General features: G+C 40.0%; 5 protein-coding genes and 7 long non-coding RNA genes across 16 annotated transcripts in view; 7 read left to right on the forward strand and 5 right to left on the reverse strand.

Annotated features, from left to right (window-relative positions):
• The first annotated feature begins 62,310 nt into the window (after positions 1-62,310).
• LOC144024364 (uncharacterized) lies at positions 62,311-64,914 on the forward strand. Its single transcript, XR_013284748.1, has 3 exons — positions 62,311-62,483; positions 63,035-63,236; positions 64,169-64,914. It is a non-coding gene; the product is annotated as an uncharacterized LOC144024364 (long non-coding RNA).
• Positions 64,915-90,297: 25,383 nt separating this feature from the next.
• On the reverse strand, positions 90,298-102,245 carry LOC144024038 (uncharacterized). The gene is made up of 8 exons (XM_077530066.1): positions 102,164-102,245; positions 101,977-102,048; positions 101,590-101,661; positions 101,409-101,480; positions 101,022-101,090; positions 100,590-100,658; positions 100,284-100,347; positions 90,298-90,755 (listed from the first exon to the last, which is right to left on the reverse strand). The coding sequence occupies exons 2-8, from the start codon at positions 102,034-102,036 to the stop codon at positions 90,739-90,741; spliced, it is 423 nt and encodes a 140-aa protein (XP_077386192.1). The 5' UTR covers positions 102,037-102,048; positions 102,164-102,245; the 3' UTR covers positions 90,298-90,738.
• Positions 102,246-102,589: 344 nt separating this feature from the next.
• LOC144023915 (uncharacterized) lies at positions 102,590-104,687 on the reverse strand. Its single transcript, XR_013284642.1, has 2 exons — positions 104,442-104,687; positions 102,590-103,543 (listed from the first exon to the last, which is right to left on the reverse strand). It is a non-coding gene; the product is annotated as an uncharacterized LOC144023915 (long non-coding RNA).
• A 108-nt stretch (positions 104,688-104,795) lies between these two features.
• LOC144023574 (uncharacterized) lies at positions 104,796-202,753 on the reverse strand. The gene is made up of 14 exons (XM_077529204.1): positions 202,557-202,753; positions 108,088-108,209; positions 107,841-107,944; positions 107,482-107,757; positions 107,251-107,344; positions 106,963-107,030; positions 106,773-106,838; positions 106,020-106,172; positions 105,811-105,876; positions 105,596-105,724; positions 105,371-105,424; positions 105,087-105,158; positions 104,903-104,974; positions 104,796-104,807 (listed from the first exon to the last, which is right to left on the reverse strand). The coding sequence occupies exons 2-14, from the start codon at positions 108,191-108,193 to the stop codon at positions 104,796-104,798; spliced, it is 1,272 nt and encodes a 423-aa protein (XP_077385330.1). The 5' UTR covers positions 108,194-108,209; positions 202,557-202,753.
• On the forward strand, positions 109,684-112,384 carry LOC144023857 (uncharacterized). Its single transcript, XM_077529779.1, has 4 exons — positions 109,684-109,701; positions 109,850-109,933; positions 110,485-110,686; positions 111,619-112,384. The coding sequence occupies exons 2-4, from the start codon at positions 109,853-109,855 to the stop codon at positions 111,774-111,776; spliced, it is 441 nt and encodes a 146-aa protein (XP_077385905.1). The 5' UTR covers positions 109,684-109,701; positions 109,850-109,852; the 3' UTR covers positions 111,777-112,384.
• Positions 144,367-147,158, forward strand: LOC144024301 (uncharacterized). Its single transcript, XR_013284725.1, has 3 exons — positions 144,367-144,594; positions 145,146-145,347; positions 146,283-147,158. It is a non-coding gene; the product is annotated as an uncharacterized LOC144024301 (long non-coding RNA).
• Positions 202,492-205,803, forward strand: LOC144023575 (uncharacterized). Its single transcript, XM_077529205.1, is given in 6 exon segments — positions 202,492-202,509; positions 203,708-203,901; positions 204,057-204,213; positions 205,237-205,299; positions 205,302-205,733; positions 205,735-205,803. Coding segments are annotated over 6 exon segments (933 nt in total).
• Positions 205,804-218,792: 12,989 nt separating this feature from the next.
• Positions 218,793-220,189, forward strand: LOC144023895 (uncharacterized). The gene is made up of 3 exons (XR_013284638.1): positions 218,793-219,194; positions 219,565-219,674; positions 219,741-220,189. It is a non-coding gene; the product is annotated as an uncharacterized LOC144023895 (long non-coding RNA).
• On the reverse strand, positions 220,043-222,424 carry LOC144023894 (uncharacterized). Of its 3 annotated transcripts, XR_013284637.1 has the most exons (6): positions 222,190-222,424; positions 221,972-222,076; positions 221,277-221,527; positions 220,913-221,084; positions 220,331-220,479; positions 220,043-220,228 (listed from the first exon to the last, which is right to left on the reverse strand). It is a non-coding gene; the product is annotated as an uncharacterized LOC144023894 (long non-coding RNA). The 3 variants fall into 3 exon arrangements; XR_013284636.1 differs by lacking the exon at positions 222,190-222,424 and having other exon boundaries at positions 221,972-222,113; XR_013284635.1 differs by lacking the exons at positions 221,972-222,076; positions 222,190-222,424 and having other exon boundaries at positions 221,277-221,594.
• A 4,234-nt stretch (positions 222,425-226,658) lies between these two features.
• Positions 226,659-230,747, forward strand: LOC144024128 (uncharacterized). The gene is made up of 3 exons (XR_013284685.1): positions 226,659-228,324; positions 228,401-228,502; positions 228,587-230,747. It is a non-coding gene; the product is annotated as an uncharacterized LOC144024128 (long non-coding RNA).
• Positions 230,748-250,126: 19,379 nt separating this feature from the next.
• The window catches only part of LOC144023250 (prolyl 3-hydroxylase 1-like), a 137,067-nt gene continuing 98,835 nt past the window's right edge, over positions 250,127-288,358 (forward strand). For all 3 annotated transcript variants that reach the window (XR_013284511.1, XM_077528459.1, XM_077528460.1), the window contains exons 1-4: positions 250,127-250,698; positions 275,178-275,330; positions 275,448-275,637; positions 275,713-275,847. Coding sequence is in view for 2 of the 3 variants with exons in the window: in XM_077528459.1 (XP_077384585.1) it covers positions 250,171-250,698; positions 275,178-275,330; positions 275,448-275,637; positions 275,713-275,847 (1,006 nt within the window). In the remaining variant the exon portion in view is untranslated. The remainder of the gene's footprint in view (positions 250,699-275,177; positions 275,331-275,447; positions 275,638-275,712; positions 275,848-288,358) is intronic.
• LOC144023251 (uncharacterized) lies at positions 262,805-264,467 on the reverse strand. The gene is made up of 3 exons (XR_013284512.1): positions 263,967-264,467; positions 263,074-263,317; positions 262,805-262,973 (listed from the first exon to the last, which is right to left on the reverse strand). It is a non-coding gene; the product is annotated as an uncharacterized LOC144023251 (long non-coding RNA).

The following is a 288,358-nucleotide window of genomic DNA, read 5'->3' on the forward strand; positions in this document are numbered from 1 at the left end:
CTACTAATGCGCAAAAAGTGCATTACACTGCATCACATCATGAGAGCACAAAAACTTTTTTGCGATATTTGAGTTTTTTCGCAAATCCGGTGTTTCCATTACCAGCTTACTTTTGTGAAACATGCCTTTTGCGCAAAACTGAGGGTAATGGAAACGCACCTATAGTGTTATAGCAAGGAGCTCTTCTTTTTGAGTGGGCTAAGGATTTAGGATTGGAGTTTTCCATCACTTTAACAGTTCGTTCCGCTGAAGTCTCCCTGCACCGGAAGGTTGGGTGCGCTCATCCAATGAATGCAGAAGTCATTTGTGCATATAGACCATAGAATTGCATCAATGGTTGTGAGTTGGTATTCACCTCACAAGGCATTGTAATTGGACAAATTAACATTAATGTTTCGAAGAATAAATCAATCACAAAATTATTAAAATATTTACTTAGCAGTGACATTTGAATAATACACATTATGCACACACAATTTTTTTTATGATTAGAACTTTTTGACTTTTTTTGTTTTCTCCCACAAGAATACAGAAAGTTACAATCGTTCAAGTACAAGTGTGCATCATTTTACAAATAAGGCATTTTAAATACTTGCATAGAAAAGGGGAAGTAAAAGAAGAAAATAAAAATAAAAGGAAACTAAAAAACAAAAACAACACCCAAATCTGGCAGATATATACAACAGTATAGAAGTAAAACGAAAATAAGTCAGTCGCCCAGCGAAAGAGATACGTTGCATGTTTGGTCGTGGCTAGGGGTGCTCTTAAGTAAGAATTTCCACAATTGTCTCTGATTAGAGTTTACAAAAAAAAAGGTCTTATCAAAGCAGTCTTCCGAATTGAATCCTCGTTTCACTAACCATTCAAGCTCACCCAGCCATGACAGTTACAGATGAGCACCTAGACGAGCCAGGTAAGAGTCCCATTTCAATCGAAATCCCATGTGGTTGCCCACAAGTTTAAATGAGAGGCGCTCCATTGATGCTAATTTTCCAAGCATTTAGTGCCACATTGCCACAGGAGGTGCCAAAGTGGATTTCCATTTAAGTAATACCAGTTTGCGCCGCACCATTAGAGCCGTCTGAACTCACTCTGCCTGTGAGGAGGGCACACGAATCAGAAGAGAAGGATCACCAAGGACAAACAATCTCTTCATGGTTAACTATTTGTTTCACAAAACTATGGATTTCACCTTGTAAGTCCTAAATATTGGGACAACTCCAGAGCATGTGATTAAGTGTGCCTTGTACATATTTTTTTTTTTTTAAACAAAGGCAGCTGTCCCCAAACTTTTTAGTGCTAGCCATTTTTATGTGAAGACGTATTTTCAAGGACCAAAATAAAACCAATCACTCACCATTAGCTACACTCCACATTTCACGTTTTTTGAGTATTACTACAGTCATGACTGGGAAAGAATTGACATGGACGAATGAGAATATGCACAAGAATACAGTCACGACACAGCATGTTATTTTATGATAAATACATTTGTCCTTACCACGCAGTGGTTATGTGTGCGTTATTGGACATAATAGTCTGGCAATGAAGCTTCACTCTTGAGAACTTTTTTCGGGTGTTGTCAACTGACTGCTGTATTTTGCTCATTCTACTGGTAACGCACCTCTCAATCCTGTGACATAAACAGGCACGGCGAAAGAATAACTATGTGGTTCATTAATCAACTGGGGTATTATTCTATCCCATTTCAGCAACATACTATTTGCTATTGGTGGTGGAATGAAAATGTTCGATAGCTGTAAGTCAGCGCACCTTCTGCACACTCACACTCTCCTCATAACTTCTCTTGCTTTACTCGTGCACTAGGTTCCACTGCTGATGACTGAGAAGTGATTGATTATTTCACCAGAGCCACCTTCTTAAAACAAATAAAAATAAAATAATAATAATAATTTAAAAATCCGTAATATTCAATGTTACAGCCATAACGCAGCAGTGTTCATTGATGTCCGTAACAAAATGCAAACAATCCTTAACAGTTGGCAGCTCTGCTCTAGTAAGCTCACTTAATTAATAATTCAACAGTTAATTATTTATTGCACATTAATTATTACCACAGACAGACGTTTGTTTCTATTCCATTTATGCAATTTCTGTCATATTTTGCTTTGAACTCAGCAAAATAAAGCGCAAAAGGTGCACCATTGAGGTAGCTCTGAAGCGTCATTGGCCACACATGAACTCAGTGGCATGTGCCATGCTAAATAGAAAAAAGCGATAGGTGTGGGTAGAAACAGGCAAGCAGTCCATTCATTAATCATTGCAGTCAACAGGCCATCCATGACACCTGGTAGGGTTAATGCTTTAAACCTGTATGCAATTACCTCCCCCTCACTGTTCTGTTCAAGGCAGCCCCTCACACGAAACCTTGTGATTATAAAGGAAATGGGAATTAGCAGAAACATTTCAGAGGGGTGGTCTGCAGTTTGCTGGTACATTGAGAACTTACAAAAGAATAACTGGGGTGGGGGGTAACTTTGCTCGAGATGTGGATTGATTGGAGTTTTCCCTGTGGGGCAAGTGGGAGTAGGGAGGGGCAAGGGTCAGACCTACACCAAATTAGTAGTGTCTGTTATTTGAGACCAAAATAAGAGAGAGGCAGCAGCAAATGATTTCCCCAATGCTGGAACTCCATTCTTAGCTCTATGTTGAAATTAGGAGGCCATGCTGCAATTAGTGGTTTGTTTCTTTTAAACTGAAATATGGCAATAATTCTTAGCTTTCAACTAATTTTACTGGGAAGACTTATTGGCCGGCCAAACTAAGGATGTAATTGTAACACATGATATGTCAATTTATTAAAAAAGCAGGACTTTATTAGGGCCCGAGCAGCGATCGCTGCGAGGTCCCGATTGTTTTTGTAAAAATTATTATTATTATTAGGGCCCGAGCAGCGACAGCTGCGAGGTCCCTATTGTTTTTGTAAGAATTATTATTAGGGCCTGAGCAGCGACCGCTGCGAGGTCCCTATTGTTTTTGTAAAAATTATTATTATTATTATTAGGGCCCGAGCAGCGACCGCTGCGAGGTCCCTATTGTTTTTGAAAAATTATTATTAGGGCCCGAGCAGCGACCGCTGCGAGGTCCCTATTGTTTTTGTAAAAATTATTATTATTATTATTATTATTATTAGGGCCCGAGCAGCGACCGCTGCGAGGTCCCTATTGTTTTTCGTTCGAATTATTATTATTAGGGCCCGAGCAGCGACCGCTGCGAGGTCCCTATTGTTCCTGAAGGAATTCTTATTATTAGGGCCCGAGCAGCGGCGGCGGCGGTGCCGCTGCGAGGCCCTATTGTTTTTGTAGGAATTCTTATTATTATTATTCTTATTATTATTATTCTCCGCAAACGATCACATTTTTGAGACACTAAACGTGACCGAAAACTCACCAAACTTTACACGCACATCAGGCCTGGCGAAAAATTTGATATTTTAAAGTCGCCATACATGATAACAGAAAAATGGCTCCTTAGCGCCCCCTACATAGGTTAAACGGATCCCTGTCCCGCTACGATTGTCCGACGGCTATGAAAATTGTGTGGCACCTGTAGCACATCCCAATGAACAAAAACCTCTTTGAAGTGTGTACCCTAAAATAGACAGAAAGTGAGGTATGAGTATTTAAATGTCCAATTTTTGCCAATTTTTGCACATTTACAGGGGTCATACTTTTGCCCGCTTCTCCTACACGGTTAACGCGATTGACTTCAAACTTAGGATGGACCATCTCAACACCTGGGACAACATCATTGTGAAAAATGAAAAGTTTTTGATATAATATATGACGGCGGCGGCGCATCAAATTTAGAGTTTAAAAATTCTTACTTCACGAGGCATTGCCGGTTGTACGTTTAATCTAGAGCTACGAAAATTGGTACACATATGTAACAGACTATGACCTACAAAAAACTCTTTTTGAACCATATGCTAAACCTAACAGGAAGTCCACCATTTTGATTTATTTTGGAACGTGTTGCCATTTTTTTGGCCATTTCATTGGGGCCTTATTTTAACGAACTCCTCCTACAGTGTTTATCCGATCATCTTCAAACTTGGTGTGATTCATCTTAAGATGTTGAAGATGAAAAGTTATTGAAAGCTTTGTATTTCGTCGGACGCTGTTGTCATGGCATACACTGTTTGCAAAGGAAAAAAAATATCCTTAAAGAAGCATTGCCAGTTGTACGAAGCAGCTAGAGCTACGAAAATTTGTAGACATATGTAACAGCCCAAGATGTACAAAAAAGTCTCTTGGTGCCCTGTGCTAAACCCAACAGGAAGTCCCCCAGGGGCCGGGCATCACATTTTGAGCTAAAAAAACTCCTCTTTAACAAAGCATACCCGGCTGTACGTTTCACCTAGAGTTACCAAAATTTGTAGAGGTATATAACAGCCCTCGAGGTACAAAAAACTCTTTTTGAACCATATGCTAAACCTAACAGGACGTCCGCCATTTTGATTTACTTTGGAATGTGTTGCCATTTTTTTTGCCCATTTCATAGGGGTCATATTTTAACAAACTCCTCCTACAGAGTTTATCCGATCATCTTCAAACTTGGTGTGATTCATCTTAAGATGTTGAAAATGAAAAGTTATTGAAAGTTTTTTATTTCGTCACACGCTGTTGTCGTGGCATGCACTTTTTGCAAAGGAAAAAAATCCTTCTTAATGAAGCATTCCCAGTTGTACGAAGCAGCTAGAGCGACGAAAAATTGTACATATCTAACAGCCCAGGATGTACAAAAAAAGTCTCTTGGTGCCATGTGCTAAACCCAACAGGAAGTCCCGTAGGGGCCGGTCATCACATTTTGAGCTAAAAAACTCCTCTTTAACGAAGCATTCTCGGTTGTACGTTTCACCTAGCGCTATGATAATTTAGAGGCATACATAAGAGCCCACGATGTACAAAAAAGTCTCTTGGAACCATGTGCTAAACCAAACAGGAAGTCCGCCATTTTGATTTATGATGGGATTTGTTGCCATTTTTTGTGGCCTTTTTCAGGGGTCATATTTTAACGAACCCCTCCTACAAAATTTATCCGACTGTCTTCAAACTTGGTATGTTTCATCTTAAGATGTTTAAGATGCAAAGTAATCGAAAGTTTTTTATTTTGTCACACGCTGTTGACATAGCAATGCATCGAATTGCACACCATATTTTGCGTTTTGATTAAACAGACAAAGCATTCCCGGTTGTACGTTTCACCTAAAGCTATGATAATTTGCAGGCAAACATAAGAGCTCAGGATGTACAAAAAAAGTCTCTTGGAGCCATATGCTAAACCAATCAGGAAGTCCACCATTTTGATTTACGTTGGGATTTGTAGCCATTTTTTGTGGCCTTTTTTAGGGGTCATATTTTAACGAACTCCTCCTACAAAATTTATCCGACTGTCTTTAAACTTGGTGTGCTTCATCTTAAGATGTTTAAGATGCAAAGTTATCGAAAGTTATTTATTTTGTCGCACGCCGTTGTCATGGCGATGCATTGTTTGCCAAGTAAAATGCTGCTTTTTTGTTTTGGTCTAAACATGTGCAAAAACTCATGAAACTTTACACACACATCAGGCTTGTCATCAGCATGAATATTTTAGAGATTTCTTATTCAATTTGCAATAAATGGTTCAATAGCGCCCTCTAGACATTTTTATGAAGCTTTTGCAAATGTTTTGTGTTTTATGATTCAGCTAGATTTGTAAAAATTGGGATACCTATCAGCCTAAGACTTACAAAAAGGTTTCTAAAGCCATATGCTGAATCAAAAAGGAAGTCTGCCATTTTGATTTACTTTGGTATTTGTAGCCATTTTTTGGGGCCTTTTATAGGGGTCATATTTTCAACAGAACTTATCAGATCGTCTTCATTCTTTGGCGTGTTTCATCTTAAGATATTTAAGATGAAAAGTTATTGAATTTTTTTATTTTGTCACACTCCTTTGCTGTAGCCATGCATTGTTTGTGAAGAAAAATGCTTTTTTGAGAGTCTAAATATGGGTGAAAACTCAACAAAACTTTGCACACACACCAGACCTGTCTGGAACATGAATATTTTATTTAGAGATTTGTTGTGCAATTTGTAATAAATGGCTCAATAGCGCCCTCTAGACATTTTTATGAAGTATTTCCGATTATATGATTCAGCTAGATGTGTGAATATTGGCAGGCATGCCGAATATATTCAAAAAGTATTCTATATAGCCATGTGCCAATCCATTTTGATTTTATTTTGTTAATTGTGCATCGTTTTTGGCCTTTCCATGAAACTTTAAAAACACAAAGCATGGCAAAAACGTTTACAATTTAGATGGTTTCCTATTTGACAGTACCCCAACATGCCAGTACCCCGACGTGCAAATACCCCAACGTGGCCCGGGTTGCGAGGGCCCTTTATAGCTGCTCGCAGCTCTAGTTAGGGCCCGAGCAGCGACCGCTGCGAGGTCCCTATTGTTTTTCAAGGAATTCTTATTATTAGGGCCCGAGCAGCGACCGCTGCGAGGTCCCTATTGTTCCTGAAGGAATTCTTATTATTATTCTTCTTCTTCTTTTTCTTTGTTATTATTCTTTTCCGCAAACAACCACATTTTTGAGGCACTAAACATGAACGAAAACTCACCAAACTTTACACGGAGATCGGGCCTGGCGAAAAATTTGATATTTTAAAGTCGCCATACATGATACATGAAAAATGGCTCTGTAGCGCCACCTACATAGGTTTAACGGATCCCTGTCCCGCTACGATTGTCCTATGGCTACGAAAATTGTGTGGCACCTGTAGCACATCCAGATGAACAAAAACCTCTTTGATATGTGTACCCTAAAATAGACAGAAAGTGAGGTATGAGTATTTGAATGTCCAATTTTGGCCCATTTTTGCACATTTACAGGGGTCATACTTTTGCCCGCTTCTCCTACACGGTTAACCCGATTGACTTCAAACTTGGGCTGTACCATCTCAACACCTGGGACAACATCATGGTAAAAAAATCTAAAGTTTTTGACATACTATATGACGGTGGCGGGGCATCAAATTTACAGTTTCAAAATTCTTACTTAACAAAGCATTGCCGTGGTACGTTTAATTGAGAGCCACGAAAATTGGTACACATATGTAACAGACTATGATCTACAAAAAACTCTTTTTGAACCATATGCTAAACCTAACAGGAAGTCCGCCAGAGGCGAGGCATCAAATTTTGTGTTTCAAAATTCTTATTTAATGAAGCATTCCCGGCTGTACATTTCACCTAGAGTTACCAACATTTGAAGACATATGTAACAGCCCTCAAGGTACAAAAAACTCTTTTTGAACCATATGCTAAACCGAACAGGAAGTCCGCCATTTTGATTTACTTTGGAACGTGTTGCCATTTTTTGGGCCATTTCATAGGGGTCTTATTTTAACGAACTCCTCCTACAGAGTTTATCCGATCATCTCCAAACTTGGTGTGATTCATCTTAAAATGTTGAAGATGAAAAGTTATTGAAAGCTTTTTATTTCGTCGCACGCTATTGCCGTGGCATGCACAGTTTGCAAAGGAAAAAATTCCCTCTTAATGAAGCATTCACAGTTGTACGAAGCAGCTCGAGCTACGAAAATTTGGAGACAAATTTAACAGCCCACAATGTACAAAAAAGTCTCTTGGTGCCATGTGCTAAACCCAACAGGAAGTCCCGTAAGGGCCGGTCATCACATTTTGAGGTAAAAAACTCCTCTTTAACGAAGCATTCCCGGTTGTACGTTTCACCTAGCGCTATGATAATTTAGAGGCATACATAAGAGCCCACGATGTACAAAATAGTCTCTTGGAACCATCTTCCAAAACAAACAGGAAGTCCGCCATTTTGATTTACGTTGGGATTTGTAGCCATTTTTTGTGGCCTTTTTTAGGGGTCATATTTTAACGAATTCCTCCTACAAAATTTATCCGACTGTCTTCAAACTTGGTGTGCTTCATCTTAAGATGTTTAAGATACAAAGTTATCGAAAGTTATTTATTTTGTCCCACACCGTTTCATGGCGATGCATTGTTTGCCAAGTAAAATCCTGCTTTTTTTTTTGGTCTAAACATGTGCAAAAACTCATGAAACTTTACACACACATCAGGCTTGTCATAAGCATGAATATTTTAGAGATTTCTTATTAAATTTGCAATAAATGCTTCAATAGCGCCCTCTAGACATTTTTATGAAGTCTTTCCGATTATATGATTCAGCTAGATGTGTGAATATTGGCAGGCATGCCTAATATATTCAAAAAGTATTCTATATAGCCATGTGCCAATCCATTTTGATTTAATTTTGTTAATTGTGCATCATTTTTGGCCTTTCCATGAAACTTTACAAACACAAAGCATGGCAAAAACTTTTAAAATTTAGATGGTTTCCTATTTGACAGTACCCCAGCATGCCAGTACCCCGACGTGCAAATACCCCAACGTGGCCCGGGTTGCGAGGGCCCTTTATTAGGGCCCGAGCAGCGACCGCTGCGAGGTCCCTATTGTTTTTGTAAAAATTATTATTATTATTATTATTATTATTATTATTATTATTATTATTATTATTAGGGCCCGAGCAGCGACCGCTGCGAGGTCCCTATTGTTTTTGTAAAAATTATTATTATTATTATTATTATTATTATTATTATTATTATTAGGGCCCGAGCAGCGACCGCTGCGAGGTCCCTATTGTTTTTGTAAAAATTATTAGGGCCCGAGCAGCGACCGCTGCGAGGTCCCTATTGTTTTTGTAAAAATTATTATTATTATTATTAGGGCCCGAGCAGCGACCGCTGCGAGGTCCCTATTGTTTTTGTAAAAATTATTATTATTATTATTATTATTATTATTATTATTATTATTATTATTATTATTATTATTCTTTATTCTCCGCAAACGATCGCGATTTTGGGTACCTAAACATTCACGAAAACTCACCGAACTTTGCACACTCCTCAGGCCCGGCGAAAAATTTGATATTATTAAGTCGTCATAACAATGCGACTCGATAGCGCCGCCTAGCGTAGAAAAATAAAAACCAAGCCCGGCACGTTTGAGCTAGAGCAACAAAAATTGGCAGGCACGTGTAGCACCCCGAGACGCACAAAAAAGTCTATTGGGACCATGTAGCTAAAATGTACAGGAAGTGAGCTATGAATTTTTTTATGTCCAATTTTGGCCTATTTTGGCACATTCACTGTGGTCATGCTTTTTCTCCCTTTGCAAACATTTTTCATCCAATTGACTTCAAACTTGGCATTTATCATCTCAAGACCTGAGAGAACAACTGGGCAAAACATCTTGCCCTTTCGAAATACTATATGACGGGGGCGGGGCATCAAATATTGCCTTTAAAATTTCATTTGTCCAGAAAGAGCAAATGCTTAATAACTCCCATGTTCAAGCTCCAAAAAATCTCAAACTTCTCAGGCAACGTAATAGTCACAGCCTGAAAACATTTATATGATAAAATTCAGTTATACATATAGCGCCACCTAGTGGTAACAATAAATGTCATACTTTACGTTTTTAGCTACTGTGCCGAGCTCGTTGAAAGGATTCAGTTGAAAATTGGTCAGAAAAGCCTTAAGATGTTGATCATGCCCCACACCGAATAGTGTAACTTTTCGCCAAAGGGCGTGGCCGCTAAGGTAACGCAAAGTCTGAAGATTTTTCGTGACAACAAAAGCTGCATGAACTTGGCCCAGATGATCCAATCTTCTCAAAATTTCACACATTTGATGAGAGTCCAGCCCTAAAGACATCTACGAACTTATATTTCATCTTACTGATAGCGCCACCTAGTGGCAATTTTTTTTTTTTACGAATTTTCTTCTACGTTTTTCTCCAAACACGTTAACTGGACCTACCTCATATTTGCTCAGATGAGGGTTTCGGCCTTCATGGTGTCACAACACGAAGTTTGTGAGTTTTCGTGAATTGCTGTGGGTGTGGCTAAGTGCTGTTCGCCAAGAAAACAACGCCAGTTTTGAGGGTCTAAACATGCACAGAAACTCATGAAACTTGGCACACACATCTGGCCTGGTAAAATGAGCAATATTTTATTGTTGATTGTGCTATTTTTACAAAAATGACTCAATAGCGCCCCCTAGAAGTTTTTAACGAAGCAGCCCCGATTGTACGTTTAAGCAAGATCTACGAAAATTTTAGGTGTATGAGGGAGCCAAAGACCTACAAAAAAGTCTCTTGGACCCATATGCTAAAATGAACAGGAAGTGAGGTACGAATTTTTGAATGTCCCATTTTTGACGATTTTTGCACATTTTCAGGGGGCATACTTTTGCCCACTTCTCCTACATGTTTTATCCGACTGACTTATGACTTGACCTGGACCATGCCAAGACCTGAGCCAACAACAGACGGAAAAATCTTGACTTTTGGAAATACTATATGATGAGCGCGGGGCATCAAAATTTGTGTTTCGCACTGAAAAAGGATATGCTTAATAACTCCCCGATACATGCTCCAAAAAATCCCAAACTTGACATGTATGTTTATCGTCAAGGCCTGAAGGTATCTCTATGACAACATTCAGTTATATATGCAGCGCCACCTCGCCCTTGAGGCAAAACAAAAAAATACCCCACATACGGTATTTTGTACAAAAAATGTAAACTCATTCTAAGTGTGATAACTAAGTCATTTATGAATATTCTTTTACTTTCCACCACTCAAAATGTTCACTGGCATTAGACTTATCCAAACATGTACTTTTTTTTAAATTTTTGATAGCCTCTATGGACATTAAAAGCAATATCGTGAATGAAGGATATGCTTAATAACTCCACGGTACATGCTCCAAAAAAATCCCACACTTGACATGTATGTTTAGAGTCAAGGCTTGAAGGTATCCCTATGACAACATTCCATTATATATACAGCGCCACCTAGCCCTAGAGGCATAAAAAAAAATACACCAACTTAACGGTATTTTTACAAAAAAAAAAAAAATCCACATGTCAAGGTTTATCATGCCATTTTCAAAGAAATTCTGCTTCCAATGTGCCGTACCTAAACTTGCCAGTACCCCAACGTGCCAGTACCCCAACGTGCAAGTACCCCAACGTGCAAGTACCCCAACGTGGCCCGGGCTGCGAGGGCCCTTTATAGCTGCTCGCAGCTCTAGTTAGGGCCCGAGCAGCTACCGCTGCGAGGTCCCTATTGTTTTTCGATCGGATTATTATTATTATTATTATTATTCTTCTTCTTCTTCTTCTTCTTCTTCTTCTCCGTAAACGATCACGATTTTGGGTACCTAAAAATTTACGAAAACTCACCAAACTTTGCACACTCCTCAGGCCCGGCGAAAAATTTTATATTATGAAGTCGTCATAACAACGCGACTCTATAGCGCCCCCTAGCATAGAAAAATAAAAACCAAGCCCGGCATGTTTGAGCTAGAGCAACGAAAATTGGCAGGCACGTGTAGCACCCCGAGACGCACAAAAAAGTCTATTGGGACCATGTAGCTAAAATGTACAGGAAGTGAGCTATGAATTTTTTAATGTCCAATTTTGGCCTATTTTGGCACATTCACTGTGGTCATGCTTTTTCCCCCTTTGCAAACATTTTTCATCCAATTGACTTCAAACTTGGCATTTATCATCTCAAGACCTGAGAGAACAACTGGGGAAAAAATCTTGCCTTTTCGAAATACTATATGACGGGGGCGGGGCATCAAATATTGCCTTTAAAATTTCATTTGTCCAGAAAGAGCAAATGCTTAATAACTCCCATGTTGAAGCTCCAAAAAATCTCAAACTTCTCAGGCAACGTAATAGTCACAGCCTGAAAACATCTATATGACAAAATTCAGTTATACATATAGCGCCACCTAGTGGTTACAATAAATGTCATACTTTACGTTTTTAGCTACTGTGCTGAGCTTGTTGAAGGGATCCATTTGAAAATTGGTCAGAAAAGCCTTAAGATGTTGATCATGCCCCACACCGAATATTGTAACTTTTCATCAAAGGGCGTGGCCGCTACGGTGACGCAAAATCTGAAGATTTTTCGTGAAAATAAAAGCTGCATTAACTTGACCGAGATGATCCTATCTTCTCAAAATTTCACACATTTGATGAGAGTCCAGCTCTAAAGACATCTACTAACTTACATTTCATCTAACTGATAGCGCCACCTAGTGGCAATTTTTTTTCTTACGAATTTTCTTCTACGTTTTTCTCCAAACACGTTAACTGGACCTACCTCATATTTGCTCAGAGGAGGGTTTCGGCCTTCATGATGTCACAACACGAAGTTTGTGAGTTTTCGCGAATTGCTGTAGGCGTGGCTAAGCGCTGTCCGCCAAGAAAACAACGCCAGTTTTGAGGGTCTAAACATGCACAGAAACTCCTGAAACTTGGCACACACATCTGGCCTGGTAAAATGAGCAATATTTTATTGTTGATTGTGCTATTTTTACAAAAATGACTCAATAGCGCCCCCTCGAAATTTTTAACGAAGCAGCCCCGGTTGTACGTTTAAGCAAAAACGCCGAATATTTTTAGGTGTATGAGGGAGCCCAAGACCTACAAAAACGTCTCTTGTACCCATATGCTAAAATGAACAGGAAGTGAGCTACGAATTTTTGAATGTCCCATTTTTGACGATTTTTGCACATTCACAGGGGGCAGACTTTTGCCCACTTCTCCTACACGTTTCATCCGACTGAGTTAAGACTTGGCCTGGACCATGTCAAGACCTGAGCCAACGACAGGGGGAAAAATTTTGACTTTTCGAAATACTATATGATGAGGGCGGGGCATCAAAATTTGTGTTTCACAATGAAAAAGGATATGCTTGATAACTCCCCGGTACATGCTCCAAAAAATCCCAAACTTGACATGTATGTTTATCGTCAAGGCCTGAAGTTATCTCTATGACAACATTCAGTTATATATGCAGCGCCACCTAGCCCTTGAGGCATGAAAAAAAAATACCCCACATACGGTATTTTGTACAAAAAATGTACACTCATTCTAAGTGTGATAACTAAGTCATTTATGAATATTTTTTTAGTTTCCACCACTCAAAATGTTCACTGGCATCAGACTTATCCAAACATATATATATTTTTATTTATTTTTGATAGCCTCTATGGACATTAAAAGCAATATCGTGAATGAAGGATATGCTTAATAACTCCACGGTACATGCTCCAAAAAAAAAATCCCACACTTGACATGTATGCTTATAATCAAGGCCTGAAGGTATCTCTATGACAACATTCAGTTATAAATACAGCGCCACCTAGCCCTTGAGGCTTAAATAAAAAAATAAAAAAAATACCCCACATACGGTATTTTGTACAAAAAATGTACACTCATTCTAAGTGTGATAACTAAGTCATTTATGAATATTCTTTTAGTTTCCACCACTCAAATTGTTCACTGGCTTCACACCGATCCAAACGTATGTACGTTTCCATTTTGTTTTATTCATTTTTGATTGCCCCTTTGGACAATAAAAGTAACATTGTGCAATGAGTACAACGAGCGATGATGTGTATATACACTTTTACAAAAAAATACCAATCAGGGCTACTCATTGCCTAAAAATAAAAAAGGACGCTGATTTTTGCAGGTCTTAACAATCACCAAAACCCGTTGAGCTTGACACACACACTGGCAAAAAAATATTCTACATGTAAACGTTTATTATGCCATTTTCAAAGAAATTTTGCTTCCAATATGCCAGTACCCCAACGTGCCAGTACCCCAACGTGCAAGTACCCCAACGTGCAAGGACCCCAACGTGGCCCGGGCTGCGAGGGCCCTTTATAGCTGCTCGCAGCTCTAGTTAGGGCCCGAGCAGCTACCGCTGCGAGGTCCCTATTGTTTTTCGATCGGATTATTATTATTATTATTAGGGCCCGAGCAGCTACCGCTGCGAGGTCCCTATTGTTTTTCGATCGGATTATTATTATTATTATTATTATTATTCTTCTTCTTCTTCTTCTTCTTCTTCTCCGCAAACGATCACGATTTTGGGTACCTAAACATTTACGAAAACTCACCAAACTTTGCACACTCCTCAGGCCCGGTGAAAAATTTGATATTATGAAGTCGTCATAACAACGCGACTCGATAGCGCCCCCTAGCGTAGAAAAATAAAAACCAAGCCCGGCATGTTGGAGCTAGAGCAACAAAAATTGGCAGGCACGTGTAGCACCCCGAGACGCACAAAAAAGTCTATTGGGACCATGTAGCTAAAATGTACAGGAAGTGAGGTATGAATTTTTTTATGTCCAATTTTGGCCTATTTTGGCACATTCACTGTGGTCATGCTTTTTCCCCCTTTGCAAACATTTTTCATCCAATTGACTTCAAACTTGGCATTTATCATCTCAAGACCTGGGAGAACAACTGGGCAAAAAATCTTGCCTTTTCGAAATACTATATGATGGGGGCGGGGCATCAAATATTGTCTTTAAAATTTCATTTGTCCAGAAAGAGCAAATGCTTAATAACTCCCATGTACAAGCTCCAAAAAATCTCAAACTTCTCAGGCAACGTAATAGTCACGGCCTGAAAACACCTATATGAAAAAATTCAGTTATACATATAGCGCCACCTAGTGGTTACAATAAATGTCATACTTTACGTTTTTAGCTACTGTGCTGAGCTCGTTGAAGGGATCCAGTTGAAAATTGGTCAGAAAAGCCTTAAGATGTTGATGATGCCCCACACCGAATATTGTAACTTTTCGCCAAAGGGCGTGGCCGCTACGGTGACGCAAAGTCTGAAGATTTTTCGTGACAATAAAAGCTGCATGAACTTGACCGAGATGATCCTATCTTCTCAAAATTTCACACATTTGATGAGAGTCCAGCCCTAAAGACATCTACGAACTTATATTTCATCTAACTGATAGCGCCACCTAGTGGCAATTTTTTTTCTTACGAATTTTCTTGTACATTTTTCTCCAAACACGTTAACTGGACCAACCTCATATTTGCTCAGATGGGGGTTTCGGCCTTCATGATGTCACAACACGAAGTTTGTGAGTTTTCGCGAATCGCTGTGGGCGTGGCTAAGCACTGTTCGCCAAGAAAACAACGCTAGTTTTGATGGTCTAAACATGCGCAGAAACTCATGAAACTTGGCACACACATCTGGCCTGGTAAAATGAACAATATTTTATTGTTGATTGTACTATTTTTACAAAAATGACTCAATAGCGCCCCCTAGAAATTTTTAACGAAGCAGCCCAGATTGTACGTTTAAGCAAGATCTACGAAAATTTTTAGGTGTATGAGGGAGTCCAAGACCTACAAAAAAGTCTCTTGGACCTATGTGCTAAAATGAACAGGAAGTGAGCTATGAATTTTTGAATGTCCCATTTTTGACGATTTTTGCACATTTTCAGGGGGCATACTTTTGCCCACTTCTCCTACACATTTCATCCGACTGACTTTAGACTTGACCTGGACCATGTCAAGACCTGAGCCAACTACAGGCAGAAAAATCTTGACTTTTGGAAATACTATATGATGAGGGCGGGGCATCAAATTTTGTGTTTCGCACTGAAAAAGGATATGCTTAATAACTCCCCGGTACATGCTCCAAAAAATCCCAAACTTGACATGTATGTTTATAGTCAAAGCCTGAAGGTATCTCTATGACAAAATTCAGTTATATATGCAGCGCCACCTCGCCCTTCAGGCGTGAAAAAAAAATACCCCACATACGGTATTTTGTACAAAAAATGTCAACTCATTCTAAGTGTGATAACTCCCATGTTCAAGCTCCAAAAAATCTCAAACTTCTCAGGCAACGTAATAGTCACGGCCTGAAAACATCTATATGATAAAATTCAGTTATACATATAGCGCCACCTAGTGGTGACAATAAATGTCATACTTTACGTTTTTAGCTACTGCGCTGAGCTCGTTGAAGGGATCCAGTTGAAAGTTGGTCAGAAAAGCCTTAAGATGTTGTTCATGCCCAACACCGAATATTGTAACTTTTCGCCAAAGGGCGTGGCCGCTACGGTGCAGCAAAGTCTGAAGATTTTTCGTGACAATAAAAGCTGCATGAACTTGACCGAGATGATCCTATCTTCTCAAAATTTCACACATTTGATGAGAGTCCAGCCCTAAAGACATCTACGAACTTATATTTCATCTTACTGATAGCGCCACCTAGTGGCAATTTTTTTTCTTACGAATTTTCTTGTACATTTTTTCTCCAAACACGTTAACTGGACCAACCTCATATTTGCTCAGATGAGGGTTTCGGCCTTCATGATGTCACAACACGAAGTTTGTGAGTTTTCGCGAATCGCTGTGGGCGTGGCTAAGCACTGTTCGCCAAGAAAACAACGCCAGTTTTGAGGGTCTAAACATGCGCAGAAACTCATGAAACTTGGCACACACATCTGGCCTGGTAAAATGAACAATATTTTATTGTTGATTGTGCTATTTTTACAAAAATGACTCAATAGCGCCCCCTAGAAATTTTTAACGAAGCAGCCCCGATTGTACGTTTAAGCAAGATCTACGAAAATTTTTACGTGTATGAGGGAGCCAAAGACCTACAAAAAAGTCTCTTGGACCCATATGCTAAAATGAACAGGAAGTGAGCTACGAATTTTTGAATGTCCCATTTTTTACGATTTTTGCACATTTTCAGAGGGCATACTTTTGCCCACTTCTCCTACACGTTTTATCCGACTGACATATGACTTGACCTGGACCATGCCAAGACCTGAGCCAACAACAGACGGAAAAATCTTGACTTTTGGAAATACTATATGATGAGGACGGGGCATCAAAATTTGTGTTTCGCACTGAAAAAGGATATGCTTAATAACTCCCCGATACATGCTCCAAAAAATCCCAAACTTGACATGTATGTTTATCGTCAAGGCCTGAAGGTATCTCTATGACAACATTCAGTTATATATGCAGCGCCACCTAGCCCTTGAGGCATGAAAAAAAAATACCCCACTTACGGTATTTTGTACAAAAAATGTAAACTCATTCTAAGTGTGATAACTAAGTCATTTAGGAATATTCTTTTACCTTCCACCACTCAAAATATTCACTGGCATCAGACCTAACCAAACATACATATTTTTGTTATTTAGTTTTATGTATTTTTGATAGCCTCTATGGACATTAAAAGCAATATCGTGAATGAAGGCTATGCTTAATAACTCCCAGGTACATGCTCCAAAAAATCCCATATTTGAAATGTATATTTAGAGTCAAGGCCTGAAGGTATCTCTATGACAAAATTCAGTTATAAATACAGCGCCACCTAGTCCTTGAGGCATAAAAAAAAATGCCTCACTTACGGTATTTTTGCAAAAATTGTAAACTCATTGTAAGTGTGATAACTAAGTCATTTATGAATATTCTTTTACTTTCCACCACTCAATATGTTCACTGGTATCAGACCTATCCAAACATACGTATTTTTTATTTAGTTTTTTTTTTTTTTTTTATCGCCTCTATGGACAATAAAAGCAACATTGTGCAATGAGTACGAGCGATGATGTGTGTATATATACTTTTACGAAAAATACCAATCAGAGCAACTCATTGCCTAAAAATAAAAAAAAGACGCTGATTTTTGCAGATCTTAACAATCACCAAAACCCATTGAGCTTGACACACTCATCACACCTGGCAAAGAAAAAAAAAAAAGTCCACATGTTTATCATGCCATTTTCAAAGAAATTCTGCTTCCAATGTGCCAGTACCCCAATGTGCAAGTTCCCCAACGTGCAAGTACCCCAACGTGGCCCGGGCTGCGAGGGCCCTTTATAGCTGCTCGCAGCTCTAGTTATTATTCTTCTTCTTCTTCTTCTTCTTCTTCTTCTCCGTAAACGATCGCGATTTTGGGTACCTAAACATTCACGAAAACTCACCGAACTTTGCACACTCCTCAGGCCCGGCGAAAAATTTGATATTATGAAGTCGTCATAACAACGCGACTCTATAGCGCCCCCTAGCGTAGAAAAATAAAAACCAAGCCTGGCACGTTTGAGCTAGAGCAACGAAAATTGGCAGGCACGTGTAGCACCCCGAGACGCACAAAAAAGTCTATTGGGACCATGTAGCTAAAATGTACAGGAAATGAGCTATGAATTTTTTTATGTCCAATTTTGGCCTATTTTGGCACATTCACTGTGGTCATGCTTTTTCCCCCTCTGCAAACATTTTTCATCCAATTCACATCAAACTTGGCATTTATCATCTCAAGACCTGAGAGAACAACTGGGCAAAAAGTCTTGCCTTTTCGAAATACTATATGATGGGGGCGGGGCATCAAATATTGTCTTTAAAATTTCATTTGTCCAGAAAGAGCAAATGCTTAATAACTCCCATGTTCAAGCTCCAAAAAATCTCAAACTTCTCAGGCAACGTAATAGTCACGGCCTGAAAACATCTATATGATAAAATTCAGTTATACATATAGCGCCACCTAGTGGTGACAATAAATGTCATACTTTACGTTTTTAGCTACTGCGCTGAGCCCGTTGAAGGGATCCAGTTGAAAGTTGGTCAGAAAAGCCTTAAGATGTTGATCATGCCCCACACCGAATATTGTAACTTTTCGCCAAAGGGCGTGGCCGCTACGGTGCCGCAAAGTCTGAAGATTTTTCGTGACAATAAAAGCTGCATGAACTTGACCGAGATGATCCTATCTTCTCAAAATTTCACACATTTGATGAGAGTCCAGCCCTAAAGACATCTACGAACTTATATTTCATCTTACTGATAGCGCCACCTAGTGGCAATTTTTTTTCTTACGAATTTTCTTGTACATTTTTTCTCCAAACACGTTACCTGGACCAACCTCATATTTGCTCAGATGAGGGTTTCGGCCTTCATGATGTCACAACACGAAGTTTGTGAGTTTTCGCGAATCGCTGTGGGCGTGGCTAAGCACTGTTCGCCAAGAAAACAACGCCAGTTTTGAGGGTCTAAACATGCGCAGAAACTCATGAAACTTGGCACACACATCTGGCCTGGTAAAATGAACAATATTTTATTGTTGATTGTGCTATTTTTAAAAAAATGACTCAATAGCGCCCCCTCGAAATTTTTAACGAAGCAGCCCCGGTTGTACGTTTAAGCAAGAACGACGAATATTTTTAGGTGTATGAGGGAGCCCAAGACCTACAAAAAAGTCTCTTGTACCCATATGCTAAAATGAACAGGAAGTGAGCTACGAATTTTTGAATGTCCCATTTTTGACGATTTTTGCACATTTTCAGGGGGCATACTTTTGCCCACTTCTCCTACACGTTTTATCCGACTGACTTATGACTTGACCTGGACCATGCCAAGACCTGAGCCAACAACAGACGGAAAAATCTTGACTTTCGGAAATACTATATGGTGAGGGCGGGGCATCAAAATTTGTGTTTCGCACTGAAAAAGGATATGCTTAATAACTCCCCGGTACATGCTCCAAAAAATCCCAAACTTGACATGTATGTTTATCGTCAAGGCCTGAAGGTATCTCTATGACAACATTCAGTTATATATGCAGCGCCACCTAGCCCTTGAGGCATGAAAAAAAAATACCCCACATACGGTATTTTGTACAAAAAATGTACACTCATTCTAAGTGTGATAACTAAGTCATTTATGAATATTTTTTTAGTTTCCACCACTCAAAATGTTCACTGGCATCAGACTTATCCAAACATATATATATTTTTATTTATTTTTGATAGCCTCTATGGACATTAAAAGCAATATCGTGAATGAAGGATATGCTTAATAACTCCACGGTACATGCTCCAAAAAAAAATCCCACACTTGACATGTATGCTTATAATCAAGGCCTGAAGGTATCTCTATGACAACATTCAGTTATAAATACAGCGCCACCTAGCCCTTGAGGCTTATATAAAAATAAAAAAAAATACCCCACAAACGGTATTTTGTACAAAAAATGTACACTCATTCTAAGTGTGATAACTAAGTCATTTATGAATATTCTTTTAGTTTCCACCACTCAAATTGTTCACTGGCTTCACACCGATCCAAACGTATGTACGTTTCCATTTTGTTTTATTCATTTTTGATTGCCCCTTTGGACAATAAAAGTAACATTGTGCAATGAGTACAACGAGCGATGATGTGTATATACACTTTTACAAAAAAATACCAATCAGGGCAACTCATTGCCTAAAAATAAAAAAGGACGCTGATTTTTGCAGGTCTTAACAATCACCAAAACCCGTTGAGCTTGACACACACACTGGCAAAAAAATATTCTACATGTAAACGTTTATTATGCCATTTTCAAAGAAATTTTGCTTCCAATATGCCAGTACCCCAACGTGCCAGTACCCCAACGTGCAAGTACCCCAACGTGGCCCGGGCTGCGAGGGCCCTTTATAGCTGCTCGCAGCTCTAGTTATTATTAGGGCCCGAGCAGCTACCGCTGCGAGGTCCCTATTGTTTTTCGATCGGATTATTATTATTATTATTATTATTCTTCTTCTTCTTCTTCTTCTTCTTCTTCTCCGTAAACGATCGCGATTTTGGGTACCTAAACATTCACGAAAACTCACCGAACTTTGCACACTCCTCAGGCCCGGCGAAAAATTTGATATTATGAAGTCGTCATAACAACGCGACTCTATAGCGCCCCCTAGCGTAGAAAAATAAAAACCAAGCCTGGCACGTTTGAGCTAGAGCAACGAAAATTGGCAGGCACGTGTAGCACCCCGAGACGCACAAAAAAGTCTATTGGGACCATGTAGCTAAAATGTACAGGAAATGAGCTATGAATTTTTTTATGTCCAATTTTGGCCTATTTTGGCACATTCACTGTGGTCATGCTTTTTCCCCCTCTGCAAACATTTTTCATCCAATTCACATCAAACTTGGCATTTATCATCTCAAGACCTGAGAGAACAACTGGGCAAAAAGTCTTGCCTTTTCGAAATACTATATGATGGGGGCGGGGCATCAAATATTGTCTTTAAAATTTCATTTGTCCAGAAAGAGCAAATGCTTAATAACTCCCATGTTCAAGCTCCAAAAAATCTCAAACTTCTCAGGCAACGTAATAGTCACGGCCTGAAAACATCTATATGATATAATTCAGTTATACATATAGCGCCACCTAGTGGTGACAATAAATGTCATACTTTACGTTTTTAGCTACTGCGCTGAGCCCGTTGAAGGGATCCAGTTGAAAGTTGGTCAGAAAAGCCTTAAGATGTTGATCATGCCCCACACCGAATATTGTAACTTTTCGCCAAAGGGCGTGGCCGCTACGGTGCCGCAAAGTCTGAAGATTTTTCGTGACAATAAAAGCTGCATGAACTTGACCGAGATGATCCTATCTTCTCAAAATTTCACACATTTGATGAGAGTCCAGCCCTAAAGACATCTACGAACTTATATTTCATCTTACTGATAGCGCCACCTAGTGGCAATTTTTTTTCTTACGAATTTTCTTGTACATTTTTTCTCCAAACACGTTACCTGGACCAACCTCATATTTGCTCAGATGAGGGTTTCGGCCTTCATGATGTCACAACACGAAGTTTGTGAGTTTTCGCGAATCGCTGTGGGCGTGGCTAAGCACTGTTCGCCAAGAAAACAACGCCAGTTTTGAGGGTCTAAACATGCGCAGAAACTCATGAAACTTGGCACACACATCTGGCCTGGTAAAATGAACAATATTTTATTGTTGATTGTGCTATTTTTAAAAAAATGACTCAATAGCGCCCCCTCGAAATTTTTAACGAAGCAGCCCCGGTTGTACGTTTAAGCAAGAACGACGAATATTTTTAGGTGTATGAGGGAGCCCAAGACCTACAAAAAAGTCTCTTGTACCCATATGCTAAAATGAACAGGAAGTGAGCTACGAATTTTTGAATGTCCCATTTTTGACGATTTTTGCACATTTTCAGGGGGCATACTTTTGCCCACTTCTCCTACACGTTTTATCCGACTGACTTATGACTTGACCTGGACCATGCCAAGACCTGAGCCAACAACAGACGGAAAAATCTTGACTTTCGGAAATACTATATGGTGAGGGCGGGGCATCAAAATTTGTGTTTCGCACTGAAAAAGGATATGCTTAATAACTCCCCGGTACATGCTCCAAAAAATCCCAAACTTGACATGTATGTTTATCGTCAAGGCCTGAAGGTATCTCTATGACAACATTCAGTTATATATGCAGCGCCACCTAGCCCTTGAGGCATGAAAAAAAAATACCCCACATACGGTATTTTGTACAAAAAATGTACACTCATTCTAAGTGTGATAACTAAGTCATTTATGAATATTTTTTTAGTTTCCACCACTCAAAATGTTCACTGGCATCAGACTTATCCAAACATATATATATTTTTATTTATTTTTGATAGCCTCTATGGACATTAAAAGCAATATCGTGAATGAAGGATATGCTTAATAACTCCACGGTACATGCTCCAAAAAAAAATCCCACACTTGACATGTATGCTTATAATCAAGGCCTGAAGGTATCTCTATGACAACATTCAGTTATAAATACAGCGCCACCTAGCCCTTGAGGCTTATATAAAAATAAAAAAAAATACCCCACAAACGGTATTTTGTACAAAAAATGTACACTCATTCTAAGTGTGATAACTAAGTCATTTATGAATATTCTTTTAGTTTCCACCACTCAAATTGTTCACTGGCTTCACACCGATCCAAACGTATGTACGTTTCCATTTTGTTTTATTCATTTTTGATTGCCCCTTTGGACAATAAAAGTAACATTGTGCAATGAGTACAACGAGCGATGATGTGTATATACACTTTTACAAAAAAATACCAATCAGGGCAACTCATTGCCTAAAAATAAAAAAGGACGCTGATTTTTGCAGGTCTTAACAATCACCAAAACCCGTTGAGCTTGACACACACACTGGCAAAAAAATATTCTACATGTAAACGTTTATTATGCCATTTTCAAAGAAATTTTGCTTCCAATATGCCAGTACCCCAACGTGCCAGTACCCCAACGTGCAAGTACCCCAACGTGGCCCGGGCTGCGAGGGCCCTTTATAGCTGCTCGCAGCTCTAGTTATTCTTCTTCTTCTTTATTCTCCGCAAACAATCGCGATTTTGGGTACCTAAATATTCACGAAAACTCACCGAACTTTGCACACTCCTCAGGTCCGGCGAAAAATTTGATATTATGAAGTCGTTATAACAACGCGACTCTATAGCGCCCCCTAGCGTAGAAAAATAAAAACCAAGCCCGGCACGTTTGAGCTAGAGCAACGAAAATTGGCAGGCACGTGTAGCACCCCGAGACGCACAAAAAAGTCTATTGGGACCATGTAGCTAAAATGTACAGGAAGTGAGCTATGAATTTTTTAATGTCCAATTTTGGCCTATTTTGGCACATTCACTGTAGTCATGCTTTTTCCCCCTTTGCAAACATTTTTCATCCAATTGACTTCAAACTTGGCATTTATCATCTCAAGACCTGAGAGAACAGCTGGGCAAAACATCTTGCCTTTTCGAAATACTATATGACGGGGGCGGGGCATCAAATATTGACTTTAAAATTTCATTTGTCCAGAAAGAGCAAATGCTGAATAACTCCCATGTACAAGCTCCAAAAAATCTCAAACTTCTCAGGCAACGTAATAGTCACGGCCTGAAAACATCTATATGACAAAATTCAGTTATACATATAGCGCCACCTAGTGGTTACAATAAATGTCATACTTTACGTTTTTAGCTACTGTGCTGAGCTCGTTGAAGGGATCCATTTGAAAATTGGTCAGAAAAGCCTTAAGATGTTGATCATGCCCCACACCGAATATTGTAACTTTTCGCCAAAGGGCGTGGCCGCTACGGTGACGCTAAGTCTGAAGATTTTTCGTGAAAATAAAAGCTGCATTAACTTGACCGAGATGATCCTATCTTCTCAAAATTTCACACATTTGATGAGAGTCCAGCCCTAAAGACATCTACTGACTTATATTTCATCTAACTGATAGCGCCACCTAGTGGCAATTTTTTTTCTTACGAATTTTCTTCTACGTTTTTCTCCAAACACGTTAACTGGACCTACCTCATATTTGCTCAGATGAGGGTTTCGGCCTTCATGATGTCACAACACGAAGTTTGTGAGTTTTCGCGAATTGCTGTGGGCGTGGCTAAGCGCTGTTCGCCAAGAAAACAACGCCAGTTTTGAGGGTCTAAACATGCACAGAAACTCATGAAACTTGGCACACACATCTGGCCTGGTAAAATGAGCAATATTTTATTGTTGATTGTGCTATTTTTACAAAAATTACTCAATAGCGCCCCCTAGAAGTTTTTAACGAAGCAGCCCCGGTTGTACGTTTAAGCAAGAACGACGAATATTTTTAGGTGTATGAGGGAGCCCAAGACCTACAAAAAAGTCTCTTGGACCCATATGCTAAAATGAACAGGAAGTGAGCTACGAATTTTTGAATGTCCCATTTTTGACGATTTTTGCACATTCACAGGGGGCAGACTTTAGCCCACTTCTCCTACACGTTTCATCCGACTGAGTTAAGACTTGGCCTGGACCATGTCAAGACCTGAGCCAACGACAGGGGGAAAAATTTTGTCTTTTCGAAATACTATATTATGAGGGCGGGGCATCAAATTTTGTGTTTCGCAATGAAAAAGGATATGCTTGATAACTCCCCGGTACATGCTCCAAAAAATCCCAAACTTGACATGTATGTTTATCGTCAAGGCCTGAAGTTATCTCTGTGACAACATTCAGTTATATATGCAGCGCCACCTAGCCCTTGAGGAATAAAAAAAAAATACCCCACATACGGTATTTTGTACAAAAAATGTACACTCATTCTAAGTGTGATAACTCAGTCATTTATGAATATTCTTTTAGTTTCCACCACTCAAATTGTTCACTGGCTTCACACCGATCCAAACGTATGTACATTTCCATTTTGTTTTATTCATTTTTGATTGCCCCTTTGGACAATAAAAGTAACATTGTGCAATGAGTACAACGAGCGATGATGTGTATATACACTTTTACAAAAAATACCAATCAGGGCAACTCATTGCCTAAAAATAAAAAATAAGACGCTGATTTTTGCAGATCTTAACAATCACCAAAACCCATTGAGCTTGACACACTCATCACACCTGGCAAAAAAAAAAAAAAAAAAAATCCACGTTTATCATGCCATTTTCAAAGAAATTCTGCTTCCAATGTGCCAGTACCCCAATGTGCAAGTTCCCCAACGTGCAAGTACCCCAACGTGGCCCGGGCTGCGAGGGCCCTTTATAGCTGCTCGCAGCTCTAGTTATTCTTCTTCTTCTTCTTCTTTATTCTCCGCAAACGATCGCGATTTTGGGTACCTAAACATTCACGAAAACTCACCAAACTTTGCACACTCCTCAGGCCCGGCGAAAAATTTGATATTATGAAGTCGTCATAACAACGCGACTCTATAGCGCCCCCTAGCATAGTAAAATAAAAACCAAGCCCGGCACGTTTGAGCTAGAGCAACGAAAATTGGCAGGCACGTGTAGCACCCCGAGACGCACAAAAAAGTCTATTGGGACCATGTAGCTAAAATGTACAGGAAGTGAGCTATGAATTTTTTAATGTCCAATTTTGGCCTATTTTGGCACATTCACTGTGGTCATGCTTTTTCCCCCTTTGCAAACATTTTTCATCCAATTGACTTCAAACTTGGCATTTATTATCTCAAGACCTAAGAGAACAACTGGGCAAAAAATCTTGCCTTTTCGAAATACTATATGACGGGGGCGGGGCAGCAAATATTGCCTTTAAAATTTCATTTGTCCAGAAAGAGCAAATGCTGAATAACTCCCATGTACAAGCTCCAAAAAATCTCAAACTTCTCAGGCAACGTAATAGTCACGGCCTGAAAACATCTATATGACAAAATTCAGTTATACATATAGTGCCACCTAGTGGTTACAATAAATGTCATACTTTACGTTTTTAGCTACTGTGCTGAGCTCGTTGAAGGGATCCAGTTGAAAATTGGTCAGAAAAGCCTTAAGATGTTGATGATGCCCCACACCGAATATTGTAACTTTTCGCCAAAGGGTGTGGCCGCTACGGTGACGCAAAGTCTGAAGATTTTTCGTGACAAGAAAAGCTGCATTAACTTGACCGAGATGATCCTATCTTCTCAAAATTCCACACATTTGATGAGAGTCCAGCCCTAAAGACATCTACAAACTTATATTTCATCTAACTGATAGCGCCACCTAGTGGCATATTTTTTTCTTACGAATTTTCTTCTACGTTTTTCTCCAAACACGTTAACTGGACCTACCTCATATTGGCTCAGATGAGGGTTTCGGCCTTCATGATGTCACAACACGAAGTTTGTGAGTTTTCGCGAATTGCTGTGGGCGTGGCTAAGCGCTGTTCGCCAAGAAAACAACGCCAGTTTTGAGGGTCTAAACATGCGCAGAAACTCATGAAACTTGGCACACACATCTGGCCTGGTAAAATGAACAATATTTTATTGTTGATTGTGCTATTTTTACAAAAATAACTCAATAGCGCCCCCTAGGAATTTTTAATGAAGCAGCCCCGGTTGTACGTTTAAGCAAGATCTACGAAAATTCTTAGGTGTATGAGGGAGCCCAAGACCTACAAAAAAGTCTCCTGTACCCATATGCTAAAATGAACAGGAAGTGAGCTACGAATTTTTGAATGTCCCATTTTTTTCGATTTTTGCACATTCACAGGGGGCAGACTTTTGCCCACTTCTCCTACACGTTTCATCCGACTGAGTTAAGACTTGGCCTGGACCATGTCAAGACCTGAGCCAACGACAGGGGGAAAAATTTTGACTTTTCGAAATACTATATGATGAGGGCGGGGCATCAAAATTTGTGTTTCGCAATGAAAAAGGATATGCTTGATAACTCCCCGGTACATGCTCCAAAAAATCCCAAACTTGACATGTATGTTTATCGTCAAGGCCTGAAGTTATCTCTATGACAACATTCAGTTATATATGTAGCGCCACCTAGCCCTTGAGGCATGAAAAAAAAATACCCCACATACGGTATTTTGTACAAAAAATGTACACTCATTCTAAGTGTGATAACTAAGTCATTTATGAATATTCTTTTAGTTTCCACCACTCAAAATGTTCACTGGCATCAGACTTATCCAAACATATATATATTTTTATTTATTTTTGATAGCCTCTATGGACATTAAAAGCAATATCGTGAATGAAGGATATGCTTAATAACTCCACGGTACATGCTCCAAAAAAAATCCCACACTTGACATGTATGCTTATAATCAAGACCTGAAGGTATCTCTATGACAACATTCAGTTATAAATACAGCGCCACCTAGCCCTTGAGGCTTATATTAAAAAAAAGAAAAATACCCCACATACGGTATTTTGTACAAAAAATGTACACTCATTCTAAGTGTGATAACTAAGTCATTTATGAATATTCTTTTAGTTTCCACCACTCAAATTGTTCACTGGCTTCACACCGATCCAAACGTATGTACGTTTCCATTTTGTTTTATTCATTTTTGATTGCCCCTTTGGACAATAAAAGTAACATTGTGCAATGAGTACAATGAGCGATGATGTGCATATACACTTTTACAAAAAATACCAATCAGGGCAACTCATTGCCTAAAAATAAAAAAGGACGCTGATTTTTGCAGGTCTTAAGAATCACCAAAACCCGTTGAGCTTGACACACACACTGGCAAAAAAATATTCTACATGTAAACGTTTATTATGCCATTTTCAAAGAAATTTTGCTTCCAATATGCCAGTACCCCAACGTGCCAGTACCCCAACGTGCAAGGACCCCAACGTGGCCCGGGCTGCGAGGGCCCTTTATAGCTGCTCGCAGCTCTAGTTATTATTATTCTTCTTCTTCTTCTTCTTCTTCTTTATTCTCCGCAAACAATCGCGATTTTGGGTACCTAAACATTCACGAAAACTCACCGAACTTTGCACACTCCTCAGGCCCGGCGAAAAATTTGATATTATTAAGTCGTCATAACAATGCGACTCGATAGCGCCCCCTAGCGTAGAAAAATAAAAACCAAGCCCGGCACGTTTGAGCTAGAGCAACAAAAATTGGCAGGCACGTGTAGCACCCCGAGACGCACAAAAAAGTCTATTGGGACCATGTAGCTAAAATGTACAGGAAGTGAGCTATGAATTTTTTTATGTCCAATTTTGGCCTATTTTGGCACATTCACTGTGGTCATGCTTTTTCCCCCTTTGCAAACATTTTTCATCCAATTGACTTCAAACTTGGCATTTATCATCTCAAGACCTGAGAGAACACCTGGGCAAAACATCTTGCCTTTTTGAAATACTATATGACGGGGGCGGGGCATCAAATATTGCCTTTAAAATTTCATTTGTCCAGAAAGAGCAAATGCTTAATAACTCCCATGTTCAAGCTCCAAAAAATCTCAAACTTCTCAGGCAACGTAATAGTCACGGCCTGAAAACATCTATATGATAAAATTCAGTTATACATATAGCGCCACCTAGTGGTTACAATAAATGTCATACTTTACGTTTTTAGCTACTGTGCTGAGCTTGTTGAAGGGATCCATTTGAAAATTGGTCAGAAAAGCCTTAAGATGTTGATCATGCCCCACACCGAATATTGTAACTTTTCGCCAAAGGGCGTGGCCGCTACGGTGACGCAAAGTCTGAAGATTTTTCGTGAAAATAAAAGCTGCATTAACTTGACCGAGATGATCCTATCTTCTCAAAATTTCACACATTTGATGAGAGTCCAGCCCTAAAGACATCTACTGACTTATATTTCATCTAACTGATAGCGCCACCTCGTGGCAATTTTTTTTATTACGAATTTTCTTCTACGTTTTTCTCCAAACACGTTAACTGGACCTACCTCATATTTGCTCAGATGAGGGTTTCGGCCTTCATGATGTCACAATACGAAGTTTGTGAGTTTTCGCGAATTGCTGTGGGTGTGGCTAAGCGCTGTTCGCCAAGAAAATAACGCCAGTTTTGAGGGTCTAAACATGCACAGAAACTCATGAAACTTGGCACACACATCTGGCCTGGTAAAATGAGCAATATTTTATTGTTGATTGTGCTATTTTTACAAAAATGACTCAATAGCGCCCCCTAGAAGTTTTTAAAGAAGCAGCCCGGTTGTACGTTTAAGCAAGAACGACGAATATTTTTAGGTGTATGAGGGAGCCCAAGACCTACAAAAAAGTCTCTTGGACCCATATGCTAAAATGAACAGGAAGTGAGCTACGAATTTTTGAATGTCCCATTTTTGACAATTTTTGCACATTCACAGGGGGCAGACTTTTGCTCACTTCTCCTACACGTTTCATCTGACTGAGTTAAGACTTGACCTGGACCATGTCAAGTCCTGAGCCAACGACAGGGGGAAAAATTTTGACTTTTCGAAATACTATATGATGAGGGCGGGGCATCGAAATTTGTGTTTCGCAATGTAAAAGGATATGCTTGATAACTCCCCGGGACATGCTCCAAAAAATCCCAAACTTGACATGTATGTTTATCGTCAAGGCCTGAAGTTATCTCTATGACAACATTCAGTTATATATGCAGCGCCACCTAGCCCTTGAGGCATGAAAAAAAAATACCCCACATACGGTATTTTGTACAAAAAATGTACACTCATTCTAAGTGTGATAACTAAGTCATTTATGAATATTCTTTTAGTTTCCACCACTCAAATTGTTCACTGGCTTCACACCGATCCAAACGTATGTACGTTTCCATTTTGTTTTATTCATTTTTGATTGCCCCTTTAGACAATAAAAGTAACATTGTGCAATGAGTACAACGAGCGATGATGTGTATATACACTTTTACAAAAAAATACCAATCAGGGCAACTCATTGCCTAAAAATAAAAAAGGACGCTGATTTTTGCAGGTCTTAACAATCACCAAAACCCGTTGAGCTTGACACACACACTGGCAAAAAAATATTCCACATGTAAACGTTTATTATGCCATTTTCAAAGAAATTTTGCTTCCAATATGCCAGTACCCCAACGTGCAAGTACCCCAACATGCAAGGACCCCAACGTGGCCCGGGCTGCGAGGGCCCTTTATTAGGGCCCGAGCAGCGGCGGCGGCGGTGCCGCTGCGAGGCCCTATTGTTTTTGTAGGAATTCTTCTTATTATTATTATTCTTATTATTATTCTTCTCCGCAAACAATCGCATTTTTGAGACACTAAACGTGACCGAAAACTCACCAAACTTTACACGCACATCAGGCCTGGCGAAAAATTTGATATTTTAAAGTCGCCATACATGATAACAGAAAAATGGCTCCTTAGCGCCCCCTACATAGGTTAAACGGATCCCTGTCCTGCTACGATTGTCCGACGGCTATGAAAATTGTGTGGCACCTGTAGCACATCCCAATGAACAAAAACCTCTTTGAAGTGTGTACCCTAAAATAGACAGAAAGTGAGGTATGAGTATTTAAATGTCCAATTTTGGCCCAGTTTTGCATATTTACAGGGGTCATACTTTTGCCCGCTTCTCCTACACGGTTAACCCGATTGACTTCAAACTTGGGATGTACCATCTCAACACCTGGGACAACATCATTGTGAAAAATGAAAAGTTTTTGATATACTATATGACGGCGGTGGCGCATCAAATTTAGAGTTTAAAAATTCTTACTTCACGAAGCATTGCCGGTTGTACGTTTAATCTAGAGCTACGAAAATTGGTACACATATGTAACAGGCTATGACCTACAAAAAACTCTTTTTGAACCATATGCTAGACCTAACAGGAAGTCCACCATTTTGATTTATTTTGGAACGTGTTGCCATTTTTTTGGCCATTTCATTGGGGTCTTATTTTAACGAACTCCTCCTACAGTGTTTATCCGATCATCTTCAAACTTGGTGTGAATTCATCTTAAGATGTTGAAGATGGAAAGTTATTGAAAGCTTTGTAGTTCGTCACACGCTGTTGTCATGGCATGCACTGTTTGCAAAGGAAAAAAAATATCCTTAAAGAAGCATTCCCATTTATACGAAGCAGCGAGAGCTACGAAAATTTGTAGACATATGTAACAGCCCAAGATGTACAAAAAAGTCTCTTGGTGCCCTGTGCTAAACCCAACAGGAAGTCCCCCAGGGGCCGGGCATCACATTTTGAGCTAAAAAACTCCTCTTTAACAAAGCATACCCGGCTGTACGTTTCACCTAGAGTTACCAAAATTTGTAGAGGTATATAACAGCCCTCGAGGTACAAAAAACTCTTTTTGAACCATATGCTAAACCTAACAGGACGTCCGCCATTTTGATTTACTTTGGAATGTGTTGCCATTTTTTGGGCCATTTCATAGGGGTCATATTTTAACGAACTCCTCCTACAGAGTTTATCCGATCATCTTCAAACTTGGTGTGACTCATCTTAAGATGTTGAGGATGAAAATTTATTGAAAGCTCTTTATTTCGTCGCACGCTGTTGTCGTGGCATGCACTTTTTGCAAAGGAAAAAAATCCTTCTTAATGAAGCATTCCCAGTTGTACGAAGTAGCTAGAGCTACAAAAATTTGTAGACATATGTAACAGCCCACAATGTACAAAAAAGTCTCTTCGTGCCATGTGCTAAACCCAACAGGAAGTCCCCCAGGGGCCGGGCATCACATTTTGAGCTAGAAAACTCCTCTTTAACGAAGCATTCCCGGTTGTACGTTTCACCTAGCGCGATGATAATTTGCAGGCATACATAAGAGCCCACGATGTACAAAAAAGTCTCTTGGAACCATGTGCTAAACCAAACAGGAAGTCTGCCATTTTGATTTACGATGGGATTTGTTGCCATTTTTTGTGGCCTTTTTCAGGGGTCATATTTTAACGAACTCCTCGTACAAAGTTCATCCGACCGTCTTCAAACTTGGTGTGTTTCATCTTAAGATGTTTAAGATGCAAAGTTATCGAAAGTTTTTTATTTTGTCGCACGCTGCTGCTATAGCGATGCATTGTTTGCCAAGTAAAGTGCTGCTTTGTTTTTTTATCTATACATGTCTGAAAACTCATGAAACTTTGCAAACACATCAGACTTGTCATGAACATGAATTTTTAGAGATTTATTGTGCAATTTGCAATAAATAGCGCCCTCTAGACATTTTTATGAAGTATTTCCGATTGTATGATTCTGCTAGATTTGTGAAAATTAGGACAGACCCCTATCAGCCTAATACCTACAAAAAAGTATTATGTAGCCATTTGCCAAACCAAAGAGGAAGTCCGCTATTTTGATTTTATTTTGGGAATTATACATCATTTTTGGCCTCTTTCATAGAACTTTGCACAGACAAGGCATGGGAAAAACTAACATTTTAAATGGTCCTTGTTCCATGTAACAGTACCCCAACGTGCCAGTACCCTGACGTGCAAGTAACCCAACGTTGTGCTCAATAGCGCCCTCTATGCATTTTTATGGAGCATTTCCAATTGTATGATTCAAGCGATACACAACTAAAGATGACTTGACCTAGATTTTTGAAAACTGGGAGGCATACCTATTAGCTTAAGACCTACAAAAAGTATTCTGTAGCCGTATGCTAAACCTAAAAGGAAGTCCGCCATTTTGAATTTATTTTGGGAATTGCACACCATCTTTGGCCTTTTGCACTCACAAAGCTTGTCAAAAAAATTTTAGATGGTCCTTGTCCGATTTGACAGTACCCCAACGTGCCAGTACCCCGACGTGCAAGTACCCCAACGTGGCCCAGGTTGCGAGGGCCCTTTATAGCTGCTCGCAGCTCTAGTTCTTCTTCTTTTTTATTTGTTATTATTCTTTTCCGCAAACAATCACATTTTTGAGACACTAAACGTGAACGAAAACTCACCAAACTTTACACACACGTCAGGCCTGGCGAAAAATTTGATATTTTAAAGTCGCCATAGGTGATAACAGAAAAATGGCTCCATAGCGCCACCTACATAGGTTAAACAGATCCCTGGCCCGCTACGATTGTCCGACGGCTATGAAAATTGTGTGGCACCTGTAGCACATCCAGATGAACAAAAACCTCTTTGATGTGTGTACCCTAAAATAGACAGGAAGTGAGATATGAGTATTTAAATGTCCAATTTTGGCCAATTTTTGCACATTTACAGGGGTCATACTTTTGCCTGCTTCTCCTACACGGGTAATCCAATTGACTTCAAACTTGGGATGTACCATCTCAAGACCTGGGACAACACCATGGTAAAAAATCTAAAGTTTTCGACATACTATATGACGGCGGTGGGGCATCAAATTTAGAGTTTCAAAACTCTTACTAAACGTAGTATTGCCGGTTGTATGTTTAACCTAGAGCTACGAAAATTGGTACACATATGTAACAGACTATGACCTACAAAAAAGTCTGTTGGTGCCATATGCTAAACCCAACAGGAAGTCCGCCAGAGGCGGGGCATCAAATTTTGAGTTTCAAAATTCTTACTTAATGAAGCATTCCCGGCTGTACGTTTCACCTAGAGTTACCAAAATTTAAAGACATATGTAACAGCCCTCAAGGTACAAAAAACTCTTTTTGAACCATATGCTAAACCTAACAGAAAGTCCACCATTTTGATTTACTTTGGAACGTGTTCCCATTTTTTTGGCCATTTCATAGGGGTCCTATTTTAACGAACTCCTCTTACAGAGTTTATCCGATCATCTTCAAACTTGGTGTGATTCATCTTAAGATGTTGAAGATGAAAAGTTATTGAAAGCTTTTTATTTCGCTGCACGCTGTTGTCGTGGCATGCACTTGTTTGCAAAGGAAAAAAATTCTTCTTAATGAAGAATTCTCAGTTGTACGAAGCAGCTAGAGCTACGAAAATTTGGAGACATATGTAACAGCCCACGATGTACAAAAAAGTCTCTTGCTGCTTTGTGCTAAACCCAACAGGAAGTCCCGCAAGGGCCGGGCATCACTTTTTGAGCTAAAAAACTCCTCTTTAACGAAGCATTCCCGGTTGTACCTTTCACCTAGCGCAATGATAATTTGGAGGCATACATAAGAGCCCACGATGTACAAAAAAGTCTTTTAGAACAATATGCTAAGCCAAACAGGAAGTCCGGCATTTTGATTTACTTTGCTATTTGTAGCCATTTTTTGGGGGCCTTTTATAGGCCTCATATTTTCTACAAAACTTATCAGATTGTCTTCATTCTTTGGCATGTTTCATCTGAAGTATTGCCGGTTATACGTTTAATCTAGAGCTACGAAAATTGGTACACATATGTAACAGACTATGATCTACAAAAAAGCCTGTTGGTGCCATATGCTAAACCTAACAGGAAGTCCGCCAGAGGCAGGGCATCAAATTTTGCATTTCAAAATTTTTACTTAATGAAGCATTTCCGGCTGTACGTTTCACCTAGAGTGACCAAAATTTGAAGACATATGTAACAGCCCTCGAGGTACAAAAAACTCTTTTTGAACCATATGCTAAACCTAACAGGAAGTCTGCCATTTTGATTTACTTTGGAACATGTTGCCATTTTTTTGGCCATTTCATAGGGGTCTTATTTTAACGAACTCCTCCTACAGAGTTTATCCGATCATCTTCAAACTTGGTGTGATTCATCTTAAGATGTTGACGATGAAAAGTTATTGAAAGCTTTTTATTTCGTCGCACGCTGTTGTCGTGGCATGCACTTTTTGCAAAGGAAAAAAATCCTTCTTAATGAAGCATTCCCAGTTGTACGAAGCAGCTAGAGCGACGAAAAATTGTAGACATATGTAACAGCCCAGGATGTACAAAAAAGTCTCTTGGTGCCATGTGCTAAACCCAACAGGAAGTCCCCCAGGGGCCGGGCATCACATTTTGAGCTAAAAAACTCCTCTTTAACGAAGCATTCCCGGTTGTACGTTTCACCTAGCGCTATGATAATTTGCAGGCATACATAAGAGCCCATGATGTACAAAAAAGTCTCTTGGAACCATGTGCTAAACCAAACAGGAAGTCTGCCATTTTGATTTATGATGGGATTTGTTGCCATTTTTTGTGGCCTTTTTCAGGGGTCATATTTTAACGAACCCCTCCTACAAAATTTATCCGACTGTCTTCAAACTTGGTGTGTTTCATCTTAAGATGTTTAAGATGCAAATTAATCGAAAGTTTTTTATTTTGTAACACGCTGTTGCCATAGCAATGCATTGTTTGTCAAGTGCTGCTTTTTTTTTTATACACATGAAAACTCATGAAACTTTGCAAACACATCAGACTTGTCATGAACATGAATTTTCAGAGATTTATTGTGCAATTTGCAATAAATAGCGCCCTCTAGACATTTTTATGAAGCATTTCCGATTGTATGATTATGCTAGACCTACAAAAAAGTATTATGTAGCCATTTGCCAAACCAAAGAGGAAGTCCGCTATTTTGATTTTATTTTGGGAATTATACATCATTTTTGGCCTTTTTCATTAAACTTTGCACAGACAAGGCATGGAAAAAACTAACATTTTAAATGGTCCTTGTTCCATGTAACAGTACCCCAACGTACCAGTACCCTGATGTTCAAGTAACCCAACGTTGTGCTCAATAGCGCCCTCTATGCATTTTTATTGAGCATTTCCAATTGTATGATTCAAGCGATACACAACTAAAGATGACTTGACCTAGATTTGTGAAAACTGGGAGGCATACCTATTAGCTTAAGACCTACAAAAAGTATTCTGTAGCCGTATGCTAAACCTAAAAGGAAGTCCGCCATTTTGAATTTATTTTGGGAATTGCGCACCATATTTTGCGTTTTGATTAAACTTTGCACACACAAGGCTTGTCAAAAACATTTTAGATGGTCCTTGTCCTATTTGACAGTACCCCAACGTGCCAGTACCCCGACGTGCAAGTACCCCAACGTGGCCCGGGTTGCGAGGGCCCTTTATAGCTGCTCGCAGCTCTAGTTAGGGCCCGAGCAGCGGCGGCGGCGGTGCCGCTGCGAGGCCCTATTGTTTTTGTAGGAATTCTTCTTATTAGGGCCCGAGCAGCGGCGGCGGCGGTGCCGCTGCGAGGCCCTATTGTTTTTGTAGGAATTCTTCTTATTAGGGCCCGAGCAGCGACCGCTGCGAGGTCCCTATTGTTCCTGAAGGAATTCTTATTATTATTCTTCTTCTTCTTCTTCTTCTTCTTTTTCTTTGTTATTATTCTTTTCCGCAAACAACCACATTTTTGAGGCACTAAACATGAACGAAAACTCACCAAACTTTGCACGCAGATCGGGCCTGGCGAAAAATTTGATATTTTAAAGTCGCCATACATGATAACAGAAAAATGGCTCTGTAGCGCCACCTACATAGGTTTAACGGATCCCTGTCCCGCTACGATTGTCCTATGGCTATGAAAATTGTGTGGCACCTGTAGCACATCCAGATGAACAAAAACCTCTTTGATATGTGTCCCCTAAAATAGACAGGAAGTGAGGTATGAGTATTTGAATCTCCAATTTTGGCCCATTTTTGCACATTTACAGGGGTCATACTTTTGCCCGCTTCTCCTACACGGTTAACCCGATTGACTTCAAACTTGGGCTGTACCATCTCAACACCTGGGACAACATCATGGTAAAAAATCTAAAGTTTTTGACATACTATATGACGGTGGCGGGGCATCAAATTTACAGTTTCAAAATTCTTACTTAACTAAGCATTGCCGGTGGTACGTTTAATTGAGAGCCACGAAAATTGGTACACATATGTAACAGACTATGATCTACAAAAAAGCCTGTTGGTGCCATATGCTAAACCTAACAGGAAGTCCGCCAGAGGCGAGGCATCAAATGTTGTGTTTCAAAATTCTTATTTAATGAAGCATTCCCGGCTGTACATTTCACCTAGAGTTACCAACATTTGAAGACATATGTAACAGCCCTCAAGGTACAAAAAACTCTTTTTGAACCATATGCTAAACCGAACAGGAAGTCCGCCATTTTGATTTACTTTGGAACGTGTTGCCATTTTTTGGGCCATTTCATAGGGGTCTTATTTTAACGAACTCCTCCTACAGAGTTTATCCGATCATCTCCAAACTTGGTGTGATTCATCTTAAAATGTTGAAGATGAAAAGTTATTGAAAGCTTTTTATTTCGTCGCACGCTGTTGCCGTGGCATGCACAGATTGCGAAGGAAAAAATTCCCTCTTAATGAAGCATTCCCAGTTGTACGAAGCAGCTAGAGCTACGAAAATTTGGAGACAAATTTAACAGCCCACGATGTACAAAAAAGTCTCTTGGTGCCATGTGCTAAACCCAACAGGAAGTCCCGTAGGGGCCGGTCATCACATTTTGAGGTAAAAAACTCCTCTTTAACGAAGCATTCCCGGTTGTTCGTTTCACCTAGCGCTATGATAATTTAGAGGCATACATAAGAGCCCACGATGTACAAAAAAGTCTCTTGGAACCATCTGCTAAACCAAACAGGAAGTCCGCCATTTTGATTTACGTTGGGATTTGTAGCCATTTTTTGTGGCCTTTCTTAGGGGTCATATTTTAACGAACTCCTCCTACAAAATTTATCCGACTGTCTTCAAACTTGGTGTGCTTCATCTTAAGATGTTTAAGATACAAAGTTATCGGAAGTTATTTATTTTGTCGCACGCCGTTTCATGGCGATGGATTGTTTGCCAAGTAAAATGCTGCTTTTTTTTTTTTGGTCTAAACATGTGCAAAAACTCATGAAACTTTACACACACATCAGGCTTGTCATAAGCATGAATATTTTAGAGATTTCTTATTAAATTTGCAATAAATGCTTCAATAGCGCCCTCTAGACATTTTTATGAAGTCTTTCCGATTATATGATTCAGCTAGATGTGTGAATATTGGCAGGCATGCCTAATATATTCAAAAAGTATTCTATATAGCCATGTGCCAATCCATTTTGATTTTATTTTGTTAATTGTGCATCATTTTTGGCCTTTCCATGAAACTTTACAAACACAAAGCATGGCAAAAACGTTTAAAATTTAGATGGTTTCCTATTTGACAGTACCCCAACATGCCAGTACCCCGACGTGCAAATACCCCAACGTGGCCCGGGTTGCGAGGGCCCTTTATAGCTGCTCGCAGCTCTAGTTCTTATTATTATTATTATTATTAGGGCCCGAGCAGCGGCGGCGGCGGTGCCGCTGCGAGGCCCTATTGTTTTTGTAGGAATTCTTCTTATTATTATTATTCTTATTATTATTCTTCTCCGCAAACAATCGCATTTTTGAGACGCTAAACGTGAACGAAAACTCACCAAACTTTACACGCACATCAGGCCTGGCGAAAAATTTGATATTTTAAAGTCGCCATACATGATAACAGAAAAATGGCTCCATAGCGCCACCTACATAGGTTAAACGGATCCCTGTCCCGCTACGATTGTCCTATGGCGACGAAAATTGTGTGGCACCCGTAGCACATCCAGATGAACAAAAACCTCTTTGATGTGTGTACCCTAAAATAGACAGAAAGTGAGGTATGATCATCTGACTGTCCAATTTTGGCCCAGTTTTGCACATTTACAGGGGTCATACTTTTGCCCGCTTCTCCTACACGGTTAACCCGATTAACTTCAAACTTGGGATGGACCATCTCAACACCTGGGACAACATCATTGTAAAAAATCTAAAGTTTTTGATATACTATATGACGTCGGCGACGCATCAAATTTAGAGTTTAAAAATTCTTACTTCATGAAGCATTGCCGGTTGTACGTTTAATCTAGAGCTACGAAAATTTGTACACATATGTAACAGGCTATGACCTACAAAAAACTCTTTTTGAACCATATGCTAAACCTCACAGGAAGTCCGCCATTTTGATTTATTTTGGAACGTGTTGCCATTTTTTTGGCCATTTCATTGGGGTCTTATTTTAACGAACTCCTCCTACAGTGTTTATCCGATCATCTTCAAACTTGGTGTGATTCATCTTAAGATGTTGAAGATGAAAAGTTATTGAAAGCTTTGTATTTCGTCGCACGCTGTTGTCATGGCATGCACTGTTTGCAAAGGAAAAAAAATATCCTTAAAGAAGCATTGCCAGTTGTACGAAGCAGCTAGAGCTACGAAAATTTGTAGACATATGTAACAGCCCAAGATGTACAAAAAAGTCTCTTGGTGCCCTGTGCTAAACCCAACAGGAAGTCCCCCAGGGGCCGGGCATCACATTTTAAGCTAAAAAACTCCTCTTTAACAAAGCATACCCGGCTGTACGTTTCACCTAGAGTTACCAAAATTTGTAGAGGTATATAACAGCCCTCGAGGTACAAAAAACTCTTTTTGAACCATATGCTAAACCTAACAGGATGTCCGCCATTTTTATTTACTTTGGAATGTGTTGCCATTTTTTGGGCCATTTCATAGGGGTCATATTTTAACGAACTCCTCCTACAGAGTTTATCCGATCATCTTCAAACTTGGTGTGACTCATCTTAAGATGTTGAGGATGAAAAGTTATTGAAAGCTCTTTATTTCGTCGCACGCTGTTGTCGTGGCATGCACTTTTTGCAAAGGAAAAAAATCCCTCTTAATGAAGCATTCCCAGTTGTACGAAGTAGCTAGAGCTACAAAAAATTGTAGACATATGTAACAGCCCACAGTGTACAAAAAAGTCTCTTGGTGCCATGTGCTAAACCCAACAGGAAGTCCCCCAGGGGCCGGGCATCACATTTTGAGCTAGAAAACTCCTCTTTAACGAAGCATTCCCGGTTGTACGTTTCACCTAGCGCGATGATAATTTGCAGGCATACATAAGAGCCCACGATGTACAAAAAAGTCTCTTGGAACCATGTGATAAACCAAACAGGAAGTCTGCCATTTTGATTTACGATGGGATTTGTTGCCATTTTTTGTGGCCTTTTTCAGTTGTCATATTTTAACGAACTCCTCGTACAAAGTTCATCCGACCGTCTTCAAACTTGGTGTGTTTCATCTTAAGATGTTTAAGATGCAAAGTTATCAAAAGTTTTTTATTTTGTCGCACGCTGCTGCTATAGCGATGCAGTTTGCCAAGTGAAGTGCTGCTTTGTTTTTTTATCTATACATGTGTGAAAACTTATGAAACTTTGCAAACACATCAGACTTGTCATGAACATGAATTTTTAGAGATTTATTGTGCAATTTGCAATAAATAGCGCCCTCTAGACATTTTTATGAAGTATTTCCGATTGTATGATTCTGCTAGATTTGTGAAAATTAGGACAGACCCCTATCAGCCTAATACCTACAAAAAAGTATTATGTAGCCATTTGCCAAACCAAAGAGGAAGTCCGCTATTTTGATTTTATTTTGGGAATTATACATCATTTTTGGCCTCTTTCATTAAACTTTGCACAGACAAGGCATGGAAAAAACTAACATTTTAAATGGTCCTTGTTCCATGTAACAGTACCCCAACGTGCCAGTACCCTGACGTGCAAGTAACCCAACGTTGTGCTCAATAGCGCCCTCTATGCATTTTTATGGAGCATTTCCAATTGTATGATTCAAGCGATACACAACTAAAGATGACTTGACCTAGATTTGTGAAAACTGGGAGGCATACCTATTAGCTTAAGACCTACAAAAAGTATTCTGTAGCCGTATGCTAAACCTAAAAGGAAGTCCGCCATTTTGAATTTATTTTGGGAATTGCACACCATATTTTGCGTTTTGATTAAACTTTGCACATACAAGGCTTGTCAAAAACATTTTAGATGGTCCTTGTCCTATTTGACAGTACCCCAACGTGCCAGTACCCCGACGTGCAAGTACCCCAACGTGGTCCGGGTTGCGAGGGCCCTTTATAGCTGCTCGCAGCTCTAGTTATTCTTCTTTTTCTTCTCCGCAAACAATCGCATTTTTGAGACACTAAACGTGAACGAAAACTCACCAAACTTTACACGCACATCAGGCCTGGCGAAAAATTTGATATTTTAAAGTCGCCATACATGATAACAGAAAAATGGCTCTGTAGCGCCACCTACATAGGTTTAACGGATCCCTGTCCCGCTACGATTGTCCTATGGCTACGAAAATTGTGTGGCACCTGTAGCACATCCAGATGAACAAAAACCTCTTTGATATGTGTACCCTAAAATAGACAGGAAGTGAGGTATGAGTATTTGAATGTCCAATTTTGGCCCATTTTTGCACATTTACAGGGGTCATACTTTTGCCCGCTTCTCCTACACGGTTAACCCGATTGACTTCAAACTTGGGCTGTACCATCTCAACACCTGGGACAACATCATGGTAAAAAATCTAAAGTTTTTGACATACTATATGACGGTGGCGGGGCATCAAATTTACAGTTTCAAAATTCTTACTTAACTAAGCATTGCCGGTGGTACGTTTAATTGAGAGCCACGAAAATTGGTACACATATGTAACAGACTATGATCTACAAAAAAGCCTGTTGGTGCCATATGCTAAACCTAACAGGAAGTCCGCCAGAGGCGAGGCATCAAATTTTGTGTTTCAAAATTCTTATTTAATGAAGCATTCCCGGCTGTACATTTCACCTAGAGTTACCAACATTTGAAGACATATGTAACAGCCCTCAAGGTACAAAAAACTCTTTTTGAACCATATGCTAAACCGAACAGGAAGTCCGCCATTTTGATTTACTTTGGAACGTGTTGCCATTTTTTGGGCCATTTCATAGGGGTCTTATTTTAACGAACTCCTCCTACAGAGTTTATCCGATCATCTCCAAACTTGGTGTGATTCATCTTAAAATGTTGAAGATGAAAAGTTATTGAAAGCTTTTTATTTCGTCGCACGCTGTTGCCGTGGCATGCACAGATTGCGAAGGAAAAAATTCCCTCTTAATGAAGCATTCCCAGTTGTACGAAGCAGCTAGAGCTACGAAAATTTGGAGACAAATTTAACAGCCCACGATGTACAAAAAGGTCTCTTGGTGCCATGTGCTAAACCCAACAGGAAGTCCCGTAGGGGCCGGTCATCACATTTTGAGGTAAAAAACTCCTCTTTAACGAAGCATTCCCGGTTGTACGTTTCACCTAGCGCTATGATAATTTAGAGGCATACATAAGAGCCCACGATGTACAAAAAAGTCTCTTGGAACCATCTGCTAAACCAAACAGGAAGTCCGCCATTTTGATTTACGTTGGGATTTGTAGCCATTTTTTGTGGCCTTTTTTAGGGGTCATATTTTAACGAACTCCTCCTACAAAATTTATCCGACTGTCTTCAAACTTGGTGTGCTTCATCTTAAGATGTTTAAGTTACAAAGTTATCGGAAGTTATTTATTTTGTCGCACGCCGTTTCATGGCGATGGATTGTTTGCCAAGTAAAATGCTGCTTTTTTTTTTTTGGTCTAAACATGTGCAAAAACTCATGAAACTTTACACACACATCAGGCTTGTCATAAGCATGAATATTTTAGAGATTTCTTATTAAATTTGCAATAAATGCTTCAATAGCGCCCTCTAGACATTTTTATGAAGTCTTTCCGATTATATGATTCAGCTAGATGTGTGAATATTGGCAGGCATGCCTAATATATCCAAAAAGTATTCTATATAGCCATGTGCCAATCCATTTTGATTTTATTTTGTTAATTGTGCATCATTTTTGGCCTTTCCATGAAACTTTACAAACACAAAGCATGGCAAAAACGTTTAAAATTTAGATGGTTTCCTATTTGACAGTACCCCAACATGCCAGTACCCCGACGTGCAAATACCCCAACGTGGCCCGGGTTGCGAGGGCCCTTTATAGCTGCTCGCAGCTCTAGTTATTATTCTTATTATTATTCTTCTCCGCAAACAATCGCATTTTTGAGACACTAAACGTGACCGAAAACTCACCAAACTTTACACGCACATCAGGCCTGGCGAAAAATTTGATATTTTAAAGTCGCCATACATGATAACAGAAAAATGGCTCCTTAGCGCCCCCTACATAGGTTAAACGGATCCCTGTCCTGCTACGATTGTCCGACGGCTATGAAAATTGTGTGGCACCTGTAGCACATCCCAATGAACAAAAACCTCTTTGAAGTGTGTACCCTAAAATAGACAGAAAGTGAGGTATGAGTATTTAAATGTCCAATTTTGGCCCAGTTTTGCATATTTACAGGGGTCATACTTTTGCCCGCTTCTCCTACACGGTTAACCCGATTGACTTCAAACTTGGGATGTACCATCTCAACACCTGGGACAACATCATTGTGAAAAATGAAAAGTTTTTGATATACTATATGACGGCGGTGGCGCATCAAATTTAGAGTTTAAAAATTCTTACTTCACGAAGCATTGCCGGTTGTACGTTTAATCTAGAGCTACGAAAATTGGTACACATATGTAACAGGCTATGACCTACAAAAAACTCTTTTTGAACCATATGCTAAACCTAACAGGAAGTCCACCATTTTGATTTATTTTGGAACGTGTTGCCATTTTTTTGGCCATTTCATTGGGGTCTTATTTTAACGAACTCCTCCTACAGTGTTTATCCGATCATCTTCAAACTTGGTGTGAATTCATCTTAAGATGTTGAAGATGGAAAGTTATTGAAAGCTTTGTAGTTCGTCACACGCTGTTGTCATGGCATGCACTGTTTGCAAAGGAAAAAAAATATCCTTAAAGAAGCATTCCCATTTATACGAAGCAGCGAGAGCTACGAAAATTTGTAGACATATGTAACAGCCCAAGATGTACAAAAAAGTCTCTTGGTGCCCTGTGCTAAACCCAACAGGAAGTCCCCCAGGGGCCGGGCATCACATTTTGAGCTAAAAAACTCCTCTTTAACAAAGCATACCCGGCTGTACGTTTCACCTAGAGTTACCAAAATTTGTAGAGGTATATAACAGCCCTCGAGGTACAAAAAACTCTTTTTGAACCATATGCTAAACCTAACAGGACGTCCGCCATTTTGATTTACTTTGGAATGTGTTGCCATTTTTTGGGCCATTTCATAGGGGTCATATTTTAACGAACTCCTCCTACAGAGTTTATCCGATCATCTTCAAACTTGGTGTGACTCATCTTAAGATGTTGAGGATGAAAAGTTATTGAAAGCTCTTTATTTCGTCGCACGCTGTTGTCGTGGCATGCACTTTTTGCAAAGGAAAAAAATCCTTCTTAATGAAGCATTCCCAGTTGTACGAAGTAGCTAGAGCTACAAAAATTTGTAGACATATGTAACAGCCCACAATGTACAAAAAAGTCTCTTCGTGCCATGTGCTAAACCCAACAGGAAGTCCCCCAGGGGCCGGGCATCACATTTTGAGCTAGAAAACTCCTCTTTAACGAAGCATTCCCGGTTGTACGTTTCACCTAGCGCGATGATAATTTGCAGGCATACATAAGAGCCCACGATGTACAAAAAAGTCTCTTGGAACCATGTGCTAAACCAAACAGGAAGTCTGCCATTTTGATTTACGATGGGATTTGTTGCCATTTTTTGTGGCCTTTTTCAGGGGTCATATTTTAACGAACTCCTCGTACAAAGTTCATCCGACCGTCTTCAAACTTGGTGTGTTTCATCTTAAGATGTTTAAGATGCAAAGTTATCGAAAGTTTTTTATTTTGTCGCACGCTGCTGCTATAGCGATGCATTGTTTGCCAAGTAAAGTGCTGCTTTGTTTTTTTATCTATACATGTCTGAAAACTCATGAAACTTTGCAAACACATCAGACTTGTCATGAACATGAATTTTTAGAGATTTATTGTGCAATTTGCAATAAATAGCGCCCTCTAGACATTTTTATGAAGTATTTCCGATTGTATGATTCTGCTAGATTTGTGAAAATTAGGACAGACCCCTATCAGCCTAATACCTACAAAAAAGTATTATGTAGCCATTTGCCAAACCAAAGAGGAAGTCCGCTATTTTGATTTTATTTTGGGAATTATACATCCTTTTTGGCCTCTTTCATAGAACTTTGCACAGACAAGGCATGGGAAAAACTAACATTTTAAATGGTCCTTGTTCCATGTAACAGTACCCCAACGTGCCAGTACCCTGACGTGCAAGTAACCCAACGTTGTGCTCAATAGCGCCCTCTATGCATTTTTATGGAGCATTTCCAATTGTATGATTCAAGCGATACACAACTAAAGATGACTTGACCTAGATTTTTGAAAACTGGGAGGCATACCTATTAGCTTAAGACCTACAAAAAGTATTCTGTAGCCGTATGCTAAACCTAAAAGGAAGTCCGCCATTTTGAATTTATTTTGGGAATTGCACACCATCTTTGGCCTTTTGCACTCACAAAGCTTGTCAAAAACATTTTAGATGGTCCTTGTCCGATTTGACAGTACCCCAACGTGCCAGTACCCCGACGTGCAAGTACCCCAACGTGGCCCAGGTTGCGAGGGCCCTTTATAGCTGCTCGCAGCTCTAGTTCTTATTATTATTCTTCTCCGCAAACAATCGCATTTTTGAGACACTAAACGTGACCAAAAACTCACCAAACTTTACACGCACATCAGGCCTGGCGAAAAATTTGATATTTTAAAGTCGCCATACATGATAACAGAAAAATGGTTCCTTAGCGCCCCCTACATAGGTTAAACGGATCCCTGTCCCGCTACGATTGTCCGACGGCTATGAAAATTGTGTGGCACCTGTAGCACATCCCAATGAACAAAAACCTCTTTGAAGTGTGTACCCTAAAATAGACAGAAAGTGAGGTATGAGTATTTAAATGTCCAATTTTTGCCAATTTTTGCACATTTACAGGGGTCATACTTTTGCCCGCTTCTCCTACACGGTTAACCCGATTGACTTCAAACTTGGGATGTACCATCTCAACACCTGGGACAACATCATTGTGAAAAATGAAAAGTTTTTGATATACTATATGACGGCGGCGGCGCATCAAATTTAGAGTTTAAAAATTCTTACTTCACGAAGCATTGCCGGTTGTACGTTTAATCTAGAGCTACAAAAATTGGTACACATATGTAACAGGCTATGACCTACAAAAAACTCTTTTTGAACCATATGCTAAACCTAACAGGAAGTCCACCATTTTGATTTATTTTGGAACGTGTTGCCATTTTTTTGGCCATTTCATTGGGGTCTTATTTTAACGAACTCCTCCTACAGTGTTTATCCGATCATCTTCAAACTTGGTGTGATTCATCTTAAGATGTTGAAGATGAAAAGTTATTGAAAGCTTTGTATTTCGTCGCACGCTGTTGTCATGGCATGCACTGTTTTTAAAGGAAAAAAATATATCCTTCAAGAAGCATTCCCATTTGTACGAAGCAGCTAGAGCTATGAAAATTTGTAGACATATGTAACAGCCCAAGATGTACAAAAAAGTCTCTTGGTGCCCTGTGCTAAACCCAACAGGAAGTCCCCCAGGGGCCGGGCATCACATTTTGAGCTAAAAAACTCCTCTTTAACAAAGCATACCCGGCTGTACGTTTCACATAGAGTTACCAACATTTGTAGAGGTGTATAACAGCCCTCGAGGTACAAAAAACTCTTTTTGAACCATATGCTAAACCTAACATGACGTCCGCTATTTTGATTTACTTTGGAATGTGTTGCCATTTTTTTTGGCCATTTCATAGGGGTCATATTTTAACAAACTCCTCCTACAGAGTTTATCCGATCATCTTCAAACTTGGTGTGATTCATCTTAAGATGTTGAAAATGAAAAGTTATTGAAAGTTTTTTATTTCGTCACACGCTGTTGTCGTGGCATGCACTTTTTGCAAAGGAAAAAAAATCCTTCTTAATGAAGCATTCCCAGTTGTACGAAGCAGCTAGAGCGACGAAAAATTGTAGACATATGTAACAGCCCAGGATGTACAAAAAAGTCTCTTGGTGCCATGTGCTAAACCCAACAGGAAGTCCCCCAGGGGCCGGGCATCACATTTTGAGCTAAAAAACTCCTCTTTAACGAAGCATTCCCGGTTGTACGTTTCACCTAGCGCTATGATAATTTGCAGGCATACATAAGAGCCCGTGATGTATAAAAAAAGTCTCTTGGAACCATGTGCTAAACAAAACAGGAAGTCTGCCATTTTGATTTATGATGGGATTTGTTGCCATTTTTTGTGGCCTTTTTCAGGGGTCATATTTTAACGAACCCCTCCTACAAAATTTATCCGACTGTCTTCAAACTTGGTGTGTTTCATTTTAAGATGTTTAAGATGCAAAGTAATCGAAAGTTTTTTATTTTGTAACACGCTGTTGCCATAGCAATGCATTGTTTGTCAAGTGCTGCTTTTTTTTTTTTTATACACATGAAAACTCATGAAACTTTGCAAACACATCAGACTTGTCATGAACATGAATTTTCAGAGATTTATTGTGCAATTTGCAATAAATAGCGCCCTCTAGACATTTTTATGAAGCATTTCCGATTGTATGATTATGCTAGACCTACAAAAAAGTATTATGTAGCCATTTGCCAAACCAAAGAGGAAGTCCGCTATTTTGATTTTATTTTGGGAAATATACATCATTTTTGGCCTTTTTCATTAAACTTTGCACAGAAAAGGCATGGAAAAAACTAACATTTTAAATGGTCCTTGTTCCATGTAACAGTTGTCAAGTGCTGCTTTTTTTTTTTTTTTATACACATGAAAACTCATGAAACTTTGCAAACACATCAGACTTGTCATGAACATGAATTTTCAGAGATTTATTGTGCAATTTGCAATAAATAGCGCCCTCTAGGCATTTTTATGAAGCATTTCCGATTGTATGATTATGCTAGACCTACAAAAAAGTATTATGTAGCCATTTGCCAAACCAAAGAGGAAGTCCGCTATTTTGATTTTATTTTGGGAACTATACATCATTTTTGGCCTTTTTCATTAAACTTTGCACAGACAAGGCATGGAAAAAACTAACATTTTAAATGGTCCTTGTTCCATGTAACAGTACCCCAACGTGCCAGTACCCTGACGTGCAAGTAACCCAACGTTGTGCTCAATAGCGCCCTCTATGCATTTTTATGGAGCATTTCCAATTGTATGATTCAAGCGATACACAACTAAAGATGACTTGACCTAGATTTGTGAAAACTGGGAGGCATACCTATTAGCTTAAGACCTACAAAAAGTATTCTGTAGCCGTATGCTAAACCTAAAAGGAAGTCCGCCATTTTGAATTTATTTTGGGAATTGCGCACCATATTTTGCGTTTTGATTAAACTTTGCACACACAAGGCTTGTCAAAAACATTTTAGATGGTCCTTGTCCTATTTTACAGTACCCCAACGTGCCAGTACCCCGACGTGCAAGTACCCCAACGTGGCCCGGGTTGCGAGGGCCCTTTATAGCTGCTCGCAGCTCTAGTTATTATTATTCTTCTTCTTTGTTATTATTCTTTTCCGCAAACAACCACATTTTTGAGGCACTAAACATGAACGAAAACTCACCAAACTTTACACGCAGATCGGGTCTGGCGAAAAATTAGATATTTTAAAGTCGCCATACATGATAACAGAAAAATGGCTCTGTAGCGCCACCTACATAGGTTTAACGGATCCCTGTCCCGCTACGATTGTCCTATGGCTACGAAAATTGTGTGGCACCTGTAGCACATCCAGATGAACAAAAACCTCTTTGATATGTGTACCCTAAAATAGACAGGAAGTGAGGTATGAGTATTTGAATGTCCAATTTTGGCCCATTTTTGCACATTTACAGGGGTCATACTTTTGCCCGCTTCTCCTACACGGTTAACCCGATTGACTTCAAACTTGGGCTGTACCATCTCAACACCTGGGACAACATCATGGTAAAAAATCTAAAGTTTTTGACATACTATATGACGGTGGCGGGGCATCAAATTTACAGTTTCAAAATTCTTACTTAACGAAGCATTGCCGGTGGTACGTTTAATCTAGAGCCACGAAAATTGGTACACATATGTAACAGACTATGATCTACAAAAAAGCCTGTTGGTGCCATATGCTAAACCTAACAGGAAGTCCGCCAGAGGCGAGGCATCAAATTTTGTGTTTCAAAATTCTAACTTAATGAAGCATTCCCGGCTGTACATTTCACCTAGAGTTACCAATATTTGAAGACATATGTAACAGCCCTCAAGGTACAAAAAACTCTTTTTGAACCATATGCTAAACCGAACAGGAAGTCCGCCATTTTGATTTACTTTGGAACGTGTTGCCATTTTTTGGGCCATTTCATAGGGGTCTTATTTTAACGAACTCCTCCTACAGAGTTTATCCGATCATCTCCAAACTTGGTGTGATTCATCTTAAGATGTTGAAGATGAAAAGTTATTGAAAGCTTTTTATTTTGTCGCACGCTGTTGCCGTGGCATGCACAGTTTGCAAAGGAAAAAATTACTTCTTAATGAAGCATTCCCAGTTGTACGAAGCAGCTAGAGCTACGAAAATTTGGAGACAAATGTAACAGCCCACGATGTACAAAAAAGTCTCTTGGTGCCATGTGCTAAACCCAACAGGAAGTCCCGTAGGGGCCGGGCATCACATTTTGAGCTAAAAAACTCCTCTTTAACGAAGCATTCCCGGTTGTACGTTTCACCTAGCGCTATGATAATTTAGAGGCATACATAAGAGCCCACGATGTACAAAAAAGTCTCTTGGAACCATGTGCTAAACCAAACAGGAAGTCCGCCATTTTGATTTATGATGGGATTTGTAGACTTTTTTTGTGGCCTTTTTTAGGGGTCATATTTTAACTCCTCCTACAAAATTCATCCGACCGTGTTCAAACTTGGTGTGTTTCATCTTAAGATGTTTAAGATGCAAATTTATCGAAAGTTTTTTATTTTGTCGCACGCTGCTGCTATAGCGATGCATTGGTTGCCAAGTAAAGTGCTGCTTTGTTTTTTTTTATCTATACATGTGTGAAAACTCGTGAAACTTTGCACACACATCAGACTTGTCATTAACATGAATTTTTAGAGATTTCTTGTGCAATTTGCAATAAATCGCACCCTCTATACATTTTTTATGGAGCATTTCCGATTGGATGATTCAAGCGCAAAATAACTAAAGATGACTTGACTTGACCTAGATTTGTGAAAACTCAGAGGCATACCTATTATATTATTATTATTTTTTGTACCTTACAAGATTATCTCTTGTGCCACATTAAACCCCTTTGCAGGCCTGAGCCAAACCACGGTCCATACATTTGATACCACTGCTTTATTTCAATGGTCAAGTACTTCATAACCACACCTACTTATGCTTGTCCTTGCATATATAGTAGACAACAAAGAGCTCTTTCAACAAAAGACATTTCCATCTACAAAGTCATACAAGGTAAGCACTCTATAAATTCTGCAATCACTACACTTCTATTCCTAAATTATCACTTCAAATACCAACAATGGTTAATACAGCTACAAATTTCTTGTATGTTTATGAAGTATGATACTGTATTTATTTCTACTCCTTTGCTTTTCTACAGAACATGCACAAATCAACAAGCAAATTCTCTTTTGATAAAGACCCTCTAATCATCTCCATACGCAAAGATTGCCAACTTTTTTCCGTAAGTATACAATACATAAACTAAACAGGACAACTTTCTCAATCATATACAGTATGCCATACATATATGTATTAAGTTCTCATTTATTAACAGGTTTGTTAAAGGCACCTTTAGTGTGTTTTTCTGTTTGTAATGTTTCTCCACGAGCACGTCTAGCCATTGATATCATGTAGAACACATATGCTAACCTTTTAGAGACAATTGAAGCTTACTTGCACAGTAGCCACTATCTTAACCACTTAATTCACATGTCTACTTGACAACTTATTACATGTAGTGAAATGGTACTTTGTGCGTCTTATGCTTTTTTCTGAACACTGCTTTTCAACTCTTTCCTTAAAACCAATACATGCGGCACTGTTATACTGTATAAATATATATGTCTGTGTGTATATATAACCATTTATGTACCTGTCGTATCCTTACTTTTATTCATCATTTCATCACACAATCCTAAAACATTGCTTTTTGACCCAGAGGATTCAACTATACCATTTTTGCGTGTCTTATTACTTACTAGCTATATTATTTATTAACGGGCAAAAACTATGAATATAAGATCACCGTCAAATATTACGTCTGTAATATCCATATACAGTGCATTACATAATATGCATTTGTATTAAGACACTACCATGCTAAAAATATGCACACGACTGTTCTGTAAACTACACCTAAGACAACCAAACTTCACAGATCTAACATGATTCTTCATTCTTTTTTGTTCTACAGATGTATCAAATGCTGCCACACAGACAGAAGAAGCCACTGAGGACATGCACGAAGACGATGATCACAATATAACAGGACAGGTTAACCCCCCTGAAGTTTTAGCCCGCAGGTCAAAGCGTCCTAGGACTAATTCATCCATGGAGGTTACATTATCCTAAGACAGACTATGTGCTAACCCAAACTCTTTGACCCCAAGGGATTCATCTGTCCCAGAAAACTTTTACACTAAAGAGTTTATCTGTCCTAGGGCGCTGTTAACCCCAGGTTAAAGTGTTATTTAATCTGTCCTGTTACAACAGCTATACATAAACAGCTGCATTCCTCTCCTGTTCCATCTCTCGCACTTCTTTCATCTCTTTTTCTCCTCTACTTATACCTATGCTTGCTCATGTGCTTTTTTCCCCTTTAGATGATGTCATTGGTTAGCCTGCTTCAAAGCTACATTTTTTCTTGAATAACTGTCACACATTTACTGTTTGCTGGACCCTACAAAACTGTCACAATACTTCACTATGTCATGAATACATATGTGTTGCACAGCGACACCACATTAAGAGTCATCAAAAAGCTTTTTATTTGATCACACACCATCTCTGTGCCATGCAATGTTGTCAAATAAACAGATGCTGGTTTTGAATATCAAACGAGCGACTTTTCATGAAACTTTGCACACACATCAGAAAGTCCACACTTTTGAATTTATTTTGGGAATTGTGCATCATTTTTGGCCTTTTACTGCACCTTTTTACACACAAGGCACGGCAAATGCATTTCTATTTTCCATGGTCCTTGTCTATTTAACAGTACCCCAACGTGCAAGTCCCCCGACTTGCATATACCCCAACGTGGCCCGGGTTGCGAGGGCCCTTTATAGCTGCTCGCAGCTCTAGTTATTATTATTATTATTATTAGGGGCGAGCAGCGATGGCTGCGAGGTCCCTATTGTTTTTGTAAAAATTATTATTATTATTATTATTAGGGCTCGAGCAGCTACCGCTGCGAGGTCCCTATTGTTTTTCGATCGGATTATTATTATTACTAGGGCCCGAGCAGCGGCAGCGGCAGTGCCGCTGCGAGGCCCTATTGTTTTTGTAGGAATTCTTCTTATTATTAGGGCCCGAGCAGCGGCGGCACCGGCGGCGGTGCCACTGCGAGGCCCTATTGTTTTTGTAGGAATTCTTCTTATTATTATTAGGGCCCGAGCAGCGGCGGCGGCGGTGCCGCTGCGAGGCCCTATTGTTTTTGTAGGAATTCTTATTATTATTATTTAGGGCCCGAGCAGCGACCGCTGCGAGGTCCCTATTGTTCCTGAAGGAATTCTTATTATTAGGGCCCGAGCAGCGGCGGCGGCGGTGCCGCTGCGAGGCCCTATTGTTTTTGTAGGAATTCTTCTTATTATTAGGGCCCGAGCAGCGACCGCTGCGAGGTCCCTATTGTTTTTGTAAAAATTATTATTATTATTATTATTAGGGCTCGAGCAGCTACCGCTGCGAGGTCCCTATTGTTTTTCGATTGGATTATTATTATTATTAGGGCCCGAGCAGCGGCAGCGGCAGTGCCGCTGCGAGGCCCTATTGTTTTTGTAGGAATTCTTATTATTATTAGGGCCCGAGCAGCGGCGGCACCGGCGGCGGTGCCACTGCGAGGCCCTATTGTTTTTGTAGGAATTCTTCTTATTATTATTAGGGCCCGAGCAGCGGCGGCGGCGGTGCCGCTGCGAGGCCCTATTGTTTTTGTAGGAATTCTTCTTATTATTATTTAGGGCCCGAGCAGCGACCGCTGCGAGGTCCCTATTGTTCCTGAAGGAATTCTTATTATTAGGGCCCGAGCAGCGGCGGCGGCGGTGCCGCTGCGAGGCCCTATTGTTTTTGTAGGAATTCTTCTTATTATTAGGGCCCGAGCAGCGACCGCTGCGAGGTCCCTATTGTTTTTCAAGGAATTCTTATTAGGGCCCGAGCAGCGGCGGCGGCGGTGCCGCTGCGAGGCCCTATTGTTTTTGTAGGAATTCTTATTAGGGCCCGAGCAGCGGCGGCGGCGGTGCCGCTGCGAGGCCCTATTGTTTTTGTAGGAATTCTTCTTCTTCTTCTTATTATTATTATTATTATTATTATTATTATTCTCCGCAAACAATCGCATTTTTGAGACGCTAAACGTGAACGAAAACTCACCAAACTTTACACGCACATCAGGCCTGGCGAAAAATTTGATATTTTAAAGTCGCCATACATGATAACAGAAAAATGGCTCCATAGCGCCACCTACATAGGTTAAACGGATCCCTGTCCCGCTACGATTGTCCTATGGCGACGAAAATTGTGTGGCACCCGTAGCACATCCAGATGAACAAAAACCTCTTTGATGTGTGTACCCTAAAATAGACAGAAAGTGAGGTATGATCATCTGAATGTCCAATTTTGGCCCAGTTTTGCACATTTACAGGGGTCATACTTTTGCCCGCTTCTCCTACACGGTTAACCCGATTGACTTCAAACTTGGGATGGACCATCTCAACACCTGGGACAACATCATTGTAAAAAATCTAAAGTTTTTGATATACTATATGACGGCGGCGACGCATCAAATTTAGAGTTTAAAAATTCTTACTTCACGAAGCATTGCCGGTTGTACGTTTAATCTAGAGCTACGAAAATTTGTACACATATGTAAAAGGCTATGACCTACAAAAAACTCTTTTTGAACCATATGCTAAACCTCACAGGAAGTCCGCCATTTTGATTTATTTTGGAACGTGTTGCCATTTTTTTGGCCATTTCATTGGGGTCTTATTTTAACGAACTCCTCCTACAGTGTTTATCCGATCATCTTCAAACTTGGTGTGATTCATCTTAAGATGTTGAAGATGAAAAGATATTGAAACCTTTGTATTTCGTCGCACGCTGTTGTCATGGCATGCACTGTTTGCAAAGGAAAAAAAATATCCTTAAAGAAGCATTCCCATTTGTACGAAGCAGCGAGAGCTACGAAAATTTGTAGACATATGTAACAGCCCAAGATGTACAAAAAAGTCTCTTGGTGCCCTGTGCTAAACCCAACAGGAAGTCCCCCAGGGGCCGGGCATCACATTTTGAGCTAAAAAACTCCTCTTTAACAAAGCATACCCGGCTGTACGTTTCACCTAGAGTTACCAAAATTTGTAGAGGTATATAACAGCCCTCGAGGTACAAAAAACTCTTTTTGAACCATATGCTAAACCTAACAGGACGTCCGCCATTTTGATTTACTTTGGAATGTGTTGCCATTTTTTGGGCCATTTCGTAGGGGTCTTATTTTAACGAACTCCTCCTACAGAGTTTATCCGATCATCTTCAAACTTGGTGTGACTCATCTTAAGATGTTGAGGATGAAAAGTTATTGAAAGCTCTTTATTTCGTCGCACGCTGTTGTCGTGGCATGCACTTTTTGCAAAGGAAAAAAATCCTTCTTAATGAAGCATTCCCAGTTGTACGAAGTAGCTAGAGCTACAAAAATTTGTAGACATATGTAACAGCCCACAATGTACAAAAAAGTCTCTTGGTGCCATGTGCTAAACCCAACAGGAAGTCCCCCAGGGGCCGGGCATCACATTTTGAGCTAGAAAACTCCTCTTTAACGAAGCATTCCCGGTTGTACGTTTCACCTAGCGCGATGATAATTTGCAGGCATACATAAGAGCCTACGATGTACAAAAAAGTCTCTTGGAACCATGTGCTAAACCAAACAGGAAGTCCGCCATTTTGATTTACGATGGGATTTGTTGCCATTTTTTGTGGCCTTTTTCAGGGGTCATATTTTAACGAACTCCTCGTACAAAGTTCATCCGACCGTCTTCAAACTTGGTGTCTTTCATCGTAAGATGTTTAAGATGCAAAGTTATCGCAAGTTTTATTTTGTCGCACGCTGCTGCTATAGCGATGCATTGTTTGCCAAGTAAAGTGCTGCTTTGTTTTTTTATCTATACATGTGTGAAAACTCATGAAACTTTGCAAACACATCAGACTTGTCATGAACATGAATTTTTAGAGATTTATTGTGCAATTTGCAATAAATAGCGCCCTCTAGACATTTTTATGAAGTATTTCCGATTGTATGATTCTGCTAGATTTGTGAAAATTAGGACAGACCCCTATCAGCAGAATACCTACAAAAAAGTATTATGTAGCCATTTGCCAAACCAAAGAGGAAGTCCGCTATTTTGATTTTATTTTGGGAATTATACATCATTTTTGGCCTCTTTCATTAAACTTTGCACAAACAAGGCATGGAAAAAACTAACATTTTAAATGGTCCTTGTTCCATGTAACAGTACCCCAACGTGCCAGTACCCTGACGTGCAAGTAACCCAACGTTGTGCTCAATAGCGCCCTCTATGCATTTTTATGGAGCATTTCCAATTTTATGATTCAAGCGATACACAACTAAAGATGACTTGACCTAGATTTGTGAAAACTGGGAGGCATACCTATTAGCTTAAGACCTACAAAAAGTATTCTGTAGCCGTATGCTAAACCTAAAAGGAAGTCCGCCATTTTGAATTTATTTTGGGAATTGCACACCATCTTTGGCCTTTTGCACTCACAAAGCTTGTCAAAAACATTTTAGATGGTCCTTGTCCGATTTGACAGTACCCCAACGTGCCAGTACCCCGACGTGCAAGTACCCCAACGTGGCCCAGGTTGCGAGGGCCCTTTATAGCTGCTCGCAGCTCTAGTTAGGGCCCGAGCAGCGGCGGCGGCGGTGCCGCTGCGAGGCCCTATTGTTTTTGTAGGAATTCTTCTTCTTATTATTATTATTATTATTATTATTAGGGCCCGAGCAGCGGCGGCGGCGGTGCCGCTGCGAGGCCCTATTGTTTTTGTAGGAATTCTTCTTATTATTATTATTAGGGCCCGAGCAGCGACCGCTGCGAGGTCCCTATTGTTCCTGAAGGAATTCTTATTATTATTCTTCTTCTTCTTCTTCTTTTTCTTTGTTATTATTCTTTTCCGCAAACAACCACATTTTTGAGGCACTAAACATGAACGAAAACTCACCAAACTTTACACGCAGATCGGGCCTGGCGAAAAATTTGATATTTTAAAGTCGCCATACATGATAACAGAAAAATGGCTCTGTAGCGCCACCTACATAGGTTTAACGGATCCCTGTCCCGCTACGATTATCCTATGGCTACGAAAATTGTGTGGCACCTGTAGCACATCCAGATGAACAAAAACCTCTTTGATATGTGTACCCTAAAATAGACAGGAAGTGAGGTATGAGTATTTGAATGTCCAATTTTGGCCCATTTTTGCACATTTACAGGGGTCATACTTTTGCCCGCTTCTCCTACACGGTTAACCCGATTGACTTCAAACTTGGGCTGTACCATCTCAACACCTGGGACAACATCATGGTAAAAAATCAAAAGTTTTTGACATACTATATGACGGTGGCGGGGCATCAAATTTACAGTTTCAAAATTCTTACTTAACAAAGCATTGCAGGTGGTACGTTTAATTGAGAGCCATGAAAATTGGTACACATATGTAACAGACTATGATCTACAAAAAAGCCTGTTGGTGCCATATGCTAAACCTAACAGGAAGTCCGCCAGAGGCGAGGCATCAAATTTTGTGTTTCAAAATTCTTATTTAATGAAGCATTCCCGGCTGTACATTTCACCTAGAGTTACCAACATTTGAAGACATATGTAACAGCCCTCAAGGTACAAAAAACTCTTTTTGAACCATATGCTAAACCGAACAGGAAGTCCGCCATTTTGATTTACTTTGGAACGTGTTGCCATTTTTTGGGCCATTTCATAGGGGTCTTATTTTAACGAACTCCTCCTACAGAGTTTATCCGATCATCTCCAAACTTGGTGTGATTCATCTTAAAATGTTGAAGATGAAAAGTTATTGAAAGCTTTTTATTTCGCTGCACGCTGTTGTCGTGGCATGCACTTGTTTGCAAAGGAAAAAAATTCTTCTTAATGAAGAATTCTCAGTTGTACGAAGCAGCTAGAGCTACGAAAATTTGTAGACATATGTAACAGCCCACGATGTACAAAAAAGTCTCTTGCTGCTTTGTGCTAAACCCAACAGGAAGTCCCGCAAGGGCCGGGCATCACTTTTTGAGCTAAAAAACTCCTCTTTAACGAAGCATTCCCGGTTGTACCTTTCACCTAGCGCTATGATAATTCGGAGGCATACATAAGAGCCCACGATGTACAAAAAAGTCTTTTAGAACCATATGCTAAGCCAAACAGGAAGTCCGGCATTTTGATTTACTTTGCTATTTGTAGCCATTTTTTGGGGGCCTTTTATAGGCCTCATATTTTCTACAAAACTTATCAGATTGTCTTCATTCTTTGGCATGTTTCATCTGAAGTATTGCCGGTTATACGTTTAATCTAGAGCTACGAAAATTGGTACACATATGTAACAGACTATGATCTACAAAAAAAGCCTGTTGGTGCCATATGCTAAACCTAACAGGAAGTCCGCCAGAGGCAGGGCATCAAATTTTGCATTTCAAAATTTTTACTTAATGAAGCATTTCCGGCTGTACGTTTCACCTAGAGTGACCAAAATTTGAAGACATATGTAACAGCCCTCGAGGTACAAAAAACTCTTTTTGAACCATATGCTAAACCTAACAGGAAGTCTGCCATTTTGATTTACTTTGGAACATGTTGCCATTTTTTTGGCCATTTCATAGGGGTCTTATTTTAACGAACTCCTCCTACAGAGTTTAACCGATCATCTTCAAACTTGGTGTGATTCATCTTAAGATGTTGACGATGAAAAGTTATTGAAAGCTTTTTATTTCGTCGCACGCTGTTGTCGTGGCATGCACTGTTGGCAAAGGAAAAAAAATCCTTCTTAATGCAGCGTTCCCAGTTGGACGAAGCAGCTCGAGCTACAAAAATTTGTAGACATATGTACACATTTGTCCACATATATATATTTACATATGCATGTAAAAAAATTATGTCAGGCTAAACTAAATGGTTGATTAGGCCCCACACATTTTCACCTTACCATACCCGGCCCTCTTTGCAAAAGGTTTGAACACTCCTGGCCTAAACCTAGGTGTATACTCAAACTATGCACGCACATAAAGCCTGGAACAAAATGTGTAATTTAGAGGGTTCTTGTTTTGTTTTTTGTATTCCTTATATTTCATGTCATTATACTTGACACACTATTTTTACTACTCACTGAATCAGTAAAAGAACATTTAATTGATACAATCCAATCACATCCTAGAGAATTGAAAACACATTCAATCATGAGGTTGTTAAGACACATTTACTTCTGTAGCACTTAACCACAAACAAGTTGCGACATCCCCTGATCTAACCCTCCAACCGGGCAAGGAAAAACCTTCAGGGGTCATATTTTAACGAACCCCTCCTACAAAATTTATCCGACTGTCTTCAAACTTGGTGTGTTTCATCTTAAGATGTTTAAGATGCAAAGTAATCGAAAGTTTTTTATTTTGTAACACGCTGTTGCCATAGCAATGCATTGTTTGTCAAGTGCTGCTTTTTTTATTTTATACACATGAAAACTCATGGAACTTTGCAAACACATCAGACTTGTCATGAACATGAATTTTCAGAGATTTATTGTGCAATTTGCAATAAATAGCGCCCTCTAGACCTTTTTATGAAGCATTTCCGATTGTATGATTATGCTAGACCTACAAAAAAGTATTATGTAGCCATTTGCCAAACCAAAGAGGAAGTCCGCTATTTTGATTTTATTTTGGGAATTATACATCATTTTTGGCCTTTTTCATTCAACTTTGCACAGACAAGGCATGGAAAAAACTAACATTTTAAATGGTCCTTGTTCCATGTAACAGTTGTCAAGTGCTGCTTTTTTTTTTTTTTATACACATGAAAACTCATGAAACTTTGCAAACACATCAGACTTGTCATGAACATGAATTTTCAGAGATTTATTGTGCAATTTGCAATAAATAGCGCCCTCTAGACATTTTTATGAAGCATTTCCGATTGTATGATTATGCTAGACCTACAAAAAAGTATTATGTAGCCATTTGCCAAACCAAAGAGGAAGTCCGCTATTTTGATTTTATTTTGGGAATTATACATAATTTTTGGCCTTCTTCATTAAACTTTGCACAGACAAGGCATGGAAAAAACTAACATTTTAAATGGTCCTTGTTCCATGTAACAGTACCCCAACGTGCCAGTACCCTGACGTGCAAGTAACCCAACGTTGTGCTCAATAGCGCCCTGTATGCATTTTTATGGAGCATTTCCAATTGTATGATTCAAGCGATACACAACTAAAGATGACTTGACCTAGATTTGTGAAAACTGGGAGGCATACCTATTAGCTTAAGACCTACAAAAAGTATTCTGTAGCCGTATGCTAAACCTAAAAGAAAGTCCGCCATTTTGAATTTATTTTGGGAATTGCGCACCATATTTTGCGTTTTGATTAAACTTTGCACACACAAGGCTTGTCAAAAACATTTTAGATGGTCCTTGTCCTATTTGACAGTACCCCAACGTGCCAGTACCCCGACGTGCAAGTACCCCAACGTGGCACGCCTTTGCTGTAGCGATGCATTGTTTGCAAAGAATTTTTTTTTTTTATGTGATTCAGCTAGATGTGTGAATATTGGGAGGCATACCTATCAGCCGAATACCTCGACAAAGCATTCCATAGCAATGTGAACAAACACAAAAAGCTTGGCAAAACATTTACAATTTAGACGGTTTCTTATGAAACAGTACCCTAACGTGCCAGTACCCCGACGTGCAAATACCCCAACGTGGCACGGGTTGCGAGGGCCCTTTATAGCTGCTCGCAGCTCTAGTTATTAGGGCCCGAGCAGCGACCGCTGCGAGGTCCCTATTGTTTTTCGTTCTAATTATTATTATTATTAGGGCCCGAGCAGCGACCGCTGCGAGGTCCCTATTGTTTTTCGTTCGAATTATTATCATTATTATTATTAGGGCCCGAGCAGCGACCGCTGCGAGGTCCCTATTGTTCCTGAAGGAATTCTTATTATTCTTCTTCTTCTTCTTCTTCTTCTTCTTTTTCTTTGTTATTATTCTTTTCCGCAAACAACCACATTTTTGAGGCACTAAACATGAACGAAAACTCACCAAACTTTACACGCAGATCGGGTCTGGCGAAAAATTTGATATTTTAAAGTCACCATACATGATAACAGAAAAATGGCTCTGTAGCGCCACCTACATAGGTTTAACGGATCCCTGTCCCGCTACGATTGTCCTATGGCTACGAAAATTGTGTGGCACCTGTAGCACATCCAGATGAACAAAAACCTCTTTGATATGTGTACCCTAAAATAGACAGGAAGTGAGGTATGAGTATTTGAATGTCCAATTTTGGCCCATTTTTGCACATTTACAGGGGTCATACTTTTGCCCGCTTCTCCTACACGGTTAACCCGATTGACTTCAAACTTGGGCTGTACCATCTCAACACCTGGGACAACATCATGGTAAAAAATCTAAAGTTTTTGACATACTATATGATGGTGGCGGGGCATCAAATTTACAGTTTCAAAATTCTTACTTAACGAAGCATTGCCGGTGGTACGTTTAATCTAGAGCTACGAAAATTGGTACACATATGTAACAGACTATGATCTACAAAAAAGTCTGTTGGTGCCATATGCTAAACCTAACAGGAAGTCCGCCAGAGGCGAGGCATCAAATTTTGTGTTTCAAAATTCTAACTTAATGAAGCATTCCCGGCTGTACATTTCACCTAGAGTTACCAATATTTGAAGACATATGTAACAGCCCTCAAGGTACAAAAAACTCTTTTTGAACCATATGCTAAACCGAACAGGAAGTCCGCCATTTTGATTTACTTTGGAACGTGTTGCCATTTTTTGGGCCATTTCATAGGGGTCTTATTTTAACGAACTCCTCCTACAGAGTTTATCCGATCATCTCCAAACTTGGTGTGATTCATCTTAAGATGTTGAAGATGAAAAGTTATTGAAAGCTTTTTATTTTGTCGCACGCTGTTGCCGTGGCATGCACAGTTTGCAAAGGAAAAAATTCCTTCTTAATGAAGCATTCCCAGTTGTACGAAGCAGCTAGAGCTACGAAAATTTGGAGACAAATGTAACAGCCCACGATGTACAAAAAAGTCTCTTGGTGCCATGTGCTAAACCCAACAGGAAGTCCCGTAGGGGCCGGGCATCACATTTTGAGCTAAAAAACTCCTCTTTAACGAAGCATTCCCGGTTGTACGTTTCACCTAGCGCTATGATAATTTAGAGGCATACATAAGAGCCCACGATGTACAAAAAAGTCTCTTGGAACCATGTGCTAAACCAAACAGGAAGTCCGCCATTTTGATTTATGATGGGATTTGTAGCCTTTTTTTGTGGCCTTTTTTAGGGGTCATATTTTAACTCCTCCTACAAAATTCATCCGACCGTGTTCAAACTTGGTGTGTTTCATCTTAAGATGTTTAAGATGCAAATTTATCGAAAGTTTTTTATTTTGTCGCACGCTGCTGCTATAGCGATGCATTGGTTGCCAAGTAAAGTGCTGCTTTGTTTTTTTTATCTATACATGTGTGAAAACTCGTGAAACTTTGCACACACATCAGACTTGTCATTAACATGAATTTTTAGAGATTTCTTGTGCAATTTGCAATAAATCGCACCCTCTATACATTTTTTATGGAGCATTTCCGATTGGATGATTCAAGCGCGAAATAACTAAAGATGACTTGACTTGACCTAGATTTGTGAAAACTCAGAGGCATACCTATTATATTATTATTATTTTTTGTACCTTACAAGATTATCTCTTGTGCCACATTAAACCCCTTTGCAGGCCTGAGCCAAACCACGGTCCATACATTTGATACCACTGCTTTATTTCAATGGTCAAGTACTTCATAACCACACCTACTTATGCTTGTCCTTGCATATATAGTAGACAACAAAGAGCTCTTTCAACAAAAGACATTTCCATCTACAAAGTCATACAAGGTAAGCACTCTATAAATTCTGCAATCACTACACTTCTATTCCTAAATTATCACTTCAAATACCAACAATGGTTAATACAGCTACAAATTTCTTGTATGTTTATGAAGTATGATACTGTATTTATTTCTACTCCTTTGCTTTTCTACAGAACATGAACAAATCACCAAGCAAATTCTCTTTTGATAAAGACCCTCTTCTAATCATCTCCATACGCAAAGATTGCCAACTTTTTTCCGTAAGTATACAATACATAAACTAAACAGGACAACTTTCTCAATCATATACAGTATGCCATACATATATGTATTAAGTTCTCATTTATTAACAGGTTTGTTAAAGGCACCTTTAGTGTGTTTTTCTGTTTGTAATGTTTCTCCACGAGCACGTCTAGCCATTGATATCATGTAGAACACATATGCTAACCTTTTAGAGACAATTGAAGCTTACTTGCACAGTAGCCACTATCTTAACCACTTAATTCACATGTCTACTTGACAACTTATTACATGTAGTGAAATGGTACTTTGTGCGTCTTATGCTTTTTTCTGAACACTGCTTTTCAACTCTTTCCTTAAAACCAATACATGCGGTACTGTTATACTGTATAAATATATATGTCCGTGTGTATATATTTGTATATTCTTTCAAATAAACTCGTTTTGACACACACAGCCATTGAGTAACATGCAACACGACCACAACGTTTTGCACCAACACGTTACCTCTGCTATTTAGAATCATGGAATCTAACATGACTGATTTTCATTGAATGCTTTGTCATTACAGTATGCATGCATTGATCATGCTTCCAGTCGCAACGACTTATACCAGCGCAGCCTTGATCTTCATTCCCAAATGAACCAACTAGTCCATGTGACTCGAGTCAATCGAGCACTTGAAAAACAGATAGACTTCAAAACCAAGCTTGTGAAAGAACTCCAGACTGCATTGGATATAAAGGATGCATGTGATGCATTTGTCCGTGATGGTAAGCTATATGACATGGAAGACACACAAACACTAACACAGCAAGCATCCCCATCCTACACATTGTGTATAATGAATGACATGTTTGACAATGGACATTTTTACATTTTTTTGTTAATGCACGTTCCTTTTTTTCTGTTAGGAATATCTTGAAGGTAACATTGGACTGTTAACTAAAACACTGACTGATTATTGAGCCGCAATTTCTCAATGTATATAATGTGAATACATACTACACTTGATTACTTTCAAATGTGACTGATATCATGTAGCTATGCTGTGATCTTGCCCTCTTTCATCCACTGATAGACACTTCAAAGTTCTTTTTTTTCTGTATCTTCTCAAAATAACTGACATATTCATGGAAAAGATTGTATTTAAATTCTATCATTATTAATTACTATTATTATGTTTATGTCTTTGCCCCTGATTATGATGTTTCTATACCATAGATTTTTAATAAAAAAATTTTTGGACATACTGTGACTTGACCATTACAATACTAATTTTTACTAAGAAAAAATCAATCACACACCATAACATTTTATACTTATCCTGCATGTATCTGGACACACCATGCCAAATTTTACACTTACATAACCATTTATGTACCTGTCGTATCCTTACTTTTATTCATCATTTCATCACACAATCCTAAAACATTGCTTTTTGACCCAGAGGATTCAACTATACCATTTTTGCGTGTCTTATTACTTACTAGCTATATTATTTATTAACGGGCAAAAACTATGAATATAAGATCACCGTCAAATATTACGTCTGTAATATCCATATACAGTGCATTACATAATATGCATTTGTATTAAGACACTACCATGCTAAAAATATGCACACGACTGTTCTGTAAACTACACCTAAGACAACCAAACTTCACAGATCTAACATGATTCTTCATTCTTTTTTGTTCTACAGATGTATCAAATGCTGCCACACAGACAGAAGAAGCCACTGAGGACATGCACGAAGACGATGATCACAATATAACAGGACAGGTTAACCCCCCTGAAGTTTTAGCCCGCAGGTCAAAGCGTCCTAGGACTAATTCATCCATGGAGGTTACATTATCCTAAGACAGACTATGTGCTAACCCAAACTCTTTGACCCCAAGGGATTCATCTGTCCCAGAAAACTTTTACACTAAAGAGTTTATCTGTCCTAGGGCGCTGTTAACCCCAGGTTAAAGCGTTATTTAATCTGTCCTGTTACAACAGCTATACATAAACAGCTGCATTCCTCTCCTGTTCCATCTCTCGCACTTCTTTCATCTCTTTTTCTCCTCTACTTATACCTATGCTTGCTCATGTGCTTTTTTCCCCTTTAGATGATGTCATTGGTTAGCCTGCTTCAAAGCTACATTTTTTCTTGAATAACTGTCACACATTTACTGTTTGCTGGACCCTACAAAACTGTCACAATACTTCACTATGTCATGAATACATATGTGTTGCACAGCGACACCACATTAAGAGTCATCAAAAAGCTTTTTATTTGATCACACACCATCTCTGTGCCATGCAATGTTTTCAAATGAACAGATGCTGGTTTTGAATATCAAACGAGCGACTTTTCATGAAACTTTGCACACACATCAGAAAGTCCACACTTTTGAATTTATTTTGGGAATTGTGCATCATTTTTGGCCTTTTACTGCACCTTTTTACACACAAGGCACGGCAAATGCATTTCTATTTTCCATGGTCCTTGTCTATTTAACAGTACCCCAACGTGCAAGTCCCCCGACTTGCATATACCCCAACGTGGCCCGGGTTGCGAGGGCCCTTTATAGCTGCTCGCAGCTCTAGTTATTATTATTATTATTAGGGCCCGAGCAGCGACCGCTGCGAGGTCCCTATTGTTTTTGTAAAAATTATTATTATTATTATTATTATTATTATTATTATTATTATTATTATTATTATTATTATTATTAGGGCCCGAGCAGCGACCGCTGCGAGGTCCCTCTTGTTTTTGTAAGAATTATTATTATTATTCTTCTTCTTCTTCTCCGTAAACGATCGCATTTTTGAGGGCCTAAACATTTACGAAAACTCACCAAACTTTGCAGTCTCTTCGGGCCCGGCGAAAAATTTGATATTATGTAGTTGTCATAACAACGCGACTCTATAGCGCCACCTAGCGTAGAAAAATAAAAACCAATCCCGGCCCGTTTGAGCTAGAGCTACGAAAATTGGCAGGCACGTGTAGCACTACGAGACGCACAAAAAAGTCAGTGGAAGCCAATTCCTAAAATGTACAGGAAGTGAGCTATGAATTTTTTAATGTCCAATTTTGGCCTATTTTGGCACATTCACTGTGGTCATACTTTTTCCCCCTATGCAAACATTTTTCATCCCATTGACTTTAAACTTGGCATTTATCATCTCAAGACTTAAGAGAAAAACTAGGCAAAAAATCTTGCGTTTTCGAAATACTATATGACGGGGGCGGGGCATCAAATATTGCCTTTAAAATTTCATTTGTCCAGAAAGAGCAAATGCTGAATAACTCCCATGTACAAGCTCCAAAAAATCTCAAACTTCTCAGGCAACGTAATAGTCACGGCCTGAAAACACCTATATGAAAAAATTCAGTTATACATATAGCGCCACCTAGTGGTTACAATAAATGTCATACTTTACGTTTTTAGCTACTGTGCTGAGCTCGTTGAAGGGATCCAGTTGAAAATTGGTCAGAAAAGCCTTAAGATGTTGATGATGCCCCACACCGAATATTGTAACTTTTCGCCAAAGGGCGTGGCCGCTACGGTGACGCAAAGTCTGAAGATTTTTCGTGACAATAAAAGCTGCATGAACTTGACCGAGATGATCCTATCTTCTCAAAATTTCACACATTTGATGAGAGTCCAGCCCTAAAGACATCTACGAACTTATATTTCATCTAACTGATAGCGCCACCTAGTGGCAATTTTTTTTCCTTACGAATTTTCTTGTACATTTTTCCCCAAACACGTTAACTGGACCAACCTCATATTTGCTCAGATGGGGGTTTCGGCCTTCATGATGTCACAACACGAAGTTTGTGAGTTTTCGCGAATCGCTGTGGGCGTGGCTAAGCACTGTTCGCCAAGAAAACAACGCTAGTTTTGATGGTCTAAACATGCGCAGAAACTCATGAAACTTGGCACACACATCTGGCCTGGCAAAATGAGCAATATTTTATCATGTATTGTCCTATTTTTACAAAAATGACTCAATAGCGCCCCCTAGAAATTTTTAACGAAGCAGCCCCGATTGTACGTTTAAGCAAGAACGACGAATATTTTTAGGTGTATGAGGGAGCTCAAGACCTACAAAAAAGTCTCTTGTACCCATATGCTAAAATGAACAGGAAGTGAGCTACGAATTTTTGAATGTCCCATATTTGACGATTTTTGCACATTCACAGGGGGCAGACTTTTGCCCACTTCTCCTACACGTTTCATCCGACTGAGTTAAGACTTGGCCTGGACCATGTCAAGACCTGAGCCAACGACAGGGGGAAAAATTTTGACTTTTCGAAATACTATATGATGAGGGCGGGGCATCAAAATTTGTGTTTCACAATGAAAAAGGATATGCTTGATAACTCCCCGGTACATGCTCCAAAAAATCCCAAACTTGACATGTATTTTTATCGTCAAGGCCTGAAGTTATCTCTATGACAACATTCAGTTATATATGCAGCGCCACCTAGCCCTTGAGGCATGAAAAAAAAATACCCCACATACGGTATTTTGTACAAAAAATGTACACTCATTCTAAGTGTGATAACTAAGTCATTTATGAATATTTTTTTAGTTTCCACCACTCAAAATGTTCACTGGCATCAGACTTATCCAAACATATATATATTTTTATTTATTTTTGATAGCCTCTATGGACATTAAAAGCAATATCGTGAATGAAGGATATGCTTAATAACTCCACGGTACATGCTCCAAAAAAAAATCCCACACTTGACATGTATGCTTATAATCAAGGCCTGAAGGTATCTCTATGACAACATTCAGTTATAAATACAGCGCCACCTAGCCCTTGAGGCTTATATAAAAAAAAATAAAAAATACCCCACATACGGTATTTTGTACAAAAAATGTACACTCATTCTAAGTGTGATAACTAAGTCATTTATGAATATTCTTTTAGTTTCCACCACTCAAATTGTTCACTGGCTTCACACCGATCCAAACGTATGTACGTTTCCATTTTGTTTTATTCATTTTTGATTGCCCCTTTGGACAATAAAAGTAACATTGTGCAATGAGTACAACGAGCGATGATGTGTATATACACTTTTACAAAAAAATACCAATCAGGGCAACTCATTGCCTAAAAATAAAAAAGGATGCTGATTTTTGCAGGTCTTAACAATCACCAAAACCCGTTGAGCTTGACACACACACTGGCAAAAAAATATTCTACATGTAAACGTTTATTATGCCATTTTCAAAGAAATTTTGCTTCCAATATGCCAGTACCCCAACGTGCCAGTACCCCAACGTGCAAGTACCCCAACGTGCAAGGACCCCAACGTGGCCCGGGCTGCGAGGGCCCTTTATAGCTGCTCGCAGCTCTAGTTATTAGGGCCCGAGCAGCGACCGCTGCGAGGTCCCTCTTGTTTTTGTAAGAATTATTATTATTCTTCTTCTTCTTCTTCTCCGTAAACGATCGCATTTTTGAGGGCCTAAACATTTACGAAAACTCACCAAACTTTGCAGTCTCTTCGGGCCCGGCGAAAAATTTGATATTATGTAGTTGTCATAACAACGCGACTCTATAGCGCCACCTAGCGTAGAAAAATAAAAACCAATCCCGGTCCGTTTGAGCTAGAGCTACGAAAAATGGCAGGCACGTGTAGCACTACGAGACGCACAAAAAAGTCAGTGGAAGCCATTTCCTAAAATGTACAGGAAGTGAGCTATGAATTTTTTAATGTCCAATTTTGGCCTATTTTGGCACATTCACTGTGGTCATGCTTTTTCCCCCTATGCAAACATTTTTCATCCCATTGACTTTAAACTTGGCATTTATCATCTCAAGACTTAAGAGAAAAACTAGGCAAAAAATCTTGCGTTTTCGAAATACTATATGACGGGGGCGGGGCATCAAATATTGCCTTTAAAATTTCATTTGTCCAGAAAGAGCAAATGCTGAATAACTCCCATGTACAAGCTCCAAAAAATCTCAAACTTCTCAGGCAACGTAATAGTCACGGCCTGAAAACACCTATATGAAAAAATTCAGTTATACATATAGCGCCACCTAGTGGTTACAATAAATGTCATACTTTACGTTTTTAGCTACTGTGCTGAGCTCGTTGAAGGGATCCAGTTGAAAATTGGTCAGAAAAGCCTTAAGATGTTGATGATGCCCCACACCGAATATTGTAACTTTTCGCCAAAGGGCGTGGCCGCTACGGTGACGCAAAGTCTGAAGATTTTTCGTGACAATAAAAGCTGCATGAACTTGACCGAGATGATCCTATCTTCTCAAAATTTCACACATTTGATGAGAGTCCAGCCCTAAAGACATCTACGAACTTATATTTCATCTAACTGATAGCGCCACCTAGTGGCAATTTTTTTTCTTACGAATTTTCTTGTACATTTTTCTCCAAACACGTTAACTGGACCAACCTCATATTTGCTCAGATGGGGGTTTCGGCCTTCATGATGTCACAACACGAAGTTTGTGAGTTTTCGCGAATCGCTGTGGGCGTGGCTAAGCACTGTTCACCAAGAAAACAACGCTAGTTTTGATGGTCTAAACATGCGCAGAAACTCATGAAACTTGGCACACACATCTGGCCTGGCAAAATGAGCAATATTTTATCATGTATTGTCCTATTTTTACAAAAATGACTCAATAGCGCCCCCTAGAAATTTTTAACGAAGCAGCCCCGATTGTACGTTTAAGCAAGATCTACGAAAATTTTTAGGTGTATGAGGGAGTCCATGACCTACAAAAAAGTCTCTTGGACCCATGTGCTAAAATGAACAGGAAGTGAGCTATGAATTTTTGAATGTCCCATTTTTGACGATTTTTGCACATTTTCAGGGGGCATACTTTTGCCCACTTCTCCTACACATTTCATCCGACTGACTTTAGACTTGACCTGGACCATGTCAAGACCTGAGCCAACTACAGGCAGAAAAATCTTGACTTTTGGAAATACTATATGATGAGGGCGGGGCATCAAATTTTGTGTTTCGCACTGAAAAAGGATATGCTTAATAACTCCCCGGTACATGCTCCAAAAAATCCCAAACTTGACATGTATGTTTATAGTCAAAGCCTGAAGGTATCTCTATGACAAAATTCAGTTATATATGCAGCGCCACCTAGCCCTTCAGGCGTGAAAAAAAAATACCCCACATACGGTATTTTGTACAAAAAATGTCAACTCATTCTAAGTGTGATAACTCCCATGTTCAAGCTCCAAAAAATCTCAAACTTCTCAGGCAACGTAATAGTCACGGCCTGAAAGCATCTATATGATAAAATTCAGTTATACATATAGCGCCACCTAGTGGTAACAATAAATGTCATACTTTACGTTTTTAGCTACTGTGCCGAGCTCGTTGAAGGGATCCAGTTGAAAATTGGTCAGAAAAGCCTTAAGATGTTGATCATGCCCCACACCGAATATTGTAACTTTTCGCCAAAGGGCGTGGCCGCTACGGTGACGCAAAGTCCGAAAATTTTTCGTGACAATAAAAGCTGCATGAACTTGACCGAGATGATCCTATCTTCTCAAAATTTCACACATTTGATGAGAGTCCAGCCCTTAAGACATCTACGAACTTATATTTCATCTTACTGATAGCGCCACCTAGTGGCAATTTTTTTTCTTACGAATTTTCTTGTACATTTTTCTCCAAACACGTTAACTGGACCAACCTCATATTTGCTCAGATGAGGGTTTCGGCCTTCATGATGTCACAACACGAAGTTTGTGAGTTTTCGCGAATCGCTGTGGGCGTGGCTAAGCACTGTTCGCCAAGAAAACAACGCCAGTTTTGAGGGTCTAAACATGCGCAGAAACTCATGAAACTTGGCACACACATCTGGCCTGGTAAAATGAACAATATTTTATTGTTGATTGTACTATTTTTACAAAAATGACTCAATAGCGCCCCCTAGAAATTTTTAACGAAGCAGCCCCGATTCTACGTTTAAGCAAGATCTACGAAAATTTTTACGTGTATGACGGAGCCAAAGACCTACAAAAAAGTCTCTTGGACCCATATGCTAAAATGAACAGGAAGTGAGGTACGAATTTTTGAATGTCCCATTTTTGACGATTTTTGCACATTTTCAGGGGGCATACTTTTGCCCACTTCTCCTACATGTTTTATCCGACTGACTTATGACTTGACCTGGACCATGCCAAGACCTGAGCCAACAACAGACGGAAAAATCTTGACTTTTGGAAATACTATATGATGAGCGCGGGGCATCAAAATTTGTGTTTCGCACTGAAAAAGGATATGCTTAATAACTCCCCGATACATGCTCCAAAAAATCCCAAACTTGACATGTATGTTTATCGTCAAGGCCTGAAGGTATCTCTATGACAACATTCAGTTATATATGCAGCGCCACCTCGCCCTTGAGGCAAAACAAAAAAATACCCCACATACGGTATTTTGTACAAAAAATGTAAACTCATTCTAAGTGTGATAACTAAGTCATTTATGAATATTCTTTTACTTTCCACCACTCAAAATGTTCACTGGCATTAGACTTATCCAAACATGTACTTTTTTATTTATTTTTGATAGCCTCTAATGGACATTAAAAGCAATATCGTGAATGAAGGATATGCTTAATAACTCCACGGTACATGCTCCAAAAAAATCCCACACTTGACATGTATGTTTAGAGTCAAGGCTTGAAGGTATCCCTATGACAACATTCCATTATATATACAGCGCCACCTAGCCCTAGAGGCATAAAAAAAAATACACCAACTTAACGGTATTTTTACAAAAAAAAAAAAAAATCCACATGTCAAGGTTTATCATGCCATTTTCAAAGAAATTCTGCTTCCAATGTGCCTTACCTAAACTTGCCAGTACCCCAACGTGCCAGTACCCCAACGTGCAAGTACCCCAACGTGCAAGTACCCCAACGTGGCCCGGGCTGCGAGGGCCCTTTATAGCTGCTCGCAGCTCTAGTTATTATTATTCTTCTTCTTCTTCTTCTTCTTCTTCTTTATTCTCCGCAAACGATCGCGATTTTGGGTACCTAAACATTCACGAAAACTCACCGAACTTTGCACACTCCTCAGGCCCGGCGAAAAATTTGATATTATGAAGTCGTCATAACAACGCAACTCTATAGCGCCCCCTAGCGTAGAAAAATAAAAACCAAGCCCGGCACGTTTGAGCTAGAGCAACGAAAATTGGCAGGCACGTGGAGCACCCCTAGATGCACAAAAAAGTCTATTGGGACCATGTAGCTAAAATGTACAGGAAGTGAGCTATGAATTTTTTAATGTCCAATTTTGGCCTATTTTGGCACATTCACTGTGGTCATGCTTTTTCCCCCTTTGCAAACATTTTTCATCCAATTGACTTCAAACTTGGCATTTATCATCTCAAGACCTGAGAGAACAACTGGGCAAAACATCTTGCCTTTTTGAAATACTATATGACGGGGGCGGGGCATCAAATATTGCCTTTAAAATTTCATTTGTCCAGAAAGAGCAAATGCTTAATAACTCCCATGTTCAAGCTCCAAAAAATCTCAAACTTCTCAGGCAACGTAATAGTCACGGCCTGAAAACATCTATATGATAAAATTCAGTTATACATATAGCGCCACCTAGTGGTTACAATAAATGTCATACTTTACGTTTTTAGCTACTGTGCTGAGCTTGTTGAAGGGATCCATTTGAAAATTGGTCAGAAAAGCCTTAAGATGTTGATCATGCCCCACACCGAATATTGTAACTTTTCGCCAAAGGGCGTGGCCGCTACGGTGACGCAAAGTCTGAAGATTTTTCGTGAAAATAAAAGCTGCATTAACTTGACCGAGATGATCCTATCTTCTCAAAATTTCACACATTTGATGAGAGTCCAGCCCTAAATACATCTACTGACTTATATTTCATCTAACTGATAGCGCCACCTAGTGGCAATTTTTTTTCTTACGAATTTTCTTCTACGTTTTTCTCCAAACACGTTAACTGGACCTACCTCATATTTGCTCAGATGAGGGTTTCGGCCTTCATGATGTCACAACACGAAGTTTGTGAGTTTTCGCGAATTGCTGTGGGTGTGGCTAAGCGCTGTTCGCCAAGAAAACAACGCCAGTTTTGAGGGTCTAAACATGCACAGAAACTCATGAAACTTGGCACACACATCTGGCCTGGTAAAATGAGCAATATTTTATTGTTGATTGTGCTATTTTTACAAAAATGACTCAATAGCGCCCCCGAGAAGTTTTTAACGAAGCAGCCCCGGTTGTACGTTTAAGCAAGAACGACGAATATTTTTAGGTGTATGAGGGAGCCCAAGACCTACAAAAAAGTCTCTTGGACCCATATGCTAAAATGAACAGGAAGTTAGCTACGAATTTTTGAATGTCCCATTTTTGACTATTTTTGCACATTCACAGGGGGCAGACTTTTGCCCACTTCTCCTACACGTTTCATCTGACTGAGTTAAGACTTGACCTGGACCATGTCAAGACCTGAGCCAACGACAGGGGGAAAAATCTTGACCTTTCGAAATACTATATGATGAAGGCGGGGCATCAAAATTTGTGTTTCGCACTGAAAAAGGATATGCTTAATAACTCCCCGGTACATGCACCAAAAAATCCCAAACTTGACATGTATGTTTATCGTCAAGGCCTGAAGCTATCTCTATGACAACATTCAGTTATATATGCAGCGCCACCTAGCCCTTGAGGCATAAAAAAAAAATACCCCACATACGGTATTTTGTACAAAAAATGTAAACTCATTCTAAGTGTGATAACTAAGTCATTTATGAATATTCTTTTAGTTTCCACCACTCAAAATGTTCACTGGCATCAGACTTATCCAAACATATATATATATATTTTTTATTTTTGATAGCCTCTGTGGACATTAAAAGCAATATCGTGAATGAAGGATATGCTTAATAACTCCACGGTACATGCTCCAAAAAAAATCCCACACTTGACATGTATGCTTATAATCAAGGCCTGAAGGTATCTCGATGACAACATTCAGTTATAAATACAGCGCCACCTAGCCCTTGAGGCTTATATAAAAAAAAAGAAACCCACATACGGTATTTTGTACAAAAAATGTAAACTCATTCTAAGTGTGATGACTAAGTCATTTATGAATATTCTTTTAGTTTCCACCACTCAAATTGTTCACTGGCTTCACACCGATCCAAACGTATGTACGTTTCCATTTTGTTTTATTCATTTTTGATTGCCCCTTTGGACAATAAAAGTAACATTGTGCAATGAGTACAACGAGCGATGATGTATATATACACTTTTACAAAAAATACCAATCAGGGCAACTCATTGCCTAAAAATAGAAAAGGCCGCAGATTTTTGCAGGTCTTAACAATCCCCAAAACCCGTTGAGCTTGACACACACTGGCAAAAAAAATATTCTACATGTAAACGTTTATTATGCCATTTTCAAAGAAATTTTGCTTCCAATATGCCAGTACCCCAACGTGCCAGTACCCTAACGTGCAAGTACCCCAACGTGCAAGGACTCCAACGTGGCCCGGGCTGCGAGGGCCCTTTATAGCTGCTCGCAGCTCTAGTTATTATTATTCTTCTTCTTTATTCTCCGCAAACGATCGCGATTTTGGGTACCTAAACATTCACGAAAACTCACCGAACTTTGCACACTCCTCAGGCCCGGCGAAAAATTTGATATTATTAAGTCGTCCTAACAATGCGACTCGATAGCGCCCCCTAGCGTAGAAAAATAAAAACCAAGCCCGGCACGTTTGAGCTAGAGCAACAAAAATTGGCAGGCACGTGTAGCACCCCGAGACGCACAAAAAAGTCTATTGGGACCATGTAGTTAAAATGTACAGGAAGTGAGCTATGAATTTTTTAATGTCCAATTTTGGCCTATTTTGGCACATTCTCTGTGGTCATGCTTTTTCCCCCTTTGCAAACATTTTTCATCCAATTGACTTCAAACTTGGCATTTATCATCTCAAGACCTGAGAGAACAACTGGGCAAAACATCTTGCCTTTTTGAAATACTATATGACGGGGGCGGGGCATCAAATATTGCCTTTAAAATTTCATTTGTCCAGAAAGAGCAAATGCTTAATAACTCCCATGTTCAAGCTCCAAAAAATCTCAAACTTCTCAGGCAACGTAATAGTCACGGCCTGAAAACATCTATATGATAAAATTCAGTTATACATATAGCGCCACCTAGTGGTTACAATAAATGTCATACTTTACGTTTTTAGCTACTGTGCTGAGCTTGTTGAAGGGATCCATTTGAAAATTTGTCAGAAAAGCCTTAAGATGTTGATCATGCCCCATACCGAATATTGTAACTTTTCGCGAAAGGGCGTGGCCGCTACGGTGACGCAAAGTCTGAAGATTTTTCGTGAAAATAAAAGCTGCATTAACTTGACCGAGATGATCCTATCTTCTCAAAATTTCACACATTTTATGAGAGTCCAGCCCTAAAGACATCTACTGACTTATATTTCATCTAACTGATAGCGCCACCTAGTGGCAATTTTTTTTCTTACGAATTTTCTTGTACATTTTTTCTCCAAACACGTTAACTGGACCAACCTCATATTTGCTCAGATGAGGGTTTCGGCCTTCATGATGTCACAACACGAAGTTTGTGAGTTTTCGCGAATCGCTGTGGGCGTGGCTAAGCACTGTTCGCCAAGAAAACAATGCCAGTTTTGAGGGTCTAAACATGCGCAGAAACTCATGAAACTTGGCACACACATCTGGCCTGGTAAAATGAACAATATTTTATTGTTGATTGTGCTATTTTTACAAAAATGGCTCAATAGCGCCCCCTAGAAGTTTTTAACGAAGCAGCCCCGGTTGTACGTTTAAGCAAGAACGACGAATATTTTTAGGTGTATGAGGGAGCCCAAGACCTACAAAAAAGTCTAATGGACCCATATGCTAAAATGAACAGGAAGTGAGCTACGAATTTTTGAATGTCCCATTTTTGACAATTTTTTCACATTCACAGGGGGCAGACTTTTGCCCACTTCTCCTACATGTTTCATCTGACTGAGTTAAGACTTGACCTGGACCATGTCAAGACCTGAGCCAACGACAGGGGGAAAAATTTTGACTTTTCGAAATACTATATGATGAGGGCGGGGCATCAAAATTTGTGTTTCGCAATGAAAAATGATATGCTTGATAACTCCCCGGTACATGCTCCAAAAAATCCCAAACTTGACATGTATGTTTATCGTCAAGGCCTGAAGCTATCTCTATGACAACATTCAGTTATATATGCAGCGCCACCTAGCCCTTGAGGCATGAAAAAAAAATACCCCACATACGGTATTTTGTACAAAAAATGTAAACTCATTCTAAGTGTGATAACTAAGTCATTTATGAATATTCTTTTAGTTTCCACCACTCAAAATGTTCACTGGCATCAGACTTATCCAAACATATATATATTTTTATGTATTTTTGATGGCCTCTGTGGACATTAAAAGCAATATCGTGAATGAAGGATATGCTTAATAACTCCACGGTACATGCTCCAAAAAAAATCCCACACTTGACATGTATGCTTATAATCAAGGCCTGAAGGTATCTCGATGACAACATTCAGTTATAAATACAGCGCCACCTAGCCCTTGAGGCTTATATAAAAAAAAAAAACCACATACGGTATTTTGTACAAAAAAATTTAAACTCATTCTAAGTGTGACGACTAAGTCATTTCTGAATATTCTTTTAGTTTCCACCACTCAAATTGTTCACTGGCTTCACACCGATCCAAACGTATGTACGTTTCCATTTTGTTTTATTCATTTTTGATTGCCCCTTTGGACAATAAAAGTAACATTGTGCAATGAGTACAACGAGCGATGATGTATATATACACTTTTACAAAAAATACCAATCAGGGCAACTCATTGCCTAAAAATAAAAAAGGACGCTGATTTTTGCAGGTCTTAACAATCACCAAAACCCGTTGAGCTTGACACACACTGGCAAAAAAAATATTCTACATGTAAACGTTTATTATGCCATTTTCAAAGAAATTTTGCTTCCAATATGCCAGTACCCCAACGTGCCAGTACCCCAACGTGCCAGTACCCTAACGTGCAAGTACCCCAACGTGCAAGGACTCCAACGTGGCCCGGGCTGCGAGGGCCCTTTATAGCTGCTCGCAGCTCTAGTTATTATTATTATTCTTATTATTATTCTTCTCCGCAAACAATCGCATTTTTGAGACGCTAAACGTGAACGAAAACTCACCAAACTTTACACGCACATCAGGCCTGGCGAAAAATTTGATATTTTAAAGTCGCCATACATGATAACAGAAAAATGGCTCCATAGCGCCACCTACATAGGTTAAACGGATCCCTGTCCCGCTACGATTGTCCTATGGCGACGAAAATTGTGTGGCACCCGTAGCACATCCAGATGAACAAAAACCTCTTTGATGTGTGTACCCTAAAATAGACAGAAAGTGAGGTATGATCATCTGAATGTCCAATTTTGGCCCAGTTTTGCACATTTACAGGGGTCATACTTTTGCCCGCTTCTCCTACACGGTTAACCCGATTGACTTCAAACTTGGGATGGACCATCTCAACACCTGGGACAACATCATTGTAAAAAATCTAAAGTTTTTGATATACTATATGACGGCGGCGACGCATCAAATTTAGAGTTTAAAAATTCTTACTTCACGAAGCATTGCCGGTTGTACGTTTAATCTAGAGCTACGAAAATTTGTACACATATGTAAAAGGCTATGACCTACAAAAAACTCTTTTTGAACCATATGCTAAACCTCACAGGAAGTCCGCCATTTTGATTTATTTTGGAACGTGTTGCCATTTTTTTGGCCATTTCATTGGGGTCTTATTTTAACGAACTCCTCCTACAGTGTTTATCCGATCATCTTCAAACTTGGTGTGATTCATCTTAAGATGTTGAAGATGAAAAGATATTGAAACCTTTGTATTTCGTCGCACGCTGTTGTCATGGCATGCACTGTTTGCAAAGGGAAAAAAAATATCCTTAAAGAAGCATTCCCATTTGTACGAAGCAGCGAGAGCTACGAAAATTTGTTGACATATGTAACAGCCCAAGATGTACAAAAAAGTCTCTTGGTGCCCTGTGCTAAACCCAACAGGAAGTCCCCCAGGGGCCGGGCATCACATTTTGAGCTAAAAAACTCCTCTTTAACGAAGCATTCCCGGTTGTACGTTTCACCTAGCGCGATGATAATTTGCAGGCATACATAAGAGCCTACGATGTACAAAAAAGTCTCTTGGAACCATGTGCTAAACCAAACAGGAAGTCCGCCATTTTGATTTACGATGGGATTTGTTGCCATTTTTTGTGGCCTTTTTCAGGGGTCATATTTTAACGAACTCCTCGTACAAAGTTCATCCGACCGTCTTCAAACTTGGTGTCTTTCATCGTAAGATGTTTAAGATGCAAAGTTATCGCAAGTTTTATTTTGTCGCACGCTGCTGCTATAGCGATGCATTGTTTGCCAAGTAAAGTGCTGCTTTGTTTTTTTATCTATACATGTGTGAAAACTCATGAAACTTTGCAAACACATCAGACTTGTCATGAACATGAATTTTTAGAGATTTATTGTGCAATTTGCAATAAATAGCGCCCTCTAGACATTTTTATGAAGTATTTCCGATTGTATGATTCTGCTAGATTTGTGAAAATTAGGACAGACCCCTATCAGCAGAATACCTACAAAAAAGTATTATGTAGCCATTTGCCAAACCAAAGAGGAAGTCCGCTATTTTGATTTTATTTTGGGAATTATACATCATTTTTGGCCTCTTTCATTAAACTTTGCACAAACAAGGCATGGAAAAAACTAACATTTTAAATGGTCCTTGTTCCATGTAACAGTACCCCAACGTGCCAGTACCCTGACGTGCAAGTAACCCAACGTTGTGCTCAATAGCGCCCTCTATGCATTTTTATGGAGCATTTCCAATTTTATGATTCAAGCGATACACAACTAAAGATGACTTGACCTAGATTTGTGAAAACTGGGAGGCATACCTATTAGCTTAAGACCTACAAAAAGTATTCTGTAGCCGTATGCTAAACCTAAAAGGAAGTCCGCCATTTTGAATTTATTTTGGGAATTGCACACCATCTTTGGCCTTTTGCACTCACAAAGCTTGTCAAAAACATTTTAGATGGTCCTTGTCCGATTTGACAGTACCCCAACGTGCCAGTACCCCGACGTGCAAGTACCCCAACGTGGCCCAGGTTGCGAGGGCCCTTTATAGCTGCTCGCAGCTCTAGTTATTATTATTATTATTATTCTCCGCAAACGATCACATTTTTGAGACACTAAACGTGACCGAAAACTCACCAAACTTTACACGCACATCAGGCCTGGCGAAAAATTTGATATTTTAAAGTCGCCATACATGATAACAGAAAAATGGCTCCTTAGCGCCCCCTACATAGGTTAAACGGACCCCTGTCCCGCTACGATTGTCCGACGGCTATGAAAATTGTGTGGCACCTGTAGCACATCCCAATGAACAAAAACCTCTTTGAAGTGTGTACCCTAAAATAGACAGAAAGTGAGGTATGAGTATTTAAATGTCCAATTTTTGCCAATTTTTGCACATTTACAGGGGTCATACTTTTGCCCGCTTCTCCTACACGGTTAACCCGATTGACTAAAAACTTGGGATGTACCATCTCAACACCTGGGACAACATCATTGTGAAAAATGAAAAGTTTTTGATATACTATATGACGGCGGCGGCGCATCAAATTTAGAGTTTAAAAATTCTTACGTCACGAAGCATTGCCGGTTGTACGTTTAATCTAGAGCTACGAAAATTGGTACACATATGTAACAGGCTATGACCTACAAAAAACTCTTTTTGAACCATATGCTAAACCTAACAGGAAGTCCACCATTTTGATTTATTTTGGAACGTGTTGCCATTTTTTTGGCCATTTCATTGGGGTCTTATTTTAACGAACTCCTCCTACAGTGTTTATCCGATCATCTTCAAACTTGGTGTGATTCATCCTAAGATGTTGAAGATGAAAAGTTATTGAAAGCTTTGTATTTCGTCGCACGCTGTTGTCATGGCATGCACTGTTTTTAAAGGAAAAAAAATATCCTTAAAGAAGCATTCCCATTTGTACGAAGCAGCTAGAGCTACGAAAATTTGTAGACATATGTAACAGCCCAAGATGTACAAAAAAGTCTCTTGGTGCCCTGTGCTAAACCCAACAGGAAGTCCCCCAGGGGCCGGGCAGCACATTTTGAGCTAAAAAACTCCTCTTTAACAAAGCATACCCGGCTGTACGTTTCACATAGAGTTACCAACATTTGTAGAGGTATATAACAGCCCTCGAGGTACAAAAAACTCTTTTTGAACCATATGCTAAACCTAACAGGACGTCCGCCATTTTGATTTACTTTGGAATGTGTTGCCATTTTTTTTGGCCATTTCATAGGGGTCATATTTTAACAAACTCCTCCTACAGAGTTTATCCGATCATCTTCAAACTTGGTGTGATTCATCTTAAGATGTTGAAAATGAAAAGTTATTGAAAGTTTTTTATTTCGTCACACGCTGTTGTCGTGGCATGCACTTTTTGCAAAGGAAGAAATTCCTTCTTAATGAAGCATTCCCAGTTGTACGAAGCAGCTAGAGCGACGAAAAATTGTAGACATATGTAACAGCCCAGGATGTACAAAAAAGTCTCTTGGTGCCATGTGCTAAACCCAACAGGAAGTCCCCGAGGGGCCGGGCATCACATTTTGAGCTAAAAAACTCCTCTTTAACGAAGCATTCCCGGTTGTACGTTTCACCTAGCGCTATGATAATTTGCAGGCATACAAAAGAGCCCATGATGTACAAAAAAGTCTCTTGGAACCATGTGCTAAACCAAACAGGAAGTCTGCCATTTTGATTTATGATGGGATTTGTTGCCATTTTTTGTGGCCTTTTTCAGGGGTCATATTTTAACGAACCCCTCCTACAAAATTTATCCGACTGTCTTCAAACTTGGTGTGTTTCATCTTAAGATGTTTAAGATGCAAAGTAATCGAAAGTTTTTTATTTTGTAACACGCTGTTGCCATAGCAATGCATTGTTTGTCGAGTGCTGCTTTTTTTTTTTATATACACATGAAAACTCATGAAACTTTGCAAACACATCAGACTTGTCATGAACATGAATTTTCAGAGATTTATTGTGCAATTTGCAATAAATAGCGCCATCTAGACATTTTTATGAAGCATTTCCGATTGTATGATTATGCTAGACCTACAAAAAAGTATTATGTAGCCATTTGCCAAACCAAAGAGGAAGTCCGCTATTTTGATTTTATTTTGGGAATTATACATCATTTTTGGCCTTTTTCATTAAACTTTGCACAGACAAGGCATGGAAAAAACTAACATTTTAAATGGTCCTTGTTCCATGTAACAGTTGTCAAGTGCTGCTTTTTTTTTTTTTTATACACATGAAAACTCATGAAACTTTGCAAACACATCAGACTTGTCATGAACATGAATTTTCAGAGATTTATTGTGCAATTTGCAATAAATAGCGCCCTCTAGACATTTTTATAAAGCATGTCCGATTGTATGATTATGCTAGACCTACAAAAAAGTATTATGTAGCCATTTGCCAAACCAAAGAGGAAGTCCGCTATTTTGATTTTATTTTGGGAATTATACATCATTTTTGGCCTTTTTCATTAAACTTTGCACAGACAAGGCATGGAAAAAACTAACATTTTAAATGGTCCTTGTTCCATGTAACAGTACCCCAACGTGCCAGTACCCTGACGTGCAAGTAACCCAACGTTGTGCTCAATAGCGCCCTCTATGCATTTTTATGGAGCATTTCCAATTGTATGATTCAAGCGATACACAACTAAAGATGACTTGACCTAGATTTGTGAAAACTGGGAGGCATACCTATTAGCTTAAGACCTACAAAAAGTATTCTGTAGCCGTATGCTAAACCTAAAAGGAAGTCCGCCATTTTGAATTTATTTTGGGAATTGCGCACCATATTTTGCGTTTTGATTAAACTTTGCACACACAAGGCTTGTCAAAAACATTTTAGATGGTCCTTGTCCTATTTGACAGTACCCCAACGTGCCAGGACCCCGACGTGCAAGTACCCCAACGTGGCCCGGGTTGCGAGGGCCCTTTATAGCTGCTCGCAGCTCTAGTTAGGGCCCGAGCAGCGACCGCTGCGAGGTCCCTATTGTTTTTCAAGGAATTCTTATTATTATTATTCTTTTTATTAGGGCCCGAGCAGCGACCGCTGCGAGGTCCCTATTGTTTTTCAAGGAATTCTTATTATTCTTCTTCTTTTTATTTGTTATTATTCTTTTCCGCAAACAATCACATTTTTGAGACACTAAACGTGAACGAAAACTCACCAAACTTTACACACACGTCAGGCCTGGCGAAAAATTTGATATTTTAAAGTCGCCATAGGTGATAACAGAAAAATGGCTCCATAGCGCCACCTACATAGGTTAAACAGATCCCTGGCCCGCTACGATTGTCCGACGGCTATGAAAATTGTGTGGCACCTGTAGCACATCCAGATGAACAAAAACCTCTTTGATGTGTGTACCCTAAAATAGACAGGAAGTGAGATATGAGTATTTAAATGTCCAATTTTGGCCAATTTTTGCACATTTACAGGGGTCATACTTTTGCCTGCTTCTCCTACACGGGTAATCCAATTGACTTCAAACTTGGGATGTACCATCTCAAGACGTGGGACAACACCATGGTAAAAAATCTAAAGTTTTCGACATACTATATGACGGCGGTGGGGCATCAAATTTAGAGTTTCAAAACTCTTACTAAACGTAGTATTGCCGGTTGTATGTTTAACCTAGAGCTACGAAAATTGGTACACATATGTAACAGACTATGACCTACAAAAAAGTCTGTTGGTGCCATATGCTAAACCCAACAGGAAGTCCGCCAGAGGCGGGGCATCAAATTTTGAGTTTCAAAATTCTTACTTAATGAAGCATTCCCGGCTGTACGTTTCACCTAGAGTTACCAAAATTTAAAGACATATGTAACAGCCCTCAAGGTACAAAAAACTCTTTTTGAACCATATGCTAAACCTAACAGAAAGTCCACCATTTTGATTTACTTTGGAACGTGTTCCCATTTTTTTGGCCATTTCATAGGGGTCCTATTTTAACGAACTCCTCTTACAGAGTTTATCCGATCATCTTCAAACTTGGTGTGATTCATCTTAAGATGTTGAAGATGAAAAGTTATTGAAAGCTTTTTATTTCGCTGCACGCTGTTGTCGTGGCATGCACTTGTTTGCAAAGGAAAAAAATTCTTCTTAATGAAGAATTCTCAGTTGTACGAAGCAGCTAGAGCTACGAAAATTTGTAGACATATGTAACAGCCCACGATGTACAAAAAAGTCTCTTGCTGCTTTGTGCTAAACCCAACAGGAAGTCCCGCAAGGGCCGGGCATCACTTTTTGAGCTAAAAAACTCCTCTTTAACGAAGCATTCCCGGTTGTACCTTTCACCTAGCGCAATGATAATTTGGAGGCATACATAAGAGCCCACGATGTACAAAAAAGTCTTTTAGAACCATATGCTAAGCCAAACAGGAAGTCCGGCATTTTGATTTACTTTGCTATTTGTAGCCATTTTTTGGGGGCCTTTTATAGGCCTCATATTTTCTACAAAACTTATCAGATTGTCTTCATTCTTTGGCATGTTTCATCTGAAGTATTGCCGGTTATACGTTTAATCTAGAGCTACGAAAATTGGTACACATATGTAACAGACTATGATCTACAAAAAAGCCTGTTGGTGCCATATGCTAAACCTAACAGGAAGTCCGCCAGAGGCAGGGCATCAAATTTTGCATTTCAAAATTTTTACTTAATGAAGCATTTCCGGCTGTACGTTTCACCTAGAGTGACCAAAATTTGAAGACATATGTAACAGCCCTCGAGGTACAAAAAACTCTTTTTGAACCATATGCTAAACCTAACAGGAAGTCTGCCATTTTGATTTACTTTGGAACATGTTGCCATTTTTTTGGCCATTTCATAGGGGTCTTATTTTAACGAACTCCTCCTACAGAGTTTATCCGATCATCTTCAAACTTGGTGTGATTCATCTTAAGATGTTGACGATGAAAAGTTATTGAAAGCTTTTTATTTCGTCGCACGCTGTTGTCGTGGCATGCACTGTTGGCAAAGGAAAAAAAAATCCTTCTTAATGCAGCGTTCCCAGTTGGACGAAGCAGCTCGAGCTACAAAAATTTGTAGACATATGTACACATTTGTCCACATATATATATTTACATATGCATGTAAAAAAATTATGTCAGGCTAAACTAAATGGTTGATTAGGCCCCACACATTTTCACCTTACCATACCCGGCCCTCTTTGCAAAAGGTTTGAACACTCCTGGCCTAAACCTAGGTGTATACTCAAACTATGCACGCACATAAAGCCTGGAACAAAATGTGTAATTTAGAGGGTTCTTGTTTTGTTTTTTGTATTCCTTATATTTCATGTCATTATACTTGACACACTATTTTTACTACTCACTGAATCAGTTATAAGAACATTTAATTGATACAATCCAATCACATCCTAGAGAATTGAAAACACATTCAATCATGAGGTTGTTAAGACACATTTACTTCTGTAGCACTTAACCACAAACAAGTTGCGACATCCCCTGATCTAACCCTCCAACCGGGCAAGGAAAAACTTTCAGGGGTCATATTTTAACGAACCCCTCCTACAAAATTTATCCGACTGTCTTCAAACTTGGTGTGTTTCATCTTAAGATGTTTAAGATGCAAAGTAATCGAAAGTTTTTTATTTTGTAACACGCTGTTGCCATAGCAATGCATTGTTTGTCAAGTGCTGCTTTTTTTTTTTTTATACACATGAAAACTCATGGAACTTTGCAAACACATCAGACTTGTCATGAACATGAATTTTCAGAGATTTATTGTGCAATTTGCAATAAATAGCGCCCTCTAGACCTTTTTATGAAGCATTTCCGATTGTATGATTATGCTAGACCTACAAAAAAGTATTATGTAGCCATTTGCCAAACCAAAGAGGAAGTCCGATATTTTGATTTTATTTTGGGAATTATACATCATTTTTGGCCTTTTTCATTCAACTTTGCACAGAAAAGGCATGGAAAAAACTAACATTTTAAATGGTCCTTGTTCCATGTAACAGTTGTCAAGTGCTGCTTTTTTTTTTTTTTTATACACATGAAAACTCATGAAACTTTGCAAACACATCAGACTTGTCATGAACATGAATTTTCAGAGATTTATTGTGCAATTTGCAATAAATAGCGCCCTCTAGACATTTTTATGAAGCATTTCCGATTGTATGATTATGCTAGACCTACAAAAAAGTATTATGTAGCCATTTGCCAAACCAAAGAGGAAGTCCGCTATTTTGATTTTATTTTGGGAATTATACATAATTTTTGGCCTTCTTCATTAAACTTTGCACAGACAAGGCATGGAAAAAACTAACATTTAAAATGGTCCTTGTTCCATGTAACAGTACCCCAACGTGCCAGTACCCTGACGTGCAAGTAACCCAACGTTGTGCTCAATAGCGCCCTCTATGCATTTTTATGGAGCATTTCCAATTGTATGATTCAAGCGATACACAACTAAAGATGACTTGACCTAGATTTGTGAAAACGGGGAGGCATACCTATTAGCTTAAGACCTACAAAAAGTATTCTGTAGCCGTATGCTAAACCTAAAAGGAAGTCCGCCATTTTGAATTTATTTTGGGAATTGCGCACCATATTTTGCGTTTTGATTAAACTTTGCACACACAAGGCTTGTCAAAAACATTTTAGATGGTCCTTGTCCTATTTGACAGTACCCCAACGTGCCAGTACCCCGACGTGCAAGTACCCCAACGTGGCACGCCTTTGCTGTAGCGATGCATTGTTTGCAAAGATTTTTTTTTTTTATATGATTCAGCTAGATGTGTGAATATTGGGAGGCATACCTATCAGCCGAATACCTCGATAAAGCATTCCATAGCAATGTGAACAAACACAAAAAGCATGGCAAAACATTTACAATTTAGACGGTTTCTTATGAAACAGTACCCTAACGTGCCAGTACCCCGACGTGCAAATACCCCAACGTGGCACGGGTTGCGAGGGCCCTTTATAGCTGCTCGCAGCTCTAGTTATTATTATTATTATTATTATTATTATTATTATTCTTCTCCGCAAACGATCACATTTTTGAGACACTAAACGTGACCGAAAACTCACCAAACTTTACACGCACATCAGGCCTGGCGAAAAATTTGATATTTTAAAGTCGCCATACATGATAACAGAAAAATGGCTCCTTAGCGCCCCCTACATAGGTTAAACGGATCCCTGTCCCGCTACGATTGTCCGACGGCTATGAAAATTGTGTGGCACCTGTAGCACATCCCAATGAACAAAAACCTCTTTGAAGTGTGTACCCTAAAATAGACAGAAAGTGAGGTATGAGTATTTAAATGTCCAATTTTTGCCAATTTTTGCACATTTACAGAGGTCATACTTTTGCCCGCTTCTCCTACACGGTTAACCCGATTGACTTCAAACTTGGGATGGACCATCTCAACACCTGGGACAACACCATTGTGAAAAATGAAAAGTTTTTGATATAATATATGACGGCGGCGGCGCATCAAATTTAGAGTTTAAAAATTCTTACTTCACGAGGCATTGCCGGTTGTACGTTTAATCTAGAGCTACGAAAATTGGTACACATATGTAACAGACTATGACCTACAAAAAACTCTTTTTGAACCATATGCTAAACCTAACAGGAAGTCCACCATTTTGATTTATTTTGGAACGTGTTGCCATTTTTTTGGCCATTTCATTGGGGCCTTATTTTAACGAACTCCTCCTACAGTGTTTATCCGATCATCTTCAAACTTGGTGTGATTCATCTTCAGATGTTGAAGATGAAAAGTTATTGAAAGCTTTGTATTTCGTCGGACGCTGTTGTCATGGCATGCACTGTTTGCAAAGGAAAAAAAATATCCTTAAAGAAGCATTGCCAGTTGTACGAAGCAGCTAGAGCTACGAAAATTTGTAGACATATGTAACAGCCCAAGATGTACAAAAAAGTCACTTGGTGCCCTGTGCTAAACCCAACAGGAAGTCCCCCAGGGGCCGGGCATCACATTTTGAGCTAAAAAAACTCCTCTTTAACAAAGCATACCCGGCTGTACGTTTCACCTAGAGTTACCAAAATTTGTAGAGGTATATAACAGCCCTCGAGGTACAAAAAACTCTTTTTGAACCATATGCTAAACCTAACAGGACGTCCGCCATTTTGATTTACTTTGGAATGTGTTGCCATTTTTTTTGGCCATTTCATAGGGGTCATATTTTAACAAACTCCTCCTACAGAGTTTATCTGATCATCTTCAAACTTGGTGTGATTCATCTTAAGATGTTGAAAATGAAAAGTTATTGAAAGTTTTTTATTTCGTCACACGCTGTTATCGTGGCATGCACTTTTTGCAAAGGAAAAAAATCCTTCTTAATGAAGCATTCCCAGTTGTACGAAGCAGCTAGAGCGACGAAAAATTGTAGACATATGTAACAGCCCAGGATGTACAAAAATGTCTCTTGGTGCCATGTGCTAAACGCAACAGGAAGTCCCCCAGGGGCCGGGCATCACATTTTGAGCTAAAAAAAACTCCTCTTTAACGAAGCATTCTCGGTTGTACGTTTCACCTAGCGCTATGATAATTTGCAGGCATACATAAGAGCCCACGATGTACAAAAAAGTCTCTTGGAACCATGTGCTAAACCAAACAGGAAGTCCGCCATTTTGATTTATGATGGGATTTGTTGCCATTTTTTGTGGCCTTTTTCAGGGGTCATATTTTAACGAACCCCTCCTACAAAACTTATCCGACTGTCTTCAAACTTGGTATGTTTCATCTTAAGATGTTTAAGATGCAAAGTAATCGAAAGTTTTTTATTTTGTCACACGCTGTTGACATAGCAATGCATCGAATTGCACACCATATTTTGCGTTTTGATTAAACAGACAAAGCATTCCCGGTTGTACGTTTCACCTAAAGCTATGATAATTTGCTGTGTAATAAATGGCTCAATAGCGCCCTCTAGACATTTTTATGAAGTCTTTCCGATTATATGATTCAGCTAGATGTGTGAATATTGGCAGGCATGCCGAATATATTCAAAAAGTATTCTATATAGCCATGTGCCAATCCATTTTGATTTTATTTTGTTAATTGTGCATCGTTTTTGGCCTTTCCATGAAACTTTAAAAACACAAAGCATGGCAAAAACGTTTACAATTTAGATGGTTTCCTATTTGACAGTACCCCAACATGCCAGTACCCCGACGTGCAAATACCCCAACGTGGCCCGGGTTGCGAGGGCCCTTTATAGCTGCTCGCAGCTCTAGTTATTCTTCTTCTTTTTATTTGTTATTATTCTTTTCCGCAAACAATCACATTTTTGAGACACTAAACGTGAACGAAAACTCACCAAACTTTACACACACGTCAGGCCTGGCGAAAAATTTGATATTTTAAAGTCGCCATAGGTGATAACAGAAAAATGGCTCCATAGCGCCACCTACATAGGTTAAACAGATCCCTGGCCCGCTACGATTGTCCGACGGCTATGAAAATTGTGTGGCACCTGTAGCACATCCAGATGAACAAAAACCTCTTTGATGTGTGTACCCTAAAATAGACAGGAAGTGAGATATGAGTATTTAAATGTCCAATTTTGGCCAATTTTTGCACATTTACAGGGGTCATACTTTTGCCTGCTTCTCCTACACGGTTAATCCAATTGACCTCAAACTTGGGATGTACCATCTCAAGACCTGGGACAACACCATGGTAAAAAAATCTAAAGTTTTCGACATACTATATGACGGCGGTGGGGCATCAAATTTAGAGTTTCAAAACTCTTACTAAACGTAGTATTGGCGGTTGTACGTTTAACCTAGAGCTACGAATATTGGTACACATATGTAACAGACTATGACCTACAAAAAAGTCTGTTGGTGCCATATGCTAAACCCAACAGGAAGTCCGCCAGAGGCGGGGCATCAAATTTTGAGTTTCAAAATTCTTACTTAATGAAGCATTCCCGGCTGTACGTTTCACCTAGAGTTACCAAAATTTAAAGACATATGTAACAGCCCTCAAGGTACAAAAAAACTCTTTTTGAACCATATGCTAAACCTAACAGAAAGTCCACCATTTTGATTTACTTTGGAACGTGTTCCCATTTTTTTGGCCATTTCATAGGGGTCCTATTTTAACGAACTCCTCTTATAGAGTTTATCCGATCATCTTCAAACTTGGTGTGATTCATCTTAAGATGTTGAAGATGAAAAGTTATTGAAAGCTTTTTATTTCGCTGCACGCTGTTGTCGTGGCATGCACTTGTTTGCAAAGGAAAAAAATTCTTCTTAATGAAGAATTCTCAGTTGTACGAAGCAGCTAGAGCTACGAAAATTTGTAGACATATGTAACAGCCCACGATGTACAAAAAAGTCTCTTGCTGCTTTGTGCTAAACCCAACAGGAAGTCCCGCAAGGGCCGGGCATCACTTTTTGAGCTAAAAAACTCCTCTTTAACGAAGCATTCCCGGTTGTACCTTTCACCTAGCGCTATGATAATTTGGAGGCATACATAAGAGCCCACGATGTACAAAAAAGTCTTTTAGAACCATATGCTAAGCCAAACAGGAAGTCCGGCATTTTGATTTACTTTGCTATTTGTAGCCATTTTTTGGGGGCCTTTTATAGGCCTCATATTTTCTACAAAACTTATCAGATTGTCTTCATTCTTTGGCATGTTTCATCTGAAGTATTGCCGGTTAGACGTTTAATCTAGAGCTACGAAAATTGGTACACATATGTAACAGACTATGATCTACAAAAAAGCCTGTTGGTGCCATATGCTAAACCTAACAGGAAGTCCGCCAGAGGCAGGGCATCAAATTTTGCATTTCAAAATTTTTACTTAATGAAGCATTTCCGGCTGTACGTTTCACCTAGAGTGACCAAAATTTGAAGACATATGTAACAGCCCTCGAGGTACAAAAAACTCTTTTTGAACCATATGCTAAACCTAACAGGAAGTCTGCCATTTTGATTTACTTTGGAACATGTTGCCATTTTTTTGGCCATTTCATAGGGGTCTTATTTTAACGAACTCCTCCTACAGAGTTTATCCGATCATCTTCAAACTTGGTGTGATTCATCTTAAGATGTTGACGATGAAAAGTTATTGAAAGCTTTTTATTTCGTCGCACGCTGTTGTCGTGGCATGCACTGTTGGCAAAGGAAAAAAAAATCCTTCTTAATGCAGCGTTCCCAGTTGGACGAAGCAGCTCGAGCTACAAAAATTTGTAGACATATGTACACATTTGTCCACATATATATATTTACATATGCATGTAAAAAAATTATGTCAGGCTAAACTAAATGGTTGATTAGGCCCCACACATTTTCACCTTACCATACCCGGCCCTCTTTGCAAAAGGTTTGAACACTCCTGGCCTAAACCTAGGTGTATACTCAAACTATGCACGCACATAAAGCCTGGAACAAAATGTGTAATTTAGAGGGTTCTTGTTTTGTTTTTTGTATTCCTTATATTTCATGTCATTATACTTGACACACTATTTTTACTACTCACTGAATCAGTTATAAGAACATTTAATTGATACAATCCAATCACATCCTAGAGAATTGAAAACACATTCAATCATGAGGTTGTTAAGACACATTTACTTCTGTAGCACTTAACCACAAACAAGTTGTGACATCCCCTGATCTAACCCTCCAACCGGGCAAGGAAAAACTCAAAAACCCCATTTAGGGAAAAAGTGAGAAACCTTGAGAAGGGACCACAGAGGGAGGGATCCCCCTTCCAGGATGACCAGGCTGCAATAGATGACGCATTGGCAAGATTTCACAAATACTGTAGTATAGTGCTGTAAAATGTTAGCTCTAAAGGCAAGACAGTCATTGTATTGAGATGAAGCGCCACAAGTAGACATTAAAGTGCTTCTTCCCCAGGAACTGGCCTGGTCAGCCAATACAGATTTCTCCATAGCAAAGCCTCTGGGGATGCGGCTTTCCTCCTCCTCAGATCTTGTCGCGGCCAGTCAATGCAGAATCCATACAGCAAAAGCATCACATTCTCTCATCACCACCTAGCCCCGCCTCCAAGTTGGAGGTGGAGCGGGCAAGAAAGAGAGGACAAGCAGCAGTCAAACAGGCCAATGTATGATTTTCACAAATGTAACTGTGGACTGTGTAACAATTTAAGTTGGTCATTATCAGCAAAATACAAATGTTCTTGTCTTCGTCACGAGTCTTGCTGCAGCAGTTTTTACTAACTGCAGGCTTTTCTAATACACCTGAAAACCACAAAGGATGTCAATCTCAAAAGTCACTGCCATAATGTAAATGTTGGTACGCACAGGGCTGGCGCACCCTATACACAAAGTACGCATAGTGTGTGGGGCACCATCGACGGTGTGGGGCCCCATTTGCCTGTGGGCACAGCGCACGCATGCATTTGACATGTTTCATCTGTGAACACCCGTGCCAGGGGGGGGGGGGTTATCACTCGTCCTGCAAGCACTAGATGCAACATTATTACACTTGTTTTCATTTTAAGACATGAAGAACCCATTTATTGTGATTATCAGTTACATAAACACGTTTTTTTTTTAGGGGGGGGGGGGGTGGTAAGGGAGAGAAGCAAAAGAAAACGAAGCACGTCAGTCACATTCGGCGGTAAACTCTTGTAAATTCAATGACTACTCACACAGTTGGATTTTTATTTAGATATATACAAACATACATAGAAAAACTCATTCAATGTATCAAACAGAAATAAATACTACATGAGCACTTTAGAGGGTACTTGGAATAATTTTATAATTTAAAAGAATTGTGATATCATAATGACATGGAGCTGGGAGCAGGCGACTGATCAGATGCGATGGAAATGTGCGTGACATCACAGCAGGTTTCCCCTCTCTTCTGCGGTTTGCAAGTTGAAGACGTAAACAGAAAGTAAAAGAAACAAGAAGTAAACAATGACCGAACGCGCAGCTAAACAAGCCGTGCCTTGGCGTCATCTTCCCAAAATGAAACAGATTCGACAAGATGGTGACCTTCCCCGTCGTTTTTCTGGTGGTATTTCGTGAAGTAAATGAAGAGGGTTGTGCAAGGCAAGTACTCAAAAACAGTTAACACAACAATCCTGTTGAAATAAGCTAGTGGAGCAACATGTGGAAAGCTGCACAGGCTGCCGACGTACCATTAGCAGTTTAGCCGCTACTAAGTAGCCGTGCAGCCAGCCACCAGACCAAAGCAGCAATCAATCATATCTTTTGATCACTCCAACCCGTGTGAATTGCGAATGATTGCTGGTCTGCAAAAACTTGTTTGAACCAGTCTATGGCACAACAAAAGGTTGGGGTTGGGTCTTTAAGCCATGCAAGCTATTATTGTTGTATTAGAAATGCCTCCCACTCCGCGAAGAAAAATAAAATAAAATTTGGCGCACCATCACACTTTTAAGCTTAGGGCACCCAAAGGTGCACTGCGTACGCAAACAGTTATTTTCCAGTGGTAATATTCTTGACATTATTTTAAAAGTAAGAGGATTCCGATAATTTGTTCTAGAACTACATCCCTATCAAGTGCCACTTTTGTCAATGCAAGTGTGTAAAAATACGTTTGTTTTCTGGATCGTTATAAGTGTGTATTTGTAAAAGAACACACAAGCCCTTCATGATCACTGAAATATGTCGGTAAAACTATTGACTGCACATCATAATATGTAGTTTTAACATACACATGATCAATTAGTGTACCTTTTTCTGTTGTGGATTCTGCAACAAACTGAGAATACCCTCTGTCTGTTACAAATTTACAGATTCTGGATGATTTCAGAAGGTCATCATTGAAATCTCCCATAACAGCTATTGTGTTACTTTGAGGATCTAGCCAATCAAGTAACTTTCCTAGATTTTCTGTAAATAAAGACATAGGATATGATGGTGGTCGATAAATGACTGCTATTAATATATTGTAAGTTATACATTTACAAGCCCAACATTCCAAGTTGAAATTTGGTAGTTTGAGAATGTCATATTTCATATTTTGTGAAACATACATGCCAACACCACCATGTTGTTGGTGTTGCAAGGCAACCAAAGCAGGGTGGTTGCCATTGTATGCTAAAGCACGTGGCGCACTGTGAAAATTGTAACCATTAAGTTGGACTGCTTCCATTGAAAAAACAGCCGGTAGCCAGGTTTCTGTAACAGCAATACAGTTAAGCCGCATATTCTGTGTGCACAATGCCAAATCTGCAACATGACAAGTCAAATTTTGCACATTCATCATAAATAAAGAAAAAGCTTGTGTGTTGAATTTGGGTTTTGTTGTGCATTCTATCGGGAATTTGGGCATGCTCTGAATTGCATCTTTAATGTGATCTTTACAATACAGAGCCTTATCTTCAAAATTTTGAATAACTAACCCTGACAGACTGGTAACACGACTTAAGGCCACATACGCCTGTCCTGCGGAAAATATTTTTTTGAGAGACACTACTACATTGTCAACTGTAATTCCTTGTACTTTATGTATTGTACTGGCCCACGCAAGTTTTAGTGGAAATTGTCTGCGCAACCCTCCTTGTTTTGTGACTCTTTCTTGTTCTGGCATTATCGCAGTGGCACCCATTGAAACAAACGAATTGGAACCTGTAGATAGTTTCCTACTCTGAGCGCCTATTTGATCATCATCAAATTTCACATACACTTTGTGAGGAAATTTATTATTCTGGGTAGTAACAATATGTGTTACTGTACCACATACACCATTTACCAGACCATCCGTAACATCCACATTCTTACACAACATAACTCGTGCATCTTTTCCCAACAACAATTTTTCTGCCAAACATGCATCATGAGTTTTTGCGTGGTGTCCACTTTTTAACTCTAGTTTTCCTGTTTTCTTATTAGTCATGAAATCCTGAGCATCTATCTCGATATATTCAGGACAAGTCTTAAATAGCTGCTGAATGTTGTGTTCATTTACTTGTTTATTTGTAGGAAATATGTGCAATGCGGAGCTAACTTCACCAGTTTCACAGCGTTTTAGAATTTCTATATCAGTTTTTAACATTGGGGTGCCTTTGGAACGAGTTCGTATTCTATTCAGCAACTCAGCAAAGACATGGTCTTTTTGCCTAACTATGTCTTTCAATTCGACAACTCTAAATTGATCAGACCACAAGTTAAAACCAACATCATCGACATACAGGGGTTTTCCTTTTACTGGAGGCAACTGGAAAAAATCTCCGACAGCAATTACACTTACTTTACCAAAGGGGTGAACGTCACCAGTTTGTTTAATTTGCCTTAATCTACCATGAATATATGATAACATTTTATGATCAACCATAGATATTTCATCTATAATGAGAATTTGCAAATCACTATAGTTAGCGCGCAAAGAATTAAGCTTTTCTTCACCTAATGGTGTGTAAGGTAAGCGACAATCTTTGCCTATGCTAAATGTATGATGGATAGTTGATGCATGTAAATTGTATGCAGCAATCCCTGTTGGAGCAGTTATCAAAACATAAACACTGTCAGGATGGCAACAGATTGTTGACAACAATCTAGTTGCTTCATACTGAATAGCTTTTATTAAATGGCTTTTTCCTGTGCCGGCACCACCTGTAATAAATACATGGAATGGATCAGGATTTTTCCCTGCTACCTTTTCTAAACACCATCGTCGAATTTGATAGAAAACAGACAACTGTGTGTCATTGAGAGATCTAATTAAAGCCAAGCCGTCACCTCTGCTCATTATATTATTTCTCTTTTCCAAATGTGCTATTTTTTGGTTACTTACACCTAAATCAGGAATATTTTCTACATGTTCGTCGACGATCTGGTCTTTGTTTTTCCGTTCCTCCTCACATTGTAATCGCTCTAGTTCTTGCTCGGGGAACAGCTCACACCAGGCATTTTCTAAAATGCCATCAGAATCTATCATATTCTGGATAGCTTCCAATTCATTTGCTTCTATTTCAAATTTACTTCTATTCAAATCAACAACCGACTTTACAGAATGTTTTAAACCATCACTCAACCTCACATGACCATTTTTGTAAAACTGTTCAAATAATTCACAGTTTGGTGGTTTCAGCTGCGCATCTAACCGATATGGTAAAAATAACTGCATGATACTTTGGTAAAACGATTCTGGATTTTTACTTTCAGAAAAGCGCATGTACCGAACTACTGCAGGTTTTGTGCGTGTTCTTTTTGCAATGAAACCGCAATCATTAATCAGTGTTATCCGATTTTGGCTTTTCTCATTCTTACTCAAAACACGATACTCTGATGCAAATGTAGCCATACACATATCATTAAAAGCTGCATCATTTGGTCTATTTTTATACCGTTCTACTGTACTGGTCATCCACATGTCTTCCGTGGTAAGATTACGTGAAGCCGCCTTTTGCCTTAACACATTTAAAGGCAAACTCATTTTCACTTGATTGTCCCCTGTTGGTACAAATACTACTTTCCTTGAGCATTCCTTCAGATGCATATTTGTTAAACGATAAACTGCCTCTTGAGCCCCCACCTCTCTATTGTGCAAATAAACACTACCAAGATTTTTTAATGCATCTTTTGCAGAAACATTTCCATCTTTTGCAGCTTCCCTTTGAGCATTCCTTAACAATAGTCCAATTTCCCTTTCTGCCTTTGAAATATAAGAAATTATGTACACTATACATGCATATGCATCAATAACATACTGTATGTCCATGTTAGCATTCCAACATTTTAGTAGTGACTTGTTATACTGATTTACCCAAACCGCGTTAACATCCCTTTTCAATACAACTTGTGTATTTCGACTAAAGCGTTGATATGCATCCTCAAACATTTCTTGATTTATGCCAAGGCTTTCAAACAAATGTTCCACAGAGTCGTAGGTAGCATTTTTATCTGAAAGAGCAGTTTTTACTGCTGTCATAATTTCTGCTGCTTTGGTAGATTCTTGCTGATCCACATTTTTACACGCACATTTTGCTAAAGCATCTTTATCTACCTTACATTCACATTGTTTTTTGGAATTTTCATCAGTTTTCCGCCGGGAAATAAATGTCCTACTTGATACTGGCCTGGGATAATTGAAACGACAAACTGTGTTTTTCTTTTTACATGATTTGGTATGTTGCTTTGAATGCTCCTGTACAGATGTGACTATGTCTAATAATGCCTTATCTTCTGAGGGCAAATCACATGTTACATATTTATCTATAAATTCACATACTTCATCATCTGTATTTTTGTCAATCTGTGGAGCATTGAAAATCCAAAAAAAGCAGTGAGTATGAGGTGAACCACGCTGTTGAAATTCCACCCTATGAAAGTAATCCAGGACTTTACCAATTGGATCTAAATCTGACATAATCACCTCTCGCAAAAAGATATGCCACCGAAAATCAAAATATCTTGCTGCAGCAACAGGATTGTGACGCAGCAGTTCACATTTGTCTGCCCATTTCAAGTCTTCGACTGTCTGTGTTCGACCTTGGGTTTTCAAAATACTGTAGAGAAGAGTTTGCCATCGCAGGTCAGCCGAAGAAAATGAACAAAACCAGGTAGGGACACCAAGTTGACGGACACAAGCTACCAGGTCTCGTTGAACTCCCTGCCAAAATGCGGGGGTTCCTCTTATAGGTTTAAGGAAACGATAACCTTCATCAAACTTCAATAAATCCCTCAATGAATCTTCATTTTTTAACATATCTTCGCTCAGCTTTTTTAATGTTTGACCTTTGTTTCCTTTGCGCAATGCAATGGATACACTCGAAATAACCTGTTCAATCTCAGACATGTACTGAGCAAAAAAGATATATTCAACATTTTGTGCAAACCTCCCATCAGCATGTAAAATTCTGTTGTTGAAGTAACGCGCCAAAGTGAGTCGATATTGCCGACTATCATGGTATGTATTTCGTCCCTGTGGAAATAAGACTGGGAACCATTTGGCTTCATTTGTATGATCAGAAAGCAATTTCACAGGATTGTTCCCTTCTGCTGGTGCCAAATTTAATACATCATCAAAGTATTGATCAAGCACTTCCTGACCAATATCAACAGGCATCAGACAGGTGTCTTGAAACATACAATGTTGTTGTCTATCATGCAAAAGCTCGTCTTCAACATTTGAGTTTTCACCGCTTTCAGCATTATTGACATTTTCTACGACTTCACCTTGTTGCCTACAAAACTCATTTATCCAAGCTTCGTTAAAATCAACATCTTTATAATGCACATTTGTTTGTTTTAAAATTTGTAATGCTTGTCTGATGCGCATTGTATCAACAAATTGGTATTCATAATAACCTTTATATGTTAATTTACGCTTCAGTTTTACAGGCAATAAAGATCCTTCCATATTAGAACGAGGCAGCAAATTGTTTGTTTGCACAATATTGGCTGGAACACATGTCACTGGTCCATGTACTCCATTTTGCCCACCTTTAGGTAATGCTAGCATTTTCATAAACGGTATATGTAAGGCGATCAAATGTTGTTCCAAGCTATTTAAACATGCCAATTCAGGTGGAATTGGTTGGACTGCCAATTTGTTAATTACGCATTCCGGAGGTATTCACCTTGAATAATCTTACTATTGCATGTGAAGCAAATCCACAGCTGGCCTCGAGCTGACTGTAATGCCATACATGGTATTAGACAGTCTGTACTACATTTGTGCAAATATTCTTCTGTTACACATTTCTCAGCTATTAAAGCTATTTTTTTATTCTTCTTATAATTATCTATTTTATATAGTAAAACCTGGCGTCTAAACAACAATCTATGGCAGACGCTACAGACAAATTCAGGCCCGTTTTTTACTTTATCTAAAAAATTTGCCATTATGAAATCTGTGTTGACTTTTCTTTTCTTTTTTGAATCCTTAATTTGGTAGCTGCTTTTACTTTTTTCTTGTGATCAGGATTACTATCATACTTACTTTTACTTCGAACTTTTACATTTTGCCTGTGCACTACATTATACCGATAATTATTTATGCTCATTTCTTTCACGTTTTTCCTATGTTGTTCATTTTGCCAATATTTCTCTGTACTCCTTTCTTTAACTTTTTCTCTATGTTGTTTATTTTGCCAATATTTCTTTGTACTCCTTTCTTTTACTTTTTCTCTATATAATTCGTTTTGCCAATATTGCTTTGTACTCTTTTCTTTCACTTTTTCTCTATGTAATTCGTTTTGCCAATATTGCTTTGTACTCCTTTCTTTCACTTTTTCTCTATGCAATTTGTTTTGCCAATATTTCTTTGTAATTGTTTCTTTCACACGTTCTCTATACAATTCGTTTTGCCGATATTTCTTTGCACTCCTTTCTTTCATTTTTTCTCTATACAATTCATTTTGCTGATATTTCTTTGCACTCCATTCTTTCACTTTTTCTCTATGCAATTTGTTTTGATGATATTTCTTTACACTTATTTCTTTTACTTTTTCTCTGTGCACTGTATTTTGCTGATAATTGATTATACTTTTATCCCTAAGTTTCTCCCGATGTAATGCATTTTGGCGATATTTCTCAACACACATTTGCTTTAGTTTATTTCTGTGTAAAACATTTTCTTGATATTTACTTGTCTTGAGAGATCTATACTTAAGTATTAAATACTTAGAAATAAACCTATTACTGTTTGCACATTTTGGTTGAGCTGTAACATCCTCAATATTCACTACTTCTTTCTTAATAGTTAACGTTTTAGATGAATTCAAATTGTCAGTATCGTTTGCACCTTTAATACTTACTGGTACACATGAAGCCTGAACCATATTTTGACTTCGGAAATTGTATGCTTTGGAGTTGGCCAGATTGGCTTTACATAAACCATAACACCTTTGCAGTTCTGGATTATGCACACAAATAACAGTTTCATAATGATTACCATTGCTGTTTTCTAGGTAAATTCCCTCTTTTGAATTTGAACTATATTCTAACCACTTGCCATCATAATATGTAAATATATTTACCCCCAAACAATCTGCAGTTGCTTGAACCTCCACTTCAGTAGCCCAAATGCCAACATATCGCATTTTTGATTTTTGTATATACTCACCCACTGATGAGTACTCACTTCTTAAAAATGTTTCATACACAATTGCATTCAATTCCATTTGTTTTACAACAGCTAGTCTGATTTTTCTGTGGTTCTTTTGTGAACCACACACAGCTTGAGATACTGCTCGAAAAAAACAGTTCCCATCACCCATTATTTTCTCTTTCTGGCATGGAGGCCCCAATAAACCATCACTTGCACACTCTTGTGCAAAAAATTTATCTAAATCCCATTTAAAACGTGTACATAAAGTTTGGGCGACTTGTTTACCAATAGGCTGAAACTGGATCTTTTTATAAGTCACGTTGCCCATTATCTGAACATCTTCATTCAGTGCAGTGGCATCACAACTTTTCAATGTCCTTGAAATTCTACTTCTCAATGACATCTTACTTCGCTGTGAAACAGTACAATCTTGTGTAGTCATTTCAAAACCCTTTACAGAGGGTTTAGCCAGTTGACCCACTGACCATTGACCCATTGCTTGCAGTGTATCTCGCTGATGAAAACCATTCAAGCTTCTGTCATCAAAACGCTCTAAAGCATCACTTGGAGCTCCAAATGGCACTGGTTGTGAATTTATTTTGTCAACCTCTGTGTATGTATAGCGCTCAAATGTAGTGCTCTTATCAGCCAACCCTAAATTACATGTAACTTCAGCCAGGGAATCCAATACAATCATTCCAACACCCTTTACTGAGTGTTCATATGAACTTGTTTGTGTCCACACAACATGAAAACATGAAAACTCAAAAAATGTTGGCCCCGTACATGTTTTTTTTGTCAAATTACATATATGATCATAAACATCTTGAAGACAATTAAAGTAGACTATAACACTTTTACCATCACCATCTGGCAATCCACAAGCACTGCGAGCATGGGAATCGAACACTGCATACTGTCCATTTTGGCTAATGATTGCACATGTATAACAACCCATGGTCAGCAAACATAAATCTACTTGATCATGTATCTTTTGCAATCCGTTGAAAATAGTCACGTCTTGACCTTCCACAATATTAGTTTTATTTACCATTGGTAAAAATCCAGACACCACATCTATTTCCTTAAACGCAAACTGCTTTCCTTCAAAAACCAGCTGCTTTGGCAAGTCTGGCACCATTAAATAGTTATTTGAGCTACTGAACTTGTCACTATTCTGCAATAATGTATACAAACGATCACCTAAAACAACAACTTTGTCTAAATCTTCTGAACACCATGAAAACACACTCTTAACTGTGTGATTTGCTAGACCCACATATGCTATAGCCATACACTGCTTACCTGGATGGTTCAACCGACTGTCTCCTTGATGAAAAGACCCATTCACACTTCTGCGTTGACACTCTAGAGCATCACTTGGAGCTCCGAATGATATTGGATGAACATTCATATTGGAGCCGTCAGTATGTGCATAACTGTCATATGTTGTATCCCGATCAGTCAAGTGTAAATCACATGAAACATCATCCTCTAAAACATAACATAAAGATGTATTTGCATCACCAATGGTCTTACTTTGTATACTCTTGGGACTGATCTTGGCTGCATGCTGCATGTGAGAAGTCCTCTCCCTCGGCAACTATAGGTATATGACAAAAACAAATCTTTAACAAATGATTCATTTATTTATTTAACATTACACAACATCACGGAACAGGCATAGGATAAACGTTGCAGAAAAATTGTTAGATATCTTATCTATGTTGTTACAACTTCAACATTCGCCCAGATGAATGGCAACATCATCAACAACAAACTACATCACTACATAGAAAACAATGTACTTTTATGGAACTTGTCATTTTATAGCAGAACACGAACCTCCTGCACAGCCTCTTTCACACCACTGGAACAAGACAAACTTGCATCCACCAACGGTCGTTGTGTTACCTATTAAAAAAAAAATAGACAAATAAAATATAAGTAATCCATACTTGCTATGTGAATATATACAACAGTAACAAGGGTAGACAATGAAATGATGTTGCATGCTCCATGTATCCAACAAACAACTATGTTATGTTTTCATGCTTTCCCCATTACTTATGCAACATTACAAAGATCACTCAATTCATCCTCCTTAGTTTATTTGATTTATACATAAATGACCAATATTGCTAAAGCTTCAACAATGTGCTATATCAATAACATAAATAACAACCACCATGGCTACATCATCAACAACAAACTACATCACTGCATAGAAAACAATGTACTTTTATGGAACGTGTCATTTTAAAGCAGAACACCAACCTCTTGCACAGCCTCTTTCACACCACTGGAACAAGACAAACTTGCATCCACCAGTGGCCTCTGAGTTGCCTATTAAACACAATAACAAAAGTCATACATACTTAGAATGTATACAACAGCAAAAAGGTTAGACAATGAAATGATGTTGCGTGCTCCACTGAGCCAACAAACGACTGTGTATGTTTTTCATTGTTTTACTATTGCTTGCACATTACAAAGTACACTTAATTCCTCCTCACTAGTCTGACTTGATTATACATAAATTACCAATATTGTTAATGCGTAAAGAATGTGCTATATCAATAACATAAATAACAACAACCATGCATCACTAATAAGCACTTAGAATTGTCTTTCTTTTTTGAAATTGTAAAACAATAAACTAACCTCTTGCTGCACAACCTCTTCCATAACACTGGAAGAACAATGACTTGCATCCACCACCATCCTTTGTGTTGCCTGCAAAACAACAACTACAAATTAAGTTATATCATTTATATAACAGGTCACTCATTGCTACAAAACGTGTTCTCTTCTGTAAGGTGACATTCTAAAGCAGGCCACAAACCTCCTCCTGCACAGCCTCTTTCACGCCACTGGAACAAGACAAACTTGCATCCACCAGTTGCCTCTGTGTTGCCTATTAAACACAATAACAAAAGTCATACATACTTAGAATGTATACAACAGCAAAAAGGTTAGACAATGAAATGATGTTGCATGCTCCACTGAGCTAACAAACGACTATGTATGTTTTTATTGTTTCACTATTACTTGCACATTACAAAGTACATGTAATTCCTCCTCATTTGTTTGCTTGATTATCCATAAATTACTAATATTGTTAATGCCTAAACAATGTGCTAGATCAATAACATAAATAACAACAACCATGCATCACTAATAAACACTTATCATAATTTTCTGTTTTAAAATTGTAAAGCAAGAAACAAACCTCTTGCTGCACAACCGCTTCCACAACACAGGAAGAACAAAGACTGGCATCCACCACCATCCTTTGTCTTGCCTGCAAAACATCAACTACAAATGAACTTATATAATTTATATAACAATTATCACTCGTTGCTACAACACATGTTTGTTCTCTTCTATAAGGTGACATTCTAAAACAGGCCACGAACCTCCTCCTGCACAACCTTTTCCACACCACTGGAACAAGACAAACTTGCATCCACCAATGGCCTCTGTGTTGCCTATTAAACACAATAACAAAAGTCATACATACTTAGAATGTATACAACAGCAAAAAGCTTATACAATGACATGATGTTGCATGCTCCACTGAGCCAACAAACTACTGTGTATGTTTTTTATTGTTTTACTATTACTTGCACATTACAAAGTACACTTAACTCCTCCTCACTAGTCTGCTGGATTATACATAAATTATAGAGATCGACCGATATGCATTTTTCAGGGCCGATGCCGATTCCGATTATCGGTAGTCAAGGAGGCAGATAACCGATATTTGAAGCCGATATTCATTTGCAGTAAAAGTTAAAATGTTGGCACCAAATTTTTGAATAATGCAAACCTCAACACTTAACTTCATTTAAATGCCACAGAAGCATATGTTTATTAAACAGCAGCTTTTCAAAAATGTACATTTCTCTTTTCCTTTTTCGTTTGAAACAAAAGACATCAAGGCTCATCGGCATGTTTTATAAAGTTAAATGAAAAAACTAACTAATAAAGTGCTTTACAAAGTAAATATAAATGTTAAGTATTTTTCTTATGTTTGTTTAAAATAGAAAAACAAAAAAAAAATGCAACACGTTTCTAGGGTTCAATGAAAATATTTTCACAAGTACATCATCCTGAAGTTTTTTAAAGTAAAAAAAAAAAAAAAAAGTGCAGGGAGTTGCCAGGGTCAGTAACATAGCATCTCTTATAAAGTAAACTGAAAGTGCAGGGAGTTCTCCATGTCAGCAGCATCTCTTGTAACAGAATTTTTTAATTAATATAGTACCCTGAAATTTTCGAAACTAGTGTTTCATTTCAACCTCTTTCACATCTTTGTTTATAAAAATTAAAACAAAAAGTGCAAAATGCTCCCAAAGTCCTCTTATAAAACCAACTAAAATTAAAATAAATAAAATAGCTCCCTGAAGTTTTCTGAAGTAAATAAAACATTTAAATAAAAATTGCACAGAAATGTGAGTCCAAAATCAATTAGTAGTCCCAATTGAGTAAGACCATATTGTGGTGCAAAAAGCAGAGTTGTTCAGCATGATCTCCAGTGAGACGGCTTCTCTTAGGCTCATAAATTGTAGCGACTTCACTAAAGCTTCATGTAAATCAGATTTCCGTTTTATCATTGCTGTATCATACAAGTCAGGGTGATGATTCCTTAGATGGGTCCACAAGTTTGATGTATTCTTGGTTTTCCCTGTTGTTGCTCCCATGCTGACACTTTCAGTGCATGTATTACACACTGCCTTCCCTGGTGTTGGCTGAGTGTAATGATCCCATACTGCACTTTTCCTTTTTTGTCCTTCCATCTGCAATAAGAAGTTGGAGGGGAATTAAATATGGGGACCACATGACATTACTTTCACAGTATTTGGGATGTTTGTAGTTTTATTATCTAAAAGTTACATTTTTATATTTTAACGTGATAGCAGGAACCCTGTTATTCAGAACTACGCTGTGGCATTACTTATTATTATTATTATTGTTATTATATATTACTACAGTAAAAAAAATAAAATAAATTGCCATATGAGAACTATTTATTCATCCCTGAACAACCATTCAGTTCATGTAGACCGTGTCATTATGATTATTGTTATTATAAGACAATATTGATAATCTAATGATCAAGTATAGAAGAGCAATATCATGCTCCTCTCACAAGAGAACTGTCAAAGACAGCTGCAGGACACATTTCATCATGTAGTTTTCTGCCACTTGGGATGTCCCAATCAACGCAGAAAAAGGTAGAGTAAAATAACTTAAGTTTTAATAAAGTAATAATAACTTGGTTAAACAGAAATTGTTGCGGTGGACCGCTGCCAGTTTCTGCAGTTTCACGTGTTTTAAGCTTAGAGATGCGTGTATGCGCACACTATTCTCTCACCATCGCGTCAACGTGCTTCCCAGCAAAACACACGTTTCTTTCACTCTCCCTCTATCAGAGTGATCAATCGATGTTAAAAGAAACATTGTTTATGTAAGTGAAAATGCGTCTGATTATCTCCCCGAGTGGCTAAAGAATTAGCTTCTGGTTGTTGCTAAGCTAAACATGCTAAGTAAGTAGATTATCCTGGAAGGCTAGCGGGGATGCAATGCAGGGCAATGCAGCTTTATTCATACAGCGCATTTAATACACAACACAATTCACTGTGCTTATCTTGGTGAAAACTTAAGTTAGATAGAGTCTCTTCTCTTTTAACTTACCTTCGAAGCATGTGCCTCTCGTCCTGTCTCTCGTCCGTGGCTGCGTGTGTGTGAGTCCAGCTACTGTAGCTGACCATGTATGGCTGTCACTGATTGGTTCTGGCTCTTGGACGGCTAACCAATCAGATGCTGCTATGGGCGGAACAATGCTGGAGTAAAGACTCCACAACATACAGAGCTGCGCTCGGTTGCATTCGAAGCAAAGTGACAGTTTTAAATGGATCGCTTATATCGGCCGTCAGATTAATAAAAAAGGCAAATACCGATATGTGCCAATATGCCAAATATCGGCCCCGATTATCGGCCCGAACGATTATCGGTCGATCTCTAATAAATTACCAATATTGTTAATGCTTAAGCAATGTGCTAGATCAATAACATAAATAACAACAATCATACATCACTAATAGGCACTTATCATAATTTTCTTTCTTTTTTAAAATTGTAAGTAAGAAACAAACCTCTTGCTGCACAACCTCTTCCACAACACTGGAAGAACAAATACTGGCATCCACCACCATCCTTTGTCTTGCCTACAAAACAACAACTACCAATGAACTTATATCATTTATATAACAATTGTCACTCATTGCTACAAAACATGTTCTCTTTTTTTAAGGTGACATTCTAAAGCAGGCCACAAACCTCCTCCTGCACAACCTTTTCCACACCACTGGAACAAGACAAACTTGCATCCACCAACGGCCTTGATGTTGCCTATTAAACACAGTAACAAAAGTAATACATACTTAGAATGTACAATGTTGCCTGCAAAACAACTAAAAATTTACTAATTTATATTACAATAACTATTGTCGCTCATTACTATAAAACATTTTATTCTCCCCTTCTCAAACTGAATAACAGCAATTATAAACTAGTCTAATATTTACATTACTCCCCAATAAAAAAAAGAAAGAAACACAAACCTGTGACTTTGTCCTTTTGAAAACAACTCTTTGTCCATATCTCACTTTTGATATCTAATGACAGACAAAATATATATATATTTATATATTCCACACATGCAGATTATAGCTTCTTTGGACCACTATACACAATTTAAATGTTATCAATCAAGAAGAATGTGTCACGTAAATGACTGGACTCACTTAATGACAACACCTGAACCATGACATTTACATGAAAATTACCTTTTTGTCTCTTGGAGCAGCCTTCACAGGGCTGGACAGATCTGATGGTTTTATCTTATCCATCGCACCCAACATTTCACTGCTGAACCAAACTGGGGTTAGAGGAATGAAACATTCCTTTAGCACAACCTGTGAAATACACATTTTGAAAATATGTGACTGAATGCATCTTGTCTATAACAAATACAGTATATAATTATTCTAAACAAACTAACGTTATGCTGAATTTTCCTCTTTTTGGGAACCCCGTCAGAGGATTGTTCAAGTCCTGCTTGCCTCCTCTGCAATGACAGACATCATCATTTTTATTTATCAACCTGTACTGACCTTTATTTTGCTCAACTTTGGAGAATCTAATGTAAAACAAATATATCACAACACTAAAAACTACAACAACCAAGCTATTACTATATGCAACCATTACCTTCCTGCCTGGTCCAACAACAGTCCACTCAAACGGGTTCAATCGACGAAGAACCAAAGTCTCACCCTTCACCACAATTTTTGGAATAGTTTTAACCACTGGTAGCCTCGACGCTACTTGTACCTCCAACTTAGGTGTTTGGAGGTCAAGTTGCTGATAATAAAATAAAAAAAATAATAACATGAATAATAATATTTATGTTACTTATATATCACTGATATTTGTCTAAATCATGATTCACAAACAGCATTACATAAAATACATGTCAAATACATACAGGACTGTCTCAGAAAATTATAATGTTGTGGTAAAGTCCATTATTTTCTGAAATGCAATTAAATAAGCAAAATGCTTCTGGATTCATTACTAATCAACTGAAATATTGCAAGCCTTTTATTGTTTTAATATTGCTGATTATGGCATTTTCTGCCAAATATCTTATCTCAAAATATTACAATATTTCCTCAGACCAAGTAAAAAAATATGCCATAATCAGCCATATTAAAACAATAAAAGCCTTGCAATATTTCAGTTGATTAGTAATGAATCCAGAATGTATGGCATTTTTGCTTATTTAATTGCATTACAGAAAATAAAGGACTTTACCACAATATTCTAATTTTCTGAGACAGTCCTGTATATACTGCATTCAGAAAAATGTACATATTTCCATACAACTACACAACAATTTAAGCACATTACAAACATAATGCAAAACTAAAATGAAACAAATAACAATATGAAATGGCTAACCTGATGAACACCATCACACATCAACTGCACAAGGATACTCATCCCATGATCATCACTCAAGTGCACCTGCAAAAAAAGTAACAATTTTATATCAGTACTAACCTAACTATTTTATTCCAGTACTACCATACAAATCTAATCAATGTGCATATCCAATGATTCCCAATTATTACACCATAATGGAACTTACACCATCTTTACTCCACAGCTTCAAGTTCTTCAAAGGGAAGAACGCTGCAATAGACATGTACTTGACCCCTTAAAAAGACATTGGGAGAGAACATCCTTCATTATGATTTTCTACTACAGTCAGCAATAATTTTATCCAATTCAGGATATCTACGTTTATTGCCTATTAAAATCTTTTTACATTCATTGTTTATATTCTGTAGGATGCACAGTTTACAGTGTAACAAAAATGCACACCATATGATATAACATGTAAGACCGAACTGAATGTCATTATCTAGTAACTCACCCATACGTGCTGACACACGATGAAACTCCTGACGCAAGTAATCCTGCTGAGTCACATCCACGGTTAGACGTGGAGGAAAGTCCAAGACAAACACCTATTCAAAACAAGCAGTGTTTATAACTAATGTTTGTACTATTTTACCCATGAAAATATTTCTACATCACACTACAATCGTGTATACATCCTCATAATAGTATTGCTCATCTATTAATAAACATGATATACATGTACCTTATTAGGCCAGCGACCACAGACAATACCAAGGAGTCTGCAGAAATCTGCTCCTGCCTCGTCAGGGGTGCGGCTGGATGTCAGGTTATTGCTAGGAGCCAAAAGACAAACCACGTCTGGTGTTCTAGGCACAACAGCATGCTGCACCTCAGTAGTCAACTCAGTTGCACAAGCTCCGGGTGTCGACATGACACCAAAGGAAAAAGAACCCTTTGGCATCTCCACAAAACCATCTGCGATGCTCCGTAGGTGCGAGTCTCCAATGAGCAAGACAAACTACATGACATAATGTACAGTATTTCATTTAGCACAATCACCATCTATTGTACTTTTTTCTTAAATGTAGAAACCATTTATACCTTCTTGTTTGGACACTCAGAGGGTATGACCAACTTGTGGCTTCGACCAGTAACGCAAGAAATTGCCCATTCTTGCACTTTGTGACGACCACCTGTACCACCACCTATTAGCACATACAGAAATAATCATTATTGAATTACATTTCATGACAACAAAGGTAATAAAACACTGTTTAAATTTTTCTCCACAATTATTCATCAGACATCTTCGTGCTTAAAATATTAAACACAAATAGTAGCTACTTACGTGTGCCAGTTGCATGAAATGATTGCTGAACATCACCAAGTTGAAGACGTTCAGTCATCCTCTTTGTGGCTGCCTGCGAACGATGATAGCCTTTCCCCCGAGGCATCTGAGAAGCTAAGTATCTACACTCCAATTAAATAATAAATATTGAATATACAATTACCTGTTACTACTAAATAAATACATAAACTAGAAGATACTCCAACAGCTGAAATAACGTTTGTGGAAATCTTGCTGTCTGTGCTCTCTGAATCTGCTGACGCAAAACCAGTGAAGAACAACAAGAGGAAGTCTCTTTCAGTGACGGTGGTTTAAATGTAGCCGCCCTTGAAAGAGTCAGACTTTTGACCAATAAGAACAGAAGGGGCGGGCGAAATATGATACTTCTATGAAATTTAAACATCAACACTGTTACACAATGAAATTTAAACATCAACACTTTTATACAACTACTTTTATGTTTTGTAAGCTATGTGCATTCTGTTTGTTTCCTATTGCCTTTGCTAATGATTACAATTACTTCACATGTACAAGCAAAATTTAAATAATTTTTAGCACTCCAATTTCACAATTAACAGCATTTATTTTACTTACTAGGAATACTTGTAATGCTAACTGATAGTATGTAGAAAATATTGCTTTTTGATCTGTCAACATCAATATCCATACATTCCTGTGTTTTCTTGTCAATAAATTAAAGATACTGATGTTTCAAATGCTACTTAGAAAATTGTATTATATATCATAACATGTCACTATCAATACTTTCATTGTAGCACACAACATAGATACAATTATTATTCTTACTAATTGTCACTCACCACTTGTGATCATGCTTTTTTATCAACTTTTATTAGCTCAGTGGCCACATGAAGGACAATATACTCTATAACTAAGTTGGCTAGACTGATAACATCATGATATATAACTTCAATACAATCGGCATCAGTTATAGACAGATTTTTGCTATTTGTAGAACAGCCCTAAATAGCAAGGCTCAACTGTAAATACATTTTTCCTAAGAATAACTCACATGCAAATGGAACGTGGCAACACTGCCTATATGAGTTCCGAGCGTGTTATATCTACCTGTCTTTCATATATATATTATTTCTAGAATGTACTGTGTGACACAATTAATGAAGTTATTGGACATTAATTCACACCATATTGTGTTTGTGTTACCAATAACTGAATGAGTGTCATATTCAGCACATTTATGTTTGTCTGTCTTTTTTTCCCCAACAATCCATAACTTTAGCTTGTGTGTAAAATAATGACATGCTGATCCATTCCGTGTTCTAATTGATTGGTCATCTAAAAACTACTTTTGAAATGACAGATTTCTTTGTTTTGATTTTGGCCATCTGATTAATTGGTACGACATTACTCATATTATTATTATTTTTTGTACCATACAAGATTATCTCTTGTGCCACATTAAACCCCTTTGCAGGCCTGAGCCAAACCACAGTCCATACATTTGATACCACTGCTTTATTTCAATGGTCAAGTACTTCATAACCACACCTACTTATGCTTGTCCTTGCATATATAGTAGACAACAAAGAGCTCTTTCAACAAAAGACATTTCCATCTACAAAGTCATACAAGGTAAGCACTCTATAAATTCTGCAATCAGTACACTTCTATTCCTAAATTATCACTTCAAATACCAACAATGGTTAATACAGCTACACATTTCTTGTATGTTTATGAAGTATGACACTGTATTTATTTCTACTCCTTTGCTTTTCTACAGAACATGAACAAATCACCAAGCAAATTCTCTTTTGATAAAGACCCTCTAATCATCTCCATACACAAGGATTGCCAACTTTTTCCCGTAAGTATACAATACATAAACTAAACAGGACAACTTTCTCAATCATATACAGTATGCCATACATATATGTATTAAGTTCTCATTTATTGACAGGTTTGTTAAAGGCACCTTTAGTGTGTTTTTCTGTTTGTAATGTTTCTCCACGAGCACGTCTAGCCATTGATATCATGTAGAACACATATGCTAACCTTTTAGAGACAATTGAAGCTTACTTGCACAGTAGCCACTATCTTAACCACTTAATTCACATGTCTACTTGACAACTTATTACATGTAGTGAAATGGTACTTTGTGCGTCTTATGCTTTTTTCTGAACACTGCTTTTCAACTCTTTCCTTAAAACCAATACATGCGGTACTGTTATACTGTATAAATATATATGTCCGTGTGTATATATTTGTATATTCTTTCAAATAAACTCGTTTTGACACACACAGCCATTGAGTAACATGCAACACGACCACAATGTTTTGCACCAACACGTTACCTCTGCTATTTAGAATCATGGAATCTAACATGAGTGATTTTCATTGAATGCTTTGTCATTACAGTATGCATGCATTGATCATGCTTTCAGTCGCAACGACTTATACCAGCGCAGCCTTGATCTTCATTCCCAAATGACCCAACTAGTCCATGTGACTCGAGTCAATCGAGCACTTGAAAAACAGATCGACTTCAAAACCAAGCTTGTGAAAGAACTCCAGACTGCATTGGATATAAAGGATGCATGTGATGCATTTGTCCGTGATGGTAAGCTATATGACATGGAAGACACACAAACACTAACACAGCAAGCATCCCCATCCTACACATTGTGTATAATGAATGACATGTTTGACAATGGACATTTTTACATTTTTTTGTTAATGCACGTTCCTTTTTTTCTGTTAGGAATATCTTGAAGGTAACATTGGACTGTTAACTAAAACACTGACTGATTATTGAGCCGCAATTTCTCAATGTATATAATGTGAATACATACTACACTTGATTACTTTCAAATGTGACTGATATCATGTAGCTATGCTGTGATCTTGCCCTCTTTCATCCACTGATAGACACTTCAAAGTTCTTTTTTTTCTGTATCTTCTCAAAATAACTGACATATTCATGGAAAAGATTGTATTTAAATTCTATCATTATTAATTACTATTATTATGTTTATGTCTTTGCCCCTGATTATGATGTTTCTATACCATAGATTTTTTTTACAATTTTTTTTGGACATACTGTGACTTGACCTTTACAATACTAATTTTTACTAAGAAAAAATCTATCACACACCATAATATTTTATACTTATCCTGCATGTATCTGGACACACCATGCCAAATTTTACACTTACATAACAATTTATGTACCTGTCGTATCCTTACTTTTATTCATCATTTCATCACACAATCCTAAAACATTGCTTTTTGACCCTGAGGATTCAACTATACCATTTTTGCGTGTCTTATTACTTACTAGCTATATTATTTATTAACGGGCAAAAACTATGAATATAAGATCACCGTCAAATATTACGTCTGTAATATCCATATACAGTGCATTACATAATATGCATTTGTATTAAGACACTACCATGCTAAAAATATGCACACGACTGTTCTGTAAACTACACCTAAGACAACCAAACTTCACAGATCTAACATGATTCTTCATTCTTTTTTGTTCTACAGATGTATCAAATGCTGCCACACAGACAGAAGAAGCCACTGAGGACATGCACGAAGACGATGATCACAATATAACAGGACAGGTTAACCCCCCTGAAGTTTTAGCCCGCAGGTCAAAGTGTCCTAGGACTAATTCATCCATGGAGGTTACATTATCCTAAGACAGACTATGTGCTAACCCAAACTCTTTGACCCCAAGGGATTCATCTGTCCCAGAAAACTTTTACACTAAAGAGTTTATCTGTCCTAGGGCGCTGTTAACCCCAGGTTAAAGTGTTATTTAATCTGTCCTGTTACAACAGCTATACATAAACAGCTGCATTCCTCTACTGTTCCATCTCTCGCACTTCTTTCATCTCTTTTTCTCCTCTACTTATACCTATGCTTGCTCATGTGCTTTTTTCCCCTTTAGATGATGTCATTTGTTAGCCTGCTTTAAAGCTACATTTTTTCTTGAATAACTGTCACACATTTACTGTTTGCTGGACCCTACAAAACTGTCACAATACTTCACTATGTCATGAATACATATGTGTTGCACAGCGACACCACATTAAGAGTCATCAAAAAGCTTTTTATTTGATCACACACCATCTCTGTGCCATGCAATGTTTTCAAATAAACAGATGCTGGTTTTGAATATCAAACGAGCGACTTTTCATGAAACTTTGCACACACATCAGAAAGTCCACACTTTTGAATTTATTTTGGGAATTGTGCATCATTTTTGGCCTTTTACTGCACCTTTTTACACACAAGGCACGGCAAATGCATTTCTATTTTCCATGGTCCTTGTCTATTTAACAGTACCCCAACGTGCAAGTCCCCCGACTTGCATATACCCCAACGTGGCCCGGGTTGCGAGGGCCCTTTATAGCTGCTCGCAGCTCTAGTTAGGGCCCGAGCAGCGACCGCTGCGAGGTCCCTATTGTTTTTCAAGGAATTCTTATTATTAGGGCCCGAGCAGCGGCGGCGGCGGTGCCGCTGCGAGGCCCTATTGTTTTTGTAGGAATTCTTATTATTATTATTATTATTATTATTATTATTATTATTATTCTCCGCAAACAATCGCATTTTTGAGACGCTAAACGTGAACGAAAACTCACCAAACTTTACACGCACATCAGGCCTGGCGAAAAATTTGATATTTTAAAGTCGCCATACATGATAACAGAAAAATGGCTCCATAGCGCCACCTACATAGGTTAAACGGATCCCTGTCCCGCTACGATTGTCCTATGGCGACGAAAATTGTGTGGCACCCGTAGCACATCCAGATGAACAAAAACCTCTTTGATGTGTGTACCCTAAAATAGACAGAAAGTGAGGTATGATCATCTGAATGTCCAATTTTGGCCCAGTTTTGCACATTTACAGGGGTCATACTTTTGCCCGCTTCTCCTACACGGTTAACCCGATTGACTTCAAACTTGGGATGGACCATCTCAACACCTGGGACAACACCATTGTAAAAAATCTAAAGTTTTTGATATGCTATATGATGGCGGCGACGCATCAAATTTAGAGTTTATAAATTCTTACTTCACGAAGCATTGCCGGTTGTACGTTTAATCTGGAGCTATGAAAATTGGTACACATATGTAACAGGCTATGACCTACAAAAAACTCTTTTTGAACCATATGCTAAACCTCACAGGAAGTCCACCATTTTGATTTATTTTGGAACGTGTTGCCATTTTTTTGGCCATTTCATTGGGGTCTTATTTTAACGAACTCCTCCTACAGTGTTTATCCGATCATCTTCAAACTTGGTGTGATTCATCTTAAGATGTTGAAGATGAAAAGTTATTGAAAGCTTTGTATTTCGTCGCACGCTGTTGTCATGGCATGCACTGTTTGCAAAGGAAAAAAAATATCCTTAAAGAAGCATTCCCATTTGTACGAAGCAGGGAGAGCTACGAAAATTTGTTGACATATGTAACAGCCCAAGATGTACAAAAAAGTCTCTTGGTGCCCTGTGCTAAACCCAACAGGAAGTCCCCCAGGGGCCGGGCATCACATTTTGAGCTAAAAAACTCCTCTTTAACAAAGCATACCCGGCTGTATGTTTCACCTAGAGTTACCAAAATTTGTAGAGGTATATAACAGCCCTCGAGGTACAAAAAACTCTTTTTGAACCATATGCTAAACCTCACAGGAAGTCCACCATTTTGATTTACTTTGGAATGTGTTGCCATTTTTTGGGCCATTTCATAGGGGTCATATTTTAACGAACTCCTCCTACAGAGTTTATCCGATCATCTTCAAACTTGGTGTGACTCATCTTAAGATGTTGAGGATGAAAAGTTATTGAAAGCTCTTTATTTCGTCGCACGCTGTTGTCGTGGCATGCACTTTTTGCAAAGGAAAAAAATCCTTCTTAATGAAGCATTCCCAGTTGTACGAAGTAGCTAGAGCTACAAAAATTTGTAGACATATGTAACAGCCCACAATGTACAAAAAAAGTCTCTTGGTGCCATGTGCTAAACCCAACAGGAAGTCCCCCAGGGGCCGGGCATCACATTTTGAGCTAGAAAACTCCTCTTTAACGAAGCATTCCCGGTTGTACGTTTCACCTAGCGCGATGATAATTTGCAGGCATACATAAGAGCCCACGATGTACAAAAAAGTCTCTTGGAACCATGTGCTAAACAAAACAGGAAGTCTGCCATTTTGATTTACGTTGGGATTTGTTGCCATTTTTTGTGGCCTTTTTCAGGGGTCATATTTTAACGAACTCCTCGTACAAAGTTCATCCGACCGTCTTCAAACTTGGTGTGTTTCATCTTAAGATGTTTAAGATGCAAAGTTATCGAAAGTTTTTTATTTTGTCGCACGCTGCTGCTATAGCGATGCATTGTTTGCCAAGTAAAGTGCTGCTTTGTTTTTTTATCTATACATGTGTGAAAACTCATGAAACTTTGCAAACACATCAACTTGTCATGAACATGAATTTTTAGAGATTTATTGTGCAATTTGCAATAAATAGCGCCCTCTAGACATTTTTATGAAGTATTTCCGATTGTATGATTCTGCTAGATTTGTGAAAATTAGGACAGACCCCTATAAGCCTAATACCTACAAAAAAGTATTATGTAGACATTTGCCAAACCAAAGAGGAAGTCCGCTATTTTGATTTTATTTTGGGAATTATACATCATTTTTGGCCTCTTTCATTAAACTTTGCACAGACAAGGCATGGAAAAAACTAACATTTTAAATGGTCCTTGTTCCGTGTAACAGTACCCCAACGTGCCAGTACCCTGACGTGCAAGTAACCCAACGTTGTGCTCAATAGCGCCCTTTATGCATTTTTATGGAGCATTTCCAATTGTATGATTCAAGCGATACACAACTAAAGATGACTTGACCTAGATTTGTGAAAACTGGGAGGCATACCTATTAGCTTAAGACCTACAAAAAGTATTCTGTAGCCGTATGCTAAACCTAAAAGGAAGTCCGCCATTTTGAATTTATTTTGGGAATTGCACACCATCTTTGGCCTTTTGCACTCACAAAGCTTGTCAAAAACATTTTAGATGGTCCTTGTCCGATTTGACAGTACCCCAACGTGCCAGTACCCCGACGTGCAAGTACCCCAACGTGGCCCGGGTTGCGAGGGCCCTTTATAGCTGCTCGCAGCTCTAGTTCTTCTTTTTATTTGTTATTATTCTTTTCCGCAAACAATCACATTTTTGAGACACTAAACGTGAACGAAAACTCACCAAACTTTACACACACGTCAGGCCTGGCGAAAAATTTGATATTTTAAAGTCGCCATAGGTGATAACACAAAAATGGCTCCATAGCGCCACCTACATAGGTTAAACAGATCCCTGGCCCGCTACGATTGTCCGACGGCTATGAAAATTGTGTGGCACCTGTAGCACATCCAGATGAACAAAAACCTCTTTGATGTGTGTACCCTAAAATAGACAGGAAGTGAGATATGAGTATTTAAATGTCCAATTTTGGCCAATTTTTGCACATTTACAGGGGTCATACTTTTGCCTGCTTCTCCTACACGGTTAATCCAATTGACTTCAAACTTGGGATGTACCATCTCAAGACCTGGGACAACACCATGGTAAAAAATCTAAAGTTTTCGACATACTATATGACGGCGGTGGGGCATCAAATTTAGAGTTTCAAAACTCTTACTAAACGTAGTATTGCCGGTTGTATGTTTAACCTAGAGCTACGAAAATTGGTACACATATGTAACAGACTATGATCTACAAAAAAGTCTGTTGGTGCCATATGCTAAACCCAACAGGAAGTCCGCCAGAGGCGGGGCATCAAATTTTGAGTTTCAAAATTCTTACTTAATGAAGCATTCCCGGCTGTACGTTTCACCTAGAGTTACCAAAATTTAAAGACATATGTAACAGCCCTCAAGGTACAAAAAACTCTTTTTGAACAATATGCTAAACCGAACAGGAAGTCCGCCATTTTGATTTACTTTGGAACGTGTTGCCATTTTTTGGGCCATTTCATAGGGGTCTTATTTTAACGAACTCCTCCTACAGAGTTTATCCGATCATCTCCAAACTTGGTGTGATTCATCTTAAAATGTTGAAGATGAAAAGTTATTGAAAGCTTTTTATTTCGTCTTACGCTATTGCCGTGGCATGCACAGTTTGCAAAGGAAAAAATTCCCTCTTAATGAAGCATTCACAGTTGTACGAAGCAGCTCGAGCTACGAAAATTTGGAGACAAATTTAACAGCCCACAATGTACAAAAAAGTCTCTTGGTGCCATGTGCTAAACCCAACAGGAAGTCCCGTAAGGGCCGGTCATCACATTTTGAGGTAAAAAACTCCTCTTTAACGAAGCATTCCCGGTTGTACGTTTCACCTAGCGCTATGATAATTTAGAGGCATACATAAGAGCCCACGATGTACAAAATAGTCTCTTGGAACCATCTTCCAAAACAAACAGGAAGTCCGCCATTTTGATTTACGTTGGGATTTGTAGCCATTTTTTGTGGCCTTTTTTAGGGGTCATATTTTAACGAATTCCTCCTACAAAATTTATCCGACTGTCTTCAAACTTGGTGTGCTTCATCTTAAGATGTTTAAGATACAAAGTTATCTAAAGTTATTTATTTTGTCCCACACCGTTTCATGGCGATGCATTGTTTGCCAAGTAAAATGCTGCTTTTTTTTTTGGTCTAAACATGTGCAAAAACTCATGAAACTTTACACACACATCAGGCTTGTCATAAGCATGAATATTTTAGAGATTTCTTATTAAATTTGCAATAAATGCTTCAATAGCGCCCTCTAGACATTTTTATGAAGTCTTTCCGATTATATGATTCAGCTAGATGTGTGAATATTGGCAGGCATGCCTAATATATTCAAAAAGTATTCTATATAGCCATGTGCCAATCCATTTTGATTTTATTTTGTTAATTGTGCATCATTTTTGGCCTTTCCATGAAACTTTACAAACACAAAGCATGGCAAAAACGTTTAAAATTTAGATGGTTTCCTATTTGACAGTACCCCAGCATGCCAGTACCCCGACGTGCAAATACCCCAACGTGGCCCGGGTTGCGAGGGCCCTTTATAGCTGCTCGCAGCTCTAGTTATTCTTATTATTATTCTTCTCCGCAAACAATCGCATTTTTGAGACGCTAAACGTGAACGAAAACTCACCAAACTTTACACGCACATCAGGCCTGGCGAAAAATTTGATATTTTAAAGTCGCCATACATGATAACAGAAAAATGGCTCCATAGCGCCACCTACATAGGTTAAACGGATCCCTGTCCCGCTACGATTGTCCTATGGCGACGAAAATTGTGTGGCACCCGTAGCACATCCAGATGAACAAAAACCTCTTTGATGTGTGTACCCTAAAATAGACAGAAAGTGAGGTATGATCATCTGACTGTCCAATTTTGGCCCAGTTTTGCACATTTACAGGGGTCATACTTTTGCCCGCTTCTCCTACACGGTTAACCAGATTAACTTCAAACTTGGGATGGACCATCTCAACACCTGGGACAACATCATTGTAAAAAATCTAAAGTTTTTGATATACTATATGACGTCGGCGACGCATCAAATTTAGAGTTTAAAAATTCTTACTTCATGAAGCATTGCCGGTTGTACGTTTAATCTAGAGCTACGAAAATTTGTACACATATGTAACAGGCTATGACCTACAAAAAACTCTTTTTGAACCATATGCTAAACCTCACAGGAAGTCCGCCATTTTGATTTATTTTGGAACGTGTTGCCATTTTTTTGGCCATTTCATTGGGGTCTTATTTTAACGAACTCCTCCTACAGTGTTTATCCGATCATCTTCAAACTTGGTGTGATTCATCTTAAGATGTTGAAGATGAAAAGTTATTGAAAGCTTTGTATTTCGTCGCACGCTGTTGTCATGGCATGCACTGTTTGCAAAGGAAAAAAAATATCCTTAAAGAAGCATTGCCAGTTGTACGAAGCAGCTAGAGCTACGAAAATTTGTAGACATATGTAACAGCCCAAGATGTACAAAAAAGTCTCTTGGTGCCCTGTGCTAAACCCAACAGGAAGTCCCCCAGGGGCCGGGCATCACATTTTAAGCTAAAAAACTCCTCTTTAACAAAGCATACCCGGCTGTACGTTTCACCTAGAGTTACCAAAATTTGTAGAGGTATATAACAGCCCTCGAGGTACAAAAAACTCTTTTTGAACCATATGCTAAACCTAACAGGATGTCCGCCATTTTTATTTACTTTGGAATGTGTTGCCATTTTTTGGGCCATTTCATAGGGGTCATATTTTAACGAACTCCTCCTACAGAGTTTATCCGATCATCTTCAAACTTGGTGTGACTCATCTTAAGATGTTGAGGATGAAAAGTTATTGAAAGCTCTTTATTTCGTCGCACGCTGTTGTCGTGGCATGCACTTTTTGCAAAGGAAAAAAATTCCCTCTTAATGAAGCATTCCCAGTTGTACGAAGTAGCTAGAGCTACAAAAAATTGTAGACATATGTAACAGCCCACAGTGTACAAAAAAAGTCTCTTGGTGCCATGTGCTAAACCCAACAGGAAGTCCCCCAGGGGCCGGGCATCACATTTTGAGCTAGAAAACTCCTCTTTAACGAAGCATTCCCGGTTGTACGTTTCACCTAGAGCGATGATAATTTGCAGGCATACATAAGAGCCCACGATGTACAAAAAAGTATCTTGGAACCATGTGATAAACCAAACAGGAAGTCTGCCATTTTGATTTACGATGGGATTTGTTGCCATTTTTTGTGGCCTTTTTCAGTTGTCATATTTTAACGAACTCCTCGTACAAAGTTCATCCGACCGTCTTCAAACTTGGTGTGTTTCATCTTAAGATGTTTAAGATGCAAAGTTATCAAAGGTTTTTTATTTTGTCGCACGCTGCTGCTATAGCGATGCAGTTTGCCAAGTGAAGTGCTGCTTTGTTTTTTTATCTATACATGTGTGAAAACTTATGAAACTTTGCAAACACATCAGACTTGTCATGAACATGAATTTTTAGAGATTTATTGTGCAATTTGCAATAAATAGCGCCCTCTAGACATTTTTATGAAGTATTTCCGATTGTATGATTCTGCTAGATTTGTGAAAATTAGGACAGACCCCTATCAGCCTAATACCTACAAAAAAGTATTATGTAGCCATTTGCCAAACCAAAGAGGAAGTCCGCTATTTTGATTTTATTTTGGGAATTATACATCATTTTTGGCCTCTTTCATTAAACTTTGCACAGACAAGGCATGGAAAAAACTAACATTTTAAATGGTCCTTGTTCCATGTAACAGTACCCCAACGTGCCAGTACCCTGACGTGCAAGTAACCCAACGTTGTGCTCAATAGCGCCCTCTATGCATTTTTATGGAGCATTTCCAATTGTATGATTCAAGCGATACAGAACTAAAGATGACTTGACCTAGATTTGTGAAAACTGGGAGGCATACCTATTAGCTTAAGACCTACAAAAAGTATTCTGTAGCCGTATGCTAAACCTAAAAGGAAGTCCGCCATTTTGAATTTATTTTGGGAATTGCACACCATATTTTGCGTTTTGATTAAACTTTGCACATACAAGGCTTGTCAAAAACATTTTAGATGGTCCTTGTCCTATTTGACAGTACCCCAACGTGCCAGTACCCCGACGTGCAAGTACCCCAACGTGGTCCGGGTTGCGAGGGCCCTTTATAGCTGCTCGCAGCTCTAGTTATTATTCTTCTTCTTCTTTTTTTCTTCTTCTTTTTCTTTGTTATTATTCTTTTCCGCAAACAACCACATTTTTGAGGCACTAAACATGAACGAAAACTCACCAAACTTTACACGGAGATCGGGCCTGGCGAAAAATTTGATATTTTAAAGTCGCCATACGTGATAACAGAAAATGGCTCTGTAGCGCCACCTACATAGGTTTAACGGATCCCTGTCCCGCTACGATTGTCCTATGGCTACGAAAATTGTGTGGCACTTGTAGCACATCCAGATGAACAAAAACCTCTTTGATATGTGTACCCTAAAATAGACAGGAAGTGAGGTATGAGTATTTGAATGTCCAATTTTGGCCCATTTTTGCACATTTACAGGGGTCATACTTTTGCCCGCTTCTCCTACACGGTTAACCCGATTGACTTCAAACTTGGGCTGTACCATCTCAAGACCTGGGACAACATCATGGTAAAAAAATCTAAAGTTTTTGACATACTATATGACGGTGGCGGGGCATCAAATTTACAGTTTCAAAATTCTTACTTAACAAAGCATTGCCGTGGTACGTTTAATTGAGAGCCACGAAAATTGGTACACATATGTAACAGACTATGATCTACAAAAAACTCTTTTTGAACCATATGCTAAACCTAACAGGAAGTCCGCCAGAGGCGAGGCATCAAATTTTGTGTTTCAAAATTCTTATTTAATGAAGCATTCCCGGCTGTACATTTCACCTAGAGTTACCAACATTTGAAGACATATGTAACAGCCCTCAAGGTACAAAAAACTCTTTTTGAACCATATGCTAAACCGAACAGGAAGTCCGCCAGTTTGATTTACTTTGGAACGTGTTGCCATTTTTTGGGCCATTTCATAGGGGTCTTATTTTAACGAACTCCTCCTACAGAGTTTATCCGATCATCTCCAAACTTGGTGTGATTCATCTTAAAATGTTGAAGATGAAAAGTTATTGAAAGCTTTTTATTTCGTCGCACGCTGTTGCCGTGGCATGCACAGTTTGCAAAGGAAAAAATTCCCTCTTAATGAAGCATTCACAGTTGTACGAAGCAGCGAGAGCTACGAAAATTTGGAGACAAATTTAACAGCCCACAATGTACAAAAAAAGTCTCTTGGTGCCATGTGCTAAACCCAACAGGAAGTCCCGTAAGGGCCGGTCATCACATTTTGAGGTAAAAAACGCCTCTTTAACGAAGCATTCCCGGTTGTACGTTTCACCTAGCGCTATGATAATTTAGAGGCATACATAAGAGCCCACGATGTACAAAATAGTCTCTTGGAACCATCTTCCAAAACAAACAGGAAGTCCGCCATTTTGATTTACGTTGGGATTTGTAGCCATTTTTTGTGGCCTTTTTTAGGGGTCATATTTTAACGAACTCCTCCTACAAAATTTATCCGACTGTCTTCAAACTTGGTGTGCTTCATCTTAAGATGTTTAAGATACAAAGTTAGCGAAAGTTATTTATTTTGTCCCACGCCGTTTCATGGCGATGCATTGTTTGCCAAGTAAAATGCTGCTTTTTTTTTTTTTGGTCTAAACATGTGCAAAAACTCATGAAACTTTACACACACATCAGGCTTGTCATAAGCATGAATATTTTAGAGATTTCTTATTAAATTTGCAATAAATGCTTCAATAGCGCCCTCTAGACATTTTTATGAAGTCTTTCCGATTATATGATTCAGCTAGATGTGTGAATATTGGCAGGCATGCCTAATATATTCAAAAAGTATTCTATATAGCCATGTGCCAATCCATTTTGATTTTATTTTGTTAATTGTGCATCATTTTTGGCCTTTCCATGAAACTTTACAAACACAAAGCATGGCAAAAACGTTTAAAATTTAGATGGTTTCCTATTTGACAGTACCCCAACATGCCAGTACCATCCATCCATCCATCCATCTTCTTCCGCTTATCCGGGGTCGGGTCGCGGGGGCAGCAGCTTCAGGAGGGAAACCCAGACTTCCCTCTCCCCAGCCACTTCAACCAGCTCCTCCGGCGGGATCCCGAGGCGTTCCCAGGCCAGCCGAGAGACATAGTCTCTCCAGCGTGTCCTGGGTCGTCCCCGGGGCCTCCCGCCAGTGGGACATGCCCAGAACACCTCCCCAGGGAGGCGTCCAGGAGGCATCCGAACCAGATGCCCGAGCCACCTCAGCTGGCTCCTCTCAACGCGGAGGAGCAGCGGCTCGACTCTGAGTCCCTCCCGGATGACCGAGCTTCTCACCCTATCTCTAAGGGAGAGCCCGGACACCCTGCGGAGGAAGCTCATTTCGGCCGCTTGTATCCGGGATCTCGTTCTTTCGGTCACGACCCACAGCTCGTGACCATAGGTGAGGGTTGGAACGTAGATCGACCGGTAAATCGAGAGCTTTGCCTTTTGGCTCAGCTCTTTCTTCACCACGACGGACCGATACAGAGTCCGCATCACTGCAGACGCTGCACCGATCCGCCTGTCGATCTCCCGCTCCATCCCACCCTCACTCGTGAACAAGACCCCAAGATACTTGAACTCCTCCACTTGGGGCAGGATCTCATCCCCGACCTGAAGACGACACTCCACCCTTTTCCGACTGAGGACCATGGTCTCGGATTTGGAGGTGCTGATCCTCATCCCAGCCGCTTCACACTCGGCTGCGAACCGCTCCAGTGAGAGCTGAAGGCCCCGGCCTGATGAAGCCAACAGCACCACATCATCTGCAAAGAGCAGAGATGCAATGTTGAGGCCACCAAACCGGAACCCCTCCACGCCTCGGCTGCGCCTAGAAATTCTGTCCATAAAAGTTATGAACAGAATCGGTGACAAAGGGCAACCTTGGCGGAGTCCAACCCTCACCGGAAACAAATCCGACTTACTGCCGGCAATGCGGACCAAACTCTGGCAACGGTCGTACAGGGACCGAACAGCCCGTATCAAGGGGCCCGGCACCCCGTACTCCCGAAGCACCCCCCACAGAACTCCCCGAGGGACACGGTCGAACGCCTTCTCCAAATCCACAAAACACATGTGGACTGGCTGAGCGAACTCCCACGCACCCTCGAGGATCCTGCGGAGGGTGTAGAGCTGGTCCATTGTTCCACGGCCAGGACGAAAACCACACTGCTCCTCCTGAATCCGAGATTCGACCTCCCGACGGACCCTCCTCTCCAGCACCCCTGAATAGACCTTACCAGGGAGGCTGAGGAGTGTGATCCCTCTGTAGTTGGAACACACCCTCCGGTCCCCCTTCTTAAAAAGGGGGACCACCACCCCGGTCTGCCAATCCAGAGGCACTGTCCCCGATGTCCACGCGATGTTGTAGAGGCGTGTCAACCACGACAGCCCCACAACATCCAGAGTCTTTAGGAACTCCGGGCGGATCTCATCCACCCCCGGGGCCCTGCCACCGAGGAGCTTTCCAACCACCTCAGTGACTTCGACCCCAGAGATAGGAGAGCCCACCCCAGAGTCCCCAGACTCTGCTTCCTCAAAAGGAGACGTGTTGGTGGAATTGAGGAGGTCTTCGAAGTATTCCCCCCACCGCTTCACGACGTCCCGAGTCGAGGTCAGCAGCACCCCATCGCCACTATAAACAGTGTTAACGGTGCACTGCTTTCCCCTCCTGAGACGCCGGATGGTGGACCAGAATTTCCTCGAAGCCGTCCGGAAGTCGTTTTCCATGGCCTCACCGAATTCCTCCCATGCCCGAGTTTTTGCCTCAGCAACCGCCGAAGCCGCGTTCCGCTTGGCCATCCGGTACCTGTCAGCTGCCTCCGGAGTCCGACAGGCCAAAAAGGCCCGATAGGACTCCTTCTTCAGCTTGACGGCATCCCTTACCGCTGGTGTCCACCAGCGGGTTCGAGGATTGCCGCCACGACAGGCACCGACCACCTTACGGCCACAGCTCCGATCGGCCGCCTCAACAATGGAGGCGCGGAACATGGCCCATTCGGACTCAATGTTCCCCGCCTCCCCCGAGACAAGGGAGAAGCTCTGCCGGAGGTGGGCATTGAAACTCCTTCTGACAGGGGATTCCGCCAGACGTTCCCAGCAAACCCTCACAATACGTTTGGGTCTGCCAGGTCGGACCGGCATCTTCCCCCACCATCGGAGCCAACACACCACCAGGTGGTGATCAGTTGACAGCTCCGCCCCTCTCTTCACCCGAGTGTCCAAAACATGCGGCCGCAAATCCGATGACACGACTACAAAGTCGATCATCGAACTGCGGCCTAGGGTGTCCTGGTGCCAAGTGCACATATGGACACCCTTATGCTTGAACATGGTGTTCGTTATGGACAAACCGTGACGAGCACAGAAGTCCAATAACAGAACACCACTCGGGTTCCGATCAGGGGGGCCGTTCCTCCCAATCACGCCCCTCCAGGTCTCACTGTCATTCCCCACGTGAGCGTTGAAGTCCCCCAGCAGGACGAGGGAGTCCCCAGAGGGAGCGCTCTCCAGCACACCCTCCAAGGACTCCAAAAAGGGTGGGTACTCTGAACTGCTGTTTGGTGCATATGCACAAACAACAGTCAGGACCCGTCCCCCCACCCGAAGGCGGAGGGAAGCAACCCTCTCGTCCACCGGGGTAAACCCCAACGTACAGGCGCCGAGCCGGGGGGCAATAAGTATGCCCACACCTGCTCTACGCCTCACACCATGGGCAACTCCAGAGTGGAAGAGAGTCCAACCCCTCTCAAGAGGACTGGTACCAGAGCCCAAGCTGTGTGTGGAGGCGAGTCCGACTATGTCTAGTCGGAACTTCTCTGCCTCACACACCAGCTCGGGCTCCTTCCCTGCCAGAGAGGTGACATTCCATGTCCCAAGAGCCAGTTTCTGTAGCCGGGGGTCGGTCCGCCAAGGTCTCCTCCCTTGGCCGCCACCCAGCCTACACTGCACCCGACCCCTTTGGCCCCTCCCACCGGTGGTGAGCCCGTGGGAAGGGGGACCCACGTTGCCTCTTCGGGCTGTGCCCGGCCGGGCCCCATGGGTGCAGGCCCGGCCACCAGGCGCTCGCCAGCGAGCCCCGCCTCCAGGCCTGGCTCCAGAGGGGGGCCCCGGTGACCCGCGTCCGGGCGAGGGAAACGCTTCTCCAAATATCGTCGTCATCATAGGGGTCTTCTGAGCCGTTCTTAGTCTGGCCCCTCACCTAGGACCTGTTTGCCATGGGTGACCCTACCAGGGGCATAAAGCCCCAGACAACATAGCTCCTAGGGTCATTGGAACACGCAAACCCCTCCACCACGTTAAGGTACCGGCTCACGGGGTACCCCGACGTGCAAATACCCCAACGTGGCCCGGGTTGCGAGGGCCCTTTATAGCTGCTCGCAGCTCTAGTTATTCTTCTTCTTCTTCTTTGTTATTATTCTTTTCCGCAAACAACCACATTTTTGAGGCACTAAACATGAACGAAAACTCACCAAACTTTACACGCAGATCGGGCCTGGCGAAAAATTTGATATTTTAAAGTCGCCATACATGATAACAGAAAAATGGCTCTGTAGCGCCACCTACATAGGTTTAACGGATCCCTGTCCCGCTACGATTGTCCTATGGCTACGAAAATTGTGTGGCACCTGTAGCACATCCAGATGAACAAAAACCTCTTTGATATGTGTACCCTAAAATAGACAGGAAGTGAGGTATGAGTATTTGAATGTCCAATTTTGGCCCATTTTTGCACATTTACAGGGGTCATACTTTTGCCCGCTTCTCCTACACGGTTAACCCGATTGACTTCAAACTTGGGCTGTACCATCTCAACACCTGGGACAACATCATGGTAAAAAATCTAAAGTTTTTGACATACTATATGACGGTAGCGGGGCATCAAATTTACAGTTTCAAAATTCTTACTTAACAAAGCATTGCCGGTGGTACGTTTAATTGAGAGCCACGAAAATTGGTACACATATGTAACAGACTATGATCTACAAAAAAGCCTGTTGGTGCCATATGCTAAACCTAACAGGAAGTCCGCCAGAGGTGAGGCATCAAATTTTGTGTTTCAAAATTCTTATTTAAAGCATTCCCGGCTGTACATTTCACCTAGAGTTACCAACATTTGAAGACATATGTAACAGCCCTCAAGGTACAAAAAACTCTTTTTGAACCATATGCTAAACCGAACAGGAAGTCCGCCATTTTGATTTACTTTGGAACGTGTTGCCATTTTTTGGGCCATTTCATAAGGGTCTTATTTTAACGAACTCCTCCTACAGAGTTTATCCGATCATCTCCAAACTTGGTGTGATTCATCTTAAAATGTTGAGGATGAAAAGTTATTGAAAGCTTTTTATTTCGTCACACGCTGTTGCCGTGGCATGCACAGTTTGCAAAGGAAAAAATTCCCTCTTAATGAAGCATTCCCAGTTGTACGAAGCAGCTAGAGCTACGAAAATTTAGAGACAAATTTAACAGCCCACGATGTACAAAAAAGTCTCTTGGTGCCATGTGCTAAACCCAACAGGAAGTCCCGTAGGGGCCGGTCATCACATTTTGAGGTAAAAAACTCCTCTTTAACGAAGCATTCCCGGTTGTACGTTTCACCTAGCGCTATGATAATTTAGAGGCATACATAAGAGCCCACGATGTACAAAAAGGTCTCTTGGAACCATCTGCTAAACCAAACAGGAAGTCCGCCATTTTGATTTACGTTGGGATTTGTAGCCATTTTTTGTGGCCTTTTTTAGGGGTCATATTTTAACGAACTCCTCCTACAAAATTTATCCGACTGTCTTCAAACTTGGTGTGCTTCATCTTAAGATGTTTAAGATACAAAGTTATCGAAAGTTATTTATTTTGTCGCACGCCGTTTCATGGCGATGGATTGTTTGCCAAGTAAAATGCTGCTTTTTTTTTTTGGTCTAAACATGTGCAAAAACTCATGAACTTTACACACACATCAGGCTTGTCATAAGCATGAATATTTTAGAGATTTCTTATTAAATTTGCAATAAATGCTTCAATAGCGCCCTCTAGACATTTTTATGAAGTCCTTCCGATTATATGATTCAGCTAGATGTGTGAATATTGGCAGGCATGCCTAATATATTCAAAAAGTATTCTATATAGCCATGTGCCAATCCATTTTGATTTTATTTTGTTAATTGTGCATCATTTTTGGCCTTTCCATGAAACTTTACAAACACAAAGCATGGCAAAAATGTTTAAAATTTAGATGGTTTCCTATTTGACAGTACCCCAACATGCCAGTACCCCGACGTGCAAATACCCCAACGTGGCCCGGGTTGCGAGGGCCCTTTATAGCTGCTCGCAGCTCTAGTTAGGGCCCGAGCAGCGACCGCTGCGAGGTCCCTATTGTTTTTCGTCGAATTATTATTATTAGGGCCCGAGCAGCGACCGCTGCGAGGTCCCTATTGTTTTTCAAGGAATTCTTATTATTCTTCTTTTTATTTGTTATTATTCTTTTCCGCAAACAATCACATTTTTGAGACACTAAACGTGAACGAAAACTCACCAAACTTTACACACACGTCAGGCCTGGCGAAAAATTTGATATTTTAAAGTCGCCATAGGTGATAACAGAAAAATGGCTCCATAGCGCCACCTACATAGGTTAAACAGATCCCTGGCCCGCTACGATTGTCCGACGGCTATGAAAATTGTGTGGCACCTGTAGCACATCCAGATGAACAAAAACCTCTTTGATGTGTGTACCCTAAAATAGACAGGAAGTGAGATATGAGTATTTAAATGTCCAATTTTGGCCAATTTTTGCACATTTACAGGGGTCATACTTTTGCCTGCTTCTCCTACACGGTTAATCCAATTGACTTCAAACTTGGGATGTACCATCTCAAGACCTGGGACAACACCATGGTAAAAAATCTAAAGTTTTCGACATACTATATGACGGCGGTGGGGCATCAAATTTAGAGTTTCAAAACTCTTACTAAACGTAGTATTGCCGGTTGTATGTTTAACCTAGAGCTACGAAAATTGGTACACATATGTAACAGACTATGACCTACAAAAAAGTCTGTTGGTGCCATATGCTAAACCCAACAGGAAGTCCGCCAGAGGCGGGGCATCAAATTTTGAGTTTCAAAATTCTTACTTAATGAAGCATTCCCGGCTGTACGTTTCACCTAGAGTTACCAAAATTTAAAGACATATGTAACAGCCCTCAAGGTACAAAAAACTCTTTTTGAACCATATGCTAAACCTAACAGAAAGTCCACCATTTTGATTTACTTTGGAACGTGTTCCCATTTTTTTGGCCATTTCATAGGGGTCCTATTTTAACGAACTCCTCTTACAGAGTTTATCCGATCATCTTCAAACTTGGTGTGATTCATCTTAAGATGTTGAAGATGAAAAGTTATTGAAAGCTTTTTATTTCGCTGCACGCTGTTGTCGTGGCATGCACTTGTTTGCAAAGGAAAAAAATTCTTCTTAATGAAGAATTCTCAGTTGTACGAAGCAGCTAGAGCTACGAAAATTTGTAGACATATGTAAGCCTACGATGTACAAAAAAGTCTCTTGCTGCTTTGTGCTAAACCCAACAGGAAGTCCCGCAAGGGCCGGGCATCACTTTTTGAGCTAAAAAACTCCTCTTTAACGAAGCATTCCCGGTTGTACCTTTCACCTAGCGCTATGATAATTCGGGGGCATACATAAGAGCCCACGATGTACAAAAAAGTCTTTTAGAACCATATGCTAAGCCAAACAGGAAGTCCGGCATTTTGATTTACTTTGCTATTTGTAGCCATTTTTTGGGGGCCTTTTATAGGCCTCATATTTTCTACAAAACTTATCAGATTGTCTTCATTCTTTGGCATGTTTCATCTGAAGTATTGCCGGTTATACGTTTAATCTAGAGCTACGAAAATTGGTACACATATGTAACAGACTATGATCTACAAAAAAAGCCTGTTGGTGCCATATGCTAAACCTAACAGGAAGTCCGCCAGAGGCAGGGCATCAAATTTTGCATTTCAAAATTTTTACTTAATGAAGCATTTCCGGCTGTACGTTTCACCTAGAGTGACCAAAATTTGAAGACATATGTAACAGCCCTCGAGGTACAAAAAACTCTTTTTGAACCATATGCTAAACCTAACAGGAAGTCTGCCATTTTGATTTACTTTGGAACATGTTGCCATTTTTTTGGCCATTTCATAGGGGTCTTATTTTAACGAACTCCTCCTACAGAGTTTATCCGATCATCTTCAAACTTGGTGTGATTCATCTTAAGATGTTGACGATGAAAAGTTATTGAAAGCTTTTTATTTCGTCGCACGCTGTTGTCGTGGCATGCACTGTTGGCAAAGGAAAAAAAAATCCTTCTTAATGCAGCGTTCCCAGTTGGACGAAGCAGCTCGAGCTACAAAAATTTGTAGACATATGTACACATTTGTCCACATATATATATTTACATATGCATGTAAAAAATTATGTCAGGCTAAACTAAATGGTTGATTAGGCCCCACACATTTTCACCTTACCATACCCGGCCCTCTTTGCAAAAGGTTTGAACACTCCTGGCCTAAACCTAGGTGTATACTCAAACTATGCACGCACATAAAGCCTGGAACAAAATGTGTAATTTAGAGGGTTCTTGTTTTGTTTTTTGTATTCCTTATATTTCATGTCATTATACTTGACACACTATTTTTACTACTCACTGAATCAGTTATAAGAACATTTAATTGATACAATCCAATCACATCCTAGAGAATTGAAAACACATTCAATCATGAGGTTGTTAAGACACATTTACTTCTGTAGCACTTAACCACAAACAAGTTGCGACATCCCCTGATCTAACCCTCCAACCGGGCAAGGAAAAACTTTCAGGGGTCATATTTTAACGAACCCCTCCTACAAAATTTATCCGACTGTCTTCAAACTTGGTGTGTTTCATCTTAAGATGTTTAAGATGCAAAGTAATCGAAAGTTTTTTATTTTGTAACACGCTGTTGCCATAGCAATGCATTGTTTGTCAAGTGCTGCTTTTTTTTTTTTATACACATGAAAACTCATGGAACTTTGCAAACACATCAGACTTGTCATGAACATGAATTTTCAGAGATTTATTGTGCAATTTGCAATAAATAGCGCCCTCTAGACCTTTTTATGAAGCATTTCCGATTGTATGATTATGCTAGACCTACAAAAAAGTATTATGTAGCCATTTGCCAAACCAAAGAGGAAGTCCGCTATTTTGATTTTATTTTGGGAATTATACATCATTTTTGGCCTTTTTCATTCAACTTTGCACAGACAAGGCATGGAAAAAACTAACATTTTAAATGGTCCTTGTTCCATGTAACAGTTGTCAAGTGCTGCTTTTTTTTTTTTTATACACATGAAAACTCATGAAACTTTGCAAACACATCAGACTTGTCATGAACATGAATTTTCAGAGATTTATTGTGCAATTTGCAATAAATAGCGCCCTCTAGACATTTTTATGAAGCATTTCCGATTGTATGATTATGCTAGACCTACAAAAAAGTATTATGTAGCCATTTGCCAAACCAAAGAGGAAGTCCGCTATTTTGATTTTATTTTGGGAATTATACATAATTTTTGGCCTCCTTCATTAAACTTTGCACAGACAAAGTACCCCAACGTGCCAGTACCCTGACGTGCAAGTAACCCAACGTTGTGCTCAATAGCGCCCTCTATGCATTTTTATGGAGCATTTCCAATTGTATGATTCAAGCGATACACAACTAAAGATGACTTGACCTAGATTTGTGAAAACTGGGAGGCATACCTATTAGCTTAAGACCTACAAAAAGTATTCTGTAGCCGTATGCTAAACCTAAAAGGAAGTCCGCCATTTTGAATTTATTTTGGGAATTGCGCACCATATTTTGCGTTTTGATTAAACTTTGCACACACAAGGCTTGTCAAAAACATTTTAGATGGTCCTTGTCCTATTTGACAGTACCCCAACGTGCCAGTACCCCGACGTGCAAGTACCCCAACGTGGCACGCCTTTGCTGTAGCGATGCATTGTTTGCAAAGAATTTTTTTTTTTATATGATTCAGCTAGATGTGTGAATATTGGGAGGCATACCTATCAGCCGAATACCTCGACAAAGCATTCCATAGCAATGTGAACAAACACAAAAAGAATGGCAAAACATTTACAATTTAGACGGTTTCTTATGAAACAGTACCCTAACGTGCCAGTACCCCGACGTGCAAATACCCCAACGTGGCACGGGTTGCGAGGGCCCTTTATAGCTGCTCGCAGCTCTAGTTATTATTATTATTATTATTATTATTATTATTATTATTCTCCGTAAACGATCGCATTTTTGAGGACCTAAACATTCACGAAAACTCACCAAACTTTGCACACTCCTCAGGCCCGGCGAAAAATTTTATATTATGAAGTCGTCATAACAACGCGACTCTATAGCGCCCCCTAGCGTAGAAAAATAAAAACCAAGCCTGGCACGTTTGAGCTAGAGCAACGAAAATTGGCAGGCACGTGTAGCACCCCGAGACGCACAAAAAGGTCTATTGGGACCATGTAGCTAAAATGTACAGGAAATGAGCTATGAATTTTTTTATGTCCAATTTTGGCCTATTTTGGCACATTCACTGTGGTCATGCTTTTTCCCCCTCTGCAAACATTTTTCATCCAATTCACATCAAACTTGGCATTTATCATCTCAAGACCTGAGAGAACAACTGGGCAAAAAGTCTTGCCTTTTAGAAATACTATATGATGGGGGCGGGGCATCAAATATTGTCTTTAAAATTTCATTTGTCCAGAAAGAGCAAATGCTTAATAACTCCCATGTTCAAGCTCCAAAAAATCTCAAACTTCTCAGGCAACGTAATAGTCACGGCCTGAAAACATCTATATGATAAAATTCAGTTATACATATAGCACCACCTAGTGGTAACAATAAATGTCATACTTTACGTTTTTAGCTACTGCGCTGAGCTCGTTGAAGGGATCCAGTTGAAAGTTGGTTAGAAAATCCTTAAGATGTTGATCATGCCCCACACCGAATATTGTAACTTTTCGCCAAAGGGCGTGGCCGCTACGGTGCCGCAAAGTCTGAAGATTTTTCGTGACAATAAAAGCTGCGTGAACTTGACCGAGATGATCCTATCTTCTCAAAATTTCACACATTTGATGAGAGTCCAGCCCTAAAGACATCTACGTACTTATATTTCATCTTACTGATAGCGCCACCTAGTGGCAATTTTTTTTCTTACGAATTTTCTTGTACATTTTTCTCCAAACACGTTAACTGGACCAACCTCATATTTGCTCAGATGAGGGTTTCGGCCTTCATAATGTCACAACACGAAGTTTGTGAGTTTTCGCGAATCACTGTGGGCGTGGCTAAGCACTGTTCGCCAAGAAAACAACGCCAGTTTTGATGGTCTAAACATGCGCAGAAACTCATGAAACTTGGCACACACATCTGGCCTGGCAAAATGAGCAATATTTTATCATGTATTGTCCTATTTTTACAAAAATGACTCAATAGCGCCCCCTAGAAATTTTTAACGAAGCAGCCCCGATTGTACGTTTAAGCAAGATCTACGAAAATTTTTAGGTGTATGAGGGAGCCAAAGACCTACAAAAAAGTCTCTTGGACCCATATGCTAAAATGAACAGGAAGTGAGCTACGAATTTTTGAATGTCCCATTTTTGACGATTTTTGCACATTTTCAGGGGGCATACTTTTGCCCACTTCTCCTACACGTTTTATCCGACTGACTTATGACTTGACCTGGACCATGCCAAGACCTGAGCCAACAACAGACGGAAAAATCTTGACTTTCGGAAATACTATATGATGAGGGCGGGGCATCAAAATTTGTGTTTCGCACTGAAAAAGGATATGCTTAATAACTCCCCGATACATGCTCCAAAAAATCCCAAACTTGACATGTATGTTTATCGTCAAGGCCTGAAGGTATCTCTATGACAACATTCAGTTATATATGCAGCGCCACCTAGCCCTTGAGGCATGAAAAAAAAATACCCCACTTACGGTATTTTGTACAAAAAATTAGAGATAGACCGATAATCGGTCGGGCCGATAATCGGGGCCGATATTTGACATATTGGTACATATCGGTATCTGTCTGTTTTATTAATCTGACGGCCGATATGAGCGATCCATTTAAAACTCCGTCTTTTCGCTTCGAATGCAGCCCATAGCGTCTCTGTCTGTTATGGAGTCCAACTCCAGCAATGTAACGCCCATAGCAGCATTTGATTGGTTAGCCGTGCAAAAGCCAGAACCAATCAGTAGTGTATGCCGTGTATCACAGTAGCCGGTCACACACGCGCCCACGGACACAACGCGAGACACACATGCTTCGAAGGTAAGTTAAAAGAGAAGAGACTCCGCCGATCGTTTCACCGTGATAAGCTAAACACATTGAATTATGTTGTGTATTAAATGCACTATATGAATGGAGCTGCATTGCCTTGCATTGAATCCCCGCTAGCTAACAGTGGTGTGTTTAGCTTAGCATGTAGGCTAACACCCAGTAGCTAATTCGCTACTTGAACTACTCGGGGAGGGAATCACACACATTTTCACTTAATTAAGTAAATAATGTTTGTTAGAAAGGTTCCAAATATTAACAGTTTTCATTATTATATTGTCTAGTTCCATGTTAAGAGTAGAGTAATGTCATTATATTTACCTCTCGTGACGCACACATTGCATTCTGGGTCACGTCCACTACTTGTTGCATAGCGGTTATTATACAGTTAGATGCCACAGTGACACTAAATAGCGTTTAGTTACTTTATATTGTGTTTATTTGTCGCACTGGTTTGCCATTGTGTGCCTTAAGCTTCGACGTCGATTTGATTGACAGCTCGTTGTGCACCTCGTTAAAGTCCGCTCCGTAACTAATTAAGTGTCTCAAACACCGTTTAACTACACGAACGTGTTCTCTTCCGTATGTTTGGCATTAGTAGAGAAGTGCACTAAAGTATAGTGTGCTTATTTGCTCGTTTTGTCTCTCTTTTCACGTCATGTCTGCCGTCATTTGGGACATTATCCTCTCAATGGATGCCACTAATATGTAACATCTACGGCCGTAGTCGGCTGCAATTAATGTTCAGTGATGTAATTTCGTTACGTGCATCATACTTTGAATAATGAGCTCATGTTTGGTGTGTTGTATAACTTTCTCGTGTGTTAGTAACTATTCATGTGGACAGCTAAGACAGTGCTTGTTAATGTGAATTAGCAATGTTGCAGCCTAGTTATTATTTAGACAAGTACATCTGTGCCATTAAGTGATACAGTACAGTACAGTAGTGAGAGAATAGTGTGCCCATATACACACACGTGTCTATAAGTGTAAAACACATTAAACAGCAGAAAGTGGCAGCGGTCCACCACAACAATGTCTGTTTAACCAAGTTATTCTTACTATTATTATAACCAAGTTATTTTACTCTACCTTTTTCTGCGTTGATTGGGGCATCCTAAGTGGCAGTAAACTACATGATGAAGTGTCTTTTGACAGTTCTCTTGTAGAGAGGAGTAGCATGATATTGCTGTTCTCGATTTAAGATCCTCAGCTTATCAAAACTGTCTATATGGTAACAATAACAATAATTATAATAAGGTCTACAAGAACTGTATGGTGTTCAGGGATGAATAGTTTTTCTCATGGAATTTTTTTATTTTTTTTGCTGTAGTAATAAGTAATGCCACAGCTGATGCACATTTTGAATGACAGGGTTCCTCCTATTACTTCAAAATATAAAAATATAACATTTATAGAATAAAACTACAAGTATCCCAAATGCTATAAAAGGTAATGTCACATTGGCCCCCACATTTAACTCCCCCCGCCACCAACGTCTTATTGCAGATAGAAGGATGTAAAATGAAAAGTGTAGTGTGAGAATCCATTGTAAAGGACGGCTTGGGTTTGCATTATTCAAAAATTTGGTGCCAACATTTTAACTTTTACTGCAAATGAATATCGGCTTCAAATATCGGTTATCTGCCTCCTTGACTACCGATAATCGGAATCGGTATCGGCCCTGAAAAAAGCATATCGGTCTATCTCTACAAAAAATGTAAACTCATTCTATGTGTGATAACTAAGTCATTTAGGAATATTCTTTTACTTTCCACCACTCAAAATATTCACTGGCATCAGACCTAACCAAACACACATATTTTTGTTATTTAGTTTTATGTATTTTTGATAGCCTCTATGGACATTAAAAGCAATATCGTGAATGAAGGCTATGCTGAATAACTCCCAGGTACATGCTCCAAAAAATCCCATACTTGAAAAGTATATTTATAGTCAAGGCCTGAAGGTATCTCTATGACAAAATTCAGTTATAAATACAGCGCCACCTAGTCCTTGAGGCATAAAAAAAAAAATGGCTCACTTACGGTATTTTTGCAAAAATTGTAAACTCATTGTAAGTGTGATAACTAAGTCATTTATGAATATTCTTTTACTTTCCACCACTCAATATGTTCACTGGCATCAGACCGATCCAAACATACGTATTTTTTATTTAGTTTTATTATTTTTTTGATCGCCTCTATGGACAATAAAAGCAACATTGTGCAATGAGTACGAGCGATGATGTGTGTATATCTACTTTTACGAAAAATACCAATCAGGGCAACTCATTGCCTAAAAATAAAAAAAAGACGCTGATTTTTGCAGATCTTAACAATCACCAAAACCCATTGCGCTTGACACACTCATCACACCTGGCAAAAAAAAATAATAAAATCCACATGTTTATCATGCCATTTTCAAAGAAATTCTGCTTCCAATGTGCCAGTACCCCAATGTGCAAGTTCCCCAACGTGCAAGTACCCCAACGTGGCCCGGGCTGCGAGGGCCCTTTATTAGGGCCCGAGCAGCGACCGCTGCGAGGTCCCTATTGTTTTTCGTTCGAATTATTATTATTATTATTATTATTATTATTATTATTATTCTCCGTAAACGATCGCATTTTTGAGTACCTAAACATTCACGAAAACTCACCAAACTTTGCACACTCCTCAGGCCCGGCGAAAAATTTGATATTATGAAGTCGCCATAACAACGCGACTCGATAGCGCCCCCTAGCGTAGAAAAATAAAAACCAAGCCTGGCACGTTTGAGCTAGAGCAACGAAAATTGGCAGGCACGTGTAGCACCCCGAGACGCACAAAAAAAGTCTATTGGGACCATGTGGCTAAAATGTACAGGAAATGAGCTATGAATTTTTTTATGTCCAATTTTGGCCTATTTTGGCACATTCACTGTGGTCATGCTTTTTCCCCCTCTGCAAACATTTTTCATCCAATTCACATCAAACTTGGCATTTATCATCTCAAGACCTGAGAGAACAACTGGGCAAAAAGTCTTGCCTTTTCGAAATACTATATGATGGGGGCGGGGCATCAAATATTGTCTTTAAAATTTCATTTGTCCAGAAAGAGCAAATGCTTAATAACTCCCATGTTCAAGCTCCAAAAAATCTCAAACTTCTCAGGCAACGTAATAGTCACGGCCTGAAAACATCTATATGATAAAATTCAGTTATACATATAGCGCCACCTAGTGGTGACAATAAATGTCATACTTTACGTTTTTAGCTACTGCGCTGAGCTCGTTGAAGGGATCCAGTTGAAAGTTGGTCAGAAAAGCCTTAAGATGTTGATCATGCCCAACACCGAATATTGTAACTTTTCGCCAAAGGGCGTGGCCGCTACGGTGCCGCAAAGTCTGAAGATTTTTCGTGACAATAAAAGCTGCATGAACTTGACCGAGATGATCCTATCTTCTCAAAATTTCACACATTTGATGAGAGTCCAGCCCTAAAGACATCTACGAACTTATATTTCATCTTACTTATAGCGCCACCTAGTGGCAATTTTTTTTCTTACGAATTTTCTTGTACATTTTTTCTCCAAACACGTTAACTGGACCAACCTCATATTTGCTCAGATGAGGGTTTCGGCCTTCATGATGTCACAACACGAAGTTTGTGAGTTTTCGCGAATCGCTGTGGGCGTGGCTAAGCACTGTTCGCCAAGAAAACAACGCCAGTTTTGAGGGTCTAAACATGCGCAGAAACTCATGAAACTTGGCACACACATCTGGCCTGGTAAAATGAACAATATTTTATTGTTGATTGTGCTATTTTTACAAAAATGACTCAATAGCGCCGCCTAGAAATTTTTAACGAAGCAGCCCCGATTGTACGTTTAAGCAAGATCTACGAAAATTTTTACGTGTATGAGGGAGCCAAAGCCCTACAAAAAAAGTCTATTGTACCCATATGCTAAAATGAACAGGAAGTGAGCTACGAATTTTTGAATGTCCCATTTTTTACGATTTTTGCACATTTTCAGAGGGCATACTTTTGCCCACTTCTACTACACGTTTTATCCGACTGACTTATGACTTGACCTGGACCATGCCAAGACCTGAGCCAACAACAGACGGAAAAATCTTGACTTTTGGAAATACTATATGATGAGGGCGGGGCATCAAAATTTGTGTTTCGCACTGAAAAAGGATATGCTTAATAACTCCCCGATACATGCTCCAAAAAATCCCAAACTTGACATGTATGTTTATCGTCAAGGCCTGAAGGTATCTCTATGACAACATTCAGTTATATATGCAGCGCCACCTAGCCCTTGAGGCATGAAAAAAAAATACCCCACTTACGGTATTTTGTACAAAAAATGTAAACTCATTCTAAGTGTGATAACTAAGTCATTTAGGAATATTCTTTTACCTTCCACCACTCAAAATATTCACTGGCATCAGACCTAACCAAACATACATATTTTTGTTATTTAGTTTTATGTATTTTTGATAGCCTCTATGGACATTAAAAGCAATATCGTGAATGAAGGCTATGCTTAATAACTCCCAGGTACATGCTCCAAAAAATCCCATATTTGAAATGTATATTTAGAGTCAAGGCCTGAAGGTATCTCTATGACAAATTCAGTTATAAATACAGCGCCACCTAGTCCTTGAGGCATAAAAAAAAATGCCTCACTTACGGTATTTTTGCAAAAATTGTAAACTCATTGTAAGTGTGATAACTAAGTCATTTATGAATATTCTTTTCCTTTCCACCACTCAATATGTTCACTGGTATCAGACCGATCCAAACATACGTATTTTTTATTTAGTTTTATTTTTTTTTTTTATCGCCTCTATGACATTGTGCAATGAGTACGAGCGATGATGTGTGTATATATACTTTTACGAAAAATACCAATCAGAGCAACTCATTGCCTAAAAATAAAAAAAAGACGCTGATTTTTGCAGATCTTAACAATCACCAAAACCCATTGAGCTTGACACACTCATCACACCTGGCAAAAAAAAAAAAAAAAGTCCACATGTTTATCATGCCATTTTCAAAGAAATTCTGCTTCCAATGTGCCAGTACCCCAATGTGCAAGTTCCCCAACGTGCAAGTACCCCAACGTGGCCCGGGCTGCGAGGGCCCTTTATAGCTGCTCGCAGCTCTAGTATTCTTATTAGGGCCCGAGCAGCGGCGGCGGCGGTGCCGCTGCGAGGCCCTATTGTTTTTGTAGGAATTCTTCTTCTTATTATTATTATTATTATTAGGGCCCGAGCAGCTACCGCTGCGAGGTCCCTATTGTTTTTCGATCGGATTATTATTATTATTATTATTATTATTCTTCTTTTTCTCCGTAAACGATCACGATTTTGGGTACCTAAACATTTCCGAAAACTCACCAAACTTTGCACACTCCTCAGGCCCGGCGAAAAATTTGATATTATGAAGTCGTCATAACAACGCGACTCTATAGCGCCCCCTAGCATAGAAAAATAAAAACCAAGCCCGGCATGTTTGAGCTAGAGCAACGAAAATTGGCAGGCACGTGTAGCACCCCGAGACGCACAAAAAAGTCTATTGGGACCATGTAGCTAAAATGTACAGGAAGTGAGCTATGAATTTTTTAATGTCCAATTTTGGCCTATTTTGGCACATTCACTGTGGTCATGCTTTTTCCCCCTTTGCAAACATTTTTCATTCAATTGACTTCAAACTTGGCATTTATCATCTCAAGACCTGAGAGAACAACTGGGGAAAAAATCTTGCTTTTCGAAATACTATATGACGGGGGCGGGGCATCAAATATTGCCTTTAAAATTTCATTTGTCCAGAAAGAGCAAATGCTTAATAACTCCCATGTTCAAGCTCCAAAAAATCTCAAACTTATCAGGCAACTTAATAGTCACGGCCTGAAAACATCTATATGATAAAATTCAGTTATCCATGTAGCGCCACCTAGTGGTAACAATAATTGTCAGACTTTACGTTTTTAGCTACTGCGCTGAGCTCGTTGAAGGGATCCAGTTGAAAATTGGTCAGAAAAGCCTTAAGATGTTGATCATGCCCCACACCGAATATTGTAACTTTTCGCCAAAGGGCGTGGCCGCTACGGTGCCGCAAAGTCTGAAGATTTCTCGTGACAACAAAAGCTGCATTAACTTGACCGAGATGATGCTATCTTCTCAAAATTGTACACAATTGATGAGAGTCCAGCCCTAAAGACATCTACAAACTTATATTTCATCTTACTGATAGCGCCACCTACTGGCAATTTTTTTTCTTACGATTTTTCTTCAATGTTTTTCTCCAACCATGTTAACTGGACCTACCTCATATTTGCTCAGATGAGGGTGTCGGCCTTCATGCTGTCACAACACGAAGTTTGTGAGTTTTCGCGAGTCGCTGTGGGCGTGGCTAAGCACTGTTCGCCAAGAAAACAACGCCAGTTTTGAGGGTCTAAACATGCGCAGAAACTCATGAAACTTGGCACACACATCTGGCCTGGTAAAATGAACAATATTTTATTGTTGATTGTGCTATTTTTACAAAAATGACTCAATAGCGCCCCCTAGAAATTTTTAACGAAGCAGCCCCGATTGTACGTTTAAGCAAGATCTACGAAAATTTTTACGTGTATGAGGGAGCCAAAGACCTACAAAAAAGACTCTTGGACCCATATGCTAAAATGAACAGGAAGTGAGCTACGAATTTTTGAATGTCCCATTTTTTACGATTTTTGCACATTTTCAGAGGGCATACTTTTGCCCACTTCTCCTACACGTTTTATCCGACTGACTTATGACTTGACCTGGACCATGCCAAGACCTGAGCCAACAACAGACGGAAAAATCTTGACTTTTGGAAATACTATATGATGAGGGCGGGGCATCAATATTTGTGTTTCGCACTGAAAAAGGATATGCTTAATAACTCCCCGATACATGCTCCAAAAAATCCCAAACTTGACATGTATGTTTATCGTCAAGGCCTGAAGGTATCTCTATGACAACATTCAGTTATATATGCAGCGCCACCTAGCCCTTGAGGCATGAAAAAAAAATACCCCACTTACGGTATTTTGTACAAAAAATGTAAACTCATTCTAAGTGTGATAACTAAGTCATTTAGGAATATTCTTTTACCTTCCACCACTCAAAATATTCACTGGCATCAGACCTAACCAAACCTACATATTTTTGTTATTTAGTTTTATGTATTTTTGATAGCCTCTATGGACATTAAAAGCAATATGGTGAATGAAGGCTATGCTTAATAACTCCCAGGTACATGCTCCAAAAAATCCCATATTTGAAATGTATATTTAGAGTCAAGGCCTGAAGGTATCTCTATGACAAAATTCAGTTATAAATACAGTGCCACCTAGTCCTTGAGGCATAAAAAAAAATGCCTCACTTACGGTATTTTTGCAAAAATTGTAAACTCATTGTAAGTGTGATAACTAAGTCATTTATGAATATTCTTTTACTTTCCACCACTCAATATGTTCACTGGTATCAGACCGATCCAAACATACGTATTTTTTATTTAGTTTTATTTATTTTTTTTATCGCCTCTATGGACAATAAAAGCAACATTGTGCAATGAGTACGAGCGATGATGTGTGTATATATACTTTTACGAAAAATACCAATCAGAGCAACTCATTGCCTAAAAATAAAAAAAAGACGCTGATTTTTGCAGATCTTAACAATCACCAAAACCCATTGAGCTTGACACACTCATCACACCTGGCAAAAAAAAAAAAAAAGTCCACATGTTTATCATGCCATTTTCAAAGAAATTCTGCTTCCAATGTGCCAGTACCCCAATGTGCAAGTTCCCCAACGTGCAAGTACCCCAACGTGGCCCGGGCTGCGAGGGCCCTTTATAGCTGCTCGCAGCTCTAGTTATTATTATTATTCTCCGCAAACGATCACATTTTTGAGACACTAAACGTGACCGAAAACTCACCAAACTTTACACGCACATCAGGCCTGGTGAAAAATTTGATATTTTAAAGTCGCCATACATGATAACAGAAAAATGGCTCCTTAGCGCCCCCTACATAGGTTAAACGGATCCCTGTCCCGCTACGATTGTCCGACGGCTATGAAAATTGTGTGGCACCTGTAGCACATCCCAATAAACAAAAATCTCTTTGAAGTGTGTACCCTAAAATAGACAGAAAGTGAGGTATGAGTATTTAAATGTCCAATTTTTGCCAATTTTTGCACATTTACAGGGGTCATACTTTTGCCCGCTTCTCCTACACGGTTAACCCGATTGACTTCAAACTTGGGATGTACCATCTCAACACCTGGGACAACATCATGGTAAAAAATCAACAAAATTTATCCGACTGTCTTTAAACTTGGTGTGCTTCATCTTAAGATGTTTAAGATGCAAAGTTATCGAAAGTTATTTATTTTGTCACACGCCGTTGTCATGGCGATGCATTGTTTGCCAAGTAAAATGCTACTTTTTTTTTTTTGTCTAAACATGTGCAAAAACTCATGAAACTTTACACACACATCAGGCTTGTCATCAGCATGAATATTTTAGAGATTTCTTATTCAATTTGCAATAAATGGTTCAATAGCGCCCTCTAGACATTTTTATGAAGCTTTTGCAAATGTTTTGTGTTTTATGATTCAGCTAGATTTGTAAAAATTGGGATACCTATCAGCCTAAGACTTACAAAAAGGTTTCTAAAGCCATATGCTGAATCAAAAAGGAAGTCTGCCATTTTGATTTACTTTGGTATTTGTAGCCATTTTTTGGGGCCTTTTATAGGGGTCATATTTTCAACAGAACTTATCAGATCGTCTTCATTCTTTGGTGTGTTTCATCTTAAGATATTTAAGATGAAAAGTTATTGAATTTTTTTATTTTGTCACACGCCTTTGCTGTAGCCATGCATTGTTTGTGAAGAAAAATGCTTTTTTGAGGGTCTAAATATGGGTGAAAACTCACAAAACTTTGCACACACACCAGACCTGTCTGGAACATGAATATTTTATTTAGAGATTTGTTGTGCAATTTGTAATTATTAGGGCCCGAGCAGCGGCGGCGGCGGTGCCGCTGCGAGGCCCTATTGTTTTTGTAGGAATTCTTATTAGGGCCCGAGCAGCGACCGCTGCGAGGTCCCTATTGTTCCTGAAGGAATTCTTATTATTAGGGCCCGAGCAGCGACCGCTGCGAGGTCCCTATTGTTCCTGAAGGAATTCTTATTATTATTATTATTATTCTTCTTTGTTATTATTCTTTTCCGCAAACAACCACATTTTTGAGGCACTAAACATGAACGAAAACTCACCAAACTTTACACGCAGATCGGGTCTGGCGAAAAATTTGATATTTTAAAGTCGCCATACATGATAACAGAAAAATGGCTCTGTAGCGCCACCTACATAGGTTTAACGGATCCCTGTCCCGCTACGATTGTCCTATGGCTACGAAAATAGTGTGGCACCTGTAGCACATCCAGATGAACAAAAACCTCTTTGATATGTGTACCCTAAAATAGACAGGAAGTGAGGTATGAGTATTTGAATGTCCAATTTTGGCCCATTTTTGCACATTTACAGGGGTCATACTTTTGCCCGCTTCTCCTACACGGTTAACCCGATTGACTTCAAACTTGGGCTGTACCATCTCAACACCTGGGACAACATCATGGTAAAAAATCTAAAGTTTTTGACATACTATATGACGGTGGCGGGGCATCAAATTTACAGTTTCAAAATTCTTACTTAACGAAGCATTGCCGGTGGTACGTTTAATCTAGAGCTACGAAAATTGGTACACATATGTAACAGACTATGATCTACAAAAAAGCCTGTTGGTGCCATATGCTAAACCTAACAGGAAGTCCGCCAGAGGCGAGGCATCAAATTTTGTGTTTCAAAATTCTAACTTAATGAAGCATTCCCGGCTGTACATTTCACCTAGAGTTACCAATATTTGAAGACATATGTAACAGCCCTCAAGGTACAAAAAACTCTTTTTGAACCATATGCTAAACCGAACAGGAAGTCCGCCATTTTGATTTACTTTGGAACGTGTTGCCATTTTTTGGGCCATTTCATAGGGGTCTTATTTTAACGAACTCCTCCTACAGAGTTTATCCGATCATCTCCAAACTTGGTGTGATTCATCTTAAGATGTTGAAGATGAAAAGTTATTGAAAGCTTTTTATTTTGTCGCACGCTGTTGCCGTGGCATGCACAGTTTGCAAAGGAAAAAATTACTTCTTAATGAAGCATTCCCAGTTGTACGAAGCAGCTAGAGCTACGAAAATTTGGAGACAAATGTAACAGCCCACGATGTACAAAAAAGTCTCTTGGTGCCATGTGCTAAACCCAACAGGAGGTCCCGTAGGGGCCGGGCATCACATTTTGAGCTAAAAAACTCCTCTTTAACGAAGCATTCCCGGTTGTACGTTTCACCTAGCGCTATGATAATTTAGAGGCATACATAAGAGCCCACGATGTACAAAAAAGTCTCTTGGAACCATGTGCTAAACCAAACAGGAAGTCCGCCATTTTGATTTATGATGGGATTTGTAGACTTTTTTCGTGGCCTTTTTTAGGGGTCATATTTTAACTCCTCCTACAAAATTCATCCGACCGTGTTCAAACTTGGTGTGTTTCATCTTAAGATGTTTAAGATGCAAATTTATCGAAAGTTTTTTATTTTGTCGCACGCTGCTGCTATAGCGATGCATTGGTTGCCAAGTAAAGTGCTGCTTTGTTTTTTTTTATCTATACATGTGTGAAAACTCGTGAAACTTTGCACACACATCAGACTTGTCATTAACATGAATTTTTAGCGATTTCTTGTGCAATTTGCAATAAATCGCACCCTCTATACATTTTTTATGGAGCATTTCCGATTGGATGATTCAAGCGCAAAATAACTAAAGATGACTTGACTTGACCTAGATTTGTGAAAACTCAGAGGCATACCTATTATATTATTATTATTTTTTGTACCTTACAAGATTATCTCTTGTGCCACATTAAACCCCTTTGCAGGCCTGAGCCAAACCACGGTCCATACATTTGATACCACTGCTTTATTTCAATGGTCAAGTACTTCATAACCACACCTACTTATGCTTGTCCTTGCATATATAGTAGACAACAAAGAGCTCTTTCAACAAAAGACATTTCCATCTACAAAGTCATACAAGGTAAGCACTCTATAAATTCTGCAATCACTACACTTCTATTCCTAAATTATCACTTCAAATACCAACAATGGTTAATACAGCTACAAATTTCTTGTATGTTTATGAAGTATGATACTGTATTTATTTCTACTCCTTTGCTTTTCTACAGAACATGAACAAATCAACAAGCAAATTCTCTTTTGATAAAGACCCTCTAATCATCTCCATACGCAAAGATTGCCAACTTTTTTCCGTAAGTATACAATACATAAACTAAACAGGACAACTTTCTCAATCATATACAATATGCCATACATATATGTATTAAGTTCTCATTTATTAACAGGTTTGTTAAAGGCACCTTTAGTGTGTTTTTCTGTTTGTAATGTTTCTCCACGAGCACGTCTAGCCATTGATATCATGTAGAACACATATGCTAACCTTTTAGAGACAATTGAAGCTTACTTGCACAGTAGCCACTATCTTAACCACTTAATTCACATGTCTACTTGACAACTTATTACATGTAGTGAAATGGTACTTTGTGCGTCTTATGCTTTTTTCTGAACACTGCTTTTCAACTCTTTCCTTAAAACCAATACATGCGGCACTGTTATACTGTATAAATATATATGTCCGTGTGTATATATTTGTATATTCTTTCAAATAAACTCGTTTTGACACACACAGCCATTGAGTAACATGCAACACGACCACAACGTTTTGCACCAACACGTTACCTCTGCTATTTAGAATCATGGAATCTAACATGACTGATTTTCATTGAATGCTTTGTCATTACAGTATGCATGCATTGATCATGCTTTCAGTCGCAACGACTTATACCAGCGCAGCCTTGATCTTCATTCCCAAATGAACCAACTAGTCCATGTGACTCGAGTCAATCGAGCACTTGAAAAACAGATAGACTTCAAAACCAAGCTTGTGAAAGAACTCCAGACTGCATTGGATATAAAGGATGCATGTGATGCATTTGTCCGTGATGGTAAGCTATATGACATGGAAGACACACAAACACTAACACAGCAAGCATCCCCATCCTACACATTGTGTATAATGAATGACATGTTTGACAATGGACATTTTTACATTTTTTTGTTAATGCACGTTCCTTTTTTTCTGTTAGGAATATCTTGAAGGTAACATTGGACTGTTAACTAAAACACTGACTGATTATTGAGCCGCAATTTCTCAATGTATATAATGTGAATACATACTACACTTGATTACTTTCAAATGTGACTGATATCATGTAGCTATGCTGCGATCTTGCCCTCTTTCATCCACTGATAGACACTTCAAAGTTCTTTTTTTTCTGTATCTTCTCAAAATAACTGACATATTCATGGAAAAGATTGTATTTAAATTCTATCGTTATTAATTACTATTATTATGTTTATGTCTTTGCCCCTGATTATGATGTTTCTATACCATAGATTTTTTTTTTTTTTAAATTTTTTGGACATACTGTGACTTGACCTTTACAATACTAATTTTTACTAAGAAAAAATCAATCACACACCATAATATTTTATACTTATCCTGCATGTATCTGGACACACCATGCCAAATTTGACACTTACATAACCATTTATGTACCTGTCGTATCCTTACTTTTATTCATCATTTCATCACACAATCCTAAAACATTGCTTTTTGACCCAGAGGATTCAACTATACCATTTTTGCGTGTCTTATTACTTACTAGCTATATTATTTATTAACGGGCAAAAACTATGAATATAAGATCACCGTCAAATATTACGTCTGTAATATCCATATACAGTGCATTACATAATATGCATTTGTATTAAGACACTACCATGCTAAAAATATGCACACGACTGTTCTGTAAACTACACCTAAGACAACCAAGCTTCACAGATCTAACATGATTCTTCATTCTTTTTTGTTCTACAGATGTATCAAATGCTGCCACACAGACAGAAGAAGCCACTGAGGACATGCACGAAGACGATGATCACAATATAACAGGACAGGTTAACCCCCCTGAAGTTTTAGCCCGCAGGTCAAAGCGTCCTAGGACTAATTCATCCATGGAGGTTACATTATCCTAAGACAGACTATGTGCTAACCCTAACTTTTTGACTCCAAGGGATTCATCTGTCCCAGAAAACTTTTACACTAAAGAGTTTATCTGTCCTCGGGCGCTGTTAACCCCAGGTTAAAGTGTTATTTAATCTGTCCTGTTACAACAGCTATACATAAACAGCTGCATTCCTCTCCTGTTCCATCTCTCGCACTTCTTTCATCTCTTTTTCTCCTCTACTTATACCTATGCTTGCTCATGTGCTTTTTTCCCCTTTAGATGATGTCATTGGTTAGCCTGCTTCAAAGCTACATTTTTTTCTTGAATAACTGTCACACATTTACTGTTTGCTGGACCCTACAAAACTGTCACAATACTTCACTATGTCATGAATACATATGTGTTGCACAGCGACACCACATTAAGAGTCATCAAAAAGCTTTTTATTTGATCACACACCATCTCTGTGCCATGCAATGTTTTCAAATAAACAGATGCTGGTTTTGAATATCAAACGAGCGACTTTTCATGAAACTTTGCACACACATCAGAAAGTCCACACTTTTGAATTTATTTTGGGAATTGTGCATCATTTTTGGCCTTTTACTGCACCTTTTTACACACAAGGCACGGCAAATGCATTTCTATTTTCCATGGTCCTTGTCTATTTAACAGTACCCCAACGTGCAAGTCCCCCGACTTGCATATACCCCAACGTGGCCCGGGTTGCGAGGGCCCTTTATAGCTGCTCGCAGCTCTAGTTCTTCTTCTTCTTCTTCTTCTTCTTTTTCTTTGTTATTATTCTTTTCCGCAAACAACCACATTTTTGAGGCACTAAACATGAACGAAAACTCACCAAACTTTACACGCAGATCGGGCCTGGCGAAAAATTTGATATTTTAAAGTCGCCATACATGATAACAGAAAAATGGCTCTGTAGCGCCACCTACATAGGTTTAACGGATCCCTGTCCCGCTACGATTGTCCTATGGCTACGAAAATTGTGTGGCACCTGTAGCACATCCAGATGAACAAAAACCTCTTTGATATGTGTACCCTAAAATAGACAGGAAGTGAGGTATGAGTATTTGAATGTCCAATTTTGGCCCATTTTTGCACATTTACAGGGGTCATACTTTTGCCCGCTTCTCCTACACGGTTAACCCGATTGACTTCAAACTTGGGCTGTACCATCTCAACACCTGGGACAACATCATGGTAAAAAATCTAAAGTTTTTGACATACTATATGACGGTGGCGGGGCATCAAATTTACAGTTTCAAAATTCTTACTTAACGAAGCATTGCCGGTGGTACGTTTAATCTAGAGCTACGAAAATTGGTACACATATGTAACAGACTATGATCTACAAAAAAGCCTGTTGGTGCCATCTGCTAAACCTAACAGGAAGTCCGCCAGAGGCGAGGCATCAAATTTTGTGTTTCAAAATTCTAACTTAATGAAGCATTCCCGGCTGTACATTTCACATAGAGTTACCAAAATTTGAAGACATATGTAACAGCCCTCAAGGTACAAAAAACTCTTTTTGAACCATATGCTAAACCGAACAGGAAGTCCGCCATTTTGATTTACTTTGGAACGTGTTGCCATTTTTTGGGCCATTTCATAGGGGTCTTATTTTAACGAACTCCTCCTACAGAGTTTATCCGATCATCTCCAAACTTGGTGTGATTCATCTTAAGATGTTGAAGATGAAAAGTTATTGAAAGCTTTTTATTTTGTCGCACGCTGTTGCCGTGGCATGCACAGTTTGCAAAGGAAAAAATTCCTTCTTAATGAAGCATTCCCAGTTGTACGAAGCAGCTTGAGCTACGAAAATTTGGAGACAAATATAACAGCCCACGATGTACAAAAAAGTCTCTTGGTGCCATGTGCTAAACCCAACAGGAAGTACCGTAGGGGCCGGGCATCACATTTTGAGCTAAAAAACTCCTCTTTAACGAAGCATTCCCGGTTGTACGTTTCACCTAGCACTATGATAATTTAGAGGCATACATAAGAGCCCACGATGTACAAAAAAGTCTCTTGGAACCATCTGCTAAACCAAACAGGAAGTCCGCCATTTTGATTTACGTTGGGATTTGTAGCCATTTTTTGTGGCCTTTATTAGGGGTCATACTTTAACGAACTCCTACAAAATTTATCCGACTGTCTTCAAACTTGGTGTGCTTCATCTTAAGATGTTTAAGATGCAAAGTTATCGAAAGTGTTTTATTTTGTCGCACGCCGTTGCCATAGCGGTGCATTGTTTGCCAAGTAAAATGCTGCTTTTTTTTTTTTTTTTTGTCTAAACATGCGAAAACTCATGAAACTTTGCACACACATCAAACTTGCCATAAAAAATGAACATTTTATTTTTAATTTATTTAAATTTATTTAATTTTCAATAAATGGCTCAATAGCGCCATCTCAAAATTTTTTATGAAGCTTTTGGAAATGTATGATTCAGCTAGATGTGAAAAAATTTGGATACCTATCAGCCTAAGACTTACAAAAAAGTTTCTAAAACCATATGCTAAACCAAACAGGAAGTCTGACATTTTGATTAACTTTGGTATTTGATGCCATTTTTGGGGCCTTTTATAGGCGTCATATATTCTTTGGCGCTTTTCATCTTAAGATATTTAAGATGAAAAGTTATTGACATTTTTTATTTTGTCGCACGCCTTCGCTGTAGCGATGCATTGTTTGAAAAGAAAAATGTTTTTTATATGATTCAGCTAGATGTGTGAATATTGGGAGGCATACCTATCAGCCAAATACCTAGACAAAGTATTTAATAGCAATGTGAACAAAACCACAAAGCATGGCAAAAACAATTACAATTTAGACAGTTTCTTATGAAACAGTACCCTAACGTGCCAGTACCCCGACGTGCAAATACCCCAACGTGGCACGGGTTGCGAGGGCCCTTTATAGCTGCTCGCAGCTCTAGTTATTATTAGGGCCCGAGCAGCGGCGGCGGCGGTGCCGCTGCGAGGCCCTATTGTTTTTGTAGGAATTCTTATTATTATTATTATTATTATTATTATTATTATTAGGGCCCGAGCAGCGGCGGCGGCGGTGCCGCTGCGAGGCCCTATTGTTTTTGTAGGAATTCTTCTTATTATTATTATTATTATTCTTATTATTCTTCTCCGCAAACAATCGCATTTTTGAGACACTAAACGTGACCGAAAACTCACCAAACTTTACACGCACATCAGGCCTGGCGAAAAATTTGATATTTTAAAGTCGCCATACATGATAACAGAAAAATGGCTCCTTAGCGCCCCCTACATAGGTTAAACGGATCCCTGTCCCGCTACGATTGTCCGACGGCTATGAAAATTGTGTGGCACCTGTAGCACATCCCAATGAACAAAAACCTCTTTGAAGTGTGTACCCTAAAATAGACAGAAAGTGAGGTATGAGTATTTAAATGTCCAATTTTTGCCAATTTTTGCACATTTACAGGGGTCATACTTTTGCCCGCTTCTCCTACACGGTTAACCCGATTGACTTCAAACTTGGGATGTACCATCTCAACACCTGGGACAACATCATTGTGAAAAATGAAAAGTTTTTGATATACTATATGACGGCGGCGGCGCATCAAATTTAGAGTTTAAAAATTCTTACTTCACGAAGCATTGCCGGTTGTACGTTTAATCTAGAGCTACGAAAATTGGTACACATATGTAACAGGCTATGACCTACAAAAAACTCTTTTTGAACCATATGCTAAACCTAACAGGAAGTCCACCATTTTGATTTATTTTGGAACGTGTTGCCATTTTTTTGGCCATTTCATTGGGGTCTTATTTTAACGAACTCCTCCTACAGTGTTTATCCGATCATCTTCAAACTTGGTGTGATTCATCTTAAGATGTTGAAGATGAAAAGTTATTGAAAGCTTTGTATTTCGTCGCACGCTGTTGTCATGGCATGCACTGTTTTTAAAGGAAAAAATATATCCTTAAAGAAGCATTCCCATTTGTACGAAGCAGCGAGAGCTACGAAAATTTGTAGACATATGTAACAGCCCAAGATGTACAAAAAAGTCTCTTGGTGCCCTGTGCTAAACCCAACAGGAAGTCCCCCAGGGGCCGGGCATCACATTTTGAGCTAAAAAACTCCTCTTTAACAAAGCATACCCGGCTGTACGTTTCACCTAGAGTTACCAAAATTTGTAGAGGTATATAACAGCCCTCGAGGTACAAAAAACTCTTTTTGAACCATATGCTAAACCTAACAGGACGTCCGCCATTTTGATTTACTTTGGAATGTGTTGCCATTTTTTGGGCCATTTCATAGGGGTCATATTTTAACGAACTCCTCCTACAGAGTTTATCCGATCATCTTCAAACTTGGTGTGACTCATCTTAAGATGTTGAGGATGAAAACTTATTGAAAGCTCTTTATTTCTTCGCACGCTGTTGTCGTGGCATGCACTTTTTGCAAAGGAAAAAAATCCTTCTTAATGAAGCATTCCCAGTTGTACGAAGTAGCTAGAGCTACAAAAATTTGTAGACATTTGTAACAGCCCACAATGTACAAAAAAGTATCTTGGTGCCATGTGCTAAACCCAACAGGAAGTCCCCCAGGGGCCGGGCATCACATTTTGAGCTAAAAAAACTCCTCTTTAACGAAGCATTCCCGGTTGTACGTTTCACCTAGCGCGATGATAATTTGCAGGCATACATAAGAGCCCACGATGTACAAAAAAGTCTCTTGGAACCATGTGCTAAACCAAACAGGAAGTCTGCCATTTTGATTTACGATGGGATTTGTTGCCATTTTTTGTGGCCTTTTTCAGGGGTCATATTTTAACGAACTCCTCGTACAAAGTTCATCCGACCGTCTTCAAACTTGGTGTGTTTCATCTTAAGATGTTTAAGATGCAAAGTTATCGAAAGTTTTTTATTTTGTCGCACGCTGCTGCTATAGCGATGCATTGTTTGCCAAGTAAAGTGCTGCTTTGTTTTTTTATCTATACATGTGTGAAAACTCATGAAACTTTGCAAACACATCAGACTTGTCATGAACATGAATTTTTAGAGATTTATTGTGCAATTTGCAATAAATAGCGCCCTCTAGACATTTTTATGAAGTATTTCCGATTGTATGATTCTGCTAGATTTGTGAAAATTAGGACAGACCCCTATCAGCCTAATACCTACAAAAAAGTATGATGTAGCCATTTGCCAAACCAAAGAGGAAGTCCGCTATTTTGATTTTATTTTGGGAATTATACATCATTTTTGGCCTCTTTCATTAAACTTTGCACAGACAAGGCATGGAAAAAACTAACATTTTAAATGGTCCTTGTTCCATGTAACAGTACCCCAACGTGCCAGTACCTTGACGTGCAAGTAACCCAACGTTGTGCTCAATAGCGCCCTCCATGCATTTTTATGGAGCATTTCCAATTGTATGATTCAAGCGATACACAACTAAAGATGACTTGACCTAGATTTGTGAAAACTGGGAGGCATACCTATTAGCTTAAGACCTACAAAAAGTATTCTGTAGCCGTATGCTAAACCTAAAAGGAAGTCCGCCATTTTGAATTTATTTTGGGAATTGCACACCATCTTTGGCCTTTTGCACTCACAAAGCTTGTCAAAAACATTTTAGATGGTCCTTGTCCGATTTGACAGTACCCCAACGTGCCAGTACCCCGACGTGCAAGTACCCCAACGTGGCCCAGGTTGCGAGGGCCCTTTATAGCTGCTCGCAGCTCTAGTTATTATTATTATTCTTATTATTATTCTTCTCCGCAAACGATCACATTTTTGAGACACTAAACGTGACCGAAAACTCACCAAACTTTACACGCACATCAGGCCTGGCGAAAAATTTGATATTTTAAAGTCGCCATACATGATAACAGAAAAATGGCTCCTTAGCGCCCCCTACATAGGTTAAACGGATCCCTGTCCCGCTACGATTGTCCGACGGCTATGAAAATTGTGTGGCACCTGTAGCACATCCCAATGAACAAAAACCTCTTTGAAGTGTGTACCCTAAAATAGACAAAGTGAGGTATGAGTATTTAAATGTCCAATTTTTGCCAATTTTTGCACATTTACAGGGGTCATACTTTTGCCCGCTTCTCCTACACGGTTAACCCGATTGACTTCAAACTTGGGATGGACCATCTCAACACCTGGGACAACATCATTGTGAAAAATGAAAAGTTTTTGATATAATATATGACGGCGGCGGCGCATCAAATTTTGAGTTTAAAAATTCTTACTTCACGAGGCATTGCCGGTTGTACGTTTAATCTAGAGCTACGAAAATTGGTACACATATGTAACAGACTATGACCTACAAAAAACTCTTTTTGAACCATATGCTAAACCTAACAGGAAGTCCACCATTTTGATTTATTTTGGAACGCGTTGCCATTTTTTTGGCCATTTCATTGGGGCCTTATTTTAACGAACTCCTCCTACAGTGTTTATCCGATCATCTTCAAACTTGGTGTGATTCATCTTAAGATGTTGAAGATGAAAAGTTATTGAAAGCTTTGTATTTCGTCGGACGCTGTTGTCATGGCATACACTGTTTGCAAAGGAAAAAAAATATCCTTAAAGAAGCATTGCCAGTTGTACGAAGCAGCTAGAGCTACGAAAATTTGTAGACATAACGAAGCATTCCCGGTTGTACCTTTCACCTAGCGCTATGATAATTTGGAGGCATACATAAGAGCCCACGATGTACAAAAAAGTCTTTTAGAACCATATGCTAAGCCAAACAGGAAGTCCGGCATTTTGATTTACTTTGCTATTTGTAGCCATTTTTTGGGGGCCTTTTATAGGCCTCATATTTTCTACAAAACTTATCAGATTGTCTTCATTCTTTGGCATGTTTCATCTGAAGTATTGCCGGTTATACGTTTAATCTAGAGCTACGAAAATTGGTACACATATGTAACAGACTATGATCTACAAAAAAAGCCTGTTGGTGCCATATGCTAAACCTAACAGGAAGTCCGCCAGAGGCAGGGCATCAAATTTTGCATTTCAAAATTTTTACTTAATGAAGCATTTCCGGCTGTACGTTTCACCTAGAGTGACCAAAATTTGAAGACATATGTAACAGCCCTCGAGGTACAAAAAACTCTTTTTGAACCATATGCTAAACCTAACAGGAAGTCTGCCATTTTGATTTACTTTGGAACATGTTGCAATTTTTTTGGCCATTTCATAGGGGTCTTATTTTATTTTATTTATTTATTTTATTTTTTTTATTTTTTTTAAGAGAGCTCAGAATTGTTCATTCGGTAGTCTTACCGATTCAACGTCTTGTCATCATTGCTCTTTTTTTTTTTTTTTTTGTGTGTGTGTATGTGTGCGTGCGTTTGCGTGTGTGTGTTTGCGTGCGTGCGCGTGCGTGCGTGTGCGTGCGTGCAAATACGTATAAATTTATACTCATTCATTCACCTAAAACCTTATAAATATCCCATTACCCTTCGCCTTAACCAGGTACTTCAGAATCTTGCCAGAGTCGTGAGGTTTAAATGGTCAGGAGACCAGAGAAAAGGTCAGAAAAAAAAAAGAAATAAAGAGAAAAGAAAGGTAAATCAAAGTGAAATCCAGCACCGACCAAACACTTCCTGCCTTCCCCATGATTACAAAATCAAAGTCTTACGCCAACCCCGGAAGCCTCTAAATTCCAGCAAATTTAGCGAGATCTCAAGAGCCCAGAGGAAAAACTAAAGAGAGGAAGGAGGGAAGGATCGATAAGGCAGAGTGAGATCCATAGAAGCCAGTACATCCAATCCATCAAGGTGAAGTCCAGCACCAACAAGACCCCTCCTGCGTGGTTACAAAACCAGAGTCTTATGCCAACCCCAGAAACCTCATACTTCTAATAAATTAAGATCTCAAGTGACCAGAGGAAAAACTAAAGAGAGGAAGGAGGGAAGGATAGATAAAGCAAAGTGAGAACCACAGACACCAGCACCAACTGATTCAAGGGGCTGTGGGAGGGAGAGGGTACTTCTGTTGAGTTTCAGTAGATGCTGGTGCGACGGATCTGGCATGCATAAGGACCACCACCAAAGAAAGAAGCCGTCAACCGCGGTCCAGCAAAGCGAGCACTCCCCCCCCCCCCCGGAATCCCCAGGCCGCGGCAGCACCAAGACCACCCCCAAGCCACCCGAGCGGACACCGGTCGGCGAGCCGACCCAGACACCCGGAACACCCCCGCCCCAGCCCCGGCCCACACCCCCGAGCCCAAGGCCGCAGAACGAGGCCCAGCGGGCCCCCACAGCGCCCCACCGGTCCCCAGCCCCCACCCCCCCACGACCCCCCCGCACCCCACCCAAACCCGCCATCCACCACGACCCAGGCCCCACCACCCCCGACCCCCAAACCCCCGAACACACCCCGACCCCCAGCACCCAACCCCCCACCCACCCATACCTCCACCCCCCCCCAAACAAGCCGCCCCCCCCCCCCGACGGCCGCCACCCCCCCCGCGAACCCGGCCCCCCGCGAGAACCCCCCCCCCCCCCCCCCCCCCCCCGGAAACCGGCACCGGGCAGCAGCGCAGAGAGGGAAGATGTGCCCACCCCACCTCCAGCCGCGTGAGATTTGCACAGCGGCGGGAGGGGAGAAGCAGAGGAGGAAGCACCAGGGGAGAAGGCGGAACACCAGAACACCGAGCCCGGTGGGGAGAGGCCCCGGTCGTCACGCCAGAGTACTAGTGACACCTAACCCTGTTACTGAGTCCGCCAGCTCGCCGACTGGCGAGCTCTACCCTTACACCGTGAATGTGGCCCCACCCAGTGTATATACTAGTGTGTGCGTGTGGTGCATTAAAATTGGGAGCAGGTGAGTCGGAGCAGAGGGAAAAAAATTTCCCCTACTCCGACACACCCGTATCTCCCCCCAAAAAAATTAATATGTATATGTGTGGTGCATTAAAAAAGGGAATGGAGGGACAAAGTGGTGGGGCAGGGACACAAATGGGGGGGACCACAGCGCTGCCAGGCACTGCAGTCCATCCCCTCTGATGGCTCCCCGCCCCAACTCACCCCTCCCCTTGGACGTGAGGTGCATTAAAATTGGAGGGGAGTTGAAGGGTGAAGACGGTGTTTCCACCCTTCCCCACCCCACCAAGAAATGTGTTGTGTGCCCTATGTGTATATTTACAAAGTGTATAGTGCAAGCTAGTGAAGTGAGTAAGAGGAGCGACCAGCGGGGCCTCACCCAACCCGGCGGGTGTAGGTGGCACGCCCGCCCCCCAGCACCCCCACCCCCACCCCCACCCGCCCCCCACCTCATCCACCCGGCACCACAATGGGCGGACAGCCAGCGCAGCAGGGCTACCGGACAGCCCACCGGCCACCGGAGCCCGCCCGGGGCGCCAGGAGTTATACCGGAGTGGGGCAGGCCCCAAACCCTCGCCCGGCCCCCGGAGCCCGACGCCCGGAGCCCGACGCCCGGGCCGGGGAGGGAGCCCCAGGCCCAGGGAGAGGGAGGGGGAGGGGCCGCAGGGCAGACAGGGAAGGGGGGGGGGGGGGGGGGGGGAAGAAGACGACAAGAAGGCGAAAGGGCGGCTGCAGGGCAGGAGGCGGGGGGGGGGGGGGGGGGGGGGGTAGGAGGAGGGAGGGCGACAAGGGAAAAGGGACCGGGAGGCAGAGGAGGATGGGCGGGAGGAGGCGAGGAGGGAGAGGCGACGGGGGGGAGGAAGGGGGAGGGGAGAGGGAACCACGGGGCACACCGGAGGCCCACCCACCCCGAACCGCGCCGCCGGGCACGGAGCAGCGGACCGCGCCGGGACGGCACCGCCCCGGGCACCAGGGGAAGCACCCCAACACCGCACCCCACAGGGGGCCCAGGGAGCGGCCAAGACGCAACCGCCACCGAGCAGACAACGGGGGGGGCAGAACCACCCCCGCCCGACCACAGGGGACGGCGTCAAGAAAGTTGACTAATTAGCATGCAGTAACACCAAGTGTTGATGCTTAGTGCCCACTAGAAATAGATCTTAAGGAGTTATTGAGTATAGTGTCGTATAGTGTGGTATGCTCGAGCCCACTAGCAGCAACTAGGTTCCTGACTATATAAAAATAAAAACAATCAGATACAAAATACCAAATACAGAAGCAGCGAAAACAGAAGTTGTAACGATGTGGAGGCTCTCGTTAACAGGCAGAATCTTGGCAGGATTAAGTTGCCAAATTGAGATTAAAATATTCTATGTACATAGACCATATTTGTTTAAATCTTGATACTTGATTTTTATTTAAGGCAGAGATTTTTTCCATTGAGATATAATTTATTAGTAAGTTTAACCAGTGGTCGATATTTAGAGATTGTTTATTTTTCCAATTGACAAGGATTATTTTTTTAGCAATAGTAAGGGCTATAAATATAGATTGAGATTGTTTACATGGTAGCTCAGTTATTGTTAAGTCACCTAGTAAACACAATCTTGGAGATACAGGAAGCCTACAGTTTAATATATCAGCGAGCTTTTCCAAGATTTTAGTCCAGAAATGCAGCACTGGAGTACATGACCATAAAGCATGAAGATAAGTATCGGCAGTGTTTTGTGAGCACTGGAGACAAATGTCGGAGTCAGAGAGTCCCATCTTTTTCATCATATATTGTGTAATATATGTTCTATGAAGTATCTTATATTGGATAAGTTGCAAATTTGTCTGTTTGGTCATTTTAAATACATTTTCACAGATTTGGGTCCAAAAGTCTGGTTCCGGAACTATAGACAAGTCTTTTTCCCATTTTAAAGTCGGTAAATACGTTTTATTTGTGTATAAAAATAACTTATATATTTTTGATATTTTCTTTATTGTTGTTGGAGAAAGCTTTATAATATCTTTAGCTAAGACAGGCAGTTGGAGCGTATCCTGAAGTGTTGGGATTTGTTTCTTAACCATATTTTTAACTTGCAGATAATGTAAGAAATTTCCCTTTTTTATTTCATATTTCTGGACCAAGTTTGTATACGATATAAACTTATTATCTGAGAAAAGATGATGAAGGTGTGTAATTCCTTTCTGCTCCCATAGGCTTAAATGGAACGACTGATTATTAAGTTGAAAGTCGGGGTTATGCCAAATGGGAGAGAGCCCACAGGGCGCCAATTGGGAGTTTGTAATTTCTAATGCCTTCCACCAGGCAGTCAGGGTGGCGGCTATCATTGGGTTTTTAAAACAATTATGTCGTCTTATTGATTTTGTAATAAAGAGTAAATCTGACAGTCTAAGATTATTACAATCCTTCTGCTCCAATTCCAACCAACAGTTAGTATCTCTGTTGGGTTGTGTCCATAGCACAAGATATTGTAGTTGATTAGCTAAATAATAGTACATAAAGTTTGGTGCCTCTAAACCTCCTTTAGATTTACTTTCCTGAAGAGTAGATAGACTAATTTTGGCTTTTTTTTTATTCCAATAGAATTTTATGATAGCAGAGTCCAGCGATTGGAACCAGTTAGACGTAGGTTTAAATGGAATCATTGAAAATAAATAATTAATCTTTGGTAAAACTTTCATTTTTATAGTAGCTATCCGTCCTATTAAAGAGATCGGAAGATTATTCCAGCGCTCCAGGTCACTACGGATACTATCCAATAATGGTGAAAAATTTAAAGAAGTTAATTCAGTTAACTTAGGTGAAATTTTAACACCTAAGTATTTTAAATTACCTGTAGGAAAGGAGTAGTGTGGATCCTGACTTGTAGGATTCCATGAATTTTCTGTAATAGGTAATAATGTTGATTTTGTCCAGTTAATAGAGTAATCTGATAAGTGAGAGAATTTAGTTATTAATTTAAATGCTTCCCCTAGCGAGATAGCAGGTTCTTCTAAATAGAGTAATATATCATTGGCATATAGATTAATTTTATGTTCTATTGTCCCGGAGTGGATTCCTTGGATCCGTCCATCCTGACGTATAGCTAATGCAAGCGGCTCAATAAATATAGCAAATAATAAAGGAGAAATTGGGCACCCTTGTCTTGTTCCCCTTTGTAAAGTAAAACTCTGTGATGTAATCCCATTAGTAGTAACTGTAGCTTTAGGAGAATCATATAATATTGAGACCCATTGAATGAATGACTCCCCGAAGCCGAATTTATTTAAGACAGCAAAGAGGAAGGACCAGTGAACTTTATCGAATGCTTTTTCTGCATCCAGCGAAATAACAACTGCCTTTTTATCATACCGCTGTGACATACTAATCAAGTTAAAGAGTCTCCTAATATTATTAGTAGAATGACGACCTTTAATAAAACCTGTTTGATCACTCTGAATAATTGTCGAGATTACCGTCTCTAATCGAGATGCCAAGGCCTTAGCGATAATTTTAATATCGGTATTAATTAGTGATATCGGTCGGTAACTTGACGGGAGGGTAGGGTCTTTTTCTGGCTTTAATAAAAGTTTAACTGCTGCTATATTCATATCTTGACGTATATCACCTTTACTTTTAATTTCAGTTACTACTCTTAGAAATAATGGAGCAAACATTAACCAGAAATGTTTAAAAAATATAGCCGGAAAGCCGTCTGGACCAGGTGCTCTGCCATTAGGCATACTGTCTAAAGCAGGGTACAACTCATCTATAGTAAGCGGGGTATCGAGAATATCTTTATGTATATATTTACATATGCATGTAAAAAAATTATGTCAGGCTAAACTAAATGGTTGATTAGGCCCCACACATTTTCACCTTACCATACCCGGCCCTCTTTGCAAAAGGTTTGAACACTCCTGGCCTAAACCTAGGTGTATACTCATTTTTTGTGGCCTTTTTCAGGGGTCATATTTTAACGAACCCCTCCTACAAAATTTATCCGACTGTCTTCAAACTTGGTGTGTTTCATCTTAAGATGTTTAAGATGCAAAGTAATCGAAAGTTTTTTATTTTGTAACACGCTGTTGCCATAGCAATGCATTGTTTGTCAAGTGCTGCTTTTTTTTTTTATACACATGAAAACTCATGGAAATTTGCAAACACATCAGACTTGTCATGAACATGAATTTTCAGAGATTTATTGTGCAATTTGCAATAAATAGCGCCCTCTAGACCTTTTTATGAAGCATTTCCGATTGTATGATTATGCTAGACCTACAAAAAAGTATTATGTAGCCATTTGCCAAACCAAAGAGGAAGTCCGCTATTTTGATTTTATTTTGGGAATTATACATCATTTTTGGCCTTTTTCATTCAACTTTGCACAGACAAGGCATGGAAAAAACTAACATTTTAAATGGTCCTTGTTCCATGTAACAGTTGTCAAGTGCTGCTTTTTTTTTTTATATACACATGAAAACTCATGAAACTTTGCAAACACATCAGACTTGTCATGAACATGAATTTTCAGAGATTTATTGTGCAATTTGCAATAAATAGCGCCCTCTAGACATTTTTATGAAGCATTTCCGATTGTATGATTATGCTAGACCTACAAAAAAGTATTATGTAGCCATTTGCCAAACCAAAGAGGAAGTCCGCTATTTTGATTTTATTTTGGGAATTATACATAATTTTTGGCCTTCTTCATTAAACTTTGCACAGACAAGGCATGGAAAAAACTAACATTTTAAATGGTCCTTGTTCCATGTAACAGTACCCCAACGTGCCAGTACCCTGACGTGCAAGTAACCCAACGTTGTGCTCAATAGCGCCCTCTATGCATTTTTATGGAGCATTTCCAATTGTATGATTCTAGCGATACACAACTAAAGATGACTTGACCTAGATTTGTGAAAACTGGGAGGCATACCTATTAGCTTAAGACCTACAAAAAGTATTCTGTAGCCGTATGCTAAACCTAAAAGGAAGTCCGCCATTTTGAATTTATTTTGGGAATTGCGCACCATATTTTGCGTTTTGATTAAACTTTGCACACACAAGGCTTGTCAAAAACATTTTAGATGGTCCTTGTCCTATTTGACAGTACCCCAACGTGCCAGTACCCCGACGTGCAAGTACCCCAACGTGGCACGCCTTTGCTGTAGCGATGCATTGTTTGCAAAGAATTTTTTTTTTTATATGATTCAGCTAGATGTGTGAATATTGGGAGGCATACCTATCAGCCGAATACCTCGACAAAGCATTCCATAGCAATGTGAACAAACACAAAAAGCATGGCAAAACATTCACAATTTAGACGGTTTCTTATGAAACAGTACCCTAACGTGCCAGTACCCCGACGTGCAAATACCCCAACGTGGCACGGGTTGCGAGGGCCCTTTATAGCTGCTCGCAGCTCTAGTTATTCTTCTTCTTCTTCTTTTTCTTTGTTATTATTCTTTTCCGCAAACAACCACATTTTTGAGGCACTAAACATGAACGAAAACTCACCAAACTTTACACGCAGATCGGGCCTGGCGAAAAATTTTATATTTTAAAGTCGCCATACATGATAACAGAAAAATGGCTCTGTAGCGCCACCTACATAGGTTTAACGGATCCCTGTCCCGCTACGATTGTCCTATGGCTACGAAAATTGTGTGGCACCTGTAGCACATCCAGATGAACAAAAACCTCTTTGAAATGTGTACCCTAAAATAGACAGGAAGTGAGGTATGAGTATTTGAATGTCCAATTTTGGCCCATTTTTGCACATTTACAGGGGTCATACTTTTGCCCGCTTCTCCTACACGGTTAACCCGATTGACTTCAAACTTGGGCTGTACCATCTCAACACCTGGGACAACATCATGGTAAAAAATCTAAAGTTTTTGACATACTATATGACGGTGGCGGGGCATCAAATTTACAGTTTCAAAATTCTTACTTAACAAAGCATTGCCGGTGGTACGTTTAATTGAGAGCCACGAAAATTGGTACACATATGTAACAGACTATGATCTACAAAAAAGCCTGTTGGTGCCATATGCTAAACCTAACAGGAAGTCCGCCAGAGGCGAGGCATCAAATTTTGTGTTTCAAAATTCCAACTTAATGAAGCATTCCCGGCTGTACATTTCACCTAGAGTTCCCAACATTTGAAGACATATGTAACAGCCCTCAAGGTACAAAAAACTCTTTTTGAACCATATGCTAAACCGAACAGGAAGTCCGCCATTTTGATTTACTTTGGAACGTGTTGCCATTTTTTGGGCCATTTCATAGGGGTCTTATTTTAACGAACTCCTCCTACAGAGTTTATCCAATCATCTCCAAACTTGGTGTGATTCATCTTAAAATGTTGAAGATGAAAAGTTATTGAAAGCTTTTTATTTCGTCGCACGCTGGTGCCGTGGCATGCACAGTTTGCAAAGGAAAAAATTCCCTCTTAATGAAGCATTCCCAGTTGTACGAAGCAGCTAGAGCTACGAAAATTTGGAGACAAATTTAACAGCCCACGATGTACAAAAAAAGTCTCTTGGTGCCATGTGCTAAACCCAACAGGAAGTCCCGTAGGGGCCGGTCATCACATTTTGAGGTAAAAAACTCCTCTTTAACGAAGCATTCCCGGTTGTACGTTTCACCTAGCGCTATGATAATTTAGAGGCATACATAAGAGCCCACGATGTACAAAAAAGTCTCTTGGAACCATCTGCTAAACCAAACAGGAAGTCCGTCATTTTGATTTACGTTGGGATTTGTAGCCATTTTTTGTGGCCTTTTTTAGGGGTCATATTTTAACGAACTCCTCCTACAAAATTTATCCGACTGTCTTTAAACTTGGTGTGCTTCATCTTAAGATGTTTAAGATACAAAGTTATCGAAAGTTATTTATTTTGTCGCACGCCGTTTCATGGCGATGCATTGTTTGCCAAGTAAAATGCTGCTTTTTTTTTTTTGGTCTAAACATGTGCAAAAACTCATGAAACTTTACACACACATCAGGCTTGTCATAAGCATGAATATTTTAGAGATTTCTTATTAAATTTGCAATAAATGCTTCAATAGCGCCCTCTAGACATTTTTATGAAGTCTTTCCGATTATATGATTCAGCTAGATGTGTGAATATTGGCAGGCATGCCTAATATATTCAAAGAGTATTCTCTATAGCCATGTGCCAATCCATTTTGATTTTATTTTGTTAATTGTGCATCATTTTTGGCCTTTCCATGAAACTTTACAAACACAAAGCATGGCAAAAACGTTTAAAATTTAGATGGTTTCCTATTTGACAGTACCCCAACATGCCAGTACCCCGACGTGCAAATACCCCAACGTGGCCCGGGTTGCGAGGGCCCTTTATAGCTGCTCGCAGCTCTAGTTATTCTTATTATTATTATTCTCCGCAAACGATCACATTTTTGAGACACTAAACGTGACCGAAAACTCACCAAACTTTACACGCACATCAGGCCTGGCGAAAAATTTGATATTTTAAAGTCGCCATACATGATACCAGAAAAATGGCTCCTTAGCGCCCCTAGGATCCCTGTCCCGCTACGATTGTCCGACGGTTATGAAAATTGTGTGGCACCTGTTGCACATCCCAATGAACAAAAACCTCTTTGAAGTGTGTACCCTAAAATAGACAGAAAGTGAGGTATGAGCATTTAAATGTCCAATTTTTGCCAATTTTTGCACATTTACAGGGGTCATACTTTTGCCCGCTTCTCCTACACGGTTAACCCGATTGACTTCAAACTTGGGATGTACCATCTCAACACCTGGGACAACATCATTGTGAAAAATGAAAGGTTTTTGATATACTATATGACGGCGGCGGCGCATCAAATTTAGAGTTTAAAAATTCTTACTTCACGAGGCATTGCCGGTTGTACGTTTAATCTAGAGCTACGAAAATTGGTACACATATGTAACAGACTATGACCTACAAAAAACTCTTTTTGAACCATATGCTAAACCTAACAGGAAATCCACCATTTTGATTTATTTTGGAACGTGTTGCCATTTTTTTGTCCATTTCATTGGGGCCTTATTTTAACGAACTCCTCCTACAGTGTTTATCCGATCATCTTCAAACTTGGTGTGATTCATCTTAAGATGTTGAAGATGAAAAGTTATTGAAAGCTTTGTATTTCGTCGGACGCTGTTGTCATGGCATACACTGTTTGCAAAGGAAAAAAAATATCCTTAAAGAAGCATTGCCAGTTGTACGAAGCAGCTAGAGCTACGAAAATTTGTAGACATATGTAACAGCCCAAGATGTACAAAAAAGTCTCTTGGTGCCCTGTGCTAAACCCAACAGGAAGTCCCCCAGGGGCCGGGCATCACATTTTGAGCTAAAAAAACTCCTCTTTAACAAAGCATACCCGGCTGTACGTTTCACCTAGAGTTACCAAAATTTGTAGAGGTATATAACAGCCCTCGAGGTACAAAAAACTCTTTTTGAACCATATGCTAAACCTAACAGGACGTCCGCCATTTTGATTTACTTTGGAATGTGTTGCCATTTTTTTTGCCCATTTCATACGGGTCATATTTTAACAAACTCCTCCTACAGAGTTTATCCGATCATCTTCAAACTTGGTGTGATTCATCTTAAGATGTTGAAAATGAAAAGTTATTGAAAGTTTTTTATTTCGTCACACGCTGTTATCGTGGCATGCACTTTTTGCAAAGGAAAAAAATCCTTCTTAATGAAGCATTCCCAGTTGTACGAAGCAGCTAGAGCGACGAAAAATTGTAGACATATGTAACAGCCCAGGATGTACAAAAATGTCTCTTGGTGCCATGTGCTAAACGCAACAGGAAGTCCCCCAGGGGCCGGGCATCACATTTTGAGCTAAAAAAACTCCTCTTTAACGAAGCATTCTCGGTTGTACGTTTCACCTAGCGCTATGATAATTTGCAGGCATACATAAGAGCCCATGATGTACAAAAAAAAGTCTCTTGGAACCATGTGCTAAACCAAACAGGAAGTCTGCCATTTTGATTTATGATGGGATTTGTTGCCATTTTTTGTGGCCTTTTTCAGGGGTCATATTTTAACGAACCCCTCCTACAAAATTTATCCGACTGTCTTCAAACTTGGTGTGTTTCATCTTAAGATGTTTAAGATGCAAAGTAATCGAAAGTTTTTTATTTTGTAACACGCTGTTGCCATAGCAATGCATTGTTTGTCAAGTGCTGCTTTTTTTTTTTTTTTATACACATGAAAACTCATGAAACTTTGCAAACACATCAGACTTGTCATGAACATGAATTTTCAGAGATTTATTGTGCAATTTGCAATAAATAGCGCCCTCTAGACATTTTTACGAAGCATTTCCGATTGTATGATTTTGCTAGACCTACAAAAAAGTATTATGTAGCCATTTGCCAAACCAAAGAGGAAGACCGCTATTTTGATTTTATTTTGGGAATTATACATCATTTTTGGCCTTTTTCATGAAACTTTGCACAGACAAGGCATGGAAAAAACTAACATTTTAAATGGTCCTTGTTCCATGTAACAGTACCCCAACGTGCCAGTACCCCGACGTGCAAGTAACCCAACGTTGTGCTCAATAGCGCCCTCTATGCATTTTTATGGAGCATTTCCAATTGTATGATTCAAGCGATACACAACTAAAGATGACTTGACCTAGATTTGTGAAAACTGGGAGGCATACCTATTAGCTTAAGACCTACAAAAAGTATTCTGTAGCCGTATGCTAAACCTAAAAGGAAGTCCGCCATTTTGAATTTATTTTGGGAATTGCGCACCATATTTTGCGTTTTGATTCAACTTTGCACACACAAGGCTTGTCAAAAACATTTTAGATGGTCCTTGTCCTATTTGACAGTACCCCAACGTGCCAGTACCCCGACGTGCAAGTACCCCAACGTGGCCCGGGTTGCGAGGGCCCTTTATAGCTGCTCGCAGCTCTAGTTAGGGCCCGAGCAGCGGCGGCGGCGGTGCCGCTGCGAGGCCCTATTGTTTTTGTAGGAATTCTTATTATTATTATTATTAGGGCCCGAGCAGCGGCGGCGGCGGTGCCGCTGCGAGGCCCTATTGTTTTTGTAGGAATTCTTCTTATTATTATTAGGGCCCGAGCAGCGGCGGCGGCGGTGCCGCTGCGAGGCCCTATTGTTTTTGTAGGAATTCTTCTTATTATTCTTCTTTTTCTTCTCCGCAAACAATCGCATTTTTGAGACACTAAACGTGAACGAAAACTCACCAAACTTTACACGCACATCAGGCCTGGCGAAAAATTTGATATTTTAAAGTCGCCATACATGATAACAGAAAAATGGCTCCTTAGCGCCCCCTACATAGGTTAAACGGATCCCTGTCCCGCTACGATTGTCCGACGGCTATGAAAATTGTGTGGCACCTGTAGCACATCCCAATGAACAAAAACCTCTTTGAAGTGTGTACCCTAAAATAGACAGAAAGTGAGGTATGAGTATTTAAATGTCCAATTTTTGCCAATTTTTGCACATTTACAGGGGTCATACTTTTGCCCGCTTCTCCTACACGGTTAACCCGATTGACTTCAAACTTGGGATGTACCATCTCAACACCTGGGACAACATCATTGTGAAAAATGACAAGTTTTTGATATACTATATGACGGTGGCGGCGCATCAAATTTAGAGTTTAAAAATTCTTACTTCACGAAGCATTGCCGGTTGTACGTTTAATCTAGAGCTACGAAAATTGGTACACATATGTAACAGGCTATGACCTACAAAAAACTCTTTTTGAACCATATGCTAAACCTAACAGGAAGTCCACCATTTTGATTTATTTTGGAACGTGTTGCCATTTTTTTGGCCATTTCATTGGGGTCTTATTTTAACGAACTCCTCCTACAGTGTTTATCCGATCATCTTCAAACTTGGTGTGATTCATCTTAAGATGTTGAAGATGAAAAGTTATTGAAAGCTTTGTATTTCGTCGCACACTGTTGTCATGGCATGCACTGTTTTTAAAGGAAAAAAAATATCCTTAAAGAAGCATTCCCATTTGTACGAAGCAGCTAGACCTACGAAAATTTGTAGACATATGTAACAGCCCAAGATGTACAAAAAAGTCTCTTGGTGCCCTGTGCTAAACCCAACAGGAAGTCCCCCAGGGGCCGGGCATCACATTTTGAGCTAAAAAACTCCTCTTTAACAAAGCATACCCGGCTGTACGTTTCACATAGAGTTACCAAAATTTGTAGAGGTATATAACAGACCTCGAGGTACAAAAAACTCTTTTTGAACCATATGCTAAACCTAACAGGACGTCCGCCATTTTGATTTACTTTGGAATGTGTTGCCATTTTTTTGGCCATTTCATAGGGGTCATATTTTAACAAACTCCTCCTACAGAGTTTATCCGATCATCTTCAAACTTGGTGTGATTCATCTTAAGATGTTGAAAATGAAAAGTTATTGAAAGTTTTTTATTTCGTCACACGCTGTTGTCGTGGCATGCACTTTTTGCAAAGGAAAAAAAATCTTATTAATGAAGCATTCCCAGTTGTACGAAGCAGCTAGAGCGACGAAAAATTGTAGACATATGTAACAAGTCTCTTGGTGCCATGTGCTTAACCTAACAGGAAGTCCCCCAGGGGCCGGGCATCACATTTTGAGCTAAAAAACTCCTCTTTAACGAAGCATTCCCGGTTGTACGTTTCACCTAGCGCTATGATAATTTGCAGGCATACATAAGAGCCCATGATGTACAAAAAAGTCTCTTGGAACTATGTGCTAAACCAAACAGGAAGTCTGCCATTTTGATTTATGATGGGATTTGTTGCCATTTTTTGTGGCCTTTTTCAGGGGTCATATTTTAACGAACCCCTCCTACAAAATTTATCCGACTGTCTTCAAACTTGGTGTGTTTCATCTTAAGATGTTTAAGATGCAAAGTAATCGAAAGTTTTTTATTTTGTAACACGCTGTTGCCATAGCAATGCATTGTTTGTCAAGTGCTGTTTTTTTTTTTTTTTATACACATGAAAACTCATGAAACTTTGCAAACACATCAGACTTGTCATGAACATGAATTTTCAGAGATTTATTGTGCAATTTGCAATAAATAGCGCCCTCTAGACATTTTTATGAAGCATTTCCGATTGTATGATTATGCTAGACCTACAAAAAAGTATTATGTAGCCATTTGCCAAACCAAAGAGGAAGTCCGCTATTTTGATTTTATTTTGGGAATTATACATCATTTTTGGCCTTTTTCATTCAACTTTGCACAGACAAGGCATGGAAAAAACTAACATTTTAAATGGTCCTTGTTCCATGTAACAGTTGTCAAGTGCTGCTTTTTTTTTTTTTTATACACATGAAAACTCATGAAACTTTGCAAACACATCAGACTTGTCATGAACATGAATTTTTCAGAGATTTATTGTGCAATTTGCAATAAATAGCGCCCTCTAGACATTTTTATGAAGCATTTCCGATTGTATGATTATGCTAGACCTACAAAAAAGTATTATGTAGCCATTTGCCAAACCAAAGAGGAAGTCCGCTATTTTGATTTTATTTTGGGAATTATACATCATTTTTGGCCTTTTTCATTAAACTTTGCACAGACAAGGCATGGAAAAAAGTAACATTTTAAATGGTCCTTGTTCCATGTAACAGTACCCCAACGTGCCAGTACCCTGACGTGCAAGTAACCCAACGTTGTGCTCAATAGCGCCCTCTATGCATTTTTATGGAGCATTTCCAATTGTATGATTCAAGCGATACACAACTAAAGATGACTTGACCTAGATTTGTGAAAACTGGGAGGCATACCTATTAGCTTAAGACCTACAAAAAGTATTCTGTAGCCGTATGCTAAACCTAAAAGGAAGTCCGCCATTTTGAATTTATTTTGGGAATTGCGCACCATATTTTGCGTTTTGATTAAACTTTGCACACACAAGGCTTGTCAAAAACATTTTAGATGGTCCTTGTCCTATTTGACAGTACCCCAACGTGCCAGTACCCCGACGTGCAAGTACCCCAACGTGGCACGCCTTTGCTGTAGCGATGCATTGTTTGCAAAGAATTTTTTTTTTTATATGATTCAGCTAGATGTGTGAATATTGGGAGGCATACCTATCAGCCGAATACCTCGACAAAGCATTCCATAGCAATGTGAACAAACACAAAAAGCATGGCAAAACATTTACAATTTAGACGGTTTCTTATGAAACAGTACCCTAACGTGCCAGTACCCCGACGTGCAAATACCCCAACGTGGCACGGGTTGCGAGGGCCCTTTATAGCTGCTCGCAGCTCTAGTTATTAGGGCCCGAGCAGCGGCGGCGGCGGTGCCGCTGCGAGGCCCTATTGTTTTTGTAGGAATTCTTCTTATTATTATTCTTATTATTATTCTTCTCCGCAAACAATCGCATTTTTGAGACACTAAACGTGACCGAAAACTCACCAAACTTTACACGCACATCAGGCCTGGCGAAAAAATTGATATTTTAAAGTCGCCATACATGATAACAGAAAAATGGCTCCTTAGCGCCCCCTACATAGGTTAAACGGATCCCTGTCCTGCTACGATTGTCCGACGGCTATGAAAATTGTGTGGCACCTGTAGCACATCCCAATGAACAAAAACCTCTTTGAAGTGTGTACCCTAAAATAGACAGAAAGTGAGGTATGAGTATTTAAATGTCCAATTTTGGCCCAGTTTTGCATATTTACAGGGGTCATACTTTTGCCCGCTTCTCCTACACGGTTAACCCGATTGACTTCAAACTTGGGATGTACCATCTCAACACCTGGGACAACATCATTGTGAAAAATGAAAAGTTTTTGATATACTATATGACAGCGGCGGCGCATCAAATTTAGAGTTTAAAAATTCTTACTTCACGAGGCATTGCCGGTTGTACGTTTAAACTAGAGCTACGAAAATTGGTACACATATGTAACAGACTATGACCTACAAAAAACTCTTTGTGAACCATATGCTAAACCTAACAGGAAGTCCACCATTTTGATTTATTTTGGAACGTGTTGCCATTTTTTTGGCCATTTCATTGGGGTCTTATTTTAACGAACTCCTCCTACAGTGTTTATCCGATCATCTTCAAACTTGGTGTGATTCATCTTAAGATGTTGAAGATGAAAAGTTATTGAAAGCTTTGTATTTCGTCGCACGCTGTTGTCATGGCATGCACTGTTTGCAAAGGAAAAAAAGTATCCTTAAAGAAGCATTGCCAGTTGTACGAAGCAGCTAGAGCTACGAAAATTTGTAGACATATGTAACAGCCCAAGATGTACAAAAAAGTCTCTTGGTGCCCTGTGCTAAACCCAACAGGAAGTCCCCCAGGGGCCGGGCATCACATTTTGAGCTAAAAAAAACTCCTCTTTAACAAAGCATACCCAGCTGTACGTTTCACCTAGAGTTACCAAAATTTGTAGAGGTCTATAACAGCCCTCGAGGTACAAAAAACTCTTTTTGAACCATATGCTAAACCTAACAGGACGTCCGCCATTTTGATTTACTTTGGAATGTGTTGCCATTTTTTTTTGGCCATTTCATAGGAGTCATATTTTAACAAACTGCTCCTACAGAGTTTATCCGATCATCTTCAAACTTGGTGTGATTCATCTTAAGATGTTGAAAATGAAAAGTTATTGAAAGTTTTTTATTTCGTCACACGCTGTTATCGTGGCATGCACTTTTTGCAAAGGAAAAAAATCCTTCTTAATGAAGCATTCCCAGTTGTACGAAGCAGCTAGAGCGACGAAAAATTGTAGACATATGTAACAGCCCAGGATGTACAAAAATGTCTCTTGGTGCCATGTGCTAAACGCAACAGGAAGTCCCCCAGGGGCCGGGCATCACATTTTGAGCTAAAAAATTCCTCTTTAACGAAGCATTCCCGGTTGTACGTTTCACCTAGCGCTATGATAATTTGCAGGCATACATAAGAGCCCACGATGTACAAAAAAGTCTCTTGGAACCATGTGCTAAACCAAACAGGAAGTCCGCCATTTTGATTTATGATGGGATTTGTTGCCATTTTTTGTGGCCTTTTTCAGGGGTCATATTTTAACGAACCCCTCCTACAAAATTTATCCGACTGTCTTCAAACTTGGTATGTTTCATCTTAAGATGTTTAAGATGCAAAGTAATCGAAAGTTTTTTATTTTGTCACACGCTGTTGCCATAGCAATGCATGGGAATTGCACACCATATTTTGCGTTTTGATTAAACAGACAAAGCATTCCTGGTTGTACGTTTCACCTAAAGCTATGATAATTTGCAGGCAAACATAAGAGCTCAGGATGTACAAAAAAGTCTCTTGGAGCCATATGCTAAACCAATCAGGAAGTCCACCATTTTGATTTACGTTGGGATTTGTAGCCATTTTTTGTGGCCTTTTTTAGGGGTCATATTTTAACGAACTCCTCCTACAAAATTTATCCGACTGTCTTTAAACTTGGTGTGCTTCATCTTAAGATGTTTAAGATGCAAAGTTATCGAAAGTTATTGATTTTGTCGCACGCCGTTGTCATGGCGATGCATTGTTTGCCAAGTAAAATGCTGCTTTTTTTTTTTGGGTCTAAACATGTGCAAAAACTCATGAAACTTTACACACACATCAGGCTTGTCATCAGCATGAATATTTTAGAGATTTCTTATTCAATTTGCAATAAATGGTTCAATAGCGCCCTCTAGACATTCTTATGAAGCTTTTGCAAATGTTTTGTGTTTTATGATTCAGCTAGATTTGTAAAAATTGGGATACCTATCAGCCTAAGACTTACAAAAAGGTTCCTAAAGCCATATGCTGAATCAAAAAGGAAGTCTGCAATTTTGATTTACTTTGGTATTTGTAGCCATTTTTTGGGGCCTTTTATAGGGGTCATATTTTCAACAGAACTTATCAGATCGTCTTCATTCTTTGGCGTGTTTCATCTTAAGATATTTAAGATGAAAAGTTATTGAATTTTTTTATTTTGTCACACGCCTTTGCTGTAGCCATGCATTGTTTGTGAAGAAAAATGCTTTTTTGAGAGTCTAAATATGGGTGAAAACTCACAAAACTTTGCACACACACCAGACCTGTCTGGAACATGAATATTTTATTTAGAGATTTGTTGTGCAATTTGTAATAAATGGCTCAATAGCGCCCTCTAGACATTTTTATGAAGTCTTTCCGATTATATGATTCAGCTAGATGTGTGAATTTTGGCAGGCATGCCGAATATATTCAAAAAGTATTCTATATAGCCATGTGCCAATCCATTTTGATTTTATTTTGTTAATTGTGCATCGTTTTTGGCCTTTCCATGAAACTTTAAAAACACAAAGCATGGCAAAAACGTTTACAATTTAGATGGTTTCCTATTTGACAGTACCCCAACATGCCAGTACCCCGACGTGCAAATACCCCAACGTGGCCCGGGTTGCGAGGGATCTTTATAGCTGCTCGCAGCTCTAGTTAGGGCCCGAGCAGCGGCGGCGGCGGTGCCGCTGCGAGGCCCTATTGTTTTTGTAGGAATTCTTCTTATTATTAGGGCCCGAGCAGCGGCGGCGGCGGTGCCGCTGCGAGGCCCTATTGTTTTTGTAGGAATTCTTCTTATTATTATTCTTATTATTATTCTTCTCCGCAAACAATCGCATTTTTGAGACACTAAACGTGACCAAAAACTCACCAAACTTTACACGCACATCAGGCCTGGCGAAAAATTTGATATTTTAACGTCGCCATACATGATAACAGAAAAATGGTTCCTTAGCGCCCCCTACATAGGTTAAACGGATCCCTGTCCCGCTACGATTGTCCGACGGCTATGAAAATTGTGTGGCACCTGTAGCACATCCCAATGAACAAAAACCTCTTTGAAGTGTGTACCCTAAAATAGACACAAAGTGAGGTATGAGTATTTAAATGTCCAATTTTTGCCAATTTTTGCACATTTACAGGGGTCATACTTTTGCCCGCTTCTCCTACACGGTTAACCCGATTGACTTCAAACTTGGGATGTACTATCTCAACACCTGGGACAACATCATTGTGAAAAATGAAAAGTTTTTGATATACTATATGACGGCGGCGGCGCATCAAATTTAGAGTTTAAAAATTCTTACTTCACGAAGCATTGCCGGTTGTACGTTTAATCTAGAGCTACAAAAATTGGTACACATATGTAACAGGCTATGACCTACAAAAAACTCTTTTTGAACCATATGCTAAACCTAACAGGAAGTCCACCATTTTGATTTATTTTGGAACGTGTTGCCATTTTTTTGGCCATTTCATTGGGGTCTTATTTTAACGAACTCCTCCTACAGTGTTTATCCGATCATCTTCAAACTTGGTGTGATTCATCTTAAGATGTTGAAGATGAAAAGTTATTGAAAGCTTTGTATTTCGTCGCACGCTGTTGTCATGGCATGCACTGTTTTTAAAGGAAAAAAATATATCCTTCAAGAAGCATTCCCATTTGTACGAAGCAGCTAGAGCTATGAAAATTTGTAGACATATGTAACAGCCCAAGATGTACAAAAAAGTCTCTTGGTGCCCTGTGCTAAACCCAACAGGAAGTCCCCCAGGGGCCGGGCATCACATTTTGAGCTAAAAAACTCCTCTTTAACAAAGCATACCCGGCTGTACGTTTCACATAGAGTTACCAACATTTGTAGAGGTGTATAACAGCCCTCGAGGTACAAAAAACTCTTTTTGAACCATATGCTAAACCTAACATGACGTCCGCTATTTTGATTTACTTTGGAATGTGTTGCCATTTTTTTTGTCCATTTCATAGGGGTCATATTTTAACAAACTCCTCCTACAGAGTTTATCCGATCATCTTCAAACTTGGTGTGATTCATCTTAAGATGTTGAAAATGAAAAGTTATTGAAAGTTTTTTATTTCGTCACACGCTGTTGTCGTGGCATGCACTTTTTGCAAAGGAAAAAAAATCCTTCTTAATGAAGCATTCCCAGTTGTACGAAGCAGCTAGAGCGACGAAAAATTGTAGACATATGTAACAGCCCAGGATGTACAAAAAAGTCTCTTGGTGCCATGTGCTAAACCCAACAGGAAGTCCCCCAGGGGCCGGGCATCACATTTTGAGCTAAAAAACTCCTCTTTAACGAAGCATTCCCGGTTGTACGTTTCACCTAGCGCTATGATAATTTGCAGGCATACATAAGAGCCCATGATGTACAAAAAAAAGTCTCTTGGAACCATGTGCTAAACCAAACAGGAAGTCTGCCATTTTGATTTATGATGGGATTTGTTGCCATTTTTTGTGGCCTTTTTCAGGGGTCATATTTTAACGAACCCCTCCTACAAAATTTATCCGACTGTCTTCAAACTTGGTGTGTTTCATCTTAAGATGTTTAAGATGCAAAGTAATCGAAAGTTTTTTATTTTGTAACACGCTGTTGCCATAGCAATGCATTGTTTGTCAAGTGCTGCTTTTTTTTTTTTATACACATGAAAACTCATGAAACTTTGCAAACACATCAGACGTGTCATGAACATGAATTTTCAGAGATTTATTGTGCAATTTGCAATAAATAGCGCCCTCTAGACATTTTTACGAAGCATTTCTGATTGTATGATTATGCTAGACCTACAAAAAAGTATTATGTAGCCATTTGCCAAACCAAAGAGGAAGACCGCTATTTTGATTTTATTTTGGGAATTATACATCATTTTTGGCCTTTTTCATGAAACTTTGCACAGACAAGGCATGGAAAAAACTAACATTTTAAATGGTCCTTGTTCCATGTAACAGTACCCCAACGTGCCAGTACCCCGACGTGCAAGTAACCCAACGTTGTGCTCAATAGCGCCCTCTATGCATTTTTATGGAGCATTTCCAATTGTATGATTCAAGCGATACACAACTAAAGATGACTTGACCTAGATTTGTGAAAACTGGGAGGCATACCTATTAGCTTAAGACCTACAAAAAGTATTCTGTAGCCGTATGCTAAACCTAAAAGGAAGTCCGCCATTTTGAATTTATTTTGGGAATTGCGCACCATATTTTGCGTTTTGATTAAACTTTGCACACACAAGGCTTGTCAAAAACATTTTAGATGGTCCTTGTCCTATTTGACAGTACCCCAACGTGCCAGTACCCCGACGTGCAAGTACCCCAACGTGGCCCGGGTTGCGAGGGCCCTTTATAGCTGCTCGCAGCTCTAGTTCTTATTATTATTCTTCTCCGCAAACAATCGCATTTTTGAGACGCTAAACGTGAACGAAAACTCACCAAACTTTACACGCACATCAGGCCTGGCGAAAAATTTGATATTTTAAAGTCGCCATACATGATAACAGAAAAATGGCTCCATAGCGCCACCTACATAGGTTAAACGGATCCCTGTCCCGCTACGATTGTCCTATGGCGACGAAAATTGTGTGGCAACCGTAGCACATCCAGATGAACAAAAACCTCTTTGATGTGTGTACCCTAAAATAGACAGAAAGTGAGGTATGATCATCTGACTGTCCAATTTTGGCCCAGTTTTGCACATTTACAGGGGTCATACTTTTGCCCGCTTCTCCTACACGGTTAACCCGATTAACTTCAAACTTGGGATGGACCATCTCAACACCTGGGACAACATCATTGTAAAAAATCTAAAGTTTTTGATATACTATATGACGTCGGCGACGCATCAAATTTAGAGTTTAAAAATTCTTACTTCATGAAGCATTGCCGGTTGTACGTTTAATCTAGAGCTACGAAAATTTGTACACATATGTAACAGGCTATGACCTACAAAAAACTCTTTTTGAACCATATGCTAAACCTCACAGGAAGTCCGCCATTTTGATTTATTTTGGAACGTGTTGCCATTTTTTTTGGCCATTTCATTGGGGTCTTATTTTAACGAACTCCTCCTACAGTGTTTATCCGATCATCTTCAAACTTGGTGTGATTCATCTTAAGATGTTGAAGATGAAAAGTTATTGAAAGCTTTGTATTTCGTCGCACGCTGTTGTCATGGCATGCACTGTTTGCAAAGGAAAAAAAATATCCTTAAAGAAGCATTGCCAGTTGTACGAAGCAGCTAGAGCTACGAAAATTTGTAGACATATGTAACAGCCCAAGATGTACAAAAAAGTCTCTTGGTGCCCTGTGCTAAACCCAACAGGAAGTCCCCCAGGGGCCGGGCATCACATTTTAAGCTAAAAAACTCCTCTTTAACAAAGCATACCCGGCTGTACGTTTCACCTAGAGTTACCAAAATTTGTAGAGGTATATAACAGCCCTCGAGGTACAAAAAACTCTTTTTGAACCATATGCTAAACCTAACAGGATGTCCGCCATTTTTATTTACTTTGGACTGTGTTGCCATTTTTTGGGCCATTTCATAGGGGTCATATTTTAACGAACTCCTCCTACAGAGTTTATCCGATCATCTTCAAACTTGGTGTGACTCATCTTAAGATGTTGAGGATGAAAAGTTATTGAAAGCTCTTTATTTCGTCGCACGCTGTTGTCGTGGCATGCACTTTTTGCAAAGGAAAAAAATCCCTCTTAATGAAGCATTCCCAGTTGTACGAAGTAGCTAGAGCTACAAAAAATTGTAGACATATGTAACAGCCCACAGTGTACAAAAAAGTCTCTTGGTGCCATGTGCTAAACCCAACAGGAAGTCCCCCAGGGGCCGGGCATCACATTTTGAGCTAGAAAACTCCTCTTTAACGAAGCATTCCCGGTTGTACGTTTCACCTAGCGCGATGATAATTTGCAGGCATACATAAGAGCCCACGATGTACAAAAAAGTCTCTTGGAACCATGTGATAAACCAAACAGGAAGTCTGCCATTTTGATTTACGATGGGATTTGTTGCCATTTTTTGTGGCCTTTTTCAGTTGTCATATTTTAACGAACTCCTCGTACAAAGTTCATCCGACCGTCTTCAAACTTGGTGTGTTTCATCTTAAGATGTTTAAGATGCAAAGTTATCAAAAGTTTTTTATTTTGTCGCACGCTGCTGCTATAGCGATGCAGTTTGCCAAGTGAAGTGCTGCTTTGTTTTTTTATCTATACATGTGTGAAAACTTATGAAACTTTGCAAACACATCAGACTTGTCATGAACAAGAATTTTTACAGATTTATTGTGCAATTTGCAATAAATAGCGCCCTCTAGACATTTTTATGAAGCATTTCCGATTGTATGATTATGCTAGACCTACAAAAAAGTATGTAGCAGCCATTTGCCAAACCAAAGAGGAAGTCCGCTATTTTGATTTTATTTTGGGAATTATACATCATTTTTGGCCTCTTTCATTAAACTTTGCACAGACAAGGCATGGAAAAAACTAACATTTTAAATGGTCCTTGTTCCATGTAACAGTACCCCAATGTGCCAGTACCCTGACGTGCAAGTAACCCAACGTTGTGCTCAATAGCGCCCTCTATGCATTTTTATGGAGCATTTCCAATTGTATGATTCAAGCGATACACAACTAAAGATGACTTGACCTAGATTTGTGAAAACTGGGAGGCATACCTATTAGCTTAAGACCTACAAAAAGTATTCTGTAGCCGTATGCTAAACCTAAAAGGAAGTCCGCCATTTTGAATTTATTTTGGGAATTGCACACCATATTTTGCGTTTTGATTAAACTTTGCACATACAAGGCTTGTCAAAAACATTTTAGATGGTCCTTGTCCTATTTGACAGTACCCCAACGTGCCAGTACCCCGACGTGCAAGTACCCCAACGTGGTCCGGGTTGCGAGGGCCCTTTATAGCTGCTCGCAGCTCTAGTTATTATTCTTCTTCTTCTTCTTTGTTATTATTCTTTTCCGCAAACAACCACATTTTTGAGGCACTAAACATGAACGAAAACTCACCAAACTTTACACGCAGATCGGGTCTGGCGAAAAATTTGATATTTTAAAGTCGCCATACATGATAACAGAAAAATGGCTCTGTAGCGCCACCTACATAGGTTTAACGGATCCCTGTCCCGCTACGATTGTCCTATGGCTACGAAAATTGTGTGGCACCTGTAGCACATCCAGATGAACAAAAACCTCTTTGATATGTGTACCCTAAAATAGACAGGAACTGAGGTATGAGTATTTGAATGTCCAATTTTGGCCCATTTTTGCACATTTACAGGGGTCATACTTTTGCCCGCTTCTCCTACACGGTTAACCCGATTGACTTCAAACTTGGGCTGTACCATCTCAACACCTGGGACAACATCATGGTAAAAAATCTAAAGTTTTTGACATACTATATGACGGTGGCGGGGCATCAAATTTACAGTTTCAAAATTCTTACTTAACGAAGCATTGCCGGTGGTACGTTTAATCTAGAGCTACGAAAATTGGTACACATATGTAACAGACTATGATCTACAAAAAAGCCTGTTGGTGCCATATGCTAAACCTAACAGGAAGTCCGCCAGAGGCGAGGCATCAAATTTTGTGTTTCAAAATTCTAACTTAAGGAAGCATTCCCGGCTGTACATTTCACCTAGAGTTACCAATATTTGAAGACATATGTAACAGCCCTCAAGGTACAAAAAACTCTTTTTGAACCATATGCTAAACCGAACAGGAAGTCCGCCATTTTGATTTACTTTGGAACGTGTTGCCATTTTTTGGGCCATTTCATAGGGGTCTTATTTTAACGAACTCCTCCTACAGAGTTTATCCGATCATCTCCAAACTTGGTGTGATTCATCTTAAGATGTTGAAGATGAAAAGTTATTGAAAGCTTTTTATTTTGTCGCACGCTGTTGCCGTGGCATGCACAGTTTGCAAAGGAAAAAATTACTTCTTAATGAAGCATTCCCAGTTGTACGAAGCAGCTAGAGCTACGAAAATTTGTAGACAAATGTAACAGCCCACGATGTACAAAAAAGTCTCTTGGTGCCATGTGCTAAACCCAACAGGAAGTCCCGTAGGGGCCGGGCATCACATTTTGAGCTAAAAAAACTCCTCTTTAACGAAGCATTCCCGGTTGTACGTTTCACCTAGCGCTATGATAATTTAGAGGCATACATAAGAGCCCACGATGTACAAAAAAGTCTCTTGGAACCATGTGCTAAACCAAACAGGAAGTCCGCCATTTTGATTTATGATGGGATTTGTAGCCTTTTTTTGTGGCCTTTTTTAGGGGTCATATTTTAACTCCTCCTACAAAATTCATCCGACCGTGTTCAAACTTGGTGTGTTTCATCTTAAGATGTTTAAGATGCAAATTTATCGAAAGTTTTTTATTTTGTCGCACGCTGCTGCTATAGCGATGCATTGGTTGCCAAGTAAAGTGCTGCTTTGTTTTTTTTTATCTATACATGTGTGAAAACTCGTGAAACTTTGCACACACATCAGACTTGTCATTAACATGAATTTTTAGAGATTTCTTGTGCAATTTGCAATAAATCGCACCCTCTATACATTTTTTATGGAGCATTTCCGATTGGATGATTCAAGCGCGAAATATCTAAAGATGACTTGACTTGACCTAGATTTGTGAAAACTCAGAGGCATACCTATTATATTATTATTATTTTTTGTACCTTACAAGATTATCTCTTGTGCCACATTAAACCCCTTTGCAGGCCTGAGCCAAACCACGGTCCATACATTTGATACCACTGCTTTATTTCAATGGTCAAGTACTTCATAACCACACCTACTTATGCTTGTCCTTGCATATATAGTAGACAACAAAGAGCTCTTTCAACAAAAGACATTTCCATCTACAAAGTCATACAAGGTAAGCACTCTATAAATTCTGCAATCACTACACTTCTATTCCTAAATTATCACTTCAAATACCAACAATGGTTAATACAGCTACAAATTTCTTGTATGTTTATGAAGTATGATACTGTATTTATTTCTACTCCTTTGCTTTTCTACAGAACATGAACAAATCACCAAGCAAATTCTCTTTTGATAAAGACCCTCTAATCATCTCCATACGCAAAGATTGCCAACTTTTTTCCGTAAGTATACAATACATAAACTAAACAGGACAACTTTCTCAATCATATACAGTATGCCATACATATATGTATTAAGTTCTCATTTATTAACAGGTTTGTTAAAGGCACCTTTAGTGTGTTTTTCTGTTTGTAATGTTTCTCCACGAGCACGTCTAGCCATTGATATCATGTAGAACACATATGCTAACCTTTTAGAGACAATTGAAGCTTACTTGCACAGTAGCCACTATCTTAACCACTTAATTCACATGTCTACTTGACAACTTATTACATGTAGTGAAATGGTACTTTGTGCGTCTTATGCTTTTTTCTGAACACTGCTTTTCAACTCTTTCCTTAAAACCAATACATGCGGTACTGTTATACTGTATAAATATATATGTCCGTGTGTATATATTTGTATATTCTTTCAAATAAACTCGTTTTGACACACACAGCCATTGAGTAACATGCAACACGACCACAACGTTTTGCACCAACACGTTACCTCTGCTATTTAGAATCATGGAATCTAACATGACTGATTTTCATTGAATGCTTTGTCATTACAGTATGCATGCATTGATCATGCTTTCAGTCGCAACGACTTATACCAGCGCAGCCTTGATCTTCATTCCCAAATGAACCAACTAGTCCATGTGACTCGAGTCAATCGAGCACTTGAAAAACAGATAGACTTCAAAACCAAGCTTGTGAAAGAACTCCAGACTGCATTGGATATAAAGGGTGCATGTGATGCATTTGTCCGTGATGGTAAGCTATATGACATGGAAGACACACAAACACTAACACAGCAAGCATCCCCATCCTACACATTGTGTATAATGAATGACATGTTTGACAATGGACATTTTTACATTTTTTTGTTAATGCACGTTCCTTTTTTTCTGTTAGGAATATCTTGAAGGTAAAATTGGACTGTTAACTAAAACACTGACTGATTATTGAGCCGCAATTTCTCAATGTATATAATGTGAATACATACTACACTTGATTACTTTCAAATGTGACTGATATCATGTAGCTACGCTGTGATCTTGCCCTCTTTCATCCACTGATAGACACTTCAAAGTTCTTTTTTTTCTGTATCTTCTCAAAATAACTGACATATTCATGGAAAAGATTGTATTTAAATTCTATCATTATTAATTACTATTATTATGTTTATGTCTTTGCCCCTGATTATGATGTTTCTATACCATAGATTTTTTTTTTTTAAATTTTTTTGGACATACAGTGACTTGACCTTTACAATACAAATTTTTACTAAGAAAAAATCAATCACACACCATAATATTTTATATTTATCCTGCATGTATCTGGACACACCATGCCAAATTTTACACTTACATAACCATTTATGTACCTGTCGTATCCTTACTTTTATTCATCATTTCATCACACAATCCTAAAACATTGCTTTTTGACCCAGAGGATTCAACTATACCATTTTTGCGTGTCTTATTACTTACTAGCTATATTATTTATTAACGGGCAAAAACTATGAATATAAGATCACCGTCAAATATTACGTCTGTAATATCCATATACAGTGCATTACATAATATGCATTTGTATTAAGACACTACCATGCTAAAAATATGCACACGACTGTTCTGTAAACTACACCTAAGACAACCAAACTTCACAGATCTAACATGATTCTTCATTCTTTTTTGTTCTACAGATGTATCAAATGCTGCCACACAGACAGAAGAAGCCACTGAGGACATGCACGAAGACGATGATCACAATATAACAGGACAGGTTAACCCCCCTGAAGTTTTAGCCCGCAGGTCAAAGCGTCCTAGGACTAATTCATCCATGGAGGTTACATTATCCTAAGACAGACTATGTGCTAACCCAAACTCTTTGACCCCAAGGGATTCATCTGTCCCAGAAAACTTTTACACTAAAGAGTTTATCTGTCCTAGGGCGCTGTTAACCCCAGGTTAAAGTGTTATTTAATCTGTCCTGTTACAACAGCTATACATAAACAGCTGCATTCCTCTCCTGTTCCATCTCTCGCACTTCTTTCATCTCTTTTTCTGCTCTACTTATACCTATGCTTGCTCATGTGCTTTTTTCCCCTTTAGATGATGTCATTGGTTAGCCTGCTTCAAAGCTACATTTTTTCTTGAATAACTGTCACACATTTACTGTTTGCTGGACCCTACAAAACTGTCACAATACTTCACTATGTCATGAATACATATGTGTTGCACAGCGACACCACATTAAGAGTCATCAAAAAGCTTTTTATTTGATCACACACCATCTCTGTGCCATGCAATGTTTTCAAATAAACAGATGCTGGTTTTGAATATCAAACGAGCGACTTTTCATGAAACTTTGCACACACATCAGAAAGTCCACACTTTTGAATTTATTTTGGGAATTGTGCATCATTTTTGGCCTTTTACTGCACCTTTTTACACACAAGGCACGGCAAATGCATTTCTATTTTCCATGGTCCTTGTCTATTTAACAGTACCCCAACGTGCAAGTCCCCCGACTTGCATATACCCCAACGTGGCCCGGGTTGCGAGGGCCCTTTATAGCTGCTCGCAGCTCTAGTTAGGGCCCGAGCAGCGGCGGCGGCGGTGCCGCTGCGAGGCCCTATTGTTTTTGTAGGAATTCTTCTTATTATTATTCTTATTATTATTCTTCTCCGCAAACAATCGCATTTTTGAGACACTAAACGTGACCGAAAACTCACCAAACTTTACACGCACATCAGGCCTGGCGAAAAATTTGATATTTTAAAGTCGCCATACATGATAACAGAAAAATGGCTCCTTAGCGCCCCCTACATAGGTTAAACGGATCCCTGTCCCGCTACGATTGTCCGACGGCTATGAAAATTGTGTGGCACCTGTAGCACATCCCAATGAACAAAAACCTCTTTGAAGTGTGTACCCTAAAATAGACAGAAAGTGAGGTATGAGTATTTAAATGTCCAATTTTTGCCAATTTTTGCACATTTACAGGGGTCATACTTTTGCCCGCTTCTCCTACACGGTTAACCCGATTGACTTCAAACTTGGGATGTACCATCTCAACACCTGGGACAACATCATTGTGAAAAATGAAAAGTTTTTGATATACTATATGACGGCGGCGGCGCATCAAATTTAGAGTTTAAAAATTCTTACTTCACGAGGCATTGCCGGTTGTACGTTTAATCTAGAGCTACGAAAATTGGTACACATATGTAACAGGCTATGACCTACAAAAAACTCTTTTTGAACCATATGCTAAACCTAACAGGAAGTCCACCATTTTGATTTATTTTGGAACGTGTTGCCATTTTTTTGGCCATTTCATTGGAGTCTTATTTTAACGAACTCCTCCTACAGTGTTTATCCGATCATCTTCAAACTTGGTGTGATTCATCTTAAGATGTTGAAGATGAAAAGTTATTGAAAGCTTTGTATTTCGTCGCACGCTGTTGTCATGGCATGCACTGTTTGCAAAGGAAAAAAAATATCCTTAAAGAAGCATTGCCAGTTGTACGAAGCAGCTAGAGCTACGAAAATTTGTAGACATATGTAACAGCCCAAGATGTACAAAAAAGTCTCCTGGTGCCCTGTGCTAAACCCAACAGGAAGTCCCCCAGGGGCCGGGCATCACATTTTGAGCTAAAAAAAAACTCCTCTTTAACAAAGCATACCCGGCTGTACGTTTCACCTAGAGTTACCAAAATTTGTAGAGGTATATAACAGCCCTCGATTTACAAAAAACTCTTTTTGAACCATATGCTAAACCTAACAGGACGTCCGCCATTTTGATTTACTTTGGAATGTGTTGCCATTTTTTTTGGCCATTTCATAGGGGTCATATTTTAACAAACTCCTCCTACAGAGTTTATCCGATCATCTTCAAACTTGGTGTGATTCATCTTAAGATGTTGAAAATGAAAAGTTATTGAAAGTTTTTTATTTCGTCACATGCTGTTATCGTGGCATGCACTTTTTGCAAAGGAAAAAAATCCTTCTTAATGAAGCATTCCCAGTTGTACGAAGCAGCTAGAGTGACGAAAAATTGTAGACATATGTAACAGCCCAGGATCTACAAAAATGTCTCTTGGTGCCATGTGCTAAACGCAACAGGAAGTCCCCCAGGGGCCGGGCATCACATTTTGAGCTAAAAAACTCCTCTTTAACTAAGCATTCCCGGTTGTACGTTTCACCTAGCGCTATGATAATTTGCAGGCATACATAAGAGCCCACGATGTACAAAAAAGTCTCTTGGAACCATGGGCTAAACCAAACAGGAAGTCCGCCATTTTGATTTATGATGGGATTTGTTGCCATTTTTTGTGGCCTTTTTCAGGGGTCATATTTTAACGAACCCCTCCTACAAAATTTATCCGACTGTCTTCAAACTTGGTATGTTTCATCTTAAGATGTTTAAGATGCAAAGTAATCGAAAGTTTTTTATTTTGTCACACGCTGTTGCCATAGCAATGCATGGGAATTGCACACCATATTTTGCGTTTTGATTAAACACCTAAAGCTATGATAATTTGCAGGCAAACATAAGAGCTCAGGATGTACAAAAAAAGTCTCTTGGAGCAATATGCTAAACCAATCAGGAAGTCCACCATTTTGATTTACGTTGGGATTTGTAGCCATTTTTTGTGGCCTTTTTTAGGGGTCATATTTTAACGAACTCCTCCTACAAAATTTATCCGACTGTCTTTAAACTTGGTGTGCTTCATCTTAAGATGTTTAAGATGCAAAGTTATCGAAAGTTATTTATTTTGTCGCACGCCGTTGTCATGGCGATGCATTGTTTGCCAAGTAAAATGTTACTTTTTTTTTTTGGTCTAAACATGTGCAAAAACTCATGAAACTTTACACACACATCCGGCTTGTCATCAGCATGAATATTTTAGAGATTTCTTATTCAATTTGCAATAAATGGTTCAATAGCGCCCTCTAGACATTTTTATGAAGCTTTTGCAAATGTTTTGTGTTTTATGATTCAGCTAGATTTGTAAAAATTGGGATACCTATCAGCCTAAGACTTACAAAAAGGTTTCTAAAGCCATATGCTGAATCAAAAAGGAAGTCTGCCATTTTGATTTACTTTGGTATTTGTAGCCATTTTTTGGGGCCTTTTATAGGGGTCATATTTTCAACAGAACTTATCAGATCGTCTTCATTCTTTGGCGTGTTTCATCTTAAGATATTTAAGATGAAAAGTTATTGAATTTTTTTATTTTGTCACACGCCTTTGCTGTAGCCATGCATTGTTTGTGAAGAAAAATGCTTTTTTGAGAGTCTAAATATGGGTGAAAACTCACAAAACTTTGCACACGCACCAGACCTGTCTAGAACATGAATATTTTATTTAGAGATTTGTTGTGCTATTTGTAATAAATGGCTCAATAGCGCCCTCTAGACATTTTTATGAAGTCTTTCCGATTATATGATTCAGCTAGATGTGTGAATATTGGCAGGCATGCCGAATATATTCAAAAAGTATTCTATATAGCCATGTGCCAATCCATTTTGATTTTATTTTGTTAATTGTGCATCGTTTTTGGCCTTTCCATGAAACTTTAAAAACACAAAGCATGGCAAAAACGTTTACAATTTAGATGGTTTCCTATTTGACAGTACCCCAACATGCCAGTACCCCGACGTGCAAATACCCCAACGTGGCCCGGGTTGCGAGGGCCCTTTATAGCTGCTCGCAGCTCTAGTTATTATTATTATTCTTATTATTATTATTCTCCGCAAACAATCGCATTTTTGAGACGCTAAACGTGAACGAAAACTCACCAAACTTTACACGCACATCAGGCCTGGCGAAAAATTTGATATTTTAAAGTCGCCATACATGATAACAGAAAAATGGCTCCATAGCGCCACCTACATAGGTTAAACGGATCCCTGTCCCGCTACGATTGTCCTATGGCGACGAAAATTGTGTGGCACCCGTAGCACATCCAGATGAACAAAAACCTCTTTGATGTGTGTACCCTAAAATAGACAGAAAGTGAGGTATGATCATCTGAATGTCCAATTTTGGCCCAGTTTTGCACATTTACAGGGGTCATACTTTTGCCCGCTTCTCCTACACGGTTAACCCGATTGACTTCAAACTTGGGATGGACCATCTCAACACCTGGGACAACATCATTGTAAAAAATCTAAAGTTTTTGATATACTATATGACGGCGGCGACGCATCAAATTTAGAGTTTAAAAATTCTTACTTCACGAAGCATTGCCGGTTGTACGTTTAATCTAGAGCTACGAAAATTTGTACACATATGTAAAAGGCTATGACCTACAAAAAACTCTTTTTGAACCATATGCTAAACCTCACAGGAAGTCCGCCATTTTGATTTATTTTGGAACGTGTTGCCATTTTTTTGGCCATTTCATTGGGGTCTTATTTTAACGAACTCCTCCTACAGTGTTTATCCGATCATCTTCAAACTTGGTGTGATTCATCTTAAGATGTTGAAGATGAAAAGATATTGAAACCTTTGTATTTCGTCGCACGCTGTTGTCATGGCATGCACTGTTTGCAAAGGAAAAAAAATATCCTTAAAGAAGCATTCCCATTTGTACGAAGCAGCGAGAGCTACGAAAATTTGTAGACATATGTAACAGCCCAAGATGTACAAAAAAGTCTCTTGGTGCCCTGTGCTAAACCCAACAGGAAGTCCCCCAGGGGCCGGGCATCACATTTTGAGCTAAAAAACTCCTCTTTAACAAAGCATACCCGGCTGTACGTTTCACCTAGAGTTACCAAAATTTGTAGAGGTATATAACAGCCCTCGAGGTACAAAAAACTCTTTTTGAACCATATGCTAAACCTAACAGGACGTCCGCCATTTTGATTTACTTTGGAATGTGTTGCCATTTTTTGGGCCATTTCGTAGGGGTCTTATTTTAACGAACTCCTCCTACAGAGTTTATCCGATCATCTTCAAACTTGGTGTGACTCATCTTAAGATGTTGAGGATGAAAAGTTATTGAAAGCTCTTTATTTCGTCGCACGCTGTTGTCGTGGCATGCACTTTTTGCAAAGGAAAAAAATCCTTCTTAATGAAGCATTCCCAGTTGTACGAAGTAGCTAGAGCTACAAAAATTTGTAGACATATGTAACAGCCCACAATGTACAAAAAAGTCTCTTGGTGCCATGTGCTAAACCCAACAGGAAGTCCCCCAGGGGCCGGGCATCACATTTTGAGCTAGAAAACTCCTCTTTAACGAAGCATTCCCGGTTGTACGTTTCACCTAGCGCGATGATAATTTGCAGGCATACATAAGAGCCTACGATGTACAAAAAAGTCTCTTGGAACCATGTGCTAAACCAAACAGGAAGTCCGCCATTTTGATTTACGATGGGATTTGTTGCCATTTTTTGTGGCCTTTTTCAGGGGTCATATTTTAACGAACTCCTCGTACAAAGTTCATCCGACCGTCTTCAAACTTGGTGTCTTTCATCGTAAGATGTTTAAGATGCAAAGTTATCGCAAGTTTTATTTTGTCGCACGCTGCTGCTATAGCGATGCATTGTTTGCCAAGTAAAGTGCTGCTTTGTTTTTTTATCTATACATGTGTGAAAACTCATGAAACTTTGCAAACACATCAGACTTTTCATGAACATGAATTTTTAGAGATTTATTGTGCAATTTGCAATAAATAGCGCCCTCTAGACATTTTTATGAAGTATTTCCGATTGTATGATTCTGCTAGATTTGTGAAAATTAGGACAGACCCCTATCAGCAGAATACCTACAAAAAAGTATTATGTAGCCATTTGCCAAACCAAAGAGGAAGTCCGCTATTTTGATTTTATTTTGGGAATTATACATCATTTTTGGCCTCTTTCATTAAACTTTGCACAAACAAGGCATGGAAAAAACTAACATTTTAAATGGTCCTTGTTCCATGTAACAGTACCCCAACGTGCCAGTACCCTGACGTGCAAGTAACCCAACGTTGTGCTCAATAGCGCCCTCTATGCATTTTTATGGAGCATTTCCAATTGTATGATTCAAGCGATACACAACTAAAGATGACTTGACCTAGATTTGTGAAAACTGGGAGGCATACCTATTAGCTTAAGACCTACAAAAAGTATTCTGTAGCCGTATGCTAAACCTAAAAGGAAGTCCGCCATTTTGAATTTATTTTGGGAATTGCACACCATCTTTGGCCTTTTGCACTCACAAAGCTTGTCAAAAACATTTTAGATGGTCCTTGTCCGATTTGACAGTACCCCAACGTGCCAGTACCCCGACGTGCAAGTACCCCAACGTGGCCCAGGTTGCGAGGGCCCTTTATAGCTGCTCGCAGCTCTAGTTATTCTTCTTCTTCTTTATTCTCCGCAAACGATCGCGATTTTGGGTACCTAAACATTCACGAAAACTCACCGAACTTTGCGCACTCTTCGGGCCCGGCGAAAAATTTGATATTATGAAGTCGTCATAACAACGCGACTCTATAGCGCCCCCTAGCGTAGAAAAATAAAAACCAAGACCGGCACGTTTGAGCTAGAGCAACGAAAATTGGCAGGCACGTGTAGCACCCCGAGACGCACAAAAAAGTCTATTGGGACCATGTAGCTAAAATGTACAGGAAATGAGCTATGAATTTTTTTAATGTCCAATTTTGGCCTATTTTGGCACATTCACTGTGGTCATGCTTTTTCCCCCTTTGCAAACATTTTTCATCCAGTTGACTTCAAAATTGGCATTTATCATCTCAAGACCTGAGACAACAACTGGGCAAAAAACCTTGACTTTTTGAAATACTATATGACGGGGGCGGGGCATCAAATATTGCCTTGAAAATTTCATTTGTCCAGAAAGAGCAAATGCTTAATAACTCCCATGATCAAGCTCCGAAAAATCTCAAACTTCTCAGACAACGTAATAGTCACGGCCTGAAAACATCTATATGATAAAATTCAGTTATACATATAGCGCCACCTAGTGGTAACAATAAATGTCATACTTTACGTTTTTAGCTACTGTGCTGAGCTCGTTGAAGGGATCCAGTTGAAAATTGGTCAGAAAAGCCTTAAGATGTTGATCATGCCCCACACCGAATATTGTAACTTTTCGCCAAAGGGCGTGGCCGCTACGGTGACGCAAAGTCTGAAGATTTTTCGTGACAATAAAACCTGAATAAACTTGACAGAGATGATCCTATCTTCTCAAAATTTGACACATTTGATGAGAGTCCAGCCCTAAAGACATCTACGAACTTATATTTCATCTTACTGATAGCGCCACCTAGTGGCATTTTTTTTTCTTACGAATTTTCTTCTACGTTTTTGTCCAAACACGTTAACTGGACCTACCTCAGATTTGCTCAGATGAGGGTTTCGGCCTTCATGATGTCACAACACGAAGTTTGTGAGTTTTCGCGAATCGCTGTGGGCGTGGCTAAGCGCTGTTCGCCAAGAAAACAACGCCAGTTTTGAGGGTCTAAACATGCGCAGAAACTCATGAAACTTGGCACACACATCTGGCCTGGTAAAATGAACAATATTTTATTCTTGATTGTGCTATTTTTAGAAAAATGACTCAATAGCGCCCCCTAGAATTTTTTAACGAAGCAGCCCCTGTTGTACGTTTAAGCAAGATCTATGAAAATTTTTAGTTGTATGAGGGAGTCCAAGACCTACAAAAAAGTCTCTTGGACCCATGTGCTAAAATGAACAGGAAGTGAGCTATGACTTTTTGAATGTCCCATTTTTGACGATTTTTGCACATTTTCAGGGGGCATACTTTTGCCCACTTCTCCTACACATTTCATCCGACTGACTTCAGACTTGACCTGGACCATGTCAAGACCTGAGCCAACAACAGGCGGAAAAATCTTGACTTTTGGAAATACTATATGAGGAGGGCGGGGCATCAAATTTTGTGTTTCGCACTGAAAAAGGATATGCTTGATAACTCCCCGGTACATGCTCCAAAAAATCCCAAACTTGACATGTATGTTTATAGTCAAGGCCTGAAGGTATCTCTATGACAAAATTCAGTTATATATGCAGCACCACCTAGCCCTTGAGGCATGAAAAAAAAATACCACACATACGGTATTTTGTACAAAAAATGTAAACTCATTCTAAGTGTGATAACTAAGTCATTTATGAATATTCTTTTAGTTTCCACCACTCAAAATGTTCACTGGCATCAGACTTATCCAAACATATATATATTTTTATTTATTTTTGATAGCCTCTATGGACATTAAAAGCAATATCGTGAATGAAGGATATGCTTAATAACTCCACGGTACATGCTCCAAAAAAAATCCCACACTTGACATGTATGCTTATAATCAAGGCCTGAAGGTATCTCTATGACAACATTCAGTTATAAATACAGCGCCACCTAGCCCTTGAGGCTTATATAAAAAAAAATAAAAAATACCCCACATACGGTATTTTGTACAAAAAATTTACAATCATTCTAAGTGTGATAACTAAGTCATTTATGAATATTCTTTTAGTTTCCACCACTCAAATTGTTCACTGGCTTCACACCGATCCAAACGTATGTACGTTTCCATTTTGTTTTATTCATTTTTGACTGCCCCTTTGGACAATAAAAGTAACATTGTGCAATGAGTACAACGAGCGATGATGTGTATATACACTTTTACAAAAAAATACCAATCAGGGCAACTCATTGCCTAAAAATAAAAAAGGATGCTGATTTTTGCAGGTCTTAACAATCACCAAAACCCGTTGAGCTTGACACACACACTGGCAAAAAAATATTCTACATGTAAACGTTTATTATGCCATTTTCAAAGAAATTTTGCTTCCAATATGCCAGTACCCCAACGTGCCAGTACCCCAACGTGCAAGTACCCCAACGTGCAAGGACCCCAATGTGGCCCGGGCTGCGAGGGCCCTTTATAGCTGCTCGCAGCTCTAGTTATTATTATTATTCTTATTATTATTATTCTCCGCAAACCATCACATTTTTGAGACACTAAACGTGACCGAAAACTCACCAAACTTTACACGCACATCAGGCCTGGCGAAAAATTTGATATTTTAAAGTCGCCATACATGATAACAGAAAAATGGCTCCTTAGCGCCCCCTACATAGGTTAAACGGATCCCTGTCCCGCTACGATTGTCCGACGGCTATGAAAATTGTGTGGCACCTGTAGCACATCCCAATGAACAAAAACCTCTGAAGTGTGTACCCTAAAATAGACAGAAAGTGAGGTATGAGTATTTAAATGTCCAATTTTTGCCAATTTTTGCACATTTACAGGGGTCATACTTTTGCCCGCTTCTTCTACACGGTTAACCCGATTGACTTCAAACTTGGGATGGACCATCTCAACACCTGGGACAACATCATTGTGAAAAATGAAAAGATTTTGATATAATATATGACGGCGGCGGCGCATCAAATTTAGAGTTTAAAAATTCTTACTTGACGAGGCATTGTCGGTTGTACGTTTAATCTAGAGCTACGAAAATTGGTACACATATGTAACAGACTATGACCTACAAAAAACTCTTTTTGAACCATATGCTAAACCTAACAGGAAGTCCACCATTTTGATTTATTTTGGAACGTGTTGCCATTTTTTTGGCCATTTCATTGGGGCCTTATTTTAACGAACTCCTCCTACAGTGTTTATCCGATCATCTTCAAACTTGGTGTGATTCATCTTAAGATGTTGAAGATGAAAAGTTATTGAAAGCTTTGTATTTCGTCGGACGCTGTTGTCATGGCATGCACTGTTTGCAAAGGAAAAAAAAAATCCTTAAAGAAGCATTGCCAGTTGTACGAAGCAGCTAGAGCTACGAAAATTTGTAGACATATGTAACAGCCCAAGATGTACAAAAAAAGTCTCTTGGTGCCCTGTGCTAAACCCAACAGGAAGTCCCCCAGGGGCCGGGCATCACATTTTGAGCTAAAAAAACTCCTCTTTAACAAAGCATACCCGGCTGTACGTTTCACCTAGAGTTACCAAAATTTGTAGAGGTATATAACAGCCCTCGAGGTACAAAAAACTCTTTTTGAACCATATGCTAAACCTAACAGGACGTCCGCCATTTTGATTTACTTTGGAATGTGTTGCCATTTTTTTGGGCCATATTTTAACAAACTCCTCCTACAGAGTTTATCCGATCATCTTCAAACTTGGTGTGATTCATCTTAAGATGTTGAAAATGAAAAGTTATTGAAAGTTTTTTATTTCGTCACACGCTGTTATCGTGGCATGCACTTTTTGCAAAGGAAAAAAATCCTTCTTAATGAAGCATTCCCAGTTGTACGAAGCAGCTAGAGCGACGAAAAATTGTAGACATATGTAACAGCCCAGGATGTACAAAAATGTCTCTTGGTGCCATGTGCTAAACGCAACAGGAAGTCCCCCAGGGGCCGGGCATCACATTTTGAGCTAAAAAAACTCCTCTTTAACGAAGCATTCTCGGTTGTACGTTTCACCTAGCGCTATGATAATTTGCAGGCATACATAAGAGCCCATGATGTACAAAAAAGTCTCTTGGAACCATGTGCTAAACCAAACAGGAAGTCTGCCATTTTGATTTATGATGGGATTTGTTGCCATTTTTTGTGGCCTTTTTCAGGGGTCATATTTTAACGAACCCCTCCTACAAAATTTATCCGACTGTCTTCAAACTTGGTATGTTTCATCTTAAGATGTTTAAGATGCAAAGTAATCGAAAGTTTTTTATTTTGTCACATGCTGTTGACATAGCAATGCATCGAATTGCACACCATATTTTGCGTTTTGATTAAACAGACAAAGCATTCCCGGTTGTACGTTTCACCTAAAGCTATGATAATTTGCAGGCAAACATAAGAGCTCAGGATGTACAAAAAAAGTCTCTTGGAGCCATATGCTAAACCAATCAGGAAGTCCACCATTTTGATTTACGTTGGGATTTGTAGCCATTTTTTGTGGCCTTTTTTAGGGGTCATATTTTAACGAACTCCTCCTACAAAATTTATCCGACTGTCTTTAAACTTGGTGTGCTTCATCTTAAGATGTTAAAGATGCAAAGTTATCGAAAGTTATTTATTTTGTCGCACGCCGTTGTCATGGCGATGCATTGTTTGCCAAGTAAAATGCTGCTTTTTTTTTTTGGGTCTAAACGTGCAAAAACTCATGAAACTTTACACACACATCAGGCTTGTCATCAGCATGAATATTTTAGAGATTTCTTATTCAATTTGCAATAAATGGTTCAATAGCGCCCTCTAGACATTTTTATGAAGCTTTTGCAAATGTTTTGTGTTTTATGATTCAGCTAGATTTGTAAAAATTGGGATACCTATCAGCCTAAGACTTACAAAAAGGTTTCTAAAGCCATATGCTGAATCAAAAAGGAAGTCTGCCATTTTGATTTACTTTGGTATTTGTAGCCATTTTTTGGGGCCTTTTATAGGGGTCATATTTTCAACAGAACTTATCAGATCGTCTTCATTCTTTGGCGTGTTTCATCTTAAGATATTTAAGATGAAAAGTTATTGAATTTTTTTATTTTGTCACACGCCTTTGCTGTAGCCATGCATTGTTTGTGAAGAAAAATGCTTTTTTGAGAGACTAAATATGGGTGAAAACTCACAAAACTTTGCACACACACCAGACCTGTCTGGAACATGAATATTTTATTTAGAGATTTGTTGTGCAATTTGTAATAAATGGCTCAATAGCGCCCTCTAGACATTTTTATGAAGTCTTTCCGATTATATGATTCAGCTAGATGTGTGAATATTGGCATGCATGCCGAATATATTCAAAAAGTATTCTATATAGCCATGTGCCAATCCATTTTGATTTTATTTTGTTAATTGTGCATCGTTTTTGGCCTTTCCATGAAACTTTAAAAACACAAAGCCGGGCAAAAACGTTTACAATTTAGATGGTTTCCTATTTGACAGTACCCCAACATGCCAGGACCCCGACGTGCAAATACCCCAACGTGGCCCGGGTTGCGAGGGCCCTTTATAGCTGCTCGCAGCTCTAGTTAGGGCCCGAGCAGCGGCGGCGGCGGTGCCGCTGCGAGGCCCTATTGTTTTTGTAGGAATTCTTCTTATTATTATTCTTTTTCTTCTCCGCAAACAATCGCATTTTTGAGACACTAAACGTGAACGAAAACTCACCAAACTTTACACGCACATCAGGCCTGGCGAAAAATTTTATATTTTAAAGTCGCCATACATGATAACAGAAAAATGGCTCCTTAGCGCCCCCTACATAGGTTAAACGGATCCCTGTCCCGCTACGATTGTCCGACGGCTATGAAAATTGTGTGGCACCTGTAGCACATCCCAATGAACAAAAACCTCTTTGAAGTGTGTACCCTAAAATAGACAGAAAGTGAGGTATGAGTATTTAAATGTCCAATTTTTGCCAATTTTTGCACATTTACAGGGGTCATACTTTTGCCCGCTTCTCCTACACGGTTAACCCGATTGACTTCAAACTTGGGATGTACCATCTCAACACCTGGGACAACATCATTGTGAAAAATGAAAAGTTTTTGATATACTATATGACGGCGGCGGCGCATCAAATTTAGAGTTTAAAAATTCTTACTTCACGAGGCATTGCCGGTTGTACGTTTAATCTAGAGCTACGAAAATTGGTACACATATGTAACAGACTATGACCTACAAAAAACTCTTTTTGAACCATATGCTAAACCTAACAGGAAGTCCACCATTTTGATTTATTTTGGAACGTGTTGCCATTTTTTTGGCTATTTCATTGGGGCCTTATTTTAACGAACTCCTCCTACAGTGTTTATCCGATCATCTTCAAACTTGGTGTGATTCATCTTAAGATGTTGAAGATGAAAAGTTATTGAAAGCTTTGTATTTCGTCGCACGCTGTTGTCATGGCATGCACTGTTTGCAAAGGAAAAAAAAAATCCTTAAAGAAGCATTGCCAGTTGTACGAAGCAGCTAGAGCTACGAAAATTTGTAGACATATGTAACAGCCCAAGATGTACAAAAAAGTCTCTTGGTGCCATGTGCTAAACGCAACAGGAAGTCCCCCAGGGGCCGGGCATCACATTTTGAGCTAAAAAACTCCTCTTTAACGAAGCATTCCCGGTTGTACGTTTCACCTAGCGCTATGAAAATTTGCAGGCATACATAAGAGCCCACGATGTACAAAAAAGTCTCCTGGAACCATGTGCTAAAACAAACAGGAAGTCCGCCATTTTGATTTATGATGGGATTTGTTGCCATTTTTTGTGGCCTTTTTCAGGGGTCATATTTTAACGAACTCCTCCTACAAAATTTATCCGACTGTCTTCAAACTTGGTATGTTTCATCTTAAGATGTTTAAGATGCAAAGTAATCGAAAGTTTTTTATTTTGTCACACACTGTTGCCATAGCAATGCATTGGAATTGCACACCATATTTTGCGTTTTGATTAAACAGACAAAGCATTCCCGGTTGTACGTTTCACCTAAAGCTATGATAATTTGCAGGCAAACATAAGAGCTCAGGATGTACAAAAAAGTCTCTTGGAGCCATATGCTAAACCAATCAGGAAGTCCACCATTTTGATTTACGTTGGGATTTGTAGCCATTTTTTGTGGCCTTTTTTAGGGGTCATATTTTAACGAACTCCTCCTACAAAATTTATCCGACTGTCTTTAAACTTGGTGTGCTTCATCTTAAGATGTTTAAGATGCAAAGTTATCGAAATTTATTTATTTTGTCGCACGCCGTTGTCATGGCGATGCATTGTTTGCCAAGTAAAATGCTGCTTTTTTTTTTTGGTCTAAACGTGCAAAAACTCATGAAACTTTACACACACATCAGGCTTGTCATCAGCATGAATATTTTAGAGATTTCTTATTCAATTTGCAATAAATGGTTCAATAGCGCCCTCTAGACATTTTTATGAAGCTTTTGCAAATGTTTTGTGTTTTATGATTCAGCTAGATTTGTAAAAATTGGGATACCTATCAGCCTAAGACTTACAAAAAGGTTTCTAAAGCCATATGCTGAATCAAAAAGGAAGTCTGCCATTTTGATTTACTTTGGTATTTGTAGCCATTTTTTGGGGCCTTTTATAGGGGTCATATTTTCAACAGAACTTATCAGATCGTCTTCATTCTTTGGCGTGTTTCATCTTAAGATATTTAAGATGAAAAGTTATTGAATTTTTTTATTTTGTCACACGCCTTTGCTGTAGCCATGCATTGTTTGTGAAGAAAAATGCTTTTTTGAGAGTCTAAATATGGGTGAAAACTCACAAAACTTTGCACACACACCAGACCTGTCTGGAACATGAATATTTTATTTAGAGATTTGTTGTGCAATTTGTAATAAATGGCTCAATAGCGCCCTCTAGACATTTTTATGAAGTCTTTACGATTATATGATTCAGCTAGATGTGTGAATATTGGCATGCATGCCGAATATATTCAAAAAGTATTCTATATAGCCATGTGCCAATCCATTTTGATTTTATTTTGTTAATTGTGCATCGTTTTTGGCCTTTCCATGAAACTTTAAAAACACAAAGCCGGGCAAAAACGTTTACAATTTAGATGGTTTCCTATTTGACAGTACCCCAACATGCCAGGACCCCGACGTGCAAATACCCCAACGTGGCCCGGGTTGCGAGGGCCCTTTATAGCTGCTCGCAGCTCTAGTTATTATTATTATTCTTATTATTATTATTCTCCGCAAACTATCACATTTTTGAGACACTAAACGTGACCGAAAACTCACCAAACTTTACACGCACATTAGGCCTGGCGAAAAATTTGATATTTTAAAGTCGCCATACATGATAACAGAAAAATGGCTCCATAGCGCCACCTACATAGGTTAAACGGATCCCTGTCCCGCTACGATTGTCCGACGGCTATGAAAATTGTGTGGCACCTGTAGCACATCCCAATGAACAAAAACCTCTTTGAAGTGTGTACCCTAAAATAGACAGAAAGTGAGGTATGAGTATTTAAATGTCCAATTTTTGCCAATTTTTGCACATTTACAGGGGTCATACTTTTGCCTGCTTCTCCTACACGGTTAACCCGATTGACTTCAAACTTGGGATGTACCATCTCAACATCTGGGACAACATCATTGTGAAAAATGAAAAGTTTTTGATATACTATATGACGGCGGCGGCGCATCAAATTTAGAGTTTAAAAATTCTTACTTCACGAAGCATTGCCGGTTGTACGTTTAATCTAGAGCTACGAAAATTGGTACACATATGTAACAGGCTATGACCTACAAAAAACTCTTTTTGAACCATATGCTAAACCTAACAGGAAGTCCACCATTTTGATTTATTTTGGAACGTGTTGCCATTATTTTGGCCATTTCATTGGGGTCTTATTTTAACTCCTACAGAGTTTATCCGATCATCTTCAAACTTGGTGTGATTCATCTTAAGATGTTGAAAATGAAAAGTTATTGAAAGTTTTTTATTTCGTCACACGCTGTTGTCGTGGCATGCACTTTTTACAAAGGAAAAAAATCCTTCTTAATGAAGCATTCCCAGTTGTACGAAGCAGCTCGAGCGACGAAAAATTGTAGACATATGTAACATCACATTTTGAGCTAAAAAACTCCTCTTTAACGAAGCATTCCCGGTTGTACGTTTCACCTAGCGCTATGATAATTTGGAGGTATACATAAGAGCCCACGATGTACAAAAAAGTCTCTTAGAACCATATGCTAAACCAAACAGGAAGTCCGGCATTTTTTAATGTCCAATTTTGGCCTATTTTGGCACATTCACTGTGGTCATGCTTTTTCCCCCTTTGCAAGCATTTTTCATCCAATTGCCTTCAAACTTGGCATTTATCATCTCAAGACCTGAGAGAACAGCTGGGCAAAACATCTTGCCTTTTTGAAATACTATATGACGGGGGCGGGGCATCAAATATTGCCTTTAAAATTTCATTTGTCCAGAAAGAGCAAATGCTTAATAACTCCCATGTTCAAGCTCCAAAAATCTCAAACTTCTCAGGCAACGTAATAGTCACGGCCTGAAAACATCTATATGATAAAATTCAGTTATACATATAGCGCCACCTAGAGGTAACAATAAATGTCATACTTTACGTTTTTAGCTACTGTGCCGAGTTCGTTGAAGGGATCTAGTTGAAAATTGGTCAGAAAAGCCTTAAGAGGTTGATCATGCCCCACACCGAATATTGTAACTTTTTGCCAAAGGGCGTGGTCGCTACGTTGCCGCAAAGTCTGAAGATTTTTCGTGACAATAAAAGCTGCATTAAGTTGACCGAGATGATCCTATCTTCTCAAAATTTCACACATTTGATGAGAGTCCAACCCTAAAGACATCTACGAACTTATATTTCATCTTAGTGATAGCGCCACCTCGTGGCAATTTTTTTTTCTTACGAATTTTCTTCTACGTTTTTCTCCAAACACGTTAACTGGACCTACCTCATGTTTGCTCAGATGAGGGTTTCGGCCTTCATGATGTCACAACACGAAGTTTGTGAGTTTTCGCGAATCGCTGTGGGCGTGGCTAAGCACTGTTCGCCAAGAAAACAACGCCAGTTTTGAGGGTCTAAACATGCGCAGAAACTCATGAAACCTGGCACACACATCTGGCCTGGTAAAATGAACAATATTTTATTGTTGATTGTGCTATTTTTACAAAAATGACTCAAGAGCGCCCCCTAGAAATTTTTAACGAAGCAGCCCCGGTTGTACGTTTAAGCAACATCTACGAAAATTTTTAGGTGTATGAGGGAGCACAAGACCTACAAAAATGTCTCTTGGACCTATATGCTAAAATGAACAGGAAGTGAGCTACGAATTTTTGAATGTCCCATTTTTTACGATTTTAGCATATTTACAGGGGGCATACTTTTGCCCACTTCTCCTACACGTCTCATCCGACTGACTTCAGACTTGACCTGGACCATGTCAAGACCTGAGCGAACGACAGGCGGAAAAATCTTGATTTTTCGGAATACGATACGATGAGGGCGGGGCATCAAATTTTGTGTTTCGCAATGAAAAAGGATAGGCTTAATAACTCCCTGGTACATGCTCAAACAAATCCCAAACTTGACATGTATGTTTATAGTCAAGGCCTGAAGGTATCTCTATGACAACATTCAGTTATATATGCAGCGCCACCTAGCCCTTGAGGCATAAAAAAAAAAATACCCCACTTACGGTATTTTTACAAAAATTGTAAACACGTTTCGCAATGAAAAAGGATATGCTTAATAACTCCCCGGTGCATGCTCCAAAAAATCCCAAACTTGACATGTATGCTTATAATCAAGGCCTGAAGGTATCTCTATGACAACATTCAGTTATAAATACAGCGCCAACTAGCCCTTGAGGCTTATATTAAAAAAAAATACATATCCCACATACGGTATTTTGTACAAAAAATGTAAACTCATTCTAAGTGTGATAACTAAGTCATTTATGAATATTCTTTTAGTTTCCACCACTCAAAATGTTCACTGGCATCAGACTTATTCAAACATACATATATTTTTATTTATTTTTGATAGCCTCTATGGACATTAAAAGCAATATCGTGAATGAAGGATATGCTTAATAACTCCACGGTACATGCTCCAAAAAAAATCCCACACTTGACATGTATGCTTATAATCAAGGCCTGAAGGTATCTCTATGACAACATTCAGTTATAAATACAGCGCCACCTAGCCCTTGAGGCTTATATAAAAAAAAAAATACATATCCCACATACGGTATTTTGTACAAAAAATGTAAACTCATTCTAAGTGTGATAACTAAGTCATGTATGAATATTCTTTTAGTTTCCACCACTCAAATTGTTCACTGGCTTCACACCGATCCAAACGTATGTACGTTTCCATTTTGTTTTATTCATTTTTGATTGCCCCTTTGGACAATAAAGGCAACATTGTGCAATGAGTACAACGAGCGATGATAATATACACTTTTACAAAAAATACCAATCAGGGCAACTCATTGCCTAAAGATAAAAAAGGACGCTGATTTTTGCAGGTCTTAACAATCACCAAAACCCGTTGAGCCTGACACACACACACAGGCAAAAAAAATATTCTACATGTAAAGGTTTATTATGCCATTTTCAAAGAAATTTCGCTTCCAATATGCCAGTACCCCAACGTGCAAGGACCCCATCGTGGCCCGGGCTGCGAGGGCCCTTTATAGCTGCTCGCAGCTCTAGTTGAGATTGATTCTATGTATTGCAACATAGAATCATTTTTTTTTTCAAATAGGATAAATTGACAAACGCTTTCTGAATAAACTGATGATGCTCAACATGCCAATATCTTACCTAAAAGACCCCCAACCCTAGGATTTCTGACCTCCGTCACTTCCCACAAAATTGTCAAACTGTCGAACGCACAACTCTGCTGAATACAATTGCCCAACTTTCATCCGGTATGTGTATGAATGGAAACAAATGGCAATTGCCTTGCGTCCACAACAAAAGCCATCTGTTCACACCTTGTAGAATATTATTAGCTAAAATTAATAATGTCACTGGACAGACCTGTGTGTTTAATAGTTATTTTTGTCAAAAGAAGATTATAGGGGCATGTTGGTGTAAAATTGTTAGTAGATTTCATTTTATGAGCCAAAATGGAACTTAGCATTTGTCTTTTGATGTAAATTTAATAACTAAAATGCAGATACGTTATAAGCATCTGTCTGTTTTTCCTGAAAGAAGCATGGCTCAATTAGTATTTGTGAGTGTAATTACAAAAGCAAAAAACATATTAGATGAAGCAAATTCAAAATAAATTGCATGTGAATGCTGAAATGCTGAATGAAAAAATGAAGAAACGTGGAATCATATTGAATGTTTAAAGATATGAAATTATGTTGAAAAATTAATCTTGTGCAAAATGTTCAGACAATAACGTACACACATTTTTTTTATCAGTTTTACGGTAAATTTAACATAGCTTGTTCAAAAAAAGCTACTCATATCTTTTGCATAACTTAAATGCAACATAACGTGCAAAAAAAAATAATAATAACTACTCACAGCCTTTTGCTCAACATAAATGCCATACATAGCTTATACAAAAAAATAAAAATAAAATACTTATGGCATTTGCATAACCTAAATGCCACAAAGCTTGTGCAAAAAAAAAGCTACTCATATCTTTTGCTCAACTTAAATGTCACATACATATCTTGTGCAAAAAAATAATAAAATACTCACAGCTTTTGCATAACTTAATTGCCACAAGTAGTTCTAACAATTGTAAACAGGTATTGTAAACCACACATCCAGTATACTGCAAATATACAACTCAACTCACAATAACATTTGTATATAACAAAACTTCAACAGCGTAAAAATAATCAACACCACCTTTTATTGTCATAGATTCAAATTCCTTACAAGCAAAACTAGCCTGTCAACTGACTCTGGCAAAAGACAAGCTCTGGTGCATGTCACAATGTTTCCCCCGGTAGTAAATACAGCTCACGTTTGTTGTTTCATGGTGTGCGTGTACTTATCTTTGCTAGCGTTAGCCACGCTGCACTCTCGAAGACGTGAGCATTCCTCCCATTCTTTCGGACGCATTTGGCGCAAGTGCTGGAAGAGGTTAGTTGTGCTGCCTGCTATTTTTCGTTTTAATAGCTGTTTGGCAAACCCTGCACACGCTTTTACTTTGCTCTACGTCGCTCTTGTAAAAGCCGAACATGAGTCCCTTTTCTGGGGTCTTCTGGAGCAGACAATGTGCGCGAGTCGGCAGCGTACCGTTTGGCCAAAGTAGCTGATGTGGGGCTCCCGGTGATTTGGAAGCGTCACTTTCCTTCGCTGCCGGTTGGCATGGGTTGGCTTCGCCGCCTGGGAGACCGTGCAAAGGCCTCAGTATACTGCGTCAGGCTCACACGGAGACGTTACGGTGGAGCTCCGCTCCTGCGTTTGCTTTCAAACTTGTGCGCGATACACATCAGATGAATGAATTAACAGGGTTCTTGCAGGAATCACTCAGTGAAATTTTAGACCTTTTTTAGATTTTTTTTTTTTAGGCCATTATGAAATTTTTTTAGACTAACTTCACGACCGACCGAAGGCCCCCCCCCCCCAAAAAAATGGGTCTCATAATTGATTCTCAAAACCATGTCAACTTGTATTGGTTTCAAATATGTCTAAGTGCAGCAAAAGCATACAACATCCATCCATCCATTTTATTGACCGCTTATTCCTCACAAGCGACGCGGGGCGTGCTGGAGCCTATCTCAGCTGGCTCTGGGCAGTAGGCGGGGGACACCCTGGACTGGTTGCCAGCCAATCGCAGGGCGCACAGGGACAAACAACCATCCACACGCACAAGCACACCAAGCGACAATTCGGAGCGCCCAATTAACCTGCCATGCATGTCTTTGGAATGTGGGAGGAGACCAGAGTAGACGGAGAAGACCCATGGAGGCACGGGGAGAACATGCAAAATTTTGTCCCTATTTTTATCTACTCTTCTTCCTCTCAATGTTAACTACTGTTTGTTGATGCTTATGTGTTGCCTTTCCTTGCGTAAAGCACATTGAGTTGCCTTGTGTATGAAATGTGCTATACAAATAAACTTGCCTTGCCCTGCCTATAGCCTACAACCATATTCGCGCCCAAAGTCCCCAACTTTATCTTTTTTGCAAACTTTGCAACGAGCCGAGTGCCTATCGCCGGCTACCTCATCCAACTCATCCAGCTGGAAAAGTCAGGAATTTTGAGCCAGTTCTTGTTGAACTAGCATTTACCCATTTCCTTACAAATTGACTGATCACACTTTCCGTTCTGACTACCTAAAAATAATTGTCCACACTCTCCGTTCAGACAAGCTAACTGCAATATCTTGGCGGAAAGTCCGGAACGTAAACTGTACAGTACCCAGTAGTGCACAGAGTACCGAGCCACCTAATTAACAATGCTACATTCACACATATAGCTAAGGGGCTTTGTAAGTCTGTAGATCCCTCTTGGATTGGCGATTGTTACTTTCAATGAGTTTCTTGCCTGGTTAAATAAAGAAATGAAAAAAAAAAGTTTTGATTAGCTTTACTCGCTAGCATTTCATTGCCGGAGCTGTACAATGTTCACACCCCTGGACGCGGCCGCTTCATTGACATTCGCACACCGGAGATGGAGGCTTTGCTTTGCTTCTACTTATATTATGGCAAAAGTCCTCTCGGAAAAAAAAAAAAAAAAAGTTTCAGTATCGCAATTAACTGGCCACCACTGTGCTAATATGCTTTGGCTAATATCAATAGTGATGTCTTCTGTTGTTTTGGTACACAGTTCAACAAATGTAACAAAAACAAAAACGTGAATACATACCAACCCATATCTGCCAAGTTCGTCGTTCACCACCCTGCCCGTTTGTTTGTTTTTGTCCCGGTAGTGTTAGCTTGACATGATGAGCTCGGGATGTCCGCAGACAGCAACAACGATAATTCCTCCCCCTTCTGTTGTCGTATCTCGCGGCAAAACAAGCCTCGCGCGACACATCTCACCAAACATCTCATTTGCACCGTCCCACGTACCTTCGCTCCCGCCCGCCTGAACTACATTGAACTACAATGCAAACGCACCCCCTCAACTCAAATTTATCATTCACTTTGAGCACGCAAATACAGTAATAGAAACAACGCAACACGCACATTTTTTTGTTCTTTTTTCTTCTTTCTACAGAGCAGACACTTCATGGAACGTAAGGAGCGGATGTACGAATTTTAGACTCGGGAAATAAAATTTTAGACCTGGGATGAAAATATGGCTGTTTCTTAAGACATTTTAGGCCTAAAATTTAACTTTCTGAATTTTAGACTTTTTAAGACTTTTTTAGACCCCGCGGGAACCCTGATTAATTTGTTCATTAATTTATGTGCGTGTTTGCGTGAGTGAAAAGAAACGGGGAAAAAAAAACAGGCGGTGATGTGGACTGCCTGTACGGCTGTTGCGGGCTCCTGTGCGCCTACCGATGTTGTCACATACCGCAGCTTCGCTATAGTAGGGTGATGTCATCAGCAAGCGCGCCAGCCACCAAACGAAGGACCCCAAAACAACGAGCGTAAACAGAAGCGAGCCGCTCAAGGTTAGATGATGTGTATTTATTTATAAGCACCTCGATTTCACGATTTAGCTCATTTTCACATCATGGCACTTTCAATGGACAAATTAATCGAATTAATTCGATTTATCGCCCAGCCCTACCCCAAACTGATTTTTGTGTCTTGAAGACACTGAATGTCTTAAGACATACATATATCCATGCACATCTTAAGATGGTTTGAGACATGGTATCATGACAAGAGCAACACGGATACCACCCGAACAGATTTTTGTGTCTTGAAGACATTGAATGTCTGAAGACATCTTAAGACATATTCCCTTGATCTGAAGACACACACATCTTAAGATGGCTTGAGACTTGATATGATGAGAGAGAAGCATGAGGGTCTCAAGTCACGGATTCTCGTCTGCTGCAGTCTCAAGTCCCCATCCTGGCTCCACAGAAGCCAGTCCTCGTGGGCCTAAAGGTCAAGCTACCGCTCAGCTGCTGTAACCCCTGGCCTCTTCGCCTGTGCTGCACCAAGTCTCTTCGCCTCTGCCATGGCAGCCTCAAGCACATGTTCTTGCTCAGGCGGAGCAAGCCCTGTGGCTGCCTCACAGTCTTGGTCCGGTAACGCAGGCCCCGCCGCCGCCTTCACATCTCCTTCCGGCGGCGTACGACCTGTCACCGTCCTCTTCCCTTCGTCATGTGGCGCAAGCCCAGCGGCCGCTGACATCTGCTCCTGGTTTAGCGTTGCATGATCTGTCACCGTCTGCTGCAATTAGGTGTCCGAGATGCCCTCCTGTCGGGCCCTTCTCGTCTGGCGCCCAGGATGCTCTCCTGACCCGCCCAGTTGGGCCCCTCTCGTCTGGCCAACGGGACGCCCTCCAGTCGAGCCCCTCTTGTCTGGCATCCGGGATGCCCTCCTGTCCCGCCCCGTTGGTGGGCCGTGATCCCTCCCGCTCACCTTTTTTTTGGATCTTTTTGTTTTTTGGACTAATGTTTTTGTTCTGTGGGGTTGGTATTTAATTTGTTTTTTGGTGTGATTGCGGTCTTTTGTCTGTGCTTAGTGTTTTTGTGTTCCTAGTCTCTCCCCTTGTCTCGTTATGTCTAGCCACGTCCACCTATGTGTGTTTTCCCCTCCCTCTGTGGTCAATCAATCAGTGCCCTCAGCCACTTGAGCAGCCCCAGCTGTGTCTTTTCAAGCAATTAGCAGGGATGAATTTAGTATGTGGGCTTTGTTTATTTTTGTATGGGTGCATTGTTGGTGTTATGTGGGTCAAGTAAGTTTTGCCACGTCAAGTTTTGCCACATCTTCAAGCCACACCTTCAAGCTACAGCCAGTCAAGTCAAGTCAAGCCAAATCACTCCCCGTTAGTTAAGGCAAGTCCAGTCCTGTCACGCCACACTCGGTTCAGTCCAGTCCAGTCCAGTCTTGTCACGCCACGCTCGGTTCAGTCCAATCCAGTCCTGTCAGGCCACGCTCAGTTCGGTCCAGACTAGTCCTGTCACGCCACGCTCGGTTCAGTCCAGTCATGTCCAGTCCAGTCACGTCAAAGTCTTGGTTTTCCTGCCCACTGATCTTGTCAATAAATCACCCTACGTTTACTCATTACCTCTGTCTGATAACTGAGTCTCCTCACATTTTGGTCCACATTACTCATGCTGCCTCAAAACCACAACAGTTATGTTAGTCCATAATGAAAGACAAGGACACCGGCATTTATCTCGCTCCTTCTTTACTCTTGCCTTCTCACTGTCCCCCACACCAAGAACCCCATACTTTCCTCCTTCATTCCACTCTATCACCCTTAGCAGAGGGAGGCTGCAAGCATACAATATTATGGACACAACACTGCCTTCAAAAAAGTCCACCTTCGATCCACGTGTATTAAGCTAACTTAGCAGCACATTTTTTAGGTTGTTAGGTGCATAAAAATACATGTGCACCTCACAATCTGTCAGACTACAACTGCTACCATATGCAAAACCAAAGAGCTGTCAAAAGACAACAGGGACAAAACGGTATACCTCTCCACAAGGGTGAAATGGGCTACTGGGCAATTGCCAAGAGCTTGTTGAAAAAAGATCAACTGTTGGAGCAATTGCTAGAACATAGAGAGGGTAATGAAGACTGTCAACCTCCCTTAGACTGGGGCTGGCTCCATGCAATATTTCAAATTCATGGGGTATCAGTGATACTAAGAAAGGCGAGAAATCAGCCCAGAACTACACAGGAGGCGCTGCTCAATGACCTGAAGAGAACCGGAACCATTGTTTCAAAGGTTACTATTGGTAAACATGAAGATGTAATGGCATAAAACGCACGCAAGTTTCCCCTGCTTAAGTCAACTCATGTCCAGGCTAGTTTGAAGTTTAGCAAAAACCATCTGGATGATCCAGAGGAATTATGGGAGAAAGTCATGTGATCAGTTGGGACGAAAATGTGTATTTTTTTTTTGTCATAACTCCAGTTGTCATATTTGGAGGAAGACAACGATTACCATTCCAAGGACACCATCCCTACTGTGAAGCATGGAAGCGTCATGCTTTGGGGCTGTTTTTCTGCACAGGGAATGACTGAGCGTATTAAGATGAAGATGAACAGGGCCATGTATTGCGAGATTTCAGCCAACAACCTCTTTCCCTCAGTCGAGCATTGAAGATGGGTTGTGGTTGGGTCTTCCAACATGGCAATGAACCAAAGCACACAGCCAGTATAATCAAAAAGTGGCTCCGTAAGATGAACAGTCAAACCTCGGTTTTCGAACATAATCCGTTCCAGAAGGCTGTTCTAAAAGCGATTTGTTCGAAATCCGAAACAATTTTTCACATTAGAATTAATGGCAATAATTTTAATCCGTTCCAAATCTAAAAAAAACTTTTAAAAAAATTTTATTTTTATTTTTTTAGCTATTTTACACCATAAACTGCACTGTATACTATTTAACATAAATAGAAAAGGGTAGAAATAGACACTGTTTTATTTAGATATCCTATCTAAAATGATGAAAAAAAAAAATGCAAACATTTCTTTTTTAAATTCAATAGTTCTGCGCACTACTTTCCTCTTTTCTTCACCAAGCTTTACCACTTGCACTTGCTTTCTTTGGACTCATGATTAGGGGTTAATACACGATGCAAAACTACAAAAAAGATTTGCATAAATAACAATGACAGGTCTGCTCCAAACGAACTTTGAACACAAATGTGCTACGGAGGAAGCATTCGAGTTAGCTCGGCTCCTGAGTGAGTCGCGTTCAGGGACGCTCGGCTTTTTTCAGTTTGGTTGAGAGCCGAATTTTTGGACGAGTTCTGAGACATAAAATTCTCAAATTTTCTGGTTGAAAACCGATTTGGTTGAGAACAGAAGTGTTCGAAAACCAAGGTTTGACTGTATATAAATGTTTTGGAGTGGCCTCACCCGTCTCCAGTTCTAAATCCAAAACAAAATCTTTGGAGGGAGCTGAAACTCCGTGTTCCTCAGCGACAGCCCTTAAACCTGAAGATATCTAGAGATGATCTGTACAGAGGAGTGGGCCAAAATTCCTCCTACATTGTGTGCAAACGTGGTAAAGAACTACAGGAAATATTTCACCTCTGTAATTGTAAACAATGGCTTTTGTACCAAATATTAACATGTATTTTTTCACATGTTTAAATACTTATTTCCAGCACTAACATACAAATAAATTCTTAAAAAATCATGGAATATAATTTCCTGAGTTTTTATTGTAGATTTTGCCTCTCACAGTGGACGTGCACCTCTGAGGAAAATTTCAGAACCATCCATAATTTCTAAGAGGTTGAAAAATTTGCAGGGTGTTCAAATACTTATTCTCCTCACTGTAAGATGTAAATGTATATTTAGTGTTTATAATGTGTAAAAACTTGTACAAAAAAAATCTGAATCAAAAACATAGTATCAGTAATACAATGAAAATGCTGTGAAATATGAATATTTACTTTGCAAATCAATTTACCGTGTGCACCCCTAGATTTTCTTTCTGTGCTCCTAAAGTTTTTAAGTTAGGGGCTACCGCGTCCCTGCCAAAAAATGTTAGTCTGCAGCCAGGGCTGTATGTAGAAATGGGTAAACCACCATCAGTGAGTCTTCCCGCGGGGTGGGGCCACCACATCGTTGAGGAATGTCCCACATTGTCCCTCAGAAACATACCCCTTGTTCTCAATTGGGCTTATGAGCAGTTGGTCACCCTAAGCCCAGGCCACTTTGAGGTACTAGAACATTGAAATTCGAATTGTTTTCAAATAGCACAATAAATCTTGACATACGGATTTTTGATTTTTGATTTTTGCCAGGTGTAATGAATGTACAAAGGTAAATGAATTTTCGTCAATGTTGAGACCCTTAAAAATCAGCGTCCTTGTTTTTTTTATTCGTTTGTTTGTTTGTTTGTTTGTTTGTTTGTTTGTTTTGTTTTATACGAGTTGGCCCAACAGCGTTTTATGAAAAATCACAAAGTTCATGTTTCATTACCATGAAGGACTAAACATAAATATGAGGTTGATTTGATTAACCCGCTAGAAGAAAAACATCAAAAAAACAAATGTATTCCCTTTTGCCAGTAGGTTGGCACTACCGCTGCGCTTAAAAATAGTTCTAAGTGTATTCAGGCCTGCACTGTCATCAAATGTGTGAAAGTTTGAGAAGATAGGATCATCTGGGTGAAGTTGATGGCCGGACTAAGAAATCCTCATTAGAAAAAAAAAAATCCTTGCATTTCCTGGTTATTAGGGACACAAATAGCAAAGAAACATGGCAATTAAAAAAAAATAATCTAAAATTGTAGTTTTAGGGATACAAATAGCAAAGAAACATGGCAATTTAAAAAAAAAATCTAAAATTGTAGTTTTTATGAACCTGTGCCATATTGCATCGCTGGCTAAACTGTGACAGGGTTTTGGGGACAAAGTCATGTGGAATCTTGTTTTGGGAATATGTATCCGCAATTTCAAAAGAATTTTTTACATCAAGCATGCTTAATGGGCCACAAACAATAAATAGGCAAAGAAAGTTGTCATAAAATACATGCACAATGACCACTGTGTGAGGATTCAAACACCATCAGGTGTCCTTTTTGTAGTAAGCTTCAAAGCATGGATTGCTTGCCTTGAGACAGAGGAAGATCTTGCATTTCTCACACTTCCATCTGCTCTGACCCTTTGTACAGTACAGACATCGACCTCTGAGCTCACTGTGCACTGGCAAATGTCCTGTTTTGTCATAAAAAGGACACCCTGCAGTCCTCTGCAGGGTGTCCTTTTTCCTGCATCTCTCAACTCCCACTCTTGTATTAGATTAAGGGACAAACATGTCATTGACTTGATACTTCATCCACTGGCAAAGGGACTTGTTGATATTTAACAAGGTCCATGAACTTGTCTTTGTCTACAGAAATCAGTAAAGTTCAGTCACTAATTTACCAATGCCATTCTTTGGTTACCAATACAATAAGGCTTGCTTCAATACTTGTATTTGAACGGTTGCACAATTATATGTCAATGATTCGAGTCATTAAGCTCACTGAAACACAGCATATGTGTAGGAATAATTGTAAATAAGTTATCATACATTTGCTGCATTGAAGAACTGCTTTTGCTTGCAATGAAGAATGCTTTGCCTTGCTCCGCACTCACATTCACAGAGCCTAGGTATCTTAAGATAAGTTATCATACGTTTGCTGCAATGAAGAATCGCTTCTGCTTGAAAAGAAGAATTGCTTCTGCTTGCAATAAAGAATGCTTAAAGACTAATCAGATTGAATCTGGATCCCATGTTTACTGAGATTCTAAGGTCAAAATTCAATCAATGCAACACATACAGTTGAATACCTCAAACTGAATGTTACCTAGCTTACACTGTTAAAACGTGCATACACATGAACGTTTAGTGGAGAATCTGCCACTGCAATGGAACATTTTCATGACATTTCATGGAGTCAACATTTCAAAAATGGCAAACATAACATTTCATAATTCATTGTTCTGTTGCAAAATGTTGGATTCAGAACGTGTGTGGTTGTTTGTGGGGGATGTTATTGGCCTCCCCACACCCCACGGTGGCATGTCCAGGACACAGGAGTGCAGTTCCTTTGGAACTGAGGTTGCAAAAGGTTACAACCGGCCGATAATTGTTACACCTTGCTTTTGCATTTTTAGGATTGGAACACCCAAATAAAAAGACAGGGTGAGGAGAGGATTCTTCAGAGAGTAGGGTAGTGAATTGTATCAGTCAGTTCCTCTCCTTTCTCCTCGCGAGCCTTGAACTGTGTCTTCTCTCCTTTTTGTGTCGTGTTTAATAGATGTCAAACAGGTAAAGCAGACAATATGAATACTACAGCTACTTTGTGTCTGAAATTTTACCTACTGTCTGAGTACACCTTCGAGAGAATGTTGGCAGAGGCAGACAACGTGTGTCCTATTACTCCTAACCCCTCAAACGGCAATAGTATCTGTTTGGTACAGCGAGTGTTTTAGAAATTATTGCTTCCCTTTATTTTTGTTTTTTTCTTCAACAAGTCACTGGATTATGATCAGTAGACATTCATAAACTACATGACAAAAAAAAACAACATTCCAACCTTTGATAAACTAACCAGAAATATGTTGTAAGAGAGGGGTGGTTTAAAAAAAAAAAAAAATCATCTTGCTAGGCATTGCTTGCCCTACGTAAAGTGCATAATCGCGCCCCCCAAAAAGTCTTCAACTGTTTTTTAGTGCAAAACTTATGTACACCAAGTATAAGAGGTTTAATGAATTGAAGTTCATTTCCAAAACTAGAGCTGCGAGCAGCTATAAAGGGCCCTCGCAGCCCGGGCCACGTTGGGGTACTTGCACGTTGGGGAACTCGCACATTGGGGTACTGGCACAATTGGAGCAAAATTTCTTTTAACATGGCATGATAAACCTTTAAATGTGGATTTTTTTTGCCAGGTGTGATGTGTGTGTCAAGCTCAATGGGTTTTGGTGATTGTTAAGATCTGCAAAAATCAGCGTCCTTTTTTATTTTTAGGGAATCAGTTGACCTGATTGGTATTTTTTGCAAAAGTATATATACCCATCAACGCTCGTACTCATTGCACGATGTTGCTTTTATTGTCCATAGAGGCTATCAAAAATAAATAAAACAAAATAAAAAAGTACATATGTTTGGATCGGTCTGATACCAGTGAACATCTTGAGTAGTGGAAAGTAAAAGAATATTCATAAATGACTTAGTTATAACACTTACAATGAGTTCACAAATTTTGTACAAAATACCGTGTTTTTTTGTGTGTGTTTTTTTATGCCTCAAGGACTAGGTGGCGCTGTATTTATAACTGAATTTTGTCATAGAGATACCTTCACGCCTTGGCTATAAATATACGTGTCAAGTTCGGGATTTTTTGAAGCATGTACCGGGGAGTTATTAAGCATATCCTTCATTCACGATACTGCTTTTAACGTCCATAGAGGCTATCAAAAATAAATAAAACTAAATAAAAAAATATGTATGTTTGGATAGGTCTGATGCCAGTGAACATTTTGAGTGGTGGAAAGTAAAAGAATATTCATAAATGACTTAGTTATCACACTGAGAATGAGTTTACAATTTTTGTAAAAATACCGTAAGTGGGGTATTTTTTTTTTTCATGCCTCAAGGGCTAGGTGGCGCTGCATATATAACTGAATGTTGTCATAGAGATACCTTCAGGCCTTGACGATAAACATACATGTCAAGTTTGTGATTTTTTGGAGCATGTACCGGGGAGTTATCAAGCATATCCTTTTTCATTGCGAAACGTGTTTACAATTTTTGTAAAAATACCGTAAGTGGGGTATTTTTTTCATGCCTCAAGGGCTAGGTGGCGCTGCATATATAACTGAATGTTGTCATAGAGATACCTTCAGGCCTTGACTATAAACATACATGTCAAGTTTGGGATTTTTTGGAGCATGTACTGGGGAGTTATTAACTCATTCACTCCCAAAAACGTATACCTTTTTTAGGTTTTTGTTTGCTAGAGTTTTTGTATGAAGGCTTTGATGCAGTTTCTGACCTGAAGTGGTCGCTTAAAGTGATAGTAGTTATTACAAAAAAAAAAAAAAAAAAAAGTGTGCTTCATCTGTTTTATTATGAAACAGATGAAGCACACTTTTTTTTTGTAATAATTACCATCGCTTTCAGCTTCCACTTCAGAAACTGCATCAAAGCCTTCATACAAAAACTCTAGCAAACAAAAACCTAAAAAACGTATAAATACGTCTTTGGGAGTGAATGAGTTAAGCATATCCTTTTTCAGTGCGAAACACAAATTTTGATGCCCCGCCCTCATCATATAGTATTTTGAAAAGTCAAGATTTTTCCCCCTGTAATTGGCTCAGGTCTTGACATGGTCCAGGTCAAGTCTTAACTCAGTCGGATGAAACGTGTAGGAGAAGTGGGCAAAAGTATGCCCCCTGTAAATGTGCAAAAATCGTCAAAAATGGGACATTCAAAAATTCGTAGCTAACTTCCTGTTCATTTTAGCATATGGGTCCAAGAGACTTTTTTTGTAGGTCTTGGGCTCCCTCATACACCTAAAAATATCCGTCGTTCTTGCTTAAACGTACAACCGGGGCTGCTTCGTTAAAAATTTCTAGGGGGCGCTATTGAGCCTTTTTTTCAAAAATAGCACAATCAACAATAAAATATTGCTCATTGTACCAGGCCAGATGTGTGTGCCAAGTTTCATGTGTTTCTGTGCCAGTTTAGGCGCTCAAAATTGGCGTTGTTTTCTTGGCGAACAGCGCTTACCCACGCCCACAGCAATTCGCGAAAACTCACAAACTTCGTGTTGTGACATCGTGAAGACCGAAACCCTCATCTGAGCAAATATGAGGTAGGTCCAGTTAACGTGTTTGGAGAAAAACGTCGAAGAAAATTCGTAAGAAAAAAAAATGCCACTAGGTGGCGCTATCAGTAAGATGAAATATAAGTTCATAGATGTCTTTAGGGCTGGACTCTCATCAAATGTGTGAAATTTTGAGAAGATAGGATCATCTCGGTCAAATTAATGCAGCTTTTATTGTCACGAAAAATCTTCAGACTTTGCGTCACCGTAGAGGCCACGCCCTTTGGCCAAAAGTTACAATATTCGGTGTGGGGCATGATTAACATCTTAAGGCTTTTCTGACCAATTTTCAACTGGATCCCTTCAACGAGCTAAAGCACAGTAGCTAAAAACGTAAAGTATGACATTTATTGTTACCACTAGGTGGTGCTATATGTATAACTGAATTTTATCATATAGATGTTTTCAGGCCGTGACTATTACGTTGCCTGAGAAGTTTCAGTTTTTTTGGAGCTTGAACATGGTAGTTATTAAGCATTTGATCTTTCTGGCCAAATGAAATTTTAAAGGCAATATTTGATGCCCCGCCCCCGTCATATAGTATTTCGAAAAGGCAAGATGTTTTGCCCAGTTGTTCTCTCAGGTCTTGAGATGATAAATGCCAAGTTTGAAGTCAATTGGATGAAAAATGTTTGCAAAGGGGGAAAAAGCATGACCACAGTGAATGTGCCAAAATAGGCCAAAATTGAACATTAAAAAATTCATAGCTCACTTCCTGTACATTTTAGCTACATGGTCCCAATAGACTTTTTTGTGCGTCTCGGCATGCTACACGTGCCTGCCAATTTTCGTTGCTCTAGCTCAAACGTGCCGGGCTTGGTTTTTATTTTTTTTTATTTTTCTACGCTAGGGGGCGATATAGAGTCGCGTTGTTATGACGACTATATAATATCACATTTTTCGCCGGGCCTGAGGAGTGTGCAAAGTTTGGTGAGTTTTCGTGAATGTTTAGGTACCCAAAATCGCGATCGTTTGCGGAGAATAAAGAAAAAGAAGAAGAAGAAGAAGAAGAAGAAGAATTTTTACAAAAATAACAGGGACCTTGCAGCGGTCGCTGCTCGGGCCCTAAAAAAAATCAAACAAACAAAAAAAAACGTCTAAAATTTAAAACATTCTAAAGTTATTGTACCAAGCGGAGACGGTGGCCATTAAAGGGTAGAAGCAGCTTCAATTGTCACAGTCAATCATCGTAATCATCTTAGGTCTCTGTCAAACTCAAGCCTCCCACCAACTCTCAAGGTTCATCCGGTGTTCCATGTTTCTCTGATCAACCCAGCTGTCTCCAGTCCACTGAGCCCGCCGTCGGTGCCGCCTCCTCCTCCTCGGCTGATCGATGGTGAGACAGTTTTTACAGGAAGGGAAATTCTTGATTCTCGGTGGAGAGGGTGGGGGGTGCAGTATTTGGTCGACTGGGAAGGATATGGACCGGAGGACCGCCAATGGATTCCCCACTCCTGGGTTCTTGATCAGTCTTTACTGCGTGAATTGCACTCCATCCACCCGTCTAAACCTGGGGGGCCGCTGTGAGGCGTCCTTTGAGGGGTCCGATATTTTGTTTGAACTGATGTAATCAGCATGTAACCAGCAACTATGTGATGTCAGGAATCTTTAATCTCTTTCGACTGGTAAGAGGCCAATCAATTTTACCCACGTATCAGTCAGCAGCTAATCAGATAAATCCATGTCTGTTCTGCTTCAGCAACCTACCAGGGTTACCCACATGTCTGGCCGCAGCCTATCAGATCCAATTCGCTGACTATAAAAGTCAGACGGAGAAGCGTGTGTTTGCCGGATTATTCCTCTGTTCGCTGTCACAGCCCAAGTTAGTTTCACGCCTCTTGATGTTATGTGAATAAAGCGTTAAATTCTTATTTGTGTGTGCGTTTTTAGGATCCAACTCCAGCACATAACATCTATTGCCTTGCTCCTATTGTGGTTGCCCTCTCCCCTCTGTTCCTCTGTTCGTGTTCCTTCGTCCCGTACTGCGTTCTCTTTCCATCTACCTGAGTTTTTAAAAAGGCACTGTCCAAGCCTCTGATTGGTTAAAAAGAAAACTTGTTTGGGGAAGGCCAGAGCTGCACAGGTGCAGGCAATTGTGGTTTGTTAGGCTGTCAATTTGGATGGAAGTCGATAAAAACAAATGCACTGCAACCAAAACACAGCAAATACAAAATACAGCAAAACAAAAAAAATAACACAAGAAAACAACAAGATTATATAAACCCATGCATAAAAAAATAAAATACAGTACTTGCACCTTATGACACGCACACACATACAATACATGTTAGCAGGAGAGCATTCAGAGCTGCTGTGTGGTCATCTGCAGTTAACTATTCATCACTGCATTGACACGCTGTGCTGATGAAACAGCATTACCCCAATTTGAAACAAGTGGGACTTATTTTCTAGCCTCTGCTTTTTCTCAGCATCCAGATTGCTCAGAGATATCAACTTTCTCTGGGCTGTGTAAAAGATACCATCTAAATCATTAGGAGTCATTCATTGCCATGTGCCACACCGCAGCTCAGGTTCCTGTGACCTCAAGGTCAAGCGGTTTGAGAACTCCCTGTCCTCCAGCACTTCCTCCAAATATTAACAGAGTAGTTATGTAGTCAAAAGCCATGATATAGAACATGTGCTCATTTAGATTATAGCCAATCAGGTGGAGTAGGGAGGTGTGTAGTGGTCGCCATCAGATGGCTGCACCTTAGTGTCTTGTAGAAGGCAGAAAGACAGAGAATTACGAGGCTTACTTACATGGCTGAAATAATGTGGCCATGTGCATGCTGGCTGTAATGCTTTCATTTAACCCAGCTGTTGGGCTCAAAGTTTCAACGCTGATTGCAAAGATTCATTTGGGATTGTTACATTATAGATTTAGACAGAGTATACTTAAGCTTAATTCATTATTATATTATTTAGTAATTATTAATAATAATATAATAATATAATGTAATACAATTATAATACTGATTATAATAAGTTTTATTTATTTGTTTTATTATTATCTCTAATTATATTATCATAACTTAATTATTCTTTCTTTATTGGGGCCCGAGCAGCAACCGCTGCGTAGGTGTCCTAATTGTATCTATAGAAATTATTTTTCTTCTATATTTGGGCGCCCGAGCAGTGACTGCTGTGGAGGTCCCTATTGTATCTGTAGAAATTCTTCTTCTTTATTTTTATCCGAAATGAGTCACATTTTTGGAGACCTAAACATGTTCGAAACCTCATTGAAACGTTTTTAAGTCATGAATGTTGGCAGCAAAATGGCTCTACACCTGGAGTGGAAAAACAAAATAACAGTCCCAGGATGATTGACCTCGGGCTATGAAAATTGGCAGGCACATACAAAAAAATTTGTAGAAGCCATATCCTAAAATGAACAGGAAGTGAGCTATAAAATATTTATAAATGTCCGATTTTGGCCCATTTCTGCACATATACAAGCGTTTTGCTTTTTCCCCACTTCTCCTAGATGTTTCATCCGATTTACTTCAAACTTGCACCATGTAAAGACCTGGAACAAAAAGAGCGGACGAAATCTTCAGTTTTTGAAATACTATATGATGGGAGCTGGCATCAGATTTTGTGTTTCATATTTCCTTCGCTATGAAAGGCAAAATGCTTACAAACGCTTATGCACAAGCTCCGAAAAAATACGGGTTTTTACTTTTGGAGCGACTAACCTTGGGTCCTGTAGTCGCCGTGGATGGAGGTGAGAGATGTTTTTGATACGCTCGACTAATCCAATAATTGTCCACAAAAAAAAAAAATGGCTTCAATGATTTAAACCAAAACAAAGGTGGCAGAAATTATGCTGCTAACTTTATAACTAAATTCTATCTATGAAATTAATGTATGAGTATGTATGCGCGAGTGGTAAAAACCTGTGCTTAAAAGGATTAGGGAGGGAGGGTGGACAGGTTCAGGCAGTGCCTACCCTGCCACCTGTGGTCATCTACTGCAAATAGCAAAAATAACATGTGGCTCCTACACCGTATCATCAAAAAAACACAAGTGACCAAGTGCCATTGAAAGCCATGCATGCTCATGCCATCACACAACACCACTATGTTTACAGAAGATGTGGTGTGCTTTGGATCATGAGCTGTTACAATTCTTCTCCAAACTTTCTTCTTCTCATCATTCTAGTACAGGTTGATCTTAATTTCAACTGTCCAAAGAATGCTGTTCCAGAACTGGACTGACTTTGTCAGGTGTTTTTTGGCAGTCAATTCTGGCCTTTCTATTTTTGAGGCTGGTTATTGGTTTGCGCCTTGTGGTGAATCCTTTGTATTTACTCTCATGATGTCTTCTGTTTATGGTAGACTTACATACTGATACACCTACTTCTTGGAGAGTGTTCTTCACTTGAGTGGATCTTGTGAAGGGGTTTTTCTTCACAATGGAAAGGATTGTGTGATCATCCACCACTGTTGTCTTCCATGGATGTCCAGGACTTTTTTGAGTTCACAAACTCACCAGAGCATTTTGTTTTTCTCACAATGTCCCAAACTGTTGATTTGGCCACTCAACATTTCTGCTCTCTCTTTGATGGTTTTGTTCTTTTTTTGTCAGCCTTGGGATGGGCTGCTTCACCTCTATTGAGAGCTCTTTTGACAGCATGTTGTGTGTTCACACCAACAGCTTCGAAATGCAAACGCCACACCTAGAATCAACTCCAGATCTTTTAAACTGCGTATTTGATGACAGGTTAATGAGGGACGGCCCCATGTTTTTATTTTGTTTTATTTTTTGCAGCCTTCTGACTCAATTGTCCAATTACTTTTGGTCCCCTGAAAAAGAGACAGCTACATTTTAACTCTTTGACTGCCAAAGACGTTTCATGCTGATTAGTAAAATTCCAGTGAATGGAATGCGATCTTTCATTTCGTAGCCACATTGTATATGTAGTAAAGGCAAACAATATTCTTTTTGCCTTGAAAGATGAGTTAAAATGCTCAAAAGTGGCTGGCACTGTGGATTTTTTTGTTTTGTTTTTATAACGCCTGGCAGTCAAAGAGTTAAAGAGCTGTAATTCCGAAACCCCTGCTCCAATTTGGATGTCAATACTCTCAAATTAAAGCAGAGACTCTGCACTTTAATTCTATATTGATTATATGATTGTATCCTGGAGATGTTTTTGTCAACAGCTAAAATCGCAAAACTTGTGTCACTGTCTCAATATTTTGGGCCTAACTGTAGGAAAACAGGGAGCATTTTTCACAGCCCCTTGATGGATGGCGGTGGAGCTGAGGATGCGAACGTTGCCGCTAAGCGCGGTGGTAATGCGCGGGATGTGGACTAGATGGAAGTTCGGCGCTTGGAGGAGAGGCAGTTTGGATGAGATAGGAAAATTGGACCATTCTTTTTGCAGCAGCAGCAGCAGCAGCAGCAGCTTGTTTATGAGCTAGCTTATAAGCAAACTTAGCTTGTCGCAAACGTGTGTGACGTCATGCACGTTGAAATCACGTCTCTGATCAACTGCTGAAAGGAGACTGATTCTGTCCTCTTTCATCGATAGGTGCGTTTTCCATTACCCTCAGTTTTGCGCAAAAGCCATGTTTCGCAAAAGCAAGCTGGTAATGGAAACATTGGATTTGCGAAAAAACTCTCGTTAAGCCATACGGACACCGCAAGGATAGAACGCATTCAAGTCAATTCACGCATGCTGAGGTGCGGTGCGTCTGCGGTGCGGAATGACTGCGGCGATACGGAAGATTTTCAAAAGTGTTCTATTTCTTCCGGACGCTGCAGGCGGAATTTCGTGAAGTTGAAGAAATTACACTCGCCGGAGAGGAAATCGGGTGTCTCGCATCACGGTAAATCCGGTATATTTCAAAATAAAACCGTTTGCAAACTCATTTTTTGGGAGGGAAGCTAGCTAGCTACATAGCATGACATGAGTCGGACATATAAGACAAAAAAATGAGCTCAGAATAAATTAAACATGACAAAATAACACTATTTAAACACAAACCATACTTACCCATGGTAGAACAGCCATGGTAGAAGTCCCACAAATAATGTCCAAAAAGCATATCTATGTGACAACAGACAAGCGTGGCTTGTAGTGATGGGAACATAATTCACCCACGAACGTTGGGACGAAGGGGGAGTTCCGGGTGGGAGCAGTTGGTTAGGATGAAAGAATGAAAGGATAAAAGGACGTTGGCCTGTGTGCCTCGCGCAGAGTGTAGAGTTGCTGTTAAACACTGAGAAGCTGATGTCAATAAAACGCCAGTCTTTGGCTCCAGACTTCAACACTCCGCCTCCGACTCCCGTCACTACTCGCTACATTGGTGACCCCGACATCCGCCTCGTTGACGTTTCCGAGGCTGATAATTTGATCAAATTGAGCTACATGGCAAACTCCGCTGATCTCAAGTTACCGGAGTTTTGGGAGTCGGCCGCAGCGACGTGGTTTGTACAAGCTGAAGCTCAGTTTGCCATCCGAGGAATTACGGACGATTCCACGCGCTACTACCACTACCAGCTCGGGAGCTCCACGGCGGCCAGAGCCGTGAGTTTTATCACCTCTCCCCCGGCACGGGATATGTATGCGGGGCTCAAAGCGTACCTCCTTAAAGGCCAAATGTGAAGTAATTTCATAAAATACCATATAGGGTCACAATTGAAGCATTGAAACACTGTCCAACAAATAAAGTATGAAAAAATAATTTATATGTTATATATTTGACGAAATAATCGCTTTTCCGAAGTTCGAGCCTGGCGGGCGACAAACCCGGAAGTGATACGTCACACCGGGAACAGCGATGGCAGCGCTCCATACAGACGCTATACAAAGCCACTCAAACGTCGATTCAGACAGCGATGTCAGCGATAGGTTGAGCGAAAATGAGGAGAACCAAGTTTTTAAAGAGTTGGAGGAAGAGGAGGAGGTTGGCATTTTATACGTTGGACTTTACATGTACGAGCCAAATGCTAATCAGGATGCTGATAATGCGCCCAGACACCTGACATGGAATGGAGACAAGACCCGTCGAAATTACAAGATGGGTAAGATATATAGGCAGTGGTATTTTTTTATGATTTGAAGATGCCAGCATTTGCACATAATTTTATATTTTTGTCTGATGACATTTAAAACAAAAAATAAAATAAATCAGACTGTTTTTAAAGCAGTTACTCAGTACTTGAGTATTCTTTTCAGCAATTTTTATTTTTTTTACTTGTACTTGAGAGATTTATCAATGACTATTTCTTACTTTTGTACATGATTCCGTCCACGTACTTGTATATTTTGAAACAAATGTTTTCATAAACAGAATTATTGACTGATTGGTATAGCAATACACTTGTTCAATAACATTTCTGCTCATGGTGTCATCGCTCAGTATTTTACTTTTTTTTTATATATAAATTTCAGGCGTACTTGTGGTAATTGCCAGCAAATGCCTACAGCTGTAGAATGTGTTTGCTGCCATGAAATTCAAGAAGTAGTGACTACGTCTACAAGGAGAGGAACACTTCAATCAGGTACTGGACTGCATCACTGATCATCCTGGATTCAATGCTGTGTGCCTGAACCCATATGGATTATAGGTGGCATGGATGACCTACAAGCAGCAGTACAAAGGCAAGGCATTTGATGGGCCACAGGATGCCAAGTATAGACATATTGCCGACAGACAATTGGTGCGCTGGTGCTGGAAGTTTCTTGGTCTGGACAACCGTGTTCTGCTCCCAGCATGTTGCAATGTCTTGTATCAGGGCACATTTTCCACCACCAGGAGAAGAGGAGTCAGCTGTATTCAAAGGGTTTCGTGTTTCACAGAGAAATGTTCCAGAACTGTGATTTGTACTGGTTGCATCATAATAAGAATAAACAAATGAGGACAACTTAATACAAGGAATATGATTCTTTATTTCCTGAGGAATCTCGTATGGTGCTCAGCAATAACATTTGACTTGTCCGGTCTGTTCACTGCTGCTGTAAGAAATTGTGGCTCGACTACCACATCATTCGGTTTTGTACTTATTTGGAACGTCAATCACTTTCATCGCCTCTGAAAGGCAGTCAGTCACATAGTCTACAAAAAAAAATAAAAAATCGGGATGATAAATATTTGGGTGACATATGGGTTACACTCAGTAATGCATCTGCCTGGAATTGTTTTTGTTTCATAACTTACCATAAGTTTCATCCACCAATATCTTTCTCAGAGAATAGCCACCACTCTTATATTTGGGATAAACGATGCAGTAGGAGTGTATTCCTTCCTTCGTCACTTTCTGTGGTCTCCCAGCATTTTCATTATAATGCATAGCAGCGAGAATGATTCTGGAATTGAACAAAAATTGCCTTATAAAGAAATTGTCACATTGTGATGAAATAGCTTTATATCTCTAAGTTCTACATTTCATCCATATGTTCTACTAGTCATGGACAAATCACACTTGAAGAAGCACATTATATATATATATATATATATATATATATATATATATATATATATATATATATATATATATATATATATATATATATATATATATATATATATATATGTTTTTTTTCGATTCTTTGAGATGGCATTTTTAGTTGAACAGATGCAGTGGAAATTTAATAAATTTCCATTGCACTAGCTGTTATGTTTAAGCCATGAGCACCATCTAGAGGAGCCTCAAAGCAAGTGCTTCATTACGTTACTTTCCCCCCTCATCACCACTATAGTCTCCATTTCATACTTTCATCAAAGTTTTCTTAAACGCACCTGCTTTTCATTCCTTTGTACGAGAAGTTGTACATCTTTGGGGCAAAGTGATTCACCACACTGTGAAAAGCTTACACACCACTGGTCTGTCCGAGGTGAGACATTTTCATGACATCGTTGACAAACATGGTATTTGTCAGGAGTTCCACCACTGCGACATTGACTTCAGTACCTTCAAATGAATTTCATTTCCTTAGTTTGTTATAAATGTTAGTTGGCATGTGACAGATGTTTGGTTGTTCTACAGATACAAGGTATGACAATATTTATATTTTCAGGTTAAACTAGCAAACAACTCTAAGAATAAAAATATAAATAATACCTGGTAAGTACATAGTGACAAAAACAACTCCGCCTAACTTACTTTTATCCACACTATGTGGTGGCATAACTTCATCATCTTGGCTGTTTGAACAGGATTGATCCTGCAATAACTGACCCTCGTAATCAGCCATTTCTTGTTCAGAGGCAGCTGCAGAGGTGATAGCCTCAGCTACGGCTCGCTTCCTTTCTCGGTTAGCTGCTGCTGCACGCTGGGCAGGTGGATTTTGAATCTGCTGCTGGTCTTGTGGAGGCAGGTGAATTGTTGGGACAGCAGTTGTATTGAGCAATAACCTGCAGAAACATAAGGTGACACTAAAAATATGCGTCGCTCATAAAACCTATAAAACCTACCGGCAAAAATAAATAAATAAATAAAATAAAAAAACAACTATCACATTTCATCTAACCCTGCCTTACCAAATATTTAATTATTTAATGACTCATAAAATGCAGTAAGATTGACATATGATTGGAAGTTTTTCAAAAGGACGTGTCATGTTCTTTGATCAACAAAGCAATGCTGCCAACCTATTGAAATTTACTTTCAGAACAATTTGTCTCACTGCCATTATTACTCATCGTTGATATGAATAGCACCGAGACGTTAGCTTTCGGTTCACGTCGCTAGTTTCTACTGTTCATTCCACAACTGTTGGAAGCTCTGCTTTGTCAAAGTCATCAGTGATCTATCCATAAATTCCACGTTTTTTTCTAAATAATTGTAATCATACTTACTTTTTTTGCAAATCCATTATCATAAGCAGACCGGTTGAGGAAGCAGGCATCTTCGAAGTGTTTGTAACAGAGAACACTCCTCGACGATGGCGTGAAATTCATTCGCTTCGTGCGAATGAAAGTTGACCATTTACGTGCCCTGTTATCTTTTGGCCACTTATACAACTTTTCTTTAGCTTGAGAACAATACATCACCACACATCGCCGGGTCATCTTACCGAGTAGCAATGCAAACAATGCAGTTCAATGGCCGACTTCTCTCGCAACTTCCCGGTGTGACGTCATTTCCGAAAATTTCCGAAGATTGTCGAAGAAAAGCATTTTCGTTGTCAAGGGCGTTGCTATGGGTTAAACTAAGAACCTGAAAGGGTTGCGTCAAAAAAAATAACGAAAATATGCTTACAATGGTTTAGCCATTGGTATTACTCAAAAACATGGTTGGCCAACCTTACTTCACATTTGGTCTTTAAGACCTTCAAGCTTTCACAGCCGGAACGGGCTCGCCGCCTTTTCGCTATCCAGGGCCTGCGGGACAGTAAGCCATCCGAACTAATGGAAAAAATGCTGAACCTGCTTGGCGCAGAGGAGCCGAACTTTTTGTTTATTGAACTGTTTCTGCGCCACATGCCTCCTCATGTCCAGACAGCGCTAGCAAACACTACCATCTTCGAGCCACGTGCTCTTGCGGGGGAAGCTGACCGTTTTTTCCTGGCCACCCAGCGTTAGAACCACGAGGTCTTGGCCTCTGCGCGCGCCTTCCCAGTCCCGGCGGCCGCAACTGCACCTCATAAGGCACGCACTGCTGTGGATGGCCGGTCAGCCCCCAGCTTATGCTATTTTCACGCACGTTTTGGAACCAAGGCGAAGAGGTGCCGCGCCCCTTGCTCCTTTGTTGCGTCGGAAAACGGCAACGCCTCCACTCAGTTGCAGCTGTGAGTGGGGGCGCAAAATGCCGGCTGCTGTTTATCATGGACACCCTCTCCAGACTCAAATTCCTTTGTGACTCTGGCGCTCGCAGAAGCGTGTTGCCTGCCTCGGCTGAAGATGCTGCCGGGGGCACTCACGGCCCGCACCTGTCAGCGGCCAACGATGCCGCTTTGGGCTCTGGACTTTCTGAGGGCAATTGGGTCGACAAGCTACCCTGGATCATGCTGGCCCTTCGTACTGCACCTAAGGAGGACCTGCAGTGTTCGTCGGCTGAGTTGGTCTATGGACAGGTGCTAAGAGTGCCAGGAGATTTCATTCCGGACGCGTCGACGCCTTGGCCCGCACCCAGGCCGGGGCCGCCAGTGGATGCTGTTGGTGGGTTCCAGCCCGTTCCCACGTTGCAGCATGGCACCCCTGTGGCCCGGGTACCCTCCAACCTACAGTCGGCCGAGTTTGTTTTCGTCCGACACGATGCACACCGTGGTCCCTTGCGTCCCCCCTACGACGGGCCATTTAGGGTCCTGCGGCATGGTGCCAAGACTATGGTCGTGGATGTTGGGGGCCGTTCCGAAACTGTTTCTGTTGACAGGCTTAAGCCGGCTTATGTTGACCTGGCCAGACCCTTGGACTTGCCCCCCGCCGCGGCCGCCCCCCTTGGCTGCGCTTGGTGGACCGTGCGGGGTCCCTTCCAGTTGTTCCCGCATCCCCGCCAGTTTGTGTGCGGGACTGTTCTGATGTTTCTGCTGTGCCCCTCCCGCCCGCGCTCCCTGGGTACTTTACCCGCAGGGGTCGGGCAGTTTTGCCGCCCCGTCATCCGTAGTTTGATTATGGGTGAATTCTGGGGGGGCTTGTGTAGTGATGGGAACATAATTCACCCACGGAACGTTGGGACGAAGGGGGAGTTCCGGGTGGGAGGAGTTGGTTAGGATGAAAGAATGAAAGGATAAAAGGACGAAATGTTAGTTGGCCTGTGAGCGTCGCGCAGAGTGTAGAGTTGCTGTTAAACACTGAGAAGCTGATGTCAATAAAACGCCAGTCTTTGGCTCCAGACTTCAACACTCCGCCTCCGACTCCCGTCACTACTCGCTACAGGCTATTGTTTACAAATAGTACTCTATATACATGGTTGTTATTGGGTGAACTCAACTCTCCAGCGTGAACCCCACCTGATCTTGTGGTCTGTTGGGAGCAGATTTTGATGTGACAAGTTTGTGGAGTCAATGCATTTACCACTACACCAGGCCACGTTAGAGCAAATGGCTGTTGTCAAGAGATTTTAGTTTTAAATAAAAAAAAATAAATAAATAAATGGTCAGCTACCAGTGTCAAACCCATGACCACATAGTTCGTCCTTCAGCATACTATCCGCTCAACCACACAGGAAGCACGTGAAATTCTGTTCAAAACTTGTAGTAATAAGGTGATTCACGAGGGCTTGCTCATTCCTGTAACCACATTTTAGTTGCAGAATTGATGGATGCACTTAGGATTAGTTTATTATTTTTTTATGTAAAGCAATTGCACAATGTCCATTTCTGAAATGGAAGTTGGGGGGGAATAACATTTCACACTGGAGATATGAACTGAGGACTTGCACGTCTCTAAAACGCAAGTGCTCAAGTTAGCTAACTTGACTTGGTGAAAAACAGAACTAATTGACAAGGCATCAACGCTGATTGGGGACACATGCATTTAATAATTTCATCCATCCATCCATCCATTTTCTTGACCGCTTATTCCTCACAAGGGTCGCGGGGGCTGCTGGCGCCTATCTCAGCTGGCTCTGGGCAGTAGGCGGGGGACACCCTGGACTGGTTGCCAACCAGTCGCAGTTAATAATTTCAGTATAATGCATTTCCTGATATGACAGTCAGTTGGTATACTTTTATATCCGTTAGCATAATTGCCACGGTTACATTTGCAATGTAGTACAGTCGGAGGTGTGATTTGAACCTGCGACCTCCTGGTTACTGCACAACACACTCTCCCAACTGCGCCACTGAGCAGTATCAGAGAGCCGGTAACGATGGTCATGGAAAGTAGGACTTGGAAAAAATTTGGTGTCAGTCCCATTAAAAATTAATGGGGAAAAGTTTATCTTTAACATTAAATATGCGAGTACCATATGTAATGTGGAGTCAGACGATATATACCCTCAACGGTGTGAATTTTTTTAGCAAGTTTTTTCAGCAATGGTGTAAATCGGAAATCAGCATTCCCACAATAAAGGTTAGAAACAACATTAGTGTCTACTTCGGGCAGTAGGAGGTGTACACTCTGACCTGGTATCCAGTCATTCGCAGGGCACACAGAGACGAACAACCATCCACACTCACAAACACACCTCGGCACAATTCAGAGTGCGCAATTAATCTGCCATGCATGTCTTTGGAATGGAGGAGGAGACTGGAGTACCCGGAAAACCCACGCAGGCACGGGGAGAACATACAAACTCCACTCAGCAAGGGGGAAGCCTGGACTCAAACTTCCGTCCTGAGCACTGGGAGGTGAACGTGCGAAACAGACAAACACCGTGCCTCCCTATCATTATTATTATCGTTCCATCTATCCATCCATCCATCCATCCATCCATCCATCCATCCATCCATCCATCCATCCATCCATCTTCCGCTTATCCAAGGTCGGGTCGCGGGGGCAGCAGCTTTAGGAGAAACCCAGACTTCCCTCTCACCGGTCACTTCACCAGCTCCTCCGGCGGGATCCAAAGGCGTTCCCAGGCCAGCCGAGAGACATAGTCTCTCCAACATGTCCTGGGTTGTCCGCGGGGCCTCCCGCCGGTGGGACATGCCCGGAACACCTCTCCTGGGAGGCGTCCAGGGGGCATCCAAACCACCCCGAGCCACCTCAGTTGGCTCCTTTCAACACGGAAGAGCAACGACTCAACTCTGAGTCCCTCCTGGATGACCAAGCTTCTCATCCTATCTCGAAGGGACAGCCCTACGGAGGAAACTCATTTTGTCCGCTTGTATCCGGGATTTTGTTCTTTCGGTCACGACCCACAGCTTGCGACCATTGGTGAGGGTCGGAATGTAGATGGACTGGTAAATTGAGAGCTTCGCCTTTTGGCTCAGCTCTTTCTTCACCACAACGGACCGATACAGAGTCCGCATCACTGCGGAGGCTGCACCGATCCTGCCTGTCGATCTCTCTCTCCATCCTACCCTCACTCGTGAACAAGACCCCAAGATACTTGAACTCCTCCACTTGGGGCAGGACCTCATCCCCGACCCGGAGAGGACACGCCACCCTTTTCTGACTGAGGGCATGGTCTCGAATTTGGAGGTGCTGATCTTCATCCCAACCGCTTCACACTCGGCTGCGAACCGTTAGAGAATATTACAAGGCCGCTTCTGTCAAAATTTGATGGATGACATTCTTAATTAGATTAGGGGGGTCATGTATGGGTCATGACCCCTCCCTAATGAAGATTAATGACCCTTTAATGACTTCCAGATGTCATATAATGAGGGTTAATGACCCTTAATGACTTCCTGAAGTCATTTAATGAGGGTTAATGACCCTTAATGACTTCCTGATGTCATTTAATGAAGATTAATGACCCCTAATGACTTCCTGATGTCATTTAATGAAGATTAATGACCCTTAATGACTTCCTGATGTCATTTAATGAAGATTAATGACCCTTTAATGACTTCCAGATGTCATATAATGAGGGTTAATGACCTTTAATGACTTCCAGATGTCATTTAATGAGGGGTAATGACCTTTAATGACTTCCGGATGTCGTTTAATGAGGATGAATGACCTTTAATGACTTCCGGATGTCGTATAATGAAGATGAATGACCTTTAATGACTTCCGGATGTCGTTTAATGAAGATGAATGACCTTTAATGACTTCCAGGTGTTATATAATGAAGATGAATGACCCTTAATGACTTCCTGATGTCATTTAATGAAGATTAATGACCCCTTAATGAAGATGGATGATGTGTAGGTGGTGTTCCTACCTGTTTTTGCAGATATCATGGCTGACCCGGGTTCAAATGCTAATTGTTTGGTTAACTTCCGGATCCGGTGCACGCCCCCCTAGATTGAGTGAATAATGAATAATAATGAGATTGAATGACGTGATCGGAGGGAGTGGTTTAGTATGGGTAAAACCGCCGGGGGAAAAGTACTAGCCATTTCTATTATGGTGAAGGGGGAAAAGTATGCGCAAACACGGCTCAAAGATTGTATTTTTAGAGGTTGTAAAACAAGAAGTATAAGGTAAGGTTAAACTGTGATACGGTGGTTGGTATTATGAAATTAAAAAATATGAAGTTATACATTATATGTAAAAATGTTGTAAGAGTCGTTCGTGACTGCTGGGGTTGAATCTGAAAATAAACGGATAAAACTATATAATTTCCCCTTACTGATATAGTTACTATCTGACATTTTTGTTCAATATTTCTGTGAGTAGGGGGAAGCATATGCAGTCAAAGATTCATGGGGAGGTCAAATGTATGTCTGTGCTTGTGTGTGTGTGTGTGCGCGCTAGGCCTATGGCTGCATGAGGGTCAAAGAAGTGTGAGGACAGACGGGCGGCTGAAGAAGTGTGAGGTAGACGGTGGCTATAATGTTGTTAGTTTGAAAGACAACGCTTCCTAAAATATATTTCAAAAACAAGCATGTACTCTGACGGTTACATTTATATCAGTATCAATTTTACAAAAGGAAAATGGTGAGCAGGTCATTAGCGGTATCAGTATCCTTACCCCTGTTAGAACAGAGGGGTACTGGTCATAAAATTAAATTAGGCTGAAGAAGAACGGACACGCAGCTAATTGTGAGGGTCATTTCTGAGAGTCTAATAGAAATTTATGGATTTTAAATTGCGTTTTGCACACCCTCCTCTATGTATAAATATGAGGCCTTCGCAATGCCACACTCACTTCTCTGAAAAATTCTCAAGAGGTATCGGCTCTGAGCTTCCAAGATGAATCCAGGTAATTAACTCTTGATATTATCTATATATGTATATATACTCATACAAATGTGGCACTTATATTCACTTCTATTAATGTTTTTGCTATGAAATAAAAAAACCCTACATCTTAATGAAGCTTCTGGAAAAGCAAGCATCTTAGTGAGTGATTTATTTATTTAATGGAATGATGCATGACTTTATTTTTATACTTATAGCGTTTATTTTATTTTTAAGTTATGAGAGATTTTGGAATAAGTCTGTATTAATATGTATTTTTTGTTTTACTTTTATTTTAATTTTATAGAGTTAGGAGAGTTTTTTTTTATTTTATTTTTTTTTGAATGAGTGAATGAGTTCGTATTTCTTATTTTAAATTTGAATTTTTACAGAATTAGAAGCGTTGTTGGACGAAATTCAACTGTATTATTATTCAGCGTCACAAGGTGGCGATGTTGTAACAGGAATCCGGCGTAAGTATTTCTTTTTTTGAAACGTTTAGAGCTTTTTCTTGCTTTAAAATTAACTGTTAGTAATGGATATTTACAGAATTGAATGAGGATGTGAACGAGAGGGTTAGACAGCCGGAGATTTTCGTAATTACGAGTGATGAGGAAGAATTGGATGACGAATTACCTGCAGGAGTGAACGGTAAATTTCCTTTTTTTTTAAAAATAAAATAAAACCTATGTATTACTATTTTTTAAATGAACCGGTAATGTTGTATGATTATAGGTGGTGATATACTGAGCGAGACGGTCCCAGAGACTGCTCAACCTGAGGTCATAATAATATCTGACGAAGAAGAAGAAGAAGGAGAAGAAGAAGAAGAGATATTAAGGCGTGAAAACGTGAGGGCCGAAGAGGAAGGTGAATTCGTCGGGTTTCCACCGATTGAAAGCGAATCTGAAATGGAAAACTCTGAGGGGGGTGACATGGATTTAGATAATGTAGGTCAAGGTTTGGCTGAAATTGTAAATGCCTTAAACGATGAGATCTCTATGCAAATCGAGCCTTTTCAAATGCCTGATGAAATCGGCGGCGATGATGGCGATCCGTTTGTGGCTATAAGACACATTGAGGATTTTATTGATTTCTTTAATCCTTTAGAGAGGGCTCTTGCACGTCTTAACCAGTCATCTTCAAACGACGAAGCCGTTGAGGACATACTTGAACCAGACATACATAGAAATGACCAACAGCAATCCTCTGTATCATTTTCACAACATTCCCAGCCACACCCACGCAATCAAATGCAATATGCAGAAGGTAGCAGCAGTACACATTGCCAGCAGACACTTGTGTCAAATACACAAAACTTTCAATACCAACCATACACGCACAATCAAACGCAACAGACAGAAGCTGGTGGTAGTAGTACACCAGCTAGACAAGACCTCCAACAACAGTCTCGGGTACATCGACACATTCAAGCAGAACATCCCCCAGCACCAACCCCCAGTACACAATCCACCTTGCAACAATCTTCAGACACAAACAGACAGGTGGGGGGACAAGTTAGGCGTCCGAATTTTAACAACTTGGAGATAAGACGACGTCTAAATACAACGAGACCCGAAGACCCCCTTGATTTTGCAGCCTTCTACACAAACATTGGCAATAATTTGAATGAAGCTGTGCAGGAGGTAATCAGATCGACTAGTCGCGGTGATATAGTCCAAGCAGAAATAGTGGGTGAAAATGTGAGGGAGCACTGTTACCTAGATGCTGTTAATGACCCGAATGACGTAACTGACGCAGTCCATAATTTGCTAGATCGCATCGCACAATCTAATACAGAGGTACTGGCCGACAATAGTCTAGAACTTGTTGTACAGATTGTATTTGATGTTAATGGCGGAGGAGGTGCCAAACGCAAACTAATTTTGACTACAAATGATGAAATGGTTCAAAAGAAGAAGAGATGTTTGTACATAACGTATGACAAAAATGATAAATTATGCTTTGCTAGATCGTTAGCATACCTGCTTGACGGATCGTTGACTGTTGATCAGGCTACACAGAGGGCTCGTTATTTACAGCAAAGCGTGGGGTTGACTTGTGAGACTGCCGTTAGTCTGAGGGACGTACACAAATTTGAAACGCTTGTGAAACGCAAAATCGTTATAGCTTATAGAGCGGATTGCGAACGCCCCCTGTCTTTTTTTGAGACGCAATACCCCAAATCAGAGGACTCAGTGTTCTTACTGCTATTAGACGGACACTATTATGGAATAAAATCGGTTAAGGAGTTCATAGGGAAATCCTACTTTTGCAGTCATTGTTACAAAGGGCATAAAAACCAAGAACAACATAGTTGTGAGGGGCATTGTCACATCTGTCTCGACCCTACCTGCAAACAACAACCGTTCAAAGCCATTCATTGTAACGATTGTAACAAAATATGTCAGAACGAGAGTTGCTTCGTTAAACACAAAGAACGCAGACAGACCTCAAAATCCGAGACTAGCAACTGTGAGAAATACAAAAAATGTAGCGAATGCAGTGTGGAATATTACGTCAAATCACAGGGGGAGAATGTTAAACATAAATGCCCTCAAGCCAAATGCACAGTATGTGGAGAGGTTCTACCTAAGGGCGGTGATGAGGCGAGAGGAAACCCTCATCTGTGTTACATGCAGCCTCTAAAACCGGAAGCGCCTTGTAAACAAATAATTTACTACGATTTTGAAACATTCGTAGGTGCTGACGGTAAACACAAACCCTACCTAGTGTGTACCAAATCGACAAAGGGGTTGGAAAAACATTGGTTGGGTCTTGATTGCGTCGAACAATTTCTTGATTATGTCAGGAACCCTCGTTTTGAACAGTCTAAACTAATCGCTCACAACGCCAAAGGTTTTGACGCTTACATCATTCTAAACAAAATGGTAGACATGGGGGTTAATGCCAGCGTCATTATGCAAGGGAGCAAAGTCATTTGTTTCTCAGATACGGACTACAAACTGGGGTACATCGACTCCTTGTCCTTCCTCACGATGCCCCTCAGCTCCTTGCCTAAAGCTCTAGGTTTCATCGATCAAACTAAAGGGTATTTCCCCCATGGCTTTAGCTCTCTAGACCATTTAAATTACATCGGTCCCTACCCTGATCCAAAATATTATGGGGTAGAGCGTATGTCGACGGTCCATCGTACAAAGTTTTTTGAATGGTACGAGGTAGCGTGTAAGGGAACCTTCAATTTTGCTCAGGAAGCTCTAATGTACTGCAGAAATGATGTGAATATTTTGGCGATAGCTTGTGAGAAATTTAGAGAGGAGTTTCTTAATGCGACTGGTACAGACCCGTTCAATTCTGTAACTATCGCCTCCTCCTGCATGAAGGTGTTCCGGAACAATTTCCTAACACCTAAAACATTGGCTATTACGCCGACCGATAATTACATACAACAATCCAAATCATTCTCACGCGACTCGATCCAATACCTAATGTGGGTGGCGCACAGCCAAAAAATACCTATTATTCACGCCTTAAACAAGGGGGAGGTCAAGATCGGGCAGTACTATGTAGACGGGTACGCTTTGATAGACGGCGTAAAATATGTATGGGAATATCTCGGATGTTTCTATCACGGATGCCGTGAATGTTACGATCCTACTCAAAAGTGTCCTATGAGTAAACGACCGTTTCAAGAAAAGTTTGACAGGGTTAAAAAGAAAATACAGGATCTAAAAGTCAAGCACGGTGTACAGCTTGTGTTGATGTGGGAGCATGAGTGGCTGCGGTTAAAAAAGTCAAATCCGGATGTAAGAGAGTTCTTGCGCAATTCAAAATTCCCTGAGCCTCTTATACCACGTAAAGCTCTTTTTGGAGGGAGAACGAATGCCTTCGTGTTACATTATACGGCTGCCCCCGGTGAACGTGTAATGTACGTCGATGTTACATCGCTTTATCCTTTTGTCAACAGCATATGTGCCTATCCGTTAGGACATCCTACCATCATTCACGACAATTTCGATGACCCCCAAAAGTATTTCGGGTTCATCAGAGCTAAAGTCAACCCTCCACGAGGCCTCTATTTCCCCCTGCTGCCCTACAAAACGGCAAGAGGTAAACTGGTGTTTACACTTTGTCGCACGTGCGCAGAACTTAACAATCAAGAAAGTTCGTGTTCGCATAACGATGACGAGAGAGCCTTAACCGGTGTTTGGGTTACGCCTGAATTCAACAAGGCTCTCGAGCTGGGCTACACCGTATCACAAATTACGGAGGTGTGGCATTTTGACTCGTCAAGTAGCGACGTCTTCAAAGCATACATCGATACATTCCTTAAAGGGAAGCAAGAGGCCTCGGGGTATCCTTCCTACGTCGTTGATCAGGCAGGTAGGGAAAAGTACATCGAAAACTATGAGACTCACCAAGGTATTAGACTAGACCCCTCAAAAATAAATGTGAATGCGGGTAAGAGGCAGGTGTCTAAATTATGCCTCAACAACTTTTGGGGCAAATTGGGACAGCGTGATAATTTGGATAAAACAGAGATTGTAAGCAGCACAGAACGCTTCTTTGAATTGTTATTTTCGGGGGTGTACGAGATCAAAGCCTTTCACTTCCTCAACGATCAAAGGTCGATCGTGCAGTACAGCTACCACCGACGTTGCAACGTCCCCCCCTCCAAAACCGCTAACATCTTTGCAGCATGCATGACTACGGCTTATGCACGTCTAAAAATGTACGCATATTTGGAGCGACTGCAGACGAGTGTTTTGTACACCGACACGGACAGCCTCGTCTATGTAGTCAAAGACGGCGAAAGTCCTTTGGAATTAGGTGACTATTTGGGGGATTTGACTGACGAGTTGGGAGGAGATAGCATTCAGGAGTTTGTTTCAGCGGGTCCTAAAAGTTACGCCTACCAAACTAGGAACAGCATGAAAACGGTAATGAAGGTAAAAGGTATCACACAGACCCATGACACTTGCAAACGCGTCAACTTTGACAGCATCAAGAATTTAGTCGAAGGGTACATTGACTCATCAGGCACACAAACCAGAACGATTGAAACGCCTCAACACACTATCGTGCGTAACAAAAAGGGTTTTCACCTAAAAAACAGGTCATTCATGAAAAAGTTCAGGGTAGTATATGACAAGAGACGTCTTATCCCCCACGGACACACCCTGCCTTTCGGTTATTAGTGTGTTTTGTGAAATGGAGTTAAATCAAGTTGATTTTGATCCGAGGCTTCAACCCCCCTTTTCTTGTTTAATATCTGGACCAAGCGGGTGTGGAAAAACATATTTTGTAAAAAGTATCTTGGAAAATTGTAACCATGTTATGAAAAGTCTTCCTGACAATGTTGTATGGATCTACACTTCTTTTCAACCTCTGTACGAGGAACTTCAAAAGCTGAATAAAAATATTAACTTTGTGAAAGGTCTCCCTGATTCTTTTGAGGATGAAAGTTTGTTTCCAGCGCGTCAAAGTCATTTGGTTATTCTGGACGACGTCATCTTTCAGGCGTCGGACCACCCTGAGGTGGTAAGAATTTTTACCCAATATAGACATCATAGGAATATGAGCGTCATCATGTTAACGCAGAACATTTTTCATCAAGGTAAATACAGCCGGACAATCAGCCTCAACAGTAATTATATGGTGTTGTTTAAAAACCCGCGTGATAAATTACAAACGAGTGTTTTGGCTAATCAGATATTTCCCTCAAAGAAAAAGTATTTTTTGGAAAGCTTTGAAGACGCTACCAAAGACGCTCACGGGTATTTATTAGTGGATTTAACCCCGACATGTCCAGATCAATATAGACTGAGGACGGGCTTACTAGCTCATCAGTGGCCTACCGTCTACATACCCAAGACTTAATAAGATGTCGAAGCTTTTAAAAAGAAATGCTCCGCTGCTCAAAACTTTGTTTCACGCCAAGCCCAAGAAACGTAAAGACATACTTTTGCGCGGTCCCGCTAGCTTGGTGAAAGCTCTCTGCGAGATTGCTCTAAATCTCTTAAAAGGTCACATACCGCTGAGTCCTTCGCAGTATAAGAGGCTAAAAAAGCAAAAGAAGGTGATCAGAGAATTGTCCGATAAGAAAAAAAGTCTGAAGAAAAAACGTGCGGTCTTGATTCAAAAGGGTGGTTTTATCTTACCCTTGTTGGGGGCATTCGCCCCTGTCCTCGGAAGTCTTTTAGGCGGTCTAATAAATAAATAAACTTTAACCAACATGAGTTTGAGAACAGCTCAGAAAATGATTCTTGTCTCACCTCACCAACTGGAACGTTTAAGCAGGCCGGAACCAACCATTCGAGAGACGGCGGAGCGTAATTTGGATTTTAAAATGAAGGAGGTCCTAGAAGATAGTTCTCTAGACCAGTATGAGAAAATTAAAAAGTACCAATCCTTGATGCAACGATATTTAGGGTTGCTCAAACAAGGGGAAAACGAACGATGACCAATCAACCTGACTCTACCTGCTGAGACATCAAACACATCCCCATCAGATGAAGCGACGGGTTTGGAGAATGAAGCCTGGCTCGACATCGTCCAAACAATCCCTCCTCGTTACCGTAAAAACGCCGATTATGTTTTAAGAAAACTGTCTACCGACGAAAGAGGTTGGACTCCTCGCAGCGAATTCATCTTCAGAGGTAAGCCCGTCAGAGGATCCCACATGACTGATTTACTCAAACATCTCATCGGCAAGAATGTTTCATCGCAAGGTCCTAGAGGTTGGAGCGAGTTTCTACACACCCTCTCAGAACTCAATATACCCGAAACAACGGTTTCTAACCCACATGCACGCGAGGAGTTGAGACGTCTAAAAAACGGCTCATATACACCTAATCCCATTGTTAAGGAATCTTCGAACGGGAAAAAGAAAAGAAAACGGACTGCTTCGACTATAAAGTGGGAGGGGTTTTAAATATGACACTTATTTTATGTAAGGAAAAACACATCACTCTGTATTGCCTTTTAAATTGCTTTTATTGAATAAATGATTTGAAAAACATAATCCGTTACAGACAATGACATTTTTTAAATTTGTTGAAAGAACATGATTTTTGTCCTCCGCATGGTTTGCAGGTAAAAAACCGGTGTCGCCGAACAAAAGCAGATACCATAGCATCATTCTTGATTACATCGTCGGTGTAGCAGTCCATCACATCCTGGTAAGACTCTCCACACCCTCTGTGGCTCAGGTAGTACACACAATGAGGGCCGCAGGCCGCTGACAGTTCGTGTTGTAACTGGCGATTATGGTAAATTATACGGTTAGAATACTTTTCCAGAAAAGACTTTATACTTTGTGGGTAATATTTAAAATCAGGGGGAAAGCCGAAGGGGTCGAAAAAAGATGCAGAGTCGTCCTTTTCCAAGGTGAGAGCCAACCAATGTTCTCCGGGTTTAGAGCGGGGGTGTGTATTAACTATATAGTATATGGGGGGCGAGGGTTTCAAGGAGGATAACTCGTCCGAAGCGTAAACGCCTCCAAATAAATGTCCTTGTAAACGTGTCATCAAACTCTCCAATTCCCTTCCGTTCATCTCCTCAGTAATAGTCCATTAACACTTCCCTCTTCGAGTTAATTTCTAAAATAGAGTCGTAACAAGCGTACACAATAAGTGTGGCGGTATGGGGAAGCGGGGTCCTGAATCTCATCTCCAATCTGAGTGTACCGCTGGACACAGGGGATAAAGCCTCTGTGTCCTGGCTAGGATTTAGATTAAAGGCAAACAGAGCATAGCCTTGTTGAAAGTCTTCGTGGTCTATACTTAGAGGTAAATCTTTTAAAAACCTCCCCGTCGAGGTAAACAAGTTATGAAACTCGCGCACTGCGTTTCCTGCGTTAAATTGGGGTTGAAACGCCTTAGATGGGATCTGCCGCCCTTCTTGAGTTAGGGCTAGGTATTCAATATTGTGGTGGGCAAAGTTAAAAGGATTTAAATTCTTCCGCCCCACAAAAGCGCTGTGATTGACGAGTGCTAAAACCACATACTTTGGCGTATGTCCCAAAAAGAGATTGTCTTGATGGCAGATCCTCGATAACTGGGGTATAGAGTAAGTCTTTACGTTGATCCTCGATAGGGGGTACAGCGCGTTGTCTTTGTGGAGAGCCGCTGCGTGACCCAAAGAAACGGCCGGTGCGACCGCTACTTTTTTTACAAAAAGGGTGGCTCCTATTATCTTCAGAGAGCAATCAGCGTCGGGGGGACTCATTAAACAAAAATCATCGCTGGCTCTTGTTAGCTTTAGCCTTAGATCCACGTTATTTAAGAGGTATCTCTCACAAAAGAAAATATCCGAGTGAATGGGGCCTAGGAGTTGAAATTCCCTGGACCCCTCAATCAATTGGGCTCTGTGAACCAGCCCTTCATTAACATCGTTGCCCGTGAGCGATGTTGAATCCATCCGCCCTCGTGTATCTTTGAAGAACATGGCTGTGCTAAATTGGCTTTTGAGAGAATCCTCTGAAAAGTTTAACAATGTTTCAATCATAGCTCTGTAAGGGTGAGTAGCGCTTGATTGTGAGATGAGTCTATCCCCTAATGTAACATCTACTTGGGTAAAGATTGTGTTTAACGGATAGTTAATGATGCCTACGTGGTCGGTGGGGCCCAGATGAGAGCCGTCTCTGTGTGTTACTCGCAAACGCAGGTAAAGCATTGTGTCCGAGAGATCCATATATTTAGAACCGTCCCCCGGTATGAAGAATTCAATGGGTCCTTGCTCCGTCAAAGCTGATAAGGGTGAAATTTCGACGTATTGGCTTTGTTCTATCGAAAGTTGGGTCATTGGGGGTGAGAACAAATCTAATTCCGACAGAGTGCATTCTTGCGACTTGTGATGTAAAAGAGCCATTTTCGTCAGATTGTTTAAGAGAAAATGTCGGCGTTGCTTCTTCGGCGCTTCCTTCTTGAGACTGATTTCCTTTTGACTGCACGCCTACGCTTTTTATGAGTAACCAGTCTCTGACCTATCGGTCTCCTTGAAGGTCTTCGAGCCAAAACCATTAACCCGGATCCATCTTGATTATTTTCTCTTCTCTGTATTCTTTCCATCGCACGTCCTGCTACATCCATGGCAATATTTTTAGCCGCCGACTGCAGGTGAGGTTTCGCTACTGTAAAACCTTTTTTGACTAAAGGTACGACAAAACGGAAAAGTTTAGAAAAAATGGAGCCCAAACCTCGCCCATATTGCACAGGGGCCCCGTGAAAACCCGGAAGCGACCCTCCTGCTTGGGTTTCGTAATAATTAACAAAGCGATACAGGTCAGGGTGTGTCTCCATCACGACCATTGTTTTTTACCTCGGTTTAAAATGCAGGGTAATAATTATCTTTCCGTATTTAAAATTAACCGGCTGATTCTGATCCGTCTTAATCTGTATTCCTACTTCTTCAATATGTCTCCTACTAATAGGCAGGTAGTAAGCAGGGTTGAAAGTTTTAAAAATAAACTCCCCGTATCTCCCTTCGATCGGAACAGTCCTCAATAACGGAGCATAGGCATCCCCTACCGTCTGGTGTTGCACCACGTCTGTATAAACGTATAAATGGTATTGACCCGCCTTTATATCGGCTGGGTACGGGGCAGGTAACCAATTAGGTTTTATAGTAAACCATTGTCCTTCCTTCATACCAAGTATGTAAGCCAACGGTGCATTAAAGCGGATCTTATAACATCCGGTTGACGACATCCAAAGAAATTTCCGCATATTAATATCGTAATGGAGTAAAATTTGGTTGCCTATTTTATTTTTTATAATATACAGAACCGCCTCTCGTAGCTTGTCAAGATCTTCATATTCCCCGGATGTAATATCTAAGGTGTGGGTTACAAATTCGTTTTTATCAGACCCCCTAGCTGTCTCGGAGTTCTTTGCATCCTTAGCTTTGGAAAGCGTCATATCTTTTATATAGAAAGTAGTCTGGTTTTCGGGTACGTTTATCCAACTACGAGGGTATGAAATCTCAGTCAGGGCCACCTCCCAACTTCCTTCGAGATCAATGTGTTGGGCCAAATTCACTCTGAACTGTGAGATTGTGTTGTCCGTATACACATCCATACTAGCGTTAGAAGGTAGAGTAACGTAGAATCCTCCATCGTGTAAGGGATCCATGCCGGCTTCTGATACAAGTTGTATTTGAAACTCTTTTTTAAACGTCTACAATCTGAGAAGCGGGGACCCAGCTATCGAATTTCGAGGGCCATCCCTTCCAACGAACGAGGAATTGTCTCTGCCCCCTCACCGTGCGCCTTTTAAGGATTTTCTCAATATGGAATGTGTGGTCTTTTGATACGCTCACCTTCTGTAATTCACCTTCGTAAAACGATCCTTCTATGACATCCCCGTCATAATCTTTCAGTTTGTAGACGGGTGGAAAACGAGGAAGACATTCAGATATGGTAAACAATTCGTCCGTAAAGCTCTGCTCGTATTTTTTATCAAACACTCCTCTTAATTTAGATATCCTCACCACATCTCCTGTTTTAAAACGCATTTTTAATTTCCCACTTTGCTCTATCGGCATATTACCGTATAGATTCTGGAAAACCTGTTGAGTATTTCCGTCAGTAACTTGATTGGGCTTCATTTTTATACTTTTATGGTAGCTTTCGTTATAACTACTTACTAAATCTTGTACGACGTCGATATACCTGCGTGTGTTTCTGGCCGTAAAATATCTCCACATTCTAGTTTTTAAAGTTCTATTAAACCTTTCAACAACCTGGGCTTTCAGATCACTGGCAGTAGCAAAATGAACAATGTTGTGTTTTTTCATCAGGTTCTGAAAATGTCTGTTAAAAAATTCTTTACCCGCGTCGGTCTGTATTTTTCGAGGCGTCCCACTCTCAGACAAAACAGATTCAAAAGCTTTAACTACCTGCGGAGCCGTCTTATCCTTCAAAATGCGTACGTAGGCTTTTTTTGAAAAAACATCGATGACGGTCAGTAAATATTTAAATCCATCGTTGACGCCAGCCAGGGCCTGCATATCGCAGAGGTCTGCCTGAAATTGATTCAGCGCCCTTGGGACAAAAACCCTGTTTCGTGGGAAATTGATTCTAGCGGGTTTGTGTAAGGTGTAGGCATCTTGCTCGATTAAGAAACCCCTGACTCGATCACGATTTACTTTTTTACCCGTAACATCCTGTACACCTAAGTGTAAACGCTCTACACCACCAAAACTGGCCGGGTGTGAGGCATCGTAGTAAAGCTTCTCCATACACTTCCTCTCAGCCATCATCATCAGAAAATGAATTTAAATGATATATGCAACGATTATTTATTGATAAATTCACACAGACATGACTTCTTTTGTTTTTTTTTTTGGTTTATTACATGATTTACATAGTATAATCATACACAATAGTAAAAATGATTACATGCATAATGCTAAAAGGCAATACTAAGAATTAATATACTCAAGGACTCGGGATAAGACATAGGGACTAACTTTTAATTCAACGACGGTTTGAAATTCTTTTAATTCAACAGGTAAGTCTAAAGGGTAGTTATTTTCTAGACAGTATTTTGCAGAATCAACAAACAGAGTCAAAATTGTTACCAGGTGACCTACACCCACGTCATCACACCATGCATCCAGAACGGCTTTAATTGTATTGGCCAAACCCAAATGACTCTCGTTCACAACACGTCTGACAAAACAATCCCAAGATACATGAAATAGCGAATGAGACAATGATCTGACTTTTTGCATAATCAACAACATTTTGTCAATTCGTCCGTCTCGGTCAGAAGTATGTAGAATGGTTCTCTCCAGAATGTCCGCCCAATTACACAAACCGTAATATCGAAACAACAATTTTCTGAAGATATTCCCCATCGTGTGTCTCTATTTAGAATTGTAGTACTTGTCCAGCAGAGTCTTGAGGTCGTTCGACAGCGATCCGGGGCCTTCAAGGGCGTCCAGTTGCTCGAGCTTGTCGAGTATCTTCTTCTCTTGCTCGAGATCTAGCAGGACAATCTCGGCCGCTGTCTTGACCTTCTTAATGTCGGTAGTCAGATGAAGCAAGTTCAACATGTAATGAATGCTGGGGAGGAATTTAGGCGTGCACAACAATGCTATCACACGATGATAATGTTTCCTAAAATACTCATCATCGTCTATTTCTAGACACTGGTGCTGCCTCTGGCTGGGATGGTTGATTAAACAGCCATTACATTCATCTCTACTGTATTTAACTATAACTTGATTGAGGAGATGTCCTATAGTCTGTTTTATACAGTTGTACTTATCCCGACACAGCCAACTGTCCGGGGGCCCGTTCCAGACAAGGTCCCAGTCCTTGTCAAGGTTTGTAGGTGAAGGCAAAGCTGTTGGCGGGCACCCCTCCACAACGTCCCCGTCAGAGGTTAGTTGCTGCTGAGGCTGCTGCTGCTGAGACTCCTGAGGCTGCTGAGGAGGTAGGTGTTCATGTCGGGTATTGAGTTCCTCAGGAGTCATCAGCAGTTGTGAATACTCCAGCGAGGCAATGTACTCATCGGTCAGCTGCACTTCTTGAGAGTTCTCCGGCGGAGGGGTGTTCTCGTCGGCAGTCGCGGGGTACTGAGAACAGTCCAACTGCTCTCGCTCAAGGTGGGTCGCGGCTGCCTCAACGTCCTTTCCCTCCTCAAGGTCAGAGCTCTCTGTCTGCGTACCTTTTGAGACTTTAAGCCGCGATCCTTCCACCAGAGGCACCACACTCCGGGCACCCAGAGGCGTCCACGATGTTGCCAGGCGTCTGGAACTCTGTCTGGTAGGAGGCATCGTTGTCGTCGTTGGCTTTTTCAGGCAAAGTGTAGTCCGGCTGGAGACTCCTGCTCTTATATTACATAGGGGCGGTTATATGGGAGGGATTTGTTGTAAAGAGGCGTATTTTCCCATTGTCTAAGTGGTAGGGGGGCTGTCCTTGAGGGGGGTTGGCTTATGACGTCAGAGTAGGCGGTTCATAGGGGCGTTGACTACTCAAACGTCAACGCCTTCCTTACACCCACAATGTTTCGCCAATGCCGGCTGTCCAAAAAGAGGGTGGAGATTTTTTCAGAGTGCGCATCCATCCTCTCATTCCATTCAGCCAACGGTAGGGTCAAAACCCTCAAAAAAACACCACATTCAGTGTTAAATGCTTCCAAAGTAAAAAACAGTTCATTCTGATTTGTGCGATCACCAGTCTCTATCAGGTTGTTAGAATCAATTTTCACCTTAAAAAACCAACGACCTGTAGGCGTTGTCCTCGAGACCCATGTAAATGTTAAAACATTCCATGGTTCAGACGACTTCATACATTCTTTCAACACTCGAGGTACCAGTTGATTTAATATACCCCAGTCATTAGAGTTTAGAGTCCCATAGCCACTAGGTGATGTATTTTCAACACCGTCCATGCTAAAATACAGACACAGCTCACCCATCTCGTAAAGGAAGCGGTATCCCCATGAGGCAGATGGATCCAAAGACCATATTTCCTCCAAAGACTCTGCGGGGGGTTTCTGAATACGTCGCAAAAACATCTGCTTCTTACGCGGCGCATCCAAAATCGAGTCGGTCCCAGTGCGTCCCATCTGCACTGAAACATTTGTCTCGCTGATTACATTGATTTTCCCCGCCATCCTCGCTGTAGCTCTATCGGACTGTTGAAGCGCTTGTTATATCCTTTTTACCCATACTAAACCACTCCCTCCGATCACGTCATTCAATCTCATTATTATTCATTATTCACTCAATCTAGGGGGCGTGCACCGGATCCGGAAGTTAACCAAACAATTAGCATTTGAACCCGGGTCAGCCATGATATCTGCAAAAACAGGTAGGAACACCACCTACACATCATCCATCTTCATTAAGGGGTCATTAATCTTCATTAAATGACATCAGGAAGTCATTAAGGGTCATTCATCTTCATTATATAACACCTGGAAGTCATTAAAGGTCATTCATCTTCATTAAACGACATCCGGAAGTCATTAAAGGTCATTCATCTTCATTATACGACATCCGGAAGTCATTAAAGGTCATTCATCCTCATTAAACGACATCCGGAAGTCATTAAAGGTCATTACCCCTCATTAAATGACATCTGGAAGTCATTAAAGGTCATTAACCCTCATTATATGACATCTGGAAGTCATTAAAGGGTCATTAATCTTCATTAAATGACATCAGGAAGTCATTAAGGGTCATTAATCTTCATTAAATGACATCAGGAAGTCATTAGGGGTCATTAATCTTCATTAAATGACATCAGGAAGTCATTAAGGGTCATTAACCCTCATTAAATGACATCTGGAAGTCATTAAGGGTCATTAACCCTCATTATATGACATCTGGAAGTCATTAAAGGGTCATTAATCTTCATTAGGGAGGGGTCATGACCCACACATGACCCCCCTAATCTAATTAAGAATGTCATCCATCAAATTTTGACAGAAGCGGCCTTGTAATATTCTCTCTACCGTTCCAGTGAGAGTTGGAGATCCTGGCTTGATGAAGCCAACAGCACCACATCATCTGCAAAAAGCAGAGATGCAATGCTGAGGCCACCAAACCGGAACCCCTCAATGTCTCAGCTGTGCCTAGAAATTCTGTCCATAAAAATTAGGAACATAATCGGTTACAAAGGGCAACCTTGGCGGAGTCCAACCCTCACTGGAAACGAATCCGACTTACTGCCGGCAATGCGGACCAGACTCTGGCAACGGTCGTACAGGGACCGAACAGCCCGTATCAGGGGGCTCGGTACCCCGTACTCCCGAATCATCCCCCCACGGGATTCCCTGAGGGACACGGTCGAACGCCTTCTACAAATCCACAAAACACATGTGGACTGGTTGAGCGAACTCCCACGCACCCTCGAGGATCCTGCCGAGGGTGTAGAGCTGGTCTAATGTTCCACAGCCAGGACGAAAACCACACTGCTCCTCCTGAATCCGAGACTCGACTTCCTGACAGACCCTCCTCTCCATCACACCTGAATAAACCTTAGCAAAAGGCTGAGGAGTGCGATCCCTCTGTAGTTGGAACACACCCTCGGGTCTTCTTAAAAGAGGGACCATCACCCCGGTCTGCCAATCCAGAGGCACTGTCCCCGATGTCCATGGGATGTTGTAGAGGCGTGTCAACCACGACATCCCCACAACATCCAGAGCCTTTAGGGGCTCCGGGCGGATCTCATCCACCCCTGGGGCCCTGCCACCGAGGAGCTTTCCAACCACCTCAGTTACTTCGACTCCAGATATAGGAGAGCCCACCTCAGAGTCCCCAGACTCTGCTTCCTCAAAGGAAGATGTGTCGGTGGAGTTGAGGAGGTCTTCGAAGTATTCCCCCCACCGACTCACGACGTCCTGAATTGAACTCAGCAGCACACCATCTCCACCATACAGTGTTAATGGTGCACTGCTTTCCTCTCCTGAGACGCCGGGTGATGGACCAGAATTTCCTCGAAGCCGTCCGAAAGTCATTTTCCATGGCCTCACCGAGCTCCTCCCATGAGTTTTTCCCCGCCAGAGCCGCATGTCGCTTGGCCATCTGATACCTGTCAGCTGCCTCTGGAGTTCCACAGGCCAAAAAGACCCGATAGGACTCCTTCTTCAGCTTGACGGCATCCCTTGGTTCGCGGATTTCCGCCGCGACAGGCACCGACCACTATACAGCTGCAGTTCTGATCGGCCGCCTCAACAATGGAGGCGTGGAACATGACCCACTCGGGCTCAATGTCCCCCGCCTCCCCCGGGACAAGGGACAAGTTCGACCGGAGGTGGGCGTTCAAGCTCTTTCTGACAAGGGATTCTGCCAGACAGAAAGAGTTTCAACGCCCACCTCCAGCAGAACTTCTCCCTTGTCCCTGGGGAGGCGGGGGACATTGAGCCCGAGTGGGTCATGTTCCACGCCTCCATTGTTGCGGTGGCCGATCGGAGCTGCGGCCGTAAGGTGGTCGGTGCCTGTCGCGGCGGCAATCCTCGAACCTGCTGGTGGACACCAGTGGTAAGAGATGCCTTCCTTTAAAAAAGAAGCAGAGTCTGGGGACGCTGAGGTGGGCTCTCCTATCTCTGGGGTCGAAGTCACTGAGGTGGTTGGAAGGCTCCTTGGTGGCAGGGCCCTAGTGGTGGATGAGATCCGCCCGGAGTTCCTATATGCTCTGGATGTTGTGGGGCTGTCATGGTTGACGCCTCTACAACATCGCGTGGACATCGGGGACAGTGCCTGGATTGGCAGACCAGTGTGGTGGTCCCCCTTTTTTAAGAACGGGAATCGGAGGGGTGTGTTTTAACTATAGAGTGATCACTCTCCTCAGCCTCCCGAGTAAGGTCTTTTCAGGGGTTCTGGAGTGGAGGGTCCGTCGGGAAGTCGAATCTTGGATTCAGGAGGAGCAGTGTGGTTTTCGTCCTGGACCAGCTCTACACCCTCATCAGGATCCTCGAGGGTGCGTGGGAGTTCACTCAACCAGTCCACATGTGTTTGTGGATTTGGAGAATGGGTTTGACTGGGTCCCTCGGGGAGTGCTGTGGGGGGTGCTTCGGGAGAACGGGGTACCGGGCCCCTGATACGGGCTGTTCGGTTCCTGTACGACCATTGTCAGAGTTTGGTCTGCATTGCCGGCAGCCAGTAAGTCAGATTTTTTTCCAGTGCGGATTGGACACCACCAAAGGCTGTTCTTTGTCACAGATTCTGTTGATAACTTTTATGGATGGATGGATGGATGGATGGATGGATGGATGGATGGATGGATGGATTATTAGGGCCCGAGCAGCGACCGCTGCGAGGTCCCTCTTGTTTTTGTAAGAATTCTTCTTCTTCTTGTTCTTTGAGGACCTAAACATTTACGAAAACTCACCAAACTTTGCACACTCTTCGGGCCTGGTGGAAAATTTTATATTATGAAGTTGTCATAACAACGCGACTCTATAGTGCCCCCTAGCCTAGAAAAATAAAAACCAATCCCGGCCCGTTTGACCTAGAGCTACGAAAATTGACAGGCACATGTAGCACCCCGAGACGCACAAAAAATCAGTGGAAGCCATTTCCTAAAATGTACAGGAAGTGAGCTATGAATTTTTGAATGTCCAATTTTGGCCCATTTTGGCATATTCACTGTGGTAATGCTTTTTCCCCCTTTGCAAACATTTTTCATCCAATTGACTTCAAACTTGCCATGTATCATCTCAAGACCTGAGACAACAACTCGGCAAAAAATCTTGACTTTTCGAAATAATATATGACTGGGGCGGGGCATCAAAAATTGCCTTTAAAATTGAATTTGTCCAGAAAGACAAAATGCTTAATAACTCAAGCTCCAAAAAATCTCAAACTTCTCATGCCACTTAATAGTCACGGCCTGAAAACATCTATATAATAAAATTCAGTTATACGTTTAGCGCCACCTAGTGGTGACAATAAATGTCATACTTTACGTTTTTAGCTACTGTGCCGAGCACGTTGAAGGGATCCAGTTTAAAATTGGTCAGAAACGCCTTAACATGTTGATCATGCCCCACACCGAATATTGTAAATTTTCGCCAAAGAGCGTGGCCGCTACAGTGCCGTAAAATCTGATAATTTTTCGTGACAATAAAAGCTGCTTTACCTTGACCCAGATGATCCTATCTTCTCAAAATTTCACACATTTGATGAGAGTCCAGCCCTTAAGACATCTACGAACTTATATTTCATCTTACTGATAGCGCCACCTACTGGCAATTTTTTTTCTTACGATTTTTCTTCAATGTTTTTCTCCAACCACGTTAACTGGACCTACCTCATATTTGCTCAGATGAGGGTTTCGGTCTTCATGATGTCATAACACGAAGTTTGTGAGTTTTCGCGAATCGCTGTGGGCGTGGGTAAGCGCTGTTCGCCAAGAAAACAACGCCAATTTTGAGGGCCTAAACTGGCACAGAAACACATGAAACTTGGCACACACATCTGGCCTGGCAAAATGAGCAATATTTTATCGTGGATTGTGCTATTTTTACAAAAATGACTCAATAGCGACCCCTAGAATTTTTTTACGAAGCAGCCACAGTTGTACGTTTAATAAATCTCTTTGATTGCCAAAGACGTTTCATGATGATTAGTAAAATTCCAATGAATGGAATGCAATCTTTCATTGAGTAGCCACACTGTATATGTAGTAAAGGCAAACAATATTCTTTTTGCCTTGAAAGATGAGTTAAAATGCTCAAAAGCGGCTGGCACTGTGGATTTTTTTTATTTTGTTTTTATAACGCCTGGCAGTCAAAGAGTTAAGCAAGATCTGCGAAAATTTTTAGGTGTATGAGGGAGCCCAAGACCTACAAAAAAGTCTCTTGGAGCCATGTGCTAAAATGAACAGGAAGTGAGCTACGAATTTTTCAATGTCCCATTTTTGACGATTTTTGCACATTTACAGGGGGCATACTTTTGCCCAATTCTCCTACACGTTTCATCCGACTGACTTCATACTTGACCTGGACCATGTCAAGACCTGAGCCAACGACAGGGGGAAAAATCTTGACTTTTTGAAATACTATATGATGAGGGCGGGGCATCAAATTTTGTGTTTCGCAATGAAAAAGAATATGCTAAATAACTCTGCGGCACATGCTCCAAAAAATCCCAAACTTGACATGTATGTTTATAGTCAAAGCCTGAAAGTATCTCTATGACAACATTCAGTTATATATGCAGCGCCACCTAGCCCTTGAGGCCTAAATAAAAAATACTTCACTTACGGTATTTTTACAAAAATTGTAAACATGTTTTGCAATGAAAAAAGATATGCTTAAAACTCCCCGGTACATGCTCCAAAAAAAATCCCAAACTTGACATGTATGTTTATAGTAGAGGCCTGAAGGTATCTCTATGACAACATTCAGTTATATATGCAGCGCCACCTAGCCCTTGAGGCATAAAAAAAAAAACTACCCCACTTAAGGTTTTTTGTACAAAATTTGTAAACTCAGTGTGATAACTAAGTCATTTATGATTATTCTTTTACTTTCCACCACTCAAAATGTTCACTGGCATCAGACCGATCCAAATATATGTACTTTTTTATTCTGTTTTATTTATTTTTGATAGCCTCTATGGACAATAAAAGCAACATTGTGCAATGAGTACGAGCGATGATGTATATATACTTTTACAAAAAATACCAGTCAGGGCAACACATTGACTAAAAAAAAAAAGGACGCTGATTTTTGAGGATCTTAACATTCACCAAAACCCATTGAGCTTGACACACTCATCACACCTGGCAAAAAAAAAAAATCCACATGTAAAGGTTTATTTTGCCATTTTCAAAGACATTCTGCTTCCAATGTGCCAGTACCCCAACGTGCAAGTACCCCAACGTGGCCCGGGCTGCGAGGGCCCTTTATAGCTGCTCGCAGCTCTAGTTATTATTATTATTATTATTATTATTATTATTATTATTATTATTATTATTATTATTATTATTATTATTATTATTATTATTGTTGTTGTTGTTGTTGTTGTTATTATTATTATTATTATTATTATAACGGGATGGACGAGTACTGATACCAGGTATTGGTATTGCGCTGATACCGATACCAGGCCACATTTCATGGTATCAGTACTCACGACGGATGCGATACTGGTATCGGCCATTTTTTGGTAAGGACTAAAGGCTGAAATGGTTATTTTGCATTGCTCCAGTAAGAGAGCACACGTCTTCAGTTATACTGAACAATTTAATTAGCTCTGAAGACAGATCTTTGTATATAGTATATCATTATTGACTACTGCACTACTATGAGATGAAAGAAAGGAGAACATGAAACAGGAAATACAGAGCAGCCTTCAAATTAATAGCATGGATTTCAAAACAAGATATAATTAAATATCACACAAAACAGATTGAGGAATTCTTAACATGGTAGCTATTACTAAATTACTTGAACCCCCATTGTATTGAATTGATTTATTTGCACTTCACTGTATACCTTAAAAACAATTTTTTTTGATTGGGACTTTTTTTCCCCCTGGCCACTGAATTATTTGTTTTATTTTAGCTATATTTTTTTAAATTCATTTTATTGTGTGCTCTATGCAAAATGACTTTCATGAGCAAATTGAAAAAATATATTTTCTATTAATTTCATTCGATTTTAGGGACATTTCCTATAGTTGGGATATATGTGTCATTTAAAAAAAAATATATGTCATTGTTTTTTGGAAATGTTACGTATCAGAACTAATGGTATCGGCACTTGGTATCGGTGAGTACAGATATTTAAGTATCATCTAAAAAAAAGTGGTATCAAACATCCCTAATTATAACTAATATATTATTCATTTTAAAAACCCACTATTGATTTCAATAATGTGAAAAATTTGTCCTATCACATCAACTTACATTTTATAATATAATCATAGGTCTAGTAATTATTGATGCATTCACACATTCAAACTCATCTTACAAGAGACTAGGGGTGTGAATTGCCTAGTACCTGACGATTCGATTCGTATCACGATTCACAGGTCACGATTCGATTCGATACCGATTAATCCCGATACGAATGGTCACGATTCGATACCGATTAATCCCGATATGAATTTATAAGTCGATTGTTGCGATTTTTTTTCATTCATATTTAGAAAATACTAATCAGTAAGCTTGTAGAGTGTAAGATTTATATGAAAATGTATTATTTATTTATCTGAAATTTCAGTCTTATAGAGGTTGTAATCTGTTTCATGTTTGAACAGCATTAAAATAAAAATATTAAGGCTTAATGTGCCGTTCATATAACATTCTTCCATGCTCAAGGTGTGAATCCTAAAAAAAAAAAAAAAAAAAAAAAAATAAAAATAAAAAAAAATTATTTATTTTTTTTTTTTTTTACATAAAAAATCGATTCTGCCGATTATTGAATCGATTCGAGAATCGCGCGATGTAGTATCGCGATATATCGCCGAATCAATTTTTTTTAACACCCCTACAAGAGACTGACAGATTTCGCCACCATCTTCCTGTTATGGATGCCTAAATGGCAACTTTGCGAACGTAGTAAGCCCTGCTTGAAGCTTTAGTGTCAGACCCAATGGATCAACCGCCGCTTACTTTCTACTGCTGGGAGCTGCAAGTTGGCTAGTCGTTGCTGATTCCCGTGATTCGGGCTTCCGCTGCTTGTCGCCCTCTGCTTTGCTCTCGAAAGCTTTTACTAGCTTCCACTGTTAAAGCTGACTTGACTTGACTAACCTCTCTTGTTAGCCACTTGATCCAACCTATGGCTTGGGTAACTCCAATTTGTCACACTGGTTAGCTGCTTCAGCTTACTCCAGCTCTCTCTGTCTTTCAGCGTAACCGAGTGATAGCCAAGTCATTGACGCTCGCTGATGCTCCCTCTCTCACACCAAATATTGGAGGTAGGCTTGCTAAGTGTGGTTTCTTTGAGTCACCTTAGTTCGCATGCTTCGAAATGCATGCGTTTTGGCTGTATTCTATTATTTGGTGACATCTAGTGGTTTTTTTGTTTGTTTGTTTTTTACACACTGTGCCTTTAACAAATATTGTTTTCATTGTGATTTGCAAGTTTGGTGATACAAGGTTGATGTGGTTTGCAAGATTCATGTGAATTTGAGGCAATAAACCCACATTGAGGCAATAAATCCATTTATTAGGCATAAATAAATTGAGGCAATAAATCTAATACATTGCAATCTATTGTTTTTGTGACTACAGGGAAACCCTGTGTGGAACAGATATTCTTCTTGTGTGATCGACTTTCAGGGAATGACTGGCTTTAACAACACATTATTATTATTATTTTTCCACATTTATTCAATACAAATAATTTTAAAATGGAAAATACCAAGATGTTTGACACAGCAGTTATATATTTTTCATTATGTGGGTAAATTTAATTTTTAATTTGTTATTATCCATCTGTCCATCCGTCCGTCCATTTTCTGTAGGCTTGAGCCTACCAGCTGACTTTGGGTGAGAGGTATAAGGTTCACCTGGAATGTTTGCCAGTCATAGCAGGGCAATTATTATCATTTTTAGTACAATTGTTGGTACATTTGAATTGTTCACTTATGTATGGGGAAGCCACCTTAAAAAAAATAAAAATAAAAATAAATAAATCGCTGACAAACGTGACCAACGTGGTCTTCCGGTGAAGAGGTGGAGCTGATCTAAGAGCCAATCCCACCTCTTCACGAAAAGCTCACTGCAACCCTCTGGCGGTTGGCCTGCCCAGACTTCCACAATATATATATATATATATATATATATATATATATATATATATATATATATATATATATATATATAGATATATATATATAGATATAGATATATATATATATACACACACACACACATATTTTTAAACATGCGAGGAGGTCTCGTCCAATCTTTAGCAAAATTCACTTATCCGTGCGGACGAAAGTTCAGCAGAATGGAGCTGAGTTTGGCGCTAACAGTAATTTGCATCGTTTTTCCATCATTCACATCGAGTTCTTATTTGAGCAGTAATTTTGTTTTGGAGCCGTATGATTTTCTTTTTGACACAGCGGTGGAAGCCTATTATAAGGGAGACTGGCTTTCGGTAATCCTGAACATGGAGAAGGCCCTCCGGAACAGAGTAACAATCCGCAAGGTAAAGGCAGACTGCCGACTCAGATGCTCCAACCAGACCGCATTCGAAGACCCCGGGACCGGCTTAGGAATTTCCATACCCGGGGCTGGATCTGTGGAGGACCTGACTTTCTTCCGGAACATTCTAAAACGTGCGGACTGTGTGAATTCGTGCGAAAGGGAGAAACTTGGAATACCAACTTTGCATCAAGCCAGTGAAGAGGTAGAGTTGGAGTTTAGGAGGAGGACCCCTTACAACTACTTGCAAGTCGCATATTTCAAGGTACAGTAGTCATATACGTGCCAATAGCCGGTGGCTGTAACCAATGTTTAACTGTTCAAATACACTATACAGAACTGAGATATGTATGTATGTAGTATGTAAAAGCACACTCAAGTTAAATAAATGTACACAGCGAGTAGCCGAAATCTATTTATTCATTTATTTATTTATTTATTTAAGAAAAAGAGCAATGATGATGACTTGTTGAATCGGTAAGACACTCTCTCTCTCCAAAGAAAAAAAAAGTAGCCTGAATCTTAACACCACCCCCACCCTCCGACGGAAGTCAAACAGCAATGCCACGTCATAAAGCCTTCATCATTGTCATCATCCCCATCAGCCTTGTGACTGTAATAGTGCATTTACATATGTTTCGAACAATTGAACTGCTCCTTAATGTACACCGTCTTTCGTTAGGCTGTTTGGGCCAAAGTGGTGCTATTTAATTATTACTTGTATGGGGTTAAATTAGGGTAAAAAGTTTTGTACTTGGAAAAAAAATACAACTTGAAATTAAAAATTCATGTGACGATCTTGAATTTTGCAAAATAACATATTCAAAATAAAATTAGTGTGTTGAACTTTTTTTCAGGTCAAGTTTAATTATTAAATAACTTGCATCCCTAAAAAGTGTATTTGACCCACACGTGTGGAGTAAGACAAAAAGAAGAAAAAATAACAGTGTCTAAATCATAATAATCTGACTCAGTGTCTGTGAGCTCACAATCAGAATCACTCAAAAAACTGTAAGGTGAATAACAAGGTGATGAACTGGGTAAACATGCTGAAACAGGTGAGGGGGACACGGACAAGCAAGTACCAGACAAGAAAGCAGAAACTACACAGAGGGAACAGGATTGGTCAACAGGCTGATGGCGTCTGGAAGCTGGCCCGCGCAGTCGGTCGGTGCCGGATGCTCTCTGCTGGATCCTTTTGTGGTCGGTTCATTCTGTTACGATCTGAGGTGTGGTGGTGGACCCAGGTGCAGGGAAACGGCGTGGAGGCAGATGTGTAGTCAAATAGGGATTTAATTAAACAAGACAAGGAGGTAAATAAGGATCAACCTGAGAAAAACAATAACATCCAAAAAATACGCAAGGCAAACCGTCGGGGGAACTTCAGGGCAAAAAACGGGCAGGATGACATGAGGGCAACACAACAGTGAACCGACACAGACCTACGGAAGAAAAGAGACTAAATACACACACTAATTGACACAATGAGACACAGCTGGGCAAGACACAAATGCTGATGCTGATTGGTTGACATATGAGGAAGGGCAGGCAAACACAGGTGGACAAGAGAAGGCTTGACAAGACTATGGGAGACACAAGGAAAGCAGAACATAATAAATGTAAAGAAACAGGACAAGCTCAAAACTAGAACCCCAACAAAAGCAACAAACAAACAAACCAAAACCCAACCCAAACCATGACAATTTGACTGCTAGTAGTATTTAGAAAGTCTTCGGGGTTTGAAATATGTATTTATTATGTTATGGATATATTACGTATGTGAAGTAGGATGTAGTTTTATTTTTGGGGCTAGGTGGGTAGCTGTTTAATTAAAAGAAAAAAAGAAAAGAAACAGAAGGTGATGGCGGCACTCTCATCATCAGAGTGTGCAAGTTGTATTAGCTCCTCTGCAGATGTGTACTTGTGACAATTATCCTATAAATGGTTATTTTTCTGTTTTGTTACTGCTTGTGCTACGTGTTAGAATTAGTGTCGATACGATTTTTATTGGATGTCTAGCTATGTATTTTTTTTGTTTATGTTTTTGAGGTGTTGTATATAAGAGAGTGCACTGTGTGTGGAAAAGGGTTTTACCCTCTAACGTTTTGTGTTAAACTATATACTACTTTGTAGACATGTACAAATAATTTTATACATTCTTTTTAAAAAGAAACATAGGTATGAATGTTCGAGCCAGTTAAAACGCAGCGAACGCAGATATACTTGATTTAGATTTTAGACCTTGGCTGGCAACCAGTCCAGGGTGTCCCCCGCCTACTGCCCAGAGCCAGCTGAGATAGGCGCCAGCACCCCCCCGCGGCCCTTGTGAGGAATAAGCGGTCAAGAAAATGGATGGATTCTTTAATTAACTAGGGCAATGTATTGTCAGGATCGTACCTTTTGAAATCTTTAAACTGTTGTTTGTAAAATTAAGTATATCTTGATATTAGCCTTTTTATTTGATTATGTATGAATGAAATATCTTATATTTATTACCCTTGCTGGTTTCAATGGATACCCTGTTACGGTCGGAGTTTTTAGAAATGTTACGTTGGGGGTGTGGTGGATGGACCCAGAGGCAGAAAAACCAGGCAGGGAGAAGAGGAATGACAGCAACTAGAATGACTTTATTGACAGGGTGAAACGTGGATGGACTTGGCATGACGAACGGGGGGAGAACTGGCATGACGAACGGACTGACTTAGCGTGGACTGGATGACTTGGAAGACTTGGCGTGGACTGGATGACTTGGAAGACTTGGCGTGGACTGGATGACTTGGAAGACTTGGCGTGGACTGGATGACTTGGAAGACTTGGCGTGGATTGGATGACTTGGAAGACTTGGCGTGGACTGGATGACTCGGAAGACTTGGCGTGGACTGGATGACTCGGAAGACTTGGCGTGGACTGGATAACTTGGAAGACTTGGCGTGGCGTGGCGTGGCGTGGCGTGGATGACTTGGCAGACTGACACAACACTGAGAAACAAACATTCAACTTCAAACATTCAAACAACATACAATGCTCCCACACCCGTGTGAGACAAACACCACTCCCTTATACCAACACTAATGACACTAACAGGACACACCTGGGAGACACAGCAGGCAGAGGGCACTAATTAGGTCACACAAACGGGGAGGGAAGGCACACACAGGTGGACAAGGTTAACAGTGACGAGACTAGGGGAGACAAAACTGGACAAAAGACAGCAAACACCCAAAACCAAACTAAAACCCAACCACCCAACACAGAAACATGACAGAAAGTATTCGAGTTTGAAATATGGTTTTATCATGGTAGCGACATAGTGCATACGTGAAGAAGGGTGTATATTTTTATTTATTTATTTATTTTTTTAAGGGATGCAGATTGCAGTAGCGATTCGAAACTGAATTTTTATCATCTAGCGGCAATTCAAAGATATAGGTTATCCTATAAGGATAAATGATACTTTTTTTCTATTCTGTTCTAGTGACTTGTTTGTAAATTAAAAAAAATAATAATGTCTGTAACTAAACGAATAATTAGTTACTAAATTACCTGATCGCGTTTTACCTAGGGGTGTGAATTGCCTAGTACCTGACGATTCGATTCGTATCACGATTCACAGGTCACGATTCGATTCGATACCGATTAATCCCGATACGAATTTATAAGTCGATTGTTGCGAATTTTTTTTCATTCAAATTTAGAAAATACTAATCAGTAAGCTTGTAGAGTGTAAGATTTATATGAAAATGTATTATTTATTTATCTGAAATTTCAGTCTTATAGAGGTTGTAATCTGTTTCATGTTTGAACAGCATTAAAATAAAATATTAAGGCTTAATGTTCCGTTCATATAACATTCTTCCATGCTCAAGGTGTGAATCCTAAAAAAAAATAATAATAAAAAAAATAAAAATAAAATAAAATAAAATCGATTCTGCCGATTATTGAATCGATTCGAGAATCGCGCGATGTAGTATCGCGATATATCGCCGAATCGATTTTTTTTTTTTAACACCCCTAGTTTTACCTGATACATATATTAATTGAAAGCAAAGTCACAATGGTGTGCAATCTTCAACTCCAACAAGTAGTCCTTGCGCCATGAATTCCAAAAGGTAGTCATGAGTCTCTGGCTGTATTTCCATCTTCGTGTAATTCCTCTTTGGTAGTCGTCGGATGACTTGCGTCGGCAGGGAATGATTTGGGTGGCAAGGATGTCAGTCGCTTTCCCACTAAAAAGTGGGCTGGAGTCAGCAGCCACAGGTTTACACAAAAGGAAGCGCTGGCAATGGAAATACAGGATCAAGCGATATACGGCGCACATTGTCATTGAAATCCGTTCTATCCATCTGTATCAAAACACCAGTTATACACAACACACACACACAACACTAACATCAAATGCCCGATCCCGCCCGGCGCCCGATGAGGGGAGAGAGGGAGAGATCTCGATATTACGAGAATTGCGTGCACTGCTGGGGAATAATTTTCACTTGAATCATGCATCATAAATAACTTAAAGCAGCTATATGGAAGATTTAAAATTTCGAATCGCTACCGCCACCTGTGGCCGAAAACAAACTGCATGCTCGTACACGCTGCGCGCACTCGTTACGTGCACGACCTCAATACTGAAGACTGGGCTCTTCATATCCAATTAAACTATGTTTTCAGAGGTAAGAAGTTTTATAATGTTATACAAAGCTGGCCACTTCACGGAATGAGACTCTCGATCCCCACTAAACAATTGATGTCCACGGGACGTGCAGATCATATTGCTTTAGTCGGTCGAAGTCCAGTCCTGTGCTGTACTCCAAAACGATGTGCAAATTACGTCAATTAATTGGACCTCATTCCGATGTTAATATGCAATTACATATTGTAGTCACCCCGCTCGACGGACGTCAACCTGATTCTAGTCATTATTAGTGTATGTCGCCCCCAGGCTAGCGTCATTGTGCATTAGCCGAAAGGTGGGCTGTCATTTATGGAAATTGACGATTGTGAAAAACATATAGACCCATTCACTACTTAGTGTGATACGGCCGTGAATGTTATCGCCATTCAGTAGTACCGTTCACATTACGTTAGCATAATGTAGCTACAATAGGCTGTTTTCACGGAGGAAAATAAGGCAACATTTAGCCTGATTGAAACGCCGCGGCATGGAACGTCTGTTCTTCATAAAGTCATTCTGTTCTATTACATTCAACTTTGCCGCCCCTTTCACGCTAAATGTTGCCGTCCACCTCACTTTCACCCCAATAGTTACGACCGAGAAGTGATCGATCTTGAGGTTACTGCTATTTGAAAACAACACATTTTCTTCTAAATGTCAAGATACTCGCTTCTTACCTTTTGGAGTAGAAAGAAAGCCAGCTGTGAATCACTTTTCTAATCCAAGTCCGATCTCAACTCTATCCACCGCTGAAATGTCAAACCAATGTTCACTCTCGTTCTTGCCCGGCGTCGGTCACTACCAAGTTTAGATTTTTTTTTTTTTTCGTGGCACTTGACATTGTTTTCATTTTTTTTTTTTTAAGCAGCCTTCCGCGGAGTAACAGCGGGTGTCTGGGGCAGCGAAAATCTGTACTAGTTCCGTCTTCGCGACCACAGGAAACAACTGACGAGAACGTGCATGACGTCACATCCCGCAGACAGAGGGCGGGAAATTCAAAGGATTCGGACCGGACGCTTCCTAAATAATACTGGCCAGAGGCTTGTAGGAGTACCCATTGTGAACAGCTAAGATATACTAATACCAATTAGAATATGTTTCAGTCATAAATAGTCAAATAAAAAGGCTATTGTTAAGATATTTTTTTGGGAAATCCTCCACATAGTAGCTTTAAATAATGCTCATACAATAACTACAGGGCCGTTATAGAGGGGGGAAATGTAAAGAGTTACGTAAAGCAAAATAGTTTCGTTATGTAACGTAACGAATATAAGCGCGTTAGTTTCAACACTGTTCATCACTCTGTCACCGAAATGGGACGTCCGTCATTGACGGATTTCCAAATGTATTGACGGATTGACGATTACATTGAAGGACGGAAACCCACTTCCGTCAATGCTTTGTTCATCAATTTTTCGAAGTTTCCAGTCAATCGTCAACAAAATGGGCGTCCGTCATTGACGGATTGACGGACCTTCCGTTAATGCTGATGGAATGCCCACCTCTGTACACACACACACAGGCACCCCCGCTCGCGCGCACACCCACACACGGATCATTTCCCGTTTACATACTTCGAGGGCTGGGCGATATTGCCAAAAAATAAAAACGATTACGATTTTACTCGATTTTAATGAAAAGTTTAAAAATAAAAACAAAAAAAAATAGAGCTGTGAGCAGCTATAAAGGGCCCTTGCAACCTGGGCCACCTTGGGGTACTTGCACGTCGGGGTAATGGCACGTTGGGAACTGTCAAATAGGACAAGGACCATCTAAAATGTTTTTGACAAGCCTTGTGTGTGCAAAGTTTTATCAAAAAGCCAAAGATGGTGTGCAATTCCCAAAATAATTTCAAAATGGCGGACTTCCTTTTAGGTTTAGCATATGGCTACAGAATACTTTTTGTAGGTCTTAAGCTAATAGGTATGCCTCCCGGTTTTCACAAATCTAGGTCAAGTCATCTTTAGTTGCGTATCGCTTGAATCATACAATTGGAAATGCTCCATAAAAATGCATAGAGGGCGCTTTTGAGCATAACGTTGGGTTACTTGCACGTCAGGGTACTGGCACGTTGGGGTACTGTTACATGGAACAAGGACCATTTAAAATGTTATATTTTTCCATGCCTTGTCTGTGCAAAGTTTAATGAAAAAGGCCAAAAATGATGTATAGTTCCCAAAATAAAATCAAAATAGCGGACTTCCTCTTTGGTTTGGCAAATGGCTACATAATACTTTTTTGTAGGTCTCGCATAATCATACAATCGGAAACAAAAAAAAATAGAGCTGCGAACAGCTATAAAGGGCCCTCGCAACCTGGGCCACGTTGGGGTACTTGCACGTCGGGGTACTGGCATGTTGGGGTACTGTCAAATAGGACAAGGACCTTCTAAATTGTTTCTGACAAGCCTTGCCTGTGCAAAGTTCCATCCAAAGCCCAAAGATGGTGTGCAGTTCCCAAAATAAAATCAAAATCGCGGACTTCCTTTTAGGTATAGCATACGGCTACAAAATACTTTTTGTAGGTCTTAGGCTGATATGTATGCCTCCCAATTTTCACAAACCTAGGTGAATCATACAATCGGAAATGCTCCATTAAAATGTATAGAGGGTCGTTATTGAGCACAACGTTGGGGTACTTGCACGTCGGGTTACTGTTACATAGTACAAGGACCATTTAAAATGTAAATGTTTTTTCCATGCCTTGTGTGTGCAAAGTTTCATGAAAAAGGCCAAAAATGATGCATAATTCCCAAAATAAAATCAGAATAGCGGACTTAGTCTTAGGTTTAGCAAATGGTAACATTATAGTTTTTTGTAGGTCTTGGGCTGATAGGTATCTGTCCTAATTTTCACAAATCTAGCATAATCATACAATCGGAAATGCTTCATAAAAATGTCTAGAGTACACTATTGAGCCATTTATTGCAAATTGCACAAGAAATCTCTCAAATATTCATGTTCATGACAAGTCTGGTGTGTGCAAAGTTTCATGAGTTTTCGCACATGTATAGACCCAAAAAAAAAGCAGGATTTTACTTGGCAAACAATGCATCGCTACGGCAACAGCGTGCGACAAAATATAAAACTTTTGATAACTTTGCATCTTAAACATCTTAAGATGAAAGTGTATGCCTCCAAATTATCATAGCGCTAGGTGAAATGTACAACCAGGAATGCCTCGTTAAAGGAGTTTTTTTTTTTAGCTCAAAATGTGATGCCCGGCCCCTGGGGGACTTCCTGTTGGGTTTAGCACATGGCACCACGAGACTTTTTTGTACATCGTGGGCTGTTACATAGGTCTCCAAATTTTCGTAGCTCTAGCTTCTTTGTACAACTGGGAATGCTTCATTAAGAAGGAATGTTTTCCTTTGCAAACTGTCCATGCCACGGCAACAGCGTGCGACGAAATAAAAAGCTTTCAATAACTTTTCATCTTCAACATCTTAAGATGAATCACACCAAGTTTGAAGATGATCGGATCAACTCTGTAGGAGGAGTTCGTTAAAATAAGACCACTATGAAACCGCCAAAAAAATGGCAACACGTTCCAAATTAAATCAAAATGGCGGACTTCCTGTTAGGTTTAGCATATGGTTCAAAAATAGTTTTTTGTACATTGAGGGCTGTTACATATGTCTTCAAATGTTGGTAACTCATGGTGAAACGTACAGCCGGAAATGCTTCATTAAGTAAGAATTTTGAAACGCAAAATTTGATGCCCCGCCTCTGGCGGACTTCCTGTTAGGTTTAGCATATGGCACCAACAGACTTTTTTTGTAGGTCGTAGTCTATTACATATGTGTACCAATTTTCGTAGCTCTAGGTTAAACGTACAAGCGGCAATGCTACGTTTAGTAAGAGTTTTGAAACTCTAAATTTGATGCCTCGCCACGACAACAGCGTGCGACGAAATAAAAAGCTTTCAATAACTTTTCATCGTCAACATCTTAAGAGGAATCACACCAAGTTTGAAGATGATCGGATAAACTCTGTAGGAGGAGTTCGTTAAAATAAGACCCCTATGAAAGGGCCAAAAAAAATGGCAACACGTTCCAAATTAAATCAAAATGGCGGACTACCTGTTAGGTTTAGCATATGGTTCAAAAAGAGTTTTTTGTACCTCGAGGGCTGTTACATATGTCTTCAAATGTTGGTAACTCATGGTGAAACGTACAGCCGGAAATGCTTCATTAAGTAAGAATTTTGAAACGCAAAATTTGATGCCTCGCCTCTGGCGGACTTCCTGTTACGTTTAGCATATGGCACCAACAGACTTTTTTTGTAGGTCATAGTCTGTTACATATGTGTACCAATTTTCGTAGATCTAGATTAAACGTACAACCGGCAATGCTTCATTAAGTAAGAATTTTGAAACTCTAAATTTGATCCCTCGCCCCCGTCATATAGTATGTCAAAAACTTTAGATTTTTTACCCTGATGTTGTCCCAGGTGTTGAGATGGTACAGCCCAAGTTTGAAGTCAGTCGGGCTAACCGTGTAGGAGAAGCGGGCAAAGGTATGACCCCTGCAAATGTGCAAAAATGGGCCAAAATTGGACATTTAAATACTCATACCTCACTTCCTGTCTATTTTAGGGTACACATAGACAAAGAGGTTTTTGTTCATCTGAATGTGCTCTAGGTGCCACACAATTTTCGTAGCCATAGGACAATCGTAGCGGGACAGGGATCCGTTAAACCTATATAGGTGGCGCGGGGGGTCGGCACGGCGCGCATGTGCGAGTAGACGTGTTTGTAGGGTGCTCCTCCGACAATCTGAGTTTTATATGATTAAAACACCTTAAATGTGAAGGCATCGGATGTTTAACGTTGATTAGGAGTTTGGCTGTCGATCATTGTTGGATATGGCCCCGAAGAAACCGTGTCCAACTAAAAAACCCACGGAAGAAGCCGATGAAGGGCACGGGAGCAACATGCTAACCGGGCTAGCTGTTGGGCCCTCCGCCGATACTACGGCCGTGCTTGATGCTATCGGGGAAATGAGCCGGAAAATCACGATAGATTTAATGCTTTGCAGTCGACTCTGGAGGAAATCCAGGCCATTTTGAAAGAGCATGAAGGGCGTTTGTCTGCGGTGGAAGAAGCAACCAGTGATCATGACTGCAGGTTGGCTAAACTGGAGCAACAGGCTTAGCTGGAAGAAGCTAACAAGGCCTGGCAGGAAAAAGTCACCGACTTGGAGGCGCGTTCCAGACGACAGAACATTAAATTTGTGAATTGGCCAGAAAATATTGAATCTGGGAATCCAGTGGAGTTTGTGTCAAAGTTGATGCCCTGTCTTTTTGGGAATGGGCACTTTCCGAAGCCTGTTGAAATGGATTGGGCACACAAGCTAGGTAGCAAGCCAGCTAAGTCTGCTAACAGGCCTCGTATTTTGATAGCGAGGATCCACAACTACCGCGTCAAGGAGCTCATCATGCGGTTGGCAATGGAACACTTTCCCTTAAGGTACAAGGAACACCATATCCACATTTTCCCGGATTTCCCTATTGAGATCGTGAGGCGTCGTCAACTTTTTGAGGACGCAAGAAAGAAGTTGAAGGCTGCGGGTCATCGCACGGGTTTCATCTATCCTGCGCGTCTTCGGGTTACCCATGGCAACGTGACAACTACATTCAGCACGCCGGAGGAGGCGAAGATTTTCGCGGACAACTTGGTGACCACCGAGGATGACTGAAGAGAACTTTGGCGCCGAACAATGATGTCATGTGAACTACATTCGGTCTTTGGAAGTTCTCAGGTTATATTGAATGATCGTTCCAGGTAACATCTTGTAAAGTTGGATATTTTTATTTTATTTCAATTTTTTTTTTAAAGCCGCAGTGTGTAGCTCACGACCGCCATCTATCGGTCAAACAAGATAATGCAATGATTTTAAGCACACGAACTACGGCGTCCCAGAGAGACCCTACTTCAACAGCCTACCACCAATTTCACCGGAACAGAACGCAAACAACTTCTGGTATTCCCTCGAGTGATGACGTAAGTGAATTGCATTTGTTAGACATACTGTACAGATCCCTAATATTTGTGATTTAGTCATTTAATTTCAGAATTAATATTTTTGTCGGCATTGTTAGGAAATACTGTACGTCAGCTAATGATAATGGCTATCTATGTTCATATTTGTTAGTGCAACTAAACCATGCAACAGAGAACACACAGTTATGTTATATGTTTTATAGACATGTGGACCATCTCAAAGAGGGCGAGGAGGGGGCGAGGGAGACGACGAGGAAGAGATGCGCGGAAGAGAACGCGGTGTCTCGTAACGTACAATTATGTCATCATGGAAAAATAATTCCATTCGAGCATGCATGTGAATGGCTCAAAACATACCTTTGCTTGGAATATGTGGTATTTAGATTACATCGTTTGCTGATATGTTTAGTATATCGTACAAAAATAATGGTGTTAACTGAACTACACATCTGCAACTCAGACTCGTAAACCCCCCCGTGTCTTGTTGCTACTAACCACTCAGAAAAGTGCTACTTACAAAAACATTTGAAACCCTTTACTCAGATATCGATTTGTCACCATGTTGAACAATTTTACCTAATAAATATCACAAAGCAACTTAATTAGTTTTGATTGAAGATACAACAGCTTCCTTGTACTTCGATGTGCAGGAATTTACATGGCTTTCACAAATAGTCTTGCTCATGTAATAATGTACTTCATTGGCTCAGTGACTTTCAGTTCATTGTTTGGTACCTCATCTGACATACAATTGTTACCTTCTTGCAGAGACTCGTACAGGAAATGACCATGGAGGAACATGAAGATATCCAAGTCCAGCTGATAGACTGACACCAAGAAATACTTTTTGACACATTGCTGACACATCAGCACCACCATGATTTCCTGTACCTGGATCCCAGACTGCAGCACCTTGGTGACTTGTGGCAAATAAGTGACACTTTCCCAGATCCTCGAGGACAATACAAAGGTTTTTTACCTGGCATATAATTAGTCCATGTCTGACACTTGTTGTTGTAGTTTGTATAACTTGTATATTGTTGTTGTGTGTTAATTTGTACATTTTGAATAACTAAAAAATACTATTTCCTTTGGCGTCAACATGCAGTGTTCATTCGACACCTAACCTAACACTATTTTACATGACCAGAAATGTAAAACATCAAAAGCCTGGAGAATTATTATAAATGCTTGCAATGACAAGGAATTCTTCATTGGCCAATGAATGTAAGGTACAGTACATGAAAATGAATAAATAAAATAAAGTAAAATAAAAGTCTACATGAAATGAACATATTAACTAAAAAAAAAAAAAAAAAAAATGCTGTTAGAATATAATGAGCTACATGAATTGCAGTTGTTCCAGAAATTTACCAATACGCTGTGCATTTCAAAATATGGAAAATAGACATACAGGTTTGGGCCAAAAGTAGTGTTACAGAGCAGGTATGTGTTGTACACAGCTAAAATATCTGATTAACTCAATACCATGATGTTTTGTTTTTTTGTGTGTGTGTGTGTGTGTGTGTGTGCTGACATTGTCCCCCATTAACATTGCAACATTCCTCAAACTCTCCCGAACACATAGTATGATCTGTAACACTACTTTTCGCCTACTCTATGATGTTATTGGGGCAAAATTAAGGAAGGCTTGTCCATTGATTGTGTGAACAGACTGCAGTAAAAATGAAGTCACTTCAATGTTTGCTGGTTTTATTAAGTTTTACATGCTCCTTGACTGCACAAGTACATGTTATGGAGTGAGGGCATGTTCCCACCAACGATGATATCATATTCTTCAAAGGCTTGCTGAGGAAAGTGAGGGAGGAGTCACTCCATGGCTTCAGACACCTGGTCAGCAGGTCCTGTGTAAAACAAGTGCTGCTTGTACATGTGACCATTCCGTATTGCTTCACACAAAAAGTTAATGTAGTATGCAATGCCGTCCATATGTAAATGACATACCAAGACGTCGGCTGACTTCAGTTTGTTGCAGCTCAGATATGGTAGGTGGAGATACTGGTGGTACAACACCAAAGCCTTCTGGGGTCCTCCATTCAAGTGTCCTCATTCGGGGCATTCCAATTTGGCTGCTGACTCTCCCCTTGATATTTTTTTTTCTTGCAGGTCGGTGATGTATTTAAACGGTGCATGAATGCTTGTATACATCAGAATATGGTTCTGGAACCCCTCAAGTTTGGCTGTTGATCTAGTGTGACACAAACAAAAACAAAATTATAAAATAAAATAATTGATGATACTACTATATGTCACCAACTTTCCAACAAAGCCCCCAAAATAGAGGTAAGATCTTTAGTTTTTGGGCCCAAAACATTGTATTAGCTAGATAAAAGTAACTTGACTGCATAGAATATGCAAAGGCTGCTTGCTTGTCGAGTTTCCGTGGAAAACGTAGCAGCCTGTAAATTCTTGTGCACCCAATTACACAATGGACCAGTACACACTTGAGTGAGAGAGTTCAGACTCTAGCAGTGCTTACGGTACAGCCAGCATTTAAGTCCAGAAAGTTATTCCCTGCCGAAAATTAATTTCGAGAACACTATTTTCACCAACCACAACGAAAATAATCTTCAACTCCTCCACTAATACAGTATGCTTTAGATTCATTACATTACACAATAACTTGCACATTTACTCTAAATATAACGTGCCAGCGGGAATCTTTTTTTTTTTTTTCAAAGCAAGTAGCTACATAACGAAATCGTTCGAGTGGTGCGGAGTTGCTAATCAACAGCTACAGTGATCGTAAAACAAAGGTACGAACATCGTATTAATTAGTACGGTGTATACTTTTTCTCTCGCTCTCAAAACGTAAACACAAATGTACTCTTACTTACCGGTCAAGTAGAAAGCAGTCGAAGGCACCGGCACGTCCCAAACCTAGTCTGTTCCTCATTTCTCTCCATCTGGCAAATGCGGCTACAATATAAACTCTTGTTTTGTCGCGCTGAAATAAAATAAATTCCCAAAGCAATTGTGATGCTTGATAATGCTCTCTTCGGGGACCGGAAACTCTTCTTCTTCGTGTACATGCGGTCGCCATACAAACCGGAAGTGCGTCTGCAAAGGCGTTCCAAAAACGCGTTAAGAAATGGAGCGCTGAAATTTGTCGTTGACGGCACCCGTAGCAGAAAGATGGCGGCGAAACATGGCGGACACTAGCAGGCGAGGCGCGGTCATGTAAAATAATTAGTGATTTATATACTTACCGTTATATTTTAAAAAAGTATGTTTATGCGATACAACACATCTTTTTACTTACTACTAACACAAACATTTGTTTTTTTTAAATGAATGACTTTTTATTTCACCACTAGATGCCACTGTATAATACTGAGTGTACCTTTAAGATAAAGAAAATACATCTTGTTTTTGAGTATAGTTGGATGTATCCTCCTTGTTGATTTCAAAGCTACATTGGTGCCTTATATTTTTCAGGTCAATATACTTTAGGTGTTTTATTTTATTGATTTTTTTTTTCCTGTTCGGAGGAGTACACTAGGAAGTAGTTAATTGTGTTTTAACAGCTTAGTTGCTTAATTACTAAGTATTGTTAGGAGTACCCTTAGATAGATGTTAATTTGGCTTTTTTTGCCCTGCTTTGTTGTGGAAAGTAGGGCATGGTGGAGGGAGGGATTCTGTGTATGTCTTGTATATTTGTTGTATGTTTGTTTTTTGTGTTCACATGGAGTACTGATTTGGAATATTTACCAAAGAAGAGGAACATTCACTTTTGATGACAGTGGTTAATAAGAAAGATAGGGGGGTCAATATGGTTAGTTGGAATGTGAGGGGTTTGGGTACCCTTATTAAGAGGGCTAAAGTTTTTGCACACTTAAAATCTCTGTTTTCAGATAATTGTTTTTTTACAAGAAACCCATATTAGATCACAGGATCAGAGACGTCTGAAATGCAACTGGGCGGGGCAGATATTCCATTCAACTTTTTCAAGTAAAGCACGAGTGGTCGCTATCATAATAAAGAAGAACATTCCTTTTGACCATGAAAAAACTGTTAGTGATGTTAATGGAAGGTTCTTGATTGTAACTGGAAAACTGTATTCTGTACATGTTACATTAGTGAACATTTATGGTCCGAATGCAGACGATGCAGGTTTTTTTCGCAAAGTTTTTGACAAAATTCCAGATTTTGCAAACACCACTCTAATAATCGCAGGAGATTATAATGTGGTTTTGGATTGGCACTTGGATAGATCTTCTAAAAAAACAATCTGCACCTTCAAATGCTTCTGTAGCCTTGAATGGTCTTATTTCCTCTACCAGTTTAGGGTTAGGGTTAGCATGCATGTGTCTGGCGTTTACAACACCCTACAGATAGAGATTATTCATTTTTTTTCTAAATTGCATAATTCTTATTCCCGAATTGATTTTTTTTTTTTTATTAGATTCTAGGCTCTTACCGAATGTCATTAATAGTAAATACCATAACATCTTGATTTCGGACCATGCACCTACTAGTGTAGTCTTTGATTTTAATGTGCCAAAAAGAGGGTCAACTTGGAGATTGCAGTCATATTTATTGAATGACCCAGACTTAAATACTTAACACAAAAAATTGAGGATTTTACTCTCACTAATGACACCAAGGATACATCAGACTCCATTTTATGGGAAACCTTTAAAGTGGTCTTGAGGGGACATATAATTTCATATGAGGCCTCACAAAGGAAAATGAGAAATTCTCGGCTGCGGGAGATTGATGACAAGGTATCACAATTGGAAACGCTTTATTGACAAAACAATTGCAATCTTACACTGCAAGAAATTATGACACTTAAATATGAATATAATACAATTTTAACGAAACAAGTAGGCGCCCAAATTTCTCGTTTACGTGTGCGTTATTTTGAGCTTGGGGACAAGCCGCATACTCTCTTAGCTCGACAACTTAGAGGTCAACAGAATAGTAGGGCCATACGTAGAATTAAATCTAGTGCTGGAGAAATACTCTCACTCCCAAAGTCAATAAATGAACGTTTTGCTAGCTTTTATAAGGAGTTGTACAGGTCACAGGCTCAAGGGAATGTGGACTCCTGAATGAAGGATGTCCCCATTCCAAGATTGGACGATACCTCATGCCAGGCCTTAAATCAACCTTTGACCATGATGGAGGTTTCAGAGGCCATTAAATCATTAGCTTCTGGGAAAGCCCCCGGATCCGACTGGTATGGACCAGAATTCTATAAAAAGTTCACTGGACAGATATCCCCACTCCTGCTTATAATGTTCTTACACTCTATGGAAGTAAAAACACTTCCTGCCACTTTATATGACGCAAATATAACCCTGCTTCTAAAACCTGATAGAGATGATTCAAATCCTGCATCATATCGTCCATTCTCTATGTTAAATCTTGATTGTAAGATTTTTACAAAAATACTTGCTAATAGATTAAATGTATGTATTGAGTCCATTGTGCATAAAGATCAGACTGGCTCCATCCCTAAGATATTCTTTTTTCAATACTAGAAGGGTGCTAAATATAACATACTATAAATTTCCATTGGGTTCAAAACAGGCTATTTTATATCTAGATGCTGAGAAGGCGTTTGATCAGGTCGAGTGGGGACATCTGTTTAAGGTTCTAGAAAGATTTGGCCTAGGTGAATCCTTTGTATCCTGGGTTCAATTAGCGTATTTACGCCCCTCTGCTTCAATTGTTACAAACCAAGATAGATCGTGTCCGTTTCTGTTAGAGAGGAGCACTCGTCAGGGGTGCCCGCTCTCACCACTGTTATTCGCTTTGGCGATTGAACCCCTGGCCATCAGCATAAGAGAAAATCCACTCATTAAACCCATAGTGATTGGGGGAGTTGACCATAAAATATCACTTTATGCTGATGACATTGCCATTTTCATTTCAGATCCTGAGTATTCTATTCCCAATCTGTTAGATTTAATTAATAGTTTTGGTGCAGTATCTGGGTATACCATTAATTGGCAGAAGAGTGACCTGATGACCCTTACAACAGATTTAGAGCCTGAATTTGCCGCTTCGATTCAGTTTAAGATTTCAGATACTGTTAGATACTTAGGTATCAAAGTTACAAAAAACCCTAATTCTCTATTTAAACTAAATTTTACTGAAAGATTAAATGCCCTAAAAGAGAACATAGAAAAGTGGAGAACGCTACCTTTATCCATGATTGGTAGAATTAATACAATTAAGATGGTCTCCCTACCAAGATTTCTTTATTTATTTCAGAATATTCCCGTGTATATCCCAAAAAAGTATTTTAAGTTGATTGACTCTGTTATTTTGCCTTTCATTTGGGGGTATAAGGCGCATCGAATTGCAAAACAATACCTCCAGCAGCCTAAGGAATGTGGCGGTCTTGGCCTGCCGTGTTTCTTACATTATTATTGGGCAGCTAATGTAAGAGTCATGGTGTATTGGCAGATTAATAAAGACTTGGTGTCATTAGACGATGTTCCCTCTTGGTTGACAATAGAACATAGTTTAGTCCCAAAAACCTCTCTTAGGGCAATTGTTTTTTCCTCGCCTAGGCCATTGTCCGCTCGGAGAGGAGAACATTTCATTATTCTGCATACTCAGAAAATCTGGTTGCAGATTAGGAAATTCTGCAATCTCCCAAGCACGACCATACATGCTCCAGTGTGGCATAATCATGCTTTTGCTCCATTGTTTATAGATCCTGTTTTTAGAGAATGGAGCAGGATTGTTATAGAGTCGATTAAAAATTTGTATATTGAAGACACATTCTGTTCATTTGAACAATTACAAAAAAAATACAATTTGCCTAAGGGTAATTTTTTTTAGATCTTTACATCCATCCATCCATCCATTTTCTTGACCGCTTATTCCTCACAAGGGTCGCGGGGGCTGCTGGCGCCTATCTCAGCTGGCTCTGGGCAGTAGGCGGGGGACACCCTGGACTGGTTGCCAACCAATCGCAGGGCACACAGAGACGAACAACCATACACACTCACACGCACACCTAGGGACAATTCGGAGCGCCCAATTAACCTGCCATGCATGTCTTTGGAATGTGGGAGGAGACCGGAGTACCCGGAGAAGACCCACGCGGGCACGGGGAGAACATGCAAACTCCACCCAGGAGGGTCCGAGCCTGGACTCGAACCGGAGACCTCAGAACTGGGAAGCGGACGTGCTAACCACTCGACTACCGTGCCGCCCTAGATCTTTACAATTGAGGAGTTATGTTAGCCAAAATATCCCGACATTTAATTGTCTCCCTCTGGAAAATGACTTGTTTAAAATATTGATGGGGCCCCCAGAATCCAAAGGTTTAATCTCTTCATTAGTAAAATTCTTTCTGAGCAAATATACTCGTTCCACGTCGTTGATTAAGCAAAAATGGGAAGAAGATTTCAACACTACAATTACGGAGGATACATGGCAGTGAGCGCTGAGTGACATTCAAAGATGTTCTGTTAACTGTAGGCTACAGATAATTCAGTATAAAGTAGTTCTTAGGTTGCATTATTCAAAGGTGAGGTTAAACAAAATATTCCCACAAACATCACCTCTATGTGAACGATGTAAGATAGCGGATAGCACATTAGCACATCAATTTTGGCTCTGCCCAAGGATTCAAGGTTTTTGGTCTTCAATATTTAGATGGTACTCTCAAGTATTCAAAATAACCATTGACCCTGACCCCATAATTGCTCTGTTTGGTTTCTCGGATGCATTGCAAAAATTGGGTCATGGTAAGACTTTTGTGGTTGCTTATGGCATGGTAATTGCCAAAAGGTGTATCTTAAAATTATGGAAGTCTGACGTCCCACCCCATTTTGAAACTTGGCTTCGGGAATTTGTAGGAGTGTTACACATAGAAAAATTGAGATATGAGGTATCAGGGAACACCCAGAAGTTTTGCATTGCATGGGAGCCAATTTTAGAACACTTGAAATTAAGCTAGACCCCTACCCCTTTCCTTCAGCAGTCATCATTTGAGGTATACGTGGACTTTGGTAAAGGAAAAAAAGGGAAAATTTGGATAAGTACTTCAATGTGTTTTTGTCTTTATATATATGTATGGGAATATGCATAGTATATGTTTTTGGAAACTGTTCACGTGCAGAGTATACAAATGTATAAATTGATGTGCAGTTCTTTGTTGTGATTTTAATTTTCCTGTTTTTTGTTTTTTTTTGTTTCTTCCTCTGGATGTGGGTGTGTGTGCATGTTTTGTCTTGTGTGTCAAGGTGACATTGGAAAGTAGACGATTACTAGAAATTGATTGTCACTGCTTGTTGTATGTTGTTCATTGAAAATGTTTCTAAATAAACATGGTAAAAAAATAAAAAAAATAAAAAACCTATATAGGTGGCGCTACAGAGCCATTTTTCTGTTATCATGTATGGCGACTTTAAAATATCAAATTTTTCGCCAGGCCTGATCTGCGTGTAAAGTTTGGTGAGTTTTCGTTCATGTTTAGTGTCTCAAAAATGTGATTGTTTGCGGAAAAGAATAATAACAAAGAAAAGAAGAAGAAGAACTAGAGCTGCGAGCAGCTATAAAGGGCCCTCGCAACCTGGGCCACGTTGGGGTACTTGCACGTCGGGGTACTGACATGTTGGGGTACTGTATCATAGGAAACCGTCTAAATTGTAAATGTTTTTGCCATGCTTTGTGCTTGCAAAGTTTCATGGAAAGGCCAAAAATCATGCACAATTAACAAAATAAAATCAAAATGGTTTGGCACATGGCTATAGAATAATTTTTGTAGGTATTAGACTGATTGGTGTGCCTCCAAATATTCACACATCTAGCTGAATCATATAATCGGAAATACTTCATAAAAAATGTCTAGAGGGCGCTATTGAGCCATTTATTACAAATTGCACAACAAATCTCTAAAATATTCATGTTCTTGAGAGGTCTGATCTGTGTGCAAAGTTTTGAGTTTTCGCTCAAAAAAGCATTTTTCTTTGCAAACAATGCATCGCTAGAGCAAAGGCGTGACAAACAATTTCAATAACTTTTCATCTTAAATATCTTCAGATGAAACACGCCAAAGATGAAGACAATCTGATAAGTTTTGCAGAAAATATGAGGCCTATAAAAGGCCCCCAAAAATGGCTACAAATAGCAAAGTAAATCAAAATGGCAGACTTCCTGTTTGGTTTAGCATATGGCTTTAGAAACTTTTTTGTCAGTCTTAGGCTGATAGGTATCCCAATTTTTACAAATCTAGCTGAATCATACATTTCCAAAAGCTTCATAAAAATGTCTATAGGGCGCTATTGAGCCATTTATTGCAAATTGCACAAGAAATCTCTAAAATATTCATGTTTATGACAAGTCTGATGTGTGTGTAAAGTTTCATGAGTTTTCGCTCGTTTAGACCAAAAAAAAAAAAAAGCAGCATTTTACTTGGCAAATAATGCATCGCTATGGCAACAGCTTGCGACAAAATAAAAAAAACTTTCGATAACTTTGCATCTTAAACATCTTAAGATGAAACACACCAAGTTGGAAGACAGTCGGATAAATTTCGTAGGAGTTCGTTAAAATGTGACCCCTAAAAAAGGCGTACATCAAAATGCCGGACTTCCTGTTTGGTTTAGCATATGGTTCTAAGAGACTTTTTTTGTACATCGTGGGCTCTTATGTATGCCTCCAAATTATCATAGCGCTAGGTGAAACGTACAAGCGGGAATGCTTCGTTAAAGAGGAGTTTTTTAGCTCAAAATGTGATGCCCGGCCCCTACGGGACTTCCTGTTGGGTTTAGCATATGGCACCAAGAGACTTTTTTGTACATCGTGGGCTGTTACATTTGTCTCCAAATTTTCGTAGCTCTAGCTGCTTCGTACAACTGGGAATGCTTCATTAAGAAGGAATTTTTTCCTTTGCAAACTGTGCATGCCACGGCAACAGCGTGCGACGAAATAAAAAGCTTTCAATAACTTTTCATCTTCAACATCTTAAGATGAATCACACCAAGTTTGGAGATGATCGGATAAACTCTGTAGGAGGAGTTTGTTAAAATAAGACCCCTATGAAATGGCCCAAAAAATGGCAACACGTTCCAAAGTAAATCAAAATGGCGGACTTCCTGTTCGGTTTAGCATATGGTTCAAAAAGAGTTTTTTGTACCTTGAGGGCTGTTACATATGTCTTCAAATTTTGGTAACGCTAGGTGAAATGTACAGCCGGTAATGCTTCATTAAGTTAGAATTTTGAAACACAAAATTTGATGCCTCGCCTCTGGCGGACTTCCTGTTAGGTTTAGCATATGGCACCAACAGGCTTTTTTGTAGATCATAGTCTGTTACATATGTGTACCAATTTTCATAGCTCTAGGTTAAACGTACCACCGGCAATGCTTCGTTAAGTAAGAATTTTGAAACTGTAAGTTTGATGCCCCGCCACCGTCATATAGTATGTCAAAAACTTTAGATTTTTTACCATGGTGTTGTCCCAGGTCTTGAGATGGTACATCCCAAGTTTGAAGTCAATCGGATTAACCGTGTAGGAGAAGCGGGCAAAAGTATGACCCCTGTAAATGTGAAAAAAATGGCCAAAATTGGACATTTAAATACTCATATCTCACTTCCTGTCTATTTTAGGGTACACAGATCAAAGAGGTTTTTGTTCATCTGGATATGCTACAGGTGCCACACAATTTTCATAGCCGTAGGACAATCGTAGTGGGACAGGGATCCGTTTAAGCTATGTAGGTGGCGCTACAGAGCCATTTTTCTGTTATAATGTATGGCGACTTTAAAATATCAAATTTTTCGCCAGGCCCGATCTGCGTGTAAAGTTTGGTGAGTTTTCGTTTACGTTTAGTGTCTCAAAAATGTGATTGTTTGCGGAAAAGAATAATAACAAATAAAAAGAAGAAGAAGAATAAGAATTCCTTCAGGAACAATAGGGACCTCGCAGCGGTCGCTGCTCGGGCCCTAATAATAAGAATTCCTTCAGAAACAATAGGGACCTCGCAGCGGTCGCTGCTCGGGACATAATAATAAGAATTCCGACAAAAACAATAGGGCCTCGCAGCGGCACCGCCGCCGGTGCTGCCACTGCTCGGGCCCTAATAAGAATTCCTTCAAAAACAATAGGGCCTCGCAGCGGCACCACCGCTGCCGCTGCTCGGGCCATAATAAGAAGAATTCCTACAAAAACAATAGGGCCTCGCAGCGGCCCTGCCGCCGGTGCCGCCGCTGCTCGGGCCCTAATAAGAATTCCTTCAAAAACAATAGGGCCTCGCAGCGGCACCGCCGCTGCCACTGCTCGGGCCCTAATAAGAAGAATTCCTACAAAAACAATAGGGCCTCGCAGAGGCACCGCCGCTGCTCGGGCCCTAATAATAATAAGAATTCCTTCAGGAACAATAGGGACCTCGCAGCGGTCGCTGCTCGGGCCCTAAAAACATTTAAACAAGGTTTGATTTATTCAAAAATTAATCTTGTGCAAAATGTTCAGACAATAACGTACACGGATTTTTTTTTATCAGTTTTACGGTAAATTTAACATAGCTTGTTCAAAAAATTTGACTCATATCTTTTGCATAACTTAAATGCAACATAACTTGTGCAAAAAAAAAAAACTACTCACAGCCTTTTGCTCAACATAAATGCCACAAAGCTTGTGCAAAAAAAGCTACTCATAGCCTTTTGTTCAACTTAAATGCCACATATATAGCTAGAGCAAAAAAACTACTCATATCTTTTGCTCAACTTAAATGTCACATACATATCTTGTGCAAAAAAAACTACTCATAGCCTTTGCACAACTTAATTGCCACAAGTAAGTAGTTCTAACAATTGTAAACAGGTATTGTAAACCACACATCCAGTATTCTGCAAATATACAACTCAACTCATAATAACGTTTGTATAACGTATAACGTTTGTATATAACAGAATTTCAAGATCAACAGCGTAAAAATAATCAGCACCACCTTTTATTGTAATAAACTCAAATTTCTGACAAGCAAAACTAGCCTGTCAACTGACGCTGGCAAAAGACAAGCTCTGGTGCATGTCACAATGTTTCCCCCGTAGTAAATGCAGCTCAAGTTTGTTGTTTCAATGGTGTGCGTGTACTTATCTTTGCTAGCGTTAGCCACGCCGCACTCTCGAAGACGTGAGCATTCCTCCCATTCTTTCGGATGCATTTGGCGCAAGTGCTGGAAGAGGTTAGTTGTGCTGCCTGCTATTTTTCGTTTTAAGAGCTGTTCGGCAAACCTTGCACACACTTTTACTTTGCTCTACGTCGCTCTTGTAAAAGCCGAACATGAGTCCCTTTTCTGGGGTCTTCTGGAGCAGACAATGTGCGCGAGTAGGCAGCGTACCGTTTAGCCAAAGTAGCTGATGTGGGGCTCCCGGTGATTTTGAAGCGTCACTTTCCTTCGCTGCCGGTTGGCGTGGGTTGGCTTCGCCGCCTGGGAGACCGTGTAAAGGCCCCAGTATACTTCTGCGTCAGGCTCACGCGGAGACGTTACGGCGGAGCTCCGCTCCTGCGTTTGCTTTCAAACTTGTGCGCGATACACATCAGATGAATGAATTAATTTGTTCATTAATTTCTGTGCGTGTTTGTGGGAGTGAAAAGAAACGGGGAAAAAAAAACAGGCGGTGATGTGGACTGGCTGTACGGCTGTTGCGGGCTCCTGTTTGCCTACCGATGATGTCACATGCCGCAGCTTCGCTATAGTAGGGTGACGTCATCAGCAAGCACGCCAGCCACCAAACGAAGGGCCCCAAAACAACGAGCGTAAACAGAAGCGAGCCGCTTAAGGTTAGATGATGTGTATTTATTTGTAAGCACCTCGATTTCACGATTTAGCTCATTTTCACATCGTGGCACTTTCAATGGACGAATTAATCGAATTAATTCGATTTATCGCCCAGCCCTACATACTTCTGAATTTTTTGGCCATAAATATGTAATCGCTGTGGATCGTGACTTCCGGTGTGGCACAGGGCGACTGTAACAATGGAACAGTCTAAAAGTAAAAGTGATCTTGATAACTGATAACTTTTTTTGCGTACTAGTACTACAAATATCTATTGTTGCAGCTTGCTTTAACATTTAAACTTAAAATCTTGCGGCAGTTTTAATTTTAGTTAAATGGTAGGGGTGGGAGAAACATCGATATCGCAATATATTGTTGTGCTCTCTGTTGCAATAAATTATCGATACACTGACGGTAGATATTGATGTAATGTGTCCTGTTGTGCAGTGTTATGTGATAAATTTTTATGCACTTTTATATGTCTCACTTTACAATGTTTACAGTTAAAAGACTAAGAGGCAGTGAGGCACTATGCAGAACTTTATTGTTAGGATTATTATGTATATATTATTCCATATTTTCTCTTTATTACATAGATTTAATTGTAAAAGCATTTTACTCAGTGTTGTGCTATCTGTTTGGAGCGGCTGCATGCATGTTTATTCAACCTCAGGACATCTTGAATGTGGGAATGAAGAACTTCACACCAGGACAATAGACAGCCTTCAAAGATTAGTGGTCATAAAAAGGTTTTATGGTTAGAGGATGTCTCCTGTGTTTATTTTGTGATGCCACAACGATGCTATGTCTCCACCTCCTTTTGTGACCATTTGTTAGCGAACTCCATGAAAAGACAAGAAATGTGAATGTGTGTCAGAGTGGGCCAGAGGATTGTGACCAGCACACATCTCTCGCTCATCTCTCCTTGTACAAGTAAAGGCCTTGTTTTTCTCATTTTAATGTCTGTCTCCTTATTTGTGCAGTTTAAAAATGTCAAAGATGGTGTTTAAACCTGACATTTATACATTGTACAAAGTTTTGGCATTGAATAAATGCATAATTAGACATTTTCCTTTTTATGGGCATTTGTTGGCTTTTTCAGTCACATATCGTAATATATTGCAAAAATTTTAGATATCGTGTATCGTGATATTATCGATATCGTGAGCCAAATATCATCACAGTATCGAATCGTGGTTTACCCGTAACGTCCCGCCCCTAGTAAATGGTGAAGATGACTACCAGTTAGAATTACACTACATGTCATACCTTTTGTTTTTTTTGTTTTTTTAGATAAATAAGCTGGACAAGGCAGTGGCAGCGGCCAACACATTTTTCCAAGCAAACAAAGATCACGTGGAGATGAGGCAGAACCTGGATTACTATGGCACTGTGTCAGGAGTGCAGGAAGAGGACTTCAAAGATCTCGAAGCAAGGCCACACATGGTTTGAACAAAGCATTCTATTCTTGCAAGAATAAAATGTGAAAATGTTGGGATTTGATATTTGACCTCACATTAATCTTCCAACTTGTGATAATATCTATATCAAATTTTGTTCAAGGCAAAATTCTTGATGGGAAAGAGTTATTACAGCAGCAACTCTTACAGTCTAGCAGCCAAACTATTTGAGGTGGCTGTAACTGAGTACTTCATTGCTGATGAAGAGTGCAGAGCAATTTGTGAAGGAAGCTACAAATATGATGGCTACAATTACATGGAGTACAACGCTGACCTCTATCAGACAATGACAGGTGACGCATCGTTATACCCGCTTTCGGCAAAGCGACCCATCAATAGACTTTTTATAGTTGTGTATTTTTTGTCAGATCATTACATACAGGTATTGAATTGTAAGCAGCGCTGTTCTGTGGAGCTGGCCTTTACTGATGCTGGAAGTGAAAAGCCTTTGGAGAATTTTCTTCCCTCACACTTTAACTACCTGCAGTTTTCCTACTACAACAGTAAGGTTATTTTTATTTTATTTTTTTTTGTGTGTGTGTCACCATGTAATATCACTAATGCAATCATGGGCATGCTTTATAGGCCACAATATTTCAAATCCAAATAACTGTACATACAATTAGTAAGTTTTTACAGTAGAAAAACTTCTGCACTTTCTGGAATGCAGACACTCACCTCAATCTACCCATCCATCCATATTACACCATGACTTGTCCTCATTGGGCTAGATATGTGGTGTACCTGGGAATGGTCAATCCATTCCAGGGCACATAGAGACAAACAACTATTTACACTTGCATTGACACCCTTGGTAGGGTGACCAAACATGCTCCCTGGTGTTTCATCCTTTCCGCCTTACAAGGTCTTGTCTCCTCCATTGCTCTCACCTCCTCCTGGACCAGGCGCCACTTCTCCTTTCCCTTGATGATCAATAGAGGAGTTGGGAAGAACCCAAGCCCAACTAGACCCTGTGTGACCACTCCCACTAGGTTCTTGTGACGTAGCCTGGCCTTTGTCACTTGGACAACATCACATCTCTGGCTCTTGTCAACTTGACTTCCTCCACCAAGGATTTAAAGGGCAGCTGTAGCTTATTGTTGTGCCCATACAGAACGATGCTGCTCAGGCTCCTTGGTAACCCTAGCCATCCGGAGATGACTTCCTCTCCAGGGTCTTGACTCTTGACTGCTGAGATTGGGAAGGTGTAGACCCTTGACCGCTGAGATTGGGAAGGTGTAGATGAGGAGTGGCCACAGGAGAATGTCGTGCTGGTGGACCCAGGCTTTAAACATCCCTTGGAGGCCTGACTTATCCACGTTTTTTTTTTTTTTTTTTTTTTTTTTTTTTTAAAGAGCTCAGAATTGTTCATTCGGTAGTCTTACCGATTCAACGTCTTGTCATCATTGCTCTTTTTTTTTTTTTTTTTTTTTTTTTTTTTTTTTTTTGTGTGTGTGTGTATGTGTGCGTGCGTTTGCGTGCGTGCGTGCGTGCGTTTGCGTGTGTGCGTTTGCGTGCGTTTGTGTGCGTTTGCGTGCGTGCGCGTGCGTGCGTGCGTGCAAATACGTATAAATTTATACTCATTCATTCACCTAAAACCTTATAAATATCCCATTACCCTTCGCCTTAACCAGGTACTTCAGAATCTTGCCAGAGTCGTGAGGTTTAAATGGTCAGGAGACCAGAGAAAAGGTCAGAAAAAAAAGAAATAAAGAGAAAAGAAAGGAAAATCAAAGTGAAATCCAGCACCGACCAAACACTTCCTGCCTTCCCCATGATTACAAAATCAAAGTCTTACGCCAACCCCGGAAGCCTCTAAATTCCAGCAAATTTGGCGAGATCTCAAGAGACCAGAGGAAAAACTAAAGAGAGGAAGGAGGGAAGGATCGATAAGGCAGAGAGAGATCCATAGAAGCCAGTACATCCAATCCATCAAAGTGAAGTCCAGCACCAACAAGACCCCTCCTACGTGGTTACAAAACCAGAGTCTTAAACCTCATACTTCTAATAAATTAAGATCTCAAGTGACCAGAGGAAAAACTAAAGAGAGGAAGGAGGGAAGGATAGATAGAGCAAAGTGAGAACCACAGACACCAGCACCAACTTATTCAAGGGGCTGTGGGAGGGAGAGGCTACTTCTGTTGAGTTTCAGTAGATGCTGGTGCGACGGATCTGGCATGCATAAGGACCACCACCAAAGAAAGAAGCCGTCAACCGCGGTCCAGCAAAGCGAGCACCCCCCCCCCAAAATCCCCAGGCCGCGGCAGCACCAAGGCCACCCCCAAGCCACCCGAGCGGACACCGGTCGGCGAGCCGACCCAGACGCCCGGAACACCCCCGCCCCAGCCCCGGCCCACACCCCCGAGCCCAAGGCCGCAGAACGAGGCCCAGCGGGCCCCCACAGCGCCCCACCGGTCCCCAGCCCCCATCCCCCCACAACCCCCCCGCAACCCACCCAAACCCGCCACCCACCACGACCCAGGCCCCACCACCCCCGGCCCCCAAACCCCCGAACACACCCCGACCCCCAACACCCAACCCCCCACCCACCCATACCTCCACCCCCCCCAAACAAGCCCCCCCCCCCCCCCCCCGATGGCCGCCAACCCCCCCCCCCCCCCCCCCCGCGAACCCGGCCCCCCGCGACCCCCCCCCGGAAACCGGCACCGGGCAGCAGCGCAGAGAGGGAAGATGTGCCCACCCCACCTCCAGCCGCGTGAGAGTAGCACAACGGCGGGAGGGGGGAAGCAGAGGAGGAAGCACCAGGGGAAAAGGCGGAACACCAGAACACCGAGCCCGGTGGGGAGAGGCCCCGGTCGTCACGCCAGAGTACTAGTGACACCTAACCCTGTTACTGAGTCCGCCAGCTCGCCGACTGGCGAGCTCTACCCTTACACCGTGAATGTGGCCCCACCCAGTGTATATACAAGTGTGTGCGTGTGGTGCATTAAAATTGGGAGCAGGTGAGTCGGAGCAGAGGGAAAAAATTTCCCCTACTCCGACACACCCGTATCCCCCCCAAAGAAATGAATATGTATATGTGTGGTGCATTAAAAAAGGGAATGGAGGGACAAAGTGGTGGCGCAGAGATACAAATGGGGGGGACCACAGCGCTGCCAGGCACTGCAGTCCATCCCCTCTGATGGCTCCCCGCCCCAACTCACCCCTCCCCTTGGACGTGAAGTGCATTAAAATTGGAGGGGAGTTGAAGGGTGAAGACGGTGTTTCCACCCTTCCCCACCCCACCAAGAAATGTGTTGTGCCCTATGTGTATATTTACAAAGTGTATAGTGCAAAGCTAGTGAAGTGAGTAAGAGGAGCGACCAGCGGGGCCTCACCCAACCCGGCGGGTGTAGGTGGCACGCCCGCCCCCCAGCACCCCCGCCCCCCCCCCCACCCGCCCCCCACCTCACCCACCCGGCACCACAATGGGCGGACAGCCAGCGCAGCAGGGCTACCGGACAGCCCACCGGCCACCGGAGCCCGCCCGGGGCGCCAGGAGTTCTACCGGAGTGGGGCAGGCCTCAAACCCCCGCCCGGCCCCCGGAGCCCGACGCCCGGGCCGGGGAGGGAGCCCCAGGCCCAGGGAGAGGGAGGGGGAGGGGCCGCAGGGCAGACAGGGAAGGGGGGGGGGGGGAAGCGGGGAGAAGACGACAAGAAGGCGAAAGGGCGGCTGCAGGGCAGGGGGGGGGGGGGGGTGGGGGGGGGGAGGAGGGAGGGCGACAAGGGAAAAGGGACCGGGAGGCAGAGGAGGATGGGCGGGAGGAGGCGAGGAGGGAGAGGCGACGGGGGGGAGGAAGGGGGAGGGGAGAGGGAACCACGGGGCACACCGGAGGCCCACCCACCCCGAACCGCGCCGCCGGGCACGGAGCAGCGGACCGCGCCGGGACGGCACCGCCCCGGGCACCAGGGGAAGCACCCCAACACCGCACCCCACAGGGGGCCCAGGGAGCGGCCAAGACGCAACCGCTACCGAGCAGACGACGGGGGGGGGGGCAGAACCACCCCCGCCCGACCACAGGGGACGGCGTCAAGAAAATTGACTAATTAGCATGCAGTAACACCAAGTGTTGATGCTTAGTGCCCACTAGAAATAAATCTTAAGGAGTTAATAAGTATAGTGTCGTATAGTGTGGTATGCTCGAGCCCACTAGCAGCAACTAGGTTCCTGACTATATAAAAATAAAAACAATCAGATACAAAATACCAAATACAGAAGCAGCGAAAACAGAAGTTGTAACGATGTGGTGGCTCTCGTTAACAGGCAGAATCTTGGCAGGATTAAGTTGCCAAATTGAGATTAAAATATTCTATGTACATAGACCATATTTGTTTAAATCTTGATACTTGATTTTTATTTAAGGCAGAGATTTTTTCCATTGAGATATAATTTATTAGTAAGTTTAACCAGTGGTCGATATTTAGAGATTGTTTATTTTTCCAATTGACAAGGATTATTTTTTTAGCAATAGTAAGGGCTATAAATATAGATTGAGATTGTTTACATGGTAGCTCAGTTATTGTTAAGTCACCTAGTAAACACAATCTTGGAGATAAAGGAAGCCTACAGTTTAATATATCATTGAGCTTTTCCAAGATTTTAGTCCAGAAATGCAGCACTGGAGTACATGACCATAAAGCATGAAGATAAGTATCGGCAGTGTTTTGTGAGCACTGGAGACAAATGTCGGAGTCAGAGAGTCCCATTTTTTTCATCATATATTGTGTAATATATGTTCTATGAAGTATCTTATATTGGATAAGTTGCAAATTTGTCTGTTTGGTCATTTTAAATACATTTTCACAGATTTGGGTCCAAAAGTCTGGTTCCGGAACTATAGACAAGTCTTTTTCCCATTTTAAAGTCGGTAAATACGTTTTATTTGTGTATAAAAATAACTTATATATTTTTGATATTTTCTTTATTGTTGTTGGAGAAAGCTTTATAATATCTTTAGCTAAAACAGGCAGTTGGAGCGTATCCTGAAGTGTTGGGATTTGTTTCTTAACCATATTTTTAACTTGCAGATAATGTAAGAAATTTCCCTTTTTTATTTCATATTTCTGGACCAAGTTTGTATACGATATAAACTTATTATCTGAGAAAAGATGATGAAGGTGTGTAATTCCTTTCTGCTCCCATAAGCTTAAATGGAACGACTGATTATTAAGTTGAAAGTCGGGGTTATGCCAAATGGGAGAGAGCCCACAGGGCGCCAATTGGGAGTTTGTAATTTCTAATGCCTTCCACCAGGCAGTCAGGGTAGCGGCTATCATTGGGTTTTTAAAACAATTATGTCGTCTTATTGATTTTGTAATAAAGAGTAAATCTGACAGTCTAAGATTATTACAATCCTTCTGCGCCAATTCCAGCCAACAGTTAGTATCTCTGTTGGGTTGTGTCCATAGCACAAGATATTGTAGTTGATTAGCTAAATAATAGTACATAAAGTTTGGTGCCTCTAAACCTCCTTTAGATTTACTTTCCTGAAGAGTAGATAGACTAATTTTGGCTTTTTTTTTATTCCAATAGAGTTTTATGATAGCAGAGTCCAGCGATTGGAACCAGTTAGACGTAGGTTTAAATGGAATCATTGAAAATAAATAATTAATCTTTGGTAAAACTTTCATTTTTATAGTAGCTATCCGTCCTATTAAAGAGATCGGAAGATTATTCCAGCGCTCCAGATCACTACGGATACTATCCAATAATGGTGAAAAATTTAAAGAAGTTAATTCAGTTAACTTAGGTGAAATTTTAACACCTAAGTATTTTAAATTACCTGTAGGAAAGGAGTAGTGTGGATCCTGACTTGTAGGATTCCATGAATTTTCTGTAATAGGTAATAATGTTGATTTTGTCCAGTTAATAGAGTAATCTGATAAGTGAGAGAATTTAGTTATTAATTTAAATGCTTCCCCTAGCGAGATAGCAGGTTCTTCTAGAGTAATATATCATCGGCATATAGATTAATTTTATGTTCTATTGTCCCGGAGTGGATTCCTTGCATCCGTCTATCCTGACGTATAGCTAATGCAAGCGGCTCAATAAATATAGCAAATAATAAAGGAGACATTGGGCACCCTTGTCTTGTTCCCCTTTGTAGAGTAAAACTCTGTGATGTAATCCCATTAGTAGTAACTGTAGCTTTAGGAGAATCATATAATATTGAGACCCATTGAATGAATGACTCCCCGAAGCCGAATTTATTTAAGACAGCAAAGAGGAAGGACCAGTTAACTTTATCGAATGCTTTTTCTGCATCCAGCGAAATAACAACTGCCTTTTTATCATACCGCTGTGACATACTAATCAAGTTAAAGAGTCTCCTAATATTATTAGTAGAATGACGACCTTTAATAAAACCTGTTTGATCACTATGAATAATTGTCGAGATTACCGTCTCTAATCGAGATGCCAAGGCCTTAGCGATAATTTTAATATCGGTATTAATTAGTGATATCGGTCGGTAACTTGACGGGAGGGTAGGGTCTTTTTCTGGCTTTAATAAAAGTTTAATTGCTGCTATATTCATATCTTGACGTATATCACCTTTACTTTTAATTTCAGTTACTACTCTTAGAAATAATGGAGCAAACATTAACCAGAAATGTTTAAAAAATATAGCCGGAAAGCCGTCTGGACCAGGTGCTCTGCCATTAGGCATACTGTCTAAAGCACGATACAACTCATCTATAGTAAGCGGGGTATCGAGAATATCTTTATGTTCAATAGATAACTGAGGTATATTTAAGCTGTTTAGGAATACCTCAATATATTCAGGGTTAGGTCTATTAATTTCTGTGTATAGATTTCGATAATAGTTATAAAAAATATGGTTAATTTCTTCTGGTGATTGTGTGCATTCCACATTTATATCTTTAATAGCCGTTATAAGAGATTTTTCCCGATTCCGTTGAAGTTGATTTGCCAGGAATTTACCTGATTTATTATTATGTTCAAAATTATTATATCTCAACTGTTGTATTATAAACTCTGTCTTTTTAGATAACATGTTATCTAACTGTATTTTTATATTCTGTAGTTCTATCCATATTTGATTATTTGGGTTTAATACATATTCATCCGTTAGTTGTTTAATTTTATCTTCCAGGTATTTTTCTAATTTTTGATCCTGTTTCTTTTTATAAGTTGAATATGATATAATTTTCCCTCTAATTACCGCTTTCCCTGCTTCCCAGAGAAGAGATGGAGATATATTTGGAGAGTCATTTATTTCCAAAAAATCTGCCCACTCCTTTCTAATAATTTTATCAAACTCTACGTCTTTCAGTAATGAGATGTTAAAACGCCATATCGGGCGAGGTTTAAAGGTAGAGTCAATTTGTAGAGTGAGGGAGACTGGTGCATGATCACTTATAATTATAGAATGTATTTTTATAGCAGTTTTATCAACAATAGAATTATTTGTAAGGAAAAAATCAATTCTTGAGAATGATCGGTGCACAGCAGAGAAGAAAGTAAATTCCTTCTTAGTTGGGTTTTGAAGTCTCCAGCCATCGCTGAGGCCAAAATCCTCCATATATTCATCTATTACTTTGATTACGATCGTAATCGCCTTGTATATATCGTATTATTAGAACGATCTATTAACGGGTTCAAGACCGTGTTAAAATCACCTCCAATAATAATAGTAGAATTTGTTGCTAAATCGAGTAACCGAGAGAAAAATTCATGGAAAAAATCAGGGTCATCATTATTTGGGGCATATAAATTACCAATTGTATATACTTTATTAAATATAGTTACCTGGATAATAATATATCTGCCCTCTAAATCTGTTACTATATTATTTAGAGTAAAGAATAAATTCTTATGTATAAGTATAGAGACACCTCTTTGTCTACTATTATAGGAGGCAGAGTGAACTTGACTAAAATTTTTATCTATAAATAATTTTTCTTCTGATTTTTGTAAGTGGGTTTCTTGTAGGAGACAAATATCTGCCTTAAATTTTGAGAGATGGTCTAAAATTTTTATTCTTTTTGCCTGGGAGCGAGCGCCACACACATTCCAGGAGACCAGAACTAATTTCTGCATACAAGCAATATAGACTCAGTCTTATGTATACATCTATATAAGCTGCTTATTAATATTAACATATTGTAGGATAGCAAAAGAGTAATTAGGCAATTTATATAATTTATATAAAGAGAGAGATAGCAAGTAGATAAGTATAATAGTGAAGAAACGTGGGGGGAAGTGAGTGTGAAGGAAATCTGTGGGGGATTCAACATAACAATACACCAGTAAATGGTGACCTAAGCGAGATTATTATTATTATTATTAATTTATTTTTTTAAGAATATATTTTTATATTATTATTATTATTATTATTACTATATAGCCTATGCATAATATAAATTCATATTCTATTTCGTAACCCATTATCCATACATATACATACATATACATATACATACATATACATATACATATATATACATATATACACATATACATACTGTCAACTTCCGCTTACCCGCAGGACTTAAATCGGGAAATATGTCCTGATCGACTCTCCAACTAAAGGGTTAGAAATTCCCCTTTTTCCTCACCAGCTCTAAGGCGTCAGCGTGAGGAGACGGGAATTAAATAAGCCGATATATCAAAGTGGATTCACCTAGGTTTGTTCACTGTCTTCTTATCATGAGGCCAATCCGTTTTCATACACCTATCAATCCTGAGTGAGTAACCACACACACAGAGCCCAGGAAGGATAATCTGAACACCTCACTTAAATTGGCAGCTCCACTTTTCTAAGTTGTTTGCATTTGTTATTGACCTAGTAATTTAATAATCCTTGTTAGAATCATACGGATTTGTTACATATCAAGCTGGAGTATTTGACTTTATTAATACAGATGGAGACACTCATTAGATGTTATTCGAGTGCACTTACCTTTTTCCAAACGTCCGTTGCTGTTGTCCTCCTCGAAGAGGGAAAAAATAATATTGATGCGGACTTATAAAATGTCCAAAAAAATAAAATAAAATCAAAAACAAATAATAAGGACTTATCAAACGTCCAAATATAAAAATAAAATCAAAAACAAATAACAAGGACTTATAAAACGTCCAAAATAAAAATAAAATCAAAACAAATAATAAGGACTTATCAAACGTCCAAATATAAAAGTAAAATCAAAACAAATAATAAGGACTTATCAAACGTCCAAATATAAAAATAAAATCAAAAACAAATAATAAGGACTTATCAAACGTCCAAATATAAAAATAAAATCAAAAACAAATAATAAGGACTTATCAAACGTCCAAATATAAAAATAAAAATAAAAACAAATAATAAGGACTTATCAAACGTCCAAATATAAAAATAAAAATAAAAACAAATAATAAGGACTTATCAAACGTCCAAAACAAAAATAAAATCAAAACAAATAATAAGGTCTTATCAAACGTCCAAATATAAAAATAAAATCAAAACAAATAATAAGGACTTATCAAACGTCCAAATATAAAAATAAAATCAAAAACAAATAAGGACTTATCAAACGTCCAAATATAAAAATAAAATCAAAAACAAATAATAAGGTCTTATAAAACGACCTCGGACTCATAGAACGTCCAAAAATAAATATAATAAAAATTAAAACAAACCAAACAAACTAATTAAATCACAATTAGTTTTTAAATCATTTTATTTGGACTTATAGAACGTCCAAAAAAATAAATAAAACCAAAAATAAATAAAATAAAGATTAAAACAAAACAATAAAATGATTGATTCAAAAATTGTCTTTTAAACAATTTTATTGACAATAAAAGATAACCAATATAAATCATCAAAATCACATTTAATGATAAAACTTTAAATCAATCAAAATAAAATAAAATAAAATAAAAACAAAAAATTAAGAATAATATAAACCTTTTACAAGAGCTTTCTGAGATTGATCATTTCTCAAAAAAGCTTAAGACCTGATTGACAATAAGATGTTTTTGGCTAAAAATGATTTGAAGATATGAGAGTGTATTAAATGGCCCCTACCCTAACACGCGATTAGTCATTCATATCTTCCTATTATACATCATTATTGCTAAAAGATTTGTACATTACCAATCAGAGAAGAAGTATTCCAGTCACGGCTTAATCCCAGTCCTTCGTAAAAAATCCAAAGTCCCAGGCAGGCAGCTATAATCCTTCTTCGAGAATGCACTCTGTCCAGACCATCGCAGGGTAGAAAAGACCCCGATCCCCGCTGGTGCCGACTTTTTATCACCTTGGGCCTCGTCACTGACTTCTTCCGTGAATGTCCTTCCGCCTCCAGAAATATCACAGCGCACTTGGGACTCATTTTCAGTAATTTTCCACAGACGAGCCATGAAGATGAAGTCATACATTCTTTACAAATGTGTCATGGATACACAACGTTGAATGATGAGTCATACATGAAAATATGTCAAGGTCTTCAGCTCTATTCGACAATGATAAACGTTAAAATAAATAACATCATAGATATATTAATTAAGCAAGCATGAATAACATATATATATACATGACATGTTAAATCCCAAATTCTCTCAGCTTGAACTTAACAGGTTAATTCTAATCTCTGTTGCACATCTTGTATATATCTTTGTTAAATCAAACAATAGATACAGATAATCTTTTCAATGCAGTTACAGCAATATTATCAGCGATAAAAGACAGTATCACTTATAAATAAAAGAAAAGAGAAAAAAAGAAAAGACAGCAAAACTTCATAGTTGGCTTTCAATGTGCTACAAACATTGATCCAAAAATCAGGTTAACAATTGTCGAATATAGATTGTGTTGTGTATTATTATTTAATTCAGGATATCATTTATTTACACTCAATTTGTATCTTATATGGAATGTCCGGGCAATGCTGAGTGGGTGGCTTAGTCGTACAGGTTTGGCGGCATCTGGTGGTTACTTTGAGGAACTACACCCAGAGGCCAAAGAATGATTCAGTCCTACAGACACCAATTGGTCTCTAACTAAGAATTGAGTCTAGCCCATTAATTTGTTATCTCATTTTACATGATATGGCGTTTCATCTGACCCACACAAGCTACTCAATTCAACAATACACATACATATACATATACATATACATACGTCAAATAATCACACAATGCTCGGCTCTACCAATTGTCAGTTAGAACAGCCAAGGGGTCGAGGTTGGGTTTCGGAATAGCTGGCCGTCGATATATAATTTATCAACGACCATCGAAGTCCGTTTACCCTCCTGTCTGTTTTGTTTCATTATAGGAAACAGTACTTTTCGCCGCTCGTTTATCTCTCTTGGGAATTGATCATTCATCCCGAAAGATGTCCCTTTGAGCTCCCGTCCTTTACTTTTTACCAATTCTTTATGTTTAAAATGTTCGAACTTAGCAATAATAGGACGGGGCTTATTGCCCTTACGAGCTCCGAGCCGGTGTACACGGTGAAAAGAGATATTATTTACCGTCTCCTGTGGGATCTTTAGCGATGATGTCATAAATTTTTTTATCTCACTCTCTGGATTATCTGGGGAATTTTCGGATATACCTGAGAATATTAGATTTTCCCGCATACTACGGGATTGAACATCTAAGACCGTTTCCTTTAGCATTTTATTTTCCTTTTTAATCGACTCCAACTCGGCTGTGACAGCGACGAGAGAGGAGCGTAGCTCGGAGTTATCGCGTTGGAGATCGCTTACCTGTTGGCTAACGAATTCCAAACTTGCCTTTAATTCTTTGACGTCCTCGCGGATAAGACAGAGGACGTCAAGTTTTTTATTTATGGAATCCAGCATACTCACCGATACGTCGGCGGTTGCTAAATCGTCCGTGTCTGTTGACGAATCATTTTTCCTTTTTTTCGAAGGATTATCCCGACTAGCCGCCAGATCATCCATCGCGCAGCGGTCACTTATCCACGGTTTTAACTCGGAGAGCAGCCAAAAATCATGCCCAGACTCTTGACTGGCTTCCCTGTGATGGGGGGGATGACTTTGCCCAAGATGTTAAACCAGAACTTGTCCTCCACCCTCCCTTTCTTAAGCACCATGGATCTTGATTTGGCTGGTTTAAAACGTATCTGGGCCCACTCCACCAGCTTCTCGAGACTCTTCACAATCCAACGGCAGCCTGGGACTGAGATTTTATGTCACGAGAGAATGAATACCCTGATGGGTGGCTGCCGTTGACCAGATCCCGAACAAGGCCCTCTAATGAGCATGTTCACGGCCAGGGAGAACAGTGTCACAGAGATCGTGCACCCTGTGATAATGCCAACCTCCACCTTGTGCCAAGATGATGATGTTGCTCCTGAGGAGACTCTCATCTTGAAGTTGTTGTAGTAGTCAGCGATCAGGTCTCTACACCTGCTGGGGACATAGTGTTTCGCCAGATTAAACTGGATCAGTTTGTGCAGGATGGAGTCAAATGCAATCGCCAGGTTTAGCCACAACACTGACAGATTGCCTTTGTTTGTTGCAAATAGTGATAGCACTGACCTATTTGGAGCCACACACTCATCTCACCGAACTGTCTCAGTTGTGACTCCGCAAACAAGTTGTCACAGCTTTAGATGAGTCCAATTGTATAATCAGCTACAAGTCTTACTACAGCTAATAAGTGGAATTTTGCTTATCTGGAAAGTAAACTGTGGAGAAACTTGAAATGCTAGTAATAAAATGACTGCGATTTTGGAATCAGCATGCCAATTTCAGTTTTAATCAGTCTAAAAATCCAGCACAATGGATTTTTCCCCCCCCAAATTGTTCTAGGGATGTCCCGATCTCACTTTTTTGGACTTGAGTCCGAGTCACATCATTTTGAGGTTGGCCGATTCCGAGTCCCGAACCGGTACCTTGGCATTTTATGAAGAAGATTTTTTTTTTTTTTTTTTTAAAACAGAACTACACCAACATTTAACCCCCCTTTTTTGGAACATCTATGAGTTACTCAAAGGGCAGTATCTTCATTTTTCACAAGAGCTTTATTTTTGAGAA

Source organism: Festucalex cinctus, chromosome 8 (assembly GCF_051991245.1).
Source record: "Festucalex cinctus isolate MCC-2025b chromosome 8, RoL_Fcin_1.0, whole genome shotgun sequence".
Lineage (NCBI taxonomy): Eukaryota > Metazoa > Chordata > Actinopteri > Syngnathiformes > Syngnathidae > Festucalex > Festucalex cinctus.

Bases quoted from the DNA above. Each gene is read 5' to 3' on its own strand.
- LOC144023857 (XM_077529779.1), top strand. From the start codon at position 109,853: ATGAACAAATCACCAAGCAAATTCTCTTTTGATAAAGACCCTCTAATC. The intron at 109,934-110,484 runs GTAAGTATACAA...TTGTCATTACAG, and splicing joins AGGATTGCCAACTTTTTCCC to TATGCATGCATTGATCATGC. The intron at 110,687-111,618 runs GTAAGCTATATG...TTTGTTCTACAG, and splicing joins TGATGCATTTGTCCGTGATG to ATGTATCAAATGCTGCCACA.
- LOC144024038 (XM_077530066.1), bottom strand. From the start codon at position 102,036: ATGGTGGTGGATGCCAGTCTTTGTTCTTCCTGTGTTGTGGAAGCGGTT. The intron at 101,662-101,976 runs GTTTGTTTCTTG...TGTGTTTAATAG, and splicing joins AAGCGGTTGTGCAGCAAGAG to GCAACACAGAGGCAACTGGT. The intron at 100,348-100,589 runs GTTCGTGTTCTG...ATATACCTATAG, and splicing joins TGAAAGAGGCTGTGCAGGAG to TTGCCGAGGGAGAGGACTTC.
- LOC144023574 (XM_077529204.1), bottom strand. From the start codon at position 108,193: ATGCCTCGGGGGAAAGGCTATCATCGTTCGCAGGCAGCCACAAAGAGG. The intron at 105,725-105,810 runs GTTAGTTTGTTT...TGTATTTCACAG, and splicing joins AGAGGAAAATTCAGCATAAC to GTTGTGCTAAAGGAATGTTT. The intron at 105,425-105,595 runs GTAATTTTCATG...GTCTGTCATTAG, and splicing joins CTGCTCCAAGAGACAAAAAG to ATATCAAAAGTGAGATATGG.